The 288,358-nt window shown below is 36.2% G+C and overlaps 6 protein-coding genes, 3 long non-coding RNA genes and 1 other non-coding gene across 31 annotated transcripts; 5 read left to right on the top strand and 5 right to left on the bottom strand.

The window, feature by feature from the left end:
- Positions 1-37,831: 37,831 nt before the first annotated feature.
- LOC127149838 (uncharacterized) lies at positions 37,832-39,663 on the bottom strand. 2 transcript variants are annotated; one of them, XR_007821619.1, is made up of 4 exons: positions 39,205-39,663; positions 38,799-38,950; positions 38,435-38,687; positions 37,832-38,160 (listed from the first exon to the last, which is right to left on the bottom strand). It is a non-coding gene; the product is annotated as an uncharacterized LOC127149838 (long non-coding RNA). The 2 variants fall into 2 exon arrangements; XR_007821618.1 differs by lacking the exon at positions 37,832-38,160 and adding an exon at positions 38,265-38,362 and having other exon boundaries at positions 39,205-39,652.
- A 6,207-nt stretch (positions 39,664-45,870) lies between these two features.
- On the bottom strand, positions 45,871-85,845 carry LOC103500097 (CDT1-like protein b). 4 transcript variants are annotated; one of them, XM_051085966.1, is made up of 10 exons: positions 85,630-85,845; positions 58,395-58,479; positions 58,209-58,308; positions 48,914-49,450; positions 48,680-48,799; positions 48,156-48,375; positions 46,902-47,744; positions 46,601-46,784; positions 46,419-46,509; positions 45,871-46,274 (listed from the first exon to the last, which is right to left on the bottom strand). In XM_051085966.1, exons 4-10 carry the CDS (start codon positions 49,255-49,257, stop codon positions 46,217-46,219), a joined length of 1,860 nt encoding a protein of 619 aa, XP_050941923.1. In that variant the 5' UTR covers positions 49,258-49,450; positions 58,209-58,308; positions 58,395-58,479; positions 85,630-85,845; the 3' UTR covers positions 45,871-46,216. The 4 variants fall into 4 exon arrangements, with proteins under 4 accessions (XP_050941923.1, XP_050941930.1, XP_050941921.1 ...); XM_051085973.1 differs by lacking the exon at positions 85,630-85,845 and adding an exon at positions 58,587-58,962 and having other exon boundaries at positions 58,395-58,486; XM_051085964.1 differs by lacking the exon at positions 85,630-85,845 and adding an exon at positions 58,587-58,962.
- On the bottom strand, positions 54,801-57,331 carry LOC127149836 (uncharacterized). Its single transcript, XM_051085992.1, has 2 exons — positions 57,042-57,331; positions 54,801-56,418 (listed from the first exon to the last, which is right to left on the bottom strand). Exon 2 carries the CDS (start codon positions 56,411-56,413, stop codon positions 55,832-55,834), a length of 582 nt encoding a protein of 193 aa, XP_050941949.1. The 5' UTR covers positions 56,414-56,418; positions 57,042-57,331; the 3' UTR covers positions 54,801-55,831.
- On the top strand, positions 61,756-65,101 carry LOC127149837 (uncharacterized). Of its 3 annotated transcripts, none has more exons than XR_007821603.1 (4): positions 61,756-61,816; positions 63,996-64,101; positions 64,431-64,479; positions 64,635-65,101. It is a non-coding gene; the product is annotated as an uncharacterized LOC127149837 (long non-coding RNA). The 3 variants fall into 3 exon arrangements; XR_007821605.1 differs by having other exon boundaries at positions 64,354-64,479; XR_007821609.1 differs by lacking the exon at positions 64,431-64,479.
- Positions 85,846-104,174: 18,329 nt separating the features above from the next.
- LOC127149832 (uncharacterized) lies at positions 104,175-154,474 on the bottom strand. Of its 16 annotated transcripts, none has more exons than XM_051085933.1 (5): positions 154,258-154,474; positions 154,067-154,158; positions 153,881-153,980; positions 120,337-120,386; positions 111,491-114,386 (listed from the first exon to the last, which is right to left on the bottom strand). In XM_051085933.1, the coding sequence occupies exon 5, from the start codon at positions 114,380-114,382 to the stop codon at positions 111,575-111,577; it is 2,808 nt and encodes a 935-aa protein (XP_050941890.1). In that variant the 5' UTR covers positions 114,383-114,386; positions 120,337-120,386; positions 153,881-153,980; positions 154,067-154,158; positions 154,258-154,474; the 3' UTR covers positions 111,491-111,574. The 16 variants fall into 16 exon arrangements, 15 of the variants coding, with proteins under 15 accessions (XP_050941890.1, XP_050941885.1, XP_050941878.1 ...); XM_051085928.1 differs by having other exon boundaries at positions 154,067-154,151; XM_051085921.1 differs by lacking the exons at positions 153,881-153,980; positions 154,067-154,158; positions 154,258-154,474 and adding exons at positions 120,633-120,732; positions 120,819-120,903; positions 121,010-121,451.
- LOC127149831 (uncharacterized) lies at positions 128,026-194,708 on the top strand (the record flags this gene model as incomplete). The annotated part of the gene is made up of 5 exons (XM_051085904.1): positions 128,026-128,434; positions 128,541-128,625; positions 128,712-128,811; positions 129,912-129,978; positions 191,254-194,708. A coding segment is annotated over exon 5 (3,450 nt), but the record flags the coding sequence as incomplete, so codon positions are not given.
- Positions 194,709-222,855: 28,147 nt separating this feature from the next.
- Positions 222,856-222,933, bottom strand: LOC127144350 (small nucleolar RNA U31b). Its single transcript, XR_007816006.1, has one exon. It is a non-coding gene; the product is annotated as a small nucleolar RNA U31b (small nucleolar RNA).
- Positions 222,934-224,279: 1,346 nt separating this feature from the next.
- On the top strand, positions 224,280-242,550 carry LOC103500538 (histone H3-like centromeric protein CENH3). Its single transcript, XM_008463887.3, has 8 exons — positions 224,280-224,497; positions 224,592-224,728; positions 224,884-224,924; positions 238,167-238,206; positions 238,372-238,493; positions 239,442-239,516; positions 240,328-240,403; positions 242,109-242,550. The coding sequence occupies exons 2-8, from the start codon at positions 224,677-224,679 to the stop codon at positions 242,162-242,164; spliced, it is 462 nt and encodes a 153-aa protein (XP_008462109.2). The 5' UTR covers positions 224,280-224,497; positions 224,592-224,676; the 3' UTR covers positions 242,165-242,550.
- Positions 242,551-272,922: 30,372 nt separating this feature from the next.
- Positions 272,923-284,759, top strand: LOC103500455 (bystin). The gene is made up of 10 exons (XM_008463752.2): positions 272,923-273,518; positions 273,621-273,747; positions 273,851-273,902; positions 273,992-274,319; positions 275,525-275,604; positions 275,736-275,783; positions 281,763-281,909; positions 283,513-283,585; positions 283,686-283,752; positions 284,408-284,759. Exons 1-10 carry the CDS (start codon positions 273,189-273,191, stop codon positions 284,482-284,484), a joined length of 1,329 nt encoding a protein of 442 aa, XP_008461974.1. The 5' UTR covers positions 272,923-273,188; the 3' UTR covers positions 284,485-284,759.
- On the top strand, positions 274,328-275,511 carry LOC103500454 (uncharacterized). Its single transcript, XR_540078.3, has 3 exons — positions 274,328-274,669; positions 274,758-274,856; positions 274,935-275,511. It is a non-coding gene; the product is annotated as an uncharacterized LOC103500454 (long non-coding RNA).
- Positions 284,760-288,358: the final 3,599 nt, after the last annotated feature.

Raw genomic sequence — 288,358 nt, 5'->3', positions numbered from 1 at the left:
AATAACCTAAATCTAATAAATTAACATCCTAAGTTATTTGATGAATCTTGAACAGTATGTAGAGACACACAGGGATCAATGTTCGAGATACAACTTAAAGGGTTATAGTGTAGGGATAAGGCTTTGTAACTTATCCTGGTAACGAATACGACTCACTTTGTATTTGATACAAAAGCAATGATCCTACATGTTTGTATAGGTAATATACGAGTAATGGTATCCTATGCAATGAGTTTATATAAGACCAGACTACACAATAGTAACCATTAGATGTAACTTCGTTAATTAGTTAGGTTTCCATTTCATTAGGATGACCTAAGTAACTTAGTCTTAATCTTGAGTGTATTATGAACTCATTTTCGCGAGGGATTGTCCTTTGATTTGTATCGGTGAGAGTGGTCAGATTGTTGACTTAATATGCTTATCATTTTGGGGATAAGACTAAGTGAGGAGCTGGGAACATAATCACACAAGATAGAATTCACTCATTCCCGACTTTAGGGTAACTAGATGAGTGTTCCCTTAAATGGTGTTTCAGAACTTCAACAAAGCCCCCTACCCTCTCTATGGCACAAGAGGGGTTTCTGTTTAGTGGTTAAACCATAAACATGTTGTTCATTAGAGGAACATTGGTATTTAAGAACTAAAAGTAACCTAGGAGTAAAATGGTAATTTGACCTAGTTGATGTTGCGAACACTTGTGAATGACTAATTTATTGTTACTAGTCTATATCCATAGACACATAAATATATCTACAGTTAGAAGAGTTCAGCTATGAGTTTTTTAGTAGAGTGTATACACAGTTAAAGAATATTGATTAATGTGGTAAATGAGTTTAGCTAATTAATCTCACATCATTGTAACTTCTGATCTGTAGGTCCATTAGGTCCCCTTCCTAGCTCGTAAATGGAAATGAGATTTATTTATCTTGGTTGTAATTTTAAATGTTTAAATTTACTTTGGAAAATAATATAATATATGGTAATACATTATAATATAAATTTTATATTTTAATTAAACTTTATTATATAAATTTAATTTGGATATGATTCAAAATTAATTTATGAGAGAATAAAATATTTGAATGAGTACAAATATTAAATTTAATGTGAATTAGATGCATATTAAAACTATAAGTTAAAATTTAACATGTGTATGATGCACATTAAAACTATAGGTTGAGAGAAATTTATATTTGAATATGATTCAAATTTGGATTAAATTAAATATAAGATATTTAATTTAGAAATTAATTAATTAGAGAATAAATTAATAGTTTGGTTTAATTTTATTTATTTTAATTAAATTAAATTAAATTAATTAAATTAATTAAATTAAAACATAGGTTATATTGAAGATATTCATTTAAATATGATTTAAATGAAATATTAATTAAATATGATTTAATTAATTATTTAATTTAGATTAAAATAACTAATTATTCTAATTTTAATTTAATTACTTTATTTTAAATTAAATTAATTAAATGGGAAACTTGGGTGGTTATTCCACATAAGCCAGAGATCTCTTAACTCCCTCTTCTTCATCCCGAAGAAGTGGGAGGTACGAGTACGACTAAAGCGTTCAGTTTTTCTCTAAAAGTTTTTTTGCTTACTCTGCCAAATTCTCTAAAAAAAATATTCTCTACAACTCAAAATTTTCCTTGCAAATTTGGTTCCCTCAAACCAAAATTTAATTCTTGGAGAATAGGAAGGTACCCAAGTGGTGGTGCCCCAATTTGGCATTTGGCAAATACAAAGTTGTCAACGAGAGTTAATTTTCTTAATTATATTCTGCTGCGTAAGGCTATTATCCCTTCACGTGTACCAATATTTAGATGATCAATTGTCTATCTCAAATAGTCAAAGATAGACCACTATCACTAATAGATCATTTAAATTTGGTATAAGATTGTTTAGACTAGGAACAAGATCGTTTGGACTGGGTACAAGATCGTTTAGATAGGTATGAGATTGTTTAGATATGTACAAGATTGTTTAGAGTAGTGGGTACAAGATTGTCTAAACTAGGTACAAGATCGCTTAGACTAGGTATAAGATCATTTAGACTGAGTACAAAGGGTACAAGATAGTTTAGATAGGTATAAGATCGTTTAGACAGGGTACAAAATCGTTTTTAATCGCTTTTTCACACATGTGTGACCGAGAGGTATTTTTGTTATTTCACGTTGTTACTTGTGGGCTTTTTTCTTTTTCAAAATTGTTCTATATGGTGTAAATATTTTCACACTTTTGTTATATTTTTTAAAGAACCCCAAAAAAGATTACTATTAGTCTTAACTTTAGCAAAGTAATAATTTGACGCCTAGACTTTGAAAAACTAATGAACTTAAACTCTTATGATTGTTGTAAAAAGTGAGGACCATAATTGTAAAGCCTTAGGCTTAGGATTTGGAAATCAAATTCAATAAATTAGATTCAATAACTTTCAATTTTTTAAAGTTTTTTCTTAACCATGTTTTCATGTACTCAAGATCACATGCTCCCCTCGGACTTGAGGTCCACTAGCTTCCACTTGATTCCTCCTCGAACCATATCCTATCGAGAGAGGTTTTGCTTTAAAACCATATATAAAGCCCTAGGCCTAGGATTTGAAATCTAGATTTGATAAGTGATGATCTTGGTGAAGGAATGGAATTCCCAAAGCAGAATCATATGAACGCCGTGCAAATGGAATTGAATTTGAAACACAAAAAAGAATTCAAAGAAAATAATAGTAAAGCCTAAACGTGCTTCTAAGGAGAAAAAGGAAAAAAAACTAAACTTCGTAGAACCTCCCAAGAACTTCTTGAATCTTCCAAGAACACCACGAAATCTTTCTCGTTATTATCAAGGTAAGAATCAACAGAGAGTTGCGGACTTATGTGATTTGTTTTGTGAAAGAGAAAATTTTTAAGAGAGATTTCTTTCTCTTTTTAGAATAGAGAGATCATCAAATTCAAAGAGCAGAGAGGTTAAACCATTATGTATAATCTTAACTATTTTTAAGAGGGATGGGGGGAGGGGGAAGTTATCAAATAACTTCCTTCCTCTCTTGCGTAGTTATTCTATTATTTAAAATTATAGTTATTCTATTATTTAAAATTATATTAATTAAAATAATATAAATTTAAACCATATTTCTCATATTCTATAAGCTTTATATTATATTATATATAACATAGTAGGCCAATGGTTTAGATCTCTCATTTGACTTATAATTCTAATATAAGTCGAATCCATATTAATTTTGACCTATAATTTATTTATTGTAAGCCCTCGTTCCATTCTCTTTTATTTTATCTACATATTTTATATCTCTTAAGTGGTGAAAAACAAGTTGGAATATATTTATGTTCCTTAAGATTAATTCGTGTGATAAGGAAATTTTAAAACTTCATTAATGGAGTTTTAAAGCATAATTTGTTTTGTATGGGTGTTGAAAAGAATGAAGGAGGGTAAAAAAAAAGTTAAAATTAAAGAGATGGACATTTTTGTCATTCCATCGTTATTTTTAAGTTTAATAAAAAAGATTAGTTTCTAGAGAGAGAGAGACGGACGACACCCCTTCCATTCAAAATTTCTTCCGTCGCCACATCTCCCTCTATCTCTACTTCAAGCCAACGCCATCTCCAAGCTCGAATTGTCGGACGACGTTTGCACGCCGGCAAAACCCAGGGAGGCCTTGCTCCTTTCTTTCGTGCGTCGGCCACGACGCCCTCCAGTTGCGACGTGACTCGCCGACGCCATTCAGTCGTTGTCGTGTAGCCCAACTCACCGAACGATAATTACCCCACTTGAACCTTTCACGGGTCACGCAAAATTGAAGTTCTTGAGTCGATCTAAGTTTAGGGGTAAATTTTCGTTGTTTTAGTTACATTTCTTGAAGATTTTCGAATACCCACTAAGTTTTGGCCTTGATTTTGCAATACCCATTAAGTTTAGACTTGGTTTTAACTTTACCCATTACTTTTGGATGCTAGATTCAAGTTTTAGAAGAGTTTGAGTCGCTATCCAGTTATTCGAAAGGTCGAAATTAGGCGTTTGGCAAAAATTTGGGTAAGATTCTAAGCTTTATGGAATAAGTCTTGAGTGCCCATTTAAGTTAAATGTTAATTTTGAACAACCTATGATTTTTGAATGCTTGATTTGAACTTAGAAGGAGGTTAGGATTTTGCCCTTGGAAGTTAAGAGTACTTTAATTGGTTCTTGACAAGTCTTGGAGTAATTTAAGTGAATTTTCCTTGAGTTCTTGCATACCCATTGAATCTAAGCATTTAGATTAGATTACTCTTAAGACTCGGGTCCCAAAGTTAAACATTTGAGGTTAAGAAGGGACTTTCTTCTAACTTTAGAGATTTGTTTGGGTGTTACGTATATAAGTTTCGAATACACAATAGTTTTAAATCCAAAATTCGAATTTAGAAAGGCGTTAATGTGTTATCAAGGTGATTTTGACAAGTGTTTGATAAGGTCTTAGATAAATTAGTATGTTCTCTCATAGCTCTTAAATACTTACTTCGTGTTAGCGTGTACTTGATTTTAACCATAATTATTGAATGGAAAAGTGGGGACTTTAGAGAACTAGGAAGCATTGTTCACCGCACTTAAGATTGTTTAGGACAAGTGTGGGAAATCTCTTAAGATATTGACTTGCTACTTCGACGTTGAGTTCGTTATTAAATGATCTAAATCCCTCACATTATTGATATTGCAACTAAAAGCATCTTAATATACAAGACCCATTAAGTATACACTAAGTTTGGATCCTCATCTTGTTAAGAGTCTAATGTGAAGTTTAAAGTTCAAGGGTGGAATGTTTAGCCTAGACTAAAGCATTTAGGGGAAAGTTCAATTTAGACCTTGGAAGCCTTGGTTAACATGGTTGAGGTTATTTTAGGTGAGTTGGGGTAGGTTTCTAAGTTTTTTACCCGTTAGATTGTTGATGAGATTGTTGATGGATTTAAACCTCTAAAGTATGAAAATTGGACATAAGAGTGTATGGATTTAAAAGATGACTTAAGTTGAGTGCTTATGGCATTAAGAGTTAAATTTGAAGTTTAAGGACCTTTTGTGTGTATAATGGATATAAATTTCAAAACATCATCAATAATGGAGATAAAAGTGCTTTTACATAAAAGACCCGTTGAGTTTAAATTAAGTTGGATGCTTATGGGGTTAAGCATCTAGGTTGCAAGTCTAAGGGTTCGTAGGTGAAAGTTCTAGCCTAATTTAAAGCGATTTGAGAATACAAAAACTTTAGAAACTAAAATAAGTTTTGATTTGGCCTTATGAAGTATGTTAAAGATTGTTGTGTTGTCTCCCTTTGTGAAGATAATTAATAGGTCCTAATCGTTATTTCAGACCAAATTAAGTTTAAGGGTTCAATGCTTATGGTAAATGTTGGTGATTACCCTAAAAGCTACGTGAATGTGTTTCCGTAGCGCCACCTACGGTTGTTATGGGATTTCGGGGCTGAAAGAGGCCGTGATCGGAGATCCGAGAACCTGAGCCTAGGTGAGGACATGGATGGAGGATTGTGATATGACTTCGAGCCTAGCTTAACCCATGGTGGGTGGCTCTATGTGCACATAGGAGCGGTATGTTGTTACTATGGTAGGTGCTAAGTGTGCGTGAGCTCCATTTGGCCGCGTGTTTCCTTGTGGATATGGAACATATGTGAGCTAATCCCGGGCCGTATACTTAGTATGCTATCATGGTTGGTTGGATTGGTTGACGATTGATATCATGGTGGGTACTAAGGATGCGTGAGCTAGTTTTGGCCGCATGATGTTTTATCATGTGCGAGCTATCTTTGGCCGTATCTTTAGATGCCTTGCCATGGTTTTACGGATTACAGGGTTGTTGTTGGACTAATGGGTCTGAGTTAATGATATTTTTTTTCACTATTATTATATTTCTAATGCACATTTATAATTCTTTTCTTTAAGTATATTTTATGAGCTTTACATTTACGAAACTTGCCACTCACTGAGTATTCGACTTACATTTTAATGTTCCCCCTCCCAGGTAGTGAACCAAGGGCCAAGCGTTGATTGATCTCTCATCATCGGTCGTAGATCTTCATTATTCTTTTGTATTTTTGTATTTCTTTTTGTAATGCATCTTGGAGCGGTTAGATGTAGCGAGAGTGAGGTCAAGAACCTGTTTTGGGAATCCCTCTTTAGAATGAAATTATTTTGTGTGTAACTTTTAATCGGATTGTGAACTCTACTGAAACTCTGAAACTATCTGGATAAGTGTGTGGTGAGGCACACTTAAATGTGTTGTGGAGTTTTGAAGTTATATATACTTATATGGAAGTGCAAAAATTTCTTCCCTTTTCAGGTTTGGCTAACCCATATTTTAAGGGAGGTTCTGCCAAATTTTTTATAGAATCTCTTCAAAAATTTTTTTTGCAAATTTTATTAAAAAGAAGGAATGCTATGCTAAAAAGGAGTATTCATAACTCGATCTAGGTTAGAAGGAAAAACGTAGACCGGGGTGTGACATTTATGAATCTTATTCATATTAATATTATTATTTGAATCATATTCAAATATTAACTTCTCTCATAAAAACTTTATATTATAATGTATCAAATACATTATATTAATTGTATCATATACAATTTATTCCCTTTAATCAATTTGAACAATTTAAATTAAACCAAAATAAATTTAATTATCATTTATCCTTATTGAGATAACAAGGGGACCTTATGGACCTACAGATTGAAGCTCCAATGATATAAGTTTAATTAATAAAATCTTTAATTAAATTAATCTTCATTCATTAACTATCAATCATTTCACTAAATATTAAAAATTGCACTCCTCTTACTGTAGATATATTTTTGTGCCCATTAGATATAACTAATCAACAGTGCAATGACCGTTCACAAATTGCTCGTAAGTACAACTAGGCCAAAAATTACCATTTTGCCCCTATAGTTACATTTAACACCTCAAGTACTACTTGTCGTCACGTACCCGCAGAGCGGCCGACGTCTTTAAAAAGGTTTGATTTTAAAATGAAAAAAAAAAGAGTCGCCACCAATTTTTTTTACAGTGTGATTGGACACCAAAATAAAGTAAATCATTTTAAATAAAATAAAAACTAATCTACGAAAAAATTAGAGTTGAGTTCAGGAGTCAATTGTGTACGGGGAAGGTGTTAAGACCCCGTAACACCCGTTTAGAAAACGGTGGCCAAATTTAATGTCTTGAATAAAATTCATTTTTTTAAAAAAAAATTATGTCGTATTTCATTGCTCAACACTCCAATATTGGAAGTAATGATCCCATAAAATAAGTGGGATACACCCATTAATTGAACTATATTGAGGAAAAATTCCTCACCTTAAGAGAATGAGAAATTATTACAATTTCTCAAATTCTATCATAGGCTAGTTTTCGAATAAAGTTTTTTTTTAAAACATTGATTAAATTTATTTTTTCTTGGGATCAAATCTCGGACTCCCAAAGATATTGATCTCTCACCTCAAAAATCTAAAAATAATGGACTCCCAGAAATTTCTAGATTCTATCGTAGGATTTTTTTTTTTTAGCGTAATTGACATGGGTTATTAAAAGAAAAGTTGATTGGGAAACCTTATGAAATATATTTAATTTTGAGTTTAAAAGAAATAATTTTAAAGCAAAAAAAATTCTAAATGGTCTAAAGAGAAAGATTTTAAAAAGATTTCAAAATTACATGTAATTAAGGTTTAAAATATTTTAAAAACTTTAAGAAATTTTTAATGATGGTCAAATAAAAATAATGTACCATAAACCAAATCAAATATACCACACAATAAATAAGGCAAATAACGTAAGATATCAATGCATGCATATATGGATTTGAAGTCATAATATAATAATTATTAGGATAATAATGAAAATGAGTTAAAAGAAAATTAAAAAAAAAACAAATAAAGAAAGATGAGAGAAAGAAAAAAAAAAGAAATAAAATAAATGAATAATCGAATAAGAAGAAAGAAAGAAAAAAAAGGAAAAAAAAAGAAGAAATCACTGCCACCCTAAATTAAAAAAGAAATAATAATAATAATAATAATTCCAGTTGATATCTTTTGTATAAATCAGTAGCTTTTTGAGCCTGCCAGCATATTGACCTCAAATGTTTTTCTAACGGCGATGATTATGAGTTTGTGTAAGAACAATGTATAAAAAATACTCAACAAACACTTAAACAGTTGAAGGTAAGAAATACTTACTTACGATACTCTAATATTTCTCTACATTGTTGAGGACGTACCAATGAAAGAGGCGTTTTTCTTCCTATGATAGAGTTTGAAGGCTTGACGCACCTAAAAGTCGTAATTTCTACTTGAAAATTACGAACTCACCAATCACATCGTCATCTGGTATGGTATCATCATTTCGCTCCTCTCTAGTGAATCGATTCTCAATACCACTTAGGTAACACAAAAAAATGTGTCTGTTTCATTCATCACATATGCTTCTGCAATAGAGCCTGCAAGACGGGTTTTGTTCAAAACATACTGTTTTAAAGTGTGTAGACTTCTTTCAAAAGGATACATCCAACTGTAAGAAACCGAACCAGTAACCTTGGATTTATATGGTAAGTGAACGACAAGGTGTACCGTAACGCTGAAGAAGGCAGGTGAAAATATTCTTTCCAACTTGCAAAGTATGATTATGATATCTGTTTGCAATCTGTCTAAATCAGTTACTCTGATCATTCTTAAGCACAAGTCACGAAAAAACTACATAGTTCGGTAATAGCAGTGTACATGTTTTTCGATAAAAATGCTCGAAATAGGTAGAAGTCAATGTAGCAAAATCTGACATTCGTGCATTTTAAGCCCTGATATTTTCCCGTCTTAACTGATTTCAAGAACTTGCAAAACTCAGCTCGCTCGTTGCAAGTCAACGTGTAAATCCTTTATTATCTTTAAATCTTGTAGGTCCAACCGAGCATTCGTGGTATCCTTGGTTTTTCCTTCAATATTCAATTAGGTACCAACCAAGTTGTCACAAACATTCTTCTCAAATCTACCCCAATATTGCACGACATTTCATTCTCCAAACAACCTTCCTCCGTTTTCTCTTTCTATTTAATTGGAGCTTGTAAATCATTCAGCATACCAAACATTTCATCTTTTTCATGAAAGTGGCTACTACTAGTTCCTTCGTCAAAAGGGTTACTACTAGTTTCTTTATCAAAGTTTTTTGTACCTCTATTCAAGTTAACTGGCTCTCCATGATACACCCATTTTGTGAAGTAGGGAGATATTCCAATAGTAAGTAGATGTAGTTCCACACCCTCTAATGAGTTCCAATTTGAGTTCATACATCTCTTGCATGGACACCTTATTCATTCGTAATCATCGATTTAAAATTTGGCAACCTTTAAAAATTGGGCCACTCCCTCTTTATACTCAACAAAAAACTTATTCTTAAGTTTTATCCAATCCTTGTCCATCGTTAAAGCCCCTAAAACATAAATAGGTTTGATTAGTCGTATATTCCTCCTCGCACACCCTAAACTTACTCCCCTGAATAAGCTATGTCTAATCTTCCAAACTTTTCACCAAAGCTAAGTTTAAACTACAGTGGCTACCATAACTGTAGGATAGCCACCACAAGCTAACCACAAACAATTCAATCTTTACAACCTACCTACCCCTTCCAACATATATACTTTACAAGCTACCTACCACAGCTTCAAACCCTCAGAAAGATTAACAAACTCAAAACTAAGTTGGTACTTAATAGGCTATCATAACTGCAGGATAGTCATAATAAATCAACTACAAATGACTTTAAAACTAATAAGAAATAAACAACTAAGTTTGAACTAAATGCTACTATAACTGCAGGATAGCCAAAACAAATCTCAACCACCATGGAACCTAGCTGGTTTTGTTAATTCTAATACAATTATGCTAACAACAGTCTCATCGCTCTTAATCTTTATCTGATACTTCCTCTACTGTAGTTTTGAGTTGTCGTAGGATGGATGCAACATCTCAACGTACTATCCGATTTGATCAACGTAGTATGTCACACATCGAAGCTGTTGGTTTTTTGGGATTTCTCAAATAGAATTTGTCCAATTAGATTAACACTTTGTTATTACTTTAATGAAGCATTTGAGACATGAGACCTATATATTTCATATGCTTTGTGGGGAATGCACCATTACTTTACATGACGTTGCGATCTATTTTGGACAACCTGTGTATGGAGAGCCTGTCTCATGGGATTTTACTGATGTATAATTGGAAAAAAAGGTGTGAAGACTTCTTGGAAGCTCTAACATCTTATATGAAAGGTCAAAGATTAAGCCTTTTATGGTTAGCAGAATAGTTCACAAAGTTGGCACCCGATGTCGACGTTGTCAGTGTCCAGAGATGTACTTATGCATATATAATGCAACTCATTGGAGGATTTTTGTTCACGTCGATAAGTCGAACACATTGGTACATTACATGTTTCTACTAGTTTTTGGCGATTTCGACAAAATTGGTAATTACTCTTGGGGAGCTACATACTTACATCTTTATAGGAAAATATCACTACAAGAAATATAGCCTCTCTCGACGTGGTAAAGCATCGACATATGTCCAAGGGTGTCAGAAAGTCGAAAATGGCGCTGTAAAAAAGAAAGTCGAAACTACTGCGTCAGGGGAGTAATTCCCGATGCACAAACATGAAGGCATCGAGAGTTTCTTTGTTCCAACACCGGACATCTCGACGGATGGAGCACATCAGTGAAAGGTAATGCCCGATATGCCCATCCTAGCATCGGAAGAAAGGAACTCCCAATAGCACCGAGAATGGCTTCCTCGATTACATAAAACGTCAGGAGAAGGGTTCTCATTTCAGATGCCTTTATGCATCGAGAAATAATTTTAATTATTTTTTTCAATTATTATGTTCAATTTTTTTTTTTATCGTGAGATACTTTTTTGAGTTTCTATTTGATTTAAATTCAATAATAACAAAACAAAAAATTAATAGAATCATTAAAATACGAAATTTTCATTTATATAATTAGAAAATAAATCCAATCTTTTGAACAATTGCATATTGTTTGAAGCAATTACATAAAAAAGGAAAAAATCACATCATCTTTCATCGCTCTGGATGCCATCTTCAAAGAAGTCCACACTACAGTGACATGAAATTAAATTTATATATCACAGATAACAAATTAAACAACTTAAAAGTTAAAAAATATGTACCGCAAGTGTTCAAGGTCCTCTGTGTGTTCGAGTCACTTCCTCAATCATTTTCTTCATTACTTCCATTTTTCGAGCATGCATCTTCAATGTTCTCTATTGTTCTTTAATCAATCATTTAGTATCTTCAAGCTCACTTCTTTGTTTTTCAATCTAGTTCACTAACCTCTTTAGAGTGCATTTCTGCCAATATGAAGATGAAGAACTACTACTATTCTTCTGTGACTTGGGCTTGGGGTCCCAACTAAGACCTTTTGAGTAGTCCGATCGTCTATCCAAAATGATCTTGCATTTCTCGTCCCAGGAGAGTGGTTGAGAACCTTTTGAGGTTGGTTTGGACTAGAGTTCAACCATTTGATTCTTCACCCAAAGTGTTAAGATATGAACTCACAATTAAAAGTAGAAAATAAACAAAATAAATTAGCATAAATTTACATGTGCATTTGCGACCACCTGTGAAATGGATTGGTCACTCCAATTGGCGTGTGTTTCTTTAAATAACTCCACATGTCCCACTAGCTAACCTTGTTTTTTAGTGAGCTCATGCGGTCGTTGTAGGAATGACTTAGACCCTCTACTATGGTTGTAAGGTTGTTTCACTCTAGAAGCCTTATTGGTCTTTGATTTCTTCTACATGCAAACAATAAATGATACATACAAACAACAAAAATGAAGTAACCTGAAGGAACATTAAAAGATGTAAATTACCTAAAATTGTTGACTTAAGTAGTTATCGCAGAGGAAGTGTCAATCTTTCAAACGATTCACCAATCTATTCGGTAGGTTAGCATGTTCTTGTTCAAGGTCACTGTACTTCTTAAAATGCCTATAACAGTCTCCCTTGAACTCTTTAAAAGTGTTAAGCATTTGATGCTCAACAAATCGATTAAGTGCTTGATCTATGAAATCAAGCATGAACCATTGCTACAAAGGAAAGAAAATACAGATTAGGTTTCTGTATATGTAGTTTTAACATATATGTAAAGTAATTAATATACTTACCTGTAGATCGCCCTTGACAACCTCGATGTACTCCGAAGGAACATTAGCCTACTTAAGCAGTGAACTGGAAATGTATCTCGCATTGATACACTGATGGTGCTGCTGAACCGAACAGTATGTGGCGAGATTGGCTTATCCACTCCAAGGGTGATGGAGATTGTGATCTTTCCATTATTCTAGACGTATCTCTCCAACTCTATGTTTCAGGAGTGCTGACGTCTCCTAGGAGTCCGAGTGGGTTGAGAGCCATCTAAGAAAATAGAACACTATTAGAAACAAAATTCCATGTTTATGCAATTATCATCAAAGTAACGGGACTAACCTGAAGTGCCACCCACCGAGGATGATCCCGTGTTTTTTAATGCATCGTCAAATTACAGAAATAGATCATTTGTCTCCTGAAAACCACTAGGAATGATGACATAGTATTTTTGGACATAAAAAAAACAATTAATTAAACCAATGAGAGTATCTCAAACTGAATATAAAAAAATGAAATATGTGGATACTTGATATGTCATTATTCGTCGCCGCTTAATCCGCTTTGAGGTGATAATTGTTTATCATCATCATTTATGAAGTCATCCATGACATGATGAACAACTGATCTTTCCACCAATGTAGGATTAACGTTAGGTCTGCATAGAGTGTCATCCTCAATGTATTCATCCACATCAGGTTCGACAATAATTTCCAATACTTTCAATTGCTCATTCTTAACATCTTCCACTTCGGGCACATCCCATATACATTGATTTTGGATCACTTGGACAACTTTCCAATTGGTACCATTTTTTGGGTCCCCCAAGTAAAAGATTTGATGTGCCTAGATCGCAAGAATGACTGGTTCCTCAATAAACAAAAAATGTGATGTGTTGATTGATTTGTAGCATAATTCGATGTATGTCTTATAGCTTTTGTCGTTGTCCATGTCAAACTATCTACACTTGAAAAGCCAAACACGTTATTTCTACAGATATTGAACGTCCAACTCTTCATCTAAAACACCGTCAAAATTATTGTTGGCACTTCTGCTGCCACTGTTTTCATTGACTACCATGACTCCAATGTTTTGTGTAATGCATTGGAAATCATGCTCTACCGTGTGAAATCATAATCCACCAAAAAGAAGAAATCATGAGAATGGTTTTCTCTCTCACGCATTTCTAGAACCTAAAACTGATGCACCTAAATATATATAAATTATCAAATAAGAGATACAAATTCTCAAATTCATCTACACTATATACCAATTACCATCACTCCATTATTTTGTGTAGTGCATCGGGAATCATGTTCTAATGTATGAAATCTCAGCTCACCCACAATGCATCCATTATAACAACGAACGTCAATTGATGGTCCCATCACAAGTGAGAAGAAATCCTGAGATAGATTTTCAGTCTCACACAATTATATAACTTGAAATCCATTTGACAATGATTATATACATTCACGTGCAAATACGTTAGTGTATACATGTCATACGTCCACGTTATATACCTGATTTTGAAACCATTCAGGGAATCCCCGTTGATGTCTTTTGTACTAATCAGTAGCATTTTGAGTCTACCGATGTATTATCCTCAAACGTTTTCTGATTGGGATGATTATGAATTTAATTTGTGTAACAACAATGTATAACAAATACTCAACAACTATACCTAAGAAATACGAAGATAAGAAATGCTTACTTATGATACTCTGATATTTCGTTTACATTCTTGAAGATGTAACAATGGAAGAGGTGTTTCTCTTTCTGTGATAGAGTTTGAAGACTTGACGCACCTAATGGTCGTACTTTCTGCTTGAAAATTTCAAACTCATCAATCAACTCGTCCTTTGGAATTGTATCATCATTTCGCTCATCTCTAGTGAATCGAGTCTCAATACCACTTAGATAATGCGAACAATAGGTGCATGATTCATTCATCACATATGCTTCTACAATAGACCCCTTGGGATGTACTTTGTTCCGAATATATTGTTTCAAAGTGCGTAGACTTCTTTCAATAAGATACATCCAACTGTAAGAAACTGGTCCAGTAACCTTAATTTCATATGATAAGTGAACGACAAGGTGTACCATAATGCTAAAGAAGGCAGATGCAAATATTCTTTCCAACTTACAGAGTATGATTGTGATATCTGCTTGCAATCTGTTGAACTCACTTACTCTTATGGTTCTGGCGCACAAGTCATAAAAACAACTACATAGTTTGGTAATAGCAGTCTACACATTTTTCGATAAGAATACTCGAATACCAATAGGTAGTATTCGATATAATAGAACATGACAATCATGCGTTTTGAGACCTGATATTTTTCTCTCTTTCATTCACACATTTTCATATATTGGAAACAAATCCATTGAGAAACTTAATTGATTTTAAGAACTTTCAAAACTCAACTCGCTCACTAGCTGCTAGTCAACGTATAGCTCGTGTGAGGCTTGACCAATCGGTTACCAACTTCTATAAAGTGTAAATCCTTTCTTTTTTTCAAATCTTGTAAGTCCAACCAAGCATTCATGGTATCCTTGGTTTTCCCTTCAATATTCAACAACGTACCTGCCAAATTGTCATAAACATTCTTCTCAATATGCATTACGTTAAGTTTGTGACGTAACAGTAGTCTTGACCAGTAAGGAAGTTCGAAAAAAACACTTCTTTTTATCCAATTAAGAGCTCTCTTTATTTTTTTATCATTTACTGAAGGATGTTTACTCATAACTAAAAACTCAAACTGATCTAACTGTTCTAAGACTTCATGCTCATTTATCACCACTGGAGGAGGCCTACGCTCTACTTTTCCATCGTGTAGCCTACTTCTACGTCACACGTGGTTCTCTAGAAGATAACATCGATGTTCCATGAAGGATATTCTACCTCATATCCCAAACGACGATCTATCACTCATGCTTGATACCCCTTTATACTCCACCTTAATAGGTTACCATACACTGGAAAGTCATTAATCGTCTACAATAAGGCTAAATGTAGCCAAAAGAACTGATCGGTAAGAAAGTCATATGTATGCACCTAAAAATTTCATCTCTTTCAGTTCCTCAATCAATGATTGGTACACATCGATTTTCCTACCAAGAGATTTAGGACCGGGTATGAGCAATGACATGCAGAAATTTGTCTCTTTCATGCATTTCCATGGTGGCAAATTGTAAGGAAATAACACAACAGGCCACATACTGTACAAAGTACTCATATGACCAAATGGATTAAACCTATATGAAGTTAACCCCAAAAGCACGTTCCGTAGATCAGAAGAAAAATCAGGAAATTCACAATCAAAGTGCTTCCATCCCTCCGCATCAGTTGGATGTCTCCACACATCATCTGTGTCAACATGTTTATCCCTATGCCATCTTATGTCAACAAACCCTTCCTGCGAAACAAAGAAGTGTTGTAATCTTGGTACCAAAGGAAAGTGGTGCAATTCAGTACGCGAAATTTTTTTCTCTCTTTTATGATTAACCTTGTACCGAGCCTCGCCACATGTAGGACAATGTTACAAATCAGCAAACTCTTTCGAGTACAATACACAGTCGTACTTACATGCGTGAATAGTCTTGTATCTCATGTAACGACCCAACTCTTTATACTAAGCTAAGATCATTACTACTTAAATGAAAAAAAAAACTACTTCAATTAAAATAGAAAATATCAAATTTTCGTAATTAAAAACTCAAATATTCATTAAAAACATAAATAACTAAAGTAAGTAGAAATAAATATAAAAGTTCCTAGCTCGAGCCCTATCTAGTTTTAAAAAAGTAAAATAAATAAAAATGCATAAATACTGAAATCAAATCTAATAACATAAGGCGTAAGCAAAAGTGGTCCCCTATGGCATGTCACGGTCACTTCTTGTCATTCGCCAGCTTTCCTCTACTCTTACCTCTACCGCTGCATGAAAAATTAAACATAAGAGAGTGAGTATAAAAATATACTTAGTAAGAGACCTACTACTAATCCCGCAAGTGGCTGTTCACTTCCTACTAGAGTCTTGTAAAGTGGTACCCTTAACTGGCACGTTCCCAAACACATGCAATCTATGATCCCATAGGAACATCTCTGGTCTTCGGTGAACCCGAAGGAACACCTAGGATAAAACTAGTCTTTGGTGAACGCAAGGAACACCTAAGATAAATTGGTCATTAGTGAATTTCAAAGGAAACACTAAGACAATCAGGATGAGAGTGACCCCGTCGAGCCACTCGTAAAATATCATCTCATATTGGATTGGTGATCCCATCGGACTACGCAGTCATAAAAAGGTGGTGATCCTGAGGGACACCCATGTGGGTACTACTCTAATAGAAAAGGCTAACAGTACACCCTATCCAATAGCATGTAGCATAACATAGCATCATAAGCGTGGAATGAATATGAATCGTAGCAGTCTTAATGATGGGATTAATAATTCATGCATAAACATCAACATCATCAAACATGATCATCACCATGTCATAACTAACAGTCAACATAAACATAAACTTTGTCCTGATTATCGGTTATCATAACATAAACTCATTATGCATCTCAGCTATATCAACGCATTACGGGAAAATACATGCAAGCTCTTACTTCAAATTGAAGGTCTAGTAAGAGAATCTCTTACCTAGAGATTAGCTCAATTCACAGAAATACACTCCTGATAGCAAAATCAAGCTTCCCCAAAAACTCCTAAACAATAAGGACAATACTAAGATGATAACTCAATATGTAGTTAATCTAAGATCCAAAATCTAGTTAATTCAACTTACCCAAAGTTGAGGTCGGATCCAATTCAACCTTAATATAGGACAAGGTTTCAAAACTCACGAATTCCAGCTAAACTCTAACCAATTTAATCTAAAATTAATTAATTAGAGTCCAAAATTAATATTTGTTGGGCATGCCAAAAACCCAATCAATATACTAAAACTTACCCAAATTAGGTAGGAAAAAGGGTCAAAATTAAGACTGGCGGCTCGGCTTGGAAAACAGGGTGGCTCAGCTTGGAAAACAGGATGGCTCGACTTGAAAGACAGGGTGACTCGGGTGTGACTCATGCTAAGGCTGGAACGGCTCGGATATGGCTTGTTCGGGTTGGAGACGCGCACACGGCTCGGCAACTACGCTCACGGATAGGCTCGGTTGAAGGATAGATCGACTTGAGGATGGCTTATGCAGCTTGGTGGCGTGAACGAACGAGGAATCGTGGGAACCGACTCAGATGCTTACAAAACGCGACGATCGATATGGATGGCGACCCTTCAAACGAATCGCGACGATCGGCGACTTGCGACGGAGATGGAGATGGAGACGTGGTCGCTATAATGGAAGAGATGCAGCAGCCGACGGATGAATTTTGTGGCTGTCGAACGAGAAAAATGGCAGCGGCGGCGACAGATTTGCTTGCTAGGGTTTTCTTGTGATGAGGAAGAAGAAGATGAATAGTGGGGTTCAACATTTTCCAAGAAACTTATTTAAAGAAAATAATAATAATATAATTATTATTACTTTTCTTTTATCTTTTCCTTATTTTATTCCAAATAAAAGAACTCTTTCTCTCTTTTCATTTAAACTCATCAAATCTTCTTTTTTAAACTCAAATCTCTCTCCCTCTCCAATCAATTCACCTTTATCTTTCCCAAAAATAAATATCCTTACATAATTATATTACCAATATAATATAATTATTTCAACTTCAAATTCAATTAATTACATAATCATATATAATTAATCAAATTCCCCCAAAACACAAATCTCTTAAAACAAACAACTTTAATCATAAATTTCAAATTTAAACAATTAGATATTTTTCAAAATATCTAATAAATTTCAATCTCCATAAATCAAATATTTCAATAATTGATTGAAAATTACACCAAAAATTTTTCAAAATTAAACTTAAGATAATTAAAATAAATTACCGTAATTTGGGGCGATACAATCTTCCCTCCTTGAGAAACTTTCGTCCTCGAAAGTTCTAATCCTCGAACAGCTCAGGGTACTAGGCTCTCATGTCATCCTCTCTCTCCTATGTGGCCTCTTCAACTTCGTGGTTTCGCCAAAGAACTTTGACCAGTGCAATCCCTCTATTACGAAGCATCTTGACCTCTCTTGTCAAAATCTCAATGGGTTGCTCCTCATAGCTCAAGTTCTCATTGATGTGCAATCTCAAAGTCAACTACATGTGTCGAGTCTGCCACATACTTCCTCAGCATAGAGACATGGAACACATCATGAACTGCAGAAAATGCTGGAGGCAATGCCAAACGGTAAGCTACGGGGCCAATCCGCTCAAGTATCTCAAATGGCCCTACAAAACGTGGACTTAGCTTCCCCTTCTTCTCGAACCTCAAAACACCCTTCATAGGTTCTACCTTTAGAAAAACCATGTCTCCCACATCAAACTCAAGATCCTTATGCCGTTCATTAACATAACTCTTCTGTCTGCTCTGCGCTGTCAACATACGCGCTCTAATCTTTTGTATAGCTGCATTAGTGGTCTGAACTAACTCAGGGCCTAACATTATCTGCTCACCAACCTCACCCCAACATACAGAAGATCTACAATACCTACCATTACAAAGTCTTAAACAGTACCATGCCAATGGTAGCCTGGTAACTGTTATTATAGGCGAACTCCATCAAATGCAAACGTGAGTCCCAACTTCCTGAAAACTCCAACACACAAGCTCACAACATATCTTCCAAAATCTGGTTCAACCTCTCTGTTTGACCATCAGTTTGAGGATGAAAGGTTTTGCTGAAATCTAACATCGTGCCCAATGCAAGCTGAAGTTCTTTCCAGAACTTCGATGTAAAACAAGCATCTCTATCAAAAATAATAGATGCAGGCACTCCATGCAACCTTACTATCTCAGTCATATATAACTGTCTTTACTTCTGGTAGTGTAAGTGGATTTTAATGGAATAAAATAAGCTGACTTTATGAGCCCGTCAACAACAACCCAAATTACCATATAACCCATCGGGGTTCTAGGCAGTTCTGTAATGAAGTCCATAGACACACTCTCCCACTTCCACCCTGGCACACTCAAGGGTTGCAACAAACCTGCTGGCCTTTGTCTTTGTGCCTTCACCTGCTGGCATACCAAGCATCTACTAACAACGTTTGTCACTTCTCTGTTCATATTTCGCCACCAGTAAACTCGCTTCAAGTCCTGGTACATCTTCGTACTACCAGGATGCATAAAAAATAGAGAGTTATGGGCCTCAGTCAAAAGCTTAGTCTTAACTACATTGTCTACTGGAATGAATAAACGCCTCTCAAACTTAAGTCCATCATTAGAGGTTATGGAGAACTCCTCATCTTGCCCTGCTTCTACCAGGCAACACTTCTCAACCAAATATAGATCATTTAGCTGAGCAACAATAATCCTCTGTCTGAAAGTCGACTGTACTGAAACCTGAGCCAACCGTGAGGTAACTTTTCCTACTGAAACTGCAATCTCAACTCTCTCAAAGTCTCTAAGAAAATAGGCTTACTCGGTAATAAGGGCTGCTAAGTGCGACACCTTCCTACTAAGTGCATCAACTACCACATTCGCCTTACCTAGGTGATACAGTATCTTGCAGTCATAATCCTTTACTGACTCAAGTCATCTTCTCTGTCTCATGTTCAACTCCTTCTAGGTGAAGAAGTATTTCAGGCTCTTATGGTCAGTAAAAATCTGTATCTTCTCACCATACAAGTAGTGTCTTCATATCTTTAGTGCAAAAACCACTGCTCATATCTTCAATGCCAACTCTAAATTATGGGTAGGGTAGTTCTGCTCATGACTCTTCAACTGACGAGAGGCATAAGCAACTACCTTACCTTGCTGCATCAAAACACAACCAGCCCTTTCTTGAAGGCATCACTGTAGATTATAAAGCTTCCAAATCATCTAGCACTGTAAGGACCGGCGCAGTCACAAACTTCTGCTTAAGATCCTAGAAACTACTCTCACATGTTGGGCTTCAAACAAAAGGAGTCCCTTTCCTGGTCAACTAAGTCAATGGACTGGCTATACGAGAGAAATCTTCCACAAACATTCTGTAATAACCTAATAAACCCAGAAAACTACGAACTTCACTGACTATAGAAGGTCGAGGTCAACTGGTAACAGCTTCAATCTTTGCTCGGTCTATAGAGACTCCTTCATTAAATACGACATGGCCAAGAAAAGACACCTTCTTCAGCCAGAACTCACATTTAGAAAACTTAGCGTATAGCTTATTGGCTATAATAGTCTCCAAAACCTGATGCAAATGCTCTTCATGCTCAGCCTCTATTTTAGAAAACCAAGATATCATCAATAAAAACTATACCAAAACTGTCCAAGAAATCCTTAAACACCATGTTCATCAGATCCATAAACACAGCAGGAGCATTGGTCAAGCCAAAAGACATTACAATGAACTCGTAATGCTCATATCTAGAATGAAAAGCAGTCTTAGGAATGTCACTGTCTCTAATTCTCAGCTGGTGATAGCCTGAATGTAAATCAATCTTATAGAAAATAGTGGCTCCTTGCAACTGATCAAAGAAGTCATCAATTTTGGGCAAAGGATAGCAGTTCTTGACTGTCACTTTATTCAGTTCTCTGTAATCAATGCAAAGGTGCATTGAACCATCCCTCTTCTTCACAAACAGTACTGGTGCTCCCCAAGGTAACACACTAGGTCGAATAAAACCCTTGTCCAACAACTCGTGCAACTGGACCTTCAGCTCTTCCAGCTCAGCTGGGACAATTCTATAAGGAGCTCTAGATATACAAATAGTGCCTGGCTCTAGCTCAGTAGCAAAATCGATCTCCCTAGGAGGTGAAAGTCCTAAAAACTCATCAGGGAAAACGTCAGGATATTCTCTCACCACTAGCTCAGATGACAAGGAAACTTTAGACTCTCTAGTGTCTACTACGCTAGCCAAGATACTCTAAGTACCCTGGTTGAGTAGCTTACTGGCTTTCATAGCTAAGATAACTTTGTGTACGACCATAGTCCCAGCCTTTTTAAACTTGAAACTAGCTGCTGAAGGTGGGTTAAAAATTACGTCCTTGCGGGAATAGTCTATACTTGCGTGGTTGGCAGATAACCAATCCATGCCTAGGATTACATCAAAATCTCGCATGTCTAAAACTAGCAATGTTACATCTAACACATGATTTGCTATCTCTACATGACATACTTTTATCTTTTCTTTGGACAACATAACTTCTCCTAATGGAGTAGAAACATATAGTATACTACCCAAAGGTTCTACCTCTAAGCACATATGCTGAACAAAAATCGAGTCAAATAATAAAAATGTGAAGTGCCCCAAGATTGGGAGTGTACCTGTCACAGAGTACCAGCTTGCTCGACCTCCTGACGAGTAGTGGCAAATACTCTTCCCTGCTGAGAAGTGGGAATCTGGTTCGAAGTAGTCTCAAGCAATTTCTGAGGACAAAAGTCAGCTATATGCCCTGGTTGCTTGCACTTGTAACAAACTCTACTTTCTGCTAAGCAACATCCTCCATGAGATCTTCCGCAGCTACGACAGGTAGGTAGCTCTCTTAACGTCTTTCCTGCAGTAGCAAGCTCCTGACGATGCCGTTGGAAAAAACCTCCTGACCTCAGATTCCTCTGTGGCGCTATAGTAGGCTGCAACTCAGCCTTCCTCTTCTGACCTGTGGTTGACTCTCTTCTTACAACCTTGGATGGATTATCTCTCTCATGCAGACTCATATCTACTACCAGCCGCAGTGCATCAGCATGGGTGGTTGGCTTGAAGGCTCGAACGAAACCCTGGAGAACTAGTCTGAGACCTCTAACGAACTTTTCGGTCCTGGCAGCCTCATCCCTTACTACATCGGGAGCAAAATGGGATAACATGTCAAACTCTACATCATACTGCTCCACAGTTATGTCGCCTTGCTCCAGGTTCAGGAACTCTTGCTGCTTAGCATACCTTAGGCTGGCAGAAAAGAATTTTGCATAGAAGCTATCCTTGAACTATTCCCAGATTATCTGGCTAACGTCATCATCCAGCATCCTCTCAATAGTCTCCCACCAGGCGGTACCTCTATCTTCCAAGAAGAAAACAGTGCACTGAACTTTCTGGTCATTAAGGCACTTCATGTATCGAAAGATGGTCTCTATAGAAGTCAACCACATCTGAGCCATGGTTGGGTTATCCATGGACCCATCAAATGTCTTAGGATTGTACTTCCTAAAGTCTCTCAGATGTTTAGCCTCGACTGACAGTTGGTTTGGCACAATCTAATATTCCATTGAGACTAGAAGAGGGGCAGTCGAGGTCTGCCGGGCAACATGAAATGGTGCTAAAGCATCTCTCAGCATATCCTGGTATCCCTTCTCCATTGCAGCGAGGTCTGCTTGAGTGACGACTGCAGTAGGGTTGGTAGCTTATACAATAGGTTGCTCTTCAGGCTGTGTACGTCCAGCTCCTCTGCCTCCTCTACCACCTCTGCGTGCACCTCTGTGTGGCGGCATTTTTCCTAAATTCCACCAGTAGAAATTTTCATAATGCAATCATAACATTATTTATACATTATCTAATTTAATTCATGAATCACAACATCATCATAAATCATAAAACATACCTGGCGAGTGACGAAGTCGTATTAGCCATAGGGTAAAAACCGAAAACAAAGACTTACATCGTAAATCAGTCTGCATAACCTAAAACTTAGGCTCTGATACCAACTGTAACGACCCAACTCTTTATACTAAGCTGAGACCATTACTACTCAAATGAAAATAAAACTACTTCAATTAAAATAGAAAATATCCAATTTTCGTAATTAAAAACTCAAATATTCATTAAAAACATAAATAACCAAAGTAAGTAGAAATAAATATAAAAGTAAGTTCCTAGCTCGAGCCCTATTTAGTTTTAAAAGAGTAAAATAAATAAAAGTACATAAATACTGAAATCAAATCTAATAAGATAAGGCGAATGACAAGAAGTGACCGTAGCATGCCATAGGGAACCACTTTTGAATCGAATCCATATTAATTTTAACCTTTAGTTTATTTATGAATCTTATTCATATTATTATTATTATTTGAATCATATTCAAATACTAACTTCACTCATAAAAACTTTATATTATAATGTATCAAATACATTATATTAATTGTATCATATACAATTTATTCCCTTTAATCGATTTGAACAATTCACATTAAACCAAAATAAACTTGATTCTCATTGTGCTTATTGAGCTAACAAGGGAACCTTATGGGCCTACATATTGAAGCTCCAATGATACGAGATTAATTAATTAAACTCTTAAATTAAATTAATCTATATTCATTAACCATCAGTCATTCCACTAAAGACTAATAGTTGTACTCTTCTTACTACTGTAGATATATTTCTGTGTACATCAGATATAACCAATCAACAACGCAATGACCCTTCACAAATTGCTCGTAAGTACAGCTAGACCAAAAATTACCATTTTGCCCCTATAGTTACATCTAACTCCTTAGGTACTATTGATTCCTCTAATGAACAATAAGTTATACTCTCACTATAACTAAAATCCTCTCTGGCCAAGAGAGGGTGTGGCGCCACATTGTTCAAGCCCTAGAATCAGCCCTTAAGAGAGCAATTTCTCTACTTACTCTATATATAGAGAATGAGTGAATTTCTTCTTATGTATTTGTGTTCCCATCTCCCCAATCAAATGAATCCCCAAAATGGTAGGCATATTAAGTCGACGACATAGGTCACTTTCACCCATGAAAATCAAAGAACCTCCTTCATAGGCAGGAGTTCACAACTCACTCAGGATTCAAGTCAAGTCATCTATAGTTATCCTAGTGAGATGTAGTCTTAACTAGTAATGGTGTTAATAAGAGAGACTATTCATTTCATGGTCCAATCTTATACAAACTCTTTGTATAGAATACTTCCGCTCTAATGTCTCGATATGAACGATGATGATCAAATCATTTGTAGACTTCAGAATAATTGTAACAACTATAAAGCAGGTTGTATTCGTACTGTCACCAAGATAAGGTATCCAGCCTTATCCATCTACTACAGACCATTTAGATTATCACCAAACATGATCCACTTGTATGTCTCCACATACATGTTTATGTTACAAAAGATAACTTTGGATGCTAGTTTATTGGTTTTGTAGGTTAATACAACTAAATGTCAAATAAAATAAAATATTTTATTTTATTAGATAAATAAAATGTTTATATAATATATACAATTACAAACTACAAGACCACGAGATTTAGAGCATCAACCCCAACACATATAATCTGGATTAATAGAATCAACAAAGCCTTTAGGTTGAGTTACATAAACTTTCTCTGAGATATATCCATTAAGGAATGCACTTTTGACATCCATTTGGAATAACGTGATTTGTATCACAACAGCAATACCAAGCAACATTTGAATAGCTTCCAGCCAACTCCCTCAATCTGAGCATATCCTTGAGCCACAAGACAAGCTTTATTTTAATGACATTCCCTTTCTCATTAGTCTTATTTTTAAAAATGCACTTTGTACCAATAATATTGGCATTGGATGGTTTTGATATTAATTTCCAAACTTGATTTCGTTCAGAGTGGAGTAGTTCCTCCCGCATAGCTTTTATCCATTGTTCATCATTTAGAGCTTTAGTAACATTAGTAGGTTCTACTGTAGAAGTAAAACAGACATTTGCAATCATTTTGGCATAGTCAAGTTTGTTCTTCTTCCTTGTAGTAATTCCAACGTTGATATCTCCTATAATGCTACTAGTTTGATGATTTTTCTTGATGCGAGCTGATGCCACAAAACTCTGTTCTTTAGTCGATTTCATTTCAATAGAGTCAATATTTGAACTAGTGGGAGAAGCTTCCGTGCTTATACAACTCTCATTAGCATATCTCCCAATTGTAGTAATTTCTAAAGGAATAGCATAAGATTCTTTTTTTTGTATCAGTCCATCTAGTACATTTAGAAATTTCACCAGTTCGAGATTGTTTTCATAGTTGACTGTCAATCATCATCATCTTCTCTTTCAGTAAGGTCTTCAGAATCGTAAACAATAATATTCACAGATTCTATAACAGTTTTAGTGTGTTTATTATATACTTGAAACGCTCTGCTGTTGATGGAGTAACCAAGAAAAATACCTTAATCTAATCTAGAATCCCATTTTTTGTGACATGTTCGGTCATTGAGTATATGACACTTGCTACCGAAAATATCAAAATATTTAACATTTGGCTTACGACCCTTTTATAGCTGATAATTTGTATACATGGTTCCAGGGCAAAGAGCAACTCGATTGTGTAGGTGATATGTTGTATTTACAACTCTCTGCCCAGAAGTATATGGGAAGAGACTTTGCATGTAGCATAACTCGAGCTTCCTGAATAGTTCTATTCTTTCTCTCGACAACCCCATTCTACTGAGGAGTTAAAGGTGTTGAAAATTCATGAAAAATACCCTCAAATTGACAGAACTCATTAAAACTAGAATTCTCGAACTCTCGACCATGATCACTTCTAATATGTTGAACCTTTTTGTCTTGTTCTCATTGTAGCTGAAAACATAATGAGCGAAAAACCTTAAACGAATCAGACTTTTCTCTAATAAATCATACTCAAGTCAACCTGGAGTAGTCGTCAACAACCACAAACACATATCTTTTACCTCTAAGACTCTCGACCTGCATAGGACCCATTAAGTCTAAGTAAAGCAAAGACTCGATTGGTTCTGATATGTTCTCCAGTCTTATGAGACGATTTAGTTTGCTTCCCAGTTAGACATTCCAAGCACGAAATATTAGTATTTTGTTTCAACAAGGGCACTCCATGAATGGCTTCTATGTTTACAATCTTTACAAATCTTTTATATCCTTATATTCCCAAGATGTTTATGTCATAGCATAGTTTCATCAGTTTTTGCCAAATCGCACTTGAGATTTTTATCCCAATGATAACAATTGTCAAAAAGTCATGTTCCAGTCATCATTGCATTCTTGTTAAAATCTAATACTTCACAATTGTCTTTTGAGAACTATATTCTAAACCCTTGATCACATAGTTGACTAATACTAATAAGATTTGTAGATAATCCTTCAACTAGTATGACATCATGGAGATTTGGAGTTCCAGATCGATCAAAATAACCTTTACCAATAACTTTTCCTTGAACACCATCGCCAAATGTAACTTGTCCGGTTTTACTTTCTTTTAAATCAGTGAAAAAGAGAGAATTCCTTATCACGTGCCTTGGACACCCATTGTCAAAGTACCAATATTCAAAATTTGTGGTATAGATCGAAGTGAACGCCACATTACATGCAAATGGTTTGCCCGACTCTTTCACTTTCCATACATGTTTTACGAAAGTGCTTGAAGAAGCATTCTGTAGTCTATACTTACGGTTTCCCACCTTGTCGATCCCATGAAGCTTGTAATAGTATAGTCTAATATGCCCAGGTTGATTGTAAAAATGACAGACCCATTTAGATGTTGTACTAGACTTCTTCTTTGCATAAGTAGCCTTAGGTCCTAATATTGCATTGAATATTGCATTTAAAGCCCTCGAGTTCCCAAGAGAGGCTTCATCTTCTTCTTTAGACCAAGTTATCCCTGGTTTAAGTTTCTCCTTTCCAGCATGATCCTTAATGAAAGGATGTTCCCAACTAGTAATCACCGCTTTCCAACACTTACTGTCAATAGACTTTATGAATGTGATCATCCGAGCTTTCCAGTAGGCATAGTTCGCTCCATCCAGAACAGGTGGTCATGTTGTTGAGGATCGGCCCTTAATGAAAAGACTCCATGAAATGTAGAAACCTTGCTCTAATACCACTTAATACAAAAGGAGAGTGTCAACAATAGTAAAAGTGGATGAGCCTTCAATTAATCAACAGTAGTAACAACAATATGAACAGATAAGAAGATATAGTAAGAACACAAACTTTGTTAATCCAGTTTGATGATACTGCATCTACATCTGGGAGTCTTTGACCCGTTATGAGAGATTTTATTATTTTGAGAAATAAATCATAAGTACAATCTATTATTGTAACGCCCCAAAAATTAAGATAATTTTGGAAGTTAATTATCTTAATTTTATTTAATTAGATTTAATTTATTGGACGTTATTTTTGAATTCATTTAATGAGAATTATTTGATTTATGTGGGAATTGAAATTAATTAAATATTTGTTGGATGAATATTTAATTAATTAGAGGTTTTGACATGTGGTGTTTGTTGTGTTTTTTGATTAAATGGTAAGTTAAAGAGAATTAAGTAAAGTTGTGGATTTTTTAGTGTTGTTGAGATTGAATTTAATTAAATAATTATGAATGTTATTTAATTAAATTGTGGGGTGAAAAGTTTGTTGGAGATTTGATAATTATATGTATATGTGGAAATATATATAATTATTATGTGAGAGGGAAAGATAATTATATTTGTTGAAATATAATTATTTAAGGAAAAGATAATTGTATTTTTGAGAAAGAATATTTATAAGGGAGAAAAAGTAAAATAATTATATTTTGGGAAAATATAATTATTTGTAAAAGGATAATTACTTTGGAGAAAATAAATAATAATTAATTATTGTGGAAGATAATTAATTATTTTGGAAAAAGATAAATAATAGTTAATTATTGTCGAAGATAATTAATTATTTTTGGAGAAAGATAAATAATAATTAATTATTGTGGAAGATAATTAATTATTTTGGAGAAAGATAAATAATAATTAATTATTGTAGAAGATAATTAATTATCCTGCAGAAAGATAAATCTTGATTATGGAGTGTAGTTGTTATGGTTGGGTTAAGATAATTCATGTTGGAAGTTATAAGTGATTTAGTGGAAAAGATTTGATTGATTAAATTAATTGAGAATTTAAGTTAATTTGAGATTTTGGAGGGAAAAGTTGGTTTTGGTGGAATTGGATTTAATTGAGGATTTAAAGTGATGAATTTTTCCATCAAGGATAAGAGGATTTTTCAACCTTCATCTGAGTAACCTTGGTAAGCCAATGAAATTAAATTAATATTTTATTAATTTAATTTTTGATCTATTTGGGGTTTCTTTAAAGGTTCAATTGGCTAAATTTTTAAGATTTAAATCTTGGATTTTTTCCAATCAAGGTTGAATTGGTTTCAACCCCAATTTTTAGAAAGTTAATTAATTTTTGGGTGAATTTTTGGATGTTAGCCAATTGCTAAGTTCATTAATTAAGATACTAAGTTTTTCTTTTATGATTAGGATCAAGTTAATTGGAGAATTTTTACCTAAGAAGTACTTTGTTTGGCTAAATTCTCCAGGTAAGAGATTCTTCTACTAGACGTTCGAACTGAATTTAAGAGACCGCATGTAATTATTATTATGCACTGATGGTAGTTAAAATGCATAACTTGATGCTATTGGTGATGACTGTCATTTTATGGATGATTGATGATGATGAGTGATGTTATGTTAATGACTGGTAGTATGCTGTTGAAGATTAATATTCATGCCATGTTATGATGTTATGTTGTGCTACATGCTATGGATAAGGTGTTCTGTTAACTTTGTCTATTAGAGTCGTACCTGCATGGGTGTCTTTCGGGATCACCACCTTTTTAGGACTGCGTAGTCCGACGGGACCCCCAGTCTGGCATTGACATAGACATGATTCGAGTGATTCGAGTGATTCGACGGGATCGCTCGCAGCCCGATTGTTTTAGTGTTTCCTTCGGGTACACTACATACGAGTTTGTCCTAGGTGTTCCTTTGGAATCACCGAAGACCAGTTATGTTCCTCTGGGATCACATGTTGCACATGTTCGGAAACGTGTCAGTTCTTGGATACCACTTTTCAGGACTCTAATAGGAAATTAACAGACACCTAGTAGGTCTCTTACTGAGTATATGTTTATACTCACTCTTTCTATGTTTAATATTTCAGGTAAAGGTAAAGGTAGAGGAAAGCTGGCGAGCGACAAAAAAGGATCCGTGACATGCCATATGGGGACTCAGTTTTGCTCCCACGTCTATGTTTCAGTGTTTTAATATTCCATTTTTAATGAAAATTTAGTCTTCCCTCGTTTCAAGAAAGTGTCTATTGTTATTGTTTCTTTTTAGTAATGACCTTAGCTTAGTATAAAGAGTTGGGTCGTTACAATTATAGAAATAAAATAAATCATATAGTTTCTACATTCATATTTTCACTCTATACTATCAATGATACAACCTTACTGAATTAAACCTATCACTATCATAATTCAAATATCAACAAGATAAAATCTCCCCCTTAATTATTTATCTCATCAATCAATTGACTAAGGATTGTTGGCGGAAATCTCCCCCTTAATGGTATCATCAAGCATCTTAATGACAATGTCGAACTTGTTTATCACATAAAAGTTCTTTGGGTCTTTGTACGGAAGATCACCACACATATTCTTCACGGATCATCACAAATATATCAAGCAAGAACCATATGCTTATCCGTAGAATGTACTTACTTGCTACACAAGTATTTTTGTTTACGAAACTTCTCACTTCCATATTGCCATTAACAAATATCACGCATATATATATAACCTTGAGGATCTTAGCTTAATCTGAAGATAAAGGAATCTAGGATGTTTCTATATTATTTTATAATATTTTCAATGATAATGGGATTATAGAATCAAATATCATTTAATAATATCTCATGATAGATATTTAATTAAAAGAATATTTTATATTAAATATCTTTTAAGTATTTTTCTTCAACTGCAGAGATCTTTCTCGAATAAATATTTTTCTGATCAAATGTCTTTATAAACTTGAAATGGACCCACAGCAAATCTAACAAAAACAATCCACCACTTGGTGAAGAAGGTCATGAATCGAAGCAATCCAAATTGATGATGTTGTTGATCTCAGGTAAAACCTTTACTCCAAACAAGTTTGGCTATTTTACATTTAAACAGTATATGACCCTCAATCTCATACTTTTTTGGCAACACACACATCGGATATCTACACCAATCTTTCGATCAACCAAGTTTTTCTTTGTTGGAAGAATTTTGTTGAAACCCTTCTAGAGAAAAATGTTAACTTTAGAAGGCAAGGAAGAATTCCAAACACCCATCCACCAAACTACATTCTAGGACCTAGAAAAATGATGCTTCCAACCAAACTGTCATACACAACTTATACGCACTTTTGGTAGAAAACTCGCCCACTACCATTATAGAACCAAACCCAAGAGTCCGAAATTGTTGTTTTACAAAATAGGAATTGATTTGATCATTCTATACGGTCTTCCTCCCAAATCACACTCTTCATTTTAGCATTATTCCACCTTGGCATCCTCAGTCATTAAGTCACACACCCACATATGCTCATTCTGATCCATAGTAAGGGGAGTTCTAATTTTAAAAGATTGTTCCCTACCAACCCATTATTGGAGCTGAAATACATCAGTTTGCTCTCCCATTCCAATCCTTCTTAATATCTCCTGTCGCAAGTTTCGGCCCCATAATAGGTTATGAACACTTGTATATTTTCTCAAAAATCCAACAAGTGTCATAATAAAAATATACATAATCAAGTTGTATATTTGCAAAACAAATTGACACTTACCAAGCATTTGGTGGAAGAAGATAAGAACTGTACTATAACCTTCCAATTTGGGGTAATTTTATTTTAATTACCTTGAATAAATTAAGTGTATAAGTTGGGTTATTCAACATTAATTTGTTACGGATGTTATTTAATTTGAAAGTTTAGAAAAAAAATATGATTTGGTACATTATGGTTTAAGTAATTAAATGTATATATGGATATTTGTTTAATTGAAGAATAAATGGTTGATTGATGACTGATGAGAAAAGAGGATTGGAAAGGTAAAAAGAGAGAATCAAAGTTTTGGGGAGTTAGTAAATGTACCTTGTCAAGCGTGAAAGTTAATCTAAAGGAAAAAACAAAAAAAAGAAAACAATACCATCTTCTTCCTCTTCACATTATTAACACCGGTAAACCCCCTTCCTTGGCTTTTTTGTCCGACAACAAGTCCCTTGAAGTCGTCGCTACTCGAATGAAAGTCGGCAGCGGAGGTGGCTTGTCATTTTGCTCCATTTTTCGTTGGAATTGAACTCGTGGTCACCACCGTTCAACTTATCTTTTAAGTGGGATGAGTTTTTGGGTGGATTTTGTTAAGTTTTTTGGGAAAATGCCAAAAATAGGTTAAAAAATGAGGGTTAAATGACTTTTGGGATAGTTTTTGAAAATAAGGAGTTTTAGGACAATTGAGGGGTGAATAGACAAAATTTCCCTTCATTAAATTCTCTTTTTCTTTCCCTTTCCCTTCTCTTCCATGTTCGCTTTCCCTTCTCTTTCGCGTAGAGTTTCCCTTTCCCTTCTCTTTCGCGTAGAGCACCTGAAGTAAAAAAAAAAATCGCTTTTTGTTGGCTTCTGAAATTTTCCGCTCTACTCCTACACTCTGCTCTTCAAAGATACTCCGATCGTTCGTCGCTTGCCGTTCGTCGGTCCTCCAGTGCATTTCGTCGCTTCTCCTTTTCGAACCATTCAATCAACTTTGAGCATTTTCTCTTATTTCAGTGAGTTTTATGTCTAACCCATTTTAAATTTGTTTGCTATAAATGTTTTGTTTAGGTATTTGTTGTGAGTTTCATCTGTCTGGTTTAGGCTTTTTTGGAATCGACTTATTTGCTGGAAATTAGTTTACTTAAAGTTTGGTTTAGGTTCTTAGAAAGTTAGATGGGTAGTGAAATGAATTGAAGTTAAATATAGTTGGCATTTTTCTCTTTTTTCTTTGGATCTCTTCTTTAACTTTGAATTGGCTACCTCTTAGAAGTGCAATTGAAGCTCCTTCATTCAGTAGTGAGTTTTTTTTTTATCTACATTGCTTTCTATCTATTGTGTATTATCTTATATTGTAAGCAATTTTTCATGCCGCTATGGATGCTTCTCAAACCACTCTGGCTTTCACTTTGATCACTTTCTATCACCTGCACTTTTGTTGGGTTTCTCTATAACTTTGAATTTTGAAATACTATGAATGATGTATTGGTCCATATAGCTCATGAGCATAAAAGCTTTAAATAACTGCTCTATTTAATTTGAGGTAGTTTGTTTGTAAGAAGAAAGTCTTAGATTAAGACTTAAGTTTATTAATAAGATTTTAAATAGTTGAATGTGAGTTGATAATTTTAGATTACATGCACTTTTGTTTGTTTATACACGTATCTCGCACACATCTCGTACGTATCTCGCACATATCTCGCACATTCCAAACTTTCACTATTTATTTCAAAATGAAATTGGTACCCCTGCTAATTCATTTGGAGTGATTCTATTGATGTTTGTTAAATCTCTTAGGTCCTCATGGTTTGTCTCGCATGTATCTCACACGTATCTCGTACCTTCCAAACTTTCACTATTTATTTCAAAATGAAATTGGTACCCCTGCTAATCCATTTGGAGTGATTCTATTGATGTTTGTTAAGTCTCTTAGACCTCATGGTTTATCTCGCATGTATCTCGCACCTTCCAAACTTTCACTATTTATTTCAACTTAAAACATACTGTTATGACATGTTTAGTATTGCTGTTATGACATGTTTAGTCAGTCTCTTAGACAATTATTATTTCATTTGTTCTTTTTTGTTCAGGCTTCAATTATGACATCGAAATCGACCGACGGACCCGTATACAAGATTAATCCTTTCCATCATTTTTATGCCCTAGTAAGTTGTTTGTCTCATTTAGAAAAGACAACACATAATATTAAGGTCAAACTCAAACCCGATCAATTAGCCTTATTTAGGAAAATAAAGTTTGGGCACTTTTTGGACCTAAATATTGTCTTTAATGGGCCACTCATTCACTACTTATTGTTAAGGGAGGTGGAAGATGAAGGAAAGGATTATATAAGTTTCGGGCTTTGTTTGTACTTTTGGTAGGAGAGAGTTTAACATAATAACAGGTCTATGGGATCCTAAAGAGGAGTTTATTCAGTTGGTTGGGAATAGTAGATTATTGGAGAAGTTTTTCAAAGACAAAGAATGTATTTATGTAAGCGACTTAGAGGATATATTTTTAGAATACGAGGGTGATGACGATGATATTGTGAAATTAGCTTTAGTGTACTTTATAGAGCTATCTTTGTTAGGAAAAGATAGGTGAACCAAAGTCGATCGGAATTTTTTCAAGATTGCTGATGATTGGAATACATTCAACAATTATGATTGGCTGGGATTGTTTTTGGATGCACATTAAGTGCCTTGAAAAGAGCCTTGGACATGCAATATGCCAAGAGAAAAAAGAAATCAACTGAGACAAAAAAATATACTATCAATGGATTTTCGCATGCATTACAGGTATGCTACTTCTTACTTCTTACTTCGAAACTTATGCACACATTTATATCTATATATATATATATATATATATATATATATTCCTAAACTTGTTTGTCAAATGTGGAATAGGTTTGGGCATATGAGTCTATACCAACCATCATTGGATGTGGTGTAGATAAAGTAAACGATGATGTCATACCACAAATGTTGAGGTAGGTGTGCCAACAATCACCAAAGTCCCAAGCCAGGTGTTTGACTCGCCAATGGTAAGTAGAAAGCAATAGTAACTAATTTAAGGATCGCATGATTTTGTGTTATTTCTTTCTCCTAAATACATTTTCCTTTTCTCTTTGTAGCTGATAATTGAGGCGGTTATTGAGATGACACCTGAAGAGGAACAGTTGAAAATTACTTCATGTGAACTTTTTGAAAACCTCCGCTCATCTACCATTGTTCAGTCAAAGAATGGTGGTTCAAAAAGAGGATGAGAAGTTGGTAATGATGAAGGTGACTTCAAAAAGAGTAAGAAACAAAAGTCGAAGTCTAAGATGAAAAAGGCTATTCGAAATCTCCAAGATCGTGTAGCGGTTGTTGAAGAGTAACTTACTAGTCTAAAATTAGATACTAACGAATTGATGGGCATGATGTCAACCATATTGAAGCACATTGGACTTCAAAGAAAGGTTAGAATCAAAATATTAATTGTATTGAGTTTAGTTGTTTGATATTTGGTAATTACTCATACGTCAAGTTACATGTTCTCACTAATCTTGATGTTTACTTTCTATTGTTATCCACACTAATTCATTTTGAGCTTCCATAGGGTGACGAAGGAGACCGCAAGGGGTTTAAAGGCTTAGTAGATCATACACTAGAAAGTGAAAAAGTGGATAATGCTAAGACCAAAGATGTTGACACAGGCGGTACCTCTCATTAGTTGATGATGCCAAAGGAGGATGACACAAGTAATGGGGCGAAACACGTTGAACTTAAAAAGAAGGTTTGGTTCCATGTTCTTGCTAATATTGATGTTTAATTTCTATCATTATCCACACTAATGCATTATGAGCTTCCATAGGGCGACGAAGATGTTCACACCATCGGTACCCCTCCTTGGTTGAGGATGCGAAACGAGGATGACACAAGTAATGTGGTGAAGTTTAATATTAAATTAGAGAAGTCAATCGACGTGTTGGAGAAGAAGGTTGAGATTGGTTTAGAGGAGCCAATAGATGTCTTTGACGATGAGGTTGAAATTGAGGATACTGGGAAAAAACTTCGTACTCATTTTGATTCAGACGTCACAGAGATAGAACCATTTCCCACTCAATGACCACCCATTCGGCCCACTCCTAGGAAGCGTGCAAGTGTTTACCTCTCAACCTCATTCACAACTCTACCTAAACGGTCTATGACATCAACCACCACTACCTCTCAGTGTGAACCAATTGTTTATGATCCCATGCACAAAATACTTGACGTCAATTTAGATAGACTTAAAGCTTGGATTATAGACAAGCATACAAACGATGAGGTGCGTGAAACTTTTCATGAGAAAAAATCGAAGATATTTTTCAGACTTGTTTATGTGTCGACGGTGGTTGGCGGATGAGGTAAGGGATTATCTTATTATTTATGCCATTATAATTTCTTTATTGTTATGGTCCTATACATTTAGTGCTTACTTTTGTTCCTATTAGCATTTGGATGCACTTTTTCTTTTCATTCACTTCAAGATTAAGGCAGCCGAGATACCTTCGGCTTAAAACTTCACAACTACAGATACAATCTTTATGGTTTGGAATCGTAACATTACTTTATGTATGTATTTGCGTTTGATATTTGTCTTTCGGTTTGATATTTGCGTTTGTATTTTTTTCTTTGCTGCGGCTTTTAGTTGTGAAGTGGCCCCAATACAAAGAATGTATTAAAGAGAATCGCTCATTTGACTGGAAGGAAGAGTATAGGTTGGTTGACTATGTTGTCGGGTCAAAAAAGAACTTCCAAGATCCTTGGACAAGTGTTGATTACGTTTACTCTCCATTACCATTGGGTTCTATTATGCTTGGATTTGGTAAGTTGTCAAGTCAAGGTATAGGATTCGCTTCCGTCACTTACAAGTGCCGAAGAGATGAGAAACATATTACTGTCGATTCGAGAGTTGGTGCCAAATTTGTTAGATAGTACTGGATTATTTGCTAGGTGAGTTGGATCATTGACATACAAGGAACCTTGGCCAGTTGTCATTGTCGACTCCATTCCACTACCACGAAATAATAGTGATTGTGGCATATTCAACATTAAGTATTTTGAGTACATAGTTGCTGGTTATAATTTAGATACATTAAGTCAAGAAAACATGTCGTACTTCAGAAAAAAATTGGCATTTCAATTATGGACCAACACTTCTATGTATTGAATTTTGTTGCGAGATTTGTAGGAGTTGTATATCATGTATGCTGCGAAATATGTACATAAATCACAAGTATCAAATCTTCTCTATGTTGCAAAACTACTTATAGGTAAACGATCGCTTAATATTTTTTATGATTATTAAGAAGATCGTTTAGACTTTACTAAACGATCGCTTAAAGATATATGCACGATCTTTTACACTAGTGTGATACATATAAACGATCGCTTAATATTCTTCACCTGAACGTTTAGGAAATCGCTTAATATTCTTTTAGGTATTAGTGTGGTTTCTATAAAGGATCGCTTAATACTTTTTATGATTATTAAGAAGATCGTTTAGACTTTACTAAATGATCGCTAAAAGATATATGCACGATCTTTTACATTAGCGTGATACATATAAACGATCTCTTAATATTCTTCACCTGAATGTTTAGGAAATCGCTTAATATTCTTTTAGATATTAGTGTGGTTTCTATAAACAATCGCTTAATATTTTGTATATTTATTAGGAAGATCGTTTAGACTAATTTGTTAAACGATCACTTAAAGATATATGTACAATCTTTTACATTAGTGTGATACATATAAACGATCATTTAATATTCTTCACCTGTACATTTAGGAAATCACTTAATATTCTTTTAGATATCAATGTGCTTTATATAAACGATCGCTTAATATTTTTTATGTTTACTAAGAAGATCGTTTAGACATTACTAAACGATCGCTTAAAGATATATGCGAGATGAGTATTTCTCTACACGAATGTTTTTATATTTTTATACAATTGCTTTGTGATATGTATCTAAACGAATACAAATATTAACTCAAAAGTACAAGAACCAAATATATATTTATTTATTCGCCCAAAGTTCCAGTACATACTCTTGTCTAAACAGTTTCATGTTTTGCACAGTTAGACAACCATGGTCAGCGTTTGTTACAAGGCAGTCAATAAATTTAGAACAGAAAATGCCACAATTCAATGAACGCCCTTTTTGTAATGTGGTATTCGATCTGCGTACTGGCCAAGGGCTATATTTGAATCGTTTTGAATGGAGGTTCACTCCAATTGCAATTGTGAGTGAGGCGATGCATCGTGTAGGCATTTCAAGAGCTTGATCAACAAGTTTCTTCTCAACATAAATTGGCATTGAGTCGAACACGTAGATCTTGCATTTTCTCATATCAGCTGCAATAGCCAACCAGTGTTCTTTTATGTTGATGCAGTCAATCACGTAGTTGACATCTCCCCACCCTGGTTTATCTTGGAAATCATCAACAGGTGTGTTGAAATAGTATACCAAATATTCTTCTGCCCATATATTTAAGTGTGTTACTGCGTCTGTCCATTCAGCTTTTTGATTGTCATGTGTCAGCAGATGAGTATCAAAAAGACGTTGCCAAACTATGCAATCTGGCTTATTGATTTCAGTCTTGAAGAACAAGCAAAAAAAATTTAATCAAAATATAATGATGTAGTTTAACTTCTATACAAAAAAAAATTAAAGAATAACAACTTACTATAAACGCGGAATCTATTACTCTAAAAGTACGCTTGCAAAGTTGCTTGAGATGCAACATTTTGTTCTGCAAGTGGGATAATAGAAAATCCATGGTTTACAAAGAAAACTAAACGATCGTTTAGTGAATGAAAGAAGAGTATAAGTGATCGTTTAGAAAATACAAGTGATCGTTTACTTACTAAGCGATTGTGTAATATATATAAACGGTTGTTTAGTTAATAGAAGCGATCGTTTAGAAAATACGCGTGATCGTTTACATATAAAATGAAATTTGGAAATAGTACTTACGTCTCCTAGTATCCATGTGTTTTCTTCAAACTGTTTGAAAAAATCTTTTTTCTGGTTGTGGAGACTACTTTCCTTTCTTCATGAGTTGTTTTTCTTGATCTTTTCCATTCTAAGTATGTCATCCATAATTTTTCATCCACTTGCCACATGGGATTATATCTATCTACATCTCTGAGTTCGACATCTGGGACAGGTATTGTAGGTTCTGATATGATCATCTCAGTAGATGTTATGGGTGGATTAACTTGTTCATCTTCATCAGACACCTTTTTATTTGCTATTTCACATAGCTTTCTTCTCTTTATTGGTTTTTGTTGTTCATTTGTTTCCTATAATGCACAATGTTATTAACTAAGAAAAAAATAAAAAACAATAATAAATGATGTAAAGTACTTCAGAGTTCTTTTATATACATATCAATGTAGATTCTAAATCAATTATAGAACTTTCTTTCTCCGTTACTGGTTCTTTTTCAACCAAAGTAAATGTTTCATCATTTTCTTGAATCTCAACCTGTTGTTTTGTTGTTTCCTGTAATGTATGATATTAGACAAGTAACAAACTATTAATTCAAAGGACTACAAATTTGTTGTGTATACATACCAGTTGAGATTCTTCATTTACAATTGAAATTGATGGTGGCACTTCATGAATTTGTACAGTTTGATCCAATGGAGCCATTTCACAAAGTGGAAGAGGTTGGCTCACAAGTGGAAGGGTAGTAATCATTTATGGCAGGTCTTTTTCTTTCTGACTTTGAGCATTTAGATTATTTGATATATCTCTTATAGTCAGTAGCAAGCCTGCATCCCTGCCGTATATGCTTATATCACTACCAAATTCCTCTTGATGTTCCCTAAACAAAATAAGAAAAAAATGAGAATAATAGAAAATACAATTGTTACTTATTTAGAATGTAAGCAATTTTCAACATTATAAAGCAGTAAACAATGAATGAAATGTTAACCTTTGGGTTTCCTCTTAATGTTCAGTATGTTGTTCTTCAGTATGTTGTTCTTCAACATATGGTTGGTCACTAGTGATCATATCTTCTCTATTCTGATCGACATCATTGTAATTTTGATGAGTATGATCATTCCCTTGATTTTGATTTTGATTCTAATAAACAAATAAAAACAAAAATAAAATTAAAAAATAATGTATTGTTAAACGATCATGTATATACAAATAAACGATCGTGTAACTTTGATAAATGATCGTGTAACTTTGATAAATGATCGTGTAACTTTGATAAACGATCATGTAACTTTGATAAGTGATCATGAAATGTGATAGGAGATCGGATATTTTAGTTAAACGATCGTTTATTTAAACAACTGATAAACGAAATACTTTCTAAAAATAAATTTTACCTTGACCAATCTCTCGAGCATATTCTTCATTTCAGATAGCTCTAATGACTGCTTTCTGATTATGTCATCCATCCTAGAGACTATAGAAGTCAGTGTGGATAAATCCTTACGAACTTCTTTTATTTCGTTCTTCAATTTCTTGTAGGATTTTGAATGACTTTGTTGTTCTTTGTCATTAGACTTCTTTGATTTGCAACATTTCTTGTTGGTGATTGGATTCATTTCAGACTGGTCAACCACTGTTTCACTTTGTTTCCTTCGTGGTGACAGTTGTGGAGATGAGTTTGATTGCTCCAATGATTTGTTGTTCATTGCATGATCAAGAGTATTGGTATCACTGTTGTTAATATCTGGAATGGATTCATCGTCCTCCATTTGCATGTTATCATCCCTTCGAATTCGACTCTCCATGAAAGCTTTCTCTTGGGTTGACAGCTTCAGTTTACGTTTAACAACAGTCTGCAAGGTTACAATCAAAGAATTGTTAATATAAATTAAAGAATTGTTAAGCTAAACGATCGTATATGTAAAAATGTAAACAATCGTGTAATTGTATTAAACGATCGTGTAATTGTATTAAACAATCGCTAACAAGTTTTACTTATATTTTTGTTGTCCAATATGTTCTTCTGCAGCATTTTGTAAGATGGAGCTTGTGTACAATTCCATCTCAATATCCTAGGGATTAATCCCTTAATGTTTCTTGTGGTCAGGTGCTCACTTGCAGTTGAGAATACTTCATAAGCCCACAACTAAAATATTTAAACAAATATGTTAAACTTTGATGTTTAATTTGCATTTAATTAAAGTGTACAAACAAATAAAAATCACCTAAAAAGCAAGCACGTAGCCTTTGATGTTGTAGTATGCCACTGCTTTGGAACTTTTTGTCTTCTTTAGCTCGTATGCTTCTTTTTTTCCTTGTAGACTTGTCTTTAAACTATTGAGCAGACGAGTGTAGAAGAAAGTTGACCAATCGAAGCTTTTAAATACTTCTTCATCAACTCTTCCCAAAATATCCATGTCAAACTGTATTTTCTTATCCTTCCTGACCATCACAGTTTCTATAAAGACAGCCAAGGCGACCTTCACAGCATCGTGATCATTTGTAAACTCAAAATTCTTGAAAATTTCCTCAATTTCCTAGCATGTTATTATTTTCTTGTTTTCTAATCCGAATAGAAGGCTTTGTAGGCACTTGTTATCATAATCTTTCTCCAATGTTGTGTTTGTTGGCCACAATCCAGTTATGATATTGAATTCCTTTTGGGTGAAACGGACGTTCTTTCCCAAAACTGAAAAACAGATTCCATCTGCGTTGGCTTCTTCAAGTATCTACCTCAACAAGAAATGATGGATCAACTGGCCGTTGAAGACCATGTTGACATTCAGCAATGGACCAAAAATTGTTTTGTCGAACATTTACAGTTGTTCCTTGGTCAGTTTATCCTTAATAAGACTACCGAACTTATGCACTTGGCATGAGACAGTGGCAGTAAAATACTTGTCGCTAGGTACAGCCATCCTAAAAACATAGTTAATCAGTAAGTAATAATAAATTGAGACATTTAAAAGTCTGGAGAATAGAAGTTTAAATGAATCTGAAACTCTAAACGCTTGAGAATAAGAATTTAAGAATAGAACGATAGTTTTTCAAGACAGAAGTCGAAACGTTTGAAATATAAAGAAGGAAAAGTGTAACGTTATAGTAGGAAAAGTTTAGCAAAATACCTTTTAACGTTGAAGAGAAAAATGGACTGAGTAATCAGTGCGTTTGTGTATTGCAAAGTGACAGAAAACGAAGAAGGCTGAATGTATATATTGGTTGTTTTTACCGAAGGGGCAATATTGTAAATTCGCGTACTTTATTTAAAATGCGCAATTCTTTACTGTTTAATATATATATATAAACGATCGTGTAATTAAGTCAAAACGATCTTTTAAATATGTATATACGATCATGAAAGCAGCTAAGTAGCAAAGAATTAAAAAAAATATATAAATTAAAGGAGTTGAGAAGCAAAGAATTAAAAAATATATAAATTAAAGAATTACAAATTAAACAAACAGTCGTGTGAAATATATAAACGATAGTTTATACAATTAAAAAATCATTTAGTTATTTTAAACGATCGTTTAGTTACGTTAAACGATCGTTTAGTTACGTTAAACGATCGTTTAGTTACGTTAAACGATCGTTTAGTTATATTTAAATGATCATGAAATCAGTTGTATATTAAACAAATTAAAACTTGTGTCAATACGTGTGTTTTTTTTCCTAAATGAATAAGCCAGTTGTTATTTTCGTCTTCTTCATCTATCTAGAAGCACATAAAGTAAGAATGTTCGGAGACATCATGAAGAAAACACATCCAAACAGATAAATAACAAACTAAAGCATGTTTCAGTACGAAAAGAAAACAACATTGGTAGAGAAATTTCTAATCTTGTATGCTCGACTTCTCAGTATATGAAATTGGATTGGTACACGTTAATCTGTTATGAACTATTTCTTTACATCGACCACACTTACGCAATTTCGGAGCTTCACCAACACTTGGAATCCTCTTTTTCTTCGGTCGACCAACTCTTTTGACTACTTTCGAAGGTAAAACAGTCATATGTACGTAGTCTTCGCTTGTTTTCCAATCTGACTGATTCCCAACTGAGTAAACGGCCTCCGCATATGCTGCCAACAAACATTCATTAGTGTAATAATTAGCACATAAACTGTAAACATTTATATTGCAATCCCATGTTGCAGCAATGGCATGTGAGTATGGTAGTTGCTCAGCTTGAAACTCCTTACAAGTGCACTCTTGAGTCTGAAGATTTACAACCTCCTCCTTATCTAAATCTTTGGCATGAAATTGGTAACAGTCAATTGGGTTGACCTTCATTGTCAAAGCTCGTTTTTGTTTCTTTTGTAGAACTAACTCTGCCCATTTAGTCAATGTAGATGTCATTTTAATGCCTTCTTCTCGATGCTCTCAAAACCAACGTTATAGTAAAGCTCAAACATGTTCGAGGAATGAAGCAATAGGCAAATCTCTAAATTCTTTCAGTATAGAATTCATGGACTCTGCTATATTTGTTATCATCATGTTATATCGTCTTCTTGGGCAGTGAACACGGGACCACCATGCTATTCCAACGTTATTTAAATATTTTCCTGAACCATTAAGAAATACAAGAAGATTTGTCCACGCTTCTAGAAACGTTGATTCACGAGATGTTCTCGATGCATTGTAAAACAAAATAGCAACCGTGTCATTCTTATATTTATCATACAAATTTTGAGTCAAATGTTGGACACAAAGGCCATGGAATGCAGAGGGGAAAACTGATGAAATACCCTTAGAGAAGCATGTTTTTCGATTTGTCACAAAGCCTAGATTAGGCACCTCCCCTATTGCACCTTTCAATTTTTCTAAGAACCACTATATTGAGTCATCTGTTTCTTTATCAACTACTCCAAAAGCTAGAGGATAAATCTGATTGTTACCATCTAAGCAAACGAAAACTATCAACTAACCCCGATATTTGTTCTTAAGAAATGTTTCATCCATGATTATGACCGGTCTAATACAATTTAAGAATCCTCTGACACATGGACCAACAGCCATAAAAGATATTTGAAGAAACGATCATCTTCGAGTTCCATGTGAAATATTGTACCTAGATTTGTATGTTTGAGTGCTTCACCATATCTACGCAAAAGATTATATGACTCTTCAAGAGACCTTCGCACTCGTTCATATGCATTTTCTCTGACACGTCATGCTTTTTCATAACTCATATTTATGCCATAGTCTTGTCTCATGTCTTCTATGATATCACGTGATTTGTATAGGCGATCGGCTCCCTTGAATTTGGACTTTACTAATTCTCCAACAACCCAAGAATTTGCTTGCCTATGGTCACAATTCAAAAACTCAAGAGAACACGAATGAACTTTGACATACTTTTTAATCTTGAATATATTTGAATCCTTGAATATATTTGAATCCTTCAATCTCACCGCTCGTAATCTCCAACCACACTTGTTGTTGATGCATCTAACAAAAAGAACCTCTTTTGTAGACTTTTTTACTACAAACTGACAAAAAATTCATTGCCAACACATTTAATCTCATTGACAAATCTCTCTTGCAAAAAAATATTTGTCCTACATCCAACTTCTCACTTGTAGAGCTTTCTTCGAACCAACCACTTCTTTTTGGCTTCAACTTTCAACTACAAGAGTTGTAGTGAACTTTAGCTTTCCTTTGCAATCTTTTGTAGGAGCATCTCTTTGTTGTGGAATGTCAAACGATTCATTGTTCATCTCAACTGACTCCCATGTAAAAGTATCATCTTTTGAATCATATGATTTCCATATAGCCGAAGTGGTCCTATCATGTTATCACACAAGCCAACCTGAACTTCACCAATATCAACTTCATTCTCATCTAATGTATCCATTGCAATTGGAGGATGAGGGTTTAAATTTTGAACTTGGTTGCTGCCAGATACTGAATTGTAATCTTTGTTTGCTTTGATTGCTTCTAAGCTCAAATGATACGTATAGAGGGACCTCCAATGGATTTTCACTAAGAATATAAAACTTCAAATCACGGTCATTGTTTAACTCAAATAGAGGAGCTTCCTTTTCCCCTTTTATCTCATATATCTTATTTTTATGTCGAACTTTGTAAGGTCAACTTCTGCAAGGTCATATAATTCATCCTGTAAATTTTTGTATGTTATTTCTTTATTGACAACAATGCCTTTTAACATACCTTCTTCATATTTTCTTCATCCCTCATCCCATGCACCACCATAACGCACTAAAATCCGAACATGTGACATCCTTAAACTACCTTAAGTTTTTTAATTCCTGCAAAAATTGATTTAAACTTAGAAGTTGACATATCACATAAAAAAAGTGTATGACTTATTTGCGAGATTAAAAAACAGTAGCAAAAAGCACCCTAAATCACATAGGCATAAGTATATAATTCATTTGAGATTAAGCATTTGAACTTAAGAACCTACGAGATGCCTACAAGATGTTTGCGAGATGCAAAATAATAACAAAAATAACTGTGATATGCAAAGTTTGGAAGGTGCGAGATACATGCGAGATAAAGCATGAGGGCCTAAGAGACTTACTAAACATGCAAATAATAGCTCTAAATGGATTAGGAGGTGTACCAATTTGATTTTGAAATAAATAGTGAAAGTTTGGAAGGTACGAGATGCGTGCGAGATACGTGCGAGATAAAGCATGAGGGCCTAAGAGACTTACTAAACATGCAAAGAATAACTCTAAATGGATTAGGAGGTGTACCAATTTGATTTTGAAATAAATAGTGAAAGTTTGGAAGGTGCGAGATGGGTGAGAGATACGTGCGAGATAAACCATGAGGGCCTAAGAGACTTACTAAACATACATAAAAACAATTCAAACTAATGCATAAAGTGCAGGTGGGAGAAAGTGATCAAAGAAGAAGCTAGAGTGGTTTGAGAAGCATCCATAGCAGCATGAAAAATTGCTCACAATATAAGATAATACATAATAGATAGAAAGCAATGTAGATAAAAGAAACCATCTATTCCTTTCTATTCCTATTGCTTACTCCTCCTCTATTTGACCCAACTAAATTCTTTACTTCAATTCATTTTTCACTACCCATTAAACTTTCTAAGAACCTAAACCAAACTTTGACTAAACTAATTTACACAGCAAATAAGTCCATTCCAAAATAGCACTGGAGCAAAGCAGAGTATCGGAGCAGAGCGATTTTTTTTTTTTTTTACTTCAAGAGTTCTATGCGAAAGAGAAAGGAAAGGGAAAGAGAAAGGAAAGGGAAAGAGAAAGAGAAATTTAATGAAGGGCATTTTTATCCATTCACACCTAAATTGTCCTAAAACTCTTCGTTTTCAAAAACTATCCCAAAAGTCATTTAACCCTCCTTTTTTAACCTATTTTTGACAATTTTCCAAGTTTTTTTTTTTTTTTTTTTTGGTGTTTTGGTATGGATTTTGGATATCCATTAATGAATTAATTGAGGATTTAATTTGATAATTGAATGTTGGAATTTATTTGGAGGTTGATCTGGGTTTTTGAAGGATTAATTTGGAGAATTTTTTAAATTAAATAGTGTATTTTTTCAACAGGGTTGCATTGGTCAAAACTAGGATTAGTGAGCAATTAAAGAATTAAGGTTAAATTTTATCTGGATGAGTCTCCCCTAATGGTTGTAGAGTCTATTTCTTTTATCATCGTTTGTTTAGGAGTTTTATGAAACTTTCTTCTTTTCCAATCAAGGTCAGTGGTCACTTTACATAATTCTAGTCTCTTAGGTTCATTTTCTCTACTTCATGTCCCTTATATTGGCAAAAGCTTTTTCTCTTTTGGCATGAGAACCAGTCAATCATGTTTCATTCATAAATTGAGATTACAAAAGGATCAACTGTCATAAGAAACTCATTTCAATGAGCAAAAAATAATCGACCTTTGTAAACATTTTCATGATCTTGGCAGATGTAACTTTATAACAAGTTCAGAAAGCACATTTTTTTATTGAGACGAAGTTTCAGAATAGTGAATTCTGATAAAGGATTTTCCCCACCAGCTTGATAAGGGAAAGTCAAACTAGTGATATAACAATAATTGCTATCTTTGAACTTTGAAAATGATGCGAAACTTTTTATTAAGTCAATGAAAAGAGACTAATGTTCTATCTTATAACCTTTTCCATACTCCTTACCCACCAAAACCTATAGAAACATTTCTAGTGTTCAGTGAGAATGAGAACCATATCTTAGAGCAGATACAAAGCAATACAAGGTTTGAAGAATTTGCTCTATCCCTTAAACTGTACATCTTACCAGAGGAAAGCAAGCTACTGCCATTATAATAAAAATGGCTGGTGCTTGATGAAGAGAGTGGAAATTTCAATTGTGTATGCAAGGTTAGATGCTGAGAGGGACAAAAAAAAGTAGACCAACTTCTCAACTCCTTTCTTCACTTAGCTTCCTCAAGCCGATCACGTATTGATTCCACATTCGACAATTCATTGATGCTACAATATGAAACCAAATAGGATTTAATTAGCACATTTTTCTATATGGAGGCATAAGTTTTTGCTAAAGTTTTTCTCGTGTTCAATATCTAATGGATGATTTTCCAGAACTTTAATATAAGAGTGTAAGAAAGGAAAGCTAACCAAACTAGCACATCACCGCTGGATGTCGATTTTTGAGAAATCCATTCGGGTGCAAGTTCAAACAACAAATCTAGCTGCTCTTCAATTTCTCCTATGAGTATAACAAAAGAAATGAATCAGCTCCAGACAAGCTAAAACAAATTGAAACCTACTTTAAAACAGGCGTATTTATTTTTGCTTACTTTTGTCACTACTGGCGATTATTTTGTGAAATAGCTCCTGCCTTCTAATAACTGTACGCTTGTGGTACAAGAAAAAGATAGCATTGAAGAGTTTTGGCAGGTTAGCAATCATTTCCTGTCGTCTCTTAGCTTGTGTTATTGCCGGCATTTGCTCTTCTTTGACCTTTCGTTCTTTCTCTCTAATCTGCAAATCAAGAACACAAGAAACTCTTAGTATATTGTCATTTTTTACTGCAAATGGTAGTATTAGTTAGCATAAACTAAGGGAAGGTTGCTTATAAGAGAGGGAATAGTCACATACAGATTGTACGAGGCTTGGAGATAAAACATCTCCAATGTCATTTTCAAGTGAAACATCTCTCTCATCATTGTTTTTATATTCCTTTGTAGGAGTGTCAAATACAAGTGATCTCGAACGGGGAGGACGTCTGACCAGCTTGTTTGTTGAGAAAGAAGGATCGTCATCGGGAGTCATGGAACTTCGTTTTGGTGGAGGCATTGCAGGTGTGTTAGTCATCAGTCGAGTTGGGGTTGAAACAAGCTTTCTTGGAGTTGAATCAATATCATTAGCTTTTGCAGATTGGTCACATTCTATCATCATGGTTACTCTGCCTGTTGTATTACTGGGAGTTGTGGGAAGGGCCAATGCCAAAGAACGAAGTGGAGAAGCATAGTTTTCGTGACAATGTACATTGCAAGTTGAGTTGGAAGGTACTTTTATGGGGGAGAAAGGCTCAGTTGAAGATGCTACAACAGAAGATTCTGTGTCGATATTTGTCTCAACGTCAGTACAAGATGAAACTTGGTTAGAAGGTGTTGTAACTTGATCATTGATTGCTATTTCTCTGTCAACAACTTTTTGAGAGAAACGCCGGCTAAAAGATGGTGAAAAATGAGATAACCCTGAAAATTCCTTCTGCTTACTCGAGCCAGATATAGACATGGTAGATTTAACTATCCGGAAACCTTGATTTTCTTCTGAATGATGGTTAAAACAAATCCCTTCTATTGATGGCATTGGTTGCTCAGGGGCCAATTGCTCGATCGATGTCTTGATAGAGGATAGCGAGTTGGATTTTGCAACAAGATCTTGGCTTCGGAAATTGAATGGATTCGGCAGCAAATCCTTTGGAACATCATGAGTCTGAATATAGAAGCATGCATTAGAACATAGAAATTTTGAAGGACCAAGAGACAATATAGCCAAAATATAAGAAAAATGACTTACAAAACGAAACAGAGAAATCAAGGCATCTTGGTGGCCATCGTGCAAATGATAACAACAAAATTTTATGACCAAAATGCTACAACTCCTTGTTATTCCACTAACTTAATTCCTAAACTATACAATTTATGAAATGCAACATTCATCAAGCATCAATGTAATATGTTTAAAGACATTCATGTCCACTTGAAAACAAAGCAAGTACTAACAACGATATAGGGACGTCAATATTCACATTTCATATAGAAAGAACCAACATTCTAAAATTCATGAGGACAAATACAGATAAACCCTAAGTCTACAAATCACAGATGGAAAATGTTGACATACCTCTGGATAGGAACTAACAAATTCTGAAAGCCGTGCCCGAAACAACTTCCTCAGTTGCATATATTGGTCCTCCTTATTCTCTAGAACAGCAAAATTGAAAGATATGTGAAGATCTGGCTTCATACAGCAGGTCTGCTCATCGTAGACCACAACCTTCTTGAGAACAATTGCTTCGGGTAAAATAAACTTGAACTGAGCCAAATGACCATATGAAAACCTCCTACGCTCATAGCCATCAAATTCAGAATCATATAACAGAGAAACTCTCCGAGACATATAAAAAATCTAAGAAGTGAATGCCAAAAGATTAACTAAAACTAGAAGGATTTGAAAACAGCCATCACAATATCGTGGGAGAACCACAATTGTATTTAAAAGAAATAACAAAATTTACAAAGTTCTTTATTGTTACTTAAGCGGCCAGTCAGATAAATTATCCTAAAATACTAAATTAATCTGTGCAGTACTATCAAGATATAAATCGATGGAAAGGAAAAAGGCAATGTGGAAGGCAGAATCAGTACCTATCAGTGAGGGCTTCGACCTTAGGGCAAACATTAGAGAAGTTGGATGCGACACCTTTACATCGCAACAACCGCATTGCAGAATCCAAACTATAAAAGAACTTACAAAGCATCTCAAATCTGCAAACACCAGAATAATAACAAAACTCATTCACCCAACATTCAAAATGGATCTAAAAGAGCTGCCGACCATCAATAAGCTACCTTTCAAGATCGAGAAACAAAAACACTTACTTCTCAGGCAATTTCCTAGACTTATTTTCAACCGACTGACTTTCATTCGACCAAGAATCTATCTGTCTTCTGACCGATTTTCTCTCTTCGGTAGCCAGATCAAGAGGCAACTGACGATTCGATTCACGGACACTCTTAGCAGCTTGTTTAACCTCCTTGATCGAAAGCGCAACCTTACGGTTCCTAGATCTGGTAGAGAGCTCCGCCGGCTTCTCCGGCGTCTTGGAGCTCAAGGATTGTGAATCCTCAAGTAAAGATTTGAAGTTAGAACACAAAGGTTTCTTCAATTTGAAGGGTAAAGTTGATGAGGATGAAGAAGAAATTTTCTTTGAAGCGTCCGCCATTGTTATGGATTAAAAGAAAGAAAAGAAAGGGGAAATTGGAGATTCTTAGGGTATATATATGGAATGGATTTTGGCGGGAATGAGGAGATGGCGCTGCTCTGTTAGCTTGACACGTGGACTCCCGCCAAAATAACCCGGGAGTTCCCGCGAAAATTGTTTGGGTGTTGTGGGCTCGTCAATGGGAGGCGGTGAACTGTGAAGAACGAAGCTGAATAAATACTGGGGAGTCGATCAAAGTTTTTTTACTTTGAAAAAAATACAAATCAAAATCATTAAAGAATGCGGAAATAGGAATAGTTTTCTATTTTCTATTACGTTTTCTATTTCAAAATTTAAAATCTATTCCACAATCATGCTAATTTTTTTAAAAAAATAAAAAAAAAATATAGAGAGAATATAGCATATAAATTATTTTTAGGCTAATAAATAGTTCTTATTATAATAATATGATAGATATTAATTTTGACATTAAATAATTCATGTCATTCTAAACTTTTAATTTGGATTAAATTTAGATAAATGTAGCAATTTTAACAACGTACATCGCTTACTATTTTAACAAAAACAAATGTAATATTCCTTGTAAACTTGTTAATTACAATAAACTAAGGTTTTACCGACACAAAAAAATATACATATATAATAGGGTCAAATAACTTTTGATTCTTTTTTTTATTATTATTTACGGAAGGTTTATACTAAATAAACAACCAAACTACCTAAAAAGAGATGACAAGGTGATACGGACGCAACAATGGTTTTTTTTCCCCTTTTTTTCTATTTTTACCTTTTAAGCTTTCAAAAATGTCATTTTGAAGAAAGTGAAGATAATAATGACAAAGGGTTTTTTTTTTTTTTTTTGTATGATTTTATAAAAGACACTTCGTGTTGGTTAGGACTTAATTTAGTGTGGGGGTGATGTTCATGGTACTTCCATGCAACAACCCCATACTTTAGGAAACAAGCGGCTTTTTTTAGAAGTTGACAATGAGAGAAGAGGAGATGGAGATTTAGTGTCCCTTGTTTTTCTTTTATTATTTTTGTTTTTCTAAAAGTAATATTTTGCCTTGAAATAAAATAGTCACATCATTGACGTATTTTAGTTTAAAATTAGTCTACTTTTCGTCTTAATTAGCTTTTCATTAAATTATCAACGATTTTGATATCTCAAATTTAAAATTGATCATTATTGAAGTCTTAAGACGAAAGCGCTAGATTTTGTTACATAGGAATCAAATAAAAACTAAATCAAGACCCTTCCAATTTATCATTTTAAGAAATTTTATTCAACGATTTTTACTTACTCATAAACTAACTATTGAATAGCATTCCCCAAACTGAAAGGGAAAAACAGAGACAGTGAACTTGGAAGAAGGAAGGTGAATAGACGTTGGGAGTTGACAGCTTCAATTTACTATGTAAAATGTGAGTTTTTATACTTGAAATTAAAAAGTACAAATCTATTATAAAAATATAATTATATATCATGAACGTAGATATTTATAACCTACTTAAGTTACCAATTGTTATATGATTACTATTTAATTTCAAGTTGTAACATCCAACTTATTAAATTCTATATTGTAACCTATATTATCACGTGTCCTATAAATAGAGTTATATGGTGTTTTTGTAAGACACACCACAATTGAGTTCAATTGTTATTTTTTCCTTTTTCTTTTATGCTTAATTCTACTGTTTTGCTTCATTGTTATTATTGTTCATATTGTTATTTATTTTATAACACGTTATCAACACGAGTCTTACCATTTTGGAGATTTTGTAAAGAAATTAAAAAAATTGGTTTTAATTAATGTTAAAGACCCGTTGGAATCTTCTCTATAATTTTTTAGGTATTTAGAATCTCGTTAAGATAGGGTGAATATTTTAATTTTGGTGATTTTGTCATATGTATGTATTTGGTGTATTCATCATTTATCTTCTCACCACCATCAATTTTTTTTAATTTAAACATAAAATTCAAGGAATATGGGTATTCTACTTTAATCATATATGTAATGTCACGTCCCAAAATAAGGTAATTTTAATTTTAATTATCTTAAGTTTAATTATGACAATGTTGAAATTATTTTAGTGTTATTTGAGTTAATTGTTAGAATGGTTTGTTTTTGTGAGAAGTAAGACTAATTGAGTATTTTGGGAGAATACTTAATTAATTAAATTTTTAGTGTTATGAAAGATTTGTTTTAAGTGAATGTTATTGGTTGTTTTAATTTTGGTGAATTTGGGGTAATTATAATTAATATTAAGTGAATGATGGAATAATTATAAGTAGAATATAATTATTAAAGATTTGTACCTTATTTTGAAAAAATAAAAGTGATGTGATTGGAGAGAGAGAATTATTTGAGTTTAAAAGGAGATTTGATGGATTTTAAATGAAGAGAGAGAAAAGTTTGATTTTTTGTTTTGAATTAAGGAAAATAAGAAAATAAATTATTATTATTTTCATTAAATAGACTCCTTGGACAACGGGAATTAAATTTCACTATTCATCATCTTCTTCCTCAAGAAACCCTAACCTCTTAAACTCCAATTAAGTTTGTTGTCGTCGCCACCTTTTTTCGTTCGACAGCCATCCATTCTTCTCGTCGAAGCCTTTCGCCGCGTTGATCCATCGATCCGTCGCTCATGACCGCCATCCACGTTCTTCTTCCACCGCATCTTCTATCGAGCTCTTCGTCCATCTCCGCCTTACACACCGGTCAGCAACCATTGGTTGTCGTTCGAACCGTCGTCCAACTCACCGTCGCATTTTTGTAAGCCATTCGAGCTTCATGTGAGCCATCCGTTGTTCATCAGTTGTGGCGTCTTCTTCATCGCGCCTCAGCTGAGCCCAACTCGAGTCGCGTCAGTGCGTAAGCCAAGCTACACACGCCCCTTAGTCGTGCCCAACCCGAGCCGTACACGTCTCTTTGAAGCCGTCTCCTAGCCGCATGTAAGCCGCCCAATCCATCCCTCCCTTTTGCACGAGCTGAACTCTCCTACCTAAGTTGAGAGCCAGCCATCAAGTCTGTTTTCCCTTTAGCCAAGCCACAAGCCTATTTTTGGTATTTTTTCCTTATTTTTTGGTAAGTTTTGGTAAGTATTTAATGGGTTTTGGGTAATACCCATGAGTTATTAATTATTGGATCCTAAATATTTAATTTTGGATTAATTTGGTTAGATTTATTTTGAAGCTTTGAGTTGTGGAATTTTTTCTAAATTAAGGTTGAATTGGAATACAACCTCAACTTTGGGTAAGTTGAATTAAATAATTTTTTGGGCTTTTAAGCAACTGTTAATTAAGTTATTGAACTTGATATTTTCCCATATGATTAATGACTTCATTGTTTAGGAAAGCTTGACTATTGATGTTAGAACTTGGTTAAGCTAATCTTCAAGTAAGAGATTCTTCTACTAGACATTCGTACTGAAGTAAGAACTTGCATGTAATTTTCCATTATGCATTATTGTAGCTAAAATACATAATGTATTGATGACCGATAGTTATGACTGAGTTTATGTTGATGATGATGACTGATAGTTGTGACTGAGTTATGTAGATGATGATGATTGATGATGTTAATGTTAATGCATGAAATATTAATCTCATGGTTAAAATACTATGATTAATATTCATGTCATGCTTATGATGTTAAGTTATGCTACATGCTATGGATAGGGTGTTCAATTAACTTCATCTATTAGAGTCGTACCCACAAGGGTGTCCCTTGAGATCATCACTTTTTTTTTATAACTGTGTAGTCCAACGGGATCATTAGTCTAGTATGAGATGATATGTATAGGAGTGACTCGATGGGGTCACTCACAGTCTGATTGTCTTAGTGTTTTCTTCGGGTTCACTAAAGACCAGTTTGTCCTAGGTGTTCACCAAAGACTAGTTTTGTCCTAAGTGTTCATTTGGGGTTACCGAAAACCAGAGTTGTTCCTACGAGATCACAGTTTGTGCCTGTTCGAAAACGTGCCAGTTTAAGGGTACTACTTTATAGGACTCTAATAGAAAGTTAACAGACATCTATCGGAACTAGTAGTAGGTCCCTTACTAAGTATATTTTTATACTCAATCTTTAAATGTTAAAAATTTTTAGGTAAAGGTAGAGGTAGAGGAAAGCTGGCGAATGACAAGAAGTGACCGTGGCGTGCCATAGGGAAACGTTTTGCTTACGTCGTTATGTTATCAGTTTCGATTTCAGTATTCTTATATATTTTCATTACGACTCTTTTAAAACTAGATAGGGCTCGAGCTATGATTTTATTTTTTTTTAGATTTATTTATACTTCCATTAATTTATTTATGAGTACTTGAGGTTTTGATTATGAAAATTTAGTTTTTTTTTCATTTTGTTTTAATAAAATTTTTATTTCTTTTAAGTAGTAATGATCTTAGCTTAGTATAAAGAGTTAAGTCGTTATATGTAACTTATGTGTTTGCATATTGATTGTTAAAATATATTTAATATTAGATTGCACGTTTTGATGTGATCAAATCGTAAAACTCATACAACATTTTATGTGAGCACTAAAACTAGAATTTTGTGTAATGGCTTAAAAGACATTTGTTAGCTTTTAAAGAGAAAATTGAATGAAACTGCGTATTCACACACTATATATGTGCATGGGTCCCAATCTTTTTGCATTGATGATGAGCATTTCATGAATTACGGGTAAAAAAATATTGTTGAGGAATAAAATTTTTGTTTGAGAAACTCGAATAATCTTTTTTTGAGTGGGATAAAAAAATAGAAAAGACACCGGAAATCAAGTATTTCTTAACTTTAAATTTTAAGTTAAATTTAAATGGATATGTCAAATATGTTGTACCATTTTACGTGTATGTTTACTTGTTGCATAAAATATGTCATTTAGATTAAAATCCATGGTAGATTGCAAATTATAAATCTTATTTTTAAATCTAATTTTTATATTTGAAAGATTTGATTGAGATGCTTTCTAAAATTAGTTTATATTTTCATATATTCAATTGTTTTACATGGCAGATTTAATTAGGATATTTATTTTCTTAATTGGATAGTATTCTTTTTCACAAATACTATGGTAGTGTTTATCTTTTATATGTTAAGATTTTATAATGTTAATTTACTTTTTAAATATGAGAATAAATATTCGATGTTGTCTTTAATAATTTTATTCATTTGCCATGCTTGCACAGAAACTTATTTGATCATTGAATATTTAAATTTTCCTTAGAAAAATTGTAGTTGATAGCATTTTGAACATATGTTATAGCAAATATAGCACATTATTTTAGAATTTCTCAAATATGACAAAATTCTCATTTTTTAAAGGTACTTCATAAATATAGCAAAAGTGTTAAATATTTGCAGCTCGTATAACAATTTAAGAAAAATCCATGAAGCTAATTATTTTTTCATAGATTGCATATTTACCCTTATTGGATTTTGATTATTGCGGGACGATTTTTTTAGTTATTTTTCTTATTCTTCTTTACGATTTATTATTCTCTTATTCGTATTATTAATTTTTTTCGTATAATTAATTTTTTCATATTATTACCTCTCATTCTTCATATTTCCACTTCTTTATTGCAATTTCTTCATTTCTTCTTCCAAAATTTCTTCCTTCTTCTTCATTTCACATTTTCTTTTTTCTTCTTGGTCCAAGATCTAAATGATATTGGTACATGATCTAAACAATCGTGTACCAATATCCAAACGACCAGTTGTTTACCCCATATAGACCATATCACTAATAGATCATTTAACTTTGATACAAGATCATTTAGATTGAGTACAAGATCGTTTAGGTTTGGTACAATATCGTTTAGACTAGGTACAAGGATACAAGATTGTTTAGACTAGATATACAAGGATACAAGAACGTTTAGGTTTGGTAGAAGATCATTTAGACTTGGTACAAGGGTACAAGATCGTTCAAATTGGGTACAAAATCGTTTTTTCACATGTATGTGGCCGATTAATCGCGGGGTATTTTTGTTATTTCATGCTATGAGTTGTGGGCCTTTTCCATTTTCAAAATTTATTCTATATGGTGTAAATATTTTAACGTTTTTTTCTATTTTTGAAAAATCCCCTTTTTAAAATACTCTCCACTTTAAATTGGTTATTATTCCAAAACTACCTTTAATAACTTGTTTTTTTTTTCTTTTTAATGGCCTAATCATCTCTTATTTATTCTCCCACTTTTTAAGGCCTTAATCATTCTTTTTCAAAGCTGTTGTTGATGTCCTTGAGGCAAGTGGTTTAATGGTGATTGCTGACAACCATATCAACCAATCGAGGTGGTGTTGTTCTCTTGATGATCAAGTCAACTTCTTGGTCTCGAAACTAAACAACTTTCTCACTTTACTTCTTTTTTCCTCTTTCTACGTGAGAGAACCCTTTTTCTAACTAACCTTGATCTATTTAGAGTCTTGGTAACCTTAACTTGTACTTCTACCAATCTTGCCCTAACCCCAACAAGCTTCTGTCTAAATTCAGAGTGTAAATCAACGACCAAAACTCGCAAACTTGCTCCAAAACTTATTGAACAAAGAAGGGAAAGCTTGCACTTACCGTTCAGCTATAATAACGTCAGCATACCGTGAAAGCTCGGTATACTTCCTCTCATACTCAGCCACTGAAAGTGATCCTTGTTTCAACCTCAGAAATTCATCCCTCTTGGCTTCGCAGTATGTGCTGGGATAATACTTATCTTCGAATATGCCTCTAAAAGTCTGCCAGTCTAAAGCATGTGCATCACTGCGTCTTGCTAATATAGATTTCCACCATCCTTCAGCCTCTTTTTGCAACAAAAATGTGGCCAATCTAACCTTTCGCTCCTCAGGACAATTCATCACATCAAAACACTTTTCAAGCATATTCAACCAGTTCTCTGCATCAGCTGGATCTGTGGAACCTTCAAACACTGTAGCCCCTAACTTCTTCAGCCGTTCAATTCCGTATGCCTTTTCTGGATCACTAGGCTCTGCTCTATCTGGCCTTCCTATTTCCTGTGTTGTTCTCGCAAAATGCTCGTTTCCTACACCACCTCGAACTCCTAAGGTACTAGATTCCCCTACAGATGGACCTTGGGTAGGACCTTGCATCCCGTCCTGATTCTGCCGGTGTCGTCTACCAGTACGTGGTGGCATGACTCCTATAATATGTCAACACATTAGACATACTATAAATACTTAACTCAAATGCATGATACTAAATGTCTACTCACGTATTAATAATAATTGGACTCACTTCTACCCTTACCTAGACCATACTCCACTAGTTCCCTTTAAGCTAACTTGACTTTCAATTATTTACTTTCTAGTTTCTTCTTAGAGCTAACCGCTCTACCTTAATTCCCATGGAGCAAACTGCTCTGATACCTAGTTGTCACACCCCCTCCCGAACTACCTGCTACCTTAGACCGAAAGATGGTGTGAAGCCGACGAACAACGTTTTTCTGTACCTGTATCTGTCGACTCTGCTTAAAACTTTCATGTGATGAACTTGCCAATCTAGTATATAAACTATTGTACATGCCACAAAACACAGCGGATCCTAGGCTAGTCAAACACAGCTAGTCAAACACATACATGAAGTGTACCTCAAAATTTACCGATTTCACGAGTAAACGTAAAGACACCTTAATCAAAATATAACCAACAAAATTTACACAACTATAGCTCCTAAAGCTTATACAAACTGTGGAGTATCTATAACATACAAGGGTGTGAATACATCACAACACAACAGACTTTATGCCCAACTCAAAACACGTACTGGCAATCGATAATGAAGCTTCCGCAGACTAAGGCAGTCTATCAGGCACCGGGAAGTCGATCTCTACCTGGAAAATGGGTAAAACATTTTGGAAAGGGTGAGCTATGAAGCTCAGTGAGTGACTCAGTTTAAAACTATGAATTTAAAGATAAGAGCACGTGAAAACTTTACACATATAAATCTGTTTATACAAGTCGTAGATGTAAATGTGTAATAGTAAGAATAGCTTCCTTAAATACTCAGCATGTTCATCATTGAAATCTAGCAAGGCATATCAAGTATATCGAAGCATTTTAACTAACATGACGAATCTACGTTGTGTAGGGTACACCTGGTACAACAACGTTTACAAGCACTACGATGTAGTGGGGCCCGCCCAGCACTCCCATCGTCTTTGTCGTAGTGGGGCCCGCCCAGCACTCACGACAGCACTGTTGTTACGGAGTACACTCAACGTCAACAACGAAATCTAACCAGTGTGCACACGGTAATCTCTAGCCTCAGGCTCAAGATCTCAGTCATGTAGTTAATGAAAATTTCATAAATCATTATAAAATATTAAAACATGCCTGCTTATAAATTTTACACAAAGCTCGAACTTTACTCAGCTCTTTCGTGGAAAATTGTAGTTCTTAAAACAAAACTTCATACTAATTCATGCTTTGTCTAAAATATTGTGGTTTAAATACTTTCCAAACATTTAATATCTACGTGCTAGCATAAATTTCTTTAAGAAATCTAGTCTCCAAATGTATACTTGAAAATAGTCATGAAATTCAAATACCTTTCATGGCTTCGTAAATAAACATTTATCGCATTCAATCATAATAACAGTTATGGCAAATATTTCAAAGTTGATTTTGTCACTCACAGTCTTGGGCTAGATCCTTGGTCTATAAGCTCGGTTTAATTCTTCTCGGCCAGCCAACAACCCAACCGAGTATTAAAACCCTAAACATTCTGGTTTCCTAAAGATATACATAACATGTCGCACCAAAGATGACGCTCACGAAAACAAAGCTTAAGAAATAAAATCCTATTTCAACAATTCTCTAAAATTTCCAGATTTCTAACATAAATTTCAAAGGACTATAACTTTCTCAATACTTAACCAAAATGAGTGTTCTTTATATCAAACTCTTCATTTTGAGATGCTCTAAAACTTACCTGAAGACATATAAATCTGATTCCCAGTGCATAAACACATATAACCCTCAGAACAGAACCACTTCCAGAATCGCGCGCACACGACCTCTTTAAATTGTTCCTACAATTTAACCAATTTTTAGTCGTTTTTGGTTTACAATTTCTTCATGAAAGTTGTAGTAAATTGAATAAGCTTTCCAACCATACCAAATAGAGATTCTAACTCCACCGATACACTCTGAAATACAAGAAAAACCAGAGACCTCCTGATTTCGAGTGAAAACCAACTGCCCTGTTTTCTTCATCAAAAAAGCACCAAATGAATATCCGAATTTGCTCCAACGTTCTTCATAAAGTTTGTTTAATAATGAGTTAACTTTCAGTAAATGTAAATCTCACCTCTTAATTCCTTTTGAAGAATTCAAACCGAATTAAAAACCAGTGATGTGCAGAATGAACTAAAATTCAGCCATTGATACACTTTGCTTGAGTTCTCCTCCTCTTCTTCAACCTAAAAATTCTAGTAAAATTTCTCTTCTTCTTCCAAACTCTCTCTTAGAAGTTCTCTGCAAATTGAAGAAGGAAAAAGAAAAAAAAATAAAGGGAACTTGGATGTCTTCAAACTCTTGGCGGTGAAGGGAAGAGAAGAAGAAGAAGAAAAGAGAAAATGAAATTTTCTTCTCCTTTTCTTCTTTTTGTCCTTTCTTTTCTTTCTTTTCTTTAATTAATTTAATAAAACTATTTAATATATAAATACATATATTTATATTTACACTTAATTTCCATTTTCTTTTTCTTTTTTTTCCACATTTAAAGAAATTAAACCAAGAAAATATCGGGTTTACATCGAAACTTGCCAGTCATTCCCTTCTTAAATTTTAGGAAATGTCTACAATTGGTTCATTCTTTCGTAAACTGTTACGTTGAGAAACCCTTTTGAAATATTTAATCCCATAGCTAGTATCTTTAGTTCATACACTATAGTTTGGATCAATGTGGTCTCCTATTTTATGATAATCGTCACCTTTTTCATTGAAACCTATATATAAAGTAACAGTGTTTGTAGTGATAGAAATAGTGAATATATATACATAGGGTCTGTGCAAAGAAAAAAGTTGTTTTCTCGTGTGTTGGTAAAGAATGGTGTATATTTAAACTATAATTTTTACTGTCGATGTTATTGTTTTAACGTTTGTGAAAAATAAGAAATGAGTAAAGTTACCTTTCGTTGGCATAAATTGAGACTATTAAGTTGGTGAGGCAAAAAGGAAGGGGAAGGACACTAAAACAGTAAAACGAATAAAAGAAAAAGAAAAAAAAATGAGTCCATATTGCAACCTTGAAAATAATGAATAGTTTAGTTTTATGTAGATATTATCACATTTCTTGAAGAAATAAACTGTTGTTGAAGTTAAATTGTTCGTGGTAAGGAAAGAGAGATTTCGCGTAGGAAGTTTTGAAATTTAACAAGCAAAGATTTTCTATATTTTGTGTTACATGTCTTGTGATTTTTCCTTTGACATATTGATTTTTATTATTATGACAGTATGCTAAACACATTTTAAAATTAACAACGAAACATTTGTAAATTCACTTTTTATTGTTAAAAATGTTGTTATTATCTTGGGTAAAACGTAACCACGTTACTGTACTATATCAAATTTATCTTTATTTTCTATGCTCAAACATTGTAAAATAAATTGAGTGTGAAATGTTGTTACACGCATCCTATATGGAATCTATTGAAATTCTATGGACGCTCCACTAGAAGAAATCTAGTCTTTAATGTCGGGTGAAAAAAGTGAAAAATGGGCTTTAATGTCGTTTTTCAAAAGGCGGATGTTTAATGTGGGTTTTAAACCGACATTAAAGATAGAGCTTTAATGTCGGTTTAAAACCGACATTAAACACCCTGCTTTTTTTTGAACTGACATTAAAGCCCATTTTTATTTTATTTTTATTTTTTAATTTTGTAAAAATTCAACTTTCTCTCTCTTACTTTACTCTTTTCTCAAACCCTCCTACACACTATTTTTCATCTTTCTCAAATTTCTTTCACCCTTCTCAATCATCTTTCTCAAATTTCTTTCACCCTTCTCAATCTCATCACTTTCTTCCCTCTCTTCTTCGACACCTGCCGCCACCACCACCAGCATACATCAGATTCTTCCATCCCTGTCGTCGTCGTCAGTTTCTTCCATCCCTCTTTGAATATGTAATGTGTTTGTTTGTGTTTCTTTTGCTTTGGATCTATTGTCGTCCGCATCCCTAACCTCTTTTTAATGGGAAAACTAAAGTGCTCACAAACCAAGAGATTTGGGACCGATCTTGCACAAAAACCCGTCGGAACATCGCTACTTGTCGGAAAATGGCTACCTTGTCGTAAGATCAGCCCCGACGCCAGTCGGGACATCTGTACCCCTTTATCGATTTATTCTCAATCTTGTAATTTATTGAAGTCGCACGCACCGTAAGCCTTCCTCGTGGCCTGCTCCACGACCAAGAGAAAGAAGCCTAACTTTTCATTCCTCCTCAAAGGTCATGTTCATGGGCGTGTCCTAGAAAAAGCTCTCCCGAGGTCTGCTTCTCTGAGGCCTTGGCCTGCTTTACTAGCTGGGGCAACTCATAAAACAAGGTCTGCTTAGCTGCGTGGCAAAACCTTTCCGTGTAAACATCAAGAGCTAAAGATATGTGATGGGGATCTTTGACTACTGTGATTTTATGGCACACGGAGAACATAAATAAGAACATTTCTAATTTTACTTTTGGGTTGAAGGTGAGTTAATACTGATTTCTTATAGCTAAAGCTGCTGGGAGTTGCAAAATTGTTATGTAGATATGTATCCGGATGTGTCTAGTTTTAGGGATTTTCTTTATTGAGTTCTTGGCTTTTAGCGCGCCAGTCTGTGGAATCTGCTTGCCCGTTTAATTTCGGAATGCCATTACATCAGATGACTCGTGATTTTTGCTTAATCTCTCTGGCCGATTGACTTATGGTTTTCATCCTTCGTCCTTTAAATGCTTAATGCCAAAGGTTGAAGGACAAGAAACTGTATCATATGAATTAGTGGGATTTTGCTAGCTTCTCGGCTTTTATGGACTTTCAATTTTTAATTTAATTTATTTATCGATGAAATTTTTGTATCATTTAGTAAAAAATATTGTTCACTTATGATATTTCATTTTTAAATAATTTTTCTAATATGATTCATTTATGATATATCACTTCTTGACAGCTTATCAAATGCCTGCTATTATAGTTTCCACAAAACTATTGGCATGGATGAGGAAGTATCCATATCCAAGCATCCTATGATCAATCATTTGGACGTTAGGAATGCATCATTTTCTGTCAAAAGATTTCCAAGAAGGTTGTTCTCACATTTCATTGGTTTCTATCCCATCTTGTTATATGCATATCCTAGTTTCGGTAAATGTATTTTGTTCATAGGTAAATGTATTTCTCTTGTATACAATAGCCGACTGAGCAAATTTGTTGGTGGCTTTATGGCCAATTTTATCATTATATTTTCAGTCTTTCCCAATGCTTCTGTTGTCATATTCGCAACACCGTTGATCAATTTAGTGGAGAAAGCACACCAGTAATCCTGCCTTTGAAAGAAAAACAGGTAGTCTCTTCTTTTATATCAGTTTGCAGAAAATTATTAGGGCAAAGTTATTTCTAGAGTTTTGAATGGCTATTATGCATAATGGCCATATAGTTGTGCTTGCTATTCATTTTATTTGTTTGAAAATTCTTGACATTGGTGGAGTTTTCATTTTTTATCGGTATTTTCTTTTCATTTCCTTCGTTTGGAACTAACTTGAATCATGTTTCGTTGATGTATTTGGAATAGATTTAATTCTTGTTGCTAATTGAAGTGTGGTTTCTGGGTTTTCGTTGAGGCATAACTTGATTGATCAAAATCTTACTTTTTTGTTGTTCAAAATGGATGTTATTTGCTAAAAGAAAAGAGGCCTCTCTCTTATCTTTCCCCTTTATTTTTGGAGCTGAATCTACTTGGGATTATGGGAGGAACCTTATCTACTTGGAAGTTATTTGCAAAAAGAAAAAGAAGCTCACTCATCTCTCTCTCTTTCTATTTTTTTCTTTTCCACTGGTTGATTGAATGCTGCAGCTATTTGGGAATTGATAAGAACCTTGTCAAAATTAAGAAAGTTATTAGCAAAAAGAACAGGAGCCCTCCTCCTTGGATCTACTTGGGAAGAATCTTTTCAAAAGGAGAGTAACTTGCAAAAAGAAAATTAGCCTCTCCATCTCTCTCTCTCTCTCAGTTTCCCTTTGCTCTGATCTTTGGATGATGCAGCTGCCTGAGAGGAGCTTCATCAAATCGGAAGTTTCAAAAGAGAAAAGAAGTCTCTCTGTCTCTTTCTCTCTTCTGTAGTTTTCCTTGATAATGGTGGGATTGGGTTACTTTGAACTGTATTAAACATTCAGTATTGAATACATTGATTTAGCCTATGAGTCATACTTTGTGTTTCCTTACTTGGTTCTAAATGATGCTTTTTGTAAAAAGGAAACAAGAAACTGAAGATTGAAGAGGCAGAATCCAAGCCACTCTTTTGAATTGTTCTGGAACTTGTATGTTCATTTACTTGCTGATCTTCATAGGAAAATCAAGTCATTATTATGTTTTCATTGTCAGACTCAAACTTAATTTGGATTTGGTGTAAAGGAAACAAAATACTAATCAAACCGGTATTTACTAACTCTGGATATCAACTTATTTTAAATGATTGCCTTAGAGTATAGATCCTTATGGATTCTATTACACATTCTAAATGTCTGATATTTTTGTTGCTGTTGCACATTACTGCAACTACTTGCGACACTGTCAGACTCGAACTAAAAAAAAAAAAGATACTAATCAAATGTGGTATGTGATTGTTCACTTTAGTTGTAACATTCTTAGTACCAATCAATAGAAGTTTTTGAGGGAGATGGAGCAGAAGCACGTGAAGGAGACATGGTGGAGTTTGGATATATTTATCATGTCTTACGGTGTCAAAAGCTTGGGTTTATACAGCCCATCACAAGAACTTGCTGACGTTTGGAAGATGCTCTTTTAGTTCATATCATATTTTTTTCTAACTATCAGTTTATCAATTAATTCAAGTGAATTCTATTCTACTTTCATTTGCTTATTTGAATTTCACTATTTTTTTTACAGAGAATATCGGCTGAAGAAGCTCTTGATCATGAGTGGTTCCGTGAAGTGCCTCTCCCAAAGTCTAAGGAGTTTATGCCTACCTTTCATGCACAGCATGCTCGAGACAGGTAGCTAAATATTTCTTTATGGATTTCATGCCTGCTTATATTTGATTCATGTGCACAACAAGCAAAAATTGAAAAAACTGGTTGAACTAAGTCACTTTTTATCGTTTAAGAAAATATGTTACATTCTGGTTTTATAGAATATAAAATATAAAATATTAAAGGCTAAATGACAATTTGGAAATTTTAAGGTCTAAAAAGTTTGGGTTATGGGTTATCCTTTACTCAAAATGAAAGTGTAGCTTATAATTCATTATATGCTTCATGCAACAAGAGATTGGTATATATATATATATACTGAATAATAATAATGTTAAAGGAAGCTAGAAATAGGTAGGGGTAATTAAGCAGAAGAAGAGTACGGGTGTAGACACTTATCACATTTGGATTTCCGCCTTGTTGAATCTGTTCTCGAATGATTCGGTTTGCTTTGAACCTTTTTTTTTGTTAAATAAGCTGGTTTCTATTTTTTACATTTTTGTTTTGTTTGTGATGTTTACTGAATTATGTAGGTTTCGGCTGCAAGGACTTGCAATTGTATATTTGTATATATTTTTTGCTTCAGCAAAGGCAGCGTGACATTGAGTTTAGGAAATCTGATAATGAACAGAGATAGAGGTAACAATATTTTCTAACGTTAATGTATTGTAGGACATTACCAAAGGCTTCAATTATGAGTAAATTCGTATGACTATGCTAAGAAATTTATGAAATTATGCTTTGTTTGGTTATCTTATGGATATTCAGCAAATGCAACGTGACATTGAGTTTAGGAGTATGCTTTGTTTGCTGTTTTGCTTTGTAATGTGGTTATGTTGTTCAAATCAGATTCTTGTTTTTTATGGCTCTATTGTAATAATTGTTGTTTAGCCATAAGAACAACCAAGAGATATATTGTTCTCTTATCTATGTAATCAAGCAAATCACAAGCACCAAATAATATGTAGGAAATTGATGGTTCAAGTTCAAGCTTCAGTCAACTGTTTGGAATTGAAGGTATTATACAAAAAAGTTTATCTTAGCATGTTTCTCAATTTGTTTTTTAGGAAGACTTGAATGAACAAGTTACAATATTATCTTGGTAAGACGGTTATGTGGTTGCACTTGGTTTAACAATTTTTTTTTTTGGTGGTGTTGTTTCAAATACTTAGTTTAACAAGGATCTACCTTCCGCATTGCGCAATAAAAGTTATGTTTGGTAACCAACCCTTTACTTTATTAATTAGTAATCAAATGTGAATATTTCTACTAGCAACTAAGTCATAACATTGTTACTTAATTGAACCTTCTTGATGTCTTTTACAGGGAGCTATCACTAAACAAATGACTGCAATAGAAGAAATAGTTGCAAGTGAGTACAATTAGCCAGACCCTCATCTTTGTGACAAGATCTTGAAGTTGGTCATTTGTGAAGCGTTCTAGTTTACTATTAGTTGCAGTTTTAGTTATTGCTCTCTCAATATATTCTTTTTCTTTCTTTCTTTTTTTTCCCCCAAAGGATGATCAGTGTAATAATTAAACTTCATAATTTCTTTGTGTTTGGAGCAAGTTGTATATAAATGTACACATTATTAAGATTTTATTTTGTATATGTACGAGTAAAAGATTTCATTTTTAACTATTTGGTGTCATACAAAATGGACAGTAATGCAAGGATTTAATAAAAATAAATTTGAAGAAACGACATTAAAGACATCGTTAATGTCGGTTTCAAAACGACATTAAAGACAGCTTTAATGTCGTTAAAAAAAATTAAAGACATCTTTAATGTCGGTGGAAAAACGACATTAAAGATGTATCATAAGCGACATTAAAGACATATTTAATGTCGGTTATCCACCGACATTAAAGATGAACCGACATTAAAGGCCTTCAATAACACCTTCAAAAATGTCGGTTTATAACCGACATTGAAGGCCTTTAATGTCGGTTATAAACCGACATTAAAGCCCAACCGACATTAAAGCCCTTTAATAACGCTCGCAAAGATGTCGGTCGCCAAGTGACATTAAAGGCCAGATTTCTTGTAGTGCTCCTAGAACAAAAGATCTCGAAACTTGCCAGTCATTCCCTTCTTAAATTTTAGGAAATGTCTACAATTGGTTCATTCTTTCGTAAACTGTTACGTTGAGAAACCCTTTTGAAATATTTAATCCCATAGCTAGTATCTTTAGTTCATACACTCTAGTTTGGATCAATGTGGTCTCCTATTTTATGATATTCGTCACCTTTTTCATTGAAACCTAGATATAAAGTAACAGTGTTTGTAGTGATTTTTGAACAACTTTATATTGTCTAGCCGTCGAAAATTTTCACATTTTTCAAGAAACATCTCTAGTTACATGTTTATCGATCTAAGTAGAAGAGGTACCAAACCGCCCTTCATGATTGTTGTATAAAGAAATTCGAGTTTGGTATATCCTCAAATATTTAAGTCTACGTGGGTTCAATCGTTACATGTATTGACCCTCGAGTTTTGCAGCATAGGTTTAATCGTATCAACAGTTGTAACGATCAATATATGAAGAAATTTGAGTTTGGTATCCTTTCATATTTAAACCTACATCGATTCAATTGTTACATATGTCGACCCTCGAGGTTTTCAGTTGATGATAAAGCAGAATTACAAAAACACCTCATTCATTTCTGGGTAATGGTCGAACATGGGTGCCTAACTGTAGAGAATGGTGTTCGACTGTAGACCAAAACTAATGATTCAATTATATATAAGATGATTTAATTTCTTCGGGGTCTTCAATCAATGTGAATAGCACGATGAAATCAACGAATTATAGAATAGATATTGCCTATTTTTTAATACAAAAGAGGGAGAGTTCGAGCGAAGGAGCGAACTTATATACTTTTTTTTTAATATCATTTCATTATAGTTGACTGAGATGGAATTTAAACACTTGGAAACAACTGCATGCAAAATATATAATGTCAAAATATTTCATTACACAATGCTTGGCTCCTTATCTCCGTAGTTATAGCATATATCTTTGCCAGGGTTTTTCGGGTTTTGCAAGCACATGCTATATTCAAGAATGATCCATCTGCATGTGGTGCATTTTCCTGTATCCCTTTTGTCGTCAAAGATATTGAACCAGTAGATTTGGTGTTGTCCAGTCCATGTGAAGCTGCAGAAAAACAATGTCGTCCCCACGAGGTTGGGTCTGAACTTGAACAAGTAGCCTTGTCCAAGCGGAAGGACATGGACTCCTAAGTCATCGTTCTTGGATTTGCAGTGAACAGTGACAGGAATGCCGTATTCAATTTGGTTGACGACTACTGTCACACCCCCTTTCGGACTACCTGCTACCTTAGACCGAAAGATGGCGTGAAGCCGACGAACAACGCTTTTCTGTACCTGTATCTGTCGACTCTGCTTAAAACTTTCATGTGATGAACTTGCCAATCTAGTATATAAACTATTGTACATGCCACAAAACACAGCGGATCCTAGGCTAGTCAAACACAGCTAGTCAAACACATACATGAAATGTACCTCAAAATTTACCGATTTCACGAGTAAACCTAAAGACACCTTAATCAAAATATAACCAACAAAATTTACACAACTACAGCTCCTAAAGCTTATACAAACTATGGAGTATCTATAACATACAAGGGTGTGAATACATCACAACACAACAGACTTTATGCCCAACTCAAAACACGTACTGGCAATCGATAATGAAGCTTCCACAGACTAAGGCAGTCTATCAGGCACCGGGAAGTCGATCTCTACCTGGAAAATGGGTAAAACATTTTGGAAAGGGTGAGCTATGAAGCTCAGTGAGTGACTCAGTTTAAAACTATGAATTTAAAGATAAGAGCACGTGAAAACTTTACACATATAAATCTGTTTATACAAGTCGTAAATGTAAATGTGTAATAGTAAGAATAGCTTCCTTAAATACTCAGCATGTTCATCATTGAAATCTAGCAAGGCATATCAAGTATATCGAAGCATTTTAACTAACATGACGAATCTACGTTGTGTAAGGTACACCTAGTACAACAACGTTTACAAGCACTACGATGTAGTGGGGCCCGCCCAGCACACCCATCGTCTTTGTCGTAGTGGGGCCTGCCCAGCACTCACGACAGCATTTAAATACTTTCCAAACATTTAATATCTACGTGCTAGTATAAATTTCTTTAAGAAATCTAGTCTCCAAATGTATACTTGAAAATAGTCATGAAATTCAAATACCTTTCATGGCTTCGTAAATAAACATTTATCGCATTCAATCATAATAACAGTTATGGAAAATATTTCAAAGTTGGTTTTGTCACTCACAGTCTTGGGCTAGATCCTTGGTCTATAAGCTCGGTTTAATTCTTCTCGACCTGCCAACAACCCAACCGAGTATTAAAACCCTAAACATTCTGGTTTCCTAAAGATATACATAACATGTCGCACCAAAGATGACGCTCACGAAAACAAAGCTTAAGAAATAAAATCCTATTTCAACAATTCTCTAAACTTTCCAGATTTCTAACATAAACTTCAAAGGACTATAATTTTCTCAATACTTAACCAAAATGAGTGTTCTTTATATCAAACTCTTCATTTTGAGATGCTCTAAAACTTACCTGAAGACATATAAATCTGATTCCCCGTGCATAAACACATATAACCCTCAAAACAGAACCACTTCCAGAATCGCGCGCACACGACCTCTTTAACTTGTTCCTACAATTTAACCAATTTCTAGTCGTTTTTGGTTTACAATTTCTTCATGAAAGTTGTAGTAAATTGAATAAGCTTTCCAACCATACCAAAAAGAGATTCTAACTCCACCGATACACTCTGAAATACAAGAAAAACCAGAGACCTCCTGATTTCGAGTGAAAACCAACTGCCCTGTTTTCTTCATCAAAAAGCACCAAATGAATATCCGAATTTGCTCCAACGTTCTTCATAAAGTTTGTTTAAAAATGAGTTAACTTTCAGTAAATGTAAATCTCACCTCTTAATTCCTTTTGAAGAGTTCAAACCGAATTAAAAACCAGTGATGTGCAGAATGAACTAAAATTCAGCCATTGATACACTTTGCTTGAGTTCTCCTCCTCTTCTTCAACCTAAAAATTCTAGTAAAATTTATCTTCTTCTTCCAAACTCTCTCTTAGAAGTTCTCTGCAAATTGAAGAAGGAAAAAGAAAGAAAAAAAAAATAAAGGGAACTTGGATGTCTTCAAACTTGGCGGTGAAGGGAAGAGAAGAAGAAGAAGAAAAGAGAAAATGAAATTTTCTTCTCCTTTTCTTCTTTTTGTCCTTTCTTTTCTTTCTTTTCTTTAATTAATTTAATAAAACTATTTAATATATAAATATATATATTTATATTTACACTTAATTTCCATTTTCTTTTTCTTTTTTCTTTTCACATTTAAAGAAATTAAACCAAGAAAATATCGGGTTTACAACTTACCTTCCCTTTAGAAAATTTCGTCCTCGAAATTTAGAATGTCCTTAACTGAAAAGTATCGGATAGCTCTTCTTCATCTGATATTCTGGTTCCCAAGTTGTCTCCTCCGCTCCATGATGTCTCCACAAAACTTTTATGAGTGGAATCGTTTTGTTTCTCAAAATTTGTTCCTTTCTGTCGAGAATCTGAACTGGTTCTTCAACATAACTCAAATCTTCTTTTAATTCAACTGGTTGATCTTGCAACACATGCGATGGATCTGATATATATTTTCTTAACATGGATACATGGAAAACATCATGTATTCGTGCAAGTTCTATTGGCAACTCAAGTCTATACGCTGCTGGTCCCACTCGTTCCGTTATCTGATATGGCCCAATATATCTAGGACTTAACTTACCTTTTCTTCCGAAACGAATAACACCTCGCCATGGAGATAATTTCAAGAAAACTTGATCTCCAACTTGGAATTCTAGGTTTCTTCGTCGCTTATCCGCATAACTTTTCTGTCGATCTTGGGCTTTCCTCAGATTTTCTCTGATCAACTTAATATTGTTTGTCGTAATCTGAACCAACTCAGGACCTACTAACTTCCGCTCTCCCACTTCATTCCAGCACACAGGAGTTCCGCATGGTCTCCCGTATAAGGCTTCATATGGTGCCATACCGATACTAGACTGATAGTTATTATTATAAGCAAACTCCATAAGTGGCAAGTGGGTATCCCAACTTCCTTTAAGTTGTAGGACACATGCTCTCAACATGTCCTCTAAAGTTTGGATGGTCCTCTCGGACTGACCATCTGTTTGGGGATGAAATGATGTACTAAACTTTAGCCCTGTTCCCATTGCTTTCTGTAAACTAGGCCAAAATTTAGAAGTAAACCTCGGATCCCTATCTGAAACTATGGACACTGGTACTCCATACTGACTCTAATCTTATCAACATATAATCTCGCTAGCTGGTCTAACGTAGATGTCATTTTAATCGGTATAAATCGTGTCGTCTTGGTGAGTCTGTCTACTATTACCCATATACCATCATGTCCACTGGATGTACGAGGTAATCCAAATAGAAAATCCATAGTAATATGCTCCCATTTCCACTCTGGCACTGGCAAAGGATTAAGAAATCCTCCTGACCTCTGTCTTACTGGTTTAACCTGTTGACAAATCAAACATCTATCAACATATTCAGCTATCTCTTGCTTCATTCCAGACCACCAATAAGTCTTCTTTAAAGTTCTGTACATCTTGGTGCTACCTGGATGCATAGCGTAAGCTGAACTGTGAGCTTCTTCTAGAATAGCATTCTTAAGCTCACTGATATTCGGAACACATAATCTTCCTTGTTTAACAATGGCTCCATCTGTTCTCAGCTCAAACTCCACCTCTAAGCCTTTCTTGGATTTCTCAAACTTCTTCTGTAAATTACTGTCTTCTAACTGTCTTCTTACAATCTCAGTTACTAGAGAAGACCGAACCTGAAATTGAGCTAAGAGACTTCCTGAATCCTCTGTAGTTACTACTGCCTTGGAGCTCTTAACTCATTCAACAAAGCTACTCGAATACCACACAAGGCACTCTTCGGAAGTCTTGACTTCCTACTTAATGCATCTGTTACTACGTTGGCCTTACCTGGATGATACTCTATAGTACAATCATAATCTTTAATCAGTTCTAGCCATCGCCTTTGTCTCAGATTTAGCTCTTTTTGATCAAAAATATACTTCAGACTTTTATGATCTGTGAAAATATGGCATTTTTCCCCGAACAAATAGTGTCTCCAGATTTTTAGTGCTAAAACAACTGCTGCTAGCTCAAGATCATGGGTAGGGTAATTACACTCATGCTCCTTAAACTGCCTTGAAGCATAAGCTATTACATTCCCATCTTGCATAAGCACACAACCTAATCCTAGCCTTGAAGCATCACAATAAATCACATAGTCCTTCCCTGTTACAGGAAGTGCCAAAATAGGTGCTGTAACTAGTCTTTTCTTCAATTCCTGAAAACTTTGCTCGCATTTATCTGACCACTCAAACTTAACATTCTTCCTTGTCAAAGCGGTCAAAGGCAATGCCAATCGAGAGAAATCCTCAATAAAACGCCTATAGTATCCTGCCAAACCCAGGAAACTACGTACTTCTGTCGCACTAATTGGTCTTTCCCAATTGACAACCGCTTCTACTTTTTGTGGATCGACACTAACTCCTTTTGCTGAAACTACATGCCCCAAAAATACTACTTGTTCCAACCAGAACTCACATTTGCTGAACTTAGCGTATAACTGTTTTTCACGTAGAGTCTGTAGAACAATCCTCAGATGTTCCTCATGAGATTCTCTGTCAACTGAGTAAACTAATATATCATCAATGAACATAATCACAAACTTATCTAAATACCGATGAAGATCCTGTTCATGAGATCCATGAAAACCGCTGGCGCATTCGTTAAACCGAATGGCATAACTCGAAACTCATAATGCCCATTCCTCGTTCTAAATGCTGTCTTAGCAATATCTGATTCTCTAACCTTCAACTGGTGGTATCCTGACCTTAAGTCAATCTTAGAGAACAACGCTGCTCCCCTTAGTTGATCAAATAAGTCATCGATGCGTGGTAAAGGATACTTGTTACGTATTGTAACCTTGTTTAACTATCTATAGTCAATACATAATCTGAGGGTACCATCTTTCTTTTTCACAAAAAGCACTGGTGCTCCCCACGGCGAAACACTAGGCCTGATGTATCCCTTGTCAACTAGTTCTTGTAACTGCATCTTCAATTCTTTTAGCTCGCTTGGAGCCATTCTATACGGGGCCTGTGAAATAGGTGCTGTTTCTGGTAATAATTCAATGGTGAACTCAATCTTTCTATCAGGTGGCAAACCTGACAGATCATCTGGAAATACATCAAGATACTCTTTCACCACAGGAACATCTTCTGGCTTTAGTTTTTCTCTCTGCACTACTACGATGTGTGCAAGAAACGCTGTGCAACCCTTCCTCAGTAATTTCTCAGCTTTCAAAACTGAGATTAAACTTCTAGAAACGGCCTTCCTCATACCTCTAAAAACCACTTCAGCAAAGCCTGGTTTTCTGAAAACCACTTCCTTCCTATGGCAATCCATAGATGCATAATGAGCAAATAAGAAATCCATTCCCAAAATTACATCTAACCTCTGCAACTCTAGTGGTAACAAGTCTACTAGCAAACTGATACCTTCTACTAAAACTTCACAATTACGTAACACCTCATTAACAAGTAAAACGTCACCAACTGGAGTGTATATAGCTAACCCCTCAGATAAAGGCTCTAGCATCCTATCCAACTTAGTCAGAAATATACTAGAAACAAAGGAATGCGTAGCACCTGGATCAAATAAAACATCTGCAGGTACATTACAAATAAGAATCGTACCAGTAATAACGTCTGGTGTGTCCTCTGCTTCTTGTTGAGTCATAGCATAGACTTTTCCCTGTTGCCTCGGTCTTCCAACAACTCCCTTTTGCCTTGCACCACTGGTGCCCTCTGTTGGAACCACTGAAACTCTCGATTGCTCAACTGTCTGGGACCCAACTCCCTAATCTCTCTGAACTGTCATGTTCAACAGCGGACAATCTTTCTTGAAATGTCCTGGCTGTCCGCACTGGTAACATACACCGGCACCTACCAAACACTGACCCCGATGGTTCCTGCCACAACTCGTGCATGGTATTCGCCTGACGGTACTAGCAATGGACTCCTGACCTGGTTGCGATCTTACTGTTGATCTAATGGGTTGACTAGGTATTCTCTGGCTCTGTCTCTGAAAAACACTACCATAACTCACGTTCCTCGATGCTTGGCCTCCAGAGCGATTCTTAAAATCTTGACGGCTTGAAATATTTATCCTAGGCGTGAACCTCCGCTGCTCACGGCCTCTAAATCCACTAGCTGTTGAAGTCCCACGACTAAGCTCCACTGCCGATTTCTCTTCTGTTATACTCTGCTCCACACGAAGGGCAGTCTCCACTAACTGAGAGAAATTCGTCCACTTAGCAATGGCTGTAACTGGGGTACGTATTTCAAAACGCAACCCTCTTTCAAACCTTCGGCACCTGTCACTCTCAGAAGCTATAATAACGTCAGCATACCGTGAAAGCTCAGTATACTTCCTCTCATACTCAGCCACTGAAAGTGATCCTTGTTTCAACCCCAGAAATTCATCCCTCTTGGCTTCGCAGTATGTGCTGGGATAATACTTATTGTAACGCCCCGAAGCTCGAGGTAAAAATTTTCGCATTTTAAGTGAATTTTAATAATATAATATTAATTATATTATTAGTATTGGGTATTATTGTCATTTCAATTTTAATGTTAATATTTTTCCTTTTACTATTTACTTAATATAAATATTAATATTATTATTTAATATTATTATAACTAATTTGTGTTAATGATTTATTTTAAATTGTTATTATTATTATCAGTTTTATTTAATATATATTATTATTTATTTTAAATTATTTAATATTAATATTTTAATATTAATTATATCTATTTTGTTTTAATATATATATATATATATATTTAAAAAAAAAAAAGAAAAGAAACCCTAGCCTAACCCGTGCGCGCCGCCCACCCCCCCCCCCCCCCCCCCCGATTTTTCTTCTTCTTCTTCTTCTTCCTCTCCCTTCCTCGCCCGACGCCGCGCCTCACCATTTTCTCTTCCGTCTCCGTTTTTCTCTTTCTCTTTCGTCTCCGTTTTTCTCTTCCTCTCCGTCTCCGTTTTTCTCTTCCGCCTTCGTCTCCCCCTCTGTCCACGAACGTCGAAGCGGTTCCGCCGCGGCCTCCATCCATTTCCGATTCGCTTCCATCCCCCGGCAGCCGATATCTCTCCCTCTTCCTCCGTTTCTGTCACCGTCGACGGCTCCACTTCAATCGGTGTTCCCGACGCAGCACTGAACGCCGAGGAGAGCCACCCACGTCCGCCGTCGACGTCTCTCACTCGAGCGTTGTCGGGCGGAGCAAAAAACCAGACTCGAGCCACGGATCCGATTCGAGCAAGCCGCGGGCTGGAGCCGAGTGAGCCGAGCCGCGAGCCGCACTGAGCCGAGCTGTGAGCCGAGTGAGCCGAGCCGAGCGAGCCGAGTGAGCCGAGCCGAGAGCCGCACTGAGCCGAGCCGCGAGCCGAGCCACAAGCCGAGCCGAGCCGAGCCGAGGCCAAGCCGAGCCGAGCCGAGGTGGAGCCGAGCCGAGCCGAGCCGAACGCCTTCAAGCCGAGCCGAGCTCCTTGTTTCACCAAGCCACCTAAGCCTTCCTTCCTCCGCTCCGGGTCACGGTGAGTCTTCGGTAAGGATTGTTTTCGATGGATTTCCTAATGTTGCTACATCCGATTAGAGTTTGAATATTTGAATAAGATATGGCCCTACTTTTCTCCTTTGAAGGTAGTACAGAGTTGACGCTTGAGTTCTCGGGTCTCGCGGTAGGCTTGTTTGGAGGTAGTTTTCCTTTCCTTGGGTAAGTCAACGGATGACCTTTTAAAAACAACTGCTACTAAAGTCATCAACTAAAACTTTCGTGTTTCGTTTAGGTGGATCTGTTGAGCGTGGATTCGATCGAGGGGCATAACCGAGTATCAGGTAAGGGTTTTCCTACTACTGGACCCCGAATCCAGACTGAAAACGTAGTAATCCACAGGGGATTACACGTTAGTGACTGTACTGAATAACTGTATGCGTGTTGACTGTTAAGTACTGATATTATATTTTGTCTGATGTAAAGATACTGTGACTGCTAATTGTGGATTGAGGTTTTATGTTGATGGACCTTGAAGTTACGGTTCAGTATGTAGTAAAACATTGATCTGGAGGTTGTTCATGGAGTTTGGACGGGGAAGAACAGTGAGTCCGGTTTTTGGTTGGTTAGGTGATTTGGGTCTAGGGTTTTCCCTAATGGTGTGCGAATTGGTGATGCGTATAGCAACTGAGGGCGTAATTGTTTAAACCTATACTATCTGACTGACAAAGCCTATGGCGGAACTGTAATATGAATGCCGTTGGGGTATGACTGATGTAGACGGTTTAGTATGGACTGAGGGGTAACGGTTAGCTTCATCTATGGGGTAGTGTGCCTTACGGATATGTGCATCCTTCGGGAGCACTAGACTGATATGTGCATCCTTCGGGAGCACTAGACTGATATGTGCATCCTTCGGGAGCACTAGACTGATGTGTGCATCCTTCGGGAGCACTAGACTGATATGTGCATCCCTCGGGAGCACTAGACTGATATGTGCGTTCTACGGAACCACTAGACTGTTATGTAGGGTACCCCCGAATAGGAAGTTAACTGTTGTTCCCTAACGGGCCCAGTAGTGGGTCCCTTACTAGGTATGTTTATACTCACCCTTTCTCTTCTTTAACTTTTCAGGTAGGGGCACAGCGAGGGGCAGACCGACGAGAGGCAGGAAGGATGCGTGAAGGCCATATGGACGCGTCTGGTTTTCTTATCGCTTCCGCTATGTATTTTGTCAGAATATTTTGACTTGTGATTCTGAACTGGTGACTTGATATTTTTATTTTGTGACTTTTTGCTCGATTTAAAATAGGGCCCGAAACTGTCTTTTGTAAGGTTTCTAATGTTTTAATGAATCGTAACTGGTCCGTTTTCAATTTTATGTTGAATGGTCGAGTTTTGGTATTTGGTAGTGACCTCAGCTTAGTCCGGAAAGTTGGGTCGTTACAGTTGGTATCAGAGCCTAGGTTTTAGGTTCTGTAGACTGGCTTATAATGTGAGTCTGTGTTTTGTGTCCTTATGGCTGAAACGATCCTTGCCACTCGTCAGGTACGCTCCTATGAAAGTATATATATAACTCTACATGCATTACCTTACCTAAGTTAAGCTGCAAATTCAATTACCATTTATGACTAAAGGGATCGTTGGTGGTTGTTAGGGAAATGCCGCCAAGGAGAGGTGCACGTAGGGGTGGCCGAGGAGGCCGAGGAAGGGGAGTAGGACGCGTTCAGCCTGAGGTGCAGCCTGTAGCCCAAGCCCCTGACCCGGCTGCGCCAGTTACTCATGCGGACCTAGCCGCCATGGAGCAGAGGTTTAGAGATTTGATTATGCAGATGCGGGAGCAGCAGAAGCCTGCCTCGCCAACTCCGGCGCCAGCTCCAGCGCCAGCTCCAGCACCAGCTCCTGCTCCAGCTCCGGCTCCAGTACCAGTTGCGCCCCAGTTTGTGCCGGATCAGTTGTCAGCAGAGGCTAAACACCTGAGAGATTTCAGGAAGTATAATCCCACGACGTTCGATGGGTCTTTGGAGGACCCCACCAGGGCTCAGATGTGGTTATCGTCCTTGGAGACCATATTCCGTTACATGAAATGCCCTGAGGATCAGAAGGTTCAAGGTGCTGTTTTTATGTTGACTGACAGAGGTACTGCATGGTGGGAGACTACAGAGAGGATGCTAGGTGGTGATGTGAGTCAGATCACGTGGCAGCAGTTCAAGGAGAGTTTCTATGCGAAATTCTTCTCTGCCAGTTTGAGAGACGCCAAGCGGCAGGAGTTCCTGAACTTAGAGCAGGGTGACATGACAGTGGAGCAGTATGATGCGGAGTTTGACATGTTATCCCGCTTCGCTCCCGAGATGATAGCGACCGAGGCGGCCAGAGCTGATAAGTTTGTTAGAGGCCTCCGACTGGACATACAGGGTTTGGTTCGAGCTTTCCGACCCGCTACTCATGCCGATGCACTGCGCCTGGCAGTGGATCTCAGTTTACAGGAGAGGGCTAACTCGTCTAAGACCGCTGGTAGAGGTTCGACATCGGGACAGAAGAGGAAGGCTGAGCAGCAGCCTGTTCCAGTGCCACAGCGGAATTTCAGATCAGGTGGTGAGTTTCGCCGCTTCCAGCAGAAACCTTTTGAGGCAGGGGAGGCTGCCAGAGGGAAGCCGTTGTGTACCACTTGTGGGAAGCACCATCTGGGCCGTTGCTTATTTGGGACCAGGACTTGCTTTAAATGCAGGCAAGAGGGTCATACAGCTGATAGATGCCCGTTGAGACTCACGGGGAACGCGCAGAATCAGGGAGCAGGTGCTCCACAGCAGGGTAGAGTCTTTGCTACCAACAAGACTGAGGCTGAGAAGGCAGGCACGGTAGTGACAGGTACGCTCCCAGTGTTGGGGCATTACGCCTTAGTTTTGTTTGATTCGGGTTCGTCACATTCTTTTATCTCCTCCGCATTTGTGTTGCATGCCCGCTTAGAGGTAGAGCCCTTACACCATGTTCTATCAGTATCTACTCCTTCCGGGGAATGTATGTTGTCGAAGGAAAAAGTGAAAGCATGCCAGATTGAGATAGCAGGCCATGTGATTGAAGTAACGCTGATAGTCCTGGATATGCTGGACTTTGATGTAATCCTGGGTATGGATTGGTTGGCCGCTAACCACGCCAGCATAGATTGTTCACGTAAGGAGGTAACGTTTAACCCTCCCTCGATGGCCAGTTTTAAATTTAAGGGAGGAGGGTCAAAGTCGTTGCCTCAGGTAATCTCAGCCATCAGGGCCAGTAAACTGCTCAGTCAGGGTACTTGGGGTATCTTAGCGAGCGTGGTGGATACTAGAGAGGCCGATGTATCCCTGTCATCAGAACCAGTAGTGAGGGACTATCCGGATGTCTTTCCTGAGGAACTTCCAGGGTTACCTCCGCACAGAGAGGTTGAGTTTGCCATAGAGTTGGAGCCGGGCACGGTTCCTATATCCAGAGCCCCTTACAGAATGGCCCCCGCAGAACTGAAAGAACTGAAGGTACAGTTACAGGAATTGCTTGATAAGGGATTCATTCGACCGAGCGTGTCACCTTGGGGTGCGCCAGTTTTATTTGTTAAGAAGAAGGATGGATCGATGCGTCTATGCATTGACTATAGGGAGTTGAACAAGGTAACCGTAAAGAACAGATATCCCTTGCCCAGGATTGACGATCTATTCGACCAGTTACAGAGAGCCACAATGTTCTCTAAGATTGATCTTCGGGCGGGATACCATCAGCTGAGAATTAAGGATGAGGATGTACCGAAGACAGCATTTCGTTCCAGATATGGACACTACGAGTTTATTGTGATGTCTTTTGGTTTGACGAATGCTCCGGCAGTATTTATGGACTTGATGAACAGAGTGTTTAGGGAGTTCCTAGATACTTTTGTGATCGTGTTTATCGACGATATCTTGATATACTCCAAGACGGAGGCCGAACATGAGGAGCATTTACGTATGGTTTTGCAAACACTTCGGGATAATAAGTTGTACGCAAAGTTCTCGAAGTGCGAGTTTTGGCTGAAGCAGGTGTCCTTTCTGGGTCACGTGGTTTCTAAGGCTGGGGTCTCTGTGGATCCAGCTAAGATAGAGGCAGTCACCGGTTGGACCCGACCTTCCACAGTCAGTGAGGTTCGTAGCTTTCTGGGTTTAGCGGGCTATTATCGACGGTTTGTGGAGAACTTTTCTCGTATAGCTACTCCTTTTACTCAGTTGACCAGAAAGGGAACTCCTTTTGTTTGGAGCAAGGCATGTGAGGACAGTTTCCAGAACCTTAAACAGAAGCTAGTTACCGCACCGGTTCTTACTGTACCTGATGGTTCTGGCAGTTTTGTGATTTATAGTGATGCTTCCAAGAAAGGTTTGGGTTGTGTTTTGATGCAGCAGGGTAAGGTGGTCGCTTATGCGTCTCGTCAGTTGAAGAGTCATGAGCAGAACTACCCTACACATGATCTAGAGTTGGCAGCAGTGGTTTTTTCTTTGAAAATATGGAGGCATTACTTATATGGTGAAAAGATACAGATATTCACGGATCATAAGAGTTTGAAATACTTCTTTACTCAGAAAGAATTGAATATGAGACAGCGAAGGTGGCTTGAGTTAGTGAAGGATTACGATTGTGAGATACTGTATCATCCAGGTAAGGCAAATGTGGTAGCTGATGCTCTTAGTAGAAAGGTATCACATTCGGCAGCACTTATTACCCGACAGGCTCCATTGCATCGGGATCTCGAGCGGGCTGAGATTGCAGTGTCAGTGGGGGCAGTTACTATGCAGTTAGCCCAGTTGACGGTACAGCCGACTTTGAGGCAAAGGATCATTGATGCTCAGAGTAACGATCCTTATCTGGTTGAGAAACGTGGCCTAGCAGAGGCAGGGCAAGCGGTTGAGTTCTCATTATCCTCTGATGGTGGACTTTTGTTCGAGAGACGCCTCTGTGTGCCGTCGGATAGTGCGGTTAAGACAGAATTATTATCTGAGGCTCACAGTTCCCCATTTTCCATGCACCCAGGTAGTACGAAGATGTATCAGGACCTGAAGCGGGTTTATTGGTGGCGTAACATGAAGAGGGAAGTAGCAGAATTTGTTAGTAAATGCTTGGTGTGTCAGCAGGTTAAGGCACCAAGGCAGAAACCAGCGGGTTTATTGCAACCCTTGAGCATACCGGAATGGAAGTGGGAAAACGTGTCCATGGATTTCATTACAGGGCTACCGAGAACTCTGAGGGGTTTTACAGTGATTTGGGTTGTGGTGGACAGACTTACTAAATCAGCGCACTTCGTTCCGGGTAAATCCACCTATACTGCTAGTAAGTGGGCACAGTTGTACATGTCTGAGATAGTGAGATTACACGGAGTGCCAGTGTCGATTGTTTCTGATAGAGATGCCCGTTTCACTTCAAAATTCTGGAAGGGTTTGCAGACTGCTATGGGCACGAGGTTAGACTTTAGCACAGCTTTCCATCCACAGACTGACGGTCAGACTGAGCGTCTGAACCAAGTCTTAGAGGATATGTTGCGAGCGTGTGCATTGGAATTTCCAGGTAGCTGGGACTCCCACTTACATTTGATGGAATTTGCTTATAATAACAGTTATCAGGCTACTATTGGCATGGCACCGTTTGAGGCCCTGTACGGCAAATGTTGTAGATTCCCGGTTTGCTGGGGTGAGGTAGGTGAGCAGAGATTGATGGGCCCTGAGTTAGTTCAGTCTACTAACGAAGCGATTCAGAAGATTAGATCACGCATGCATACCGCTCAGAGTAGACAGAAGAGTTATGCAGATGTGAGGCGGAAGGACCTTGAGTTTGAGGTAGGGGATAAGGTGTTCTTAAAAGTAGCACCTATGAGAGGTGTTTTACGTTTTGAAAGGAGGGGAAAGCTGAGTCCCCGTTTTGTTGGGCCATTTGAGATTCTAGAGCGGATTGGCCCTGTAGCTTATCGCTTGGCGTTGCCACCATCACTCTCGACAGTTCATGATGTGTTTCATGTTTCTATGTTGAGGAAGTACGTGCCAGATCCATCCCATGTAGTGGATTACGAGCCACTAGAGATTGATGAAAACTTGAGCTATATTGAACAACCTGTTGAGGTGCTTGCTAGAGAGGTGAAGACGTTGAGGAATAAAGAAATTCCCTGGTTAAAGTCTTATGGCGGAATCACCGGGTAGAAGAGGCTACATGGGAGCGAGAAGATGACATGAGATCCCGTTATCCCGAGCTGTTCGAGGAATAAAACTTTCGAGGACGAAAGTTCCCTAAGGAGGGAAGAATGTAACGCCCCGAAGCTCGAGGTAAAAATTTTCGCATTTTAAGTGAATTTTAATAATATAATATTAATTATATTATTAGTATTGGGTATTATTGTCATTTCAATTTTAATGTTAATATTTTTCCTTTTACTATTTACTTAATATAAATATTAATATTATTATTTAATATTATTATAACTAATTTGTGTTAATGATTTATTTTAAATTGTTATTATTATTATCAGTTTTATTTAATATATATTATTATTTATTTTAAATTATTTAATATTAATATTTTAATATTAATTATATCTATTTTGTTTTAATATATATATATATATATATATATATATTTAAAAAAAAAAAGAAAGAAACCCTAGCCTAACCCGCGCGCGCCGCCCACCCCCCCCCCCCCCGATTTTTCTTCTTCTTCTTCTTCTTCCTCTCCCTTCCTCGCCCGACGCCGCGCCTCACCATTTTCTCTTCCGTCTCCGTTTTTCTCTTTCTCTTCCGTCTCCGTTTTTCTCTTCCTCTCCGTCTCCGTTTTTCTCTTCCGCCTTCGTCTCCCCCTCTGTCCACGAACGTCGAAGCGGTTCCGCCGCGGCCTCCATCCATTTCCGATTCGCTTCCATCCCCCGGCAGCCGATATCTCTCCCTCTTCCTCCGTTTCTGTCACCGTCGACGGCTCCACTTCAATCGGTGTTCCCGACGCAGCACTGAACGCCGAGGAGAGCCACCCACGTCCGCCGTCGACGTCTCTCACTCGAGCGTTGTCGGGCGGAGCAAAAAACCAGACCCGAGCCACGGATCCGATTCGAGCAAGCCGCGGGCTGGAGCCGAGTGAGCCGAGCGAGCCGAGCGAGCCGAGTGAGCCGAGCCGCGAGCCGCACTGAGCCGAGCCGTGAGCCGAGTGAGCCGAGCCGAGCGAGCCGAGTGAGCCGAGCCGAGAGCCGCACTGAGCCGAGCCGCGAGCCGAGCCACAAGTCGAGTCGAGCCGAGGCCAAGCCGAGCCGAGCCGAGGTGGAGCCGAGCCGAGCCGAGCCGAACGCCTTCAAGCCGAGCCGAGCTCCTTGTTTCACCAAGCCACCTAAGCCTTCCTTCCTCCGCTCCGGGTCACGGTGAGTCTTCGGTAAGGATTGTTTTCGATGGATTTCCTAATGTTGCTACATCCGATTAGAGTTTGAATATTTGAATAAGATATGGCCCTACTTTTCTCCTTTGAAGGTAGTACAGAGTTGACGCTTGAGTTCTCGGGTCTCGCGGTAGGCTTGTTTGGAGGTAGTTTTCCTTTCCTTGGGTAAGTCAACGGATGACCTTTTAAAAACAACTGCTACTAAAGTCATCAACTAAAACTTTCGTGTTTCGTTTAGGTGGATCTGTTGAGCGTGGATTCGATCGAGGGGCATAACCGAGTATCAGGTAAGGGTTTTCCTACTACTGGACCCCGAATCCAGACTGAAAACGTAGTAATCCACAGGGGATTACACGTTAGTGACTGTACTGAATAACTGTATGCGTGTTGACTGTTAAGTACTGATATTATATTTTGTCTGATGTAAAGATACTGTGACTGCTAATTGTGGATTGAGGTTTTATGTTGATGGACCTTGAAGTTACGGTTCAGTATGTAGTAAAACATTGATCTGGAGGTTGTTCATGGAGTTTGGACGGGGAAGAACAGTGAGTCCGGTTTTTGGTTGGTTAGGTGATTTGGGTCTAGGGTTTTCCCTAATGGTGTGCGAATTGGTGATGCGTATAGCAACTGAGGGCGTAATTGTTTAAACCTATACTATCTGACTGACAAAGCCTATGGCGGAACTGTAATATGAATGCCGTTGGGGTATGACTGATGTAGACGGTTTAGTATGGACTGAGGGGTAACGGTTAGCTTCATCTATGGGGTAGTGTGCCTTACGGATATGTGCATCCTTCGGGAGCACTAGACTGATATGTGCATCCTTCGGGAGCACTAGACTGATATGTGCATCCTTCGGGAGCACTAGACTGATATGTGCATCCTTCGGGAGCACTAGACTGATGTGTGCATCCTTCGGGAGCACTAGACTGATATGTGCATCCCTCGGGAGCACTAGACTGATATGTGCGTTCTACGGAACCACTAGACTGTTATGTAGGGTACCCCCGAATAGGAAGTTAACTGTTGTTCCCTAACGGGCCCAGTAGTGGGTCCCTTACTAGGTATGTTTATACTCACCCTTTCTCTTCTTTAACTTTTCAGGTAGGGGCACAGCGAGGGGCAGACCGACGAGAGGCAGGAAGGATGCGTGAAGGCCATATGGACGCGTCTGGTTTTCTTATCGCTTCCGCTATGTATTTTGTCAGAATATTTTGACTTGTGATTCTGAACTGGTGACTTGATATTTTTATTTTGTGACTTTTTGCTCGATTTAAAATAGGGCCCGAAACTGTCTTTTGTAAGGTTTCTAATGTTTTAATGAATCGTAACTGGTCCGTTTTCAATTTTATGTTGAATGGTCGAGTTTTGGTATTTGGTAGTGACCTCAGCTTAGTCCGGAAAGTTGGGTCGTTACACTTATCTTCGAATATGCCTCTAAAAGTCTGCCAGTCTAAAGCACGTGCATCACTGCGTCTTGCTAATATAGATTTCCACCATCCTTCAGCCTCTTTTTGCAACAAAAATGTGGCCAATCTAACCTTTCGCTCCTCAGGACAATTCATCACATCAAAACACTTTTCAAGCATATTCAACCAGTTCTCTGCATCAGCTGGATCTGTGGAACCTTCAAACACTGTAGCCCCTAACTTCTTCAGCCGTTCAATTCCGTATGCCTTTTCTGGATCACTAGGCTCTGCTCTATCTGGCCTTCCTATTTCCTGTGTTGTTCTCGCAAACTGCTCGTTTCCTGCACCACCTCGAACTCCTAAGGTACTAGATTCCCCTACAGATGGACCTTGGGTAGGACCTTGCATCCCGTCCTGATTCTGCCGGCGTCGTCTACCAGTACGTTGTGGCATGACTCCTATAATATGTCAACACATTAGACATACTATAAATACTTAACTCAAATGCATGATACTAAATGTCTACTCACGTATTAATAATAATTGGAATCACTTCTACCCTTACCTAGACCATACTCCACTAGTTCCCTTTAAGCTAACTTGACTTTCAATTATTTACTTTCCAGTTTCTTCTTAGAGCTAACCGCTCTACCTTAATTCCCATGGAGCAAACTGCTCTGATACCAAGTTGTCACACCCCCTCCCAGACTATCTGCTACCTTAGACCGAAAGATGGCGTGAAGCCGACGAACAACGCTTTTCTGTGCCTGTATCTGTCGACTCTGCTTAAAACTTTCATGTGATGAACTTGCCAATCTAGTATATAAACTATTGTACATGCCACAAAACACAGCGGATCCTAGGCTAGTCAAACACAGCTAGTCAAACACATACATGAAATGTACCTCAAAATTTACCGATTTCACGAGTAAACCTAAAGACACCTTAGTCAAAATATAACCAACAAAATTTACACAACTACAGCTCCTAAAGCTTATACAAACAGTGGAGTATCTATAACATACAAGGGTGTGAATACATCACAACACAACAGACTTTATGCCCAACTCAAAACACGTACTGGCAATCGATAATGAAGCTTCCACAGACTAAGGCAGTCTATCAGGCACCGGGAAGTCGATCTCTACCTGGAAAATGGGTAAAACATTTTGGAAAGGGTGAGCTATGAAGCTCAGTGAGTGACTCAGTTTAAAACTATGAATTTAAAGATAAAAGCACGTGAAAACTTTACACATATAAATCTGTTTATACAAGTCGTAAATGTAAATGTGTAATAGTAAGAATAGCTTCCTTAAATACTCAGCATGTTCATCATTGAAATCTAGCAAGGCATATCAAGTATATCGAAGCATTTTAACTAACATGACGAATCTACGTTGTGTAGGGTACACCTAGTACAACAACGTTTACAAGCACTACGATGTAGTGGGGCCCGCCCAGCACTCCCATCGTCTTTGTCGTAGTGGGGCCCGCCCAGCACTCACGACAACATCGTTGTTACGGAGTACACTCAACGTCAACAACGAAATCTAACCAGTGTGCACACAGTAATCTCTAGCCTCAGGCTCAAGATCTCAGTCATGTAGTTAATGAAAATTTCATAAATCATCATAACATATTAAAACATGCCTGCTTATAAATTTTACACAAAGCTCGAACTTTACTCAGCTCTTTCGTGGAAAATTGTAGTTCTTAAAACAAAACTTCATACTAATTCATGCTTTGCTTAAAATATTGTGGTTTAAATACTTTCCAAACATTTAATATCTACGTGCTAGCATAAATTTCTTTAAGAAATCTAGTCTCCAAATGTATACTTGAAAATAGTCATGAAATTCAAATACCTTTCATGGCTTCGTAAATAAACATTTATCGCATTCAATCATAATAACAGTTATGGAAAATATTTCAAAGTTGGTTTTGTCACTCACAGTCTTGGGCTAGATCCTTGGTCTATAAGCTCGGTTTAATTCTTCTCGCCTGCCAACAACCCAACCGAGTATTAAAACACTAAACATTCTGGTTTCCTAAAGACATACATAACATGTCGCACCAAAGACGACGCTCATGAAAACAAAGCTTAAGAAATAAAATCCTATTTCAACAATTCTCTAAAATTTTCAGATTTCTAACATAAACTTCAAAGGACTATAACTTTCTCAATACTTAACGAAAATGAGTGTTCTTTATATCAAACTCTTCATTTTGAGATCCTCTAAAACTTACCTGAAGACATATAAATCTGATTCCTCGTGCATAAACACATATAACCCTCAAAACAGAACCACTTCCAGAATCGAGCGCACACGACCTCTTTAACTTGTTCCTACAATTTAACCAATTTTTAGTTGTTTTTGGTTTACAATTTCTTCATGAATGTTGTAGTAAATTGAATAAGCTTTCCAACCATACCAAAAAGAGATTCTAACTCCACCGATACACTCTGAAATACAAGAAAAACCAGAGACCTCCTGATTTCGAGTGAAAACCAACTGCCCTGTTTTCTTCATCAAAAAGCACCAAATGAATATCCGAATTTGCTCCAACGTTCTTCATAAAGTTTGTTTAAAAATGAGTTAACTTTCAGTAAATGTAAATCTCACCTCTTAATTCCTTTTGAAGAGTTCAAACCGAATTAAAAACCAGTGATGTGCAGAATGAACTAAAATTCAGCCATTGATACACTTTGCTTGAGTTCTCCTCCTCTTCTTCAACCTAAAAATTCTAGTAAAATTTCTCTTCTTCTTCCAAACTCTCTCTTAGAAGTTCTCTGCAAATTGAAGAAGGAAAAAGAAAGAAAAAAAAATAAAGGGAACTTGGATGTCTTCAAACTTGACGGTGAAGCGAAGAGAAGAAGAAGAAGAAAAGAGAAAATGAAAATTTCTTCTCCTTTTCTTCTTTTTGTCCTTTCTTTTTTTTCTTTTCTTTAATTAATTTAATAAAACTATTTAATATATAAATATATATATTTATATTTACACTTAATTTCCTTTTTTTTTTCCACATTTAAAGAAATTAAACCAAGAAAATATCGGGTTTACAATTACGACTGTAGTTACTGGTTGGATGAAAATCGATCCTTGAATTGCACGTATGTTACATAAAAAGAAAATTAGCAAAGATAGTGCAAGTGTTGGAGATGAGCCCATTTTCAAGGCGTCGGTTGAAACACAAAGGAAGAGACAAGAATATGAGGCTTTATACCTTTTGTCTTGTATTGGTATGATTGGGACGTGATAGAAATAGTGAATATATATACATAGGGTCTGTGCAAAGAAAAAAGTTGTTTTCTCGTGTGTTGGTAAAGAATGGTGTATATTTAAACTATAATTTTTACTGTCGACGTTATTGTTTAAACGTTTGTGAAAAATAAGAAATGAGTAAAGTTACCTTTCGTTGGCATAAATTGAGACTATTAAGTTGGTGAGGAAAAAAGGAAGGGGAAGGACATTAAAACAGTAAAACGAATAAAAGAAAAAGAAAAAAAAAAAGAGTCCATATTCCAACTTTGAAAATAATGATCAGTTTAGTTTTATGTAGATATTATCACATTTCTTGAAGAAATAAACTGTTGTTGAAGTTAAATTGTTCGTGGTAAGGAAAGAGAGATTTCGCGTAGGAAGTTTTGAAATTTAACAAGCAAAGATTTTCTATATTTTGTGTTACATGTCTTGTGATTTTTCCTTTGACATATTGATTTTTATTATTATGACAGTATGCTAAACACATTTTAAAATTAACAACGAAACATTTGTAAATTCACTTTTTATTGTTAAAAATGTTGTTATTATCTTCTGTAAAACGTAACCACGTTACTGTACTATATCAAATTTATCTTTATTTTCTATGCTCAAACATTGTAAAATAAATTGAGTGTGAAATGTTGTTACACGCATCCAAAACATTGTAAGATCTTTTGTTCTAGGAGCGTCCATAGAATTTCAATAGATTCCATATAGGATGCGTGTAACAACATTTCACACTCAATTTATTTTACTATGTTTGAGCATAGAAAATAAAGATCAATTTGATATAGTACAGTAACGTGGTTACGTTTTACAGAAGATAATAACAACATTTTTAACAATAAAAAGTGAATTTACAAACGTTTCGTTGTTAATTTTAAAATGTGTTTAGCATACTGTCATAATAATAAGAATCAATATGTCAAAGGAAAAATCATAAGACATGTAACACAAAATATAGAAAATCTTTGCTTGTTAAATTTCAAAACTTCCTACGCGAAATATCTCTTTCCTTACCACGAACAATTTAACTTCAACAACAGTTTATTTCTTCAAGAAATGTGATAATATCTACATAAAACTAAACTGATCATTATTTTCAAAGTTGGAATATGGACTCTTTTTTTTTTTCTTTTTCTTTTATTCGTTTTACTGTTTTAATGTCCTTCCCCTTCCTTTTTGCCTCACCAACTTAATAGTCTCAATTTATGCCAACGAAAGGTAACTTTACTCATTTCTTATTTTTCACAAACGTTTAAACAATAACGTCGAGAGTAAAAATTATAGTTTAAATATACACCATTCTTTACCAACACACGAGAAAACAACTTTTTTCTTTGCACAGACCCTATGTATATATATTCACTATTTCTATCACGTCCCAATCATACCAATACAAGACAAAAGGTATAAAGCCTCATATTCTTGTCTCTTCCTTTGTGTTTCAACCGACGCCTTGAAAATGGGCTCATCTCCAACACTTGCACTATCTTTGCTAATTTTCTTTTTATGTAACATACGTGCAATTCAAGGATCGATCTTCATCCAACCAGTAACTACAGTCGTAATCGTCAACCAAATTGAATACGGCATTCCTGTCACCGTTCACTGCAAATCCAAGAACGATGACTTAGGAGTCCATGTCCTTCCGCTTGGACAAGGCTACTCGTTCAAGTTCAGACCCAACCTCGTGGGGACGACATTGTTTTTCTGCAGCTTCACATGGACTGGACAACACCAAATCTACTGGTTCAATATCTTTGACGACAAAAGGGATGCAGGAAAATGCACCACATGCAGATGGATCATTCATGAATATAGCATGTGCTTGCAAGACCCGAAAAACCCTGGCAAAGATATATGCTATAACTACGGAGATAAGGAGCCAAGCATTGTGTAATGAAATATTTTGACATTATATATTTTGCATGCAGTTGTTTCCAAGTGTTTAAATTCCATCTCAGTCAACTATAATGAAATGATATATAAAAAAAGTATATAAGTTCGCTCCTTCGCTCGAACTCTCCCTCTTTTGTGTTAAAAAATAGGCAATATCTATTCTATAATTCGTTGATTTCATCGTGCTATTCACATTGATTGAAGACCCCGAAGAAATTAAATCATCTTATATATAATTGAATCATTAGTTTTGGTCTACAGTCGAACACCATTCTCTACAGTTAGGCACCCATGTTCGACCATTACTGTAACGACCCAACTTTCCGGACTAAGCTGAGGTCACTACCAAATACCAAAACTTGACCATTCAACGTAAAATTTAAAACGGACCAGTTACGATTCATTAAAACATTAGAAACCTTACAAACGACAGTTTCGGGCCCTATTTTAAATAAATCAAAAAGTCACAAAATAAAAATATCAAGTCACCAGTTCAGAATCACAAGTCAAAATATTCTGACAAAATACATAGCGGAAGCGATAAGAAAACCAGACGCGTCCATATGGCCTTCATGCATCCTTCCTGCCTCTCGTCGGTCTGCCCCTCGCTGTGCCCCTACCTGAAAAGTTAAAGAAGAGAAAGGGTGAGTATAAACATACCCAGTAAGGGACCCACTACTGGGCCCGTTAGGGGACAACAGTTAACTTCCTATTCGGGGGTACCCTACATAACAGTCTAGTGGTTCCGTAGAACGCACATATCAGTCTAGTGCTCCCGAAGGATGCACATATCAGTCTAGTGCTCCCGAAGGATGCACATATCAGTCTAGTGTTCCCGAAGGACGCACCTATCAGTCTAGTGCTCCCGAAGGATGCACTTATCCGTAAGGCACACTACCCCATAGATGAAGCTAACCGTTACCCCTCAGTCCATACTAAACTGTCTACATCAGTCACATCCCAACGGCATTCATATTACAGTTCCGCCATAGGCTTTGTCAGTCAGATAGTATAGGTTTAAACATCTACACCCTCGGTTGCTATACGCATCACCAATTCGCACACCATTAGGGAAAATCCTAGATCCAATCGACTAACCAACAAAAAACCGGACTCACTGTCCTTCCCCGTCCAAACTCCATGAACCACATCCAGACCAGTGTTTTACTACATACTGAACCGTAACTTCAAGGTCCATCAACATAAAATCTCAATCCACAATTAGCAGTCACAGTATATCTACATCAGACAAAATATAATAACAGTACTTAACAGTCAACACGCATATAGTTGTTCAGTACAGTCACTAACGTGTAATCCCCTGTGGATTTCTACGTTTTCAGCCTGGATTCTGGGTCCAGTAGTAGGAAAACCCTTACCTGATACTCGGTTATGCCCCTCGATCGAATCCACGCTCAACAGATCCACCTAAACGAAACACGAATGTTTTAGTTGATGACTTTAGTAGAAGTCGTTTTAAAAAGGTCGGAAACGACATCCGTTGACTTACCCAAGGAAAGGAAGCTATCTCCAACCAGGCCTGCCGCGGGACCCGAGAACTTAAGCGTCAACTCTGTACTACCTTCAAGGGAGAAAAGTAGGGCCATATCTTATTCCAACATTCAAACTCGAATCGGACGTGGTAACATTAGGGAATTCATCAAAACAATCCTTACCGAAGACTCACCGTGAACCGAAGTGGAGGAAGGAAGGCTTAGGTGGCTCGGCTCGACTCGGCTTGGACTCGGCTTGGACTCGGCTCGGCTCGGCTCGGCTCGGCTCGGCTTAACTCGGCTTGGTTCTCGGCTCGGCTCGGCTCGGCTCGGCTTGGTTCTCGGCTCGGCTCCGCTCGGCTCGGCTCGGCTTAACTCGGCTTGGTTCTCGGCTCGGCTCGGCTCGGCTTGGTTCGGCTCGCGGCTCGGCTCGGCTTGGTTCGGCTCGCGGCTCGGCTCACTCGGCTCGGACTGGAAGCGGGTTTTGGGTCGGGTCAGCTTGGAACCGGGTCGGGTTTTTGCAGCGCGAATCGGGCAATCACGAACGGTGGCTCTCCGGCGTCCGACGACCGTGGCGAACGACAGCTGGGAGGCGTTACAGGAGACGGAGACGGAGAGGAAGAGAGATATGGTGGCGGAGACGAAGGCGGAAGAGAAAAAAAAAACCGGAGAGGTGCGGCGGCGTCGGGCGATTTGGAGCCGAGAGGAGATCCGAATGGATAGGGAGCCGCGGCGGACGACGGTGGCCGAGGCAGACGACTACCACACAGACGGAGACGGAGGAGCCGGCGGCGATGCAGAAACGAGGAAGAAAGAGATGGAGGAAGAAGAGAAAATGGATGGGGCTCGGGTGGCTGTGGCGCGGCGTGAGGAAGACGAACGAAGAAGAAGAAAAATTTGGATAGGGGGGCGGCGCGCGATTTAGGGTTTCCGTCTCTCTTCTTTCTTTTTTTTTTTTTTATATATATATATATATATTATATAATAATAAATATAACTAATAAATAAATATTAATATTAATTAATCATATTAATAATAAATAATAATATATATTAATCAAAGTAAAAATAATTTATAATAACATATTACTATTAAATAATTATAATAGTATTAAATAATAATATTAATATTTATTTTAAATAAATAAAAAGAAAATATTAACATTAAAATTGTAATAATAATTCCCGATAATAATAATATAATCAATATTATATTATTATTTTATCGATTTACAAAAACTCAAATTTCCGAACAATTCACTTACAAATGCTAAAATTTTACCTCGAACTTCGGGGCGTTACAATTACCCAGAAATGAATGAGGTGTTTTTGTAATTCTGCTTTATCGTCAACTGAAAACCTCGAGGGTCGACATATCTAACAATTGAATCGATGTAGGTTTAAATATGAAAGGATACCAAACTCAAATTTCTTCATATATTGATCGTTACAACTGGTTATACGATTAAACCTTTGCTGCAAAACTCGAGGGTCAATATATGTAACGATTGAACCCACGTAGACTTAAATATTTGAGGATATACCAAACTCGAATTTCTTTATAGAACAATCATGAAGGGCGGTTTGGTACCTCTTCTACTTAGATCGATAAACATGTAACTAGAGATGTTTCTTGAAAAATGTGAAAATTTTCGACGGCTGGACAATATAAAGTTGTTCAAAAATCACTACAAACACTGTTACTTTATATATAGGTTTCAATGAAAAAGGTGACGAATATCATAAAATAGGAGACCACATTGATCCAAACTAGAGTGTATGAACTAAAGATACTAGCTATGGGATTAAATATTTCAAAAGGGTTTCTCAACGTAACAGTTTACGAAAGAATGAACCAATTGTCTACATTTCCTAAAATTTATGAAGGGAATGACTGGCAAGTTTCGAGATCTTTTGTTCTAGGAGCGTCCATAGAATTTCAATAGATTCCATATAGGATGCGTGTAACAACATTTCACACTCAATTTATTTTACAATGTTTGAGCATAGAAAATAAAGATAAATTTGATATAGTACAGTAACGTGGTTACGTTTTACCCAAGATAATAACAACATTTTTAACAATAAAAAGTGAATTTACAAACGTTTCGTTGTTAATTTTAAAATGTGTTTAGCATACTGTCATAATAATAAGAATCAATATGTCAAAGGAAAAATCACAAGACATGTAACACAAAATATAGACAATCTTTGCTTGTTAAATTTCAAAACTTCCTACGCGAAATCTCTCTTTCCTTACCACGAACAATTTAACTTCAACAACAGTTTATTTCTTCAAGAAATGTGATAATATCTACATAAAACTAAACTGATCATTATTTTCAAGGTTGCAATATGGACTCTTTTTTTTTTCTTTTTCTTTTATTCGTTTTACTGTTTTAATGTCCTTCCCCTTCCTTTTTGCCTCACCAACTTAATAGTCTCAATTTATGCCAACGAAAGGTAACTTTACTCATTTCTTATTTTTCACAAACGTTTAAACAATAACGTCGAGAGTAAAAATTATAGTTTAAATATACACCATTCTTTACCAACACACGAGAAAACAACTTTTTTCTTTGCACAGACCCTATGTATATATATTCACTATTTCTATCACGTCCCAATCATACCAATACAAGACAAAAGGTATAAAGCCTCATATTCTTGTCTCTTCCTTTGTGTTTCAACCGACGCCTTGAAAATGGGCTCATCTCCAACACTTGCACTATCTTTGCTAATTTTCTTTTTATGTAACATACGTGCAATTCAAGGATCGATCTTCATCCAACCAGTAACTACAGTCGTAATCGTCAACCAAATTGAATACGGCATTCCTGTCACCGTTCACTGCAAATCCAAGAACGATGACTTAGGAGTCCATGTCCTTCCGCTTGGACAAGGCTACTCGTTCAAGTTCAGACCCAACCTCGTGGGGACGACATTGTTTTTCTGCAGCTTCACATGGACTGGACAACACCAAATCTACTGGTTCAATATCTTTGACGACAAAAGGGATGCAGGAAAATGCACCACATGCAGATGGATCATTCATGAATATAGCATGTGCTTGCAAGACCCGAAAAACCCTGGCAAAGATATATGCTATAACTACGGAGATAAGGAGCCAAGCATTGTGTAATGAAATATTTTGACATTATATATTTTGCATGCAGTTGTTTCCAAGTGTTTAAATTCCATCTCAGTCAACTATAATGAAATGATATAAAAAAAAAGTATATAAGTTCGCTCCTTCGCTCGAACTCTCCCTCTTTTGTGTTAAAAAATAGGCAATATCTATTCTATAATTCGTTGATTTCATCGTGCTATCCACATTGATTGAAGACCCCGAAGAAATTAAATCATCTTATATATAATTGAATCATTAGTTTTGGTCTACAGTCGAACACCATTCTCTACAGTTAGGCACCCATGTTCGACCATTACCCCGAAATGAATGAGGTGTTTTTGTAATTCTGCTTTATCGTCAACTGAAAACCTCGAGGGTCGACATATCTAACAATTGAATCGATGTAGGTTTAAATATGAAAGGATACCAAACTCAAATTTCTTCATATATTGATCGTTACAACTGGTTATACGATTAAACCTGTGCTGCAAAACTCGAGGGTCAATATATGTAACGATTGAACCCACGTAGACTTAAATATTTGAGGATATACCAAACTCGAATTTCTTTATAGAACAATCATGAAGGGCGGTTTGGTACCTCTTCTACTTAGATCGATAAACATGTAACTAGAGATGTTTCTTGAAAAATGTGAAAATTTTCGACGGCTGGACAATATAAAGTTGTTCAAAAATCACTACAAACACTGTTACTTTATATATAGGTTTCAATGAAAAAGGTGACGAATATCATAAAATAGGAGACCACATTGATCCAAACTAGAGTGTATGAACTAAAGGTACTAGCTATGGGATTAAATATTTCAAAAGGGTTTCTCAACGTAACAGTTTACGAAAGAATGAACCAATTGTAGACATTTCCTAAAATTTATGAAGGGAATGACTGGCAAGTTTCGAGATCTTTTGTTCTAGGAGCGTCCATAGAATTTCAATAGATTCCATATAGGATGCGTGTAACAACATTTCACACTCAATTTATTTTACAATGTTTGAGCATAGAAAATAAAGATAAATTTGATATAGTACAGTAACGTGGTTACGTTTTACCCAAGATAATAACAACATTTTTAACAATAAAAAGTGAATTTACAAACGTTTCGTTGTTAATTTTAAAATGTGTTTAGCATACTGTCATAATAATAAGAATCAATATGTCAAAGGAAAAATCACAAGACATGTAACACAAAATATAGACAATCTTTGCTTGTTAAATTTCAAAACTTCCTACGCGAAATCTCTCTTTCCTTACCACGAACAATTTAACTTCAACAACAGTTTATTTCTTCAAGAAATGTGATAATATCTACATAAAACTAAACTGATCATTATTTTCAAGGTTGCAATATGGACTCTTTTTTTTTTCTTTTTCTTTTATTCGTTTTACTGTTTTAATGTCCTTCCCCTTCCTTTTTGCCTCACCAACTTAATAGTCTCAATTTATGCCAACGAAAGGTAACTTTACTCATTTCTTATTTTTCACAAACGTTTAAACAATAACGTCGAGAGTAAAAATTATAGTTTAAATATACACCATTCTTTACCAACACACGAGAAAACAACTTTTTTCTTTGCACAGACCCTATGTATATATATTCACTAATTCTATCACGTCCCAATCATACCAATACAAGACAAAAGGTATAAAGCCTCATATTCTTGTCTCTTCCTTTGTGTTTCAACCGACGCCTTGAAAATGGGCTCATCTCCAACACTTGCACTATCTTTGCTAATTTTCTTTTTATGTAACATACGTGCAATTCAAGGATCGATCTTCATCCAACCAGTAACTACAGTCGTAATCGTCAACCAAATTGAATACGGCATTCCTGTCACCGTTCACTGCAAATCCAAGAACGATGACTTAGGAGTCCATGTCCTTCCGCTTGGACAAGGCTACTCGTTCAAGTTCAGACCCAACCTCGTGGGGACGACATTGTTTTTCTGCAGCTTCACATGGACTGGACAACACCAAATCTACTGGTTCAATATCTTTGACGACAAAAGGGATGCAGGAAAATGCACCACATGCAGATGGATCATTCATGAATATAGCATGTGCTTGCAAGACCCGAAAAACCCTGGCAAAGATATATGCTATAACTACGGAGATAAGGAGCCAAGCATTGTGTAATGAAATATTTTGACATTATATATTTTGCATGCAGTTGTTTCCAAGTGTTTAAATTCCATCTCAGTCAACTATAATGAAATGATATAAAAAAAAAGTATATAAGTTCGCTCCTTCGCTCGAACTCTCCCTCTTTTGTGTTAAAAAATAGGCAATATCTATTCTATAATTCGTTGATTTCATCGTGCTATTCACATTGATTGAAGACCCCGAAGAAATTAAATCATCTTATATATAATTGAATCATTAGTTTTGGTCTACAGTCGAACACCATTCTCTACAGTTAGGATCCCATGTTCGACCATTACCCAGAAATGAATGAGGTGTTTTTGTAATTCTGCTTTATCGTCAACTGAAAACCTCGAGGGTCGACATATCTAACAATTGAATCGATGTAGGTTTAAATATGAAAGGATACCAAACTCAAATTTCTTCATATATTGATCGTTACAACTGGTTATACGATTAAACCTGTGCTGCAAAACTCGAGGGTCAATATATGTAACGATTGAACCCACGTAGACTTAAATATTTGAGGATATACCAAACTCGAATTTCTTTATAGAACAATCATGAAGGGCGGTTTGGTACCTCTTCTACTTAGATCGATAAACATGTAACTAGAGATGTTTCTTGAAAAATGTGAAAATTTTCGACGGCTGGACAATATAAAGTTGTTCAAAAATCACTACAAACACTGTTACTTTATGTATAGGTTTCAATGAAAAAGGTGACGAATATCATAAAATAGGAGACCACATTGATCCAAACTAGAGTGTATGAACTAAAGATACTAGCTATGGGATTAAATATTTCAAAAGGGTTTCTCAACGTAACAGTTTACGAAAGAATGAACCAATTGTAGACATTTCCTAAAATTTATGAAGGGAATGACTGGCAAGTTTCGAGATCTTTTGTTCTAGGAGCGTCCATAGAATTTCAATAGATTCCATATAGGATGCGTGTAACAACATTTCACACTCAATTTATTTTACAATGTTTGAGCATAGAAAATAAAGATAAATTTGATATAGTACAGTAACGTGGTTACGTTTTACCCAAGATAATAACAACATTTTTAACAATAAAAAGTGAATTTACAAACGTTTCGTTGTTAATTTTAAAATGTGTTTAGCATACTGTCATAATAATAAGAATCAATATGTCAAAGGAAAAATCAGAAGACATGTAACACAAAATATAGACAATCTTTGCTTGTTAAATTTCAAAACTTCCTACGCGAAATCTCTCTTTCCTTACCACGAACAATTTAACTTCAACAACAGTTTATTTCTTTAAGAAATGTGATAATATCTACATAAAACTAAACTGATCATTATTTTCAAGGTTGCAATATGGACTCTTTTTTTTTTCTTTTTCTTTTATTCGTTTTACAGTTTTAATGTCCTTCCCCTTCCTTTTTGCCTCACCAACTTAATAGTCTCAATTTATGCCAACGAAAGGTAACTTTACTCATTTCTTATTTTTCACAAACGTTTAAACAATAACGTCGAGAGTAAAAATTATAGTTTAAATATACACCATTCTTTACCAACACACGAGAAAACAACTTTTTTCTTTGCACAGACCCTATGTATATATATTCACTATTTCTATCACGTCCCAATCATACCAATACAAGACAAAAGGTATAAAGCCTCATATTCTTGTCTCTTCCTTTGTGTTTCAACCGACGCCTTGAAAATGGGCTCATCTCCAACACTTGCACTATCTTTGCTAATTTTCTTTTTATGTAACATACGTGCAATTCAAGGATCGATCTTCATCCAACCAGTAACTACAGTCGTAATCGTCAACCAAATTGAATACGGCATTCCTGTCACCGTTCACTGCAAATCCAAGAACGATGACTTAGGAGTCCATGTCCTTCCGCTTGGACAAGGCTACTCGTTCAAGTTCAGACCCAACCTCGTGGGGACGACATTGTTTTTCTGCAGCTTCACATGGACTGGACAACACCAAATCTACTGGTTCAATATCTTTGACGACAAAAGGGATGCAGGAAAATGCACCACATGCAGATGGATCATTCATGAATATAGCATGTGCTTGCAAGACCCGAAAAACCCTGGCAAAGATATATGCTATAACTACGGAGATAAGGAGCCAAGCATTGTGTAATGAAATATTTTGACATTATATATTTTACATGCAGTTGTTTCCAAGTGTTTAAATTCCATCTCAGTCAACTATAATGAAATGATATAAAAAAGAAGTATATAAGTTCGCTCCTTCGCTCGAACTCTCCCTCTTTTGTGTTAAAATATAGGCAATATCTATTCTATAATTCGTTGATTTCATCGTGCTATTCACATTGATTGAAGACCCCGAAGAAATTAAATCATCTTATATATAATTGAATCATTAGTTTTGGTCTACAGTCGAACACCATTCTCTACAGCTAGGCACCCATGTTCGACCATTACCCAAAAATGAATGAGGTGTTTTTGTAATTCTGCTTTATCGTCAACTGAAAACCTCGAGGGTCGACATATCTAACAATTGAATCGATGTAGGTTTAAATATGAAAGGATACCAAACTCAAATTTCTTCATATATTGATCGTTACAACTGGTTATACGATTAAACCTGTGCTGCAAAACTCGAGGGTCAATATATGTAACGATTGAACCCACGTAGACTTAAATATTTGAGGATATACCAAACTCGAATTTCTTTATAGAACAATCATGAAGGGCGGTTTGGTACCTCTTCTACTTAGATCGATAAACATGTAACTAGAGATGTTTCTTGAAAAATGTGAAAATTTTCGACGGCTGGACAATATAAAGTTGTTCAAAAATCACTACAAACACTGTTACTTTATATATAGGTTTCAATGAAAAAGGTGACGAATATCATAAAATAGGAGACCACATTGATCCAAACTAGAGTGTATGAACTAAAGATACTAGCTATGGGATTAAATATTTCAAAAGGGTTTCTCAACGTAACAGTTTACGAAAGAATGAACCAATTGTAGACATTTCCTAAAATTTATGAAGGGAATGACTGGCAAGTTTCGAGATCTTTTGTTCTAGGAGCGTCCATAGAATTTCAATAGATTCCATATAGGATGCGTGTAACAACATTTCACACTCAATTTATTTTACAATGTTTGAGCATAGAAAATAAAGATAAATTTGATATAGTACAGTAACGTGGTTACGTTTTACCCAAGATAATAACAACATTTTTAACAATAAAAAGTGAATTTACAAACGTTTCGTTGTTAATTTTAAAATGTGTTTAGCATACTGTCATAATAATAAGAATCAATATGTCAAAGGAAAAATCACAAGACATGTAACACAAAATATAGACAATCTTTGCTTGTTAAATTTCAAAACTTCCTACGCGAAATCTCCCTTTCCTTACCACGAACAATTTAACTTCAACAACAGTTTATTTCTTCAAGAAATGTGATAATATCTACATAAAACTAAACTGATCATTATTTTCAAGGTTGCAATATGGACTCTTTTTTTTTTCTTTTTCTTTTATTCGTTTTACAGTTTTAATGTCCTTCCCCTTCCTTTTTGCCTCACCAACTTAATAGTCTCAATTTATGCCAACGAAAGGTAACTTTACTCATTTCTTATTTTTCACAAACGTTTAAACAATAACGTCGAGAGTAAAAATTATAGTTTAAATATACACCATTCTTTACCAACACACGAGAAAACAACTTTTTTCTTTGCACAGACCCTATGTATATATATTCACTATTTCTATCACGTCCCAATCATACCAATACAAGACAAAAGGTATAAAGCCTCATATTCTTGTCTCTTCCTTTGTGTTTCAACCGACGCCTTGAAAATGGGCTCATCTCCAACACTTGCACTATCTTTGCTAATTTTCTTTTTATGTAACATACGTGCAATTCAAGGATCGATCTTCATCCAACCAGTAACTACAGTCGTAATCGTCAACCAAATTGAATACGGCATTCCTGTCACCGTTCACTGCAAATCCAAGAACGATGACTTAGGAGTCCATGTCCTTCCGCTTGGACAAGGCTACTCGTTCAAGTTCAGACCCAACCTCGTGGGGACGACATTGTTTTTCTGCAGCTTCACATGGACTGGACAACACCAAATCTACTGGTTCAATATCTTTGACGACAAAAGGGATGCAGGAAAATGCACCACATGCAGATGGATCATTCATGAATATAGCATGTGCTTGCAAGACCCGAAAAACCCTGGCAAAGATATATGCTATAACTACGGAGATAAGGAGCCAAGCATTGTGTAATGAAATATTTTGACATTATATATTTTGCATGCAGTTGTTTCCAAGTGTTTAAATTCCATCTCAGTCAACTATAATGAAATGATATAAAAAAAAAGTATATAAGTTCGCTCCTTCGCTCGAACTCTCCCTCTTTTGTGTTAAAAAATAGGCAATATCTATTCTATAATTCGTTGATTTCATCGTGCTATTCACATTGATTGAAGACCCCGAAGAAATTAAATCATCTTATATATAATTGAATCATTAGTTTTGGTCTACAGTCGAACACCATTCTCTACAGTTAGGCACCCATGTTCGACCATTACCCAGAAATGAATGAGGTGTTTTTGTAATTCTGCTTTATCGTCAACTGAAAACCTCGAGGGTCGACATATCTAACAATTGAATCGATGTAGGTTTAAATATGAAAGGATACCAAACTCAAATTTCTTCATATATTGATCGTTACAACTGGTTATACGATTAAACCTGTGCTGCAAAACTCGAGGGTCAATATATGTAACGATTGAACCCACGTAGACTTAAATATTTGAGGATATACCAAACTCGAATTTCTTTATAGAACAATCATGAAGGGCGGTTTGGTACCTCTTCTACTTAGATCGATAAACATGTAACTAGAGATGTTTCTTGAAAAATGTGAAAATTTTCGACGGCTGGACAATATAAAGTTGTTCAAAAATCACTACAAACACTGTTACTTTATATATAGGTTTCAATGAAAAAGGTGACGAATATCATAAAATAGGAGACCACATTGATCCAAACTAGAGTGTATGAACTAAAGATACTAGCTATGGGATTAAATATTTCAAAAGGGTTTCTCAACGTAACAGTTTACGAAAGAATGAACCAATTGTAGACATTTCCTAAAATTTATGAAGGGAATGACTGGCAAGTTTCGAGATCTTTTGTTCTAGGAGCGTCCATAGAATTTCAATAGATTCCATATAGGATGCGTGTAACAACATTTCACACTCAATTTATTTTACAATGTTTGAGCATAGAAAATAAAGATAAATTTGATATAGTACAGTAACGTGGTTACGTTTTACCCAAGATAATAACAACATTTTTAACAATAAAAAGTGAATTTACAAACGTTTCGTTGTTAATTTTAAAATGTGTTTAGCATACTGTCATAATAATAAGAATCAATATGTCAAAGGAAAAATCACAAGACATGTAACACAAAATATAGACAATCTTTGCTTGTTAAATTTCAAAACTTCCTACGCGAAATCTCCCTTTCCTTACCACGAACAATTTAACTTCAACAACAGTTTATTTCTTCAAGAAATGTGATAATATCTACATAAAACTAAACTGATCATTATTTTCAAGGTTGCAATATGGACTCTTTTTTTTTTTCTTTTTCTTTTATTCGTTTTACTGTTTTAATGTCCTTCCCCTTCCTTTTTGCCTCACCAACTTAATAGTCTCAATTTATGCCAACGAAAGGTAACTTTACTCATTTCTTATTTTTCACAAACGTTTAAACAATAACGTCGAGAGTAAAAATTATAGTTTAAATATACACCATTCTTTACCAACACACGAGAAAACAACTTTTTTCTTTGCACAGACCCTATGTATATATATTCACTATTTCTATCACGTCCCAATCATACCAATACAAGACAAAAGGTATAAAGCCTCATATTCTTGTCTCTTCCTTTCTGTTTCAACCGACGCCTTGAAAATGGGCTCATCTCCAACACTTGCACTATCTTTGCTAATTTTCTTTTTATGTAACATACGTGCAATTCAAGGATCGATCTTCATCCAACCAGTAACTACAGTCGTAATCGTCAACCAAATTGAATACGGCATTCCTGTCACCGTTCACTGCAAATCCAAGAACGATGATTTAGGAGTCCATGTCCTTCCGCTTGGACAAGGCTACTCGTTCAAGTTCAGACCCAACCTCGTGGGGACGACATTGTTTTTCTGCAGCTTCACATGGACTGGACAACACCAAATCTACTGGTTCAATATCTTTGACGACAAAAGGGATGCAGGAAAATGCACCACATGCAGATGGATCATTCATGAATATAGCATGTGCTTGCAAGACCCGAAAAACCCTGGCAAAGATATATGCTATAACTACGGAGATAAGGAGCCAAGCATTGTGTAATGAAATATTTTGACATTATATATTTTGCATGCAGTTGTTTCCAAGTGTTTAAATTCCATCTCAGTCAACTATAATGAAATGATATAAAAAAAAAGTATATAAGTTCGCTCCTTCGCTCGAACTCTCCCTCTTTTGTGTTAAAAAATAGGCAATATCTATTCTATAATTCGTTGATTTCATCGTGCTATTCACATTGATTGAAGACCCCGAAGAAATTAAATCATCTTATATATAATTGAATCATTAGTTTTGGTCTACAGTCGAACACCATTCTCTACAGTTAGGCACCCATGTTCGACCATTACCCAGAAATGAATGAGGTGTTTTTGTAATTCTGCTTTATCGTCAACTGAAAATCTCGAGGGTCGACATATCTAACAATTGAATCGATGTAGGTTTAAATATGAAAGGATACCAAACTCAAATTTCTTCATATATTGATCGTTACAACTGGTTATACGATTAAACCTGTGCTGCAAAACTCGAGGGTCAATATATGTAACGATTGAACCCACGTAGACTTAAATATTTGAGGATATACCAAACTCGAATTTCTTTATAGAACAATCATGAAGGGCGGTTTGGTACCTCTTCTACTTAGATCGATAAACATGTAACTAGAGATGTTTCTTGAAAAATGTGAAAATTTTCGACGGCTGGACAATATAAAGTTGTTCAAAAATCACTACAAACACTGTTACTTTATATATAGGTTTCAATGAAAAAGGTGACGAATATCATAAAATAGGAGACCACATTGATCTAAACTAGAGTGTATGAACTAAAGATACTAGCTATGGGATTAAATATTTCAAAAGGGTTTCTCAACGTAACAGTTTACGAAAGAATGAACCAATTGTAGACATTTCCTAAAATTTATGAAGGGAATGACTGGCAAGTTTCGAGATCTTTTGTTCTAGGAGCGTCCATAGAATTTCAATAGATTCCATATAGGATGCGTGTAACAACATTTCACACTCAATTTATTTTACAATGTTTGAGCATAGAAAATAAAGATAAATTTGATATAGTACAGTAACGTGGTTACGTTTTACCCAAGATAATAACAACATTTTTAACAATAAAAAGTGAATTTACAAACGTTTCGTTGTTAATTTTAAAATGTGTTTAGCATACTGTCATAATAATAAGAATCAATATGTCAAAGGAAAAATCACAAGACATGTAACACAAAATATAGACAATCTTTGCTTGTTAAATTTCAAAACTTCCTACGCGAAATCTCTCTTTCCTTACCACGAACAATTTAACTTCAACAACAGTTTATTTCTTCAAGAAATGTGATAATATCTACATAAAACTAAACTGATCATTATTTTCAAGGTTGCAATATGGACTCTTTTTTTCTTTTTCTTTTTCTTTTATTCGTTTTACTGTTTTAATGTCCTTCCCCTTCCTTTTTGCCTCACCAACTTAATAGTCTCAATTTATGCCAACGAAAGGTAACTTTACTCATTTCTTATTTTTCACAAACGTTTAAACAATAACGTCGAGAGTAAAAATTATAGTTTAAATATACACCATTCTTTACCAACACACGAGAAAACAACTTTTTTCTTTGCACAGACCCTATGTATATATATTCACTATTTCTATCACGTCCCAATCATACCAATACAAGACAAAAGGTATAAAGCCTCATATTCTTGTCTCTTCCTTTGTGTTTCAACCGACGCCTTGAAAATGGGCTCATCTCCAACACTTGCACTATCTTTGCTAATTTTCTTTTTATGTAACATACGTGCAATTCAAGGATCGATCTTCATCCAACCAGTAACTACAGTCGTAATCGTCAACCAAATTGAATACGGCATTCTTGTCCCCGTTCACTGCAAATCCAAGAACGATGACTTAGGAGTCCATGTCCTTCCGCTTGGACAAGGCTACTCGTTCAAGTTCAGACCCAACCTCGTGGGGACGACATTGTTTTTCTGCAGCTTCACATGGACTGGACAACACCAAATCTACTGGTTCAATATCTTTGACGACAAAAGGGATGCAGGAAAATGCACCACATGCAGATGGATCATTCATGAATATAGCATGTGCTTGCAAGACCCGAAAAACCCTGGCAAAGATATATGCTATAACTACGGAGATAAGGAGCCAAGCATTGTGTAATGAAATATTTTGACATTATATATTTTGCATGCAGTTGTTTCCAAGTGTTTAAATTCCATCTCAGTCAACTATAATGAAATGATATAAAAAAAAGTATATAAGTTCGCTCCTTCGCTCGAACTCTCCCTCTTTTGTGTTAAAAAATAGGCAATATCTATTCTATAATTCGTTGATTTCATCGTGCTATTCACATTGATTGAAGACCCCGAAGAAATTAAATCATCTTATATATAATTGAATCATTAGTTTTGGTCTACAGTCGAACACCATTCTCTACAGTTAGGCACCCATGTTCGACCATTACCCAGAAATGAATGAGGTGTTTTTGTAATTCTTCTTTATCGTCAACTGAAAACCTCGAGGGTCGACATATCTAACAATTGAATCGATGTAGGTTTAAATATGAAAGGATACCAAACTCAAATTTCTTCATATATTGATCGTTACAACTGGTTATACGATTAAACCTGTGCTGCAAAACTCGAGGGTCAATATATGTAACGATTGAACCCACGTAGACTTAAATATTTGAGGATATACCAAACTCGAATTTCTTTATAGAACAATCATGAAGGGCGGTTTGGTACCTCTTCTACTTAGATCGATAAACATGTAACTAGAGATGTTTCTTGAAAAATGTGAAAATTTTCGACGGCTGGACAATATAAAGTTGTTCAAAAATCACTACAAACACTGTTACTTTATATATAGGTTTCAATGAAAAAGGTGACGAATGTCACACCCCCTCCCGGACTACCTGCTACATTAGACCGAAAGATGGCGTGAAGCCGACGAACAACGTTTTTCTGTACCTGTATCTGTCGACTCTGCTTAAAACTTTCATGTGATGAACTTGCCAATCTAGTATATAAACTATTGTACATGCCACAAAACACAGCGGATCCTAGGCTAGTCAAACACAGCTAGTCAAACACATACATGAAGTGTACCTGAAAATTTACCGATTTCACGAGTAAACCTAAAGACACATTAATCAAAATATAACCAACAAAATTTACACAACTACAGCTCCTAAAGCTTATACAAACTGTGGAGTATCTATAACATACAAGGGTGTGAATACATCACAACACAACAGACTTTATGCCCAACTCAAAACACGTACTGGCAATCGATAATGAAGCTTCCGCAGACTAAGGCAGTCTATCAGGCACCGGGAAGTCGATCTCTACCTGGAAAATGGGTAAAACATTTTGGAAAGGGTGAGCTATGAAGCTCAGTGAGTGACTCAGTTTAAAACTATGAATTTAAAGATAATAGCACGTGAAAACTTTACACATATAAATCTGTTTATACAAGTCGTAAATGTAAATGTGTAATAGTAAGAATAGCTTCCTTAAATACTCAGCATGTTCATCATTGAAATCTAGCAAGGCATATCAAGTATATCGAAGCATTTTAACTAACATGACGAATCTACGTTGTGTAGGGTACACCTAGTACAACAACGTTTACAAGCACTACGATGTAGTGGGGCCCGCCCAGCACTTCCATCGTCTTTGTCGTAGTGGGGCCCGCCCAGCACTCACGACAGCATCGTTGTTACGGAGTACAGTCAACGTCAACAACGAGATCTAACCAGTGTGCACACGGTAATCTCTAGCCTCAGGCTCAAGATCTCAGTAATCACTACTAGAAAAAGACCCTTTCTTGACGGTTGATTTTTTCTTTTCTTGACGGTTTCTTGAAAAACCGTCAAGAAAGGGGCGGTTTAATGGAAAAACCGTCAAGAATTTTGATTAAAAGGCGGAGGGGAGACAATTTACAGAATTCTTGACGGTTTTGAAACGTCAAGTAATATGCAATTCTTTCTTGACGTTTTGAAACTGTCAAGTTGTTTATTCTACATTCTTGACATTTTTAAAACGTCAAGAATTTTTATGAGTTCGATATTCTTGACGTTTTTTAAAACGTCAAATGTATATATTTATCCTTGACGTTTTAAAACTGTCAAGAAATATCGATAAACTCTTGACGTTTTAAAACGTCAATAATTTTTATGAAAAGCGGAGGGGATTCATTTTCAAATTTATTGACGTTTCTTGACGTTTTAAAAACGTCAAGAATGTTTTATAAAAAAAACCTATTTTTTTAAAAAAATAAACCTACATTTCCCCTTCTTTTTTTACTTTTTCCCTTTCCCTCCACACACAACCCAAATTTCATATTCCCTCCCGACGACAACCAAACATCCAAAATTTCCTCATTTATTCCTAATTTCCCTCCAACCACTTTTCATTAAATAATTAATAAAAAAAAAAAAATCATTATCTCCTACTTTCTCCCTATCTAAATATTTTTCTTTTCCCCCTTTTTTAAACAAATCTTTTCCCTCTTTTTTTCCCCCCTAAATTTCCTTTCTTCTCTTACAATACACGAAAATACCTTCTTCCTCTTCCTCAATTTTTTCTCTCAAACCCTATCTTCTTCCTCTTCCCCAATTTTTTCCAATCACACGCACTCCCCATTCTCCACCACTATGCGAGTCCTCGCTCCACCAAGCTCCAGACAAAAGTCATTCGAGCACCGCAGACGTTCCTCCATGGCCGGTTACCGAACGTTCTCGCACCACGGATAGCAAATGTTCCACCATAAACGTTCGCGCACGGGTGGTTTCCAAACATCTAGGCCGCCGCAACTTCGCTCCACCACGCACGACTGAGGATAACTACAGAACTTCTTGGTCCACTCAAACGCATAGCCATTCCAGACGCTGACCACACAAACACTAAAAAACCAAAACTCACAACCATTTTGCTGGTATGTCTCTTCTCCTCTATGAACTTCAAGTTTGTTACATTGATGGACTGGTTTAGTTTTTGTATTAAATACCTAATAGCTCAACTTAAGCCTTAGGAAATTTACTATTTGTTTTAATTTACAGTTTGTTTGGCTTATGGGTGATGCTTGTTTCAAACTTCTATGGTAGAAATGATACAGATCTACATTTGACTAATTTGGTCCCTTGTTGCCTGGACATCTTAAAGTTGATTTTGGTGATGTAGTTGCCCTTTAGAAAATCTTTAAAGGTTAGGAGAATATATTATTCAAAGACATCGTTACCCTTGTGTTTGCAATTTATGTGTCAAGAAATCTGTTACTAAAAGAATCATAAAAAAATCATCTTGTTTGTGTATTTCCACTATAAAATAGCCCTATATATTTGTTTATTGCTTCGCAATAGGGATTTATATACTTGGCATCTGGTTTAACTTATTACTTGCCATTCTTATGGAATGTAGAGCACCGTGACTGAATAGCTGGGTTTTTGTTTGAGCCTATTCAAGGAGAGGCAGGGGTATGTATGATTGGACATAAATCTTTTTACACTAATGATGGTTGATTTTCTTTTTATACCCATTGTTTGGGTTATAATGAGTTTATTTCTACTTTTGATCCATCCTTATTGGACTTCAATGAAATTGCAAGTTTGTTTGCACAAACGAGTTTCTATATCCAGATTGATGGCAATTTGAGAGAGTTCGCCACTGCAATGTTGGTATTTTTCTTTTACATGTTCTCCTTTTACAAAATTTCAAATTGTAATGTTACAAGAGAACAACTTTCACTTGTTGGTGATATTTCCATTGTAACGACCCAACTTTTCCGGACTAAGCTGAGGTCACTACCAAATACCAAAACTCGACCATTCAACGTAAAATTTAAAACGGACCAGATACGATTCATTAAAACAGTATAAACCTTACAAAAGACAGTTTCGGGCCCTATTTTAAATAATTTAAAAAGTCACAAGATAAAATGTCAAGTCACCAGTCCAAAAATCACAATCAAAATACTCTGACAAAATACATAGCGGAAGCGAAAGAAAATCAGACGCGTCCATATGGCCTTCACGCATCCTTCCTGCCTCTCGTCGGTCTGCCTCTCGCTGTACCCCTACCTGAAAAGTTAAAGAAGGGAAAGGGTGAGTATAAACATACCCAGTAAGGGACCCACTACTGGGCCCATTAGGGAACAACAGTTAACTTCCTATTCGGGGGTACCCTACATAACAGTCTAGTGGTTCCGTAGAACGCACATATCAGTCTAGTGCTCCCGAAGGATGCACATATCAGTCTAGTGCTTCCGAAGGATGCACATATCAGTCTAGTGCTCCCGAAGGATGCACATATCAGTCTAGTGCTCCCGAAGGATGCACATATCAGTCTAGTGCTCCCGAAGGATGCACATATCAGTCTAGTGCTCCCGAAGGATGCACATATCCGTCTAGTGCTCCCGAAGGATGCACATATCAGTCTAGTGCTCCCGAAGGATGCACATATCCGTCTAGTGCTCCCGAAGGATACACATATCAGTCTAGTGCTCCCGAAGGATGCACATATCAGTCTAGTGCTCCCGAAGGATGCACATATCAGTCTAGTGCCCCCGAAGGATGCACATATCCGTAAGGCACACTACCCCATAGATGAAGCTAACCGTTATCCCTCAGTCCAAACTAAACTGTCTACATCAGCCACATCCCAACAACATTCATATCACAGTCCCACCATAGGCTTTGTCAGTCAGATAGTATAGGTTTAAACATCTACACCCTCGGTTGCTTTATGCATTACCGATTTGCACGCCCAATAGGGAAACCCTAGGTCCAATCGACTAACCAACCAAAACCGGACTCACTGCCCTTCCCCGTCCAAATTCCATGAACCACATCCAGACCAGTGCTTTACTACATAATAAACCGTAACTTTAAGGTCCATCAACATATAATTTCAATCCACAAATAGCAGTCACAGTATATTTTCATCAGACAAAATATAATATCAGTACTTAACAGTCAACACGCATACAGATATTCAGTACAGTCACTAACGTGTAATCCCCTGTGGATTACTACGGTTTTAACCTGGACTCGGGGTCCAGTAGTAGGAAAACCCTTACCTGAAACTCGGTTATGCCCCTCGATCGAAAATCCACGCTCGACAGATTTACCTAACGAAACACGAAAGTTTAGTTGATGACTTTAGTAGCAGTTGTTTTAAAAGGTCATCCGCTGACTTACCCAAGGAAAAGAAGCTAACTCCAACCAGGTCTGCCGCGGAACCCGAGAACTTAATCGTCAACTCTGCACTACCTTCAAGGGAGAAAAGTAGGGCCACATCTTAATCTAACATTCCAACTCGAATCGGACGAGGTAACATTAGGGAATTCATCAAAACAATCCTTACCGAAGACTCAACGTGAACCGAAGTGGAGGAAGGAAGGCCTAGGTGGCTCGGCTCGGCTCGGCTCGGCTCGGCTCGGCTTGGCTTGGTTCTCGGCTCGGCTCGGCTCGGCTCGGCTTGGTTCGGCTCGCGGCTCGGCTCACTCGGCTCGCGGCTCAGCTCACTCGGCTCGCGGCTCGGCTCACTCGACTCGCGGCTCGGCTCAGTGCGGCTCGCGGCTCGGCTCACTCGGCTCGCTCGGCTCGCTCGGCTCGGCTCACTCGAATCGGATCCGTGGCTCGGGTCGGGTTGCTCGAATCGGATCCGTGGCTCGGGTCTGGTTTCACGACCACCTTGGCTGCGCGCGACGACGGACAACTTCAACACGGCGATGGCGGCGACGGCGCTCCCCTCTGTGTTCTGCCGGCGTCGGAAACAAGAGATGAGAACGGAGAGGCTGCCGGCGGTTGGAAGCGAGTCGGGATTGGATGGAGGCCGCGGCGGAATCCGCTTCGACGTTCGTGGACGGAGGCGGAGATGAAGACGGAAGAGAGAAACGGAGACGGAGAGGAAGAGATGGTGGCGGCGTCGGCTTCGTGAAGGCAGACGGGCTGCCAGGCGAAGAACGGAGGAAGAAGAAATGGATGGCGGCGGCTGCGGGAGAGAAAACGAAGATGGAGGGGGCTGGGTAGGCGGCGCGCGGTAGGGTTTGGATTTTTAAAAAAAATTTATTATATATATATATATATAATTCTTAATAATTATATAATATTAATAATTTAAATTAAATAATAATATATATATTAAATATAAATAATAATAATAATAATAAAGTAATAATAATATATAAAAAAAATAATATTATTAAATAATTAATAATTTATTTTATGGTTTTAGAAATAACAATATTTCTATAATATTAATTTATAATAATATTTATAATATTAATATTATAACCAATAAGATAAACATTAATAATAATAATATAATTAATATTATATTATTATTATATCAAACTTGCATTTTACATAAGACGAGAAAAATTTTTACCTTAAATTTTCGGGGCGTTACATTCTTCCCTCCTTAGGGAACTTTCGTCCTCGAAAGTTTTACCCCTCGAACAGTTCGGGATAACGGGACCTCATGTCATCTTCTCGCTCCCACGTAGCCTCTTCTATCCGGTGATTCCGCCATAAGACTTTAACTAGAGGGATTTCCTTATTCCTCAACGTTTTCACTTCTCTAGCCAGTATCTCAACGGGCTGTTCGGTGTAGCTCAAGTTTTCATCAATTTCCAGTGGCTCGTAATCCACTACATGGGATGGATCTGGCACGTACTTCCTCAACATGGAGACATGGAAAACATCATGAACTGTCGAGAGTGATGGAGGCAACGCCAAGCGATAAGCTACAGGGCCAATCCGCTCCAGAATCTCAAATGGCCCAACAAAACGGGGACTCAACTTTCCCCTCCTTTCAAAACGCAAGACACCTTTCATAGGTGCTACCTTTAAGAACACCTTATCCCCTATCTCAAACTCAAGGTCCTTCCGCCTCACATCTGCATAACTCTTCTGCCTACTCTGAGCGGTATGCATGCGTGATCTAATCTTCTGTATCGCTTCGTTAGTAGACTGAACTAACTCAGGACCCATCAATCTCTGCTCACCTACCTCATCCCAGCAAACCGGGGATCTACAACATTTGCCGTACAGGGCCTCAAACGGTGCCATGCCAATAGTAGCCTGATAACTGTTATTATAAGCAAATTCCATCAGATGTAAGTGGGAGTCCCAGCTACCTGGAAATTCCAATGCACACGCTCGCAACATATCCTCTAAAACCTGGTTCAGACGCTCAGTCTGACCGTCAGTCTGTGGATGGAAAGCCGTACTAAAGTCCAACCTCGTGCCCATAGCAGTCTGCAAACCCTTCCAAAATTTGGAAGTGAAACGGGCATCTCTGTCAGAAACAATCGACACTGGCACTCCGTGCAATCTCACTATCTCAGACATGTACAACTGTGCCCACGTACTAGCAGTATAGGTGGATTTACCCGGAACGAAGTGCGCTGATTTAGTAAGTCTGTCCACCACAACCCAGATCACTGTAAAACCCCTCAGAGTTCTCGGTAGCCCTGTAATAAAATCCATGGACACGTTCTCCCACTTCCATTCCGGTATACTCAAGGGTTGTAATAAACCCGCTGGTTTCTGCCTTGGTGCTTTAATCTGCTGACACACCAAGCATTTACTAACAAATTCTGCTACTTCTCTCTTCATGTTACGCCACCAATAAACCCGCTTCAGGTCCTGATACATCTTCGTACTACCTGGGTGCATGGAAAATGGGGAACTGTGCGCCTCAGATAATAATTCTGTCTTAACCGCACTATCTGACGGAACACAGAGGCGTCTCTCAAACAACAGCCCACCATCAGAGGATAACGAGAACTCAGCCGTTTGCCCTGCCTCTGCTAGGCCACGTTTCTCAACCAGATAAGGATCGTTATTCTGAGCATCAATGATCTTCTGCCTCAAAGTCGGCTGTACCGTCAACTGGGCTAACTGCATAGTAACTGTCCCCACTGACACTGCAATCTCAGCCCGCTCGAAATCCCGATGCAATGGGGCCTGCCGGGTAATAAGTGCTGCAAAATGGGACACCTTCCTACTAAGAGCATCAGCTACCACATTTGCCTTGCCTGGATGATACAGTATCTCACAATCGTAATCCTTCACTAACTCAAGCCACCTTCGCTGTCTCATATTCAATTCTTTCTGAGTAAAGAAGTATTTCAAGCTCTTATGATCCGTGAATATTTGTATCTTTTCACCATATAAATAATGCCTCCATATCTTCAAAGCAAAAACCACTGCTGCCAACTCTAGACATGTGTAGGGTAGTTCTGCTCATGACTCTTCAACTGACGAGACGCATAAGCGACCACCTTACCCTGCTGCATCAAAACACAACCCAGACCCTTCTTGGAAGCATCACTATAGATCACGAAATTGCCAGAACCATCAGGTACCGTGAGAACTGGTGCGGTAACTAGCTTCTGTTTAAGGGTCTGGAAACTGTCCTCACATGCCTTGCTCCAAACAAAAGGAACTCCCTTTCTGGTCAACTGAGTAAGAGGAGTAGCTATACGAGAAAAGTTCTCCACAAACCGTCGATAATAGCCTGCTAAACCCAGAAAGCTACGAACCTCACTGACTGTGGAAGGTCGGGTCCAACCAGTGACTGCCTCTATCTTAGCTGGATCTACAGAGACTCCAGCCTTAGAAACCACGTGGCCCAGAAAGGACACCTGCTTCAGCCAAAACTCACACTTCGAGAACTTTGCGTATAATTTATTATCCCGAAGTGTTTGCAAAACCATGTGTAAATGCTCCTCGTGTTCGGCCTCCGTCTTGGAGTATATCAAGATATCGTCGATAAACACAATCACAAAAGTGTCTAGAAACTCCCTAAACACTCTGTTCATCAAGTCCATAAACACTGCCGGAGCATTCGTCAAACCAAAAGACATCACAATAAACTCGTAGTGTCCATATCTGGAACGAAATGCTATCTTCGGTACATCCTCATCCTTAATTCTCAGCTGATGGTACCCCGACCGAAGATCAATCTTAGAGAACACTGTGGCTCCCTGTAACTGGTCAAATAGATCGTCAATCCTGGGCAAGGGATACCTGTTCTTTACGGTTACTTTGTTCAACTCCCTATAGTCAATGCACAGACGCATCGATCCGTCCTTCTTCTTAACGAATAAGACTGGCGCACCCCAAGGTGACACGCTCGGTCGAATGAATCCCTTATCAAGCAATTCCTGTAACTGTACCTTCAGTTCTTTCAGTTCTGCGGGGGCCATTCTGTAAGGGGCTCTGGATATAGGAACCGTGCCCGGCTCCAACTCTATGGCAAACTCAACCTCTCTGTGCGGAGGTAACCCTGGAAGTTCCTCAGGAAAAACGTCCGGATAGTCCCTCACTACTGGTTCTGACGACAGGGATACATCCGCCTCTCTAGTATCCACCACACTCGCTAAGATACCCCAAGTACCCTGACTGAGCAGTTTACTGGCCCTGATGGCTGAGATTACCTGAGGCAACGACTTTGACCCTCCTCCCTTAAATTTAAAACTGGCCAACGAGGGAGGGTTAAACGTTACCTCCTTACGTGAACAATCTATGCTGGCGTGGTTAGCGGCCAGCCAATCCATACCCAGGATTACATCAAAGTCCAGCATATCCAGAACTATCAGCGTTACCTCAATCACATGGCCTGCTATCTCAATCTGACATGCCTTCACCTTTTCCTTCGACAACATACATTCCCCGGAAGGAGTAGATACTGACAGAACATGGTGTAAGGGCTCTACCTCTAAGCGGGCATGCGACACAAATGCGGAAGAGATAAAAGAATGTGACGAACCCGAATCAAACAAAACTAAGGCATAATGCCCCAACACTGGGAGCGTACCTGTCACTACTGTGCCTGCCTTCTCGGCCTCAGTCCTGTTGGTAGCAAAGACCCTACCCTGATGTGGAGCACCTGCTCCCTGATTCTGCGCGATCCCCGTGACTCTCAACGGGCATCTATCAGCTGTATGACCCTCTTGCCTGCACTTAAAGCAGGTCCTGGTCCCGAATAAGCAACGGCCCAAATGGTGCTTCCCACAAGTGGTACACAACGGCTTCCCTCTGGCAGCCTCCCCTGCCTCAAAAGTTTTCTGCTGGAAGCTGCGAAACTCACCACCTGGTCTGAAATTCCGCTGTGGTACTGGAACAGGCTGCTGCTCAGCCTTCCTCTTCTGTCCCGACGTCGAACCTCTACCAGCGGTCTTAGACGAGTTGGCCCTCTCCTGTAAACTGAGATCCACTGCCAGGCGCAGTGCATCGGCATGAGTAGCGGGTCTGAAAGCTCGGACCAAACCCTGAATGTCCAGTCTGAGGCCTCTAACAAACTTATCAGCTCTGGCCGCCTCGGTCGCTATCATCTCGGGAGCGAAGCGGGATAACATGTCAAACTCCGCATCATACTGCTCCACTGTCATGTCACCCTGCTCTAAGTTCAGAAACTTCTGCCGCTTGGCATCTCTCAAACTGGCAGAGAAGAATTTCGCATAGAAACTCTCCTTGAACTGCTGCCACGTGATCTGACTCACATCACCACCTAGCATCCTCTCTGTAGTCTCCCACCATGCAGTACCTCTGTCAGTCAACATAAAAACAGCACACTGAACTTTCTGATCCTCAGGGCATTTCATGTAACGGAATATGGTCTCCAAGGACGATAGCCACATCTGAGCTCTGGTGGGGTCCTCCAAAGACCCATCAAACGTCGTGGGATTATACTTCCTGAAATCCCTCAGGTGCTTAGCCTCTGCCGACAACTGATCCGGCACAAACTGGGGCGCAACTGGTACCGGAGCCGGAGCTGGAGCAGGAACTAGTGCTGGAGCTGGCGCTGGAGCTGGCGCCGGAGTTGGCGAGGCAGGCTTCTGCTGCTCTCGCATTTGCATAATCATATCTCTAAACCTCTGCTCCATGGCGGCTAGGTCCGCATGAGTAACTGGCGCAGCCGGGTCAGGGGCTTGGGCTACAGGCTGCACCTCAGGCTGAACGCGTCCTGCTCCCCTTCCTCGGCCTCCTCGGCCACCCCTTCGTGCACCTCTCCTTGGTGGCATTTCCCTAACAACCACCAACGATTCCTTTAGTCACAATTGGTAATTGAATTTGCAGTTTAACTTAGGTAAGGTAATGCATGTAGAGTTATACATATACTTTCATGAAGCGTACCTGACGAGCGGCAAGGATCGTTTCAGCCATAAGGACACAAAACACAGACTCACATTATAAGTCAGTCTACAGAACCTAAAACTTAGGCTCTGATACCAACTGTAACGACCCAACTTTTCCGGACTAAGCTGAGGTCACTACCAAATACCAAAACTCGACCATTCAACGTAAAATTTAAAACGGACCAGATACGATTCATTAAAACAGTATAAACCTTACAAAAGAGAGTTTCGGGCCCTATTTTAAATAATTTAAAAAGTCACAAGATAAAATGTCAAGTCACCAGTCCAAAAATCACAATCAAAATACTCTGACAAAATACATAGCGGAAGCGAAAGAAAATCAGACGCGTCCATATGGCCTTCACGCATCCTTCCTGCCTCTCGCTGTACCCCTACCTGAAAAGTTAAAGAAGGGAAAGGGTGAGTATCAACATACCCAGTAAGGGACCCACTACTGGGCCCATTAGGGAACAACAGTTAACTTCCTATTCGGGGGTACCCTACATAACAGTCTAGTGGTTCCGTAGAACGCACATATCAGTCTAGTGCTCCCGAAGGATGCACATATCAGTCTAGTGCTCCCGAAGGATGCACATATCAGTCTAGTGCTCCCGAAGGATGCACATATCAGTCTAGTGCTCCCGAAGGATGCACATATCAGTCTAGTGCTCCCGAAGGATGCACATATCAGTCTAGTGCTCCCGAAGGATGCACATATCAGTCTAGTGCTCCCGAAGGATGCACATATCAGTCTAGTGCTCCCGAAGGATGCACATATCAGTCTAGTGCTCCCGAAGGATGCACATATCCGTCTAGTGCTCCCGAAGGATGCACATATCAGTCTAGTGCTCCCGAAGGATACACATATCAGTCTAGTGCTCCCGAAGGATGCACATATCAGTCTAGTGCCCCCGAAGGATGCACGTATCAGTCTAGTGCCCCCGAAGGATGCACATATCCGTAAGGCACACTACCCCATAGATGAAGCTAACCGTTATCCCTCAGTCCAAACTAAACTGTCTACATCAGCCACATCCCAACAACATTCATATCACAGTCCCACCATAGGCTTTGTCAGTCAGATAGTATAGGTTTAAACATCTACACCCTCGGTTGCTTTATGCATTACCGATTTGCACGCCCAATAGGGAAACCCTAGGTCCAATCGACTAACCAACCAAAACCGGACTCACTGCCCTTCCCCGTCCAAATTCCATGAACCACATCCAGACCAGTGCTTTACTACATAATAAACCGTAACTTTAAGGTCCATCAACATATAATTTCAATCCACAAATAGCAGTCACAGTATATTTTCATCAGACAAAATATAATATCAGTACTTAACAGTCAACACGCATACAGATATTCAGTACAGTCACTAACGTGTAATCCCCTGTGGATTACTACGGTTTTAACCTAGACTCGGGGTCCAGTAGTAGGAAAACCCTTACCTGAAACTCGGTTATGCCCCTCGATCGAAAATCCACGCTCGACAGATTTACCTAACGAAACACAAAAGTTTAGTTGATGACTTTAGTAGCAGTTGTTTTAAAAGGTCATCCGCTGACTTACCCAAGGAAAAGAAGCTAACTCCAACCAGGTCTGCCGCGGAACCCGAGAACTTAATCGTCAACTCTGCACTACCTTCAAGGGAGAAAAGTAGGGCCACATCTTAATCTAACATTCAAACTCGAATCGGACGAGGTAACATTAAGGAATTCATCAAAACAATCCTTACCGAAGACTCACCGTGAACCGAAGTGGAGGAAGGAAGGCCTAGGTTGCTCGGCTCGGCTCGGCTCGGCTCGGCTCGGCTTGGTTCTCGACTCGGCTCGGCTCGGCTCGGCTTGGTTCGGCTCGCGGCTCGGCTCACTCGGCTCGCGGCTCGGCTCACTCGGCTCGCGGCTCGGCTCAGTGCGGCTCGCGGCTCGGCTCACTCGGCTCGCGGCTCGGCTCACTCGGCTCGCTCGGCTCGGCTCACTCGAATCGGATCCGTGGCTCGGGTCGGGTTGCTCGAATCGGATCCGTGGCTCGGGTCTGGTTTCACGACCACCTTGGCTGCGCGCGACGACGGACAACTTCAACACGGCGATGGCGGCGACGGCGCTCCCCTCTGTGTTCTGCCGGCGTCGGAAACAAGAGATGAGAACGGAGAGGCTGCCGGCGGTTGGAAGCGAGTCGGGATTGGATGGAGGCCGCGGCGGAATCCGCTTCGACGTTCGTGGACGGAGGCGGAGATGAAGACGGAAGAGAGAAACGGAGACGGAGAGGAAGAGATGGTGGCGGCGTCGGCTTCGTGAAGGTAGACGGGCTGCCAGGCGAAGAACGGAGGAAGAAGAAATGGATGGCGGCGGCTGCGGGAGAGAAAACGAAGATGGAGGGGGCTGGGTAGGCGGCGCGCGGTAGGGTTTGGATTTTTAAAAAAAATTTATTATATATATATATATATATATATATAATTCTTAATAATTATATAATATTAATAATTTAAATTAAATAATAATATATATATTAAATATAAATAATAATAATAATAATAAAGTAATAATAATAATATATAAAAAAATAATAATATTAAATAATTAATAGTTTATTTTATGGTTTTAGAAATAACAATATTTCTATAATATTAATTTATAATAATATTTATAATATTAATATTATAACCAATAAGATAAACATTAATAATAATAATATAATTAATATTATATTATTATTATATCAAACTTGCATTTTACATAAGACGAGAAAAATTTTTACCTTAAATTTTCGGGGCGTTACATCCATAGTTCAAGTTATGTACTTTTTCTTGTGTATAAAAGTGAAGGTAGAAAACATGATTATTGAAAATGTTCTTTTTTAATCTTGTCTTATGTTCTTCTTTTCCACTTTTGTGGTATGAATTTTTCTTCAAATTCACACAATAATGTTCATTGCAGATTAGGTAGATTTTATTTTCTCATCATTGCCACATTCTATTAGTCAAGAATATCACGTTCTATTGCTATGTGGTAATATTTACTTGAGTTATTAATGGTCATAAGTGGAATATAAAGTTTCATATTGATTTAAAAGAATGTACAGAGGTAAATGCATAGTTATGTTCTGTGTAAGTTTAATATCAACTTCATTTTATTTTAACTTGGAATTGGAAGAAGAACTAGAAGGGTTTTGACATAGATGTGAAGAAGTTGGAACAATTGGATTATTTTGATAGTATTACATTTTGTAAAGTATATATTGTGATGGGGTTTGATTACTACTCTGCCCATGTTTTATCCATCTTTTACTTTATTTTTCATGGCAAATAAAGGATGAAATACTAGTCATAAAAGATTTATTTTTAAATTTTTTATTTAATTTTATGGAGATAGAGGGCCTAGAAGGTGTTTGATAAAATGTGTGAATAGAGAAAAAGGTGAAAAATAGTGAAGAACAAGACTTGGTTATTGTCGTTGTGCTCCACACTCTTCAATAGTATCAAATGGTACAGTTTACTTCTTCACAGGGAATTATATTGAATAGTATCAGATGGACGCATGTTTGTACTTGACGTCCTTGTTCGTTGTTGCTCTTTCATATATTACCAGGACTCTTCTTTGTTTAATACTTGTTTTCTTTGAGTAGTTTCAAAGTTTAACTAACTTCTTTTCTGCTTGAATCGATAGTGATGGACGTGTCTAACATAAAAATAGGTCGTTGATAATGTAAGTACTTTCCATATTGTTTAATTTTTTTTGTGTTAGACTTTCTTATGATTATTGAATATATGTGGCCCTATCTTCATAAGGTTTATCTGTTTCATCAGCAGTATCCATTCTTAAGTCATTCTATCAACTTTTTTGTTGGTTAACTATGTTAATTCCACCTGTCATGCTGCCACATATTTTATTTGCCCTTTCCTTTACTTTTTTATTTCCCCCTCTTTTTGTAGCTTCTCCATTTCTTATGCATTTGTTTATAGTTTTTTTTTTTTGTTTTTTCTTGACACAGATAATATGCAAAACAACAAGAAATATTACCTAACCTATAAATGCAGAGCAAATTCCCAAATTTAAGATCGATTCTGTTGAATTTGAAACACTCACACTAGGGTCCTTGCCGCCAACTTTTCAAGGTACTAATGTGATTCAACCCTTCTTAGTTCAATATAAGGCATGGTTGTAATATAGTAAACCTCTATAAGGCATGTTGAAAATTGGAATCACTTTTTTATTGTGTCCACTTGAGATTATGTTGAAAATGAATAATTGAAAAACAAGCAATGTTGATATTAGTTAGATTCCATCTAAATACCATTGAAAATCTCTAGATTACTCTACAAAGTTCATTCACAGAGAGTATAGCCATTGATGTGATTTAAAGGCATTATTTTTCATTTTGATCTTTTGATTATTATGAATTTCAACCTTCGATTCTTAATTATCATTGAAAATCTCTAGATTACTCTACAACCTTCCATTCTGAATACCATTGAAAATCTCTAGATTACTCTACAAAGTTCATTCATTATGGTTGTTGGAGAATAGAAATTGTGATTTTATTTGTGTAGTATGATCAGCTTACTCTTAATAGTTGTTAGTTGATTTCTTTGACTGAATAAGTTTTGAACATACTTTGTTGTTGTGATATTATCTACTTCTTGTAGATTGGCTCTGCTGTTAGTGGTACTTATTTTAGCTCATGAATTGGAGGTAGTAGAGGATGCAGAATGCAAGTTTATTTGAAGCCAAGTTTCATTCAAGGTCATTGAGTTGGGTTGATAGAAGTAATGTTTTGTATATGACAATATTGAACAAGTATGTAAAGTTTTCAAAATGTTGATACATATATGGTAAAATGTTAATATATGTTAAAGTTTTGGAATTGTTCTAGTGCATATTTATGTTTGAGTTTTAAAACTATATTTGATGTATATTTATCGTTTATATGTAGTTGAATTCTTGGACCAATGGGAGCATAATATAGGAACAATAATATAAATAAATTACAATTAAAAAAATGGAAAATTTCTTGACGGTTTGTAAATATCATAAACAACGAAATTCTTGATGGTTCCAAAATGTCATTAAAAAGCATACTCTTGACGGCTCCCAAATGTCATGAAAAATAATACTTTTGACGGTTACAAAATGTCATAAACAATCACTTTCTTGACGGTTATTAAATGTCATGAAAAATCATTCTTGACGGTTTTAAAATGTCATGAATATTCGTATTGTTGACGGTTTTTGTCATTCATAGTGACATTCTTGACGGTTCTAAACTGACATTAAAACTTATAATCTTGACGGTTCTAATCTGTCATGAATAATTGAATACTTGACGGTTATAAACTGTCAACGTTAACAATTCTTGACGTTTTTTACAACTGTCAAGAAAATTGCCTTTCTTGACACTGGATTCAACGACGGTTTTAAAACCGTCAAGAAAAATCATTCTTGACAGTTTAAAACCGTCAAGAGAGTCAGTTTCTGTAGTAGTGCATGTAATTAATGAAAATTTCATAAATCATCATAAAATATTAGAACATGCCTGCTTATAAATTTTACACAAAGCTCGAACTTTACTCACCTCTTTCGTGGAAAATTGTAGTTCTTAAAACAAAACTTCATACTAATTCATGCTTTGCTTAAAATATTGTGGTTTAAATACTTTCCAAACATTTAATATCTACGTGCTAGCATAAATTTCTTTAAGAAATCTAGTCTCCAAATGTATACTTGAAAATAGTCATGAAATTCAAATACCTTTCATGGCTTCGTAAATAAACATTTATCGCATTCAATCATAATAACAGTTATGGAAAATATTTCAAAGTTGGTTTTGTCACTCACAGTCTTGGGCTAGATCCTTGGTCTATAAGCTCGGTTTAATTCTTCTCGGCCTGCCAACAACCCAACCGAGTATTAAAACCCTAAACATTCTGGTTTCCTAAAGATATACATAACATGTCGCACCAAAGATGACGCTCACGAAAACAAAGCTTAAGAAATAAAATCCTATTTCAACAATTCTCTAAAATTTCCAGATTTCTAACATAAACTTCAAAGGACTATAACTTTCTCAATACTTAACCAAAATGAGTGTTCTTTATATCAAACTCTTCATTTTGAGATCCTCTAAAACTTACCTGAAGACATATAAATCTGATTCCCCGTGCATAAACACATATAACCCTCAAAACAGAACCACTTCCAGAATTGCGCGCACACGACCTCTTTAACTTGTTCCTACAATTTAACCAATTTTTAGTCGTTTTTGGTTTACAATTTCTTCATGAACGTTGTAGTAAATTGAACAAGCTTTCCAACCATACCAAATAGAGATTCTAACTCCACCGATACACTCTGAAATACAAGAAAAACCAGAGACCTCCTGATTTCGAGTGAAAACCAACTGCCCTGTTTTCTTCATCAAAAAGCACCAAATGAATATCCGAATTTGCTCCAACGTTCTTCATAAAGTTTGTTTAAAAATGAGTTAACTTTCAGTAAATGTAAATCTCACCTCTTAATTCCTTTTGAAGAGTTCAAACCGAATTAAAAACCAGTGATGTGCAGAATGAACTTAAATTCAGCCATTGATACACTTTGCTTGAGTTCTCCTCCTCTTCTTCAACCTAAAAATTTTAGTAAAATTTCTCTTCTTCTTCCAAACTCTCTCTTAGAAGTTCTCTGCAAATTGAAGAAGGAAAAAGAAAAAAAAATAAAGGGATCTTGGATGTCTTCAAACTCTTGGCGGTGAAGGGAAGAGAAGAAGAAGAAGAAAAGAGAAAATGAAATTTTCTTCTCCTTTTCTTCTTTTTGTCCTTTCTTTTCTTTCTTTTCTTTAATTAATTTAATAAAACTATTTAATATATAAATATATATATTTATATTTACACTTAATTTCCATTTTCTTTTTCTTTTTTTTCCACATTTAAAGAAATTAAACCAAGAAAATATCGGGTTTACAACGAATATCATAAAATAGGAGACCACATTGATCCAAACTAGAGTGTATGAACTAAAGATACTAGCTATGGGATTAAATATTTCAAAAGGGTTTCTCAACGTAACAGTTTACGAAAGAATGAACCAATTGTAGACATTTCCTAAAATTTATGAAGGGAATGACTGGCAAGTTTCGAGATCTTTTGTTCTAGGAGCGTCCATAGAATTTCAATAGATTCCATATAGGATGCGTGTAACAACATTTCACACTCAATTTATTTTACAATGTTTGAGCATAGAAAATAAAGATAAATTTGATATAGTACAGTAACGTGGTTACGTTTTACCCAAGATAATAACAACATTTTTAACAATAAAAAGTGAATTTACAAACGTTTCGTTGTTAATTTTAAAATGTGTTTAGCATACTGTCATAATAATAAGAATCAATATGTCAAAGGAAAAATCACAAGACATGTAACACAAAATATAGACAATCTTTGCTTGTTAAATTTCAAAACTTCCTACGCGAAATCTCTCTTTCCTTACCACGAACAATTTAACTTCAACAACAGTTTATTTCTTCAAGAAATGTGATAATATCTACATAAAACTAAACTGATCATTATTTTCAAGGTTGCAATATGGACTCTTTTTTTTTTTTCTTTTTCTTTTATTCGTTTTACTGTTTTAATGTCCTTCCCCTTCCTTTTTGCCTCACCAACTTAATAGTCTCAATTTATGCCAACGAAAGGTAACTTTACTCATTTCTTATTTTTCACAAACGTTTAAACAATAACGTCGAGAGTAAAAATTATAGTTTAAATATACACCATTCTTTACCAACACACGAGAAAACAACTTTTTTCTTTGCACAGACCCTATGTATATATATTCACTATTTCTATCACGTCCCAATCATACCAATACAAGACAAAAGGTATAAAGCCTCATATTCTTGTCTCTTCCTTTGTGTTTCAATCGACGCCTTGAAAATGGGCTCATCTCCAACACTTGCACTATCTTTGCTAATTTTCTTTTTATGTAACATACGTGCAATTCAAGGATCGATCTTCATCCAACCAGTAACTACAGTCGTAATCGTCAACCAAATTGAATACGACATTCCTGTCACCGTTCACTGCAAATCCAAGAACGATGACTTAGGAGTCCATGTCCTTCCGCTTGGACAAGGCTACTCGTTCAAGTTCAGACCCAACCTCGTGGGGACGACATTGTTTTTCTGCAGCTTCACATGGACTGGACAACACCAAATCTACTGGTTCAATATCTTTGACGACAAAAGGGATGCAGGAAAATGCACCACATGCAGATGGATCATTCATGAATATAGCATGTGCTTGCAAGACCCGAAAAACCCTGGCAAAGATATATGCTATAGCTACGGAGATAAGGAGCCAAGCATTGTGTAATGAAATATTTTGACATTATATATTTTGCATGCAGTTGTTTCCAAGTGTTTAAATTCCATCTCAGTCAACTATAATGAAATGATATAAAAAAAAAGTATATAAGTTCGCTCCTTCGCTCGAACTCTCCCTCTTTTGTGTTAAAAAATAGGCAATATCTATTCTATAATTCGTTGATTTCATCGTGCTATTCACATTGATTGAAGACCCCGAAGAAATTAAATCATCTTATATATAATTGAATCATTAGTTTTGGTCTACAGTCGAACACCATTCTCTACAGCTAGGCACCCATGTTCGACCATTACCCAGAAATGAATGAGGTGTTTTTGTAATTCTGCTTTATCGTCAACTGAAAACCTCGAGGGTCGACATATCTAACAATTGAATCGATGTAGGTTTAAATATGAAAGGATACCAAACTCAAATTTCTTCATATATTGATCGTTACAACTGGTTATACGATTAAACCTGTGCTGCAAAACTCGAGGGTCAATATATGTAACGATTGAACCCACGTAGACTTAAATATTTGAGGATATACCAAACTCGAATTTCTTTATAGAACAATCATGAAGGGCGGTTTGGTACCTCTTCTACTTAGATCGATAAACATGTAACTAGAGATGTTTCTTGAAAAATGTGAAAATTTTCGACGGCTGGACAATATAAAGTTGTTCAAAAGTCACTACAAACACTGTTACTTTATATATAGGTTTCAATGAAAAAGGTGACGAATATCATAAAATAGGAGACCACATTGATCCAAACTAGAGTGTATGAACTAAAGATACTAGCTATGGGATTAAATATTTCAAAAGGGTTTCTCAACGTAACACTTTACGAAAGAATGAACCAATTGTAGACATTTCCTAAAATTTATGAAGGGAATGACTGGCAAGTTTCGAGATCTTTTGTTCTCGGAGCGTCCATAGAATATCAATAGATTCCATATAGGATGCGTGTAACAACATTTCACACTCAATTTATTTTACAATGTTTGAGCATAGAAAATAAAGATAAATTTGATATAGTACAGTAACGTGGTTCCGTTTTACCCAAGATAATAACAACATTTTTAACAATAAAAAGTGAATTTACAAACGTTTCGTTGTTAATTTTAAAATGTGTTTAGCATACTGTCATAATAATAAGAATCAATATGTCAAAGGAAAAATCACAAGACATGTAACACAAAATATAGACAATCTTTGCTTGTTAAATTTCAAAACTTCCTACGCGAAATCTCTCTTTCCTTACCACGAACAATTTAACTTCAACAACAGTTTATTTCTTCAAGAAATGTGATAATATCTACATAAAACTAAACTGATCATTATTTTCAAGGTTGCAATATGGACTCTTTTTTTTTTTCTTTTTCTTTTATTCGTTTTACTGTTTTAATGTCCTTCCCCTTCCTTTTTGCCTCACCAACTTAATAGTCTCAATTTATGCCAACGAAAGGTAACTTTACTCATTTCTTATTTTTCACAAACGTTTAAACAATAACGTCGAGAGTAAAAATTATAGTTTAAATATACACCATTCTTTACCAACACACGAGAAAACAACTTTTTTCTTTGCACAGACCCTATGTATATATATTCACTATTTCTATCACGTCCCAATCATACCAATATAAGACAAAAGGTATAAAGCCTCATATTCTTGTCTCTTCCTTTGTGTTTCAACCGACGCCTTGAAAATGGGCTCATCTCCAACACTTGCACTATCTTTGCTAATTTTCTTTTTATGTAACATACGTGCAATTCAAGGATCGATCTTCATCCAACCAGTAACTACAGTCGTAATCGTCAACCAAATTGAATACGGCATTCCTGTCACCGTTCACTGCAAATCCAAGAACGATGACTTAGGAGTCCATGTCCTTCCGCTTGGACAAGGCTACTCGTTCAAGTTCAGACCCAACCTCGTGGGGACGACATTGTTTTTCTGCAGCTTCACATGGACTGGACAACACCAAATCTACTGGTTCAATATCTTTGACGACAAAAGGGATGCAGGAAAATGCACCACATGCAGATGGATCATTCATGAATATAACATGTGCTTGCAAGACCCGAAAAACCCTGGCAAAGATATATGCTATAACTACGGAGATAAGGAGCCAAGAATTGTGTAATGAAATATTTTGACATTATATATTTTGCATGCAGTTGTTTCCAAGTGTTTAAATTCCATCTCAGTCAACTATAATGAAATGATATAAAAAAAAGTATATAAGTTCGCTCCTTCGCTCGAACTCTCCCTCTTTTGTGTTAAAAAATAGGCAATATCTATTCTATAATTCGTTGATTTCATCGTGCTATTCACATTGATTGAAGACCCCGAAGAAATTAAATCATCTTATATATAATTGAATCATTAGTTTTGGTCTACAGTCGAACACCATTCTCTACAGCTAGGCACCCATGTTCGACCATTACCCAGAAATGAATGAGGTGTTTTTGTAATTCTGCTTTATCGTCAACTGAAAACCTCGAGGGTCGACATATCTAACAATTGAATCGATGTAGGTTTAAATATGAAAGGATACCAAACTCAAATTTCTTCATATATTGATCGTTACAACTGGTTATACGATTAAACCTGTGCTGCAAAACTCGAGGGTCAATATATGTAACGATTGAACCCACGTAGACTTAAATATTTGAGGATATACCAAACTCGAATTTCTTTATAGAACAATCATGAAGGGCGGTTTGGTACCTCTTCTACTTAGATCGATAAACATGTAACTAGAGATGTTTCTTTAAAAATGTGAAAATTTTCGACGGCTGGACAATATAAAGTTGTTCAAAAATCACTACAAACACTGTTACTTTATATATAGGTTTCAATGAAAAAGGTGACGAATATCATAAAATAGGAGACCACATTGATCCAAAATAGAGTGTATGAACTAAAGATACTAGCTATGGGATTAAATATTTCAAAAGGGTTTCTCAACGTAACAGTTTACGAAAGAATGAACCAATTGTAGACATTTCCTAAAATTTATGAAGGGAATGACTGGCATGTTTCGAGATCTTTTGTTCTAGGAGCGTCCATAGAATTTCAATAGATTCCATATAGGATGCGTGTAACAACATTTCACACTCAATTTATTTTACAATGTTTGAGCATAGAAAATAAAGATAAATTTGATATAGTACAGTAACGTGGTTACGTTTTACCCAAGATAATAACAACATTTTTAACAATAAAAAGTGAATTTACAAACTTTTCGTTGTTAATTTTAAAATGTGTTTAGCATACTGTCATAATAATAAGAATCAATATGTCAAAGGAAAAATCACAAGACATGTAACACAAAATATAGACAATCTTTGCTTGTTAAATTTCAAAACTTCCTACGCGAAATCTCTCTTTCCTTACCACGAACAATTTAACTTCAACAACAGTTTATTTCTTCAAGAAATGTGATAATATCTACATAAAACTAAACTATTCATTATTTTCAAGGTTGCAATATGGACTCTTTTTTTTTTTCTTTTTCTTTTATTCGTTTTACTATTTTAATGTCCTTCCCCTTCCTTTTTGCCTCACCAACTTAATAGTCTCAATTTATGCCAACGAAAGGTAACTTTACTCATTTCTTATTTTTCACAAACGTTTAAACAATAACGTCGAGAGTAAAAATTATAGTTTAAATATACACCATTCTTTACCAACACACGAGAAAACAACTTTTTTCTTTGCACAGACCCTATGTATATATATTCACTATTTCTATCACGTCCCAATCATACCAATACAAGACAAAAGGTATAAAGCCTCATATTCTTGTCTCTTCCTTTGTGTTTCAACCGACGCCTTGAAAATGGGCTCATCTCCAACACTTGCACTATCTTTGCTAATTTTCTTTTTATGTAACATACGTGCAATTCAAGGATCGATCTTCATCCAACCAGTAACTACAGTCGTAATCGTCAACCAAATTGAATACGGCATTCCTGTCACCGTTCACTGCAAATCCAAGAACGATGACTTAGGAGTCCATGTCCTTCCGCTTGGACAAGGCTACTCGTTCAAGTTCAGACCCAACCTCGTGGGGACGACATTGTTTTTCTGCAGCTTCACATGGACTGGACAACACCAAATCTACTGGTTCAATATCTTTGACGACAAAAGGGATGCAGGAAAATGCACCACATGCAGATGGATCATTCATGAATATAACATGTGCTTGCAAGACCCGAAAAACCCTGGCAAAGATATATGCTATAACTACGGAGATAAGGAGCCAAGAATTGTGTAATGAAATATTTTGACATTATATATTTTGCATGCAGTTGTTTCCAAGTGTTTAAATTCCATCTCAGTCAACTATAATGAAATGATATAAAAAAAAAGTATATAAGTTCGCTCCTTCGCTCGAACTCTCCCTCTTTTGTGTTAAAAAATAGGCAATATCTATTCTATAATTCGTTGATTTCATCGTGCTATTCACATTGATTGAAGACCCCGAAGAAATTAAATCATCTTATATATAATTGAATCATTAGTTTTGGTCTACAGTCGAACACCATTCTCTACAGTTAGGCACCCATGTTCGACCATTACCCAGAAATGAATGAGGTGTTTTTGTAATTCTTCTTTATCGTCAACTGAAAACCTCGAGGGTCGACATATCTAACAATTGAATCGATGTAGGTTTAAATATGAAAGGATACCAAACTCAAATTTCTTCATATATTGATCGTTACAACTGGTTATACGATTAAACCTGTGCTGCAAAACTCGAGGGTCAATATATGTAACGATTGAACCCACGTAGACTTAAATATTTGAGGATATACCAAACTCGAATTTCTTTATAGAACAATCATGAAGGGCGGTTTGGTACCTCTTCTACTTAGATCGATAAACATGTAACTAGAGATGTTTCTTGAAAAATGTGAAAATTTTCGACGGCTGGACAATATAAAGTTGTTCAAAAATCACTACAAACACTGTTACTTTATATATAGGTTTCAATGAAAAAGGTGACGAATATCATAAAATAGGAGACCACATTGATCCAAACTAGAGTGTATAAACTAAAGATACTAGCTATGGGATTAAATATTTCAAAAGGGTTTCTCAACGTAACAGTTTACGTGTAAACTCGATATTTTCTTGGTTTAATTTCTTTAAATGTGGAAAAAAAAAGAAAAAAAAATGGAAATTAAGTGTAAATATAAATATATATATTTATATATTAAATAGTTTTATTAAATTAATTAAAGAAAAGAAAGAAAAGAAAGGACAAAAAGAAGAAAAGGAGAAGAAAATTTCATTTTCTCTTTTCTTCTTCTTCTTCTCTTCCCTTCACCGCCAAGTTTGAAGACATCCAAGTTCTCTTTATTTTTTTTTTCTTTTTCCTTCTTCAATTTGCAGAGAACTTCTAAGAGAGAGTTTGGAAGAAGAAGAGAAATTTTACTAGAATTTTTAGGTTGAAGAAGAGGAGGAGAACTCAAGCAAAGTGTATCAATGGCTGAATTTTAGTTCATTCTGCACATCACTGGTTTTTAATTCGGTTTGAACTCTTCAAAAGGAATTAAGAGGTGAGATTTACATTTACTGAAAGTTAACTCATTTTTAAACAAACTTTATGAAGAACGTTGGAGCAAATTCGGATTTTCATTTGGTGCTTTTTGATGAAGAAAACAGGGCAGTTGGTTTTCAATCGAAATAAGGAGGTCTCTGGTTTTTCTTGTATTTCAGAGTGTATCGGTGGAGTTAGAATTTCTATTTGGTATGGTTGGAAAGCTTATTCAATTTACTACAACTATCATGAAGAAATTGTAAACCAAAAACGACTAAAAATTGGTTAAATTGTAGGAACAAGTTAAAGAGGTCGTGTGCGCGCGATTCTGGAAGTGGTTCTGTTTTGAGGGTTATATGTGTTTATGCACGGGGAATCAGATTTATATGTCTTCAGGTAAGTTTTAGAGGATCTCAAAATGAAGAGTTTGATATAAAGAGCACTCATTTTGGTTAAGTATTGAGAAAGTTATAGTTCTTTGAAGTTTATGTTAGAAATCTGGAAATTTTAGAGAATTGTTGAAATAGGATTTTATTTCTTAAGCTTTGTTTTCGTGAGCGTCATCTTTGGTGCGACATGTTATGTATATCTTTAGGAAACCAGAATGTTTAAGGTTTTAATACTCGGTTGGGTTGTTGGCAGGCCGAGAAAAATTAAACCGAGCTTATAGACCAAGGATCTAGCCCAAGACTGTGAGTGACAAAACCAACTTTGAAATATTTTCCATAACTGTTATTATGATTGAATGCGATAAATGTTTATTTACGAAGCCATGAAAGGTATTTGAATGTCATGACTATTTTCAAGTATACATTTGGAGACTAGATTTCTTAAAGAAATTTATGCTAGCACGTAGATATTAAATGTTTGGAAAGTATTTAAACCACAATATTTTAAGCAAAGCATGAATTAGTATGAAGTTTTGTTTTAAGAACTACAATTTTCCACGAAAGAGCTGAGTAAAGTTCGAGCTTTGTGTAAAATTTATAAGCAGGCATGTTTTAATATTTTATGATGATTTATGAAATTTTCATTAACTACATGACTGAGATCTTGAGCCTGAGGCTAGAGATTACCGTGTGCACACTGGTTAGATTTCGTTGTTGACGTTGAGTGTACTCCGTAACAACGATGCTGTCGTGAGTGCTGGGCGGGCCCCACTACGACAAAGACGATGGGAGTGCTGGGCGGGCCCCACTACATCGTAGTGCTTGTAAACGTTGTTGTACTAGGTGTACCCTACACAACGTAGATTCGTCATGTTAGTTAAAATGCTTCGATATACTTGATATGCCTTGCTAGATTTCAATGATGAACATGCTGAGTATTTAAGGAAGCTATTCTTACTATTACACATTTACATTTACGACTTGTATAAACAGATTTATATGTGTAAAGTTTTCACGTGCTCTTATCTTTAAATTCATAGTTTTAAACTGAGTCACTCACTGAGCTCCATAGCTCACCCTTTCCAAAATGTTTTACCCATTTTCCAGGTAGAGATCAACTTCCCGGTGCCTGATAGACTGCCTTAGTCTGCGGAAGCTTCATTATCGATTGCAAGTACGTGTTTTGAGTTGGGCATAAAGTCTGTTGTGTTGTGATGTATTCACACCCTTGTATGTTATAGATACTCCACAGTTTGTATAAGCTTTAGGAGCTGTAGTTGTGTAAATTTTGTTGGTTATATTTTGATTAAGGTGTCTTTAGGTTTACTCGTGAAATTGGTAAATTTTGAGGTACACTTCATGTATGTGTTTGACTGGTTGTGTTTGACTAGCCTAGGATCCGATGTGTTTTGTGGCATGTACAATAGTTTATATACTAGATTGGCAAGTTCATCACATGAAAGTTTTAAGCAGAGTCGACAGATACAGGTACAGAAAAGCGTTGTTTGTCGGCTTCACGCCATCTTCCGGTCTAAGGTAGCAGGTAGTCCGGGAGGGGGTGTGACAACTTGGTATCAGAGCAGTTTGCTCCATGGGAATTAAGGTAGAGCGGTTAGCTCTAAGAAGAAACTGGAAAGTAAATAATTGAACGTCAAGTTAGCTTAAAGGGAACTAGTGGAGTATGGTCTAGGTAAGGGTAGAAGTGAGTCCAATTATTATTAATACGTGAGTAGACATTTAGTATCATGCATTTGAGTTAAGTATTTATAGTATGTCTAATGTGTTGACATATTATAGGAGTCATGCCACCACGTACTGGTAGACGACGCCGGCAGAATCAGGACGGGATGCAAGGTCCTACCCAAGGTCCATCTGTAGGGGAATCTAGTACCCTAGGAGTTCGAGGTGGTGCAGGAAACGAGCAGTTTGCGAGAACAACACAGGAAATAGGAAGGACAGATAGAGAAGAGCCTAGTGATCCAGAAAAGGCATACGGAATTGAACGGCTGAAGAAGTTAGGGGCTACAGTGTTTGAAGGTTCCACAGATCCAGCTGATGCAGAGAACTGGTTGAATATGCTTGAAAAGTGTTTTGATGTGATGAATTGTCCTGAGGAGCGAAAGGTTAGATTGGCCACATTTTTGTTGCAAAAAGAGGCTGAAGGATGGTGGAAATCTATATTAGCAAGACGCAGTGATGCACGTGCTTTAGACTGGCAGACTTTTAGAGGCATATTCGAAGATAAGTATTATCCCAGCACATACTGCGAAGCCAAGAGGGATGAATTTCTGGGGTTGAAACAAGGATCGCTTTCAGTGGCTGAGTATGAGAGGAAGTATACCGAGCTTTCACGGTATGCTGACGTTATTATAGCTTCTGAGAGTGACAGGTGCCGAAGGTTTGAAAGAGGGTTGCGTTTTGAAATACGTACCCCAGTTACAGCCATTGCTAAGTGGACGAATTTCTCTCAGTTAGTGGAGACTGCCCTTCGTGTGGAGCAGAGTATAACAGAAGAGAAATAGGCAGTGGAGCTTAGTCGTGGGACTTCAACAGCTAGTGGATTTAGAGGCCGTGAGCAGCGGAGGTTCACGCCTGGGATAAATATTTCAAGCCGTCAATATTTTAAGAATCGCTCTGGAGGCCAAGCATCGAGGAACGTGAGTTATGGTAGTGTTTTTCAGAGACAGAGCCAGAGAATACCTAGTCAACCCATTAGATCAACAGTAAGATCGCAACCAGGTCAGGAGTCCATTGCTAGTACCGTCAGGCGAATACCATGCACGAGTTGTGGCAGGAACCATCGGGGTCAGTGTTTGATAGGTGCTGGTGTATGTTACCAGTGCGGACAGCCAGGACATTTCAAGAAAGATTGTCCACAGTTGAACATGACAGTTCAGAGAGATCAGGGAGTTGGGTCCTAGACAATTGAGCAATCGAGAGTTTCAGTGGTTCCAACAGAGGGCACCAGTGGTGCAAGGCAAAAAGGAGTTGTTGGAAGACCGAGGCAACAGGGAAAAGTCTATGCTATGACTCAACAAGAAGCAGAGGACGCACCAGACGTTATTACTGGTACGATTCTTATTTGTAATGTACCTGCAGATGTTTTATTTGATCCAGGTGCTACGCATTCCTTTGTTTCTAGTATATTTCTGACTAAGTTGAATAGGATGCTAGAGCCTTTATCTGAGGGGTTAGCTATATACACTCCAGTTGGTGACGTTTTACTTGTTAATGAGGTGTTACGTAATTGTGAAGTTTTAGTAGAAGGTATCAGTTTGCTAGTGGACTTGCTACCACTAGAGTTGCAGAGGTTAGATGTAATTTTGGGAATGGATTTCTTATTTGCTCATTATGCATCTATGGATTGTCATAGGAAGGAAGTGGTTTTCAGAAAACCAGGCTTTGCTGAAGTGGTTTTTAGAGGTATGAGGAAGGCTGTTTCTAGAAGTCTAATCTCAGTTTTGAAAGCTGAGAAATTACTGAGGAAGGGTTGCACAGCGTTTCTTGCACACATCGTAGTAGTGCAGAGAGAAAAACTAAAGCCAGAAGATGTTCCTGTGGTGAAAGAGTTTCTTGATGTATTTCCGGATGATCTGTCAGGTTTGCCACCTGATAGAGAGATTGAGTTCACCATTGAATTATTACCAGGAACAACACCTATTTCACAGGCCCCGTATAGAATGGCTCCAAGCGAGCTAAAAGAATTGAAGATGCAGTTACAGGAACTAGTTGACAAGGGATACATCAGGCCTAGTGTTTCGCCGTGGGGAGCACCAGTGCTTTTTGTGAAAAAGAAAGATGGTACCCTCAGATTATGTATTGACTATAGACAGTTAAACAAGGTTACAATACGTAACAAGTATCCTTTACCACGCATCGATGACTTATTTGATCAACTAAGGGGAGCAACGTTGTTCTCTAAGATTGACTTAAGGTCAGGATACCACTAGTTGAAGGTTAGAGAATCAGATATTGCTAAGACAGCATTTAGAACGAGGTATGGGCATTATGAGTTTCGAGTTATGCCATTCGGTTTAACGAATGCGCCAGCGGTTTTCATGGATCTCATGAACAGGATCTTCCATCGGTATTTAGATCAGTTTGTGATTGTGTTCATTGATGATATATTAGTTTACTCAGTTGACAGAGAATCTCATGAGGAACATCTGAGGATTGTTCTACAGACTCTACGTGAAAAACAGTTATACGCTAAGTTCAGCAAATGTGAGTTCTGGTTGGAACAGGTAGTATTTTTGGGGCATGTAGTTTCAGCAAAAAGAGTTAGTGTCGATCCACAAAAAGTAGAAGCGGTTGTCAATTGGGAAAGACCAATTAGTGCGACAGAAGTACGTAGTTTCCTGGGTTTGGCAGGATACTATAGGCGTTTTATTGAGGATTTCTCTCGATTGGCATTGCCTTTGACCGCTTTGACAAGGAAGAATGTTAAGTTTGAGTGGTCAGATAAATGCGAGCAAAGTTTTCAGGAATTGAAGAAAAGACTAGTTACAGCACCTATTTTGGCACTTCCTGTAACAGGGAAGGATTATGTGATTTATTGTGATGCTTCAAGGCTAGGATTAGGTTGTGTGCTTATGCAAAATGGGAATGTAATAGCTTATGCTTCAAGGCAGTTGAAGGAGCATGAGTGTAATTACCCTACCCATGATCTTGACCTAGCAGCAGTTGTTTTAGCACTAAAAATCTGGAGACACTATTTGTTCGGGGAAAAGTGCCATATTTTCACAGATCATAAAAGTCTGAAGTATATTTTTGATCAAAAAGAGCTAAATCTGAGACAAAGGCGATGGCTAGAACTGATTAAAGATTATGATTGTACTATAGAGTATCATCCAGGTAAGGCCAACGTAGTAGCAGATGCATTAAGTAGGAAGTCAAGACTTCCGAAGAGTGCCTTGTGTGGTATTCGAGTAGCTTTGTTGAATGAGTTAAGAGGTTCCAAGGCAGTAGTAACTATAGAGGATTCAGGAAGTCTCTTAGCTCAATTTCAGGTTCGGTCTTCTCTAGTAACTGAGATTGTAAGAAGACAGTCAGAAGACAGTAATTTACAGAAGAAGTTTGAGAAATCCAAGAAAGGCTTAGAGGTGGAGTTTGAGCTGAGAACAGATGGAGCCATTGTTAAACAAGGAAGATTATGTGTTCCGAATATCAGTGAGCTTAAGAATGCTATTCTAGAAGAAGCTCACAGTTCAGCTTACGCTATGCATCCAGGTAGCACCAAGATGTACAGAACTTTAAAGAAGACTTATTGGTGGTCTGGAATGAAGCAAGAGATAGCTGAATATGTTGATAGATGTTTGATTTGTCAACAGGTTAAACCAGTAAGACAGAGGCCAGGAGGATTTCTTAATCCTTTGCCAGTGCCAGAGTGGAAATGGGAGCATATTACTATGGATTTTCTATTTGGATTACCTCGTACATCCAGTGGACATGATGGTATATGGGTAATAGTAGACAGACTCACCAAGACGACACGATTTATACCGATTAAAATGACATCTACGTTAGACCAGCTAGCGAGATTATATGTTGATAAGATTGTGAGTCAGTATGGAGTACCAGTGTCCATAGTTTCAGATAGGGATCCGAGGTTTACTTCTAAATTTTGGCCTAGTTTACAGAAAGCAATGGGAACAGGGCTAAAGTTTAGTACATCATTTCATCCCCAAACAGATGGTCAGTCCGAGAGGACCATCCAAACTTTAGAGGACATGTTGAGAGCATGTGTCCTACAACTTAAAGGAAGTTGGGATACCCACTTGCCACTTATGGAGTTTGCTTATAATAATAACTATCAGTCTAGTATCGGTATGGCACCATATGAAGCCTTATACGGGAGACCATGCAGAACTCCTGTGTGCTGGAATGAAGTTGGAGAGCGGAAGTTAGTAGGTCCTGAGTTGGTTCAGATTACGACAAACAATATTAAGTTGATCAGAGAAAATCTGAGGAAAGCCCAAGATCGACAGAAAAGTTATGCGGATAAGCGACGAAGAAACCTAGAATTCCAAGTTGGAGATCAAGTTTTCTTGAAATTATCTCCATGGCGAGGTGTTATTCGTTTCGGAAGAAAAGGTAAGTTAAGTCCTAGATATATTGGGCCATATCAGATAACGGAACGAGTGGGACCAGCAGCGTATAGACTTGAGTTGCCAATAGAACTTGCACGAATACATGATGTTTTCCATGTATCCATGTTAAGAAAATATATACCAGATCCATCGCATGTGTTGCAAGATCAACCAGTTGAATTAAAAGAAGATTTGAGTTATGTTGAAGAACCAGTTCAGATTCTCGACAGAAAGGAACAAGTTTTGAGAAACAAAACGATTCCACTCATAAAAGTTTTGTGGATACATCATGGAGCGGAGGAGGCAACTTGGGAACCAGAATATCAGATGAAGAAGAGCTATCCGATACTTTTCAGTTAAGGACATTCTAAATTTCGAGGACGAAATTTTCTAAAGGGAAGGTAAGTTGTAAACTCGATATTTTCTTGGTTTAATTTCTTTAAATGTGGAAAAAAAAAAGAAAAAAAAATGGAAATTAAGTGTAAATATAAATATATATATTTATATATTAAATAGTTTTATTAAATTAATTAAAGAAAAGAAAGAAAAGAAAGGACAAAAAGAAGAAAAGGAGAAGAAAATTTCATTTTCTCTTTTCTTCTTCTTCTTCTCTTCCCTTCACCGCCAAGTTTGAAGACATCCAAGTTCTCTTTATTTTTTTTTTCTTTTTCCTTCTTCAATTTGCAGAGAACTTCTAAGAGAGAGTTTGGAAGAAGAAGAGAAATTTTACTAGAATTTTTAGGTTGAAGAAGAGGAGGAGAACTCAAGCAAAGTGTATCAATGGCTGAATTTTAGTTCATTCTGCACATCACTGGTTTTTAATTCGGTTTGAACTCTTCAAAAGGAATTAAGAGGTGAGATTTACATTTACTGAAATTTAACTCATTTTTAAACAAACTTTATGAAGAACGTTGGAGCAAATTCGGATTTTCATTTGGTGCTTTTTGATGAAGAAAACAGGGCAGTTGGTTTTCAATCGAAATAAGGAGGTCTCTGGTTTTTCTTGTATTTCAGAGTGTATCGGTGGAGTTAGAATTTCTATTTGGTATGGTTGGAAAGCTTATTCAATTTACTACAACTTTCATGAAGAAATTGTAAACCAAAAACGACTAAAAATTGGTTAAATTGTAGGAACAAGTTAAAGAGGTCGTGTGCGCGCGATTCTGGAAGTGGTTCTGTTTTGAGGGTTATATGTGTTTATGCACGGGGAATCAGATTTATATGTCTTCAGGTAAGTTTTAGAGGATCTCAAAATGAAGAGTTTGATATAAAGAACACTCATTTTGGTTAAGTATTGAGAAAGTTATAGTTCTTTGAAGTTTATGTTAGAAATCTGGAAATTTTAGAGAATTGTTGAAATAGGATTTTATTTCTTAAGCTTTGTTTTCGTGAGCGTCATCTTTGGTGCGACATGTTATGTATATCTTTACGAAACCAGAATGTTTAAGGTTTTAATACTCGGTTGGGTTGTTGGCAGGCCGAGAAAAATTAAACCGAGCTTATAGACCAAGGATCTAGCCCAAGACTGTGAGTGACAAAACCAACTTTGAAATATTTTCCATAACTGTTATTATGATTGAATGCGATAAATGTTTATTTACGAAGCCATGAAAGGTATTTGAATGTCATGACTATTTTCAAGTTTACATTTGGAGACTAGATTTCTTAAAGAAATTTATGCTAGCACGTAGATATTAAATGTTTGGAAAGTATTTAAACCACAATATTTTAAGCAAAGCATGAATTAGTATGAAGTTTTGTTTTAAGAACTACAATTTTCCACGAAAGAGCTGAGTAAAGTTCGAGCTTTGTGTAAAATTTATAAGCAGGCATGTTTTAATATTTTATGATGATTTATGAAATTTTCATTAACTACATGACTGAGATCTTGAGCCTGAGGCTAGAGATTACCGTGTGCACACTGGTTAGATTTCGTTGTTGACGTTGAGTGTACTCCGTAACAACGATGCTGTCGTGAGTGCTGGGCGGGCCCCACTACGACAAAGACGATGGGAGTGCTGGGCGGGCCCCACTACATCGTAGTGCTTGTAAACGTTGTTGTACTAGGTGTACCCTACACAACGTAGATTCGTCATGTTAGTTAAAATGCTTCGATATACTTGATATGCCTTGCTAGATTTCAATGATGAACATGCTGAGTATTTAAGGAAGCTATTCTTACTATTACACATTTACATTTACGACTTGTATAAACAGATTTATATGTGTAAAGTTTTCACGTGCTCTTATCTTTAAATTCATAGTTTTAAACTGAGTCACTCACTGAGCTCCATAGCTCACCCTTTCCAAAATGTTTTACCCATTTTCCAGGTAGAGATCAACTTCCCGGTGCCTGATAGACTGCCTTAGTCTGCGGAAGCTTCATTATCGATTGCCAGTACGTGTTTTGAGTTGGGCATAAAGTCTGTTGTGTTGTGATGTATTCACACCCTTGTATGTTATAGATACTCCACAGTTTGTATAAGCTTTAGGAGCTGTAGTTGTGTAAATTTTGTTGGTTATATTTTGATTAAGGTGTCTTTAGGTTTACTCGTGAAATTGGTAAATTTTGAGGTACACTTCATGTATGTGTTTGACTGGTTGTGTTTGACTAGCCTAGGATCCGATGTGTTTTGTGGCAAGTACAATAGTTTATATACTAGATTGGCAAGTTCATCACATGAAAGTTTTAAGCAGAGTCGACAGATACAGGTACAGAAAAGCGTTGTTTGTCGGCTTCACGCCATCTTCCGGTCTAAGGTAGCAGGTAGTCCGGGAGGGGGTGTGACATTACGAAAGAATGAACCAATTGTAGACATTTCCTAAAATTTATGAAGGGAATGACTGGCAAGTTTCGAGATCTTTTGTTCTAGGAGCGTCCATAGAATTTCAATAGATTCCATATAGGATGCGTGTAACAACATTTCACACTCAATTTATTTTACAATGTTTGAGCATAGAAAATAAAGATAAATTTGATATAGTACAGTAACGTGGTTACGTTTTACCCAAGATAATAACAACATTTTTAACAATAAAAAGTGAATTTACAAACGTTTCGTTGTTAATTTTAAAATGTGTTTAGCATACTGTCATAATAATAAGAATCAATATGTCAAAGGAAAAATCACAAGACATGTAACACAAAATATAGACAATCTTTGCTTGTTAAATTTCAAAACTTCCTACGCGAAATCTCTCTTTCCTTACCACGAACAATTTAACTTCAACAACAGTTTATTTCTTCAAGAAATGTGATAATATCTACATAAAACTAAACTATTCATTATTTTCAAGGTTGCAATATGGACTCGTTTTTTTTTTCTTTTTCTTTTATTCGTTTTACTGTTTTAATGTCCTTCCCCTTCCTTTTTGCCTCACCAACTTAATAGTCTCAATTTATGCCAACGAAAGGTAACTTTACTCATTTCTTATTTTTCACAAACGTTTAAACAATAACGTCGAGAGTAAAAATTATAGTTTAAATATACACCATTCTTTACCAACACACGAGAAAACAACTTTTTTCTTTGCACAGACCCTATGTATATATATTCACTATTTCTATCACGTCCCAATCATACCAATACAAGACAAAAGGTATAAAGCCTCATATTCTTGTCTTTTCCTTTGTGTTTCAACCGACGCCTTGAAAATGGGCTCATCTCCAACACTTGCACTATCTTTGCTAATTTTCTTTTTATGTAACATACGTGCAATTCAAGGATCGATCTTCATCCAACCAGTAACTACAGTCGTAATCGTCAACCAAATTGAATACGGCATTCCTGTCACCGTTCACTGCAAATCCAAGAACGATGACTTAGGAGTCCATGTCCTTCCGCTTGGACAAGGCTACTCGTTCAAGTTCAGACCCAACCTCGTGGGGACGACATTGTTTTTCTGCAGCTTCACATGGACTGGACAACACCAAATCTACTGGTTCAATATCTTTGACGACAAAAGGGATGCAGGAAAATGCACCACATGCAGATGGATCATTCATGAATATAGCATGTGCTTGCAAGACCTGAAAAACCCTGGCAAAGATATATGTTATAACTACGGAGATAAGGAGCCAAGCATTGTGTAATGAAATATTTTGACATTATATATTTTGCATGCAGTTGTTTCCAAGTGTTTAAATTCCATCTCAGTCAACTATAATGAAATGATATAAAAAAAAAGTATATAAGTTCGCTCCTTCGCTCGAACTCTCCCTCTTTTGTGTTAAAAAATAGGCAATATCTATTCTATAATTCGTTGATTTCATCGTGCTATTCACATTGATTGAAGACCCCGAAGAAATTAAATCATCTTATATATAATTGAATCATTAGTTTTGGTCTACAGTCGAACACCATTCTCTACAGTTAGGCACCCATGTTCGACCATTACCCAGAAATGAATGAGGTGTTTTTGTAACTCTGCTTTATCGTCAACTGAAAACCTCGAGGGTCGACATATCTAACAATTGAATCGATGTAGGTTTAAATATGAAAGGATACCAAACTCAAATTTCTTCATATATTGATCGTTACAACTGGTTATACGATTAAACCTGTGCTGCAAAACTCGAGGGTCAATATATGTAACGATTGAACCCACGTAGACTTAAATATTTGAGGATATACCAAACTCGAATTTCTTTATAGAACAATCATGAAGGGCGGTTTGGTACCTCTTCTACTTAGATCGATAAACATGTAACTAGAGATATTTCTTGAAAAATGTGAAAATTTTCGACGGCTGGACAATATAAAGTTGTTCAAAAATCACTACAAACACTGTTACTTTATATATAGGTTTCAATGAAAAAGGTGACGAATATCATAAAATAGGAGACCACATTGATCCAAACTAGAGTGTGTGAACTAAAGATACTAGCTATGGGATTAAATATTTCAAAAGGGTTTCTCAACGTAACAGTTTACGAAAGAATGAACCAATTGTAGACATTTCCTAAAATTTATGAAGGGAATGACTGGCAAGTTTCGAGATCTTTTGTTCTAGGAGCGTCCATAGAATTTCAATAGATTCCATATAGGATGCGTGTAACAACATTTCACACTCAATTTATTTTACAATGTTTGAGCATAGAAAATAAAGATAAATTTGATATAGTACAGTAACGTGGTTACGTTTTACCCAAGATAATAACAACATTTTTAACAATAAAAAGTGAATTTACAAACGTTTCGTTGTTAATTTTAAAATGTGTTTAGCATACTGTCATAATAATAAGAATCAATATGTCAAAGGAAAAATCACAAGACATGTAACACAAAATATAGACAATCTTTGCTTGTTAAATTTCAAAACTTCCTACGCGAAATCTCTCTTTCCTTACCACGAACAATTTAACTTCAACAACAGTTTATTTCTTCAAGAAATGTGATAATATCTACATAAAACTAAACTGATCATTATTTTCAAGGTTGCAATATGGACTCTTTTTTTTTCTTTTTCTTTTATTCGTTTTACTGTTTTAATGTCCTTCCCCTTCCTTTTTGCCTCACCAACTTAATAGTCTCAATTTATGCCAACGAAAGGTAACTTTACTCATTTCTTATTTTTCACAAACGTTTAAACAATAACGTCGAGAGTAAAAATTATAGTTTAAATATACACCATTCTTTACCAACACACGAGAAAACAACTTTTTTCTTTGCACAGACCCTATGTATATATATTCACTATTTCTATCACGTCCCAATCATACGAATACAAGACAAAAGGTATAAAGCCTCATATTCTTGTCTCTTCCTTTGTGTTTCAACCGACGCCTTGAAAATGGGCTCATCTCCAACACTTGCACTATCTTTGCTAATTTTCTTTTTATGTAACATACGTGCAATTCAAGGATCGATCTTCATCCAACCATGAAAGGGTTCTTAAAGGTAGCACCTATGAAAGGGTTCTTAAAGGTAGCACCTGTGAAAGGTAGCACCTATGAAAGGGATTAAATATTTCAAAAGGGTTCTTAAAGGTAGCACCTATGAAAGGTGTCTTGCGTTTTGAAAGGAGGGGAAAGTTGAGTCCCCGTTTTGTTGGGCCATTTGAGATTCTGGAGCAGATTGGCCCTGTAGCTTATCGCTTGGCGTTGCCTCCATCACTCTCGACAGTCCATAATGTGTTTCACGTCTCTATGTTGAGGAAGTACGTACCAGATCCATCCCACGTAGTGGATTACGAGCCACTAGAGATTGATGAAAACTTGAGCTATGTTGAACAACCTGTTGAGGTGCTTGCTAGAGAGGTGAAGACGTTGAGAAATAAAGAAATTCCCCTAGTTAAAGTATTATGGCGGAATCATCGGGTAGAAGAGGCTACATGGGAGCGTGAAGATGTCATGAGATCTCGTTATCCCGAGCTGTTCGAGAAATAAAACTTTCGAGGACGAAAGTTCCCTAAGGAGGGAAGAATGTAACGTTCCGAAATTTTTAAGGTAAAATTTTTTTTTCTCGTTTTATTTAAAGTGCAAATTGATATAATAATGATATAATATTGATTTTAATATTATTATTAATATTTATTTTAATTGTTATAATATTAATATTATAAATATTATTATAAATTAATATTATAGAAATAGTAATATTTCTAAAAGAATAAAATAAATTATTATTTATCTAATATTAATATTATAAATATATTATTATTATTACTTTATTATTATTATTATTATTTATATTTTTATATATATATTATTATTTAATTTAAATTATTAATATTATATATTATTTAAGATTTATATATATATATATATATATATATAATAAACTTTTAAAAAAAATAAAAACCCTAAAAACGCGCCGTCTCTCCTCTCTCCCCCCCCGAAAAATTTTTTCTTCTTCTTCTCCGTTCCGCCGCGCCACCGCCACCCGAACCACCCATTTCCTCTTCTTCCTCCATCGCTTTCTTCCTCGTTTCTGCATCGCCGCCGGTTCCTCCACCTCCGTCCGTGTGGTCGTCGTCTGCCTCGGCCACCGTCGTCCGCCGCGGCTCCCCTTCGTTTCGGATCTCCTCTCGGCTTCAATCGCCCGACGCCGCCGCACCACTCCGCTTCTCTTCCGCCTTCGTCTCCACCACCATCCCTCTCTTCTTCTCCGTCCCCGTTGTCGAACGCCTCTCAGCCTTCGTTTCGCCACCGCCGCCGTCGCCGGAAGAGAGAAAGTCCTCAAATCGTGCTGCCCATTTTCTTTCGTCCAGACCCGACCCGGTTCCAACTGACCCGAGCCGTTTCCGATCCGAGCCACACAATCCGGGTGAGCCGAGCCGAGCCCCAAGCCGAGCGAGCCGCGAGCCGAGTAAGCCGAGCCGAGCCGAGTCCAAGCCGAGCCGAGCCGAGCCGAGCCGAGCCAAGCCGAGCCGAGCCGAGCCGAGCCGAGCCGAGCCGAGTCCAAGTCGAGCCGAGCCAAGCCACCTAAGCCTTCCTTCCTCCACTTCGGTTCACGGTGAGTCTTCGGTAAGGATTGTTCTGATGTTTTCGCTAATGTTACCTCGTCCGATTTGAGTTTGAATGTTGAATTAAGGTATGGCCCTACTTTTCTCCCTTGAAGGTAGTGCAGAGTTGACGCTTAAGTTCTCGGGTTCCGCGGCAGACCTGGTTGGAGATAGCTTCCTTCCTTGGATAAGTCAACGGATGACCTTGTAAATCAACTGCTACTAAGGCCATCCACTAAAACCTTCGTGTTTCGTTTAGGTGGATCTGTTGAGCGTAGTTTTCGATCGAGGGGCATAACCGACTATCAGGTAAGGGTTTTCCTACTACTGGACCCCGAGTCCAGGCTAAAACCGTAGTAATCCACAGGGGATTACACGTTAGTGACTGTACTGAATATCTGTATGCGTGTTGACTGTTAAGTACTGAAATTATATTTTGTCTGATGAAAATATACTGTGACTACTGTTTGTGGATTGAAATTATATGTTAATGGACCTTAAAGTTACGGTGTAGTATGTATTAAACACTGGTCTGGATGTGGTTCATGGAGTTTGGACGGGGAAGGACAGTGAGTCCGGTTTTGGTTGGTTAGTCGATTGGACCTAGGGTTTCCCTATTGGTGTGTGAATCGGTAATGCATAAAGCAACTGAGGGTGTAGATGTAAACCTATACTATCTGACTGACAAAGCCTATGGCGGGACTGTAATATGAATGCCGTTGAGATGTGACTGATGTAGACAGTTTAGTAAGGGCTGAGGGGTAACGGTTAGCTTCATCTATGGGGTAGTGTGCCTTACGGATACGTGCATCCTTCGGGAGCACTAGACTGATACGTGCATCCTTCGGGAGCACTAGACTGATACGTGCATCCTTCGGGAGCACTAGACTGATATGTGCACCCTTCGGGAGCACTAGACTGATATGTGCATCCTTCGGGAGCACTAGACTGATATGTGTATCCTTCGGGAGCACTAGACTGATATGTGCATCCTTCGGAAGCACTAGACTGATATGTGCGTTCTACGGAACCACTAGACTGTTATGTAGGGTACCCCCGAATAGGAAGTTAACTGTTGTTCCCTAACGGGCCCAGTAGTGGGTCCCTTACTGGGTATGTTTATACTCACCCTTTCTCTTCTTTAACTTTTCAGGTAGGGGTACAGCGAGGGGCAGACCGACGAGAGGCAGGAAGGATACGTGAAGGCCATATGGACGCGTCTGGTTTTCTTTTCGCTTCCGCTATGTATTTTGTCAAGATATTTTGACTGTGATTTTGGACTGGTGACTTGACATTTTATTTTGTGATTTTCTTTTTTTGAATCATTTAAAAATAGGGCCCGAAACTTTCTTTTGTAAGGTTTATAATGTTTTAATGAATCGTATCTGGTCCGTTTTAAATTTTATGTTGAATGGTCGAGTTTTGGTATTTGGTAGTGACCTCAGCTTAGTCCGGAAAAGTTGGGTCGTTACAGTTGGTATCAGAGCCTAAGTTTTAGGTTCTGTAGACTGACTTATAATGTGAGTCTGTGTTTTGTGTCCTTATGGCTGAAACGATCCTTGCCGCTCGTCAGGTACGCTCTCATGAAAGTATATGTATAACTCTACATGCATTACCTTACCTAAGTTAAACTGCAAATTCAATTACCATTTGTGACTAAAGGAAATCGTTGGTGGTTGTTAGGAAAATGCCACCAAGGAGAGGTGCACGAAGGGGTGGCCGAGGAGGCCGAGGAAGGGGAGCAGGACGCGTTCAGCCTGAGGTGCAGCCTGTAGCCCAAGCCCCTGACCCGGCTGCGCCAGTTACTCATGCGGACCTAGCCGCCATGGAGCAGAGGTTTAGAGATATGATTATGCAAATGCGGGAGCAGCAGAAGCCTGCCTCGCCAACTCCGGCGCCGGCTCCAGCGCCAGCTTCAGCACCAATTCCTGCTCCAGCTCCGGCTCCGGTACCAGTTGCGCCCCAGTTTGTGCCGGATCAGTTGTCAGCAGAGGCTAAGCACCTGAGGGATTTCAGGAAGTATAATCCCACGACGTTTGATGGGTCTTTGGAGGACCCCACCAGAGCTCAGATGTGGCTATCGTCCTTGGAGACCATATTCCGTTACATGAAATGCCCTGAGGATCAGAATGTTCAGTGTGCTGTTTTTATGTTGACTGACAGAGGTACTGCATGGTGGGAGACTACAGAGAGGATGCTAGGTGGTGATGTGAGTCAGATCACGTGGCAGCAGTTCAAGGAGAGTTTCTATGCGAAATTCTTCTCTGCCAGTTTGAGAGATGCCAAGCGGCAGGAGTTTCTGAACTTAGAACAGGGTGACATGACAGTGGAGCAGTATGATGCGGAGTTTGACATGTTATCCCGCTTCGCTCCCGAGATGATAGCGACCGAGGCGGCCAGAGCTGATAAGTTTGTCAGAGGCCTCAGACTGGACATTCAGGGTTTGGTCCGAGCTTTCAGACCCGCTACTCATGCCGATGCACTGCGCCTGGCAGTGGATCTCAGTTTACAGGAGAGGGCCAACTCGTCTAAGACCGCTGGTAGAGGTTCGACATCGGGACAGAAGAGGAAGGCTGAGCAGCAGCCTGTTCCAGTGCCACAGCGGAATTTCAGACCAGGTGGTGAGTTTCGCAGCTTCCAGCAGAAACCTTTTGAGGCAGGGGAGGCTGCCAGAGGGAAGCCGTTGTGTACCACTTGTGGGAAGCACCATCTGGGCCGTTGCTTATTCGGGACCAGGACCTGCTTTAAGTGCAGGCAAGAGGGTCATACAGCTGATAGATGCCCGTTGAGACTCACGGGGATCGCGCAGAATCAGGGAGCAGGTGCTCCACATCAGGGGAGAGTCTTTGCTACCAACAGGACTGAGGCAGAGAGGGCGGGCACAGTAGTGACAGGTACGCTCCCAGTGTTGGGGCATTACGCCTTAGTTTTGTTTGATTCGGGTTCGTCACATTCTTTTATCTCTTCTGCATTTGTGTCGCATGCCCGCTTAGAGGTAGAGCCCTTACACCATGTTCTGTCAGTATCTACTCCTTCCGGGGAATGTATGTTGTCGAAGGAAAAGGTGAAAACATGCCAGATTGAGATAGCAGGCCATGTGATTGGAGTAACGCTGATAGTTCTGGATATGCTGGACTTTGATGTAATCCTGGGTATGGATTTGTTGGCCGCTAACCACGCCAGCATAGATTGTTCACGTAAGGAGGTAACGTTTAACCCTCCCTCGATGGCCAGTTTTAAATTTAAGGGAGGAGGGTCAAAGTCGTTGCCTCAGGTAATCTCAGCCATCAGGGCCAGTAAACTGCTCAGTCAGGGTACTTGGGGTATCTTAGCGAGTGTGGTGGATACTAGAGAGGCGGATGTATCCCTGTCTTCAGAACCAGTAGTGAGGGACTATCCGGACGTTTTTCCTGAGGAACTTCCAGGGTTACCTCCGCACAGAGAGGTTGAGTTTGCCATAGAGTTGGAGCCGGGCACGGTTCCTATATCCAGAGCCCCTTACAGAATGGCCCCCGCAGAATTGAAAGAACTGAAGGTACAGTTATAGGAATTGCTGGATAAGGGATTCATTCGACCGAGCGTGTCACCTTGGGGTGCGCCAGTCTTATTCGTTAAGAAGAAGGACGGATCGATGCGTCTGTGCATTGACTATAGGGAGTTGAACAAAGTAACCGTAAAGAACAGATATCCCTTGCCCAGGATTGACGATCTATTTGACCAGTTACAGGGAGCCACAGTGTTCTCTTAGATTGATCTTCGGTCGGGATACCATCAACTGAGAATTAAGGATGAGGATGTACCGAAGACAGCATTTCGTTCCAGATATGGACACTACGAGTTTATTGTGATGTCTTTTGGTTTGACGAATGCTCCGGCAGTGTTTATGGACTTGATGAACAGAGTGTTTAGGGAGTTCCTAGATACTTTTGTGATTGTGTTTATCGACGATATCTTGATATACTCCAAGACGGAGGCCGAACACGAGGAGCATTTACGTATGGTTTTGCAAACACTTCGGGATAATAAGTTGTATGCAAAGTTCTCAAAATGCGAGTTTTGGCTGAAGCAGGTATCCTTTCTGGGCCACGTGGTTTCTAAGGCTGGAGTCTCTGTAGATCCAGCTAAGATAGAAGCAGTTACCGGTTGGACCCGACCTTCCACAGTCAGTGAGGTTCGTAGTTTTCTGGGTTTAGCAGGCTATTATCGGCGGTTTGTGGAGAACTTTTCTCGTATAGCTACTCCTCTTACTCAGTTGACCAAAAAAGGAGTTCCTTTTGTTTGGAGCAAGGCATGTGAGGATAGTTTCAAGACCCTTAAACAGAAGCTAGTTACCGCACCGGTTCTTACTGTACCCGATGGTTCTGGCAGTTTCGTGATTTATAGTGATGCTTCCAAGAAGGGTCTGGGTTGTGTTTTGATGCAGCAGGGTAAGGTGGTCGCTTATGCGTCTCGTCAGTTGAAGAGTCATGAGCAGAACTACCCTACACATGATCTAGAGTTGGCAGCAGTGGTTTTTGCTTTGAAAACATGGAGGCATTATTTATATGGTGAAAAGATACAGATATTCACAGATCATAAGAGCTTGAAATACTTCTTTACTCAGAAAGAATTGAATATGAGACAGCGAAGGTGGCTTGAGTTAGTGAAGGATTACGATTGTGAGATACTGTATCATCCAGGTAAGGCAAATGTGGTAGCCGATGCTCTTAGTAGGAAAGTGTCACATTCAGCAGCACTCATTACCCGGCAGGCCCCATTGCATCGGGATCTCGAGCGGGCTGAGATTGCAGTGTCAGTGGGGACAGTTACTATGCAGTTAGCCCAGTTGACGGTACAGCCGACTTTGAGGCAGAGGATCATTGATGCTCAGAGTAACGATCCTTATCTGGTTGAGAAACGTGGCCTAGCAGAGGCAGGGCAAACGGCTGAGTTCTCGTTATCCTCTGATGGTGGACTGTTGTTTGAGAGACGCCTCTGTGTTCCGTCAGATAGTGCGATTAAGGCAGAATTATTAACTGAGGCTCACAGTTCCCCATTTTCCATGCACCCAGGTAGTACGAAGATGTATCAGGACCTGAAGCGGGTTTATTGGTGGCGTAATATGAAGAGGGAAGTAGCAGAATTTGTTAGTAAATGCTTGGTGTGTCAGCAGGTTAAAGCACCAAGGCAGAAACCAGCGGGTTTATTACAACCCTTGAGCATACCGGAATGGAAGTGGGAGAACGTGTCCATGGATTTCATTACAGGGCTACCGAGAACTCTGAGGGGTTTTACAGTGATCTGGGTTGTGGTGGACAGACTTACTAAGTCAGCGCACTTTGTTCCGGGTAAATCCACCTATACTGCTAGTAAGTGGGCACAGTTGTACATGTCTGAGATAGTGAGATTACATGGAGTGCCAGTGTCGATTGTTTCTGATAGAGATGCCCGTTTCACTTCCAAATTTTGGAAGGGTTTGCAGACTGCTATGGGCACGAGGTTGGACTTTAGTACGGCCTTCCATCCACAGACTGACGGTCAGACTGAGCGTCTGAACCAGGTTTTAGAGGATATGTTACGGGCGTGTGCATTGGAATTTCCAGGTAGCTGGGACTCCCACTTACATTTGATGGAATTTGCTTATAATAACAGTTATCAGGCTACTATTGGCATGGCACCGTTTGAGGCCCTGTACGGCAGATGTTGTAGATCCCCGGTTTGCTGGGGTGAGGTAGGTGAGCAGAGATTGATGGGTCCTGAGTTAGTTCAGTCTACTAACGAAGCAATTCAGAAGATTAGATCACGCATGCATACCGCTCAGAGTAGACAGAAGAGTTATGCAGATGTGAGGCGGAAGGACCTTGAGTTTGAGATAGGGGATAAGGTGTTCTTAAAGGTAGCACCTATGAAAGGTGTCTTGCGTTTTGAAAGGAGAGGAAAGTTGAGTCCCCGTTTTGTTGGGCCATTTGAGATTCTGGAGCGGATTGGCCCTGTAGCTTATCGCTTGGCGTTGCCTCCATCACTCTCGACAGTCCATAATGTGTTTCACGTCTCTATGTTGAGGAAGTACGTACCAGATCCATCCCACGTAGTGGATTACGAGCCACTAGAGATTGATGAAAACTTGAGCTATGTTGAACAACCTGTTGAGGTGCTTGCTAGAGAGGTGAAGACGTTGAGAAATAAAGAAATTCCCCTAGTTAAAGTATTATGGCGGAATCATCGGGTAGAAGAGGCTACATGGGAGCGTGAAGATGTCATGAGATCTCGTTATCCCGAGCTGTTCGAGAAATAAAACTTTCGAGGACGAAAGTTCCCTAAGGAGGGAAGAATGTAACGTTCCGAAATTTTTAAGGTAAAATTTTTTTTTCTCGTTTTATTTAAAGTGCAAATTGATATAATAATGATATAATATTGATTTTAATATTATTATTAATATTTATTTTAATTGTTATAATATTAATATTATAAATATTATTATAAATTAATATTATAGAAATAGTAATATTTCTAAAAGAATAAAATAAATTATTATTTATCTAATATTAATATTATAAATATATTATTATTATTACTTTATTATTATTATTATTATTTATATTTTTATATATATATTATTATTTAATTTAAATTATTAATATTATATATTATTTAAGATTTATATATATATATATATATATAATAAACTTTTAAAAAAAATAAAAACCCTAAAAACGCGCCGTCTCTCCTCTCTCCCCCCCCGAAAAATTTTTTCTTCTTCTTCTCCGTTCCGCCGCGCCACCGCCACCCGAACCACCCATTTCCTCTTCTTCCTCCATCGCTTTCTTCCTCGTTTCTGCATCGCCGCCGGTTCCTCCACCTCCGTCCGTGTGGTCGTCGTCTGCCTCGGCCACCGTCGTCCGCCGCGGCTCCCCTTCGTTTCGGATCTCCTCTCGGCTTCAATCGCCCGACGCCGCCGCACCACTCCGCTTCTCTTCCGCCTTCGTCTCCACCACCATCCCTCTCTTCTTCTCCTTCCCCGTTGTCGAACGCCTCTCAGCCTTCGTTTCGCCACCGCCGCCGTCGCCGGAAGAGAGAAAGTCCTCAAATCGTGCTGCCCATTTTCTTTCGTCCAGACCCGACCCGGTTCCAACTGACCCGAGCCGTTTCCGATCCGAGCCACACAATCCGGGTGAGCCGAGCTGAGCCCCAAGCCGAGCGAGCCGCGAGCCGAGCCGCGAGCCGAGTAAGCCGAGCCGAGCCGAGTCCAAGCCGAGCCGAGCCGAGCCGAGCCGAGCCGAGCCGAGCCGAGCCGAGCCGAGTCCAAGCCGAGCCGAGCCAAGCCACCTAAGCCTTCCTTCCTCCACTTCGGTTCACGGTGAGTCTTCGGTAAGGATTGTTCTGATGTTTTCCCTAATGTTACCTCGTCCGATTTGAGTTTGAATGTTGAATTAAGGTATGGCCCTACTTTTCTCCCTTGAAGGTAGTGCAGAGTTGACGCTTAAGTTCTCGGGTTCCGCGGCAGACCTGGTTGGAGATAGCTTCCTTCCTTGGGTAAGTCAACGGATGACCTTGTAAATCAACTGCTACTAAGGCCATCCACTAAAACCTTCGTGTTTCGTTTAGGTGGATCTGTTGAGCGTAGTTTTCGATCGAGGGGCATAACCGACTATCAGGTAAGGGTTTTCCTACTACTGGACCCCGAGTCCAGGCTAAAACCGTAGTAATCCACAGGGGATTACACGTTAGTGACTGTACTGAATATCTGTATGCGTGTTGACTGTTAAGTACTGAAATTATATTTTGTCTGATGAAAATATACTGTGACTACTGTTTGTGGATTGAAATTATATGTTAATGGACCTTAAAGTTACGGTGTAGTATGTATTAAACACTGGTCTGGATGTGGTTCATGGAGTTTGGACGGGGAAGGACAGTGAGTCCGGTTTTGGTTGGTTAGTCGATTGGACCTAGGGTTTCCCTATTGGTGTGTGAATCGGTAATGCATAAAGCAACGGAGGGTGTAGATGTAAACCTATACTATCTGACTGACAAAGCCTATGGCGGGACTGTAATATGAATGCCGTTGAGATGTGACTGATGTAGACAGTTTAGTAAGGGCTGAGGGGTAACGGTTAGCTCCATCTATGGGGTAGTGTGCCTTACGGATACGTGCATCCTTCGGGAGCACTAGACTGATACGTGCATCCTTCGGGAGCACTAGACTGATACGTGCATCCTTCGGGAGCACTAGACTGATATGTGCATCCTTCGGGAGCACTAGACTGATATGTGCATCCTTCGGGAGCACTAGACTGATATGTGTATCCTTCGGGAGCACTAGACTGATATGTGCATCCTTCGGAAGCACTAGACTGATATGTGCGTTCTACGGAACCACTAGACTGTTATGTAGGGTACCCCCGAATAGGAAGTTAACTGTTGTTCCCTAACGGGCCCAGTAGTGGGTCCCTTACTGGGTATGTTTATACTCACCCTTTCTCTTCTTTAACTTTTCAGGTAGGGGTACAGCGAGGGGCAGACCGACGAGAGGCAGGAAGGATACGTGAAGGCCATATGGACGCGTCTGGTTTTCTTTTCGCTTCCGCTATGTATTTTGTCAAGATATTTTGACTGTGATTTTGGACTGGTGACTTGACATTTTATTTTGTGATTTTCTTTTTTTGAATCATTTAAAAATAGGGCCCGAAACTGTCTTTTGTAAGGTTTATAATGTTTTAATGAATCGTATCTGGTCCGTTTTAAATTTTATGTTGAATGGTCGAGTTTTGGTATTTGGTAGTGACCTCAGCTTAGTCCGAAAAAGTTGGGTCGTTACAGTTTATTTCTTCAAGAAATGTGATAATATCTACATAAAACTAAACTGATCATTATTTTCAAGGTTGCAATATGGACTCTTTTTTTTTTCTTTTTCTTTTATTCGTTTTACTGTTTTAATGTCCTTCCCCTTCCTTTTTGCCTCACCAACTTAATAGTCTCAATTTATGCCAACGAAAGGTAACTTTACTCATTTCTTATTTTTCACAAACGTTTAAACAATAACGTCGAGAGTAAATATTATAGTTTAAATATACACCATTCTTTACCAACACACGAGAAAACAACTTTTTTCTTTGCACAGACCCTATGTATATATATTCACTATTTCTATCACGTCCCAATCATACCAATACAAGACAAAAGGTATAAAGCCTCATATTCTTGTCTCTTCCTTTGTGTTTCAACCGACGCCTTGAAAATGGGCTCATCTCCAACACTTGCACTATCTTTGCTAATTTTCTTTTTATGTAACATACGTGCAATTCAAGGATCGATCTTCATCCAACCAGTAACTACAGTCGTAATCGTCAACCAAATTGAATACGGCATTCCTGTCACCGTTCACTGCAAATCCAAGAACGATGACTTAGGAGTCCATGTCCTTCCGCTTGGACAAGGCTACTCGTTCAAGTTCAGACCCAACCTCGTGGGGACGACATTGTTTTTCTGCAGCTTCACATGGACTGGACAACACCAAATCTACTGGTTCAATATCTTTGACGACAAAAGGGATGCAGGAAAATGCACCACATGCAGATGGATCATTCATGAATATAGCATGTGCTTGCAAGACCCGAAAAACCCTGGCAAAGATATATGCTATAACTACGGAGATAAGGAGCCAAGCATTGTGTAATGAAATATTTTGACATTATATATTTTGCATGCAGTTGTTTCCAAGTGTTTAAATTCCATCTCAGTCAACTATAATGAAATGATATAAAAAAAAAGTATATAAGTTCGCTCCTTCGCTCGAACTCTCCCTCTTTTGTGTTAAAAAATAGGCAATATCTATTCTATAATTCGTTGATTTCATCGTGCTATTCACATTGATTGAAGACCCCGAAGAAATTAAATCATCTTATATATAATTGAATCATTAGTTTTGGTCTACAGTCGAACACCATTCTCTACAGTTAGGCACCCATGTTCGACCATTACCCAGAAATGAATGAGGTGTTTTTGTCACACCCCCTCCCGGACTACCTGCTACCTTAGACCGAAAGATGGCGTGAAGCCGACGAACAACGTTATTCTGTACCTGTATCTGTCGACTCTGCTTAAAACTTTCTTGTGATGAACTTGCCAATCTAGTATATAAACTATTGTACATGCCACAAAACACATCGGATCCTAGGCTAGTCAAACACAGCTAGTCAAACACATACATGAAGTGTACCTCAAAATTTACCAATTTCACGAGTAAACCTAAAGACACCTTAATCAAAATATAACCAACAAAATTTGCACAACTACAGCTCCTAAAGCTTATACAAACTGTGGAGTATCTATAACATACAAGGGTGTGAATACATCACAACACAACAGACTTTATGCCCAACTCAAAACACGTACTGGCAATCGATAATGAAGCTTCCGCAGACTAAGGCAGTCTATCAGGCACCGGGAAGTCGATCTCTACCTGGAAAATGGGTAAAACATTTTGGAAAGGGTGAGCTATGGAGCTCAGTGAGTGACTCAGTTTAAAACTATGAATTTAAAGATAAGAGCACGTGAAAACTTTACACATATAAATCTGTTTATACAAGTCGTAAATGTAAATGTGTAATAGTAAGAATAGCTTCCTTAAATACTCAGCATGTTCATCATTGAAATCTAGCAAGGCATATCAAGTATATCGAAGCATTTTAACTAACATGACGAATCTACGTTGTGTAAGGTACACCTAGTACAACAACGTTTACAAGCACTACGATGTAGTGGGGCTCGCCCAGCACTCCCATCGTCTTTGTCGTAGTGGGACCCGCCCAGCACTCACGACAGCATCGTTGTTACGGAGTACACTCAACGTCAACAACGAAATCTAACCAGTGTGCACACGGTAATCTCTAGCTTCAGGCTCAAGATCTCAGTCATGTAGTTAACGAAAATTTCATAAATCATCATAAAATATTAAAACATGCCTGCTTATAAATTTTACACAAAGCTCGAACTTTACTCAGCTCTTTCGTGGAATATTGTAGTTCTTAAAACAAAACTTCATACTAATTCATGCTTTGCTTAAAATATTGTGGTTTAAATACTTTCCAAACATTTAATATCTACGTGCTAGCATAAATTTCTTTAAGAAATCTAGTCTCCAAATGTATACTTGAAAATAGTCATGAAATTCAAATACCTTTCGTGGCTTCGTAAATAAACATTTATCGCATTCAATCATAATAACAGTTATGGAAAATATTTCAAAGTTAGTTTTGTCACTCACAGTCTTGGGCTAGATCCTTGGTCTATAAGCTCGGTTTAATTCTTCTCGGCCTGCCAACAACCCAACCGAGTATTAAAACCTTAAACATTCTGGTTTCCTAAAGATATACATAACATGTCGCACCAAAGATGACGCTCACGAAAACAAAGCTTAAGAAATAAAATCCTATTTCAACAATTCTCTAAAATTTCCAGATTTCTAACATAAACTTCAAAGAACTATAACTTTCTCAATACTTAACCAAAATGAGTGTTCTTTATATCAAACTCTTCATTTTGAGATCCTCTAAAACTTACCTGAAGACATATAAATCTGATTCCCCGTGCATAAACACATATAACCCTCAAAACAGAACCACTTCCAGAATCGCGCGCACACGACCTCTTTAACTTGTTCCTACAATTTAACCAATTTTTAGTCGTTTTTGGTTTACAATTTCTTCATGAAAGTTGTAGTAAATTGAATAAGCTTTCCAACCATACCAAATAGAAATTCTAACTCCACCGATACACTCTGAAATACAAGAAAAACCAGAGACCTCCTGATTTCGAGTGAAAACCAACTGCCCTGTTTTCTTCATCAAAAAGCACCAAATGAAAATCCGAATTTGCTCCAACGTTCTTCATAAAGTTTGTTTAAAAATGAGTTAACTCTCAGTAAATGTAAATCTCACCTCTTAATTCCTTTTGAAGAGTTCAAACCGAATTAAAAACCAGTGATGTGCAGAATGAACTAAAATTCAGCCATTGATACACTTTGCTTGAGTTCTCCTCCTCTTCTTCAACCTAAAAATTCTAATAAAATTTCTCTTCTTCTTCCAAACTCTCTCTTAGAAGTTCTCTGCAAATTGAAGAAGGAAAAAGAAAAAAAAATAAAGGGAACTTGGATGTCTTCAATTGAGGATTTCAATTGGGAAAGACCAATTAGTGCGACAGAAGTACGTAGTTTCCTGGGTTTGGCAGGATACTATAGGCGTTTTATTGAGCATTTCTCTCGATTGGCATTGCCTTTGACCGCTTTGACAAGGAAGAATGTTAAGTTTGAGTGGTCAGATAAATGCGAGCAAAGTTTTCAGGAATTGAAGAAAAGACTAGTTACAGCACCTATTTTGGCACTTCCTGTAACAGGGAAGGACTATGTGATTTATTGTGATGCTTCAAGGCTAGGATTAGGTTGTGTGCTTATGCAAGATGGGAATGTAATAGCTTATGCTTCAAGGCAGTTGAAGGAGCATGAGTGTAATTACCCTACCCATGATCTTGAGCTAGCAACAGTTGTTTTAGCACTAAAAATCTGGAGACACTATTTGTTCGGGGAAAAGTGTCATATTTTCACAGATCATAAAAGTCTGAAGTATATTTTTGATCAAAAAGAGCTAAATCTGAGACAAAGGCGATGGCTAGAACTGATTAAAGATTATGATTGTACTATAGAGTATCATCCAGGTAAGGCCAACGTAGTAGCAGATGCATTAAGTAGGAAGTCAAGACTTCCGAAGAGTGCCTTGTGTGGTATTCGAGTAGCTTTGTTGAATGAGTTAAGAGGTTCCAAGGCAGTAGTAACTACAGAGGATTCAGGAAGTCTCTTAGCTCAATTTCAGGTTCGGTCTTCTCTAGTAACTGAGATTGTAAGAAGACAGTCAGAAGACAGTAATTTACAGAAGAAGTTTGAGAAATCCAAGAAAGGCTTAGAGGTGGAGTTTGAGCTGAGAACAGATGGAGCCATTGTTAAACAAGGAAGATTATGTGTTCCGAATATCAGTGAGCTTAAGAATGCTATTCTAGAAGAAGCTCACAGTTCAGCTTACGCTATGCATCCAGGTAGCACCAAGATGTACAGAACTTTAAAGAAGACTTATTGGTGGTCTGGAATGAAGCAAGAGATAGCTGAATATGTTGATAGATGTTTGACTTGTCAACAGGTTAAACCAGTAAGACAGAGGCCAGGAGGATTTCTTAATCCTTTGCCAGTGCCAGAGTGGAAATGGGAGCATATTACTATGGATTTTCTATTTGGATTACCTCGTACTTCCAGTGGACATGATGGTATATGGGTAATAGTAGACAGACTCACCAAGACGACACGATTTATACCGATTAAAATGACATCTACGTTAGACCAGCTAGCGAGATTATATGTTGATAAGATTGTGAGTCAGTATGGAGTACCAATGTCCATAGTTTCAGATAGGGATCCGAGGTTTACTTCTAAATTTTGGCCTAGTTTACAGAAAGCAATGGGAACAGGGCTAAAGTTTAGTACATCATTTCATCCCCAAACAGATGGTCAGTCCGAGAGGACCATCCAAACTTTAGAGGACATGTTGAGAGCATGTGTCCTACAACTTAAAGGAAGTTGGGATACCCACTTGCCACTTATGGAGTTTGCTTATAATAATAACTATCAGTCTAGTATCGGTATGGCACCATATGAAGCCTTATACGGGAGACCATGCAGAACTCCTGTGTGCTGGAATGAAATGGGAGAGCGGAAGTTAGTAGGTCCTGAGTTGGTTCAGATTACGACAAACAATATTAAGTTGATCAGAGAAAATCTGAGAAAAGCCCAAGATCGACAGAAAAGTTATGCAGATAAGCGACGAAGAAACCTAGAATTCCAAGTTGGAGATCAAGTTTTCTTGAAATTATCTCCATGGCGAGGTGTTATTCGTTTCGGAAGAAAAGGTAAGTTAAGTCCTAGATATATTGGGCCATATCAGATAACGGAACGAGTGGGACCAGCAGCGTGTAGACTTGAGTTGCCAATAGAACTTGCACGAATACATGATGTTTTCCATGTATCCATGTTAAGAAAATATATACCAGATCCATCGCATGTGTTGCAAGATCAATCAGTTGAATTAAAAGAAGATTTGAGTTATGTTGAAGAACCAGTTCAGATTCTCGACAGAAAGGAACAAGTTTTGAGAAACAAAACGATTCCACTCATAAAAGTTTTGTGGAGACATCATGGAGCGGAGGAGGCAACTTGGGAACCAGAATATCAGATGAAGAAGAGCTATCCAATACTTTTCAGTTAAGGACATTCTAAATTTCGAGGACGAAATTTTCTAAAGGGAAGGTAAGTTGTAAACCCGATATTTTCTGGGTTTAATTTCTTTAAATGTGGAAAAAAAAAAGAAAAAAAAATGGAAATTAAGTGTAAATATAAATATATATATTTATATATTAAATAGTTTTATTAAATTAATCAAAGAAAAGAAAGAAAAGAAAGGACAAAAAGAAGAAAAGGAGAAGAAAATTTCATTTTCTCTTTTCTTCTTCTTCTTCTCTTCCCTTCACCGCCAAGTTTGAAGACATCCAAGTTCCCTTTATTTTTTTTATTTTTTATTTTTTATTTTTTATTTTTTATTTTTTATTTTTTAAATTTAAAGAAATTAAACCAAGAAAATATCGGGTTTACAGTTTTTGTAATTCTGCTTTATCATCAACTGAAAACCTCGAGGGTCGACATATCTAACAATTGAATCGATGTAGGTTTAAATATGAAAGGATACCAAACTCAAATTTCTTCATATATTGATCGTTACAACTGGTTATACGATTAAACCTGTGCTGCAAAACTCGAGGGTCAATATATGTAACGATTGAACCCACGTAGACTTAAATATTTGAGGATATACCAAACTCGAATTTCTTTATAGAACAATCATGAAGGGCGGTTTGGTACCTCTTCTACTTATATCGATAAACATGTAACTAGAGATGTTTCTTGAAAAATATGAAAATTTTCGACGGCTGGACAATATAAAGTTGTTCAAAAATCACTACAAACACTGTTACTTTATATATAGGTTTCAATGAAAAAGGTGACGAATATCATAAAATAGGAGACCACATTGATCCAAACTAGAGTGTATGAACTAAAGATACTAGCTATGGGATTAAATATTTCAAAAGGGTTTCTCAACGTAACAGTTTACGAAAGAATGAACCAATTGTAGACATTTCCTAAAATTTATGAAGGGAATGATTGGCAAGTTTCGAGATCTTTTGTTCTAGGAGCGTCCATAGAATTTCAATAGATTCCATATAGGATGCGTGTAACAACATTTCACACTCAATTTATTTTACAGTGTTTGAGCATAGAAAATAAAGATAAATTTGATATAGTACAGTAACGTGGTTACGTTTTACCCAAGATAATAACAACATTTTTAACAATAAAAAGTGAATTTACAAACGTTTCGTTGTTAATTTTAAAATGTGTTTAGCATACTGTCATAATAATAAGAATCAATATGTCAAAGGAAAAATCACAAGACATGTAACACAAAATATAGACAATCTTTGCTTGTTAAATTTCAAAACTTCCTACGCGAAATCTCTCTTTCCTTACCACGAACAATTTAACTTCAACAACAGTTTATTTCTTCAAGAAATGTGATAATATCTACATAAAACTAAACTGATCATTATTTTCAAGGTTGCAATATGGACTCTTTTTTTTTTTCTTTTTCTTTTATTCGTTTTACTGTTTTAATGTCCTTCCCCTTCCTTTTTGCCTCACCAACTTAATAGTCTCAATTTATGCCAACGAAAGGTAACTTTACTCATTTCTTATTTTTAACAAACGTTTAAACAATAACGTCGAGAGTAAAAATTATAGTTTAAATATACACCATTCTTTACCAACACACGAGAAAACAACTTTTTTCTTTGCACAGACCCTATGTATATATATTCACTATTTCTATCACGTCCCAATCATACCAATACAAGACAAAAGGTATAAAGCCTCATATTCTTGTCTCTTCCTTTGTGTTTCTACCGACGCCTTGAAAACGGGCTCATCTCCAACACTTGCACTATTGTTGCTAATTTTCTTTTTATGTAACATACGTGCAATTCAAGGATCGATCTTCATCCAACCAGTAACTACAGTCGTAATCGTCAACCAAATTGAATACGGCATTATTGTCACCGTTCACTGCAAATCCAAGAACGATGACTTAGGAGTCCATGTCCTTCCGCTTGGACGAGGCTACTCGTTCAAGTTCAGACCCAACCTCGTGGGGACGACATTGTTTTTCTGCAGCTTCACATGGACTGGACAACACCAAATCTACTGGTTCAATATCTTTGACGACAAAAGGGATGCAGGAAAATGCACCACATGCAGATGGATCATTCATGAATATAGCATGTGCTTGCAAGACCCGAAAAACCCTGGCAAAGATATATGCTATAACTACGGAGATAAGGAGCCAAGCATTGTGTAATGAAATATTTTGACATTATATATTTTGCATGCAGTTTTTTCCAAGTGTTTAAATTCCATCTTAGTCAACTATAATGAAATGATATAAAAAAAAAAGTATATAAGTTCGCTCCTTCGCTCGAACTCTCCCTCTTTTGTGTTAAAAAATAGGCAATATCTATTCTATAATTCGTTGATTTCATCGTGCTATTCACATTGATTGAAGACCCCGAAGAAATTAAATCATCTTATATATAATTGAATCATTAGTTTTGGTCTACAGTCGAACACCATTCTCTACAGTTAGGCACCCACGTTCGACCATTACCCAGAAATGAATGAGGTGTTTTTGTAATTCTGCTTTATCGTCAACTGAAAACCTCGAGGGTCGACATATCTAACAATTGAATCGATGTAGGTTTAAATATGAAAGGATACCAAACTCAAATTTCTTCATATATTGATCGTTACAACTGGTTATACGATTAAACCTGTGCTGCAAAACTCGAGGGTCAATATATGTAACGATTGAACCCACGTAGACTTAAATATTTGAGGATATACCAAACTCGAATTTCTTTATAGAACAATCATGAAGGGCGGTTTGGTACCTCTTCTACTTAGATCGATAAACATGTAACTAGAGATGTTTCTTGAAAAATGTGAAAATTTTTTACGGCTGGACAATATAAAGTTGTTCAAAAATCACTACAAACACTGTTACTTTATATATAGGTTTCAATGAAAAAGGTGACGATTATCATAAAATAGGAGACCACATTGATCCAAACTAGAGTGTATGAACTAAAGATACTAGCTACGGGATTAAATATTTCAAAAGGGTTTCTCAACGTAACAGTTTACGAAAGAATGAACCAATTGTAGACATTTCCTAAAATTTATGAAGGGAATGACTGGCAAGTTTCGAGATCTTTTGTTCTAGGAGCGTCCATAGAATTTCAATAGATTCCATATAGGATGCGTGTAACAACATTTCACACTCAATTTATTTTACAATGTTTGAGCATAGAAAATAAAGATAAATTTGATATAGTACAGTAACGTGGTTACGTTTTACCCAAGATAATAACAACATTTTTAACAATAAAAAGTGAATTTACAAACGTTTCTTTGTTAATTTTAAAATGTGTTTAGCATACTGTCATAATAATAAGAATCAATATGTCAAAGGAAAAATCACAAGACATGTAACACAAAATATAGACAATCTTTGCTTGTTAAATTTCAAAACTTCCTACGCGAAATCTCTCTTTCCTTACCACGAACAATTTAACTTCAACAACAGTTTATTTCTTCAAGAAATGTGATAATATCTACATAAAACTAAACTGATCATTATTTTCAAGGTTGCAATATGGACTCTTTTTTTTTTCTTTTTCTTTTATTCGTTTTACTGTTTTAATGTCCTTCCCCTTCCTTTTTGCCTCACCAACTTAATAGTCTCAATTTATGCCAACGAAAGGTAACTTTACTCATTTCTTATTTTTCACAAACGTTTAAACAATAACGTCGAGAGTAAAAATTATAGTTTAAATATACACCATTCTTTACCAACACACGAGAAAACAACTTTTTTCTTTGCACAGACCCTATGTATATATATTCACTATTTCTATCACGTCCCAATCATACCAATACAAGACAAAAGGTATAAAGCCTCATATTCTTGTCTCTTCCTTTGTGTTTCAACCGACGCCTTGAAAACGGGCTCATCTCCAACACTTGCACTATCTTTGCTAATTTTCTTTTTATGTAACATACGTGCAATTCAAGGATCGATCTTCATCCAACCAGTAACTACAGTCGTAATCGTCAACCAAATTGAATACGGCATTCCTGTCACCGTTCACTGCAAATCCAAGAACGATGACTTAGGAGTCCATGTCCTTCCGCTTGGACGAGGCTACTCGTTCAAGTTCAGACCCAACCTCGTGGAGACGACATTGTTTTTCTGCAGCTTCACATGGACTGGACAACACCAAATCTACTGGTTCAATATCTTTGACGACAAAAGGGATGCAGGAAAATGCACCACATGCAGATGGATCATTCATGAATATAGCATGTGCTTGCAAGACCCGAAAAACCCTGGCAAAGATATATGCTATAACTACGGAGATAAGGAGCCAAGCATTGTGTAATGAAATATTTTGACATTATATATTTTGCATGCAGTTGTTTCCAAGTGTTTAAATTCCATCTCAGTCAACTATAATGAAATGATATAAAAAAAAAGTATATAAGTTCGCTCCTTCGCTCGAACTCTCCCTCTTTTGTGTTAAAAAATAGGCAATATCTATTCTATAATTCGTTGATTTCATCGTGCTATTCACATTGATTGAAGACCCCGAAGAAATTAAATCATCTTATATATAATTGAATCATTAGTTTTGGTCTACAGTCGAACACCATTCTCTACAGTTAGGCACCCATGTTCGACCATTACCTAGAAATGAATGAGGTGTTTTTGTAATTCTGCTTTATCGTCAACTGAAAACCTCGAGGGTCGACATATCTAACAATTGAATCGATGTAGGTTTAAATATGAAAGGATACCAAACTCAAATTTCTTCATATATTGATCGTTACAACTGGTTATACGATTAAACCTGTGCTGCAAAACTCGAGGGTCAATATATGTAACGATTGAACCCACGTAGACTTAAATATTTGAGGATATACCAAACTCGAATTTCTTTATAGAACAATCATGAAGGGCGGTTTGGTACCTCTTCTACTTAGATCGATAAACATGTAACTAGAGATGTTTCTTGAAAAATGTGAAAATTTTCGACGGCTGGACAATATAAAGTTGTTCAAAAATCACTACAAACACTGTTACTTTATGTATAGGTTTCAATGAAAAAGGTGACGAATATCATAAAATAGGAGACCACATTGATCCAAACTAGAGTGTATGAACTAAAGGTACTAGCTATGGGATTAAATATTTCAAAAGGGTTTCTCAACGTAACAGTTTACGAAAGAATGAACCAATTGTAGACATTTCCTAAAATTTATGAAGGGAATGACTGGCAAGTTTCGAGATCTTTTGTTCTAGGAGCGTCCATAGAATTTCAATAGATTCCATATAGGATGCGTGTAACAACATTTCACACTCAATTTATTTTACAATGTTTGAGCATAGAAAATAAAGATAAATTTGATATAGTACAGTAACGTGGTTACGTTTTACCCAAGATAATAACAACATTTTTAACAATAAAAAGTGAATTTACAAACGTTTCGTTGTTAATTTTAAAATGTGTTTAGCATACTGTCATAATAATAAGAATCAATATGTCAAAGGAAAAATCACAAGACATGTAACACAAAATATAGACAATCTTTGCTTGTTAAATTTCAAAACTTCCTACGCGAAATCTCTCTTTCCTTACCACGAACAATTTAACTTCAACAACAGTTTATTTCTTCAAGAAATGTGATAATATCTACATAAAACTAAACTGATCATTATTTTCAAGGTTGCAATATGGACTCTTTTTTTTTTCTTTTTCTTTTATTCGTTTTACTGTTTTAATGTCCTTCCCCTTCCTTTTTGCCTCACCAACTTAATAGTCTCAATTTATGCCAACGAAAGGTAACTTTACTCATTTCTTATTTTTCACAAACGTTTAAACAATAACGTCGAGAGTAAAAATTATAGTTTAAATATACACCATTCTTTACCAACACACGAGAAAACAACTTTTTTCTTTGCATAGACCCTATGTATATATATTCACTATTTCTATCACGTCCCAATCATACCAATACAAGACAAAAGGTATAAAGCCTCATATTCTTGTCTCTTCCTTTGTGTTTCAACCGACGCCTTGAAAATGGGCTCATCTCCAACACTTGCACTATCTTTGCTAATTTTCTTTTTATGTAACATACGTGCAATTCAAGGATCGATCTTCATCCAACCAGTAACTACAGTCGTAATCGTCAACCAAATTGAATACGGCATTCCTGTCACCGTTCACTGCAAATCCAAGAACGATGACTTAGGAGTCCATGTCCTTCCGCTTGGACAAGGCTACTCGTTCAAGTTCAGACCCAACCTCGTGGGGACGACATTGTTTTTCTGCAGCTTCACATGGACTGGACAACACCAAATCTACTGGTTCAATATCTTTGACGACAAAAGGGATGCAGGAAAATGCACCACATGCAGATGGATCATTCATGAATATAGCATGTGCTTGCAAGACCCGAAAAACCCTGGCAAAGATATATGCTATAACTACGGAGATAAGGAGCCAAGCATTGTGTAATGAAATATTTTGACATTATATATTTTGCATGCAGTTGTTTCCAAGTGTTTAAATTCCATCTCAGTCAACTATAATGAAATGATATAAAAAAAAAAGTATATAAGTTCGCTCCTTCGCTCGTACTCTCCCTCTTTTGTGTTAAAAAATAGGCAATATCTATTCTATAATTCGTTGATTTCATCGTGCTATTCACATTGATTGAAGACCCCGAAGAAATTAAATCATCTTATATATAATTGAATCATTAGTTTTGGTCTACAGTCGAACACCATTCTCTACAGCTAGGCACCCATGTTCGACCATTACCCAGAAATGAATGAGGTGTTTTTGTAATTCTGCTTTATCGTCAACTGAAAACCTCGAGGGTCGACATATCTAACAATTGAATCGATGTAGGTTTAAATATGAAAGGATACCAAACTCAAATTTCTTCATATATTGATCGTTACAACTGGTTATACGATTAAACCTGTGCTGCAAAACTCGAGGGTCAATATATGTAACGATTGAACCCACGTAGACTTAAATATTTGAGGATATACCAAACTCGAATTTCTTTATAGAACAATCATGAAGGGCGGTTTGGTACCTCTTCTACTTAGATCGATAAACATGTAACTAGAGATGTTTCTTGAAAAATGTGAAAATTTTCGACGGCTGGACAATATAAAGTTGTTCAAAAATCACTACAAACACTGTTACTTTATATATAGGTTTCAATGAAAAAGGTGACGAATATCATAAAATAGGAGACCACATTGATCCAAACTAGAGTGTATGAACTAAAGATACTAGCTATGGGATTAAATATTTCAAAAGGGTTTCTCAACGTAACAGTTTACGAAAGAATGAACCAATTGTAGACATTTCCTAAAATTTATGAAGGGAATGACTGGCAAGTTTCGAGATCTTTTGTTCTAGGAGCGTCCATAGAATTTCAATAGATTCCATATAGGATGCGTGTAACAACATTTCACACTCAATTTATTTTACAATGTTTGAGCATAGAAAATAAAGATAAATTTGATATAGTACAGTAACGTGGTTACGTTTTACCCAAGATAATAACAACATTTTTAACAATAAAAAGTGAATTTACAAACGTTTCGTTGTTAATTTTAAAATGTGTTTAGCATACTGTCATAATAATAAGAATCAATATGTCAAAGGAAAAATCACAAGACATGTAACACAAAATATAGACAATCTTTGCTTGTTAAATTTCAAAACTTCCTACGCGAAATCTCTCTTTCCTTACCACGAACAATTTAACTTCAACAACAGTTTATTTCTTCAAGAAATGTGATAATATCTGCATAAAACTAAACTGATCATTATTTTCAAGGTTGCAAGATGGACTCTTTTTTTTTTCTTTTTCTTTTATTCGTTTTACTGCTTTAATGTCCTTCCCCTTCCTTTTTGCCTCACCAACTTAATAGTCTCAATTTATGCCAACGAAAGGTAACTTTACTCATTTCTTATTTTTCACAAACGTTTAAACAATAACGTCGAGAGTAAAAATTATAGTTTAAATATACACCATTCTTTACCAACACACGAGAAAACAACTTTTTTCTTTGCACAGACCCTATGTATATATATTCACTATTTCTATCACGTCCCAATCATACCAATACAAGACAAAAGGTATAAAGCCTCATATTCTTGTCTCTTCCTTTGTGTTTCAACCGACGCCTTGAAAATGGGCTCATCTCCAACACTTGCACTATCTTTGCTAATTTTCTTTTTATGTAACATACGTGCAATTCAAGGATCGATCTTCATCCAACCAGTAACTACAGTCGTAATCGTCAACCAAATTGAATACGGCATTCATGTCACCGTTCACTGCAAATCCAAGAACGATGACTTAGGAGTCCATGTCCTTCCGCTTGGACAAGGCTACTCGTTCAAGTTCAGACCCAACCTCGTGGGGACGACATTGTTTTTCTGCAGCTTCACATGGACTGGACAACACCAAATCTACTGGTTCAATATCTTTGACGACAAAAGGGATGCAGGAAAATGCACCACATGCAGATGGATCATTCATGAATATAGCATGTGCTTGCAAGACCCGAAAAACCCTGGCAAAGATATATGCTATAACTACGGAGATAAGGAGCCAAGCATTGTGTAATGAAATATTTTGACATTATATATTTTGCATGCAGTTGTTTCCAAGTGTTTAAATTCCATCTCAGTCAACTATAATGAAATGATATAAAAAAAAAGTATATAAGTTCGCTCCTTCGCTCGAACTCTCCCTCTTTTGTGTTAAAAAATAGGCAATATCTATTCTATAATTCGTTGATTTCATCGTGCTATCCACATTGATTGAAGACCCCGAAGAAATTAAATCATCTTATATATAATTGAATCATTAGTTTTGGTCTACAGTCGAACACCATTCTCTACAGTTAGGCACCCATGTTCGACCATTACCCAGAAATGAATGAGGTGTTTTTGTAATTTTGCTTTATCGTCAACTGAAAACCTCGAGGGTCGAGATGTCTAACAATTGAATCGATGTAGGTTTAAATATGAAAGGATACCAAACTCAAATTTCTTCATATATTGATCGTTACAACTGGTTATACGATTAAACCTGTGCTGCAAAACTCGAGGGTCAATATATGTAACGATTGAACCCACGTAGACTTAAATATTTGAGGATATACCAAACTCGAATTTCTTTATAGAACAATCATGAAGGGCGGTTTGGTACCTCTTCTACTTAGATCGATAAACATGTAACTAGAGATGTTTCTTGAAAAATGTGAAAATTTTCGACGGCTGGACAATATAAAGTTGTTCAAAAATCACTACAAACACTGTTACTTTATACATAGGTTTCAATGAAAAAGGTGACGAATATCATAAAATAGGAGACCACATTGATCCAAACTAGAGTGTGTGAACTAAAGATACTAGCTATGGGATTAAATATTTCAAAAGGGTTTCTCAACGTAACAGTTTACGAAAGAATGAACCAATTGTAGACATTTCCTAAAATTTATGAAGGGAATGACTGGCAAGTTTCGAGATCTTTTGTTCTAGGAGCGTCCATAGAATTTCAATAGATTCCCTATAGGATGCGTGTAACAACATTTCACACTCAATTTATTTTACAATGTTTGAGCATAGAAAATAAAGATAAATTTGATATAGTACAGTAACGTGGTTACGTTTTACCCAAGATAATAACAACATTTTTAACAATAAAAAGTGAATTTACAAACGTTTCGTTGTTAATTTTAAAATGTGTTTAGCATACTGTCATAATAATAAGAATCAACATGTCAAAGGAAAAATCACAAGACATGTAACACAAAATATAGACAATCTTTGCTTGTTAAATTTCAAAACTTCCTACGCGAAATCTCTCTTTCCTTACCACGAACAATTTAACTTCAACAACAGTTTATTTCTTCAAGAAATGTGATAATATCTACATAAAACTAAACTGATCATTATTTTCAAGGTTGCAATATGGACTCTTTTTTTTTTTCTTTTTCTTTTATTCGTTTTACTGTTTTAATGTCCTTCCCCTTCCTTTTTGCCTCACCAACTTAATAGTCTCAATTTATGCCAACGAAAGGTAACATTACTCATTTCTTATTTTTCACAAACGTTTAAACAATAACGTCGAGAGTAAAAATTATAGTTTAAATATACACCATTCTTTACCAACACACGAGAAAACAACTTTTTTCTTTGCACAGACCCTATGTATATATATTCACTATTTCTATCACGTCCCAATCATACCAATACAAGACAAAAGGTATAAAGCCTCATATTCTTGTCTCTTCCTTTGTGTTTCAACCGACGCCTTGAAAATGGGCTCATCTCCAACACTTGCACTATCTTTGCTAATTTTCTTTTTATGTAACATACGTGCAATTCAAGGATCGATCTTCATCCAACCAGTAACTACAGTCGTAATCGTCAACCAAATTGAATACGGCATTCATGTCACCGTTCACTGCAAATCCAAGAACGATGACTTAGGAGTCCATGTCCTTCCGCTTGGACAAGGCTACTCGTTCAAGTTCAGACCCAACCTCGTGGGGACGACATTGTTTTTCTGCAGCTTCACATGGACTGGACAACACCAAATCTACTGGTTCAATATCTTTGACGACAAAAGGGATGCAGGAAAATGCACCACATGCAGATGGATCATTCATGAATATAGCATGTGCTTGCAAGACCCGAAAAACCCTGGCAAAGATATATGCTATAACTACGGAGATAAGGAGCCAAGCATTGTGTAATGAAATATTTTGACATTATATATTTTGCATGCAGTTGTTTCCAAGTGTTTAAATTCCATCTCAGTCAACTATAATGAAATGATATAAAAAAAAAAGTATATAAGTTCGCTCCTTCGCTCGAACTCTCCCTCTTTTGTGTTAAAAAATAGGCAATATCTATTCTATAATTCGTTGATTTCATCGTGCTATCCACATTGATTGAAGACCCCGAAGAAATTAAATCATCTTATATATAATTGAATCATTAGTTTTGGTCTACAGTCGAACACCATTCTCTACAGTTAGGCACCCATGTTCGACCATTACCCAGAAATGAATGAGGTGTTTTTGTAATTTTGCTTTATCGTCAACTGAAAACCTCGAGGGTCGACATGTCTAACAATTGAATCGATGTAGGTTTAAATATGAAAGGATACCAAACTCAAATTTCTTCATATATTGATCGTTACAACTGGTTATACGATTAAACCTGTGCTGCAAAACTCGAGGGTCAATATATGTAACGATTGAACCCACGTAGACTTAAATATTTGAGGATATACCAAACTCGAATTTCTTTATAGAACAATCATGAAGGGCGGTTTGGTACCTCTTCTACTTAGATCGATAAACATGTAACTAGAGATGTTTCTTGAAAAATGTGAAAATTTTCGACGGCTGGACAATATAAAGTTGTTCAAAAATCACTACAAACACTGTTACTTTATACATAGGTTTCAATGAAAAAGGTGACGAATATCATAAAATAGGAGACCACATTGATCCAAACTAGAGTGTGTGAACTAAAGATACTAGCTATGGGATTAAATATTTCAAAAGGGTTTCTCAACGTAACAGTTTACGAAAGAATGAACCAATTGTAGACATTTCCTAAAATTTATGAAGGGAATGACTGGCAAGTTTCGAGATCTTTTGTTCTAGGAGCGTCCATAGAATTTCAATAGATTCCATATAGGATGCGTGTAACAACATTTCACACTCAATTTATTTTACAATGTTTGAGCATAGAAAATAAAGATAAATTTGATATAGTACAGTAACGTGGTTACGTTTTACCCAAGATAATAACAACATTTTTAACAATAAAAAGTGAATTTACAAACGTTTCGTTGTTAATTTTAAAATGTGTTTAGCATACTGTCATAATAATAAGAATCAATATGTCAAAGGAAAAATCACAAGACATGTAACACAAAATATAGACAATCTTTGCTTGTTAAATTTCAAAACTTCCTACGCGAAATCTCTCTTTCCTTACCACGAACAATTTAACTTCAACAACAGTTTATTTCTTCAAGAAATGTGATAATATCTACATAAAACTAAACTGATCATTATTTTCAAGGTTGCAATATGGACTCTTTTTTTTTTTCTTTTTCTTTTATTCGTTTTACTGCTTTAATGTCCTTCCCCTTCCTTTTTGCCTCACCAACTTAATAGTCTCAATTTATGCCAACGAAAGGTAACTTTACTCATTTCTTATTTTTCACAAACGTTTAAACAATAACGTCGAGAGTAAAAATTATAGTTTAAATATACACCATTCTTTACCAACACACGAGAAAACAACTTTTTTCTTTGCACAGACCCTATGTATATATATTCACTATTTCTATCACGTCCCAATCATACCAATACAAGACAAAAGGTATAAAGCCTCATATTCTTGTCTCTTCCTTTGTGTTTCAACCGACGCCTTGAAAATGGGCTCATCTCCAACACTTGCACTATCTTTGCTAATTTTCTTTTTATGTAACATACGTGCAATTCAAGGATCGATCTTCATCCAACCAGTAACTACAGTCGTAATCGTCAACCAAATTGAATACGGCATTCCTGTCACCGTTCACTGCAAATCCAAGAACGATGACTTAGGAGTCCATGTCCTTCCGCTTGGACAAGGCTACTCGTTCAAGTTCAGACCCAACCTCGTGGGGACGACATTGTTTTTCTGCAGCTTCACATGGACTGGACAACACCAAATCTACTGGTTCAATATCTTTGACGACAAAAGGGATGCAGGAAAATGCACCACATGCAGATGGATCATTCATGAATATAGCATGTGCTTGCAAGACCCGAAAAACCCTGGCAAAGATATATGCTATAACTACGGAGATAAGGAGCCAAGCATTGTGTAATGAAATATTTTGACATTATATATTTTGCATGCAGTTGTTTCCAAGTGTTTAAATTCCATCTCAGTCAACTATAATGAAATGATATAAAAAAAAAGTATATAAGTTCGCTCCTTCGCTCGAACTCTCCCTCTTTTGTGTTAAAAAATAGGCAATATCTATTCTATAATTCGTTGATTTCATCGTGCTATCCACATTGATTGAAGACCCCGAAGAAATTAAATCATCTTATATATAATTGAATCATTAGTTTTGGTCTACAGTCGAACACCATTCTCTACAGTTAGGCACCCATGTTCGACCATTACCCAGAAATGAATGAGGTGTTTTTGTAATTTTGCTTTATCGTCAACTGAAAACCTCGAGGGTCGACATGTCTAACAATTGAATCGATGTAGGTTTAAATATGAAAGGATACCAAACTCAAATTTCTTCATATATTGATCGTTACAACTGGTTATACGATTAAACCTGTGCTGCAAAACTCGAGGGTCAATATATGTAACGATTGAACCCACGTAGACTTAAATATTTGAGGATATACCAAACTCGAATTTCTTTATAGAACAATCATGAAGGGCGGTTTGGTACCTCTTCTACTTAGATCGATAAACATGTAACTAGAGATGTTTCTTGAAAAATGTGAAAATTTTCGACGGCTGGACAATATAAAGTTGTTCAAAAATCACTACAAACACTGTTACTTTATACATAGGTTTCAATGAAAAAGGTGACGAATATCATAAAATAGGAGACCACATTGATCCAAACTAGAGTGTGTGAACTAAAGATACTAGCTATGGGATTAAATATTTCAAAAGGGTTTCTCAACGTAACAGTTTACGAAAGAATGAACCAATTGTAGACATTTCCTAAAATTTATGAAGGGAATGACTGGCAAGTTTCGAGATCTTTTGTTCTAGGAGCGTCCATAGAATTTCAATAGATTCCATATAGGATGCGTGTAACAACATTTCACACTCAATTTATTTTACAATGTTTGAGCATAGAAAATAAAGATAAATTTGATATAGTACAGTAACGTGGTTACGTTTTACCCAAGATAATAACAACATTTTTAACAATAAAAAGTGAATTTACAAACGTTTCGTTGTTAATTTTAAAATGTGTTTAGCATACTGTCATAATAATAAGAATCAATATGTCAAAGGAAAAATCACAAGACATGTAACACAAAATATAGACAATCTTTGCTTGTTAAATTTCAAAACTTCCTACGCGAAATCTCTCTTTCCTTACCACGAACAATTTAACTTCAACAACAGTTTATTTCTTCAAGAAATGTGATAATATCTACATAAAACTAAACTGATCATTATTTTCAAGGTTGCAATATGGACTCTTTTTTTTTTTCTTTTTCTTTTATTCGTTTTACTGTTTTAATGTCCTTCCCCTTCCTTTTTGCCTCACCAACTTAATAGTCTCAATTTATGCCAACGAAAGGTAACTTTACTCATTTCTTATTTTTCACAAACGTTTAAACAATAACGTCGAGAGTAAAAATTATAGTTTAAATATACACCATTCTTTACCAACACACGAGAAAACAACTTTTTTCTTTGCACAGACCCTATGTATATATATTCACTATTTCTATCACGTCCCAATCATACCAATACAAGACAAAAGGTATAAAGCCTCATATTCTTGTCTCTTCCTTTGTGTTTCAACCGACGCCTTGAAAATGGGCTCATCTCCAACACATGCACTATCTTTGCTAATTTTCTTTTTATGTAACATACGTGCAACTCAAGGATCGATCTTCATCCAACCAGTAACTACAGTCGTAATCGTCAACCAAATTGAATACGGCATTCCTGTCACCGTTCACTGCAAATCCAAGAACGATGACTTAGGAGTCCATGTCCTTCCGCTTGGACAAGGCTACTCGTTCAAGTTCAGACCCAACCTCGTGGGGACGACATTGTTTTTCTGCAGCTTCACATGGACTGGACAACACCAAATCTACTGGTTCAATATCTTTGACGACAAAAGGGATGCAGGAAAATGCACCACATGCAGATGGATCATTCATGAATATAGCATGTGCTTGCAAGACCCGAAAAACCCTGGCAAAGATATATGCTATAACTACGGAGATAAGGAGCCAAGCATTGTGTAATGAAATATTTTGACATTATATATTTTGCATGCAGTTGTTTCCAAGTGTTTAAATTCCATCTCAGTCAACTATAAGGAAATGATATAAAAAAAAAGTATATAAGTTCGCTCCTTCGCTCGAACTCTCCCTCTTTTGTGTTAAAAAATAGGCAATATCTATTCTATAATTCGTTGATTTCATCGTGCTATTCACATTGATTGAAGACCCCGAAGAAATTAAATCATCTTATATATAATTGAATCATTAGTTTTGGTCTACAGTCGAACACCATTCTCTACAGTTAGGCACCCATGTTCGACCATTACCCAGAAATGAATGAGGTGTTTTTGTAATTCTGCTTTATCGTCAACTGAAAACCTCGAGGGTCGACATATCTAACAATTGAATCGATGTAGGTTTAAATATGAAAGGATACCAAACTCAAATTTCTTCATATATTGATCGTTACAACTGGTTATACGATTAAACCCGTGCTGCAAAACTCGAGGGTCAATATATGTAACGATTGAACCCACGTAGACTTAAATATTTGAGGATATACCAAACTCGAATTTCTTTATAGAACAATCATGAAGGGCGGTTTGGTACCTCTTCTACTTAGATCGATAAACATGTAACTAGAGATGTTTCTTGAAAAATGTGAAAATTTTCGACGGCTGGACAATATAAAGTTGTTCAAAAATCACTACAAACACTGTTACTTTATATATAGGTTTCAATGAAAAAGGTGACGAATATCATAAAATAGGAGACCACATTGATCCAAACTAGAGTGTATGAACTAAAGATACTAGCTATGGGATTAAATATTTCAAAAGGGTTTCTCAACGTAACAGTTTACGAAAGAATGAACCAATTGTAGACATTTCCTAAAATTTATGAAGGGAATGACTGGCAAGTTTCGAGATCTTTTGTTCTAGGAGCGTCCATAGAATTTCAATAGATTCCATATAGGATGCGTGTAACAACATTTCACACTCAATTTATTTTACAATGTTTGAGCATAGAAAATAAAGATAAATTTGATATAGTACAGTAACGTGGTTACGTTTTACCCAAGATAATAACAACATTTTTAACAATAAAAAGTGAATTTACAAACGTTTCGTTGTTAATTTTAAAATGTGTTTAGCATACTGTCATAATAATAAGAATCAATATGTCAAAGGAAAAATCACAAGACATGTAACACAAAATATAGACAATCTTTGCTTGTTAAATTTCAAAACTTCCTACGCGAAATCTCTCTTTCCTTACCACGAACAATTTAACTTCAACAACAGTTTATTTCTTCAAGAAATGTGATAATATCTACATAAAACTAAACTGATCATTATTTTCAAGGTTGCAATATGGACTCTTTTTTTTTTTTTTCTTTTTCTTTTATTCGTTTTACTGTTTTAATGTCCTTCCCCTTCCTTTTTGCCTCACCAACTTAATAGTCTCAATTTATGCCAACGAAAGGTAACTTTACTCATTTCTTATTTTTCACAAACGTTTAAACAATAACGTCGAGAGTAAAAATTATAGTTTAAATATACACCATTCTTTACCAACACACGAGAAAACAACTTTTTTCTTTGCACAGACCCTATGTATATATATTCACTATTTCTATCACGTCCCAATCATACCAATACAAGACAAAAGGTATAAAGCCTCATATTCTTGTCTCTTCCTTTGTGTTTCAACCGACGCCTTGAAAATGGGCTCATCTCCAACACTTGCACTATCTTTGCTAATTTTCTTTTTATGTAACATACGTGCAATTCAAGGATCGATCTTCATCCAACCAGTAACTACAGTCGTAATCGTCAACCAAATTGGATACGGCATTCCTGTCACCGTTCACTGCAAATCCAAGAACGATGACTTAGGAGTCCATGTAAACCCGATATTTTCTTGGTTTAATTTCTTTAAATGTGGAAAAAAAAAAGAAAAAGAAAATGGAAATTAAGTGTAAATATAAATATATATATTTATATATTAAATAGTTCTATTAAATTAATTAAAGAAAAGAAAGAAAAGAAAGGACAAAAAGAAGAAAAGGAGAAGAAAATTTCATTTTCTTTTTTCTTCTTCTTCTTCTCTTCCCTTCACCGCCAAGAGTTTGAAGACGTCCAAGTTCCCTTTATTTTTTTTCTTTTTCCTTCTTCAATTTGCAGAGAACTTATAAGAGAGAGTTTGGAAGAAGAAGAGAAATTTTACTAGAATTTTTAGGTTGAAGAAGAGGAGGAGAACTCAAGCAAAGTGTATCAATTGCTGAATTTTAGTTCATTCTGCACATCACTGGTTTTTAATTCGGTTTGAACTCTTCAAAAGGAATTAAGAGGTGAGATTTACATTTACTGAAAGTTAACTCCTTTTTAAACAAACTTTATGAAGAACGTTGGAGCAAATTCGGATATTCATTTGGTGCTTTTTGATGAAGAAAACAGGGCAGTTGGTTTTCACTCGAAATCAGGAGGTCTCTGGTTTTTCTTGTATTTCAGAGTGTAACGGTGGAGTTAGAATCTCTATTTGGTATGGTTGGAAAGCTTATTCAATTTTCTAAAACTTTCATGAAGAAATTGTAAACCAAAAACGACTAAAAAATTGGTTAAATTGTAGTAACAAATTAAAGAGGTCGTGTGCGCGCGATTCTGGAAGTGGTTCTGTTTTGAGGGTTATATGTGTTTATGCACGGGGAATCAGATTTATATGTCTTCAGGTAAGTTTTTGAAGATCTCAAAATGAAGAGTTTGATATAAAGAACACTCATTTTGGTTAAGTATTGAGAAAGTTATAGTCCTTTGAAGTTTGTGTTAGAAATCTGGAAATTTTAGAGAATTGTTGAAATAGGATTTTATTTCTTAAGCTTTGTTTTCGTGAGCGTCATCTTTGGTGCGACATGTTATGTATATCTTTAGGAAACCAGAATGTTTAGGGTTTTAATACTCGGTTGGGTTGTTGGCAGGCCGAGAAGAATTAAACCGAGCTTATAGACCAAGGATCTAGCCCAAGACTGTGAGTGACAAAACCAACTTTGAAATATTTTCCATAACTGTTATTATGATTGAATGCGATAAATGTTTATTTACGAAGCCATGAAAGGTATTTGAATTTCATGACTATTTTCAAGTATACATTTGGAGACTAGATTTCTTAAAGAAATTTATGCTAGCACGTAGATATTAAATGTTTGGAAAGTATTTAAACCACAATATTTTAAGCAAAGCATGAATTAGTATGAAGTTTTGTTTTAAGAACTACAATTTTCCACGAAAGAGCTGAGTAAAGTTCGAGCTTTGTGTAAAATTTATAAGCAGGCATGTTTTAATATTTTATGATGATTTATGAAATTTTCATTAACTACATGACTGAGATCTTGAGCCTGAGGCTAGAGATTATCGTGTGCACACTGGTTAGATTTCGTTGTTGACGTTGAGTGTACTCCGTAACAACGATGCTGTCGTGAGTGCTGGGCGGGCCCCACTACGACAAAGACGATGGGAGTGTTGGGCGGGCCCCACTACATCGTAGTGCTTGTAAACGTTGTTGTACTAGGTGTACCCTACACAACGTAGATTCGTCATGTTAGTTAAAATGCTTCGATATACTTGATATGCCTTGCTAGATTTCAATGATGAACATGCTGAGTATTTAAGGAAGCTATTCTTACTATTACACATTTATATTTACGACTTGTATAAACAGATTTTTATGTGTAAAGTTTTCACGTGCTCTTATCTTTAAATTCATAGTTTTAAACTGAGTCAGTCACTGAGCTTCATAGCTCACCCTTTCCAAAATGTTTTACCCATTTTCCAGGTAGAGATCGACTTCCCGGTGCCTGATAGACTGCCTTAGTCTGCGGAAGCTTCATTATCGATTGCCAGTACGTGTTTTGAGTTGGGCATAGAGTCTGTTGTGTTGTGGTGTATATACACCCTTGTATGTTATAGATACTCCACAGTTTGTATAAGCTTTAGGAGCTGTAGTGTTGTGTAAATTTTGTTGGTTATATTTTGATTAAGGTGTCTTTAGGTTTACTCGTGAAATCGGTAAATTTTGAGGTACACTTCATGTATGTGTTTGACTAGCTGTGTTTGACTAGCCTAGGATCCGCTGTGTTTTGTGGCATGTACAATAGTTTATATACTAGATTGGCAAGTTCATCACATGAAAGTTTTAAGCAGAGTCGACAGATACAGGTACAGAAAAACGTTGTTCGTCGGCTTCACGCCATCTTTCGGTCTAAGGTAGCAGGTAGTCCGGGAGGGGGTGTGACAGGAAAATGCACCACATGCAGATGGATCATTCATGAATATAGCATGTGCTTGCAAGACCCGAAAAACCCTGGCAAAGATATATGCTATAACTACGGAGATAAGGAGCCAAGCATTGTGTAATGAAATATTTTGACATTATATATTTTGCATGCAGTTGTTTCCAAGTGTTTAAATTCCATCTCAGTCAACTATAATGAAATGATATAAAAAAAAAAGTATATAAGTTCGCTCCTTCGCTCGAACTCTCCCTCTTTTGTGTTAAAAAATAGGCAATATCTATTCTATAATTCGTTGATTTCATCGTGCTATTCACATTGATTGAAGACCCCGAAGAAATTAAATCATCTTATATATAATTGAATCATTAGTTTTGGTCTACAGTCGAACACCATTCTCTACAGTTAGGCACCCATGTTCGACCATTACCCAGAAATGAATGAGGTGTTTTTGTAATTCTGCTTTATCGTCAACTGAAAACCTCGAGGGTCGACATATCTAACAATTGAATCGATGTAGGTTTAAATATGAAAGGATACCAAACTCAAATTTCTTCATATATTGATCGTTACAACTGGTTATACGATTAAACCTGTGCTGCAAAACTCGAGGGTCAATATATGTAACGATTGAACCCACGTAGACTTAAATATTTGAGGATATACCAAGCTCGAATTTCTTTATAGAACAATCATGAAGGGCGGTTTGGTACCTCTTCTACTTAGATCGATAAACATGTAACTAGAGATGTTTCTTGAAAAATGTGAAAATTTTCGACGGCTGGACAATATAAATTTGTTCAAAAATCACTACAAACACTGTTACTTTATATATAGGTTTCAATGAAAAAGGTGACGAATATCATAAAATAGGAGACCACATTGATCCAAACTAGAGTGTGTGAACTAAAGATACTAGCTATGGGATTAAATATTTCAAAAGGGTTTCTCAACGTAACAGTTTACGAAAGAATGAACCAATTGTAGACATTTCCTAAAATTTATGAAGGGAATGACTGGCAAGTTTCGAGGTCTTTTGTTCTAGGAGCGTCCATAGAATTTCAATAGATTCCATATAGGATGCGTGTAACAACATTTCACACTCAATTTATTTTACAATGTTTGAGCATAGAAAATAAAGATAAATTTGATATAGTACAGTAACGTGGTTACGTTTTACCCAAGATAATAACAACATTTTTAACAATAAAAACTGAATTTACAAACGTTTCGTTGTTAATTTTAAAATGTGTTTAGCATACTGTCATAATAATAAGAATCAATATGTCAAAGGAAAAATCACAAGACATGTAACACAAAATATAGACAATCTTTGCTTGTTAAATTTCAAAACTTCCTACGCGAAATCTCTCTTTCCTTACCACGAACAATTTAACTTCAACAACAGTTTATTTCTTCAAGAAATGTGATAATATCTGCATAAAACTAAACTGATCATTATTTTCAAGGTTGCAAGATGGACTCTTTTTTTTTTTTCTTTTTCTTTTATTCGTTTTACTGTTTTAATGTCCTTCCCCTTCCTTTTTGCCTCACCAACTTAATAGTCTCAATTTATGCCAACGAAAGGTAACTTTACTCATTTCTTATTTTTCACAAACGTTTAAACAATAACGTCGAGAGTAAAAATTATAGTTTAAATATACACCATTCTTTACCAACACACGAGAAAACAACTTTTTTCTTTGCACAGACCCTATGTATATATATTCACTATTTCTATCACGTCCCAATCATACCAATACAAGACAAAAGGTATAAAGCCTCATATTCTTGTCTCTTCCTTTGTGTTTCAACCGACGCCTTGAAAATGGGCTCATCTCCAACACTTGCACTATCTTTGCTAATTTTCTTTTTATGTAACATACGTGCAATTCAAGGATCGATCTTCATCCAACCAGTAACTACAGTCGTAATCGTCAACCAAATTGAATACGGCATTCCTGTCACCGTTCACTGCAAATCCAAGAACGATGACTTAGGAGTCCATGTCCTTCCGCTTGGACAAGGCTACTCGTTCAAGTTCAGACCCAACCTCGTGGGGACGACATTGTTTTTCTGCAGCTTCACATGGACTGGACAACACCAAATCTACTGGTTCAATATCTTTGACGACAAAAGGGATGCAGGAAAATGCACCACATGCAGATGGATCATTCATGAATATAGCATGTGCTTGCAAGACCAGAAAAACCCTGGCAAAGATATATGCTATAACTACGGAGATAAGGAGCCAAGCATTGTGTAATGAAATATTTTGACATTATATATTTTGCATGCAGTTGTTTCCAAGTGTTTAAATTCCATCTCAGTCAACTATAATGAAATGATATAAAAAAAAAGTATATAAGTTCGCTCCTTTGCTCGAACTCTCCCTCTTTTGTGTTAAAATATAGGCAATATCTATTCTATAATTCGTTGATTTCATCGTGCTATTCACATTGATTGAAGACCCCGAAGAAATTAAATCATCTTATATATAATTGAATCATTAGTTTTGGTCTACAGTCGAACACCATTCTCTACAGCTAGGCACCCATGTTCGACCATTACCCAGAAATGAATGAGGTGTTTTTGTAATTCTGCTTTATCGTCAACTGAAAACCTCGAGGGTCGACATATCTAACAATTGAATCGATGTAGGTTTAAATATGAAAGGATACCAAACTCAAATTTCTTCATATATTGATCGTTACAACTGGTTATACGATTAAACCTGTGCTGCAAAACTCGAGGGTCAATATATGTAACGATTGAACCCACGTAGACTTAAATATTTGAGGATATACCAAACTCGAATTTCTTTATAGAACAATCATGAAGGGCGGTTTGGTACCTCTTCTACTTAGATCGATAAACATGTAACTAGAGATGTTTCTTGAAAAATGTGAAAATTTTCGACGGCTGGACAATATAAAGTTGTTCAAAAATCACTACAAACACTGTTACTTTATATATAGGTTTCAATGAAAAAGGTGACGAATATCATAAAATAGGAGACCACATTGATCCAAACTAGAGTGTATGAACTAAAGATACTAGCTATGGGATTAAATATTTCAAAAGGGTTTCTCAACGTAACAGTTTACGAAAGAATGAACCAATTGTAGACATTTCCTAAAATTTATGAAGGGAATGACTGGCAAGTTTCGAGGTCTTTTGTTCTAGGAGCGTCCATAGAATTTCAATAGATTCCATATAGGATGCGTGTAACAACATTTCACACTCAATTTATTTTACAATGTTTGAGCATAGAAAATAAAGATAAATTTGATATAGTACAGTAACGTGGTTACGTTTTACCCAAGATAATAACAACATTTTTAACAATAAAAACTGAATTTACAAACGTTTCGTTGTTAATTTTAAAATGTGTTTAGCATACTGTCATAATAATAAGAATCAATATGTCAAAGGAAAAATCACAAGACGTAACACAAAATATAGACAATCTTTGCTTGTTAAATTTCAAAACTTCCTACGCGAAATCTCTCTTTCCTTACCACGAACAATTTAACTTCAACAACAGTTTATTTCTTCAAGAAATGTGATAATATCTGCATAAAACTAAACTGATCATTATTTTCAAGGTTGCAAGATGGACTCTTTTTTTTTTTCTTTTTCTTTTATTCGTTTTACTGTTTTAATGTCCTTCCCCTTCCTTTTTGCCTCACCAACTTAATAGTCTCAATTTATGCCAACGAAAGGTAACTTTACTCATTTCTTATTTTTCACAAACGTTTAAACAATAACGTCGAGAGTAAAAATTATAGTTTAAATATACACCATTCTTTACCAACACACGAGAAAACAACTTTTTTCTTTGCACAGACCCTATGTATATATATTCACTATTTCTATCACGTCCCAATCATACCAATACAAGACAAAAGGTATAAAGCCTCATATTCTTGTCTCTTCCTTTGTGTTTCAACCGACGCCTTGAAAATGGGCTCATCTCCAACACTTGCACTATCTTTGCTAATTTTCTTTTTATGTAACATACGTGCAATTCAAGGATCGATCTTCATCCAACCAGTAACTACAGTCGTAATCGTCAACCAAATTGAATACGGCATTCCTGTCACCGTTCACTGCAAATCCAAGAACGATGACTTAGGAGTCCATGTCCTTCCGCTTGGACAAGGCTACTCGTTCAAGTTCAGACCCAACCTCGTGGGGACGACATTGTTTTTCTGCAGCTTCACATGGACTGGACAACACCAAATCTACTGGTTCAATATCTTTGACGACAAAAGGGATGCAGGAAAATGCACCACATGCAGATGGATCATTCATGAATATAGCATGTGCTTGCAAGACCAGAAAAACCCTGGCAAAGATATATGCTATAACTACGGAGATAAGGAGCCAAGCATTGTGTAATGAAATATTTTGACATTATATATTTTGCATGCAGTTGTTTCCAAGTGTTTAAATTCCATCTCAGTCAACTATAATGAAATGATATAAAAAAAAAGTATATAAGTTCGCTCCTTTGCTCGAACTCTCCCTCTTTTGTGTTAAAATATAGGCAATATCTATTCTATAATTCGTTGATTTCATCGTGCTATTCACATTGATTGAAGACCCCGAAGAAATTAAATCATCTTATATATAATTGAATCATTAGTTTTGGTCTACAGTCGAACACCATTCTCTACAGCTAGGCACCCATGTTCGACCATTACCCAGAAATGAATGAGGTGTTTTTGTAATTCTGCTTTATCGTCAACTGAAAACCTCGAGGGTCGACATATCTAACAATTGAATCGATGTAGGTTTAAATATGAAAGGATACCAAACTCAAATTTCTTCATATATTGATCGTTACAACTGGTTATACGATTAAACCTGTGCTGCAAAACTCGAGGGTCAATATATGTAACGATTGAACCCACGTAGACTTAAATATTTGAGGATATACCAAACTCGAATTTCTTTATAGAACAATCATGAAGGGCGGTTTGGTACCTCTTCTACTTAGATCGATAAACATGTAACTAGAGATGTTTCTTGAAAAATGTGAAAATTTTCGACGGCTGGACAATATAAAGTTGTTCAAAAATCACTACAAACACTGTTACTTTATATATAGGTTTCAATGAAAAAGGTGACGAATATCATAAAATAGGAGACCACATTGATCCAAACTAGAGTGTATGAACTAAAGATACTAGCTATGGGATTAAATATTTCAAAAGGGTTTCTCAACGTAACAGTTTACGAAAGAATGAACCAATTGTAGACATTTCCTAAAATTTATGAAGGGAATGACTGGCAATTTTCGAGATCCTTTGTTCTAGGAGCGTCCATAGAATTTCAATAGATTCCATATAGGATGCGTGTAACAACATTTCACACTCAATTTATTTTACAATGTTTGAGCATAGAAAATAAAGATAAATTTGATATAGTACATTAACGTGGTTACGTTTTACCCAAGATAATAACAACATTTTTAACAATAAAAAGTGAATTTACAAACGTTTCGTTGTTAATTTTAAAATGTGTTTAGCATACTGTCATAATAATAAGAATCAATATGTCAAAGGAAAAATCACAAGACATGTAACACAAAATATAGACAATCTTTGCTTGTTAAATTTCAAAACTTCCTACGCGAAATCTCTCTTTCCTTACCACGAACAATTTAACTTCAACAACAGTTTATTTCTTCAAGAAATGTGATAATATCTCCATAAAACTAAACTGATCATTATTTTCAAGGTTGCAATATGGACTCTTTTTTTTTTTCTTTTTCTTTTATTCGTTTTACTGTTTTAATGTCCTTCCCCTTCCTTTTTGCCTCACCAACTTAATAGTCTCAATTTATGCCAACGAAAGGTAACTTTACTCATTTCTTATTTTTCACAAACGTTTAAACAATAACGTCGAGAGTAAAAATTATAGTTTAAATATACACCATTCTTTACCAACACACGAGAAAACAACTTTTTTCTTTGCACAGACCCTATGTATATATATTCACTATTTCTATCACGTCCCAATCATACCAATACAAGACAAAAGGTATAAAGCCTCATATTCTTGTCTCTTCCTTTGTGTTTCAACCGACGCCTTGAAAATGGGCTCATCTCCAACACTTGCACTATCTTTGCTAATTTTCTTTTTATGTAACATACGTGCAATTCAAGGATCGATCTTCATCCAACCAGTAACTACAGTCGTAATCGTCAACCAAATTGAATACGGCATTCCTGTCACCGTTCACTGCAAATCCAAGAACGATGACTTAGGAGTCCATGTCCTTCCGCTTGGACAAGGCTACTCGTTCAAGTTCAGACCCAACCTCGTGGGGACGACATTGTTTTTCTGCAGCTTCACATGGACTGGACAACACCAAATCTACTGGTTCAATATCTTTGACGACAAAAGGGATGCAGGAAAATGCACCACATGCAGATGGATCATTCATGAATATAGCATGTGCTTGCAAGACCCGAAAAACCCTGGCAAAGATATATGCTATAACTACGGAGATAAGGAGCCAAGCATTGTGTAATGAAATATTTTGACATTATATATTTTGCATGCAGTTGTTTCCAAGTGTTTAAATTCCATCTCAGTCAACTATAATGAAATGATATAAAAAAAAAGTATATAAGTTCGCTCCTTCGCTCGAACTCTCCCTCTTTTGTGTTAAAAAATAGGCAATATCTATTCTATAATTCGTTGATTTCATCGTGCTATCCACATTGATTGAAGACCCCGAAGAAATTAAATCATCTTATATATAATTGAATCATTAGTTTTGGTCTACAGTCGAACACCATTCTCTACAGTTAGGCACCCATGTTCGACCATTACCCAGAAATGAATGAGGTGTTTTTGTAATTCTGCTTTATCGTCAACTGAAAACCTCGAGGGTCGACATATCTAACAATTGAATCGATGTAGGTTTAAATATGAAAGGATACCAAACTCAAATTTCTTCATATATTGATCGTTACAACTGGTTATACGATTAAACCTGTGCTGCAAAACTCGAGGGTCAATATATGTAACGATTGAACCCACGTAGACTTAAATATTTGAGGATGTACCAAACTCGAATTTCTTTATAGAACAATCATGAAGGGCGGTTTGGTACCTCTTCTACTTAGATCGATAAACATGTAACTAGAGATGTTTCTTGAAAAATGTGAAAATTTTCGACGGCTGGACAATATAAAGTTGTTCAAAAATCACTACAAACACTGTTACTTTATAGATAGGTTTCAATGAAAAAGGTGACGAATATCATAAAATAGGAGACCACATTGATCCAAACTAGAGTGTATGAACTAAAGATACTAGCTATGGGATTAAATATTTCAAAAGGGTTTCTCAACGTAACAGTTTACGAAAGAATGAACCAATTGTAGACATTTCCTAAAATTTATGAAGGGAATGACTGGCAAGTTTCGAGATCTTTTGTTCTAGGAGCGTCCATAGAATTTCAATAGATTCCATATAGGATGCGTGTAACAACATTTCACACTCAATTTATTTTACAATGTTTGAGCATAGAAAATAAAGATAAATTTGATATAGTACAGTAACGTGGTTACGTTTTACCCAAGATAATAACAACATTTTTAACAATAAAAAGTGAATTTACAAACGTTTCGTTGTTAATTTTAAAATGTGTTTAGCATACTGTCATAATAATAAGAATCAAAATGTCAAAGGAAAAATCACAAGACATGTAACACAAAATATAGACAATCTTTGCTTGTTAAATTTCAAAACTTCCTACGCGAAATCTCTCTTTCCTTACCACGAATAATTTTACTTCAACAACAGTTTATTTCTTCAAGAAATGTGATAATATCTACATAAAACTAAACTATTCATTATTTTCAAGGTTGCAATATGGACTCTTTTTTTTTTTCTTTTTCTTTTATTCGTTTTACTGTTTTAATGTCCTTCCCCTTCCTTTTTGCCTCACCAACTTAATAGTCTCAATTTATGCCAACGAAAGGTAACTTTACTCATTTCTTATTTTTCACAAACGTTTAAACAATAACGTCGAGAGTAAAAATTATAGTTTAAATATACACCATTCTTTACCAACACACGAGAAAACAACTTTTTTCTTTGCACAGACCCTATGTATATATATTCACTATTTCTATCACGTCCCAATCATACCAATACAAGACAAAAGGTATAAAGCCTCATATTCTTGTCTCTTCCTTTGTGTTTCAACCGACGCCTTGAAAATGGGCTCATCTCCAACACTTGCACTATCTTTGCTAATTTTCTTTTTATGTAACATATGTGCAATTCAAGGATCGATCTTCATCCAACCAGTAACTACAGTCGTAATCGTCAACCAAATTGAATACGGAATTCCTGTCACCGTTCACTGCAAATCCAAGAACGATGACTTAGGAGTCCATGTCCTTCCCCTTGGACAAGGCTACTCGTTCAAGTTCAGACCCAACCTCGTGGGGACGACATTGTTTTTCTGCAGCTTCACATGGACTGGACAACACCAAATCTACTGGTTCAATATCTTTGACGACAAAAGGGATGCAGGAAAATGCACCACATGCAGATGGATCATTCATGAATATAGCATGTGTTTGCAAGACCCGAAAAACCCTGGCAAAGATATATGCTATAACTACGGAGATAAGGAGCCAAGCATTGTGTAATGAAATATTTTGACATTATATATTTTACATGCAGTTGTTTCCAAGTGTTTAAATTCCATCTCAGTCAACTATAATGAAATGATATAAAAAAGAAGTATATAAGTTCGCTCCTTCGCTCGAACTCTCTCTCTTTTGTGTTAGAATATAGGCAATATCTATTCTATAATTCGTTGATTTCATCGTGCTATTCACATTGATTGAAGACCCCGAAGAAATTAAATCATCTTATATATAATTGAATCATTAGTTTTGGTCTACAGTCGAACACCATTCTCTACAGCTAGGCACCCATGTTCGACCATTACCCAGAAATGAATGAGGTGTTTTTGTAATTCTGCTTTATCGTCAACTGAAAACCTCGAGGGTCGACATATCTAACAATTGAATCGATGTAGGTTTAAATATGAAAGGATACCAAACTCAAATTTCTTCATATATTGATCGTTACAACTGGTTATACGATTAAACCTGTGCTGCAAAACTCGAGGGTCAATATATGTAACGATTGAACCCACGTAGACTTAAATATTTGAGGATATACCAAACTCGAATTTCTTTATAGAACAATCATGAAGGGCGGTTTGGTACCTCTTCTACTTAGATCGATAAACATGTAACTAGAGATGTTTCTTGAAAAATGTGAAAATTTTCGACGGCTGGACAATATAAAGTTGTTCAAAAATCACTACAAACACTGTTACTTTATATATAGGTTTCAATGAAAAAGGTGACGAATATCATAAAATAGGAGACCACATTGATCCAAACTAGAGTGTATGAACTAAAGATACTAGCTATGGGATTAAATATTTCAAAAGGGTTTCTCAACGTAACAGTTTACGAAAGAATGAACCAATTGTAGACATTACCTAAAATTTATGAAGGGAATGACTGGCAAGTTTCGAGATCTTTTGTTCTAGGAGCGTCCATAGAATTTCAATAGATTCCATATAGGATGCGTGTAACAACATTTCACACTCAATTTATTTTACAATGTTTGAGCATAGAAAATAAAGATAAATTTGATATAGTACAGTAACGTGGTTACGTTTTACCCAAGATAATAACAACATTTTTAACAATAAAAAGTGAATTTACAAATGTTTCGTTGTTAATTTTAAAATGTGTTTAGCATACTGTCATAATAATAAGAATCAATATGTCAAAGGAAAAATCACAAGACATGTAACACAAAATATAGACAATCTTTGCTTGTTAAATTTCAAAACTTCCTACGCGAAATCTCTCTTTCCTTACCACGAACAATTTAACTTCAACAACAGTTTATTTCTTCAAGAAATGTGATAATATCTACATAAAACTAAACTATTCATTATTTTCAAGGTTGCAATATGGACTTTTTTTTTTTCTTTTTCTTTTATTCGTTTTACCGTTTTAATGTCCTTCCCCTTCCTTTTTGCCTCACCAACTTAATAGTCTCAATTTATGCCAACGAAAGGTAACTTTACTCATTTCTTATTTTTCACAAACGTTTAAACAATAACGTCGAGAGTAAAAATTATAGTTTAAATATACACCATTCTTTACCAACACACGAGAAAACAACTTTTTTCTTTGCACAGACCCTATGTATATATATTCACTATTTCTATCACGTCCCAATCATACCAATACAAGACAAAAGGTATAAAGCCTCATATTCTTGTCTCTTCCTTTGTGTTTCAACCGACGCCTTGAAAATGGGCTCATCTCCAACACTTGCACTATCTTTGCTAATTTTCTTTTTATGTAACATACGTGCAATTCAAGGATCGATCTTCATCCAACCAGTAACTACAGTCGTAATCGTCAACCAAATTGAATACGGAATTCCTGTCACCGTTCACTGCAAATCCAAGAACGATGACTTAGGAGTCCATGTCCTTCCGCTTGGACAAGGCTACTCGTTCAAGTTCAGACCTAACCTCGTGGGGACGACATTGTTTTTCTGCAGCTTCACATGGACTGGACAACACCAAATCTACTAGTTCAATATCTTTGACGACAAAAGGGATGCAGGAAAATGCACCACATGCAGATGGATCATTCATGAATATAGCATGTGCTTGCAAGACCCGAAAAACCCTGGCAAAGATATATGCTATAACTACGGAGATAAGGAGCCAAGCATTGTGTAATGAAATATTTTGACATTATATATTTTGCATGCAGTTGTTTCCAAGTGTTTAAATTCCATCTCAGTCAACTATAATGAAATGATATAAAAAAAAAGTATATAAGTTCGCTCCTTCGCTCGAACTCTCCCTCTTTTGTGTTAAAAAATAGGCAATATCTATTCTATAATTCGTTGATTTCATCGTGCTATTCACATTGATTGAAGACCCCGAAGAAATTAAATCATCTTATATATAATTGAATCATTAGTTTTGGTCTACAGTCGAACACCATTCTCTACAGTTAGGCACCCATGTTCGACCATTACCCAGAAATGAATGAGGTGTTTTTGTAATTCTGCTTTATCGTCAACTGAAAACCTCGAGGGTCGACATATCTAACAATTGAATCGATGTAGGTTTAAATATGAAAGGATACCAAACTCAAATTTCTTCATATATTGATCGTTACAACTGGTTATACGATTAAACCTGTGCTGCAAAACTCGAGGGTCAATATATGTAACGATTGAACCCACGTAGACTTAAATATTTGAGGATATACCAAACTCGAATTTCTTTATAGAACAATCATGAAGGGCGGTTTGGTACCTCTTCTACTTAGATCGATAAACATGTAACTAGAGATGTTTCTTGAAAAATGTGAAAATTTTCGACGGCTGGACAATATAAAGTTGTTCAAAAATCACTACAAACACTGTTACTTTATATATAGGTTTCAATGAAAAAGGTGACGAATATCATAAAATAGGAGACCACATTGATCCAAACTAGAGTGTATGAACTAAAGATACTAGCTATGGGATTAAATATTTCAAAAGGGTTTCTCAACGTAACAGTTTACGAAAGAATGAACCAATTGTAGACATTTCCTAAAATTTACAAAGGGAATGACTGGCAAGTTTCGAGATCTTTTGTTCTAGGAGCGTCCATAGAATTTCAATAGATTCCATATAGGATGCGTGTAACAACATTTCACACTCAATTTATTTTACAATGTTTGAGCATAGAAAATAAAGATAAATTTGATATAGTACAGTAACGTGGTTATGTTTTACCCAAGATAATAACAACATTTTTAACAATAAAAAGTGAATTTACAAACGTTTCGTTGTTAATTTTAAAATGTGTTTAGCATACTGTCATAATAATAAGAATCAATATGTCAAAGGAAAAATCACAAGACATGTAACACAAAATATAGACAATCTTTGCTTGTTAAATTTCAAAACTTCCTACGCGAAATCTCTCTTTCCTTACCACGAACAATTTAACTTCAACAACAGTTTATTTCTTCAAGAAATGTGATAATATCTACATAAAACTAAACTATTCATTATTTTCAAGGTTGCAATATGGACTCTTTTTTTTTTCTTTTTCTTTTATTCGTTTTACTGTTTTAATGTCCTTCCCCTTCCTTTTTGCCTCACCAACTTAATAGTCTCAATTTATGCCAACGAAAGGTAACTTTACTCATTTCTTATTTTTCACAAACGTTTAAACAATAACGTCGAGAGTAAAAATTATAGTTTAAATATACACCATTCTTTACCAACACACGAGAAAACAACTTTTTTCTTTGCACAGACCCTATGTATATATATTCACTATTTCTATCACGTCCCAATCATACCAATACAAGACAAAAGGTATAAAGCCTCATATTCTTGTCTCTTCCTTTGTGTTTCAACCGACGCCTTGAAAATGGGCTCATCTCCAACACTTGCACTATCTTTGCTAATTTTCTTTTTATGTAACATACGTGCAATTCAAGGATCGATCTTCATCCAACCAGTAACTACAGTCGTAATCGTCAACCAAATTGAATACGGCATTCCTGTCACCGTTCACTGCAAATCCAAGAACGATGACTTAGGAGTCCATGTAAACCCGATATTTTCTTGGTTTAATTTCTTTAAATGTGGAAAAAAAAAAGAAAAAGAAAATGGAAATTAAGTGTAAATATAAATATATATATTTATATATTAAATAGTTCTATTAAATTAATTAAAGAAAAGAAAGAAAAGAAAGGACAAAAAGAAGAAAAGGAGAAGAAAATTTCATTTTCTTTTTTCTTCTTCTTCTTCTCTTCCCTTCACCGCCAAGAGTTTGAAGACGTCCAAGTTCCCTTTATTTTTTTTCTTTTTCCTTCTTCAATTTGCAGAGAACTTATAAGAGAGAGTTTGGAAGAAGAAGAGAAATTTTACTAGAATTTTTAGGTTGAAGAAGAGGAGGAGAACTCAAGCAAAGTGTATCAATGGCTGAATTTTAGTTGATTCTGCACATCACTGGTTTTTAATTCGGTTTGAACTCTTCAAAAGGAATTAAGAGGTGAGATTTACATTTACCGAAAGTTAACTCATTTTTAAACAAACTTTATGAAGAACGTTGGAGCAAATTCGGATATTCATTTGGTGCTTTTTGATGAAGAAAACAGGGCAGTTGGTTTTCACTCGAAATCAGGAGGTCTCTGGTTTTTCTTGTATTTCAGAGTGTAACAGTGGAGTTAGAGTCTCTATTTGGTATGGTTGGAAAGCTTATTCAATTTGCTACAACTTTCATGAAGAAATTGTAAACCAAAAACGACTAAAAAATTGGTTAAATTGTAGTAACAAATTAAAGAGGTCGTGTGCGCGCGATTCTGAAAGTGGTTCTGTTTTGAGGGTTATATGTGTTTATGCACGGGGAATCAGATTTATATGTCTTCAGGTAAGTTTTTGAGGATCTCCAAATGAAGAGTTTGATATAAAGAACACTCATTTTGGTTAAGTATTGAGAAAGTTATAGTCCTTTGAAGTTTGTGTTAGAAATCTGGAAATTTTAGAGAATTGTTGAAATAGGATTTTATTTCTTAAGCTTTGTTTTCGTGAGCGTCATCTTTGGTGCGACATGTTATGTATATCTTTAGGAAACCAGAATGTTTAGGGTTTTAATACTCGGTTGGGTTGTTGGCAGGCCGAGAAGAATTAAACCGAGCTTATAGACCAAGGATCTAGCCCAAGACTGTGAGTGACAAAACCAACTTTGAAATATTTTCCATAACTGTTATTATGATTGAATGCGATAAATGTTTATTTACGAAGCCATGAAAGGTATTTGAATTTCATGACTATTTTCAAGTATACATTTGGAGACTAGATTTCTTAAAGAAATTTATGCTAGCACGTAGATATTAAATGTTTGGAAAGTATTTAAACCACAATATTTTAAGCAAAGCATGAATTAGTATGAAGTTTTGTTTTAAGAACTACAATTTTCCACGAAAGAGCTGAGTAAAGTTCGAGCTTTGTGTAAAATTTATAAGCAGGCATGTTTTAATATTTTATGATGATTTATGAAATTTTCATTAACTACATGACTGAGATCTTGAGCCTGAGGCTAGAGATTATCGTGTGCACACTGGTTAGATTTCGTTGTTGACGTTGAGTGTACTCCGTAACAACGATGCTGTCGTGAGTGCTGGGCGGACCCCACTACGACAAAGACGATGGGAGTGCTGGGCGGGCCCCACTACATCGTAGTGCTTGTAAACGTTGTTGTACTAGGTGTACCCTACACAACGTAGATTCGTCATGTTAGTTAAAATGCTTCGATATACTTGATATGCCTTGCTAGATTTCAATGATGAACATGCTGAGTATTTAAGGAAGCTATTCTTACTATTACACATTTATATTTACGACTTGTATAAACAGATTTTTATGTGTAAAGTTTTCACGTGCTCTTATCTTTAAATTCATAGTTTTAAACTGAGTCAGTCACTGAGCTTCATAGCTCACCCTTTCCAAAATGTTTTACCCATTTTCCAGGTAGAGATCGACTTCCCGGTGCCTGATAGACTGCCTTAGTCTGCGGAAGCTTCATTATCGATTGCCAGTACGTGTTTTGAGTTGGGCATAGAGTCTGTTGTGTTGTGGTGTATATACACCCTTGTATGTTATAGATACTCCACAGTTTGTATAAGCTTTAGGAGCTGTAGTGTTGTGTAAATTTTGTTGGTTATATTTTGATTAAGGTGTCTTTAGGTTTACTCGTGAAATCGGTAAATTTTGAGGTACACTTCATGTATGTGTTTGACTAGCTGTGTTTGACTAGCCTAGGATCCGCTGTGTTTTGTGGCATGTACAATAGTTTATATACTAGATTGGCAAGTTCATCACATGAAAGTTTTAAGCAGAGTCGACAGATACAGGTACAGAAAAATGTTGTTCGTCGGCTTCACGCCATCTTTCGGTCTAAGGTAGCAGGTAGTCCGGGAGGGGGTGTGACAACTTGGTATCAGAGCAGTTTGTTCCATGGGAATTAAGGTAGAGCGGTTAGCTCTAAGAAGAAACTGGAAAGTAAATAATTGAAAGTCAAGTTAGCTTAAAGGGAACTAGTGGAGTATGGTCTAGGTAAGGGTAAAAGTGAGTCCAATTATTATTAATACGTGAGTAGACATTTAGTATCATGCATTTGAGTTAAGTATTTATAGTATGTCTAATGTGTTGACATATTATAGGAGTCATGCCACCACGTACTGGTAGACGACGCCGGCAGAATCAGGACGGGATGCAGGGTCCTACCCAAGGTCCATCTGTAGGGGAATCTAGTACCCTAGGAGTTCGAGGTGGTGCAGGAAACGAGCAGTTTGCGAGAACAACACAGGAAATAGGAAGGCCAGATAGAGCAGAGCCTAGTGATCCAGAAAAGGCATACGGAATTGAACGGCTGAAGAAGTTAAGGGCTACAGTGTTTGAAGGTTCCACAGATCCAGCTGATGCAGAGAACTGGTTGAATATGCTTGAAAAGTGTTTTGATGTGATGAATTGTCCTGAGGAGCGAAAGGTTAGATTGGCCACATTTTTGTTGCAAAAAGAGGCTGAAGGATGGTGGAAATCTATATTAGCAAGACGTAGTGATGCACGTGCTTTAGACTGGCAGACTTTTAGAGGCATATTCGAAGATAAGCATTATCCCAACACATATTGCGAAGCCAAGAGGGATGAATTTCTGGGGTTGAAACAAGGATCACTTTCAGTGGCTGAGTATGAGAGGAAGTATACCGAGCTTTCACGGTATGCTGACGTTATTATAGCTTCTGAGAGTGACAGGTGCCGAAGGTTTGAAAGAGGGTTGCGTTTTGAAATACGTACCCCAGTTACAGCCATTACTAAGTGGACGAATTTCTCTCAGTTAGTGGAGACTGCCCTTCGTGTGGAGCAGAGTATAACAGAAGAGAAATCGACAGTAGAGCTTAGTCGTGGGACTTCAACAGCTAGTGGATTTAGAGGCCGTGAGCAGCGGAGGTTCACGCCTGGAATAAATATTTCAAGCCGTCAAGATTTTAAGAATCGCTCTGGAGGTCAAGCATCGAGGAACGTGAGTTATGGTAGTGTTTTTCAGAGACAGAGCCAGAGAATACCTAGTCAACCCATTAGATCAACAGTAAGATCGCAACCAGGTCAGGAGTCCATTGCTAGTACCGTCAGGCGAATACCATGCACGAGTTGTGGCAGGAACCATCGGGGTCAGTGTTTGGTATGTGCCGGTGTATGTTACCAGTGCGGACAGCCAAGACATTTCAAGAAAGATTGTCCGCAGTTGAACATGACAGTTCAGAGAGATCAGGGAGTTGGGTCCCTGACAATTGAGCAATCGAGAGTTTCAGTGGTTCCAACAGAGGGCACCAGTGGTGCAAGGCAAAAGGGAGTTGTTGGAAGACCGAGGCAACAGGGAAAAGTCTATGCTATGACTCAACAAGAAGCAGAGGACGCACCAGACGTTATTACTGGTACGATTCTTATTTGTAATGTACCTGCAGATGTTTTATTTGATCCAGGTGCTACGCATTCCTTTGTTTCTAGTATATTTCTGATTAAGTTGAATAGGATGCTAGAGCCTTTATCTGAGGGGTTAGCTATATACACTCCAGTTGGTGACGTTTTACTTGTTAATGAGGTGTTACGTAATTGTGAAGTTTTAGTAGAAGGTATCAGTTTGCTAGTGGACTTGCTACCACTAGAGTTGCAGAGGTTAGATGTAATTTTGGGAATGGATTTCTTATTTGCTCATTATGCATCTATGGATTGCCATAGGAAGGAAGTGGTTTTCAGAAAACCAGTCTTTGCTGAAGTGGTTTTTAGAGGTATGAGGAAGGCCGTTTCTAGAAGTTTAATCTCAGTTTTGAAAGCTGAGAAATTACTGAGGAAGGGTTGCACAGCGTTTCTTGCACACATCGTAGTAGTGCAGAGAGAAAAACTAAAGCCAGAAGATGTTCCTGTGGTGAAAGAGTTTCTTGATGTATTTCCAGATGATCTGTCAGGTTTGCCACCTGATCGAGAGATTGAGTTCACCATTGAATTATTACCAGGAACAACACCTATTTCACAGGCCCCGTATAGAATGGCTCCAAGCGAGCTAAAAGAATTGAAGATGCAGTTACAAGAACTAGTTGACAAGGGATACATCAGGCCTAGTGTTTCGCCGTGGGGAGCACCAGTGCTTTTTGTGGAAAAGAAAGATGGTACCCTCAGATTATGTATTGACTATAGACAGTTAAACAAGGTTACAATACGTAACAAGTATCCTTTACCACGCATCGATGACTTATTTGATCAACTAAGGGGAGCAGCGTTGTTCTCTAAGATTGACTTAAGGTCAGGATACCACCAGTTGAAGGTTAGAGAATCAGATATTGCTAAAACAGCATTTAGAACGAGGTATGGGCATTATGAGTTTCGAGTTATGCCATTCGGTTTAACGAATGCGCCAGCGGTTTTCATGGATCTCATGAACAGGATCTTCCATCGGTATTTAGATAAGTTTGTGATTGTGTTCATTGATGATATATTAGTTTACTCAGTTGACAGAGAATCTCATGAGGAACATCTGAGGATTGTTCTACAGACTCTACGTGAAAAACAGTTATACGCTAAGTTCAGCAAATGTGAGTTCTGGTTGGAACAAGTAGTATTTTTGGGGCATGTAGTTTCAGAAAAAGGAGTTAGTGTCAATCCACAAAAAGTAGAAGCGGTTGTCAATTGGGAAAGACCAATTAGTGCGACAGAAGTACGTAGTTTCCTTGGTTTGGCAGGATACTATAGGCGTTTTATTGAGGATTTCTCTCGATTGGCATTGCCTTTGACCGCTTTGACAAGGAAGAATGTTAAGTTTGAGTGGTCAGATAAATGCGAGCAAAGTTTTCAGGAATTGAAGAAAAGACTAGTTACAGCACCTATTTTGGCACTTCCTGTAACAGGGAAGGACTATGTGATTTATTGTGATGCTTCAAGGCTAGGATTAGGTTGTGTGCTTATGCAAGATGGGAATGTAATAGCTTATGCTTCAAGGCAGTTGAAGGAGCATGAGTGTAATTACCCTACCCATGATCTTGAGCTAGCAGCAGTTGTTTTAGCACTAAAAATCTGGAGACACTATTTGTTCGGGGAAAAGTGCCATATTTTCACAGATCATAAAAGTTTGAAGTATATTTTTGATCAAAAAGAGCTAAATCTGAGACAAAGGCGATGGCTAGAACTGATTAAAGATTATGATTGTACTATAGAGTATCATCCAGGTAAGGCCAACGTAGTAGCAGATGCATTAAGTAGGAAGTCAAGACTTCCGAAGAGTGCCTTGTGTGGTATTCGAGTAGCTTTGTTGAATGAGTTAAGAGGTTCCAAGGCAGTAGTAACTACAGAGGATTCAGGAAGTCTCTTAGCTCAATTTCAGGTTCGGTCTTCTCTAGTAACTGAGATTGTAAGAAGACAGTCAGAAGACAGTAATTTACAGAAGAAGTTTGAGAAATCCAAGAAAGGCTTAGAGGTGGAGTTTGAGCTGAGAACAGATGGAGCCATTGTTAAACAAGGAAGATTATGTGTTCCGAATATCAGTGAGCTTAAGAATGCTATTCTAGAAGAAGCTCACAGTTCAGCTTACGCTATGCATCCATGTAGCACCAAGATGTACAGAACTTTAAAGAAGACTTATTGGTGGTCTGGAATGAAGCAAGAGATAGCTGAATATATTGATAGATGTTTGATTTGTCAACAGGTTAAACCAGTAAGGCAGAGGCCAGGAGGATTTCTTAATCCTTTGCCAGTGCCAGAGTGGAAATGGGAGCATATTACTATGGATTTTCTATTTGGATTACCTCGTACATCCAGTGGACATGATGGTATATGGGTAATAGTAGACAGACTCACCAAGACGACACGACTTATACCGATTAAAATGACATCTACGTTAGACCAGCTAGCGAGATTATATGTTGATAAGATTGTGAGTTAGTATGGAGTACCAGTGTCCACAGTTTCAGATAGGGATCCGAGGTTTACTTCTAAATTTTGGCCTAGTTTACAGAAAGCAATGGGAACAGGGCTAAAGTTTAGTACATCATTTCATCCCCAAACAGATGGTCAGTCCGAGAGGACCATCCAAACTTTAGAGGACATGTTGAGAGCATGTGTCCTACAACTTAAAGGAAGTTGGGATACCCACTTGCCACTTATGGAGTTTGCTTATAATAATAACTATCAGTCTAGTATCGGTATGGCACCATATGAAGCCTTATACGGGAGACCATGCAGAACTCCTGTGTGCTGGAATGAAGTGGGAGAGCGGAAGTTAGTAGGTCCTGAGTTGGTTCAGATTACGACAAACAATATTAAGTTGATCAGAGAAAATATGAGGAAAGCCCAAGATCGACAGAAAAGTTATGCGGATAAGCGACGAAGAAACCTAGAATTCCAAGTTGGAGATCAAGTTTTCTTGAAATTATCTCCATTGCGAGGTGTTATTCATTTCGGAAGAAAAGGTAAGTTAAGTCCTAGATATATTGGGCCATATCAGATAACGGAACGAGTGGGACCAGCAGCGTATAGACTTGAGTTGCCAATAGAACTTGCACGAATACATGATGTTTTCCATGTATCCATGTTAAGAAAATATATGCCAGATCCATCGCATGTGTTGCAAGATCAACCAGTTGAATTAAAAGAAGATTTGAGTTATGTTGAAGAACTAGTTCAGATTCTCGACAGAAAGGAACAAGTTTTGAGAAACAAAACGATTCCACTCATAAAGGTTTTGTGGAGACATCATGGACCGGAGGAGGCAACTTGGGAACTAGAATATCAGATGAAGAAGAGCTATCCGATACTTTTCAGTTAAGGACATTCTAAATTTCGAGGACGAAATTTTCTAAAGGGAAGGTAAGTTGTAAACCCGATATTTTCTTGGTTTAATTTCTTTAAATGTGGAAAAAAAAAAAGAAAAAGAAAATGGAAATTAAGTGTAAATATAAATATATATATTTATATATTAAATAGTTCTATTAAATTAATTAAAGAAAAGAAAGAAAAGAAAGGACAAAAAGAAGAAAAGGAGAAGAAAATTTCATTTTCTTTTTTCTTCTTCTTCTTCTCTTCCCTTCACCGCCAAGAGTTTGAAGACATCCAAGTTCCCTTTATTTTTTTTCTTTTTCCTTCTTCAATTTGCAGAGAACTTATAAGAGAGAGTTTGGAAGAAGAAGAGAAATTTTACTAGAATTTTTAGGTTGAAGAAGAGGAGGAGAACTCAAGCAAAGTGTATCAATGGCTGAATTTTAGTTGATTCATAACATCACTGGTTTTTAATTCGGGTTGAACTCTTCAAAAGGAATTAAGAGGTGAGATTTACATTTACTGAAAGTTAACTCATTTTTAAACAAACTTTATGAAGAACGTTGGAGCAAATTCGGATATTCATTTGGTGCTTTTTGATGAAGAAAACAGGGCAGTTGGTTTTCACTCGAAATCAGGAGGTCTCTGGTTTTTCTTGTATTTCAGAGTGTAACGGTGGAGTTAGAATCTCTATTTGGTATGGTTGGAAAGCTTATTCAATTTGCTACAACTTTCATGAAGAAATTGTAAACCAAAAACGACTAAAAAATTGGTTAAATTGTAGTAACAAATTAAAGAGGTTGTGTGCGCGCGATTCTGGAAGTGGTTCTGTTTTGAGGGTTATATGTGTTTATGCACGGGGAATCAGATTTATATGTCTTCAGGTAAGTTTTTGAGGATCTCAAAATGAAGAGTTTGATATAAAGAACACTCATTTGGGTTAAGTATTGAGAAAGTTATAGTCCTTTGAAGTTTGTGTTAGAAATCTGGAAATTTTAGAGAATTGTTGAAATAGGATTTTATTTCTTAAGCTTTGTTTTCGTGAGCGTCATCTTTGGTGCGACATGTTATGTATATCTTTAGGAAACCAGAATGTTTAGGGTTTTAATACTCGGTTGGGTTGTTGGCAGGCCGAGAAGAATTAAACCGAGCTTATAGACCAAGGATCTAGCCCAAGACTGTGAGTGACAAAACCAACTTTGAAATATTTTCCATAACTGTTATTATGATTGAATGCGATAAATGTTTATTTACGAAGCCATGAAAGGTATTTGAATTTCATGACTATTTTCAAGTATACATTTGGAGACTAGATTTCTTAAAGAAATTTATGCTAGCACGTAGATATTAAATGTTTGGAAAGTATTTAAACCATAATATTTTAAGCAAAGCATGAATTAGTATGAAGTTTTGTTTTAAGAACTACAATTTTCCACGAAAGAGCTGAGTAAAGTTCGAGCTTTGTGTAAAATTTATAAGCAGGCATGTTTTAATATTTTATGATGATTTATGAAATTTTCATTAACTACATGACTGAGATCTTGAGCCTGAGGCTAGAGATTATCGTGTGCACACTGGTTAGATTTCGTTGTTGACGTTGAGTGTACTCCGTAACAACGATGCTGTCGTGAGTGCTGGGCGGGCCCCACTACGACAAAGACGATGGAAGTGTTGGGCGGGCCCCACTACATCGTAGTGCTTGTAAACGTTTAAACAATAATGTCGAGAGTAAAAATTATAGTTTAAATATACACCATTCTTTACCAACACACGAGAAAACAACTTTTTTCTATGCACAGACCCTATGTATATATATTCACTATTTCTATCACGTCCCAATCATACCAATACAAGACAAAAGGTATAAAGCCTCATATTCTTGTCTCTTCCTTTGTGTTTCAACCGACGCCTTGAAAATGGGCTCATCTCCAACACTTGCACTATCTTTGCTAATTTTCTTGTTATGTAACATACGTGCAATTCAAGGATCGATCTTCATCCAACCAGTAACTACAGTCGTAATCGTCAACCAAATTGAATACGGCATTCCTGTCACCGTTCACTGCAAATCCAAGAACGATGACTTAGGAGTCCATGTCCTTCCGCTTGGACAAGGCTACTCGTTCAAGTTCAGACCCAACCTCGTGGGAACGACATTGTTTTTCTTCAGCTTCACATGGACTGGACAACACCAAATCTACTGGTTCAATATCTTTGACGACAAAAGGGATGCAGGAAAATGCACCACATGCAGATGGATCATTCATGAATATAGCATGTGCTTGCAAGACCCGAAAAACCCTGGCAAAGATATATGCTATAACTACGGAGATAAGGAGCCAAGCATTGTGTAATGAAATATTTTGACATTATATATTTTGCATGCAGTTGTTTCCAAGTGTTTAAATTCCATCTCAGTCAACTATAATGAAATGATATAAAAAAAAAGTATATAAGTTCGCTCCTTCGCTCGAACTCTCCCTCTTTTGTGTTAAAAAATAGGCAATATCTATTCTATAATTCGTTGATTTCATCGTGCTATTCACATTGAATGAAGACCCCGAAGAAATTAAATCATCTTATATATAATTGAATCATTAGTTTTGGTCTACAGTCGAACACCATTCTCTACAGTTAGGCACCCATGTTCGACCATTACCCAGAAATGAATGAGGTGTTTTTGTAATTCTGCTTTATCGTCAACTGAAAACCTCGAGGGTCGACATATCTAACAATTGAATCGATGTAGGTTTAAATATGAAAGGATACCAAACTCAAATTTCTTCATATATTGATCGTTACAACTGGTTATACGATTAAACCTGTGCTGCAAAACTCGAGGGTCAATATATGTAACGATTGAACCCACGTAGACTTAAATATTTGAGGATATACCAAACTCGAATTTCTTTATAGAACAATCATGAAGGGCGGTTTGGTACCTCTTCTACTTAGATCGATAAACATGTAACTAGAGATGTTTCTTGAAAAATGTGAAAATTTTCGACGGCTGGACAATATAAAGTTGTTCAAAAATCACTACAAACACTGTTACTTTATATATAGGTTTCAATGAAAAAGGTGACGAATATCATAAAATAGGAGACCGCATTGATCCAAACTAGAGTGTATGAACTAAAGATACTAGCTTTGGGATTAAATATTTCAAAAGGGTTTCTCAACGTAACAGTTTACGAAAGAATGAACCAATTGTAGACATTTCCTAAAATTTATGAAGGGAATGACTGGCAAGTTTCGAGATCTTTTGTTCTAGGAGCATCCATAGAATTTCAATAGATTCCATATAGGATGCGTGTAACAACATTTCACACTCAATTTATTTTACAATGTTTGAGCATAGAAAATAAAGATAAATTTGATATAGTACAGTAACGTGGTTACGTTTTACCCAAGATAATAACAACATTTTTAACAATAAAAAGTGAATTTACAAACGTTTCGTTGTTAATTTTAAAATGTGTTTAGCATACTGTCATAATAATAAGAATCAATATGTCAAAGGAAAAATCACAAGACATGTAACACAAAATATAGACAATCTTTGCTTGTTAAATTTCAAAACTTCCTACGCGAAATCTCTCTTTCCTTACCACGAACAATTTAACTTCAACAACAGTTTATTTCTTCAAGAAATGTGATAATATCTGCATAAAACTAAACTGATCATTATTTTCAAGGTTGCAATATGGACTCTTTTCTTTTTCTTTTTCTTTTATTCGTTTTACTGTTTTAATGTCCTTCCCCTTCCTTTTTGCCTCACCAACTTAATAGTCTCAATTTATGCCAACGAAAGGTAACTTTACTCATTTCTTATTTTTCACAAACGTTTAAACAATAACGTCGAGAGTAAAAATTATAGTTTAAATATACACCATTCTTTACCAACACACGAGAAAACAACTTTTTTCTTTGCACAGACCCTATGTATATATATTCACTATTTCTATCACGTCCCAATCATACCAATACAAGACAAAAGGTATAAAGCCTCATATTCTTGTCTCTTCCTTTGTGTTTCAACCGACGCCTTGAAAATGGGCTCATCTCCAACACTTGCACTATCTTTGCTAATTTTCTTTTTATGTAACATACGTGCAATTCAAGGATCGATCTTCATCCAACCAGTAACTACAGTCGTAATCGTCAACCAAATTGAATACGGCATTCCTGTCACCGTTCACTGCAAATCCAAGAACGATGACTTAGGAGTCCATGTCCTTCCGCTTGGACGAGGCTACTCGTTCAAGTTCAGACCCAACCTCGTGGGGACGACATTGTTTTTCTGCAGCTTCACATGGACTGGACAACACCAAATCTACTGGTTCAATATCTTTGACGACAAAAGGGATGCAGGAAAATGCACCACATGCAGATGGATCATTCATGAATATAGCATGTGCTTGCAAGACCCGAAAAACCCTGGCAAAGATATATGCTATAACTACGGAGATAAGGAGCAAAGCATTGTGTAATGAAATATTTTGACATTATATATTTTGCATGCAGTTGTTTCCAAGTGTTTAAATTCCATCTCAGTCAACTATAATGAAATGATATAAAAAAAAAAGTATATAAGTTCGCTCCTTCGCTCGAACTCTCCCTCTTTTGTGTTAAAAAATAGGCAATATCTATTCTATAATTCGTTGATTTCATCGTGCTATTCACATTGATTGAAGACCCCGAAGAAATTAAATCATCTTATATATAATTGAATCATTAGTTTTGGTCTACAGTCGAACACCATTCTCTACAGTTAGGCACCCATGTTCGACCATTACCTAGAAATGAATGAGGTGTTTTTGTAATTCTGCTTTATCGTCAACTGAAAACCTCGAGGGTCGACATATCTAACAATTGAATCGATGTAGGTTTAAATATGAAAGGATACCAAACTCAAATTTCTTCATATATTGATCGTTACAACTGGTTATACGATTAAACCTGTGCTGCAAAACTCGAGGGTCAATATATGTAACGATTGAACCCACGTAGACTTAAATATTTGAGGATATACCAAACTCGAATTTCTTTATAGAACAATCATGAAGGGCGGTTTGGTACCTCTTCTACTTAGATCGATAAACATGTAACTAGAGATGTTTCTTGAAAAATGTGAAAATTTTCGACGGCTGGACAATATAAAGTTGTTCAAAAATCACTACAAACACTGTTACTTTATGTATAGGTTTCAATGAAAAAGGTGACGAATATCATAAAATAGGAGACCACATTGATCCAAACTAGAGTGTATGAACTAAAGATACTAGCTATGGGATTAAATATTTCAAAAGGGTTTCTCAACGTAACAGTTTACGAAAGAATGAACCAATTGTAGACATTTCCTAAAATTTATGAAGGGAATGACTGGCAAGTTTCGAGATCTTTTGTTCTAGGAGCGTCCATAGAATTTCAATAGATTCCATATAGGATGCGTGTAACAACATTTCACACTCAATTTATTTTACAATGTTTGAGCATAGAAAATAAAGATAAATTTGATATAGTACAGTAACGTGGTTACGTTTTACCCAAGATAATAACAACATTTTTAACAATAAAAAGTGAATTTACAAACGTTTCGTTGTTAATGTTAAAATGTGTTTAGCATACTGTCATAATAATAAGAATCAATATGTCAAAGGAAAAATCACAAGACATGTAACACAAAATATAGACAATCTTTGCTTGTTAAATTTCAAAACTTCCTACGCGAAATATCTCTTTCCTTACCACGAACAATTTAACTTCAACAACAGTTTATTTCTTCAAGAAATGTGATAATATCTACATAAAACTAAACTATTCATTATTTTCAAGGTTGCAATATGGACTCTTTTTTTTTAGTTCTTTTTCTTTTATTCGTTTTACAGTTTTAATGTCCTTCCCCTTCCTTTTTGCCTCACCAACTTAATAGTCTCAATTTATGCCAACGAAAGGTAACTTTACTCATTTCTTATTTTTCACAAACGTTTAAACAATAACGTCGAGAGTAAAAATTATAGTTTAAATATACACCATTCTTTACCAACACACGAGAAAACAACTTTTTTCTTTGCACAGACCCTATGTATATATATTCACTATTTCTATCACGTCCCAATCATACCAATACAAGACAAAAGGTATAAAGCCTCATATTCTTGTCTCTTCCTTTGTGTTTCAACCGACGCCTTGAAAATGGGCTCATCTCCAACACTTGCACTATCTTTGCTAATTTTCTTTTTATGTAACATACGTGCAATTCAAAGATCGATCTTCATCCAACCAGTAACTACAGTCGTAATCGTCAACCAAATTGAATACGGCATTCCTGTCACCGTTCACTGCAAATCCAAGAACGATGACTTAGGAGTTCATGTCCTTCCGCTTGGACAAGGCTACTCGTTCAAGTTCAGACCCAACCTCGTGGGGACGACATTGTTTTTCTGCAGCTTCACATGGACTGGACAACACCAAATCTACTGGTTCAATATCTTTGACGACAAAAGGGATGCAGGAAAATGCACCACGTGCAGATGGATCATTCATGAATATAGCATGTGCTTGCAAGACCCGAAAAACCCTGGCAAAGATATATGCTATAACTACGGAGATAAGGAGCCAAGCATTGTGTAATGAAATATTTTGACATTATATATTTTGCATGCAGTTGTTTCCAAGTGTTTAAATTCCATCTCAGTCAACTATAATGAAATGATATAAAAAAAAAGTATATAAGTTCGCTCCTTCGCTCGAACTCTCCCTCTTTTGTGTTAAAAAATAGGCAATATCTATTCTACAATTCGTTGATTTCATCGTGCTATTCACATTGATTGAAGACCCCGAAGAAATTAAATCATCTTATATATAATTGAATCATTAGTTTTGGTCTACAGTCGAACACCATTCTCTACAGTTAGGCACCCATGTTCGACCATTACCCAGAAATGAATGAGGTGTTTTTGTAATTCTGCTTTATCGTCAACTGAAAACCTCGAGGGTCGACATATCTAACAATTGAATCGATGTAGGTTTAAATATGAAAGGATACCAAACTCAAATTTCTTCATATATTGATCGTTACAACTGGTTATACGATTAAACCTGTGCTGCAAAACTCGAGGGTCAATATATGTAACGATTGAACCCACGTAGACTTAAATATTTGAGGATATACCAAACTCGAATTTCTTTATAGAACAATCATGAAGGGAGGTTTGGTACCTCTTCTACTTAGATCGATAAACATGTAACTAGAGATGTTTCTTGAAAAATGTGAAAATTTTCGACGGCTGGACAATATAAAGTTGTTCAAAAATCACTACAAACACTGTTACTTTATATATAGGTTTCAATGAAAAAGGTGACGAATATCATAAAATAGGAGACCACATTGATCCAAACTAGAGTGTATGAACTAAAGATACTAGCTATGGGATTAAATATTTCAAAAGGGTTTCTCAACGTAACAGTTTACGAAAGAATGAACCAATTGTAGACATTTCCTAAAATTTATGAAGGGAATGACTGGCAAGTTTCGAGATCTTTTGTTCTAGGAGCGTCCATAGAATTTCAATAGATTCCATATAGGATGCGTGTAACAACATTTCACACTCAATTTATTTTACAATGTTTGAGCATAGAAAATAAAGATAAATTTGATATAGTACAGTAACGTGGTTACGTTTTACCCAAGATAATAACAACATTTTTAACAATAAAAAGTGAATTTACAAACGTTTCGTTGTTAATTTTAAAATGTGTTTAGCATACTGTCATAATAATAAGAATCAATATGTCAAAGGAAAAATCACAAGACATGTAACACAAAATATAGACAATCTTTGCTTGTTAAATTTCAAAACTTCCTACGCGAAATCTCTCTTTCCTTACCACGAACAATTTAACTTCAACAACAGTTTATTTCTTCAAGAAATGTGATAATATCTGCATAAAACTAAACTGATCATTATTTTCAAGGTTGCAATATGGACTCTTTTCTTTTTCTTTTTCTTTTATTCGTTTTACTGTTTTAATGTCCTTCCCCTTCCTTTTTGCCTCACCAACTTAATAGTCTCAATTTATGCCAACGAAAGGTAACTTTACTCATTTCTTATTTTTCACAAACGTTTAAACAATAACGTCGAGAGTAAAAATTATAGTTTAAATATACACCATTCTTTACCAACACACGAGAAAACAACTTTTTTCTTTGCACAGACCCTATGTATATATATTCACTATTTCTATCACGTCCCAATCATACCAATACAAGACAAAAGGTATAAAGCCTCATATTCTTGTCTCTTCCTTTGTGTTTCAACCGACGCCTTGAAAATGGGCTCATCTCCAACACTTGCACTATCTTTGCTAATTTTCTTTTTATGTAACATACGTGCAATTCAAGGATCGATCTTCATCCAACCAGTAACTACAGTCGTAATCGTCAACCAAATTGAATACGGCATTCCTGTCACCGTTCACTGCAAATCCAAGAACGATGACTTAGGAGTCCATGTCCTTCCGCTTGGACGAGGCTACTCGTTCAAGTTCAGACCCAACCTCGTGGGGACGACATTGTTTTTCTGCAGCTTCACATGGACTGGACAACACCAAATCTACTGGTTCAATATCTTTGACGACAAAAGGGATGCAGGAAAATGCACCACATGCAGATGGATCATTCATGAATATAGCATGTGCTTGCAAGACCCGAAAAACCCTGGCAAAGATATATGCTATAACTACGGAGATAAGGAGCAAAGCATTGTGTAATGAAATATTTTGACATTATATATTTTGCATGCAGTTGTTTCCAAGTGTTTAAATTCCATCTCAGTCAACTATAATGAAATGATATAAAAAAAAAGTATATAAGTTCGCTCCTTCGCTCGAACTCTCCCTCTTTTGTGTTAAAAAATAGGCAATATCTATTCTATAATTCGTTGATTTCATCGTGCTATTCACATTGATTGAAGACCCCGAAGAAATTAAATCATCTTATATATAATTGAATCATTAGTTTTGGTCTACAGTCGAACACCATTCTCTACAGCTAGGCACCCATGTTCGACCATTACCCAGAAATGAATGAGGTGTTTTTGTAATTCTGCTTTATCGTCAACTGAAAACCTCGAGGGTCGACATATCTAACAATTGAATCGATGTAGGTTTAAATATGAAAGGATACCAAACTCAAATTTCTTCATATATTGATCGTTACAACTGGTTATACGATTAAACCTGTGCTGCAAAACTCGAGGGTCAATATATGTAACGATTGAACCCACGTAGACTTAAATATTTGAGGATATACCAAACTCGAATTTCTTTATAGAACAATCATGAAGGGCGGTTTGGTACCTCTTCTACTTAGATCGATAAACATGTAACTAGAGATGTTTCTTGAAAAATGTGAAAATTTTCGACGGCTGGACAATATAAAGTTGTTCAAAAATCACTACAAACACTGTTACTTTATATATAGGTTTCAATGAAAAAGGTGACGAATATCATAAAATAGGAGACCACATTGATCCAAACTAGAGTGTATGAACTAAAGATACTAGCTATGGGATTAAATATTTCAAAAGGGTTTCTCAACGTAACAGTTTACGAAAGAATGAACCAATTGTAGACATTTCCTAAAATTTATGAAGGGAATGACTGGCAAGTTTCGAGATCTTTTGTTCTAGGAGCGTCCATAGAATTTCAATAGATTCCATATAGGATGCGTGTAACAACATTTCACACTCAATTTATTTTACAATGTTTGAGCATAGAAAATAAAGATAAATTTGATATAGTACAGTAACGTGGTTACGTTTTACCCAAGATAATAACAACATTTTTAACAATAAAAAGTGAATTTACAAACGTTTCGTTGTTAATTTTAAAATGTGTTTAGCATACTGTCATAATAATAAGAATCAATATGTCAAAGGAAAAATCACAAGACATGTAACACAAAATATAGACAATCTTTGCTTGTTAAATTTCAAAACTTCCTACGCGAAATCTCTCTTTCCTTACCACGAACAATTTAACTTCAACAACAGTTTATTTCTTCAAGAAATGTGATAATATCTACATAAAACTAAACTGATCATTATTTTCAAGGTTGCAATATGGACTCTTTTTTTTTTTTCTTTTTCTTTTATTCGTTTTACTGTTTTAATGTCCTTCCCCTTTCTTTTTGCCTCACCAACTTAATAGTCTCAATTTATGCCAACGAAAGGTAACTTTACTCATTTCTTATTTTTCACAAACGTTTAAACAATAACGTCGAGAGTAAAAATTATAGTTTAAATATACACCATTCTTTACCAACACACGAGAAAACAACTTTTTTCTTTGCACAGACCCTATGTATATATATTCACTATTTCTATCACGTCCCAATCATACCAATACAAGACAAAAGGTATAAAGCCTCATATTCTTGTCTCTTCCTTTGTGTTTCAACCGACGCCTTGAAAATGGGCTCATCTCCAACACTTGCACTATCTTTGCTAATTTTCTTTTTATGTAACATACGTGCAATTCAAGGATCGATCTTCATCCAACCAGTAACTACAGTCGTAATCGTCAACCAAATTGAATACGGCATTCCTGTCACCGTTCACTGCAAATCCAAGAACGATGACTTAGGAGTCCATGTCCTTCCGCTTGGACAAGGCTACTCGTTCAAGTTCAGACCCAACCTCGTGGGGACGACATTGTTTTTCTGCAGCTTCACATGGACTGGACAACACCAAATCTACTGGTTCAATATCTTTGACCACAAAAGGGATGCAGGAAAATGCACCACATGCAGATGGATCATTCATGAATATAGCATGTGCTTGCAAGACCCGAAAAACCCTGGCAAAGATATATGCTATAACTACGGAGATAAGGAGCCAAGCATTGTGTAATGAAATATTTTGACATTATATATTTTGCATGCAGTTGTTTCCAAGTGTTTAAATTCCATCTCAGTCAACTATAATGAAATGATATAAAAAAAAAGTATATAAGTTCGCTCCTTCGCTCGAACTCTCCCTCTTTTGTGTTAAAAAATAGGTAATATCTATTCTATAATTCGTTGATTTCATCGTGCTATTCACATTGATTGAAGACCCCGAAGAAATTAAATCATCTTATATATAATTGAATCATTAGTTTTGGTCTACAGTCGAACACCATTCTCTACAGCTAGGCACCCATGTTCGACCATTACCCAGAAATGAATGAGGTGTTTTTGTAATTCTGCTTTATCGTCAACTGAAAACCTCGAGGGTCGACATATCTAACAATTGAATCGATGTAGGTTTAAATATGAAAGGATACCAAACTCAAATTTCTTCATATATTGATCGTTACAACTGGTTATACGATTAAACCTGTGCTGCAAAACTCGAGGGTCAATATATGTAACGATTGAACCCACGTAGACTTAAATATTTGAGGATATACCAAACTCGAATTTCTTTATAGAACAATCATGAAGGGCGGTTTGGTACCTCTTCTACTTAGATCGATAAACATGTAACTAGAGATGTTTCTTGAAAAATGTGAAAATTTTCGACGGCTGGACAATATAAAGTTGTTCAAAAATCACTACAAACACTGTTACTTTATATATAGGTTTCAATGAAAAAGGTGACGAATATCATAAAATAGGAGACCACATTGATCCAAACTAGAGTGTATGAACTAAAGATACTAGCTATGGGATTAAATATTTCAAAAGGGTTTCTCAACGTAACAGTTTACGAAAGAATGAACCAATTGTAGACATTTCCTAAAATTTATGAAGGGAATGACTGGCAAGTTTCGAGATCTTTTGTTCTAGGAGCGTCCATAGAATTTCAATAGATTCCATATAGGATGCGTGTAACAACATTTCACACTCAATTTATTTTACAATGTTTGAGCATAGAAAATAAAGATAAATTTGATATAGTACAGTAACGTGGTTACGTTTTACCCAAGATAATAACAACATTTTTAACAATAAAAAGTGAATTTACAAACGTTTCGTTGTTAATTTTAAAATGTGTTTAGCATACTGTCATAATAATAAGAATCAATATGTCAAAGGAAAAATCACAAGACATGTAACACAAAATATAGACAATCTTTGCTTGTTAAATTTCAAAACTTCCTACGCGAAATCTCTCTTTCCTTACCACGAACAATTTAACTTCAACAACAGTTTATTTCTTCAAGAAATGTGATAATATCTACATAAAACTAAACTGATCATTATTTTCAAGGTTGCAATATGGACTCTTTTTTTTTTCTTTTTCTTTTATTCGTTTTACTGTTTTAATGTCCTTCCCCTTCCTTTTTGCCTCACCAACTTAATAGTCTCAATTTATGCCAACGAAAGGTAACTTTACTCATTTCTTATTTTTCACAAACGTTTAAACAATAACGTCGAGAGTAAAAATTATAGTTTAAATATACACCATTCTTTACCAACACACGAGAAAACAACTTTTTTCTTTGCACAGACCCTATGTATATATATTCACTATTTCTATCACGTCCCAATCATACCATTACAAGACAAAAGGTATAAAGCCTCATATTCTTGTCTCTTCCTTTGTGTTTCAACCGACGCCTTGAAAATGGGCTCATCTCCAACACTTGCACTATCTTTGCTAATTTTCTTTTTATGTAACATACGTGCAATTCAAGGATCGATCTTCATCCAACCAGTAACTACAGTCGTAATCGTCAACCAAATTGAATACGGCATTCCTGTCACTGTTCACTGCAAATCCAAGAACGATGACTTAGGAGTCCATGTCCTTCCGCTTGGACAAGGCTACTCGTTCAAGTTCAGACCCAACCTCGTGGGGACGACATTGTTTTTCTGCAGCTTCACATGGACTGGACAACACCAAATCTACTGGTTCAATATCTTTGACGACAAAAGGGATGCAGGAAAATGCACCACATGCAGATGGATCATTCATGAATATAGCATGTGCTTGCAAGACCCGAAAAACCCTGGCAAAGATATATGCTATAACTACGGAGATAAGGAGCCAAGCATTGTGTAATGAAATATTTTGACATTATATATTTTGCATGCAGTTGTTTCCAAGTGTTTAAATTCCATCTCAGTCAACTATAATGAAATGATATAAAAAAAAAGTATATAAGTTCGCTCCTTCGCTCGAACTCTCCCTCTTTTGTGTTAAAAAATAGGCAATATCTATTCTATAATTCGTTGATTTCATCGTGCTATTCACACTGATTGAAGACCTCGAAGAAATTAAATCATCTTATATATAATTGAATCATTAGTTTTGGTCTACAGTCGAACACCATTCTCTACAGTTAGGCACCCATGTTCGACCATTACCCAGAAATGAATGAGGTGTTTTTGTAATTCTTCTTTATCGTCAACTGAAAACCTCGAGGGTCGACATATCTAACAATTGAATCGATGTAGGTTTAAATATGAAAGGATACCAAACTCAAATTTCTTCATATATTGATCGTTACAACTGGTTATACGATTAAACCTGTGCTGCAAAACTCGAGGGTCAATATATGTAACGATTGAACCCACGTAGACTTAAATATTTGAGGATATACCAAACTCGAATTTCTTTATAGAACAATCATGAAGGGCGGTTTGGTACCTCTTCTACTTAGATCGATAAACATGTAACTAGAGATGTTTCTTGAAAAATGTGAAAATTTTCGACGGCTGGACAATATAAAGTTGTTCAAAAATCACTACAAACACTGTTACTTTATATATAGGTTTCAATGAAAAAGGTGACGAATATCATAAAATAGGAGACCACATTGATCCAAACTAGAGTGTATGAACTAAAGATACTAGCTATGGGATTAAATATTTCAAAAGGGTTTCTCAACGTAACAGTTTACGAAAGAATGAACCAATTGTAGACATTACCTAAAATTTATGAAGGGAATGACTGGCAAGTTTCGAGATCTTTTGTTCTAGGAGCGTCCATAGAATTTCAATAGATTCCATATAGGATGCGTGTAACAACATTTCACACTCAATTTATTTTACAATGTTTGAGCATAGAAAATAAAGATAAATTTGATATAGTACAGTAACGTGGTTACGTTTTACCCAAGATAATAACAACATTTTTAACAATAAAAAGTGAATTTACAAACGTTTCGTTGTTAATTTTAAAATGTGTTTAGCATACTGTCATAATAATAAGAATCAATATGTCAAAGGAAAAATCACAAGACATGTAACACAAAATATAGACAATCTTTGCTTGTTAAATTTCAAAACTTCCTACGCGAAATCTCTCTTTCCTTACCACGAACAATTTAACTTCAACAACAGTTTATTTCTTCAAGAAATGTGATAATATCTACATAAAACTAAACTGATCATTATTTTCAAGGTTGCAATATGGACTCTTTTTTTTTTTCTTTTTCTTTTATTCGTTTTACTGTTTTAATGTCCTTCCCCTTCCTTTTTGCCTCACCAACTTAATAGTCTCAATTTATGCCAACGAAAGGTAACTTTACTCATTTCTTATTTTTCACAAACGTTTAAACAATAACGTCGAGAGTAAAAATTATAGTTTAAATATACACCATTCTTTACCAACACACGAGAAAACAACTTTTTTCTTTGCACAGACCCTATGTATATATATTCACTATTTCTATCACGTCCCAATCATACCAATACAAGACAAAAGGTATAAAGCCTCATATTCTTGTCTCTTCCTTTGTGTTTCAACCGACGCCTTGAAAATGGGCTCATCTCCAACACTTGCACTATCTTTGCTAATTTTCTTTTTATGTAACATACGTGCAATTCAAGGATCGATCTTCATCCAACCAGTAACTACAGTCGTAATCGTCAACCAAATTGAATACGGCATTCCTGTCACTGTTCACTGCAAATCCAAGAACGATGACTTAGGAGTCCATGTCCTTCCGCTTGGACAAGGCTACTCGTTCAAGTTCAGACCCAACCTCGTGGGGACGACATTGTTTTTCTGCAGCTTCACATGGACTGGACAACACCAAATCTACTGGTTCAATATCTTTGACGACAAAAGGGATGCAGGAAAATGCACCACATGCAGATGGATCATTCATGAATATAGCATGTGCTTGCAAGACCCGAAAAACCCTGGCAAAGATATATGCTATAACTACGGAGATAAGGAGCCAAGCATTGTGTAATGAAATATTTTGACATTATATATTTTGCATGCAGTTGTTTCCAAGTGTTTAAATTCCATCTCAGTCAACTATAATGAAATGATATAAAAAAAAAGTATATAAGTTCGCTCCTTCGCTCGAACTCTCCCTCTTTTGTGTTAAAAAATAGGCAATATCTATTCTATAATTCGTTGATTTCATCGTGCTATTCACATTGATGGAAGACCCCGAAGAAATTAAATCATCTTATATATAATTGAATCATTAGTTTTGGTCTACAGTCGAACACCATTCTCTACAGTTAGGCACCCATGTTCGACCATTACCCAGAAATGAATGAGGTGTTTTTGTAATTCTGCTTTATCGTCAACTGAAAACCTCGAGGGTCGACATATCTAACAATTGAATCGATGTAGGTTTAAATATGAAAGGATACCAAACTCAAATTTCTTCATATATTGATCGTTACAACTGGTTATACGATTAAACCTGTGCTGCAAAACTCGAGGGTCAATATATGTAACGATTGAACCCACGTAGACTTAAATATTTGAGGATATACCAAACTCGAATTTCTTTATAGAACAATCATGAAGGGCGGTTTGGTACCTCTTCTACTTAGATCGATAAACATGTAACTAGAGATGTTTCTTGAAAAATGTGAAAATTTTCGACGGCTGGACAATATAAAGTTGTTCAAAAATCACTACAAACACTGTTACTTTATATATAGGTTTCAATGAAAAAGGTGACGAATATCATAAAATAGGAGACCACATTGATCCAAACTAGAGTGTATGAACTAAAGATACTAGCTATGGGATTAAATATTTCAAAAGGGTTTCTCAACGTAACAGTTTACGAAAGAATGAACCAATTGTAGACATTTCCTAAAATTTATGAAGGGAATGACTGGCAAGTTTCGAGATCTTTTGTTCTAGGAGCGTCCATAGAATTTCAATAGATTCCATATAGGATGCGTGTAACAACATTTCACACTCAATTTATTTTACAATGTTTGAGCATAGAAAATAAAGATAAATTTGATATAGTACAGTAACGTGGTTACGTTTTACCCAAGATAATAACAACATTTTTAACAATAAAAAGTGAATTTACAAACGTTTCGTTGTTAATTTTAAAATGTGTTTAGCATACTGTCATAATAATAAGAATCAATATGTCAAAGGAAAAATCACAAGACATGTAACACAAAATATAGACAATCTTTGCTTGTTAAATTTCAAAACTTCCTACGCGAAATCTCTCTTTCCTTACCACGAACAATTTACCTTCAACAACAGTTTATTTCTTCAAGAAATGTGATAATATCTACATAAAACTAAACTATTCATTATTTTCAAGGTTGCAATATGGACTCTTTTTTTTTTTCTTTTTCTTTTATTCGTTTTACTGTTTTAATGTCCTTCCCCTTCCTTTTTGCCTCACCAACTTAATAGTCTCAATTTATGCCAACGAAAGGTAACTTTAGTCATTTCTTATTTTTCACAAACGTTTAAACAATAACGTCGAGAGTAAAAATTATAGTTTAAATATACACCATTCTTTACCAACACACGAGAAAACAACTTTTTTCTTTGCACAGACCCTATATATATATATTCACTATTTCTATCACGTCCCAATCATACCAATACAAGACAAAAGGTATAAAGCCTCATATTCTTGTCTCTTCCTTTGTGTTTCAACCGACGCCTTGAAAATGGGCTCATCTCCAACACTTGCACTATCTTTGCTAATTTTCTTTTTATGTAACATACGTGCAATTCAAAGATCGATCTTCATCCAACCAGTAACTACAGTCGTAATCGTCAACCAAATTGAATACGGAATTCCTGTCACCGTTCACTGCAAATCCAAGAACGATGACTTAGGAGTCCATGTCCTTCCCCTTGGACAAGGCTACTCGTTCAAGTTCAGACCCAACCTCGTGGGGACGACATTGTTTTTCTGCAGCTTCACATGGACTGGACAACACCAAATCTACTGGTTCAATATCTTTGACGACAAAAGGGATGCAGGAAAATGCACCACATGCAGATGGATCATTCATGAATATAGCATGTGCTTGCAAGACCCGAAAAACCCTGGCAAAGATATATGCTATAACTACGGAGATAAGGAGCCAAGCATTGTGTAATGAAATATTTTGACATTATATATTTTGCATGCAGTTGTTTCCAAGTGTTTAAATTCCATCTCAGTCAACTATAATGAAATGATATAAAAAAAAAGTATATAAGTTCGCTCCTTCGCTCGAACTCTCCCTCTTTTGTGTTAAAAAATAGGCAATATCTATTCTATAATTCGTTGATTTCATCGTGCTATTCACATTGATTGAAGACCCCGAAGAAATTAAATCATCTTATATATAATTGAATCATTAGTTTTAGTCTACAGTCGAACACCATTCTCTACAGTTAGGCACCCATGTTCGACCATTACCCAGAAATGAATGAGGTGTTTTTGTAATTCTGCTTTATCGTCAACTGAAAACCTCGAGGGTCGACATATCTAACAATTGAATCGATGTAGGTTTAAATATGAAAGGATACCAAACTCAAATTTCTTCATATATTGATCGTTACAACTGGTTATACGATTAAACCTGTGCTGCAAAACTCGAGGGTCAATATATGTAACGATTGAACCCACGTAGACTTAAATATTTGAGGATATACCAAACTCGAATTTCTTTATAGAACAATCATGAAGGGCGGTTTGGTACCTCTTCTACTTAGATCGATAAACATGTAACTAGAGATGTTTCTTGAAAAATGTGAAAATTTTCGACGGCTGGACAATATAAAGTTGTTCAAAAATCACTACAAACACTGTTACTTTATATATAGGTTTCAATGAAAAAGGTGACGAATATCATAAAATAGGAGACCACATTGATCCAAACTAGAGTGTATGAACTAAAGATACTAGCTATGGGATTAAATATTTCAAAAGGGTTTCTCAACGTAACAGTTTACGAAAGAATGAACCAATTGTAGACATTTCCTAAAATTTATGAAGGGAATGACTGGCAAGTTTCGAGATCTTTTGTTCTAGGAGCGTCCATAGAATTTCAATAGATTCCATATAGGATGCGTGTAACAACATTTCACACTCAATTTATTTTACAATGTTTGAGCATAGAAAATAAAGATAAATTTGATATAGTACAGTAACGTGGTTACGTTTTACCCAAGATAATAACAACATTTTTAACAATAAAAAGTGAATTTACAAACGTTTCGTTGTTAATTTTAAAATGTGTTTAGCATACTGTCATAATAATAAGAATCAATATGTCAAAGGAAAAATCACAAGACATGTAACACAAAATATAGACAATCTTTGCTTGTTAAATTTCAAAACTTCCTACGCGAAATCTCTCTTTCCTTACCACGAACAATTTAACTTCAACAACAGTTTATTTCTTCAAGAAATGTGATAATATCTACATAAAACTAAACTGATCATTTTTTTCAAGGTTGCAATATGGACTCTTTTTTTTTTTCTTTTTCTTTTATTCGTTTTACTGTTTTAATGTCCTTCCCCTTCCTTTTTGCCTCACCAACTTAATAGTCTCAATTTATGCCAACGAAAGGTAACTTTACTCATTTCTTATTTTTCACAAACGTTTAAACAATAACGTCGAGAGTAAAAATTATAGTTTAAATATACACCATTCTTTACCAACACACGAGAAAACAACTTTTTTCTTTGCACAGACCCTATGTATATATATTCACTATTTCTATCACGTCCCAATCATACCAATACAAGACAAAAGGTATAAAGCCTCATATTCTTGTCTCTTCCTTTGTGTTTCAACCGACGCCTTGAAAATGGGCTCATCTCCAACACTTGCACTATCTTTGCTAATTTTCTTTTTATGTAACATACGTGCAATTCAAGGATCGATCTTCATCCAACCAGTAACTACAGTCGTAATCGTCAACCAAATTGAATACGGAATTCCTGTCACCGTTCACTGCAAATCCAAGAACGATGACTTAGGAGTCCATGTCCTTCCCCTTGGACAAGGCTACTCGTTCAAGTTCAGACCCAACCTCGTGGGGACGACATTGTTTTTCTGCAGCTTCACATGGACTGGACAACACCAAATCTACTGGTTCAATATCTTTGACGACAAAAGGGATGCAGGAAAATGCACCACATGCAGATGGATCATTCATGAATATAGCATGTGCTTGCAAGACCCGAAAAACCCTGGCAAAGATATATGCTATAACTACGGAGATAAGGTGCCAAGCATTGTGTAATGAAATATTTTGACATTATATATTTTGCATGCAGTTGTTTCCAAGTGTTTAAATTCCATCTCAGTCAACTATAATGAAATGATATAAGAAAAAAGTATATAAGTTCGCTCCTTCGCTCGAACTCTCCCTCTTTTGTGTTAAAAAATAGGCAATATCTATTCTATAATTCGTTGATTTCATCGTGCTATTCACATTGATTGAAGACCCCGAAGAAATTAAATCATCTTATATATAATTGAATCATTAGTTTTGGTCTACAGGCGAACACCATTCTCTACAGTTAGGCACCCATGTTCGACCATTACCCAGAAATGAATGAGGTGTTTTTGTAATTCTGCTTTATCGTCAACTGAAAACCTCGAGGGTCGACATATCTAACAATTGAATCGATGTAGGTTTAAATATGAAAGGACACCAAACTCAAATTTCTTCATATATTGATCGTTACAACTGGTTATACGATTAAACCTGTGCTGCAAAACTCGAGGGTCAATATATGTAACGATTAAACCCACGTAGACTTAAATATTTGAGGATATACCAAACTCGAATTTCTTTATAGAACAATCATGAAGGGCGGTTTGGTACCTCTTCTACTTAGATCGATAAACATGTAACTAGAGATGTAACGCTCCAAAAATTAAGATAATTTATTGGGCGTTATTTTGAATCCATTTAATGAGAATTATTTGTTTTAGGTGGGAATTGAAATTAATTAAATATTTCTTGGATGAATATTTAATTAATTAGAGGTTTTGGCACGTGGTGTTTGTTAAGTTTTTGTTTAAATGGTAGGTTAAGAGAATTAAGTAAAGTTGTGGATTTTTAGTGTTGTTGAAGTTGAATTTAATTAAATAATTATGGATGTTATTTAATTAAATTGTGGGGTGGAAAGTTTGTTGGAGATTGAATAATTATATGTATATGTGGAAATATATATATATAATTATTATGTTAAAGGAAACGATAATTATATTTGTTGAAATATAATTATTTAAGAAAAAAATAGTTGTGTTTTGGAGAAAGGATATTTATTAAAGGAGAAAAAGTAAAATAATTATATTTTGGGAAAATATAATTATTTGTAAAAGGATAATTAATTACTTTGGAGAAAGATAAACAATAATTAATTATTTGTAAAAGGATAATTACTTTGGAGAAAGATAAACAATAATTAATTTTTTTTGTGGAAGATAATTAATTATTTTGGAGAAAGATAAATAATAATTAATTATTGTAGAAGATAATTAATTATTTTGGAAGAAAGGTAAATAATAATTAATTATTGTGGATGATAATTAATTATTCTGCAGAAAGATAAATCTTGATTATGGAGTGAAGTTGTTATGGTTGGTTTAAGACAATTCATGTTGTGGAAGTTATAAGTGATTTATTGGAAAAGATTTGATTGATTAAATTAATTGAGGACTTAAGTTAATTTGAGATTTTGGAGGGAAAAGTTAGTTTTTGTGGAATTGTAATTAATTGAGTATATATATATGGATATATATATTTAATTAATAATATGGAAAAGTGAAGTTAATTATATGATGGAATATAATTATATTTGTTTGGAAAAGAAGATAATCCATAAGGAGAGAGATGGTTGATTTGATTGGACAAAAAAGATATATATTTATTTGCAAGAGAGAATAATGGTTTAAATAAATATATATTTATTGTAGATTTTGGTGAGAGAAAAATAATAATAATAAAGAAGTATTATTATTATTACTAATAGTTATAAATGCCTAAGATTAAGGCATTGATTTAGGAAAGATAATGGGAATAAAGATATATGTATATTTTTTTGGTATTATATATATATCCTAAAAGGAAAAGGAAAAGAAAATAATAATAATAAATATTATTGTTATTATATATATCCTAAAAGGAAAAGGAAAAGGAAATAATAATTATTATTATTATTGTTATTATTTGGGTCTATAAATAGATTGGAATGCTTAAGTTGGAAAATAAAGGAAAAAGAAAAAGGTTCTTCATCTTCTTCTCTAAGATAACCCTCTGCTGTCGCCGCCTCAGTTGAAGTTAAGATTGGTCTCTTTGGAAGCTTGAGGATTTAAAGTGATGAATTTTTCATCAAGGATAAGAGGATTTTTCAACCTCCATTTGAGTAACCTTGGTAAGCAAATAAAATTAAATTAATATTTTATTAATTTAATTTTGGATCTATTTGAGGTTTCTTTAAAGGTTCAATTGGCTAAACTTTTTAAGATTTAAATCTTGGATTTTTCCCAATCAAGGTTGAATTGGTTTCAACCCTTTTTTTTAGAAAGTTAATTAATTTGGGAGAATTTTTGGATGTTAGCCAATTGCTAATTTCATTAATTAAGATACTAAGTTTTCCTTTTATGATTAGGATCAAGTTAATTGGAGAATTTTTACTGTCAACTAGGAACTACCTTTGTTTGGCTAAAATCTCCAGGTAAGAGATTCTCCTACTAGACCTTCGAACTGAATTCAAGAGACCGCATGTAATTATGATTATGCATTGATGGTAGCTAAAATGCATAACTTGATGCTACTGATAATGACTGTCATTGTATTGATGTTGGTGATGATGACTGAGATTATTATGTTGATGATTGATGATGGTGACTGATGTTATGTTAATGACTGGTAGATTGATGTTGATGATTGTTAATGCATGATATATTAATCACATGATTAAGGACGTTAAGATTAATACTCATGCCATGTTATGATGTTATGTTATGCTACATGCTATGGATAGGGTGTTCTGTTAACTTTGTCTATTAGAGTCGTACCTGCATGGGTGTCCTTCGGGATCACCACCTATTTAGGACTGTGTGGTCCGACGGGACGCCAGTCTAGCATGGATATTGATATGATTCGAGTGATTCGACGGGGTCCTCGCATCCCGATTGTCTTAGTGTTACCCCCGGGTTCACTACAGACCAGCATGTCCTAGGTGCTCCCCCGGGACACCGAAGACCAGATTTTCGTTCCTACGGGAGCGCATGTTGCACGTGTTCGGGAACGTGCCAGAGATTGGGTACCATTTTCAGGACTCTAATGGGAAGTTAACAGACACCTAGCGGGACTAGTAGTAGGTCCCTTACTGAGTATATGTTTATACTCACTCTTTCTATGTTTAACATTTCAGGAGAAGGTAAAGGTAGAGGAAAGCTGGCGAGCGACAGAGAAGGATCCGTGACATGCCATATGGGGACTCAGTTTTGCTTCCGCGTTTATGTTTCAGTGTTTTAATATTCCATTTTTAATGAAAATTTATTCTTCCCTCGTTTCAAAAAAGTGTCTCTTGTCATCGTTCCGTTTTAGTAACGACCTCAGCTTAGTATAAAGAGTTGGGTCGTTACAAGAGATGTTTCTTGAAAAATGTGAAAATTTTCGACGGCTGGACAATATAAAGTTGTTCAAAAATCACTACAAACACTGTTACTTTATATATAGGTTTCAATGAAAAAGGTGACGAATATCATAAAATAGGAGACCACATTGATCCGAACTAGAGTGTATGAACTAAAGATACTAGCTATGGGATTAAATATTTCAAAAGGGTTTCTCAACGTAACAGTTTACGAAAGAATGAACCAATTGTAGACATTTCCTAAAATTTATGAAGGGAATGACTGGCAAGTTTCGAGATCTTTTGTTCTAGGAGCGTCCATAGAATTTCAATAGATTCCATATAGGATGCGTGTAACAACATTTCACACTCAATTTATTTTACAATGTTTGAGCATAGAAAATAAAGATAAATTTGATATAGTACAGTAACGTGGTTACGTTTTACCCAAGATAATAACAACATTTTTAACAATAAAAAGTGAATTTACAAACGTTTCGTTGTTAATTTTAAAATGTGTTTAGCATACTGTCATAATAATAAGAATCAATATGTCAAAGGAAAAATCACAAGACATGTAACACAAAATATAGACAATCTTTGCTTGTTAAATTTCAAAACTTCCTACGCGAAATCTCTCTTTCCTTACCACGAACAATTTAACTTCAACAACAGTTTATTTCTTCAAGAAATGTGATAATATCTGCATAAAACTAAACTGATCATTATTTTCAAGGTTGCAATATGGACTCTTTTTTTTTTCTTTTTCTTTTATTCGTTTTACTGTTTTAATGTCCTTCCCCTTCCTTTTTGCCTCACCAACTTAATAGTCTCAATTTATGCCAACGAAAGGTAACTTTACTCATTTCTTATTTTTCACAAACGTTTAAACAATAACGTCGAGAGTAAAAATTATAGTTTAAATATACACCATTCTTTACCAACACACGAGAAAACAACTTTTTTCTTTGCACAGACCCTATGTATATATATTCACTATTTCTATCACGTCCCAATCATACCAATACAAGACAAAAGGTATAAAGCCTCATATTCTTGTCTCTTCCTTTGTGTTTCAACCGACGCCTTGAAAATGGGCTCATCTCCAACACTTGCACTATCTTTGCTAATTTTCTTTTTATGTAACATACGTGCAATTCAAGGATCGATCTTCATCCAACCAGTAACTACAGTCGTAATCGTCAACCAAATTGAATACGGCATTCATGTCACCGTTCACTGCAAATCCAAGAACGATGACTTAGGAGTCCATGTCCTTCCGCTTGGACAAGGCTACTCGTTCAAGTTCAGACCCAACCTCGTGGGGACGACATTGTTTTTCTGCAGCTTCACATGGACTGGACAACACCAAATCTACTGGTTCAATATCTTTGACGACAAAAGGGATGCAGGAAAATGCACCACATGCAGATGGATCATTCATGAATATAGCATGTGCTTGCAAGACCCGAAAAACCCTGGCAAAGATATATGCTATAACTACGGAGATAAGGAGCCAAGCATTGTGTAATGAAATATTTTGACATTATATATTTTGCATGCAGTTGTTTCCAAGTGTTTAAATTCCATCTCAGTCAACTATAATGAAATGATATAAAAAAAAAGTATATAAGTTCGCTCCTTCGCTCGAACTCTCCCTCTTTTGTGTTAAAAAATAGGCAATATCTATTCTATAATTCGTTGATTTCATCGTGCTATTCACATTGATTGAAGACCCCGAAGAAATTAAATCATCTTATATATAATTGAATCATTAGTTTTGGTCTACAGTCGAACACCATTCTCTACAGCTAGGCACCCATGTTCGACCATTACCCAGAAATGAATGAGGTGTTTTTGTAATTCTGCTTTATCGTCAACTGAAAACCTCGAGGGTCGACATATCTAACAATTGAATCGATGTAGGTTTAAATATGAAAGGATACCAAACTCAAATTTCTTCATATATTGATCGTTACAACTGGTTATACGATTAAACCTGTGCTGCAAAACTCGAGGGTCAATATATGTAACGATTGAACCCACGTAGACTTAAATATTTGAGGATATACCAAACTCGAATTTCTTTATAGAACAATCATGAAGGGCGGTTTGGTACCTCTTCTACTTAGATCGATAAACATGTAACTAGAGATGTTTCTTGAAAAATGTGAAAATTTTCGACGGCTGGACAATATAAAGTTGTTCAAAAATCACTACAAACACTGTTACTTTATATATAGGTTTCAATGAAAAAGGTGACGAATATCATAAAATAGGAGACCACATTGATCCAAACTAGAGTGTATGAACTAAAGATACTAGCTATGGGATTAAATATTTCAAAAGGGTTTCTCAACGTAACAGTTTACGAAAGAATGAACCAATTGTAGACATTTCCTAAAATTTATGAAGGGAATGACTGGCAAGTTTCGAGATCCTTTGTTCTAGGAGCGTCCATAGAATTTCAATAGATTCCATATAGGATGCGTGTAACAACATTTCACACTCAATTTATTTTACAATGTTTGAGCATAGAAAATAAAGATAAATTTGATATAGTACAGTAACGTGGTTACGTTTTACCCAAGATAATAACAACATTTTTAACAATAAAAAGTGAATTTACAAACGTTTCGTTGTTAATTTTAAAATGTGTTTAGCATACTGTCATAATAATAAGAATCAACATGTCAAAGGAAAAATCACAAGACATGTAACACAAAATATAGACAATCTTTGCTTGTTAAATTTCAAAACTTCCTACGCGAAATCTCTCTTTCCTTACCACGAACAATTTAACTTCAACAACAGTTTATTTCTTCAAGAAATGTGATAATATCTACATAAAACTAAACTGATCATTATTTTCAAGGTTGCAATATGGACTCTTTTTTTTTTTCTTTTTCTTTTATTCGTTTTACTGTTTTAATGTCCTTCCCCTTCCTTTTTGCCTCACCAACTTAATAGTCTCAATTTATGCCAACGAAAGGTAACTTTACTCATTTCTTATTTTTCACAAACGTTTAAACAATAACGTCGAGAGTAAAAATTATAGTTTAAATATACACCATTCTTTACCAACACACGAGAAAACAACTTTTTTCTTTGCACAGACCCTATGTATATATATTCACTATTTCTATCACGTCCCAATCATACCAATACAAGACAAAAGGTATAAAGCCTCATATTCTTGTCTCTTCCTTTGTGTTTCAACCGACGCCTTGAAAATGGGCTCATCTCCAACACTTGCACTATCTTTGCTAATTTTCTTTTTATGTAACATACGTGCAATTCAAGGATCGATCTTCATCCAACCAGTAACTACAGTCGTAATCGTCAACCAAATTGAATACGGCATTCATGTCACCGTTCACTGCAAATCCAAGAACGATGACTTAGGAGTCCATGTCCTTCCGCTTGGACAAGGCTACTCGTTCAAGTTCAGACCCAACCTCGTGGGGACGACATTGTTTTTCTGCAGCTTCACATGGACTGGACAACACCAAATCTACTGGTTCAATATCTTTGACGACAAAAGGGATGCAGGAAAATGCACCACATGCAGATGGATCATTCATGAATATAGCATGTGCTTGCAAGACCCGAAAAACCCTGGCAAAGATATATGCTATAACTACGGAGATAAGGAGCCAAGCATTGTGTATTGAAATATTTTGACATTATATATTTTGCATGCAGTTGTTTCCAAGTGTTTAAATTCTAAAAAGATTGAAATTAAAATTAATTTTGAAGTACACTGTTTAATGGGAATACAAAATAGTTGAACTCACGATCTTCACGAGGGAAAAGACTAAGCCTCATAAGTTTATCATTGATTCCCGTAAATCAATACAATATACAGTGAGAAGAAGAACCAAAGTTCAATTTAACAAGCCCAAAATATTACAATAATTAATCAATACTTAAATCAATTAATTACGAAAGAAGGATTAGATAGTCGATCTTTGTTTCATCAAATTGCGTCTGAAGACACAAGTTAGTTTGGATGTCATATTATCATCATATCCTACTAAACAAGCTTCAGCAAAGTATAAAAAGATACAAATGAAACCTAATGAAACTACCTTCAACAAAACAAATTAGAACGAATGAGCTGCTAACTACAAGGATTAGATACTATGTCAATCACCATAGTGCATCCAAAGGTGCAACTAAGACGGACAACAATACATATCATCATCTTCCTTATTGCATATTCTACAAAATACATAACATAAACAAAACAAAAAGAGAGAAACATAAAAATACTTTGACCGGAGATCTTTCGATCACTTTGAGGCCTCTTGAGCTTCTTGGTCCTCTTCTTCATGATCTTCTTCAACAGCAAAGACACCGCCATTTTCGCATATATAGATACTAGAGTTTCCTTTAGGTTTTTTTTAAGTGAATGACAATATAGACATTTTCCAGCTTGTTTGTCCTAAAAATCATCTTTTTAAAAACTATATCAAAACTCTTTAAAAGTAATCCTATTTTTGGTAATTTTTCAACAGTATTTTGTTTGTGTTATAATATACACACATATATAAACATACAGTGAAATTCTAAATTTATGTGAAATTCTAAAACAGAATGAAAATGATCCAACGAAAAAATCAATATATGAAAAAGAAATTATCAATTTCAATAACGTGCAAAGCATCCTTTGAAGCCATAATAATTCTAAAACAGAACATAATTGATATATATCTATTAAAATATCAAAACCAATAAATATATATTCACATACAAAATTAATTGCTAAAACAGGCACCCATGCATCCATGAAATAATCCAAAATTTTAGGGAAAAAACACTAATTGTCTAAAACACAATTATTATCTCTTTTTTCCTACATAAAATTTTGTATATTAGTTATTGTACACGTATAAAATACACAAACTTACTTATTGAATATTAACAAATATATATTTAATATTATAATGCACGCGATTTATTAATTTAACAATTTGATAAAATGAATTGCAACAGATTTATTGAACAGAAAACAAAAAGAAGAAAAAAAAAAACTAAAATTACACATACAATATCATGTCCGATCCAGAGGTGTCCTTCTTCAACCCAATTTCAAAAATGAAGGACTTCTAGTTGCATGATCTATGCAAGGCATGTTGAGGAATAATGTCAAACAACATAAAATAGAATCCAACCTAATATAAAATTGTCTTAAGAATATTATAGGGATAATATCATTAAAGAATTTAGAAAATATAGAATTTAGTATACTAAATATAATCGAATCCAATGAATTCATGTTGCTTCCTTAAGACGATTTAACGCACTCTAATACCTGAGTTTAATGAGTAATAATGCTCTCACATAATAAAACAAATTAACTTTTTCTTGTGGAAGCAATATCCCATCTACAAAATCAAATGAACAAAAAATAAATCGAACTTAAACAAAGTTGAAAAAAGGAAAAAATATCTATGAGAGAAAATTATTATGATAAAAATGTTTTTTTAAGAACAATTTAAAAAAGTACTTATTTATAGACTATATTTGTGGCAGTTCAAATAGTCGCGCGTCCTTTCGTTATTTTAGAGGAGGCATGTTAACTATGCAACCCATACTAATGGTTACATTTCGGGGTTTAGTCACAAACTAGGGCGTCGTCGCTGGAGTTCACCCCGCGTCGCTGTAAGTCGCACCTTCCGCCGCAACTCAACTGACATCTTCTTCATCAACCATTCGTGACCATCGTCGGAATCTTGGACTCCTCTGTTCGGCATCGGCACACATCGACAAGTACAACTCGTACTCTCTCTTTCATTTCGTCACCTCTTTTTGTTATTATGGTTTTATTGTTAAAACAATGGTGAGTACTTGTCTTTGAAATCAGCCATTTTTGCCCAAAATCGACACATTTACTCCATTGTCATTCTCCCTAAATCCCCTCTCACGCTACTGCCTTCAACTTCGTACCAATGGCGCGAGCCAGGCATCCAGTCCAAAGAAAGTCCAATCGCACGTCATCAGGTTCTTCCTTTCTCTCTTCTGCACACATGCACTAATTTGGATAAATTTTACTTTTCTTTTGCATCGGTAATGGTTTTGTCCATAGAAGCATTGTTGAATGTATTGAGCATTTTTCTTTTCTCTTACTGCTTCTCGTTTTGTTTGTGAAATCTTAGGTTCTGGAGCTGCACTGTCTCCCCCAGCTGTCCCTTCGACGGTATTACTCTCTCGCTTTCTGTGCATTGTTTAGATTCTCGCTTCCACGTTTCTATTTTCTTCGGAGGTTTGATGGAAAGATGTTGGGGAGATATTAGATTATGGGTCTGTGAGGTCTGGTTTCAGTAGATTTGGTGGCTTAAGAATTTTAGATAATGAGAATGTTGTTATTATTTTCCATTTTTAACATACAATTTCCTCTTCAACGAAAGGGGAAAAAACCCGTATATTCTTTTCATTTTGATGATAGGATAGTAGGAATAAGAGAATTAATTATTAAAGTTTGGCCCTATCAAAATTTCCCCCTGTTTGTGGCAAGGGTAAGATAGAGCTTGGGTGTACATGCCTCTTCTAAGTTGAAGACTCACTTGTAGAAAATATGTTGTCTGATTGGGTTGTTTGATATTGCATCGGGCATCCCGAACTTGTGACAATGTGTTGGTAGAAAAATTACCTCTCAAATTTGCTTTACTTATGAAATGAAGGGTACACTTGGGAGAGGAGGGGATTAATGGGATAAATTGATATGCAGGGTTAGTTACTAATGGTATATAATATATAGAAAGCAGAGACAGTAATCTTCTTATCTCTTATGTTTTTTTGGTGGAGATATAAAACTCCCGAGAAGTCTGTGAACTATGTAATTTTCTCTTCTCTATGTAAATAAAAGAAAACTACTGATTCCCAACAGGTTTCTAATTGTGAAGATGTAACTTTTACAACCCATTATGCGGGGGACTTGTTTCCATATAGATATTTAGAATTGATTTGGGGACCTCTTATGTCTACCAAAACTATCAATTGGACTAGATTGGAGGGATGCTCTGGTTGGAAAGTGATAGAAATGCTATTAAGGGTATATTAGTAATTATCTAAGGAACTTGTTATGATATTTGGTTATAGAATAAGAGAGTGGGAAGGGAAGATGTATAGATTATTGTAGCATGTGATTTAGGGCTTGAACTTTAAAGATATCTTGATAGAGGGAGGGGCCAAGTACCTTGAACACTTGGTTTATCTTGTAAGTTCTCATCGTTTATATTGAAAAGAAGATGAAGACAAACCCAAGGTATACGTAGAAAACCTTAGTACAGGGAGAAAAAACTACAATAGAAGCCGCTCTTATTGTTTTCTAATAATCCAAAGAATATGAGGGGTAAGAATGTATATAGGCTACAACAAGCCCTAACGAATAAGGAAATAAAACTAGGGTACAATAAAATGCAAAATACCCTTGATGCTTTAAACAATCAACTAGCCCCTTATTTCCAACATATTTCCAACATTCCCCCTCAAGTTGGAGCGTATATGTCAATTTGACCTAACTTGCTAACACTAGAGTCAAAATTCTGTTTGAGTAATTATTTGGAGAGAACATCAGCATTTTGTTTGATTGGACGGATTGTACAAAATACAGAAATTGCCATTATCAAGTTTCTCCTTTATAGAAAGTCTGTCAATCTCCACATGTTTTGTTTTGTTATGTTAAACTAGGATATTAGCTATGCTGATAGCAACTTTATTACCACATAAGAGCTTCATAAGTAACTCACATTCTTTGGTGAAGATTAGACAACTTTTAACAACAGATCTCTTCATAGATTCCCGAACTCATAGTTCTATATTCAGCTTCAGGACTACTCCTAGTGACAACACCTTGCTTCTGACTCCTCCAAGTAACAAGATTACCCCACACATAGGTACAGTATCTCAAAGTGGACTTTCTGTTAGTAACTGATACTGTCCAATTAGAGATGGTATAAGCTTCAATACATTTTCTGTTAGTTTTCCTAAACACCAGACCTTTACCTGAAGTAGTTTTCAAATACCTCAAAATACGATTCACATCTTCCATGTGTTCTTCATAGGGTGCTTGCATAAACTAACTCACAGTACTAGCCACATAGGAGATACTTGGTCTAGTGTGGGATAGATAAATCAATTTTCCCACTAGACATTGATACTTCTTTTTATCAACGGGAACTTTGTCAACAGAATTTCCCAGTTTCGAATTGAATTCCATAGGAGTATCAGCAGGTCTACATCCAGTCATATATGTTTCTTTTAACAGGTCAAGAGTATATTTCCTTTGTGAAACATAGATTCCTTCCCTTGATCTCGCCACCTCTATCCCAAGGGAGTACTTCAGATTTTCTAGGTCTTTGATTTCAAATTCGTCACCCATCTTCTTTTTCAGCTTAATAATCTCAACAGTATCATCTACTGATAGGATAATGTCATCGATATACACAATCAACACAACAATTTTCCTATATCTGAACCTTTTTGTAAACAGTGGGTGATTAGAATTTCCTCCGGTGAAGCCTTGAAATTTAACAAAGGTGGTAAATTTGTTGAACCACGCCCCGTCACATTGTTTTAGACCAAAAAGAGATTTGAAGCTTACAAACTTGGTGGTTAAACTGAACTTCAAAACCTGGTGGAGGACTTATGTACACTTCTTCCAAATCACCATTTAGGAAACTGTTCTTTACATCAAGTTGGTGGAGAGGCCACTCTTTGTCAATTGCAACAAACAGAAGCCTGACCTTGTTTAACTTTGACACAAGAAAAAAATCTCCAAATAATCTACCCATAAGCCTGAGTGAACCCTCTTGCAACAAGTCTGGCCTTGTACCTATCTAAGGTCCCATTTGATTTGAACTTCAGAATAAACACCCATTTGCATCTCATTGTCTTGTGCCCTTTAGGTAGAGTGCAAAGATCCCATGTCTTATTCTTCTCAAGCACTCTCATTTCTTCCATGACAATAGTTTTCCACTTTGGACTCTTCATAGTTTCATTGATGTTCTTTAATACTGTTGCAGTATTGAGGCTTGCAATGAATGCCTTGAACTTAGGTGATAGATTACTGTGAGACATGTAATTACACATAGAATGCTTCGTACAGGACCTAGTACCCCTTCTTAAAGCAATGGGCATGTTAAGAGAGGGATCATAACTCCCTGGTTTGTCTGATTCATCCTGGCTGGCCTCACCCACCTGTTTTTCTACTAGAGTTTCATCACTTATGGCAACCTTGTTCTCTTCTTGAGATATCATATTAATCCTGTCCTCCTCGACCACATCAATAATAACACATGATTGAGCACGTGGAGCAAACTTAGAATGGTTAGGGCCATGACAGTGAACGAAGGTAATGCACCCGAGCACACGGAGAGGAACACCACGAATAAGTCGTGTGATAGGGTCGAACTCCTTGTGACATTCAAGAGGTGTTTGGAGGTGGAGGGTGCAAGATGACATTTTATTGATAAGATGAGCCGCAGCAAGGATTGCATTCTCCCATAAGTAGGAGGGAGGAGAAGTAGACAACATGAAAGAGCAAGCAACCTCAAGGAGGTGATGGTTTTTTTCGTTCGACCACCCCGTTCTGTTGAGGAGTGTCGGCACAGAAACTTTGGTGGGCAATCTCTTTAAAAGATAGAAATTCATGAAGGGTATTATTCAGAAACTCATGATTGTTATCGCTACGCAAAATAGCAATTTTGGCATTGAATTGTGTTTGAATGGTTGTGTAAAACTGTTGACATATTGATGAGACCTCATATTTGTTAGTAAGGAGAAAGATCCATGTGAGACGGGTATGATCATCAATAAAGGTCACAAACCAATATTTTCCTGAAGCAGTGGTGATCTGCGAGGGCCCCCAAACATCACTATGAATGAGGGTAAAAGGCTGGGTAGGTCTATAGGGCTAAGATGGAAATGTGACTATATGGTGTTTTGCATGAATACAAAGAAGTGACATCCACTTTAGAAAATAAACGAGGAAATAAATATTTCATATATTGAAAATTTGGGTGACCAAGACGGAAGTGCCCCAACATACGATCTTTTTTAGAAGTAGAAAAATAAGATGACAATTAACTAGTCATATAACAATCTTTAGAGGAAGCATCATCATTAAAGAAATAGAGTCCTCTACTGTGCCGGGTAGTACCGATCATCTTCTCCGAGCTCAAGTCCCGAGAATAAACAATATTAGGTGAGAAGACAGGTTGATAATGTAGATCCCGGGTTATCTTACTAATAGATAGTTAATTGTATGATATCTTAGCGCATGTAGCACATTTTGTAAAGTGAGACCTTCAAAAGGGGAAATATGATCTTGCCTGCGATAGGAGCAAAGGACCCATTTGCAAGCCTAATTTTTTCATTGCCAGTATAAGGAAGTTATGAAATAAAATGTTCAGAGAATCCAATTAAATGGTTTGTAGCACCTGAATCCAATATCTAGGGTTTCTTCCAAACGATGCTGATAAGACTGAAGGACTGAAAGTTGCCTAATTGTGCAATGGCTCCAAGAGAAGAAATGCTAGGATCACCTTGATTTCTTGTCAGGGTTGGGGTGTGTGATGTTCTAGCAGATTCACTCATAAACTGTTAAGACTCTTCTCCTACACTTAGAAAATCCCAACAACAATGTAGTAACAGAGGCGGAACTCTGTGGATATTTACACATATATCAACAAAAAATGTTCACAATGAAAGATCAAAACAGGAAATACAATAACAACAAGATAAGCAATATGAAAATAGTAGTAAGAAACCCCCAAGCAATTCAAGAAGCTGGCTCTCTCCCTAAAAGCATTCACAACAGTTTTTCGCAAATTAAAGACTACCTTACCAATCCTTAAAACATTTCCTTAAATACCTCCATTTCCTGACACCCAAAAAAAAAAAAAAAAAGAAAGTTCTTTTCATTTATTTCTATTGGTAGAGTTGTCTTCTTGGGCATTCCCTTTTTTACCCTTGCACTTGTAGGTATGTATGATAGGAGGTCTAACAATACCGCCGAGCTCGAAGCTCACCTTGTCCTCAAGGTGAAATAAAGGATATTTCTGGTTCATAGCATAAATGGACACCCACGTTGTTTCACAGTCATGTAATCCCTTCCATTTCACTAACCAATCATTAGCTCCTATTTCATTGTTCCAATGGACACCCAAAACTGCCTTAGGTTCAACTTGCAGCTCAAACTCTTCAGTCAATGCAGGTGGCAAGTGCTGTATGTGTTGTGTTTTGTCCAACTTCAGTTTTAGCTGTGAATATGAAACACGTTATGGATCATTGCCTCGGGTGGGAGGTCAAACGATAAGCTACTTCCCTAATCTCTTCTATTATGCGATAAGGCCCATAAAACTTTGGAGCGAGCTTCTCACAACGTTTTCTAGCTAAGGATCGTTGTCAGTACCGTTGTAATTTCAAATAAACTTCGTGTCCCACTTTGAACTTCATTTCACGGCGGCGAAGATCCGTTTAATTCTTCATCCTATTCTGGTCCGTCAATAGATTCTCCTTGAAGGCACTAATAACCAAATCTCTTTCCTTCAACAAGTGTTCTACACTGTTGCTATTGGTCTTCCTATCACCATACAAAACCGGTGGAGGTGGTGGGCGGCCATAAACTATTTGGAATGGGGTTGTTCTTGTCGATGAGTGAAAGGTTGTGTTATACCATAATTCAGCCCATGGTATGCACTTATGCCACTTCGTTGGCTGTTCGTTACAAAAACAACAATAAGTTTCGAGGCAACGGTTCACCCGTTCTGTCTGCCCATCCGTTTGAGGATAAAAAGCGGTACTCCTATTCAATGACTTTCTCATGGCTGCAAATAATTCCTTTCGGAAGTAACTCAAGAAGATCTTGTCACAGTCAGTGACAATGGAGTTTAGAATTCCATGTTTGCTAATGATCTCTTCGACGGACTTTTCAGCAACTTGTTTCGTGGTGAATGGGTGTTTCAAGATAATGAAGTGAACCATTTTACTGAGCCGGTCAACTACAACCATGATACTATCAAAACCACCAGCCTTGGGTAACCCTTCTATGAAGTCCATCGTCCAGTCTTCGAGAATTAAACTGGGTAAAGGTAGGGACTGCAATAATCTAGCAAGGGAGATTGCTTATGTTTTACTTCTTTGACATACTTCGCACTGTTCAACATATCGTTTTACATCATTCTTCATGCCCACCCATTGTTTTTCTTCATTCATATGCTTGTAGGTTATGAGAAATCCCAAATGGCTCCTTAATACCAAATCATGGAACGTATGGAGTAAAGATGAAATAAGAGAAGAAGTGTTTGGCAGCACTAACCTTCCCTTGTAAAGCAATCTGGTCGACACCCACTGGTAGTTGGCTTTTTCTTTTGGATTCTCCTTTAGAATTTTAATTATTTCTTGTAATTTGTCATCCCTTTCTACCTCTTCCATCACCATTTCAACATCTAGCAGCCCGCACAGGAGATATTAAGGTATTTAATTCGACGGAATGGTTCATTCGAGATAAGGCGTCTGCAGCTTTATTATGCAAACCAGGTTGGTACAAAATTTCAAAATCCTAGCCTAGTAATTTAGTCAACCATCTCTGAAATTGAGGTTGAACCTCCCTCTCTTCAATAAAAAACTTTAATGACTTCTTATCTGAAAGCACGGTAAATTTCCTTCCCAACAAATAATGTCGCCATTTTTGAACCACCATTACAACTGTCATCAGTTCCCTTTCATAAATGGATTTTGCTTGTGCTCGAGGGGATAATTTTTGGTTGAAGTACGCTATTGGTCTGCCGTTCTAAAACAAAATTGCTTCCAGTCTTATTCCTAAAGCATCTGTTTCAATGGTGAACGACAGGAAAAAATCAGGGAGTGCTAAAACCGGTTCTGAAATCATTGCTTATTTTAGTGATTCAAAGGCTTATGTGGCGTCTTCGTTCCAATTGAATCCATTTTTCTGCAACAACTTGGTTAGTGGAGTTGCAATATTCCCATACCCCTTGACAAATCTTCGATAATACCTCGTGAGATCGAAAAATCCCCTTAATTCTGAAACATATTTGGGTTGGGGCCAATTTACCATTGCCTTTATCTTCTCACCATCAGCTTCTACTCCTCTTTTAGAGATCCAATGTCCCAAATAATTGACTCGAGAATGCTCGATTGCACATTTTTTCTCGTTGGCAAATAACTGGTTGTCTTTCGTCACATTAAACACCACTCCCAAATACTTCGGATGTTTCGTGATATCACTGCGATAAACCAAGATGTCATCGAAGAAAACTAATACAAATCGTCTTTGGAGAAGGGCCTGAAAATTTGGTTCATGAGATATTGAAAAGTTGCCGGAGCATTGGTTAATCCGAAGGGCATAACCAGGAATTTTTAATGTCCTTCATAGGTGCAAAACTCAGTTTTCTCAATGTCCTCCTTCATTCGAATTTGGTGGTAACCCAAGCGCAAATCCAATTTTGAAAAAACTTCAGCACCATGTAGCTCATCCAGCAGTTCTTCGATTATGGGAATGGGGAATTTATCGGAAATAGTCACCTGATTCAATTTACGATAGTTTACGCAAAATCTCCACCCTCCATCTCGTTTCTTTACTAGTAAAACTGGGCTGGAATATGAACTTCGGCTCGACCTGATAATTCCCGCTTGAAGCATTTCCGAAACTAACTTCTCTATTTCTTCCTTCTGTATGTACCCGTACTTGTAGGGGCGAACATTTATGGGCTTCTGTTCGTCTACAGTCAATATTCGATTGTCCACGGCCCTTCTCGGAGGTAACTCCTTCGGCATCTCAAATAATCCCCTAAACCTTTTTAACAGATTAGGAATCATTGGTAAGTTTGACTTCTCCCCTTCTTCCTCTCTTTCGCTTTCCTCCTCATTATCTTCATCAATTTTGACATTCTCGACTTCTAACAACAACCCCCAATCCTCTCTTTCCCACGTCTTGGAGATCGTTTTCAAGGAACACTCTGCCTTTGTAAGGGATTGGTCTCCTTTTAATATTACCTGAGTTTTCCCTGCCATGAACGTCATTGTCATTGATGGCCAGTGACCCCACGAATCCGGTAGTGCTAAGCCAATGCATGCCCCGAACCACATCAATTCTGCCCAATTTGATCGCCTAGAAATTTGCCACAATCGTTAATTCAGGAAGTTTGACCTCGACTCTCTTGCATATCCCTTTCCCTTCCAGCGTAGTTCCATTGCTAATAGTTACTTCAGAGTTAGTTTTCCCTCCCATCGGTAAGTTTAACTCCTTAACTACTCCTTGATGAATGAAATTGTGTGTTGTGCCGCTGTCAATGAGGATAATTACCTCTCTTCCCTTCACTGTCCCTCGCAATTTTGTTGTACCCTTTGACGTGAAACCCAAAATTGTCTGAAGCGTTATTTTGGTTTCTCCCTTGACTTCTAGGTTTTCGAGTTCCACCATTTCTGGCTCAGCTTCCTCCTTCCCGTTCGTGTCTTCCAGATCTTCTTCTTCATTTGCGATAAAGAACATAAGTTTGCGATTTTCTTTGACCTTGCATCTGTGACCTGGCGAATACTTGTCATTACATCTGAAGTATAATCCCTATTCTAGCCTTGCTCGAAACTCATTGTCCAATAAACGCTTCACCGGTGGTTCTCCCCTCATAATTTCCTTTTATCGGAATCGAAATTTGCTTCATTGCATAATCGCTGCGTTTTCCCTCTTTTTTTTTTTTCCAGTATTTACCGTCACATTTATCCCAATCTGGGTTTGGCCCTCAGATGCCCCTAGCCCACGACCGCCCCGTTCATTTAGGGCCAATTTAATGGCCAAATCACGATCACTCACCATTTCGGCTTCATGCATACAATCTTCCAAGGTAGTTGGGTGACGACTTTTTACTTCGGCTTGCAAAGTGGTCTCCAACCCAGTGACGAATGCATCAATCAGGACGCTCTTCGCCATCTCCGGCAACGACGCAGAATAGTCCAAAAACTTCTTCAAATAATCGTCGTAGGATCCATCTTGCTTAATCCATATAAGACGGGCACCCAAACTACCTTCACTAGGGAGCCTTGAAGTGTTCAAACATCCTCCTCTTGAGATCTTCCCACGATGTAACCTTCTTTCAATTGTTACTCAGTGAAACCAATCAAGCTTGTCTTGACCAAAGTAATGACAGCGACCTTCACCTTCTCCTCGTCGACCAACTCGTTGACGTCGAAATAGTGTTGGACCCTATAGACCCATGATTCTGGGTTTACTCTAGTGAAGATAGGTATCTCTAACTTCTTATATTTACTTCTATCCAATGAACCTCTAGTGAAAACGGAAGTCATGTCTGTCTCTCTAACTTTTCCTTTCTCTTTTAGCCCAAACCCTTTCGAGGCACACGATTCTTCCCTATGTTTAGCACATCCTTCATTTCTTTCGTCATATTCTCTATGTTCTTATGTAGACTGAGCATCATTTCCTTCAATTCTAGGATCTCTTTCTCATTTATCTCCAATCTGTCCTCCCATCGTTTTTGTGCCATAGCTCGTGTCTTCCCCAGGATGTTTGTGGCTCTGATACCACTTTGTTAGGACTCTTCCCCTGTACTCATAAAATTCCAACAACAATGCAGAAACAGAGACGGTACTTTGTGGATATTTATATACATATCAACAACAAAATGTTCAAAATGAAAGATAAAAACAGGAAATACAATAACAAGATAAGCAGTATGAAAATAGTAGTAAGAAAACCCTCAACAATTCGAGAAGCTGGCTCTCTTCCTAAAAGCCTTCACAACAGCTTTTCACAAAATAAAGACTACCTCACCAATCCCTAAAAGCATTCTTAAAATACCTCAATTCCCTTGGTGGGACCCACCCCCCTAATCCTTCCATTTATTTCTATTGGCCGAGCTGTCTTCCTAGGCATTCTCTTTTTTACCCTTGCGCTTGTAGGCATGTATGATAAGAGGTCCAACATAAACACCTACTAGAATTATGCTTGTCATTTGGCGAACGTTTCTTACCATCTGGTGGTCGACCATGTAACTTCCAATCGTTGTCTTTCGTATGCCAAGGTTTCTTGCAATGTTCACGCATCGGGATTTTGCTTCTCATTGTGCGATCTTCCTCTAGACAACCTCAGAACACGCCTCCATCAATGAAGGAAGAGGCCTTTGACTCGGTATACGACCAGGGACTAAATCGAACTTGGAATTCAAGCTAGCAAAGGAAATCATACACACGATCAACTTCCTCAATTTTGGAGTATTGAACACCTCCACAAGGGTAGTCTTAGACAATCTCTTGACACATATCCATCTCTTGCCAAATCAGGGACAGTTAAAATATGAAGTAACATCCGTTGTCCCTTACTTGCACTCGTAATTTACTTACACAAAGTATGAAGGCAAGATGTATTTTGCCTTTTGAGTATAAACTCTAAACTATATCCCATGTGTCTCAAGCGGTAACAGCATACAACAAAGGTTTCCCAATTTGAGGTTCTATACTATTAATTAATATGGACTTAAGAAGAGAGTCCTCTCCTTTCCAGATTTGCTCTTGAGGGTCCCTGGTCTAGGTCTCGGTATCTCTTCTGTTAGGTACCCAAATTTGTAACACCCCTTAAAGGGCCATTCTAATGGATTGAGACCACGAAAAATAATTTTGGCCATTCAATTTCTCCCCTCTATTTGGCCCTATGGAACTTCCCATAGAACCAGATAAACAATTTGTAGTAGTTAAGGTAGAGAAAGAGACTAGGTTCTCCTAATACATTGGTAAGATTGATGGAGTGGCAGAATTTGTGGAGTCATTGGAAGCATCTAAAGTTGCCCAAGAGCAGCGATTTGTTGTTGAAAACTTGTTTGAAAATTGGCCAGCTGTTTTTGAACCATTATCAGAAATAAACCAATCGAGCCTTGATGTTCATGACTAGGCAACACATGATGAGGAAAACCTGATTGTTACGAGAAGCTTGTTGTTGTGATAGGGAATTTATCTCTATGGTAGGTGGATGACTCACTAATCTTGTTTTCACGGTGTACGTTTCGGCTAGGGTTTCCATCAAAGGGTTGTGTTGGCACTAGAGTTGGATGGATATGCAAGGACTGAAGATAGCAATCAACGGTAGCTTGGACAGTAGCAACAATATCGGCAACAGGAAAAATGGTAGCTCCATTGGCAGCAACGACAGTTGTAGCTGAAGCAGGGCTAGTGCAAAACTAAGGTTATCTTGCACCGGTTGGTTTTTGCCAATGGCAGATAGGCTTTCGTCACCACTTTCCGATACTATATTGAAAAGAAGAAGAAGATAAACACAAGGTATAAGTGGAAAACCCTAGTACAGGGGTAATAAACCATGACAAAAGCTGCTTTTGTTATTTTCTTATATTCCAAAGAATACAAGGGGAAGAATATGTATAGGCTACAACAAGCCCTAACAAATAAGAAAATAAAACTAGGATACAATAAAATACTACCCTTGAGGCTATAAACAATCAACTAACCCCTTATTTACAACATATTTTCAACTGTTTATATTTTGTTACGTGATATAATATTAAATTTACCTTCACTCATCAACTTAAGGTTTTGAGTTCGTTGGTGATTTAACACATTTCAATTAGTTTGAAACGATCTTGTTTGCTAGCAGAAAGGAAGCCTTTTCCCTAATTTCCACCAAGTATATAAGCTGATGCAGCCACCCGATAGATTACATGTCACGCCCCCACTCGCAATGCCATCTTCACGCGTTATGATTGTGGACGTGACTTGGGCAGCCTTGGCGCCTCTACGTGAAACGCCAGAACACCCGGGTCTTAACACTTAACTTGAACTTTAGTAACTTAAAAATATGCAAGGCGATAAATTTTGATAGCACTTAAGCATAAGAGAATAACTTTTATTCAATCCTCAACAAAATTTAAATTAATTACAAGCTTATTTTAAATCTAAAACTTCAAGCTCTCAATGCCTAGCACAGTTCTTAATGCCTGCTGTAACTCTCCTTTGCTTCGCTGCTTGCTTTAACCTTCACAATGCGGCCTCAATGCCTCACTTACCTGGGGAAGGGAAACTTCAAACCATAAGCCAAATTCCTAGTGAGTGACAAGTTTTAGGAAAACCTAGCACAAGATCATGCATAAACTCAGTTACACAAAATATTTTACAACGCCTCATCATAAAATCATTAAGCGCACATACATTGGCCTCTACATATTCCTTTTGCTAGGGCATTTAACCATTCTAACGCATAGACTACTGTGACGACACGTATCGTCATTAGTATCTCTTGGAGAAATTCAGGTTCTTTTTCGGTTGCTCGTGCGGTTGGCTCAAATGCGGACATCTCAATGCATATAGCCACCTTCTCATTGCAATGTGGTCCTTTCATCTCTTGGTTGCCTTGACTCTTATATGCACATAGTAGCTATCTTGTATCGGGAACAAAGGCTAATGGTTCACAAACATCATATTGCTAAAGGCAGTAAAACATTCTTAAAATAACTATGCTTTTCATATTATACATCATAAGATTACATCATTAAACATGATACAAACATGACATGAAAGAACTTGGAAAAGATTATCTTTTCATTGAAAAGTCACTCACAAAGCCTAATCTCCTTTACTCTTCCCCCTTTCTTAATGCCCAAACTTTTCTTCCCCCTTCTCGCCTGATCCTTCTTTTCTCCCTTCTTCGTAATGCCTTCTTTAAAGCTTCTTTTATTCGCCTGTTTTCTTTTAACAACACTTTAGAGCTTCCTTTCCCACTTTTCTTTTGATTTCATGAGACTTATTTATACTAATCTTAAACTAGATTAGTTATCCTTAACTTCATCTTTGCTTGCCAGCTACTCCTTCATGATCTACACGTGTCGGTTTCCCATTTCCTCCAGTCATGCTTATCCTTGAGCTAACATGTAAAACGCCGACTAATCTGAGTGTACATCTTCACCCAAAATACTTAACTTCCTTCCCTCGCCTAGCTTCTTTGCCTAAAGCCCAAAGCTCCTTCTTTGCGTCGCGTACCCTTCCTCGCATTGCACTTCTTTTGATCAAAACGAAGATCCCAAATCGCTTTCTTCTTATACAGCCTAACTTTCTTCTTCACAACCCTTCTATTCTAGAACATGGGTCTTCACATTACAAGAAGAAAATAACCTTCAAATGGACGCGTCTTGCCCTGTCGAATTACAGGGTTTGCTGTTGATACAACTTTCATTTTTAAGGGCCATTGGTAGTAGAGGGCTTTTATATTTGTAATTGCAAGATAATTTTTTGGTCAAATGTATTTATATTTTCTTGCTCTTGGTTTACTTCAACTAGTTTGGTACAGTTGCTTTTATATATATATATATATATAGATAGATAGATAGATAGATAGATAGACAGATAGATAGATATAGATATATAGATAATTGACTAACTATTATTCTGTCCTCAAATTTGATAGCCACTCAATGGGAGAACACAAAATGTCAGGAAAGCTCAAAGTGAGTTCTTTTATTCGGGCTTTTCTTCACCTTTGTATTAAGAACATTTTGATTTTGGTGATAGCTGGGCCTTTTGCATTTTCTTTTTCAACTGGTTTGTTCTGTGTAACATGGTCTTTTTTCTTTTCTTTTCTTTTTTTATGGCTTGAAAACTTTTTAATATAGGCCCACCATCAAGAACAAAGAAAAAAATACGCTTCAGACCAGGAACGGTGGCATTGAGAGAAATTCGGAATCTCCAGAAATCATGGAATCTGCTAATTCCAGCTAGCTGTTTCATCCGAGCAGTAAGTTTTTTTTTTCTTTTCATTTTTCCTTTTTCCTTTTTCCTTCATCTTTTTCTCTTGTTCCTATGTATATAAGGACATCCTTGCACGTATATTTTCACTAATTGATTTAAGGAGCGAAATATGGTCAGCCTCTTGATTTCTAGATAACAGAAATGGTTAGTACAGAAACTCAGGAGAAATGAAACTTCAACTATGAGAAAAAATATTCAAGAGAGAAGTCCTATATCTGGATTCATACTTCTTTCTGACAAGTATTGTAACCTAGTTTATTATACTTACAATTATATAGGTCTTAACGTGGTATGTGATTATTTTGATAGCCAACCATTCATGTTTCTGGTCTCATATTGAGATGTCTGCTTTTTTGCCATGACAGTAGTCTTGGTGCATATATTCTATTTTATAATAGTTCACTCTACATTTCTGAGGCTATTCTTTTGAAAAGAAAAAATGGAACTTCAATAAAAAAATGTGGACTAAAAAAATATTGGAGCCCGCCTACCTAGTATAGTTATTATATATGCTACTTGCCTAGGATAAAGTTCTATGAATTTCTTGACAATGAAATTAGTTGAGGGTAAGGTGGTCTCATGAGATTGATCAAAGTGTGCAATCTAAGTTAGGCACACCCAGATATAAATATATATTTACACGTATGTAATGAAAACAAAGGAGGAATATCATGAACAACTTAATAGTTGAAGCCCATGATACAGCGTTGAAATCTGCTGGACCCCAGCCCTTCTGCCATTGATTTTTCTTGCCAAATGTTCCACATAAGAGCTTCATAGCCAGCTTGTAAAAAAGAATCCTCTTGTCCTCAAAAGGGGCTTTGTTAGTTGAGTTCTTGAAGAGCAAGAACATATTAAATGCTCATTTTGTAATTACTTAATATATATTGCTTTTAAAATTTGATCATGTGACGGTTATAAAAAACCCTTGTAGGTGAAAGAAGTAAGCAACCAGTTGGCTCCACAGATTACGAGATGGCAAGCTGAAGCTTTAGTAGCTCTTCAGGAAGTAATTGCTTCTTTTCATTGGTTTGGTTGAGTGAGCCTTCCTTGTCTACACTAAAGAGAAGAGTTGTGTCTTCCATTTTGTCTATACGGAAGCAGCTTCTCTTCGTTTGTCCTACACTACTTTTGCAATGCCGTTTGGAATTTCAAGCTTATAATTTTTTTAATTTGTTGCAACTTGCAACTTGGAGAAAAAATTAAAATGCTCTTTGTTGTGTGAGTGTGTGCGTGTTTCCTTTCCAAGCTATTGTTTAATTCTTGACTTATATAATTTGATGTTGTGGTTTAATACTTCAAAAATACCTTTTGTTTCCCAAACTAATCTATTAAGGAACATAGTAGAAATGTCAATTTTACTACTTGCGCAGTTTACTTCTAATTTTTAAGCGTATCTTGTTATCACCTAGTTCAGGTAGTTGGATTCTATGCCATCTTTAACTGTAAAATTTATTTCCATTTAATGAATCATGTTGTTTTGTTTCTTTAAGATGGGAACGAAGTGAAAACATCAAACCTTGTGTTTATTTTGAAGTTCTGATTTGGACCATAGTATTATTTTCACTTTTATGTGCAATTATGTTATTATGATTTCCTTTTTGAGTTAGTTTCTTCCGTTTTTCTGTTGCATACAAAAAAATTTTATTTCTTGCAACAAACATTTTGCCTACCTGATTCCAGTTTATGTAGTGCAATCTCACACTGTATCACCTGTTTTTATGAAGCCTGATTGTATTTTGTTGAAATCTGCTTTTCGTTAGGTTTTCTTTAGATCAAGTAAATTGTACCATTAAACTGCTTGCATCTCTCATCTGTAGGCCGCAGAAGACTTTTTGGTTCACCTATTTGAAGATACCATGCTGTGTGCTATTCATGCCAAGCGTGTAACTATCAGTAAGTCAATCTTCACATGTTTGAGTTTCGTTCCAATTTTGATTGTGGAAGCTATTTTGCCTGTGAGTATTATTTAGATTAAAATACCACTTTTGTCCAAGTATTTTGAATTTTGTTCCATTTTTGTTCCTATACTTTCGATTGCCCAATTTTAGCATTTGTACTTTCAATAAATCTTAAAATTAGTCCTTGCAGTCATTATCTTGATTTTTTCCCCAAGAACATTAGTCTCTATGAGCATATCTTTTATATATATTATACACAATGTCTTGCATGAAAATTATTATCAATATTTTACTAATTTTGATAGAGAAAAATTAACTTCTAAAGACTAAATTGAAGTTCTGTTGAATGAAAGCATATGGACTGAATATAAGATTTATGAGAAGGAACTAAAATTAGACAATTGGAAGTACAAAGACCAAAATGGACCAAAATCCAAAGTACAGGCACCAATATAGTATTATACTCTTATATTTACTTAGGAAAACTATACAAAGTAGCCCCTAATCTTTTAAGCAATCCTAAATTTGTTCCTTTATTTTTCGAAGTTCTCAATTTTACAGTCAATGTTTTTAAAATTCTCAATTAGGTTTTTTGTTTTACAATATTTTTTTTATGGAAGACAAGTTTAACAATATTTTTAAAGTTATGAAAAAATGATCGTTATAATTTATTGTTTTGTTAAAGTTATTTAGACTCTTATTGTCACATGAGATCCAACTAGTTTATTGTTAAAATCTGACCCACCACAAGCAAATTCCATTATTTCCTAGTGGCACACTCATGTGTCCAAATACGCGAGACTAGGCAATAATTTAATTTCGCATAAGGTTTGTAACAAATTTTAACAAAGGGTAACTAGCCCCATCCATGTTCGTTGAAACCTTCTTCCATTTTGTTAAAAAAATTGTGTGCTTTACTTAAACAGTAACATAGTCTCATACTCACTGCACCAGCTTTCTCCTTCGTTTTGATTGATGTTTTCTGTTGCACTATGAGGAGTTTATTTTTAAGAAAAGCAGTAATATTGAAATCTATTGTGTGATTAAGATTAGAGTACGTCAGTCGCTGTATAATTTTTCTTCCTTTATAGAAGATTCGACCCCTCATCCCACAATTCTTGTACTTGTACTAATATATATATTTCATGATATGAAAAATTGAGGTTTTGTTTTTCTTGTATTTGATGATTCAAGTAACTTTTGAAATTAGAACTCTAAGATTCAAATTAAAGGTAAGGCACTCAATTGAGGGGAAAATAGTTAACCTTTCTGTTTGAATTAGTTTTAGTTGATGAAATTTGATGTTTCTCACAATGATAAAAGTTCCATGAGCGAGCATATGTACTAAGATTTTTCACTTCTTTAGATTGGTTGTGTTAGGAAATGATTGATGAATTTCTTTTGAACTCATTTTGGATCGCTTCTTCCTTTTTCTTCTTTCCATATATGAACATAAGAACTAAAGAACAGTCCTGGATTCGATAATCAATACTTCCAACTTGTAAAATAGTTGGACACTGGACAGTATAATACTCTCAAACATGATTACGAAATGTGCTAGGTTCCAAGTGTCTGCTTCACTCTATAGATCTTTATTTCCTGCTATCTTCCAAGTTGTTTATTGATCCTTTAAATGTTGCTATCTTCCAAGTTGTTTATTGATCCTTTAAATGTTATCCATTTCCGTTCTTTCCATTCAGTGAAAAAGGATTTTGAACTGGCACGTCGATTAGGAGGGAAAGGGAGGCCATGGTGAGAAGAGATTCTTTAGAAAGAGTAGCCGCTTTAGCAACTCAACACCTCATTAATTGGTATAATAGAGAGGTAGTTGGTTGCTAGTAAGTAAGTTGTGTATTTGAATACGTAGAAATTAGGTAGTACACAAGACTAAAATATTTTGTTGCCGAGAACCATTTATGCCACAGCCTCCAAAGTTTCCATCTCCCATATCAAATTTGACTGGAGATACGAAGTTTATGTTAGCCATCTTAAAGAAGATTGTAGGATCGATTCAGCTTTTGATGTGGCCATTGATTCTGACTTTTGAGTTGCTTCTTGTAATCTGTAACTTTGCTGCATTATGTTATCAGAAGACAACATTTCTCTGGCAGGTCTGTCAAAAAACAAGACACCATTTGGTCAGTCCAATCTCTTTACTATTGTGTGTGTTTATAGAGGTAATGTTCCTTTTGTCTGTTTTAAACTATTGTAACATTTGGTATTCGTATTTCTCTGTGATGGTTTACTTTTGTACTATTAAGAACTTTACCATTAAGTTTCACGTGTTAAAGTTCTTGTGATATCTAGACCTAGCTTGATTTTGTTGTAGGAAGTGTGCCGATTTTGTAATCTTAGTTCAATTGTGTACTGATTTTTAAGGTACAAATGTTAAATTAGGCTGGACTATGCAAAATACTCCTATACTACGGTCTTGGTTTCATCGATATCACTCAACTTTTAAAAGTTCCACGACTTTTCAACGAGTTTTAAAACTACTGTTGTTATTAGTAGCTTGTATGACATACCATGGGGTTCTAAAATCTTAACAATAGCTTGTAATGTTTGTAAAGAAATCATTGTTCACCCACTGACGAATTCAAATAGACCATTGAAATTTGATGTAAATAGGAAACATTCTTTACAAAGACTTGAAATCCCAAATTTGAGTAAGATTTGGGACAAATGAGTTCATAATTTGGGGTTTTACTAAAAAAGGTGAAGACAAATTGACATCATTGGCAGATCTTTTAAAGCAAAAACAGAAACACAATATTGAGAGGCATTAACAAGAAATTAATTGCCCAAATCAAGAAATTATAGAAATGTTCTTCTAAATCAAGAAATTAATTGCCCAAAAGACCTATTATAATTTAAAGGCTCAAAATTGTAAATGTTATGAAAAAAAAAAACGTGAAATGTCTCTTTGCTAATGTTATGACTACGTGAAGTTATGGTATTACCCTCTTTTTTTTCTTCCTCAACAATTGTCTTCTTCAGCACGACGAGTCCATGTGAGTAGCTTTCGACACGACTAATTCTAGTGAAGAGAGAGAGATAGTGATTTAGAGAGAGAGAGTAGTGATTTGCGAGTGAGAAAAAGAAGAGCAAGAGTGAGACGAGTGAGAGGAAGAGCGAAGACTATAATTCTTTTCCATGTCTGTGCCTAGATTTGTCAGTTTCACTTGAATTTGACATCAGCAAATGGTTACTCGAATTTTTTTAAAAAAAAATCGAACATTTGACACTTTTTGCTCAATTTTTGAATCATGCATCAGACAAACTTGTAATAAAAGGCCAAATGTCGAGAAAAATGCAAGAAAGAGGGACTAGATGTTGCTATAAACCCTATCACATTCTTTTGTGGGTAATTGTCTTAATTGACAAAACTATAAAAAAAATATTTACAAGTATAACAAATTGTCATTGTGTTGGGTTTTACGTTCTAAAACTCGTTATTTGTGAATGTTAAACTATTTTGTTGTTCAATAAAGTTTTTGTTGATGTATTGTTTAACAAATTGTTATTTAATAAGTGGTTTGCTTGTTATAAACTAAGATTCTTAACTATAGTTTGAGAGCTTGACCACTAATTATGGAGTGACATAAAAGTGGATCAAGTTTAAGTTAATAGTCTAAATGGTCTATATTTTAAAAATAGTGTTGAGCACCTTATCTTGAGACCACTATTGATGCATGCCAATTTATATTTAGTATAAAACGATTTGATCTTAAATCGTTCATATGGAGACATGTAAGTGGGTGTGTCCTAAGCAATGGGATTGTATAAGACCAAACTATGAGATAGTCACTTTTACATTTTAATATTGTTTACTATTTAAAACTGACTATCTCGAATTCGATGACCTAGGTAACTGGATCTTAGTTAACTATGAACTCTTGTTTATTCAAGATTATCCTTAGATCGATATGATGAAGATAACTTGACAATGTTGTCCCAATAGATTTCTCATTTTAAAGATAAGACCAGGTAAATAGTTGAGGACATAGGGTGCAAGACAAAATTCACTCGTACCCATATTTAGGGATTATAGAGAGGTTGTTCCCTTAGGTGCTAACTTTGAGTCTTGAACAAGGGTCTCCTTCTCACTGGCCAAGAGGGACTTGGTTTAGTAGATAAACTATAAATCAATTAGAGAAGACCGTATAAATAACAAACTGAAAAATAGCAAATCTAAAAAATAATTTGATTTATAGCAAAACCGTCTGCTGATTTTTTTTTTTTTTTTTACTTTCTTTTGCTTGATTGTACCATTTTACAAAGAACAGAAGATCTCATACAGATACAATGTATTTGTATAAGTCAAAAAATCAGGCAAAATATCACAGATCACAAATACATTCAATGTATTCCTAAACAACACTCATTTATAGTAAATCTTAACTAAACATGATTTCTTTTTTTTTTTCTTTTTTTTTTTTGAGAAAATCGTATAAATAGCAAAATAATGGATAGCAAACAGAAAAATAGCAAATCTAAAAAATAATTTGATCTATAGCAAAACTGCCTGTTGGAGATTTTTTTTTGACTTTTTTTGCCCAATTATGCCCCTTTACAAAAGAAAATTTCTCTCATACAGATACAGTGTATTTGTAAGAGTAAAAAAAATTAGGCAGAATATGACAGATCATGAATACAGTGTATTTGTAAAAAACATTCTGTTGAGCAATAAATTTTGGCCAATTAAATTCCGCCACGTCATCACAATAGATATTGTGATAATCATAATTTGATTGGGTTTGGATAATTAAGCTTTCTTGTACCTGATCTAATTAAGCCCTAAATATAAATTAGGGCAAGAAATAATGGACCAAGCCCGTCAAACAATTGGGCCCGGACACGAACCCAACAAGCAAATGGGCCCAAGCCCAGAGTGTCAGGTGGGCTCAAGCCCAAGCCCAATAAGCAAATGGGCCAAGCCTAAGTCCAATAGACAGATAGGCCCAAGCCTAACAAACAAACAGGCCTAAGCCCACTTAAAGCCCATAAAATTTCTCTATAAATGGAGACATCTACCATTCATTTGGGGGACCTTTTTGATGGAAGAGAAGAATCGAAGTTGACCTTGGATTGAAGAGAATAATCGAAGCTCTGAAGAATTGAAGACAAAAACTTCTGAAGACTCTCAAGACGTGCAAGTTATCATCAACTTCAGAAGGAAGACTTGGAAGATCAAACTTTCCTTGAATTCCAGAAGATTGAAGCTTGAATTGACTTGTAGTTACAACTTCTTGAAGATCGAAGACCACGAAGTTTTAAATTTTACTTTTTGTATCCGAGAGAAAGAATTAAAGGAGTAAATATTAGAGATTGTATCCGCAATACATAAATCAATACAAAGTTCGATTCCACGAATTAAATTTCGCCCGAAATCTCGTGTGAACACATTCATTTATGGTAAATCTTAACTAAACATGATATTTTCTTGTTGGAGAAGATTGCACCAACATCCCCAAAATATGGCTCTAGTTTCAATCAGATTTACGAATTATTAGGATTTAAATCAATTAATTAACAATTTTTTTTATATTTCTATAGTTCATAATACATATGTTTAATACCGATTTGAATTCAAATTTTAGATAATACTCTTAAAATAATAGCAAATATAAATTCAATACCTTTGAATTCTTTATATTTCATACTATTTATCAAAACTTTATTAAATAATACATAATACATATTTTTAATAACAATTTGAATTTAAATTTATATCATCCCCTGAAATCGTCAATTTCAACTCAAAATTTACATCATATCCTAAAATAACGGCAAAGATAAATTCAACAATTTCACATTTTTTATTTTTCAAACTCTTTATCAAAAAGATATCATAAATAATAGGGATCTTTTTAATAATATAATAAAGCGGCAAGTTATTTACGCTCTATAGAACAATTTCAGAAACGGAAAAAACCTATAGGCCCACAATGCGAAATATCAAAAATACCTCAATAAACGTGCGATTAATCGTCCGAGCGTGTCCGACTAATGTTCATAAACGATTATTAGACGACATCGTGTAGAATAATATACAATTGATACACGATCTTGTAATTACCAATTACATAAACGATAAAAAATAAACGCTAAACAATAACAAAATACTTTAACGATTATCTCATATGTGCGTCCAATCATGTTTGAAAATACAAACGATAATCATACACGATTCTGTACATTATATAAACAATAATCATATATATAAATGATAAGGTAATAAACAGTAAAAGATGACGAAAATTTTTAAGTATATACGATCATGTAGAGAAATTTCAATGATCGTTTTTATAAGTATAAACGAACATTTACAGAAACTCTAATAACTCATAATTACAAAAATGCCATCAAAATGAAGGGGCTATAAAAAGGTAAAGGAACTTGCTCAGACTTTTTTGTTCATCGTCTTCCTCGTCAATCGTTTATATCCTGGTAACTACTTCAACAGAATTGTCGCGATCGACAATCTGACTTGCATACAAAAGGTTTGAATCTATGTTCATTTCGATCTATCTTCATCATCTACATATATCTAGCATGATCTATATCGCATACAAAGAGGTCTTAATCTATATTCATTTTGATCAATCTATATCTATCACGATCTATCCCACATACAAACACGTCTGTTTCTATATTGATTGTATATATTTCATTGAATATAATTTATATTAGTCTTCTTTTTTACAAATAGATGGTGAGTAAGAATCAACAAGCATCGTTTAGTAAATCAATAAGGTGTAAAGCAAAGACAGAAGAAAGAAAAATAAAGAAAGAAAAAGGAATAAAGGTAACAAACTAGAATGTGAATATCTGTCTGTATAGCGTTGTATATTTGTTTATCTTTTTCTTTATAGCGCTCTGCATTTGTAAATTTGTTTAAACTTACCCTTATTTGAAACATACTATTTATTATGTCATTCAACAGGTGAAACACTATCCAAATGACATTATTATGGAAGATGAACAAAAAAACCTTAGAATTACTGTATACTACAGTTTAGAAACATTGAATCAGATCAAGTCAAAAATAGACAAAAGAATTCTTTCTCAAATTTTGACAAACAATCCTTTTAGGCAGTTCCTTAACATTAAAATGGCCAAAATACCAACACCATTCCTGAATTTTCTATTAAGAAAACAATGCCATACAGAAAAAACTAATGTCCTTGCTTTCAACTTCAATGAACATCTAGCAGAATTTGGGCTGAATGACTTTTGTTTTATGACTAGAGTAAAAGATCACAAATTCCCTGAGTTAAATCTAGGAGAAAGAAAAGAAAATGGTCTGAAAAATGCCATTTTCCGTCGTGATGACTTTATAATAAGAAGAGATATAGAAAGAACTTTTAAAGCGTTGTGTAACGAGAAAGACTCATCGAAAGAAAAACTAGTTAACCTCTATATCTTAAAAGCATTTTTAATTCCCGAAGGTTATCAAAAGTAACTTTTTTAAAAAAAAAATTCCACTCTTTCCCTTGCCTTTTGAGAGTGTAATCAATTATAACGATATAGTTTTTCAAATTTTTTTTTGTTGTAATTTCGTTAATTAATTTTAAGGTGACTTTAATTTTGTTAGGGTTAGGCCAATTGGGTTTACAGTGCTTTTATTGTTATTTCAAATTTAGGTCAATTAAATTTATTGTTGTTTAGGTCAATTAAATTTGTTGTTGCATCACATTTAGTAGATTTAGCCAATTAATTTCAATGTGCTTCGAATTTGTTAGATTTAGGTCATTTAATCTTAATGTCATTACTTGCTTTAATTTTGTTACCAATTGAATTTATTGTTGCTTCAAATTTAATTGATTTGCTTCAAATTTGTTAAATTTAAGTCATTTTATTTTATATTCTTTAAATTTGTTAGGTTTAAGCTAATTGATTTAATTTGGCTGTTGTTATTTTTTTGGTTTACTGTTTATTAATTGATTGGCCTTGTAAAAGATAGAATAGTTTGTTAGGTTTGATATTTATTTCATAAATATTATTTCTCAACCTGTATATTATATCCGATATATTATTTTATATTATATCCGGTATATTATTTTATATTATTTTCAATATATTATTTTATATTATTTTCAATATATTATTTTATATTATTTCAAATATATTTATTCTCAATTTGTATATTATTTTCAATATAGTATTTTCCAACCTGTATATTATATTATTTCTTAACCTGTATATTATTTCCAACCTGTATTATTTGTCAACTATATTGTTTGCTGTATTATTTGTCAAACCATTTGTCAACCTGTATTATTTCCCAACCTGTATTTGTTATATTTCACATTGTTTTGCTAATATTATTATTATATTTATTTTTCAATTTCTATAATTGCAAAATGTATGAAAAATTCATTTGGTTTTTGTCATATGGATATAAAAATTTGAGACGGGGAAGAAGTACTGTTCATTTATGGATTTTATGGTTTTTGGCTTGCAACTAGTATATTACATTTTCCAATTATGTGTTGTATGTCAATGATGATGTTTTCTTGTGCTATGGTTCCCAGGAATAAACAAAGATTATTGAGATCAATATATTGTCTACCCGATTTTTTGGGTTGAATTTGATAGAAGAGGAACTACAAGAGATTTTTGATAGCAACACTTCTCAATGCTCATGATAAAAAAGTTTTGAAACTTACTTATTTTGCAACTGGATTTTATATATTATTTAAATTTTTGAAGTATGTAAAATTTCAAAGTGTTTGTTATTTGTTACATTGTTTGTTGTTTTCTCATAACATTGGTTGCAACTTTTGTTCTTGGAATAACTTTGAGAACGATGTTAACTTAAGTTATCATGAACTTTGTTAGAGATCAAATAATGAGTTAATATATTGCATATGAAACAATAATTGTATAACTTACGTAGTTTACTATTCATTATTAGGGCTTCCGAACTTGCAAGAAAGAAGAAGCCTCTGTAGAGGGTAATCAAGATATGAGGGTGTGGGGATTTAGTAAAAGAAAGAGGTAAGCGTGCTTTATGTTTTGTAACGTAACTTAACTATTTTATTTTAGAAATCATGTTAACATGTACTTAGAAATGTTGCTTTGACTATCCTGCAGTGGTAGCCATTGAAATTCTATTTTGTGCTATCCGCTTAGACATATGTTTTAGGAATCATGTTGACATGTATTTAGGAACTTGATACTTTGTTGTGTTGACTATTCTGCAGTTATAGTAGTCATTGAAAAGCTATTTTGTTTAATCCGCTTAGACATATGTTATAGGAATCATGTTGTTTTGTAATTACTTTGGAGGAAGGGGGGCTAAGGGTAAGTTTATGCTAAGTTTCAACTTGATGCAAACTAGAACATTGCTTGGTCTGTAAAGATTGAATCGAAACTTACATTTGCAACATTTATATACTATGCTTATGTCTATGTTTATATAGTCGGTATTTTTTTAATCTTTTGCATTCCTTATGGGTCTTTTATTAAAAACCTTGGTTGTATGAACTTTGGGCGCTTATTTTGAAAAGTTTATTGGTCTACTTATTAAGAAGGTGATTTTTGTTTGGCATGTACTTAATGTTTATGCTTATGCATTTTTCGTAATGAATATTGGCTAAGGTTCATTTTCTTCAAATTTGCAGGTAGTTGAAGAATCCATGGACCATGGTATCGATCAAGTTCTCATTTATACGTCAGTTTGATTAGATTAGGTCACATATACATGTAATATTATAGTAAATTTATCTTTTGGATTATTGTAAAATCTTTACCGATAATGTAAGTTATATTTTTTATTATCAATATAAATATATTTCCAAACATATGTGGGTAATGCTGAAATTTAGTATTTAATTTTTTTGAAAGAAGAAATATATGACAGAAAAATATGTGTTGCGAAAATGAAGAATAACGACACCAAACATATGTCGACATATAAGCCTTTATTAAACAGAAACAGTGTTGTTAAAACACATTTCTTGACAACAATTTTGTGTAACGAAACATTTACAACGACAATATATTAGTGTCGAGTTATATTGAAAGGTGACATATTTAAATTGTCAATGTAATAGTATTAATGACAATATATTTGTGTCGAGTGACAGATTATGGTGACACATTTAAAGTGTCAATGTAAGGGTATTAATGGCAATATATTTGGGTCAAGGTATAGATAACGATGACATATTTAAAGCGTCAATATAAGGTTATTAATGACAATATATTCGTGTCGAGTAATAGGTAACGGTGACAAATTTAAAGCGTCAATGTAAGAGTATTATTGACAATATATTAGTGTTAATGTATAGATAACGATGACACATGATTTGCATCAATGTAAGGGTATTGATGACAATATATTGGTGTCGAGTTATAGATAATGATGGCATATTTATTGCATCATGTCGAGTTATAGATAATGATGGCATATTTATTGCATCAAGGTAAAGGTATTAATGACACAATTTTGGTGTCATCTAAGCATATTTAATGACACGTTTTCCAAAGTGTTGTTAAATAGCCTTTCTTGACAGTGGCTTCAATGACGCAAAAATTGTGTCGTTATCTTTATAACACAAAATTTGCATCGTTAAAACCCAAATTTGTAGTAGCAATCTTAACTTATCAGTTCTTGAAAAAAAAACATCCTACAGTGACAAAGATGCTGTATACCTTCAAGGGTTTCCCCTAGTTTTAGTCTATTGGTCTTTTGAGAAAATACCAAGACTTTCCAATTTAGATGTTGGAGAAGAAAGTTTGCAACGGAAGAGCCACCAATTGTAACATGGGAATGTTTAAAAACAAGTGTCTAGAGGACTCTAAACATCGACATTTTTTAATCTGAGAATATAAGTAAACTTAGAGCATGCTTTATATATGTCTATCTAGATAGACAATGAAAGCTTTTCTATCCATGTCTATCTTGAATATATGATGACATAAATCTATCACTGTTTATCAATACCTTTGCTACTTTTTCACTAATAATCTAATATCATTTTATTTGTAGTTCTCCATGACACCTTTAGACTCATCAGAAGAAGTGTCTCAAATAATTTTGAGATATTTCAAAAATATTGAGAAGTAGGAAAGAAAAGAAAAGACAGAGCAACAGGAAAAAAAAAGAAGAAATGGAAAAAAATAAAGAAACAAATAAAGTCTTAAATGAAATAAGAGAAATCAGAAAAAATCAAGAAAAAATAGAAACAAAACAAATATTATTAAGACAGGGAATAAAAGAAATAAAAAGCATGTTGACAATGGTTATGACAAAGCTTGAATGTTCCACCACCTTCAGCCAAACTTTAACAACAATAGAATGAGAAAGAAACTGCATATACAAAAGTCGTGGAGGAAAATAGACTACCTACTTGTAGCCTTGATCTTCTTGATGATGATGAACAAGTTAATACAATGGTGAAGTATGCAACAACACGCTGCCCTACGGTTGATGCTACGTCATACCAGTGACGTACTCAGTGACGTACTCAGCCTCCAAAATAGAGTGCAATGCATCTTTGCTTGATGCTACGTCATACCACAACTCCCCCATTCAGGGTGAACACTAATCCCGACATGGATTTCTTAGAATCCTTATAGGTTTGGAAATCAAAGTCAATCTATCATGTAAGAATTAAATCCTTAGCTCCATATATAAACATGTAGTCTTTCGTTCTCCTAAGATACTTAAGAATAATTTTAACCGACGTCTAGTGGTCTAACCCTGGATTGGAATGATACCTATTGACTATTCCCGCTGCATAACAAATGTCTGGCCTAGTGTAGAGCATAACATACATTAAGCTGCCCATATCTGAGGCATATGGAATACGTCTCATATCCTCAACTTCTTGAAGTGTTTTAGGACATTATTCTTTAGGCAAAACCCCGTGCCTGAAAGGTAATAAATCATTCTTAGAGTTCTGCATTGAATATCGAACCAATATTTTATCGATATAAGTTGCTTGGGACAGTGTTAGCATTTTGTTCTTACGATCCCTTATGATTTGGATCCTAAGAACATATTGTACCTCTCTCAAATATTTCATTTGGAATTGAGCCACCAGCCAATTTTTAACGTCAGTTAGGTGTCCCACATCATTCCAAATGAGGAGGATATCGTCTACATAGAGTACTAAGAAAGCTACTTTACCTTTGTTGATTTTCTTGTATACACAAGGTTCATCAACATTTTAGTCAAAACTATAAGATTTGATCATAGTATCAAACCTAATGTTCCAAGATCTGGATGCTTGTTTCAACCCATAAATGGATCTATTCAGCTTGCAAACTTTTTCCTATTGACCTTGGGTTATGAACCCTTTGGGTTGAGACATAAAGATACTCTTCAAGATTGCCTTTCAGAAAAGTAGTCTTGACATCCATTTGCCATATTTCATAATCATAAAATGTAGGTATGGACAAGAGAATCCTTATAGACTTTAACATAGCAATAAGGAAAAAAATTTTCCTCATAGTCAACTCCTTCCCTTTGGGTATACCCTTTTACTACAAGCCTAGCTTTGAAGGTCTGTACCTTCCTAGTTGAATCTCTCTTTCTCTTATAGATCCATTTGCACCTATAGGTTTCATCCTTTCAGGTAGATCTACAAGCTCCCACACTGAATTAAAGTACAAAGACTCCATTTCAAGGTCATGACTTTGACGCATTGATCCTTGTCGACATCATTTATTACATGTTTATAGGACAATGGATCCTCAACGCCATCATTTAGTATGAAAAATTGAGTTTTAATTAAATTAAAGTAATGATTAGGTTGTGATACAATCATTCCACTATGTCGATGCATTCTCAACGACTGAGAAGGACGAGACTGACCTGACGAGTTGGTTTAATCAATTCTTAATGAGGTACCAGCTTCATCAACAATTTTTATTAATTCATTAGTAATTTCATTTAATACTAATTTGTTTCGTGGTTTATGATCTCTCATGTGGTCTTCTTCCATAAAAGTAGCATTTATCGAACAAACGCTCTATTTTCTTGTGGATCGAAGAATATGCCACTTCATTTCTTTAAAGTAACCAAAAAATTGGCATAACCTTGATTGAGGTTTCAACTTCTTGAGATTTGTCACTAACATGAACCCCAAATTTTGAAGTGACTTAAACTAGGTTTACGTCCTCTCCATAACTTGAAAGGTGTTTCAGAAATACTATTTGAGGGAACATTGTTCAAGATATTGACTGTAGTCTCTATTGCGAGCTAGGAAATTGAGCATAGTTCATCACTAGACAAACCATGTCTAATAGAGTTCTGTTTCTCCTTTCTGATACACCATTTTGTTGAGGTGTACCAGGTGCTGAGAGTTGGGATTGGATTCTATTGTTCTATCATATAGTCATGGAATCTCAAATCCATGTACTCTCCACCTTGATTAGATCGAAGTATTTTAATCTTTTTACTTAATAGATTTTCAACTTCAGACTTATACTTCTTGAACTTTTCAAGAGCTTCAAACTTATGCTCCATTAAGTATAAATAACCATACCTTGAACAATCACCTATAAAAGAGATGAAGAATTCAAAACTTTCTCTAGCTTTTACATTCATCGGACCACAGAGGTCTACATGTATAAGTTCTAAGGGCTCTTCGACTCTATAACCTTTTCCAATAAAAGGTCTTTTAGTCTTTTTTTCTCTTCAAGACAAGATTCACATGGAGGTAATGAATCATCTTCTAACTCATTTAGAAGTCCCTTCTTGTCACACCCCCTCCCGGACTACCTGCTACCATAGACCGAAAGATGGCGTGAAGCCGACGAACAACGTTATTCTGTACCTGTATCTGTCGACTCTGCTTAAAACTTTCATGTGATGAACTTGCCAATCTAGTATATAAACTATTGTACACGCCACAAAACACATCGGATCCTAGGCTAGTCAAACACAACCAGTCAAACACATACATGAAGTGTACCTCAAAATTTACCAATTTCACGAGTAAACCTAAAGACACCTTAATCAAAATATAACCAACAAAATTTACACAACTACAGCTCCTAAAGCTTATACAAACTGTGGAGTATCTATAACATACAAGGGTGTGAATACATCACAACACAACAGACTTGATGCCCAACTCAAAACACGTACTGGCAATCGATAATGAAGCTTCCGCAGACTAAGGCAGTCTATCAGGCACCGGGAAGTCGATCTCTACCTGGAAAATGGGTAAAACATTTTGGAAAGGGTGAGCTATGGAGCTCAGTGAGTGACTCAGTTTAAAACTATGAATTTAAAGATAAGAGCACGTGAAAACTTTACACATATAAATCTGTTTATACAAGTCGTAAATGTAAATGTGTAATAGTAAGAATAGCTTCCTTAAATACTCAGCATGTTCATCATTGAAATCTAGCAAGGCATATCAAGTATATCGAAGCATTTTAACTAACATGACGAATCTACGTTGTGTAGGGTACACCTAGTACAACAACGTTTACAAGCACTACGATGTAGTGGGGCCCGCCCAGCACTCCCATCGTCTTTGTCGTAGTGGGGCCCGCCCAGCACTCACGACAGCATCGTTGTTACGGAGTACACTCAACGTCAACAACGAAATCTAACCAGTGTGCACACGGTAATCTCTAGCCTCAGGCTCAAGATCTCAGTCATGTAGTTAATGAAAATTTCATAAATCATCATAAAATATTAAATCATGCCTGCTTATAAATTTTACACAAAGCTCGAACTTTACTCAGCTCTTTCGTGGAAAATTGTAGTTCTTAAAACAAAACTTCATACTAATTCATTCTTTGCTTAAAATATTGTGGTTTAAATACTTTCCAAACATTTAATATCTACGTGCTAGCATAAATTTCTTTAAGAAATCTAGTCTCCAAATGTATACTTGAAAATAGTCATGAAATTCAAATACCTTTCGTGGCTTCGTAAATAAACATTTATCGCATTCAATCATAATAACAGTTATGGAAAATATTTCAAAGTTGGTTTTGTCACTCACAGTCTTGGGCTAGATCCTTGGTCTATAAGCTCGGTTTAATTCTTCTCGGCCTGCCAACAACCCAACCGAGTATTAAAACCTTAAACATTCTGGTTTCCTAAAGATATACATAACATGTCGCACCAAAGATGACGCTCACGAAAACAAAGCTTAAGAAATAAAATCCTATTTCAACAATTCTCTAAAATTTCCAGATTTCTAACATAAACTTCAAAGAACTATAACTTTCTCAATATTTAACCAAAATGAGTGTTCTTTATATCAAACTCTTCATTTTGAGATCCTCTAAAACTTACCTGAAGACATATAAATCTGATTCCCCGTGCATAAACACATATAACCCTCAAAACAGAACCACTTCCAGAATCGCGCGCACACGACCTCTTTAACTTGTTCCTACAATTTAACCAATTTTTAGTCGTTTTTGGTTTACAATTTCTTCATGAAAGTTGTAGTAAATTGAATAAGCTTTCCAACCATACCAAATAGAAATTCTAACTCCACCGATACACTCTGAAATACAAGAAAAACCAGAGACCTCCTGATTTCGAGTGAAAACCAACTGCCCTGTTTTCTTCATCAAAAAGCACCAAATGAAAATCCGAATTTGCTCCAACGTTCTTCGTAAAGTTTGTTTAAAAATGAGTTAACTTTCAGTAAATGTAAATCTCACCTCTTAATTCCTTTTGAAGAGTTCAAACCGAATTAAAAACCAGTGATGTGCAGAATGAACTAAAATTCAGCCATTGATACACTTTGCTTGAGTTCTCCTCCTCTTCTTCAACCTAAAAATTCTAATAAAATTTCTCTTCTTCTTCCAAACTCTCTCTTAGAAGTTCTCTGCAAATTGAAGAAGGAAAAAGAAAAAAAAAATAAAGGAAACTTGGATGTCTTCAAACTTGGCGGTGAAGGGAAGAGAAGAAGAAGAAGAAAAGAGAAAATGAAATTTTCTTCTCCTTTTCTTCTTTTTGTCCTTTCTTTTCTTTCTTTTCTTTAATTAATTTAATAAAACTATTTAATATATAAATATATATATTTATATTTACACTTAATTTCCATTTTTTTTTCTTTTTTTTTTTCAACATTTAAAGAAATTAAACCAAGAAAATATCGGGTTTACAACTTACCTTCCCTTTAGAAAATTTCGTCCTCGAAATTTAGAATGTCCTTAACTGAAAAGTATCGGATAGCTCTTCTTCATCTGATATTCTGGTTCCCAAGTTGCCTCCTCCGCTCCATGATGTCTCCACAAAACTTTTATGAGTGGAATCGTTTTGTTTCTCAAAACTTGTTCCTTTCTGTCGAGAATCTGAACTGGTTCTTCAACATAACTCAAATCTTCTTTTAATTCAACTGGTTGATCTTGCAACACATGCGATGGATCTGGTATATATTTTCTTAACATGGATACATGGAAAACATCATGTATTCGTGCAAGTTCTATTGGCAACTCAAGTCTATACGCTGCTGGTCCCACTCGTTCCGTTATCTGATATGGCCCAATATATCTAGGACTTAACTTACCTTTTCTTCCGAAACGAATAACACCTCGCCATGGAGATAATTTCAAGAAAACTTGATCTCCAACTTGGAATTCTAGGTTTCTTCGTCGCTTATCCGCATAACTTTTCTGTCGATCTTGGGCTTTCCTCAGATTTTCTCTGATCAACTTAATATTGTTTGTCGTAATCTGAACCAACTCAGGACCTACTAACTTCCGCTCTCCAACTTCATTCCAACACACAGGAGTTCTGCATGGTCTCCCGTATAAGGCTTCATATGGTGCCATACCGATACTAGACTGATAGTTATTATTATAAGCAAACTCCATAAGTGGCAAGTGGGTATCCCAACTTCCTTTAAGTTGTAGGACACATGCTCTCAACATGTCCTCTAAAGTTTGGATGGTCCTCTCGGACTGACCATCTGTTTGGGGATGAAATGATGTACTAAACTTTAGCCCTGTTCCCATTGCTTTCTGTAAACTAGGCCAAAATTTAGAAGTAAACCTCGGATCCCTATCTGAAACTATGGACACTGGTACTCCATACTGACTCACAATCTTATCAACATATAATCTCGCTAGCTGGTCTAACGTAGATGTCATTTTAATCGGTATAAATCGTGTCGTCTTGGTGAGTCTGTCTACTATTACCCATATACCATCATGTCCACTGGATGTACGAGGTAATCCAAATAGAAAATCCATAGTAATATGCTCCCATTTCCACTCTGGCACTGGCAAAGGATTAAGAAATCCTCCTGGCCTCTGTCTTACTGGTTTAACCTGTTGACAAATCAAACATCTATCAACATATTCAGCTATCTCTTGCTTCATTCCAGACCACCAATAAGTCTTCTTTAAAGTTCTGTACATCTTGGTGCTACCTGGATGCATAGCGTAAGCTGAACTGTGAGCTTCTTCTAGAATAGCATTCTTAAGCTCACTGATATTCGGAACACATAATCTTCCTTGTTTAACAATGGCTCCATCTGTTCTCAGCTCAAACTCCACCTCTAAGCCTTTCTTGGATTTCTCAAACTTCTTCTGTAAATTACTGTCTTCTGACTGTCTTCTTACAATCTCAGTTACTAGAGAAGACCGAACCTGAAATTGAGCTAAGAGACTTCCTGAATCCTCTATAGTTACTACTGCCTTGGAACCTCTTAACTCATTCAACAAAGCTACTCGAATACCACACAAGGCACTCTTCGGAAGTCTTGACTTCCTACTTAATGCATCTGCTACTACGTTGGCCTTACCTGGATGATACTCTATAGTACAATCATAATCTTTAATCAGTTCTAGCCATCGCCTTTGTCTCAGATTTAGCTCTTTTTGATCAAAAATATACTTCAGACTTTTATGATCTGTGAAAATATGGCACTTTTCCCCGAACAAATAGTGTCTCCAGATTTTTAGTGCTAAAACAACTGCTGCTAGGTCAAGATCATGGGTAGGGTAATTACACTCATGCTCCTTCAACTGCCTTGAAGCATAAGCTATTACATTCCCATTTTGCATAAGCACACAACCTAATCCTAGCCTTGAAGCATCACAATAAATCACATAATCCTTCCCTGTTACAGGAAGTGCCAAAATAGGTGCTGTAACTAGTCTTTTCTTCAATTCCTGAAAACTTTGCTCGCATTTATCTGACCACTCAAACTTAACATTCTTCCTTGTCAAAGCGGTCAAAGGCAATGCCAATCGAGAGAAATCCTCAATAAAACGCCTATAGTATCCTGCCAAACCCAGGAAACTACGTACTTCTGTCGCACTAATTGGTCTTTCCCAATTGACAACCGCTTCTACTTTTTGTGGATCGACACTAACTCCTTTTGCTGAAACTACATGCCCCAAAAATACTACCTGTTCCAACCAGAACTCACATTTGCTGAACTTAGCGTATAACTGTTTTTCACGTAGAGTCTGTAGAACAATCCTCAGATGTTCCTCATGAGATTCTCTGTCAACTGAGTAAACTAATATATCATCAATGAACACATTCACAAACTGATCTAAATACCGATGGAAGATCCTGTTCATGAGATCCATGAAAACCGCTGGCGCATTCGTTAAACCGAATGGCATAACTCGAAACTCATAATGCCCATACCTCGTTCTAAATGCTGTCTTAGCAATATCTGATTCTCTAACCTTCAACTAGTGGTATCCTGACCTTAAGTCAATCTTAGAGAACAACGTTGCTCCCCTTAGTTGATCAAATAAGTCATCGATGCGTGGTAAAGGATACTTGTTACGTATTGTAACCTTGTTTAACTGTCTATAGTCAATACATAATCTGAGGGTACCATCTTTCTTTTTCACAAAAAGCACTGGTGCTCCCCACGGCGAAACACTAGGCCTGATGTATCCCTTGTCAACTAGTTCTTGTAACTGCATCTTCATTTCTTTTAGCTCGCTTGGAGCCATTCTATACGGCGCCTGTGAAATAGGTGCTGTTCCTGGTAATAATTCAATGGTGAACTCAATCTCTCTATCAGGTGGCAAACCTGACAGATCATCTGGAAATACATCAAGAAACTCTTTCACCACAGGAACATCTTCTGGCTTTAGTTTTTCTCTCTGCACTACTACGATGTGTGCAAGAAACGCTGTGCAACCCTTCCTCAGTAATTTCTCAGCTTTCAAAACTGAGATTAGACTTCTAGAAACGGCCTTCCTCATACCTCTAAAAACCACTTCAGCAAAGCCTGGTTTTCTGAAAACCACTTCCTTCCTATGGCAATCCATAGATGCTTAATGAGCAAATAAGAAATCCATTCCCAAAATTACATCTAACATCTGCAACTCTAGTGGTAGCAAGTCCACTAGCAAACTGATACCTTCTACTAAAACTTCACAATTACGTAACACCTCATTAACAAGTAAAACGTCACCAACTGGAGTGTATATAGCTAACCCCTCAGATAAAGGCTCTAGCATCCTATTCAACTTAGTCAGAAATATACTAGAAACAAAGGAATGCGTAGCACCTGGATCAAATAAAACATCTGCAGGTACATTACAAATAAGAATCGTACCAGTAATAACGTCTGGTGCATCCTCTACTTCTTGTTGAGTCATAGCATAGACTTTTCCCTGTTGCCTCGGTCTTCCAACAACTCCCTTTTGCCTTGCACCACTGGTGCCCTCTGTTGGAACCACTGAAACTCTCGATTGCTCAATTGTCTAGGACCCAACTCCCTGATCTCTCTGAACTGTCATGTTCAACTGCGGACAATCTTTCTTGAAATGTCCTGGCTGTCCGCACTGGTAACATACACCGGCACCTACCAAACACTGACCCCGATGGTTCCTGCCACAACTCGTGCATGGTATTCGCCTAACGGTACTAGCAATAGACTCCTGACCTGGTTGCGATCTTACTGTTGATCTAATGGGTTGACTAGGTATTCTCTGGCTCTGTCTCTGAAAAACACTACCATAACTCACGTTCCTCGATGCTTGGCCTCCAGAGCGATTCTTAAAATCTTGACGGCTTGAAATATTTATCCCAGGCGTGAACCTCCGCTGCTCACGGCCTATAAATCCACTAGCTGTTGAAGTCCCACGACTAAGCTCCACTGCCGATTTCTCTTCTGTTATACTCTGCTCCACACGAAGGGCAGTCTCCACTAACTGAGAGAAATTCGTCCACTTAGCAATGGCTGTAACTGGGGTACGTATTTCAAAACGCAACCCTCTTTCAAACCTTCGGCACCTGTCACTCTCAGAAGCTATAATAACGTCAGCATACCGTGAAAGATCGGTATACTTCCTCTCATACTCAGCCACTGAAAGTGATCCTTGTTTCAACCCCAGAAATTCATCCCTCTTGGCTTCGCAGTATGTGCTGGGATAATACTTATCTTCGAATATGCCTCTAAAAGTCTGCCAGTCTAAAGCACGTGCATCACTGCGTCTTGCTAATATAGATTTCCACCATCCTTCAGCCTCTTTTTGCAACAAAAATGTGGCCAATCTAACCTTTCGCTCCTCAGGACAATTCATCACATCAAAACACTTTTCAAGCATATTCAACCAGTTCTCTGCATCAGCTGGATCTGTGGAACCTTCAAACACTGTAGCCCCTAACTTCTTCAGCCGTTCAATTCCGTATGCCTTTTCTGGATCACTAGGCTATGCTCTATCTGTCCTTCCTATTTCCTGTGTTGTTCTCGCAAACTGCTCGTTTCCTGCACCACCTCGAACTCCTAGGGTACTAGATTCCCCTACAGATGGACCTTGGGTAGGACCTTGCATCCCGTCCTGATTCTGCCAGCGTCGTCTACCAGTACGTGGTGGCATGACTCCTATAATATGTCAACACATTAGACATACTATAAATACTTAACTCAAATGCATGATACTAAATGTCTACTCACGTATTAATAATAATTGGACTCACTTCTACCCTTACCTAGACCATACTCCACTAGTTCCCTTTAAGCTAACTTGACGTTCAATTATTTACTTTCCAGTTTCTTCTTAGAGCTAACCGCTCTACCTTAATTCCCATGGAGCAAACTGCTCTGATACCAAGTTGTCACACCCCCTCCCGGACTACCTGCTACCATAGACCGAAAGATGGCGTGAAGCCGACGAACAACGTTATTCTGTACCTGTATCTGTCGACTCTGCTTAAAACTTTCATGTGATGAACTTGCCAATCTAGTATATAAACTATTGTACACGCCACAAAACACATCGGATCCTAGGCTAGTCAAACACAACCAGTCAAACACATACATGAAGTGTACCTCAAAATTTACCAATTTCACGAGTAAACCTAAAGACACCTTAATCAAAATATAACCAACAAAATTTACACAACTACAGCTCCTAAAGCTTATACAAACTGTGGAGTATCTATAACATACAAGGGTGTGAATACATCACAACACAACAGACTTGATGCCCAACTCAAAACACGTACTGGCAATCGATAATGAAGCTTCCGCAGACTAAGGCAGTCTATCAGGCACCGGGAAGTCGATCTCTACCTGGAAAATGGGTAAAACATTTTGGAAAGGGTGAGCTATGGAGCTCAGTGAGTGACTCAGTTTAAAACTATGAATTTAAAGATAAGAGCACGTGAAAACTTTACACATATAAATCTGTTTATACAAGTCGTAAATGTAAATGTGTAATAGTAAGAATAGCTTCCTTAAATACTCAGCATGTTCATCATTGAAATCTAGCAAGGCATATCAAGTATATCGAAGCATTTTAACTAACATGACGAATCTACGTTGTGTAGGGTACACCTAGTACAACAACGTTTACAAGCACTACGATGTAGTGGGGCCCGCCCAGCACTCCCATCGTCTTTGTCGTAGTGGGGCCCGCCCAGCACTCACGACAGCATCGTTGTTACGGAGTACACTCAACGTCAACAACGAAATCTAACCAGTGTGCACACGGTAATCTCTAGCCTCAGGCTCAAGATCTCAGTCATGTAGTTAATGAAAATTTCATAAATCATCATAAAATATTAAATCATGCCTGCTTATAAATTTTACACAAAGCTCGAACTTTACTCAGCTCTTTCGTGGAAAATTGTAGTTCTTAAAACAAAACTTCATACTAATTCATTCTTTGCTTAAAATATTGTGGTTTAAATACTTTCCAAACATTTAATATCTACGTGCTAGCATAAATTTCTTTAAGAAATCTAGTCTCCAAATGTATACTTGAAAATAGTCATGAAATTCAAATACCTTTCGTGGCTTCGTAAATAAACATTTATCGCATTCAATCATAATAACAGTTATGGAAAATATTTCAAAGTTGGTTTTGTCACTCACAGTCTTGGGCTAGATCCTTGGTCTATAAGCTCGGTTTAATTCTTCTCGGCCTGCCAACAACCCAACCGAGTATTAAAACCTTAAACATTCTGGTTTCCTAAAGATATACATAACATGTCGCACCAAAGATGACGCTCACGAAAACAAAGCTTAAGAAATAAAATCCTATTTCAACAATTCTCTAAAATTTCCAGATTTCTAACATAAACTTCAAAGAACTATAACTTTCTCAATATTTAACCAAAATGAGTGTTCTTTATATCAAACTCTTCATTTTGAGATCCTCTAAAACTTACCTGAAGACATATAAATCTGATTCCCCGTGCATAAACACATATAACCCTCAAAACAGAACCACTTCCAGAATCGCGCGCACACGACCTCTTTAACTTGTTCCTACAATTTAACCAATTTTTAGTCGTTTTTGGTTTACAATTTCTTCATGAAAGTTGTAGTAAATTGAATAAGCTTTCCAACCATACCAAATAGAAATTCTAACTCCACCGATACACTCTGAAATACAAGAAAAACCAGAGACCTCCTGATTTCGAGTGAAAACCAACTGCCCTGTTTTCTTCATCAAAAAGCACCAAATGAAAATCCGAATTTGCTCCAACGTTCTTCGTAAAGTTTGTTTAAAAATGAGTTAACTTTCAGTAAATGTAAATCTCACCTCTTAATTCCTTTTGAAGAGTTCAAACCGAATTAAAAACCAGTGATGTGCAGAATGAACTAAAATTCAGCCATTGATACACTTTGCTTGAGTTCTCCTCCTCTTCTTCAACCTAAAAATTCTAATAAAATTTCTCTTCTTCTTCCAAACTCTCTCTTAGAAGTTCTCTGCAAATTGAAGAAGGAAAAAGAAAAAAAAAATAAAGGAAACTTGGATGTCTTCAAACTTGGCGGTGAAGGGAAGAGAAGAAGAAGAAGAAAAGAGAAAATGAAATTTTCTTCTCCTTTTCTTCTTTTTGTCCTTTCTTTTCTTTCTTTTCTTTAATTAATTTAATAAAACTATTTAATATATAAATATATATATTTATATTTACACTTAATTTCCATTTTTTTTTCTTTTTTTTTTTCAACATTTAAAGAAATTAAACCAAGAAAATATCGGGTTTACACTTCTTTACCAATCTCCCGATCTGATTGAGATTAATATTACTTAATCTTAAATTTCAAAGATAAGTATTTTTATTTGGAGAAATTCTTTGCCTTTTATTTCGAGTGTTAGCAGTTTTAAACTTCTTATGATTTAAAGTTGATTTCGCTTCATTAGGTCTTAATACGTACAAGTTATTTTCAAGTTAGCCTAACAAATATGTACATCATTCTTAGAAATGAACGCTTCATTCAAATAAAAAGTAACTGAGTACAATTTTTCAATAAGTGAAGTAACAGAGATTAAGTTCCTCTTAATTTTAGGAACTATGTCCAAGTTTTCTAAAACAAGAATCTATTTCTAAAAAACAACTTGACTTCTCCCGTAGCACGAGCTGAAATGATGTCTCCCGTTCCAACCTTAAGCATCATTTCATCCTCCTCAAGCTGCTTAAAGGAACTAGTTTTTTGTCAAGAAGAACAAACATGGTTCTGCTCATGAATCAAGTATCCAAACATTTTAGTCATTTTCCTTTAAACATGTTTCTAAAACAAGTCAACCATATTTACCTTCCTTTTCCTTCTTCTTAGTAAGGTACTTAGGGCAGTTTTTCTTCCAATGTCCATCCACATTGCAGTGGAAATATTTCCCCTTGATGGTTACCTTAGCATTCCCTTGGCCCTCAGCAGCAGCAGTAGAACCTTCCCTTTCCCCTTCCCTCATTTCTTCTTCTGACTTTTCTTAGATCTAGAAGATGAACATGCAAACTTGGTTCCAAAGAATGAACCCTTCTGAAACTCCCTGGTTTGTCTCTCCTTCTTTCTGTCCCTTAAGAGACTGAAAAGTTTTTAACTCGTTTAAAAGGGTAGCCATGTTGTACTCTATCTTATTCATTACCGCATTGTTGCAAAATTGAAGAAAGCTTTTTGGAAGAGATTTCAAGATAAAGGACACTTGACTCTTCTCATCAAAGACCGCTCTGTTCATTTCTGCTGCGTTAAATTGGACTATCATGTCGAGTACATGTTCTCTAATAGATTGGCCCTAATTCATATGTGCATTATAAACGTATTTAATAGCCTCTTGTTTGATCTGAATGGACGGTTGGTCAAAAATCTCTCTGAGGGACTCCATGATCTGACGTGCAGTGACCATGATCTCATGTTTCTTGCTCAGTATGTCAGACATACTTATCAAGATGTAGATGCGGGTCTTGTCATTGGCCTTTGTCTAGCGTTCATATGCATCCCTAACACCACTCTGTGATGCATTTTGAGTAGGGAAAGGAGGACATTCCTCTATTAAGACGAAGCGTAGATTAGCGATAGCTAGAATCATATTCAATTTCTATTTTCATGTCAAATAATTTTTACCGGTTAATTATTCATTTTTAAGCAGTGCGATAATTGAGAAAGACATGCTGAAATAATAAATAAATGACCATATTAGTTATCCTTGTCTTAACCCATTACACAAAATAATCCAATCAACTTAGCAAAAACAAACAATCAAAGAACTCTAATAAAATAAATGATTTAGTTTTTGCAACGATACTTCATAAGTTTAAAGCAATAGTCACGAAGGGTGATCAACTACTCCTCTTCTGAATTGAGTCAATCTCAACTAATTACTAATACCATAATAACTCTTATTCCTATAGTTCTTAGCTACTGTTGTTTGGTCAAAGATTCATCAACTAATTTAATTTATCTTGTAAGTGTGACTCTACCATTTTAAGATCTTAGATGAACGCTTCAACAGACCACCGTTAGGAAAGACAATTGTTGAAGATTAACTTAAGAAACCTTATCCATTTTTGGAGTTTGCGTTGTTTCAACTTAAATGATCAGGCCCTCCGAAGGGATGGTCGCTCCAGGATGACACGCAGATGAATCATAAAGATCTCATAGTGCAACTTGATGGAGGAGACCGTAGGATATGTTGACACGTGTCCTTCTCCCACTTACTATGAGCATTTCCCCATTCACCTTGTTATTGACCCATACAAATACTTTTCGAAGGGAAGCTGCACCCAGGGTGACACGAAGCCGAGTATGGATCTCACGTGTGAACTCTTAGAGACGTGAGAGCAAAAATTTTAAAAATCACATATACCATTTTTCTTCCACTAAAATGTTCTATTAATTTAGTGCATGTAACGCCCCAACAATTTGGAACTTAATTTATCGTCTTAAGTGTAATTATGGGAACATTGGAAGTAATTGAGGAACTTGATTATTTTGACTTTGTGTTTAATTAAGTTTTAGAGTTATATAATTACCTTGTTTTGGATAATAAAATTGGTAAAGTTATATGTGGAAAATAAAGATAATTGGGTTGAGGAGAGAGAGAATTGATTTTTGTTAAAGGTAATGGTGAGATATTATTTGGAAAAAGAAAGAGAAAGAGAAGAGATTGATGTGATTGGTTGAAATTGAAAGAGGGAGATTTTGATGGGTTTAATGGAAGAGAGAGAGTGAGATTTTTGGGGAAGAGAAAAGATAATAATGATGATAAAGAATTATTATTATTGCATTAAATAGCACTATTCATCTTCCTCTTCAACCAAACCAAAAAGAAAAAAAACAAAACCCTAGATCTAAAGTGTCGCCGCTGCCCCTCCCTTTTCCGTCAGTCGTCGCCGTCGACCGTTTGTCACAGAACAGCCGAATCGATCGACACCCATCCGAGCCGCCACTCTTCGCGTCTCCAAGCCGTCGGACCCGCGCCGCCAGCCGCCCGAATCTGGAAGCCCGTACGCCGCACCTCGTTCACGCGTAAACCCGAACCGATCGCGTCTTCGCCCCGCTCCCAAACAAAATGCCTGTCGGATCGCGTCTCCTCGGCCTGCAAGCCGTCGTCAAGCGCTGCGTTCCGTTCCCGTCGTCGCCCGAGCCGGAAACGCGACCCGCGCACCCAGCTCCGCGCGAATTAGATCGACCTGCATCACCCTTTGCGACTCAAGCCGAGCCGACTCCAGCCTTCAAACCGAGCTGATTCCTGCTTTTCTAGCCGAGCCGATTTGCCTGTCCTTGAGCCGCCAGCGTACTCTGGTCCTTTGCACCTATTTTGGTAAGTTAATTGGGTTTTTAGCACACCCAGCAAGGACTTAAGACTTTTGAACCTAAATAATTTATTTGGATTAAACTGATTTATCTCTCTTAAAAAGGTAGCTTGGACCAATTGAATTGTAGAGTGAAAGACTCCTCCAGTAAGGACCACCTCCTTGTAACCCGACCATGAGTAAGTTATTCCAACTAAATCCTTGAGTCCTTGGTCGTTTAATGTTCAAGTTATGAAAATTGGCGTTATTAAACATTTAGGACCTCGCTGCTTGGAAAACACATTTTCTTGCTGTTAGGACTCGTTGAGCAAATATCCAGGTAAGAGCTTCTACTACTAGCTCTATGACTAGAATCATGAGACCGCATGCATTCCTAGTTATGCATGTTGAGGATTAGACTGTATAACATATGTCAATTAATGAGGGCATGATGTGACTGACGATGTGATTTGATATGATGGCATGGTATAATGTGATGACGTGGCTTGTTATGACTGTATGTTGGATATTGTGATGAGGTGTGATGTGATGATTAGATTGATATGATTACGTGGTGATGCTATGTATATGTATGCTATGGTTAAGGTACCTGTTAGCTTAGCCTATTAGAGTCGTACCTGCATGGGTGTCCTTTGGGATCACCACCTATTTAGGACTGCGTAGTCCGACGGGACCGCCAGTCTGGCATGGATATAGATATGATTCGAGTGATTCGACGGGATCCTCGTAGCCCGATTGTCTTAACGTTTCCTCCGTGTTCGCTACAGACCAGTATGTCCTAGGTGCTCTCTCGGGACACCGAAGACCAGATTCTGTTCCTACGGGAGCGCATGTTGCACGTGTTCGAGAACGTGCTAGTTATTGGGTACCATTTTCAGGACTATAATAGGAAGTTAACAGGCACCTAGTGGGACTAGTAGTGGGTCCCTTATTGAGTATTTTGTACTCACTCTTTCCATGTCATATTTTCAGGTAGGGGCAGAGGCAAGGGCAAGGGCAAGCTGGCGAGCGACCAAAAGTGACCGTGGCGAGCCATAGGGATTTCTGCTTCCGCTTTACACCCCGTTTAAACTTTTAGTACTTGAGTTTTTATTATTCTTTATTTACTATTTCGTTTCTTTAAAATTAGATAGGGCCCGAGTAGGATTTTAATATTTGTTTACATTTCACACATTACCCTGATTTGGTTTTTAAATAAATAAAATTTTGAGGTTTTGTTCGTTTTAGCCAAACTTGATAACTTTCATTATGCTATTTACATTTAGTAATGACTTTGAATCAGTATAAGGAGTTGAGTCTTTACAGTGCACTTAGCTAAATTTCGGCTAAATGAATCTAACTAAGTCTATTCTTATTATAACTTTTATAATAAATTTTTCCTTTAAAGTTTCTAGGTGTATTAAACCATTTAATTTTACCTAGTGACATCTTCTACTAATACGAATAAGGTTAATTCAACGCCGGTTCCGAGTTAGTTCCCAGGTAGGAGGTCTTTCGTAAACCGTCAACTTAAGTATCTTAACCTTAGACAAAACTTTACTAGTAGAGTTCCCTTATAACTTTAGATCCTATTTGTCCTACTTAGTTTCATTAACTAAAATAAAAATTAATTATAATTCTATTAGAATTAATGTGATCTTAGATCTATTTAATTTTAAACAATTTAAAATTAAATCAAATTAACCCTGAGATCTTATGTTTGCATGCACCTCTTTATTATAGGTTGACGATTTCTAATTATCAAATTTTATAACTATTATAAAATTAATTAGTTAGCTCTATAATATGCATACTATGGTTTAATTCATTAAAATTGAATTATAATTAAATAAAATCATGTTACATGCAAAACATTACATTAATATAACAATTGTATTAAATTATGGATGTAATATGCTCAATGCGAATTGATTTTAATTAATATAACATTTATATTAAAAACATTTTATGAAAATCAACAAAGCATACACAAGACATTAATTTAAATATAATAAATTATATTTAACTAAGTAATGTTATGCATCATGCTTATCAAGTTTCATATATTTAAAATATCAACATATTTTAAATTACTCATGAAATTCATAATCATGCATTAATTTCATACATTATAACACTTATAATATATAAAAATGTGAACATGCTTAACCTAAGGTGGGATTTATCTAAATGACATCCACAATGCATTTAAATAACAATTCAACTTGTAAAATTGGCTCCTAGGATAAATAAAGCAACAATTACACTAATTAAGCTTTAAAATATCCTAAAACAACTTCTAAAGCTTCAAAACCTATTCCAAAACCTTCAAAAAGCTTCAAATCGAGATAAGAAAACCTCGAACCCATCCAAAAATGGAAGAACCGACCCAAAAAAGTTAAATCGACACCAAACCGTGTGTCAGATGAAGAACCGAACCCGAACCGCGCCAAACCGGAGCCGACTGCAACCAAACCATGTGAACCAAAGTCGAGCTGTTTTCGAGCCGTCAGCCGCACCATGTACAAGTCGTCAGTCGTCCTCTAGTGCTTGTTGATGTCATCGTGACGTCAACCTTTCTTCAACCTCCTGTCGCTGAAGTTTTTTTTTACATCTCGTTTTCTGTGCAGTAACGAAAAACACACCATTGGAGGTCTTTTGGTTGTGTCGTTTTGGGTGAATTTGATGTCGAAATTCTAAAAAAACACCCAGAATCCACATTTGGACTTTAAATTACATGATTTACAGTAAAAAAAATGCCCCAAAACGCAGGGACCTTTACAATTAATCATATCAAAAACTGTAAATCTAAGGCCAAATTACAATAAACATTAAATTGCAAAAACCCACATTCATAATGTAGAGATCCCACCTAACCAATCTAAACTTTTAAAATTCTCAATTAAAATTGAGATGACTCTAATACCAATTGAAGGGATAATAACCCAAACATAGCGGAAGAATTACAGAACCATTACTCAATTTAATAAGGATTTAAAAATATCAATATATTGACAAAAATTATACATAAACTAATTTCTAAGTTCTAAGGTTAAGCATGCTCTCAAAATAAAAATACAAAGAGGTGGAAGAAATTTGCTCTCGTTCATGACTCTGGATTTGCTAATCACCAATTTTGGGTTTTTTCTAAGAGAATTTACAGAATACGTAAATCACAGAACTATTATATCATATTTTGCATACCAATATCTCCCTTTTCTTCAATCTAAAGAAGAAGAAAGTTAGAGAGTAAAATGGGGAACATGTGAAAACCACCTATGTTCCTTATTAATTTAACCAATTAAATTAATTAAATTAATAATTAATTAAATCATATTTAATTAACATTTCATTTAAATCATATTTAAATGAATATCTCTCACATAACCTATAGTTTTAATTTAACTAAATCAAATTAAACTAAACTATTAATTAATTGCTAAATTAAATATCTTATATTTAATTTAATCCAAATTTGAATCATATTCAAATATAAATTTCTCCGATACACATTAAATTTTAACCTATAGTTTTTATATGAATCTAATTCATATTAAATTAATTTTTAGAATCACATCCAAAATTAAATTTATATAATAAAATTTAATTAAAATATAAACTTTATATTATAATGTAACATCATACATTATATTAATTCCCAAAGTAAATTTGCACATTTCAAATTACAACCAGTACAAATAAATCTCATTATCCTTTATGAGCTAGGAAGTGGACCTAATGAACCTACAGATCAAAAGCTACAATGATATGAGATTAATTGGCTAAACTCATTAACCACATTAATCAATGTTCGTTAACTATGTGTACACTCCACCAAAGACTCACAGTTAAACTCTTCTCACTGTAGATATATTTCTGTGTCCATGGATATAGACCAATAACAGTAAGTTAGTCCTTCACAAGTGTTCGTAACACTACCTGGGTCAAATTACCGTTTTACTCCTAGGTTACTTTTAACCCTTAAATATCAGTGCTCCTCTAATGAACAACTTGTTTATGGTTTAACCAATGAACAGAAACTCTCTCGTGCCATAGAAAGGGTAGGACCATTTGTTCAAGTCCCAGAGACACCTTTTAAAGGGAACACCCATCTACTTACCCTAAAGTCGGGAAGGAGTGAATTTCATCTTGTGTGATTATGTTTCCAGCTTCCCACTCGGTCTTGTTCCCAAAATGATAAGTGTATTGAGTCGGTAATCTGGCCACTCTCACTTGTACAAATCAAAGGACAATCCCTCGGAAGCAGAAGTTCATAATACATTTAGGATGAAGACTAAGTTACCTAGGTCTTTCTAATGAAATAGAAACTCAACTAGTTAAGGGAGTTACATCTAGTAGTTACTATTTCGTGGTCCGGTCTTATGCAAACTCATTGCATAGGATACCTTCACTCGCATGTCACCTACACAAACGCATTGGATCATTGTGTTTCTATCAAATAAAAAGTGAGTCGTATCCCATAGTTACCAGGATAAGGTACCCAAACTTATCCCTATACTATAGACGTTTGAAGTTGATCTCGAACATTGATCCTCATATATCTCTATATACTGTTTAAGACTCATCAAATAGCTTAAGATGTTAGTTTATTGAATTTAAGTTATTAAGAAAAAGCTAATAATAAAATCAATAACACTTATTGAAATTATAATAATAACATTTTATTAATAACGGTCAATGGATTTATTTATTATCTACGAGTTTTTGGACACATAACCCAACAAGTATTACACAGATAGATATTGCTCGATAAAAATATTTTTAAAAATTTTCAAGTAGAGGATTGTTAGTAAAATGTTTTCAAGTAGGGGATTGTTAAATGAAAATTTTGAGAAAGCAAATGTATTATTTTATTAAAAGTAGGCATTCGACGTTGCTAAGATAGCAATGTAGAAGTTCCTTTAAATACTCACACATTCACTTATGGGTTTGGGCTTCAAGTGGGCACCCAAGTTTTGAAAGGGAGAGGAGATAGGCAAAAGTGGGCTTGCCGAAATCTCCACGAGCGCGTGCCGCTGCTTGGTCGGGCAAGGTGAAGAATAAAATAAAATATTTTTGCTAAAATCATTTTTGATTTAATTACATATTAATTTGAAACCGTTTCCAAAACCGTTGACATCTCAACCGTTGTTTCACCGTTTTCATTTTGACTGTCATGATTGTTGGATCAATTTCTTTGGCCGTCATAATATCAAATGGTTACTGTCATTAATTTTCGATCGTTGGTAACCTTCCCCCAACCACTATATATATATATCACTCTTTACTTCTCATGTTACATACCACAAACAATTTCAACTTTTATCCTCTCTCTCAGCTTCTCCTTCATCTCTCTCGACTTCTCCTTTTCTGTATACTTTACCAAACTCTGTTTTCTTTAAGTTTTTCGAACAAACAAGTATTTATCTAGTGTTGGTATACTGGTTGGTTCTAGTGGAGTTCCTACTGACAAAATTAGAGGTTGTTTTATCTTGAGAACAACGAGGGCACATGTTATTTGTTTGCACATTCGAGTAGAGTCGCGAAACGTTTTGTCGCGAAACGTTTTAAAGAGAGCGAGATCCGCGACTCAACCAGTTATTAATGTGCTTCTGTTTTGTAGGAGTGGAAAAACAACAATGGTTATTTATTTATTTGCATAAGTGGAGACTTATGTAGGAAAAAAAGATCAATTATCTCTTCATATAGAGGTATTTATCTTTTGCGCAGGAGTTCTAAGATAATGATATCATTCATGAAAAGATATTATAACTAATTGTAAAGCAAAAAAAAGAAGGTGAAACTCCTTTTACTTGCTCTCTTTTGATATAGCATAGAAACTAAAAGGGCTCACGTTTTCCAATTTCAGTATATTGGGGGTGGGGGTGTTCAGTAAAACCCCAAAAATCGAACCTTTTACAAAATCGAATTGAACCAAAAAGTTGATGCAATAAAACAAAAAAAAAACTATGTTTGTTTGGTTTAACTTTAACATTAAAAACCAAATTGAACCTAACCAAACCGAAGCGCTTCAATGTTCTTTTTAAAAGATATGTTTATCTATTTATCATTTCGAACTTAGGGTTACTCTCTTAGCAAGAGACTGCCACCATTTAAAAGGAGAGAGAGAGAGAGAGAGAAAAAAAAAAAAAAGAAAGAAAAGAAAAGAAAAGAACGAAAAAAAAACTTAAGACTGCTGCCGCCATTACAAAAATTTTTCTCGAATCGTCTCCCTCCAATCTCCGTCCTTCCACCTTCGTTTCCATCTCTCTCCGTCGCTCTCCGACAGTCAGTATCCGATTTTATACTCCTTTTTCGTTACCTTTGTTTTCAGTCCTATTCGTCAATGGCGCCGAACAAGAGGAGTAGGGACAGACTGCGAAACCCCCAGCCTTTTATCACTACAGATGAAGATACGGTGCCCAATAAGCAACATTCCAAAGCAAGAAAGCGCCGTCATCAGGAGGAAGAGACGCTTTTGTCATCAGGGATGAGCTCCAAGATATTTAGAGAAGCTCGTATTCAGCAGAAAGAGGATGAACTTGAGGCTAGAAACCAACAGCATCCCAACCCTTTCTTTGATCTTCCGGATGAAGAACTCCCCAAGGACGAAGAGGATATTGATGATTTTAGTGGATTCTCCGAAACTCAAACTGAAATTGGTACTTATAAGGAGGTACCGTAGCGTGGCTATGTACATGAATTTGATATAATGTGCTTACATGGGATTCTAGGTTTTTTTTTTTTTGTTCTCTCACCAAATTTTATATTGTATCAGGAGGATATTGCTGAGGAAGATGAGCGACTAGTGGAAGCTTTTCTGTCAAAGGATGGTGGTCCACAACATACTCTTGCTGACCTTATTGTTAGGAAAATCAAAGAAAATGACGCTATAGTTTCTTCAGGTATAGACATGTTTTATTGTTTAAGCAAGTTTCAATTTGATGGTACGCTTTGTAATATTTCATTTGTGTTGTGATTCATTTCCATTGATGTTTGTGAATGCAGATGCACAACCTTTGCCAAAATTAGACACCTCTGTCATAGACTTATACAAAGGGTATAAAGCTATCAATTCCAGATCTTCTTTTTTAATAAAAAAAGAAAGTTGGGATATTTTGTTGAGCTGAATTAACATACTTGATGCAGAGTGGGAAAATCTCTCAACAAGTATACGGCTGGAAAAGTCCCCAAAGCTTTCAAGCGCATTCCTTCCATGCCACTCTGGGAGGAAGTTTTATATTTAACCGAGCCTGAAAATTGGTCACCAAATGCTATGTTTCAAGCCACAAGAATTTTTGCATCCAATTTGGGAGTGAAAAAGGTGGAGAAATTCTATAAGCTAGTTTTGCTTCCAACAGTAAGGAAAGACATTCAGAAGAATAAGCGGTTACACTTTGCCTTGTATCAAGCATTGAAAAAGTCCCTATATAAGCCCACTGCCTTCTTCAAAGGAATTTTGCTTCCTCTCTGCGAGGTATTGTCTTAACCTCTTTTTATTTTATTTCATAGGAAAGAAGAATTTTGTTGTTCAAATGATATTACAGAAGGAAATTCCTATTGAAGTAGAAAAGTATTTTCCAATGAGTTGTAAGAGACAGCTTAGCTTAGACTATAATCACAAAATGGTGATGATGGTACACCAAGAGTGCTGAAAGTAATGTATGAAATCGAAGTGTCAATATCTCAAATGGCTTTCAAAAGAATCTTGAGGTGGCCTTCAATGCTTTCATTGATAACTCTGGTTCAGTTGATACCCCCTCTGAAAATTGGGATGTATACCTGGTCTAACCTTAGGGAGAATCCTGCAACAATTCATATTGACAGGTTTTTACTCTCTCCTGTTTGCTTTACCTTCAAAGATTCCTCCCATAGGAAATTATCTAGACCAACTTTCGATCACTCTTCTTTTTAGGAAATCAGAGGTGGGGTCCTCTTCAGAAATTACCAGAAGCGTGATGGGATTTAATGCTTGGACTATTGTAGCTTCAACCCTCTAACGTAATTTTATAAGGTACCAAACAAGGGATGTGTACCCCTTATCCATCCCCACTTGTATTCTCATCCTCTCCTCCCCTCAATTCAATTGTAGGCACTGTAGAGGCATGATAGAGGAGGTCCTTTCGTACTACTGTTGAGAAGGGAAGGGAAAGTTTTGGTAGATCATTTTCTCCCCCCTGGTCCTGGTCTTCCATTGGCATCGAGGAACATAGAAATTTTTGTGCCATATACACTGTTTGATCAATTTTATCCATCTATTTCCAGACCCTTTTAGTTTCAATTTTTCAATGAATAAATTCCATTCCATTTCATCCCATCAGGGGCTTTTCCTAGAACCAAGTCAACTACCATGCTGTCATTCTTCTATTTCTATAATCTTCCACCACTTCGTTTTTCTACTAAAAGTTAGGTCTATGATTTGTCTTCCTTTGATAAAAGCATTTTGACTTGCAAAATTGTAGCTAGTAATAGTGCTTTTAATCTTTGTGCCATTACGTTTGCTATTATTTTGTCCACATATGCCATTGAATTTACGGGTCTGTAGTCTTTAATTCGTTCTTCCTTCTCCTTTTTAACTTTATCTTGCAATGTATATAGAAATTGATTCCTCATCCACGTGTCTCTGATTTATTGTTGAAATTTAAGGTGCTCCAATAAAAACTTGGTTCTTTCTTTCTGCAGTCTGGCACTTGCAGTCTGAGGGAGGCTGTGATCATTGGGAGCATTATTGAAAAGGTTACGATTCCTGTGCTTCATTCAAGGCAAGTTAGTATGTAACAAATCTCGTCATGCATTTAGAGTTTCTTTCTTGAGGTCAGGTATACATGAAGACATGAAACACATTATTGCTAGTTGTTCAATTTGGGATTTTGGTTTTGTCTGCCCATTGCAGTGTTGCATTATTCAAGCTTGCAGAAATGGGATATTGTGGCACAACAAGGTATTAATTGATTGCTATGTGTGCATATTTGAACGTTTTTGCATATTCTCACTAGGTGGTAGATTATTTTTTTTTAATGAGAAACAAACATGTATATTCCGAAAGAAACCAGAAAAAGAACGGCATAGGGGCAAGGGGTTGAGAAAAACCCTCCCCGAAATACTAGTGTAGAAAAGCTGTCCAATTGTTAAAAATTATCAAAAGGTGAAAGATTACAAAGATGAGAAATGGCACAAGATATGCCATTAATTATTATTTTTTTATATATTTTTTAATTTTTAATATTTAATAATAAATTTTGTTCATCCGACCTAAACATGGCTCATCTAATCAAGGCATTGTAATCTCGGCAAAAGAGCTCATTGTTGGAACTCCAACACAATTTCCTTTATTGCTTTACTCAATTAGGATTGATGAGATATCAATCCTTGGTTACAATCTAATCTCTGTTTTTCTCTCAACCAGAAAAGCAGAACAAACTCACACTAATTTCTCTAACAAACAAAACATGTCCCTTCCCTCTCACGCTATCTCTATTTAACAGCTTTTCCCGCCCAAATACAGCTGTCATTCCCACTCAAACCTGCGCACTAACTCTATTTACATCACGTGTTTATTTATCTAATGTACTCTACACGTGCCACATACTAACACAGCCTCACGTGCTACATACTAACACAGCCTCTTCTTCCTTCTGCTGTAAACTTGTTTAATAAGAGGTCTATCATTACTTCCCCCTTTTAAATTCACCTTGTCCTCAAGGTGAAGAGTTGGAAATTTTTCTTTCATTTCTTCATAGGATTCCCAAGAAGCTTCATGCTTAGGCAACCCTTTCCAACACACCAAAACTTCCCACTGTTCAGCCCCTGTTTTTCGATATTCAACAACTTCTTCTGGTTCAGACTTCCATGTATAATTCTCATCAACAAACTGAATAGTAGGTTGAATATTTTCATGCTGTCCCACCAGTTTCCTCAACTGAGATACATGGAATACCGGATGAATTCTGGAATTGTCAGGCAGCTGTAAACGATAGGCAACGGGTCCAATTTTCTCAATAATTTCATATGGCCCGAAGAAACGCGGAGCAAGCTTTTCATTCCTCCTACTTCTCACCGTAATCTGTCGATAAGGGCGAATGCGTAATAATACATATTCCCCTACAGAAAATTCCACATCTCTCCTTTTTCGATCCGCATATGACTTCATTTGCTCTTGTGCCAAGCGCAAATGCTCTCGTAAAGAGACCAGAACAATATCTCTTTCCTGCAGCATCTCCTCAACAGTAGAATTCTTAGATGGAGAACTTCCATACGATACAATAGTAGGAGGTTGTCTGCCATAAACAACTTGGAATGGAGTCATACCAATTGAACGTTGATAAGTCGTATTATACCAATATTCTGTCCATGGCAGCCATTTAATCCACTCCTTAGGTTTCTCATTACAAAAACATCTCAAATATGTTTCCACCCCTCGGTTCACAACCTCCGTTTGGCCATCTGATTGAGGATGATAAGCTGTACTTTTATGTAACTTGGTGCCCGACAAACGAAACAATTCAGTCCAAAATTGGCTAAGGAATACCTTGTCTCTATCCGACACAATGGATATAGGAAACCCGTGCAATCTTACTATCTCCTTAACAAACAACTCAGCCACAACCTTAGCAGTAAACGGGTGTTTCAATGGTAAGAAATGCCCATATTTGCTCAATCTGTCCACCACAACCAGAATTACTTCATACCCATTTGATTTTGGAAGCCCTTCCACAAAATCCATAGATATCTCACTCCATATAACCTGAGGTATCTCCAATGGAACCAGTAAACCAGCAGGTGATAAAGCCATTGTCTTATTTCTTTGACAAGTTAGGCACTCTTCACAGTGTTTTTTAATCTCCGCCTTCATCCCTTTCCAGTACAACTCTGCTGCTATTCTTTTGTAAGTTCTCAGAAACCCAGAATGTCCACCAACTGCTGAATTATGAAAAGTTTCTAGAATTACCGGTTTCAAAGAAGATTGCTGAACAATTACCAATCTACTCTTATACATCAACATTCCCTTCTGCAAAGAATAGCCGTCTACTTGCAACTCTTCTCCATGCTCAAGCTGTCTCACTATCTCTTTATATTTAGAATCTTGAGACACCTCTCTTTTAATCACATCCAAGTCAACCGTGACAGGTATAGACAACCCAAACAACTGTACTTCTTCTGGTTTTCGTGAAAGAGCATCAGCTGCTCGGTTTTCCACTCCCGGTTTATAAACAACCTCAAACGAGTAGCCCAACAATTTAGCTATCCACTTCTGATACTGAGGCTGTATAATCCTTTGATCTAATAAGAATTTAAGCGCCTTCTGATCAGTTTTGACTCTAAACTTCCCAATCAGCAAATACGGTCGCCATCTTTGAACTGCTAACACAATAGCCATAAGTTCCCTTTCATACACTGGTCGACCCCTGTCTCTCAATGCTAATGTGTGACTGAAATACGCTACTGGTCTTCTGTCTTGAACCAATACAGCTCCCACTCCATATCCAGAAGCATCAGCCTCGATTTCAAATTGCTTATTGAAGTCCGGTAAAGCTAACACTGGTAAGGATACCATTGCAGACTTCAACCGGTCAAAAGCTTGAGTAGCTTCCTCAGTCCAACTGAATCCTCCTTTCTTTAATAACTGAGTCAGTGGTGCCGCTATAGTACCGTAATTGCGCACAAAACGCCGGTAATATCCTGTCAATCCAAGGAATCCTCTAGTTTCCTTGACATTTGTTGGACGAGGCCATTCACAAATTGCTTTAATTTTCTCCGGGTCCACTGCCACACCTTCTCCCGAAATCACATGTCCCAAATACTCAATTTTTACTTGAGCAAATTGACATTTCTTCTGGTTAGCATACAATTCATGTTGCCGTAGCACTTTCAACACCATTTCCAAGTGTAAAGCATGCTCCTTCTCATTTCTACTATAAACTAATATGTCATCAAAAAAGACTAGCACAAACCTTCTGAGGAATGGCTTGAAAAGTGTATTCATCAAGGCTTGGAAGGTAGCCGGAGCATTGGTCAGCCCAAATGGCATGACTAAAAATTCATAATGGCCCTCATGTGTTCTAAAAGCCGTCTTCTCTATATCATCATCAGCCATTCTAATTTGATGATACCCCGATTTCAAGTCGATCTTAGAAAATAGACTTGCTCCACATAGCTCATCAAACAATTCCTCCACTACTGGTATGGGAAACTTATCGGGAATCGTGGCATTGTTTACTGCTCTATAATCGACACAAAATCGCCAACTCCCATCTTTTTTCTTAACCAACAATACAGGACTGGAATATGGACTTGTACTCGGCCTTATCACTCCTGAATTCAACATTTCTTGAACTAACTTCTCCATTTCCCCCTTCTGCTGAAATCCATATCGATATGGTCGCACATTAATTGGATCAGTCCCATCTTTCAAATGTATATGATGCTCTATCTCTCTCCGTGGAGGTAATTTTTCTGGCCAATCAAAGACATCTTGGTACTGTTTGATCACTGAACTAATCAGTTCCTTGCTTACTGCTTCTGTGTTTAACAAACAATGCTCTTCATCTCCTACTGTTCTCACTTGCAAGGATCTACACTCGATCAAGAATCCACTATCCTTTTCTTCCCAGTGTTTCATCATATTTTTAAGACTGATCCTTGCCTTAGTCAAGCTAGGATCCCCTTTGATCTTCACTTCTTTTCCTTCAGCCACAAAAGATAGTGATAGGTTCTTCCAATCTACTATAGTTACCCCCAATGAATACAACCATTGCATTCCCAAAATGACATCTACTCCTCCAAGTTCTAAAGGAAGAAAATCCTCCACGATCCTCCAACCATTCAACTGAACTTCTAGTTTTTCACAAATTCCTTTACCCTGGACAGCTGCTCCAGATCCTAAGATTACGCCATAGTGTGAAGTTTCTTTGACTGGTAAAATCAACTTCTTCACTAGTTTTTCAGATACAAAATTATGTGTTGCCCCGCAGTCGATCAATACAATCACTTCTTCTCCAAGCAATTTACCTCTCACCTTCATAGTTCCAGGATCATTTAGACCAACCACTGAGTTGATTGATAATTCAACCACTGTGGTTAACTCTCCATTGACTTCTAGGCGGCCCAAATCTTTTTCCTCTTTCACTTCCTCAACTATTTCATATTCATCTTTCCCTTCGGTTATTACAAACATCCTCAACTCACGTTGCTCCTTCAATCTACACTTATGGTCTGCAGAATACTTCTCATTGCAACGAAAACATAAGCCCTTCTCCTTCCGAGCCTGGAATTCTGCATCAGGTAACCGTTTATATGTTCCCTCCCTTCGATTTTCATTGGAGGCCTGACTTCTCAAGGTAATAGTTCGTGTGGAAAAAGAAGAATTTCCTTTAATGTCTCCTGCTACTCCTCCCGGATTTATTCTTCCATTGCTAGCAGTCTGACTAGTCAACTTTCCCCCTGAGTACCCACTCATTTTCGCCTCCATTCTTACTAATTCCCTGTTTTCAACCATCTGTGCTGCTTCCATCATCTCTGCCAAACCTTTCGGTCGACAGAAGACTACTTCCGATCTAACCCACGGCAACAAGCCATTCATAAACGTATCTTCGATCACCCATTCCGGCAAATCATTAACTGGAGCTACCATTTTATCAAACAAATTGATATACTCCTCTACAGATCCCTCTTGTTTAATTCTCAGAAATTGCCCGCCAATAGTACCATCTTTACTGGACCGAAAACGTATTAACAACCTCTCTTTCATATTCGACCAACTAACAAATTTATTTCTCTCCTCTTGAGATCTATACCAATTCAGTGCTGGACCATCGAAACTAATGGTTGACACTAACATTTTCTCAGACTCTGTTAATCTATGAATTTGAAAGTACCTCTCTGCTCGGAACAGCCAAGAATCGGGATCCTCTCCAGTGAAAACGGGCATCTCGATCTTTTTGAATTTGTTTCGGTCAGAGTATCCTTCGTCGCTGTCGGTCCTCCGTTCTCCTCCTTCGTTTCTGTGATTCCGATCCGTTTCATACATTCTACTGGAGGACGCATCGCTATCTTTCCCTTTCGCTTTTTCAAAATCCTTCACGGCGGGTTCTGTCGCTTGCCCACTCATCGTTGATCTCTCCTTCGAACTCGTCTCAATGATCGTGAACAAGAGCTGCTGCTGTTTTTCCGATTGAAGACGCATCAGGTCGATGCTCTTCGCGATTTCGGCTAATCCTCCCTCAATCGCCGGCATTTTACTCAACTCCTTCTTCATTCCGGCAATCTCCTGGTCGATGTATTCCAGCCGTTCTTCAATGCGGGTCTGCACCATCCTTGCCGGAACACGGCTCTGATACCAAAATGTTGGAACTCCAACACAATTTCCTTTATTGCTTTACTCAATTAGGATTGATGAGATATCAATCCTTGGTTACAATCTAATCTCTGTTTTTCTCTCAACCAGAAAAGCAGAACAAACTCACACTAATTTCTCTAACAAACAAAACATGTCCCTTCCCTCTCACGCTATCTCTATTTAACAGCTTTTCCCGCCCAAATACAGCTGTCATTCCCACTCAAACCTGCGCACTAACTCTATTTACATCACGTGTTTATTTATCTAATGTACTCTACACGTGCCACATACTAACACAGCCTCACGTGCTACATACTAACACAGCCTCTTCTTCCTTCTGCTGTAAACTTGTTTAATAAGAGGTCTATCACTCATCTAATTAAAGCATTGTAATCTCAGCAAAAGGTCAAGTTCGAATCTCCATCCGCACGTATTGTTGAGAACTCAAATAATAATCAAATCCCCTCTTTTTAGCAGGGCCTCTTTAAGGGGCAGGCAGAAGGCAATTCAATAACATATGCTCTATAGTTTGTATAACATTTCTTTGTGCAATGCCTAACTGGTGGCCTCCTTTAATTATGGCAGTTATTTTATTAAGCTTATCTTGGAGAAGAAATATGCACTGCCTTACCGTGTAGTGGATGCAGTGGTTGCACATTTTATGAGGTTCCTTGAAGAAACACGAGTAATGCCTGTAATATGGCATCAGTCACTACTTGCGTTTGTGCAGAGGTGAGCAAAAAAATTTCTTTTCTCATGTTATATATTGCCATTTCATGTTTTAGGTTGCCCTTTTTCTGGCACCATTTATATTTGTACTTAATGCAAATATCTTTAGAATGGTTTGTTTCAAAATTTATGTAAACAACATTTATTTTGATCTATAATGTACGTTACAAGTATCTTTTGATTGTTCTTCAATCCACCTTAAACTAATGACTCAAATATTCAAAATTATATGTGTATGTGTGTGTTTATTATCTCATTGTAAACCCTAAGATGAATAGATTAGAAGCCAAACACCTAAAACAAGTAACTCCAAACAAACCCTTGTTGGATCTCCAAAGGATATAGTCAAAAGCAACAAAACGGCCTGACCATGGAAGATATTTTTCTCAAAAGCCGATCAAAAGTGTTTCTTTTGTACATAACCTGGTAAGCAAAGGAACTTTACATTCTGGCTTCTACGAAGACGAGGAAATAGACTCCCTAGAGTGGTTAGGTCCTTTAAACATTGGAAAAGCAAACTACATTAAAAGTCCTCAAAATGGATTGGGCTCCACTAAACTTCATTCTTACCTGATCTAAACTGATTAAACTCAGCTATCGAAGTTAAGAGAGTCATGACCCATCGCTTTTATTTCAGACCATGAACTACGAAAACCAAGCGAAAAAGAAGAGCTCCCAAAAAATTAGTACATCAGCAACATTTGCCATTGCTCATATAATACAAGTGATATCAGAAATACATTTTCTTTCTACCATCCATAAGCAGCGAACCACATAAGAAAAAGATCACTTCTTATTCCTTTTAAAATCACATCAATTGAATTACCTAGACCACTCACTTAATTTTGAGTGCATTTAGAAAGAGCAGTGATCCAGAGAGTTTCATTTATCAGAAGAGTGATATAATGGTTTTCATTTCATGTGAATCTCTTGGTAAAGGAAAAACTCCAATTTCTTCCCTTTTTGATTAGTTAGTCCAGAAAAGTGACGTAACTTATTTGTTATCACATCATTGAAGAGGAGAGATAAACTGAGGGGAGAGGTGGATGTTTTCCAATCTTTCATTAGTAAAAATGTATATCTTTAATTGTATGGTGCACGGTTGAACTTGTATTAAATTACAAGGTTTTTTTTCTATTTTCAACCATCTCTAATTAAATATTGTCGCCGAGAGAGCATAAATTATGTATTAACATGGTGCTATTGTTGCATTTCGGGCATAAAACAAATCGATTCCTTTTTCAACTCCTTTTGATCTGTAAGTTTGATTCTTTGTCAAGCAGTTTGCAGTTTTGATGAGGAAGGACCTTTTACATTCATTTTTATTTTTCCTTTTTATCGTTTCTAATTAAATGTTTGTTCTTAAGTGAAATCAAACTTTTTATTAATTGATATATGTTATTAAGTGAACGTGAAGTTTTTTATTAATTGTTATATGTATCTCGAAACTTTTATTTGTTAACCACATGGAAGTGTTTCATAAAGTTTATGTTTAAATAAACAGTTACTTGCGTCAACAGTTTGATATTTGTAATGAATGCATGTCTTTATAATATTGTGGTGTCACTTGAGACTGCGTTTTAGTTTTTGTGACCATCTCATGCAGATATAAAAATGAACTACGGAAGGAAGATAAAGCAAACATTAGAATTCTTCTTGAAAGTCACAGACACAAAGATGTAAGACTGAATTCTTTTGATATGTAGCTTCACGAATCTTAATATTACTTGCCAGTATGGTTTCAAATTACGTTAATAAATATGCCTTTTGGAACTATAGGTTACTCCAGAAATTTTGAGGGAACTAAATAATAGCCGCAGTCGAGGAGAGAAGGATACTACAACAAATATCCTTTGAAAATAGTAAAATCTCATATCATTTTTATCATTATAATTGTTTATGCAGGCTGTAAAATTATCTAATGTTTATTTCTTCATGCATTCGATGCGAATAATTTTTGCTGGCCAACAAACTAATCAGTTTCCAAAATCTAATAACTAGGTTACGTAATGAATTTCGTCTTTGAGCTTGGACATTTTCAATTTAGTTCCCATATTTTTTAATGTTTCAATTTGGCACATATGTTCTTCAAAAGTTCAATTCGGTCCCTATATAGTTTATAATCAAATTTTACAAATCGTTCTCATATCACATTTGGATGACTCTTTGTTGGGGTGTGTTAAGGTTTGTGGTAGTTTGTAGTATTGGAAAATGGGTTGAATTTTTTGTTGAGTTAAAGATAGTTGAGGAATGATTGAGGTTTAACTAAACTTTGGGGAGCAAATTGAAACTAAAACTTCAATAGACTCAACTCTTAAAAGTTAAAACTATGGAGTTGAAATTGAAACGAAGTTTAAACCTACAGGATAGTAGCATTGGTTACATGTTTTGTCGGAGATGAGGTTCAGCACCATTGTGTTTTGGTTTCAGTTCATATTTTTGTGTGTTTTTGACTAATTGATGTGTGGTGTTAAAGGAGTTTGTTCCTTGACTGTTCTTACCTCCAGCTCCTCTAACTAAACCTGTTGAAGAAGACAGGTTCAATATTCCTTACGTTCCAATGGAAGAGGATTATTAGGATTTATTGCTGTGGGCATCGGCCTCGTTGGTGCTCGAGTTTTTGTAGTTGGGAGAATTGAGATAATATTGATATGTAAAGGTTAGTTATATTTGCACATTGAAATCATAGTTTGTAAAATTTGCTCGATGGATTTTATTTTTCACCTTCGGGTGCTGTGGTGCTCAATGAGTCAATTTTGATGTAGCATTCTTATCATTTAAGTGATTTCTTTTGAAAATTTGTAGTTGCCCATGAGTATTTTTATAGTTGAATGGAAGGCTCTTTTCTTTTAAGATTCGACTATGCTGAGGCTTTGAGAATTTCGTTGTTAAAATTGTATACTTCATTGGTTGTTTCATTGATCGTCGAATTTATCATTTGAGGTTTGTTTTTAGGGATTCTTGGTCGATTTTGTGCCCACCATGTGTCTAATGAATTTCTGAAAATAATTCTTATTTTGTGTCAAGGGCTTTGTATATTGTATTTCGTGTTTTTTTTTTTTTGACAAATTTAATTGATCTATTAGGTTTGTACGTAGGACCTTACATAACTGTTATATAGGTTGTACAATTCTCCTTCAAAATTTATTTTTTGTTTATTTGTATCTTGTATTTTATGTTTCATTCTTTTTGATAAATTTTAACAATTTTAAATTTTAATAGTTGTGTTTTGTATTTCATGTTTAATTGTTTTTGACGAATTTAACAATTTTAAAATTTAATTGATCTATTAGGTTTGAATTTATCATCTTACTTGAACTGTTCTGCAGCTTCTAAATGCGGTTTTTTAGGTATGAATTTTTAAAAATTTGAAACGTATTTTTGTAATGTGAATTTTATAAAATTTGAAAGTTTGTGGATTAACTTTGTTTTAAAAGTAGTTGTGTCGTAAAAATCTTGTAGTCAAGATTTATAAATTTATAATATATCTAGAAATTCAATTTATATATTTTTTCACGATATTATTAGTATATTGCAAGAGAAAAAAGGTCAATAATGTTGATGTAATCTTGAAATAGATTACAAATGAGTTTTGATCATATTTAAGAAATCGACCAACATGTGAGTGGGAGAATCTTATATAAGAAATTGTATGATTAAACTTTACAATATTTTATCTTTCTATAAATTCGAAAAATAAGAAACAATAATTATATTTTTGATACAAAATTTGAATAGTCTTTTTTTTCAGTCCCGTAATAATCCAACAAATCTCTGTTTTTCTCACATGCAAAAACGGAGATATGCTTTTCTTCTCTATAATTATTTCCTTTTTGTTACGAGATATCTTAATTAGGCAACAGAGGAGCATTTGATGCATTAAAACACCAAGAAGATTGGTTAGGGCAACTTGTTGACACTGTTTCAATGCTACGGAGTGTTTGATGGATGGAATTGCTCCATTCTCTGTATTTTATTAAACTACGCACTAAGTAGGACTCTCTACACTTATTATTCCTATGAGTTACCATTAGAAAGTAACATATTTGAAAAGAAAATATTTCAAATTCTAAGGCTTCATTTATTTTCTTCCAAATTCCTAACTAAAGATCCATCACCCCTCTATTGAGACCAAAGTATATTTATATATACTAGTAATATACTGAAAATGTAATATACATATTGTAAGGTATACAAGACACATTGATTGGTCAAAGACAGTTTTCCGACCAAACCGAGCAGAGCAAATATGATTGGCTTAATAAATGTTTAAAATTTTGAACAGACTTTGATCATTGAGTAAAAGTCAATCGATTTTGGTAGGTCAGTTTAATTTTTTGAAATATTTTTGAAAAAATTTCCAAACCTACCTCTCGTTCTCCAACAAACCAACTTCGGTTGAATACTTAGTATTTTGATCTATCATGTTCATCCAAGTTTGAACTATTTATTTTACAATATAAAATGAAATTATGATGGACTATTTCTAAAGAAAAAGAAAATCGACTAAAAGGCCTTTGTAAGTATCCCTTCTCCTTGTCCATTTTTTTAGTGAAACTCTACGCCATACTTATTGTTGAGCGGGAGTTTTTCCAAGCTTAATTATTTAAGGAACAAAATCATACATAACTGTCGACCTTGCAAGCTATATGGTTAATCACCCCTCAAATTGTACACAAAATACTTCTTATATTACCTCACAACGAAACACATGGCTAGTAAGTACTTTACCATACAAGAAACCAAATAGTTCTGTTTATCTTATAAAAGTGGTGAAATTGTATACTTAATGACGTAACTTTGTTTCAGAATCCCATGTTCTTGGTGTTTAACACGACCTTCCTTCAAAATCTGACAACTTAACTACCGTTTTCTACTATATATCCTTTTCCCCCCAAAATTTAGGAAAGCTGAACAGAAAGAAAGCTCCATGTCTTAGTTTCCATCAAGGTCTAAGATCCTCATTGTAAAAGGACTGTTGGGTTCCTATTTCGTAGATTAAAGAAAGACTCACGGTATCTAAAGAAAGGTTTGCTAGAAGTTTTGTGTTACTTGTAAAATATCTTATTATATGGTCAAGAAAAACCCTTGGATTGTCCCCGAAACATTTCTCATTTGGTTATTCAAGACGAAATCACTAGTCAGAACTAAAACGTGACAGAACCATGGAGCTAATAACAAATTCACATGAGAAAGCAAAATAACATAATGAAGACAGCACCAATCCAAAGGGACGCTTCTAGACTTAAAATAGGAACCTTCATTGAAATATATCCTTTCATTTTTGAGATGCTTCCACATTCCTTTCCTTTGGTTTCAGAAATGGATCCTGACAAAAGCCAAACATGCATACGAATACACTGTCAATTGATACTATTTTCTTTTGAGACATAATCACCATTTACAGAAAAGTGAAGGAATACAAAAGACAAACTGATACCAAAAAAAAGCTGTCAAATAGTATTTAGGATCCAAAAAATCTGATACTATGTAATAATCTTTGATTAAGATAAAGAGAGTTCTCCTGTCCTCATTGATGAATTGGCAAAATACAACTACGTCTATAGAAGAAAACTTAAGTGAATCATAACAATAGTCTTAACCACCTAATAGTAAGAAACTAACTATATCATTAGCTAGGATGTGGATGAATCACACCAATTGGCACCAAAATCCAACAATGAGTAATTACAAAAAGATTTACGTGTACTCCATTTTGCGACGAGGCTAATCACGCCCTTTACATAAGATTTAACTATGAATAAAACTATCAATAATGTCACTTATTGTTATCGCCAAAGTTTTCCAACCAAAGATGGCCTTAATAACGTTGCTCCAAAGAATTTTAGTTTCTCACCAGCTAACCAAGGTTTTCAAAAGAGAGACCTTGATGACACAATTCCAAAGAAATTACTTCTTTCCTTTGAAAGGACTCCCCCACAATATCTTAAATTTTTTTACAGTCAATGCTGTTAATAAACAATTTAATTCCCCATGAATTTTCTTGACAAATTTGCATGCACACTACACAAAACTGTATCCAAAAAGTTTCCTCCTGAAACTGAAACTGATACTTCATTTTTTTTTTTTTTTTGGGAGGGGGGAGGGGAGATCTTGGAAGATTAAAAAACCCTTCAGTGAAGATGAACACCTTAAGCAATAATAGTGCACATTCGAAGTAGCATCAAAGAAATAACTTGGTTATTTCATAAACCAGCAAGGAACACATGTTGACAACAGTTGTGCTTGATTTGGTAGAGCCAGCCTTAGCAAAAGAGTTGAAGTATCTTTTAAGAACGTTAGGATGCATTTGGCTAGTGTTTTGTTCGGCCCAGGGGATACAAAGAGTTGATTGGGGAGTTCCTTCTCTATCCATTCTTTCATGATTGGAGAAAAACTCATGATTGGTGTGGAGGGAAAAAAAAAAAAAAAAAAAAGAAACTGAACTTCAA

This window comes from Cucumis melo, chromosome 1 (genome assembly GCF_025177605.1).
Source record: "Cucumis melo cultivar AY chromosome 1, USDA_Cmelo_AY_1.0, whole genome shotgun sequence".
NCBI classification, from domain to species: Eukaryota; Viridiplantae; Streptophyta; class Magnoliopsida; order Cucurbitales; family Cucurbitaceae; genus Cucumis; species Cucumis melo.
The sequence above is the reverse complement of the archived record's forward strand: the minus strand, read 5'-3'. Positions and strand labels throughout refer to the sequence as shown.

Bases quoted from the DNA above. Each gene is read 5' to 3' on its own strand.
- LOC103500538 (XM_008463887.3), top strand. From the start codon at position 224,677: ATGGCGCGAGCCAGGCATCCAGTCCAAAGAAAGTCCAATCGCACGTCA. The intron at 238,207-238,371 runs GTGAGTTCTTTT...TTTTTAATATAG, and splicing joins AAATGTCAGGAAAGCTCAAA to GCCCACCATCAAGAACAAAG. The intron at 240,404-242,108 runs GTAAGTCAATCT...CTTTCCATTCAG, and splicing joins TGCCAAGCGTGTAACTATCA to TGAAAAAGGATTTTGAACTG.
- LOC103500097 (XM_051085966.1), bottom strand. From the start codon at position 49,257: ATGGCGGACGCTTCAAAGAAAATTTCTTCTTCATCCTCATCAACTTTA. The intron at 48,376-48,679 runs GTACTGATTCTG...CTATGAGCGTAG, and splicing joins GTCGAAGCCCTCACTGATAG to GAGGTTTTCATATGGTCATT. The intron at 47,745-48,155 runs GTATGTCAACAT...TTCTATATTCAG, and splicing joins TTGTTAGTTCCTATCCAGAG to ACTCATGATGTTCCAAAGGA.
- LOC127149832 (XM_051085917.1), bottom strand. From the start codon at position 114,382: ATGCCACCAAGGAGAGGTGCACGAAGGGGTGGCCGAGGAGGCCGAGGA.
- LOC103500455 (XM_008463752.2), top strand. From the start codon at position 273,189: ATGGCGCCGAACAAGAGGAGTAGGGACAGACTGCGAAACCCCCAGCCT. The intron at 273,519-273,620 runs GTACCGTAGCGT...ATATTGTATCAG, and splicing joins AAATTGGTACTTATAAGGAG to GAGGATATTGCTGAGGAAGA. The intron at 283,586-283,685 runs GTAAGACTGAAT...TTGGAACTATAG, and splicing joins AAAGTCACAGACACAAAGAT to GTTACTCCAGAAATTTTGAG.
- LOC127149836 (XM_051085992.1), bottom strand. From the start codon at position 56,413: ATGCCACCACGTACTGGTAGACGACACCGGCAGAATCAGGACGGGATG.